Source organism: Sorex fumeus, unplaced genomic scaffold, assembly GCF_029834395.1.
Source record: "Sorex fumeus unplaced genomic scaffold, SorFum_2.1 ptg000054l, whole genome shotgun sequence".
Lineage (NCBI taxonomy): Eukaryota > Metazoa > Chordata > Mammalia > Eulipotyphla > Soricidae > Sorex > Sorex fumeus.
The window spans coordinates 3,639,338-3,927,695 of record NW_026606111.1 but is presented as its reverse complement, the minus strand read 5'-3'; the positions used below and the strand labels follow the sequence as shown (position 1 = coordinate 3,927,695).

The 288,358-nt window shown below is 45.1% G+C and overlaps 1 non-coding gene and 1 pseudogene across 1 annotated transcript; one reads left to right on the top strand and one right to left on the bottom strand.

Annotated features, from left to right (window-relative positions):
* Nucleotides 1-53,963: 53,963 nt before the first annotated feature.
* LOC130033884 (small Cajal body-specific RNA 13) lies at nt 53,964-54,224 on the bottom strand. Its single transcript, XR_008793993.1, has one exon. It is a non-coding gene; the product is annotated as a small Cajal body-specific RNA 13 (non-coding RNA).
* Nucleotides 54,225-76,752: 22,528 nt separating this feature from the next.
* LOC130033627 (tubulin alpha-1C chain-like) lies at nt 76,753-203,401 on the top strand (annotated as a pseudogene).
* Nucleotides 203,402-288,358: the final 84,957 nt, after the last annotated feature.

Sequence of the window (288,358 nt, the reverse complement as noted above, 5' to 3'; positions counted from 1 at the left end):
ACTGGATAAAGAACCTGTGGTGATTATACTCATTGAAATAATATCACTTAATCACTTAACTTCCCGTTAGTCGTCGATTTGCTCGAGCGGGCGCCAGTAACGTCTCCATTTGTCCCTGTCGCGTGCTAGTGTAGCCCAATGGCATCTCTTCGCTCCGGGAACATGGAGGGCCTCAAACCGATCGTTCATGATCTTGACAAAGAAGTCTGACCATCTGGTAGGTGGGCGGCTACGCGGTCTCTTGACATCCCGTGGAATCCAATCAGTAACAGCTCTAGTCCAACGGTCGTCTTTAAATCTCATTACGTGACCAGCCCATCTGATTTTCGACACCTTGGCAAATGAGACAGCGTCCCTGATCCTTGATCGTCGACGGATGTCAGAACTCCGGATTCGTTCTCTCATTTGAGTGAAATGTGATATTCCAAGCATAGCTCTTTCTATTCTTCTTTGGGAGACCTGAATGGCGTTCTCATCTTGTTTGCGTAGGGCCCAGGTCTCTGAGGCATATGTTAATGCAGGAAGAACAGTGGAATCAAAGAGATGTGCCCGGAGCCGGAGGTTCTTCGTCCTCTTAGCTATTTCTTCGACGTTCTTGAAGGCGTTCCAAGCCGCTCTCTTCCTCCTGCGCAGCTCGGGTGCCAGGTCATTTGTCATGTTGACCTCTCGACCTAGGTACACATAGCTGTTGCATTCGGAGATGGTCGTTCCATTGAGAGCGAATGGGGCGTCAGGAACAAGGCTGTTTCTCATAAACATTGTCTTCGTAAGATTCAGCTGTAGTCCTACCTTTCCACACTCACGGTCAAAGTCGGCCAGCATTTGAGCCGCTTGGCTGATGTTTGGTGTTATTAAAACAATGTCATCAGCAAAGCGGAGGTGGTGTAGTTGCCGACCATCTATCTTCACTCCCATTCCTTCCCATTCCAGTCGTCGCATGATGTTCTCGAGGGTGGCACTGAAGAGTTTTGGTGAAATGGTATCACCCTGCCGCACCCCTCTCTTGACATCAACGATCACTTCTTTGTAGAATGGTGAGATCCTGGTAGTGAATCCGCAATACAGCTCACGGAGGATCCTGATGTATTGGGCTTGAATGCCCTGATTGGCTAGGGCTTCAATGACCGCTTCCGTCTCAACAGAATCAAAGGCCTTCTTTAAATCAATGAACGTTAAGCAGAGCGGCATCTTGAACTCCCGAGAAACCTCAATGAGTTTGGTTATCGTGTGGATATGGTCGATGGTGCTGAATCCTTTGCGGAACCCTGCTTGCTCACATGGTTGTCCTTCATCTAGTGTTCTGCCAATCCTATTCAGGATGACTCGAGTGAACAACTTGTAGATGACAGACAATAGGCAGATCGGGCGATAGTTGCCAATGTCATGGATGTCTCCCTTCTTGAACAGTAGTACGGTCCTGCTGGTTTTCCATTGAGATGGAACCTTGCATTCAGACAGGTAGCGAGTGAAGAGCCGAGCCAGTGTATTGATGAGTACTGACGGCAGGTTCTTCAGGTGTTCAGGTCTGACCTTGTCTGGGCCGGGTGCTGTTTGCTTCTTTACTGACGAAATGGCGTGTCAGATTTCGGAAGGGAGAACGTTGGGAACGACATACCCATCCTGTGGAATTTGGTATGTCGGCAAGTGGACATGGCTATCGAAGAGATTTGAGTAGAAGTCATGGATAATCTTCTCCATTGCCGTTCTGGAGGATGTGATGGATCCATCAGGACGTCGGAGGGCAGTCATCTTGGTCTTATAGTTGGCGAAGGACAGGCGGGCGTTACGAATACTTTTCCCGGCTTCTGCCGCATCTACCAGTACTTCTGCTCTTCTCTCTTTGAGGTCTTCCTTGATCGCATCTCTGCACTGCTTTGCGAGCTCGGATGTTAGCTTGCGGTTGCCTGAGGCATGCGCCAAACCACGCTGGCGAATTAGCTCAAGAGTTTTCGAAGATAGGCGACTTTTTGTGGCTATCTCTCTCTTGGCGTTCCTCGCACATTCATGGAGGTGCTGAACCAGTCGATCGCATTCCTCGTCAATGTTGTCAACAATGGCATCTTCCCATGTTGCCGCAATAGTACCAAAGAGTTCCCAGTTGGTGGTCGTTCTGGGAGTTCTCTTTTTGAACTTTGCAGCCCTTTCTCCCCGCTCTGTGAAGTAGAATTTTGCACGAAGGAGACGGTGGTCCGATCCCGTTCGAAATTTTGGGACAACAGCGACATCAGTCAGGCAAAACCGTCGATTGAATATGATGTGGTCTATTTCGTTGTGGAATCATCCACCGGGAGACTCCCATGTCCATCGTTTAGATTCTGCCTTCTGGAACTGTGAGTTACCATGAATGGTCTTGGTCGACATGATGAACTCAGACAGTCTCTCACCCTGTTCGTTCCATTCTAGGCCATGGGTTCCGATGTGAAGTTCTTCAGCTGATCTTCTCGGTCCTATCTTGGCATTAAAATCACCCACAATGATCTTGTAGAAGGTGTGGTCTTCTTTATAGAACTTCTCTAGCTCCATGTAGAACTTCTCGATTTCTCTTTCATCATAATGAGATGTTGGTGCGTAGACAACGAAGATAGAAACTGCAGGCAGTGAGCCACATCTATTCAAATGTAAACGTCCGATTCGGGTTGTTAGGCATTCGAATGAATCAATGCTCTTGGCCAAGTTTGTGTTGACAAGGACACCAACGCCTCCAACACCTCTTTTATCGCATGTTCCGAGGAACAATTCTTCTCCAGTGTCGAAAACGGCATGGTGAGATTCGTGCCTTCTTGTCTCGGTCAGACCAATGATGTCGTACTTGATCATTCGCGCTTGTACCATCAGGTCCTCGATGGATGCATCTGATGCTAGCGTACGTGCATTGAAAGTACAGACGATCATTTTTGTCTTCCTTCGTTGTGGCAGCCTAGGTCGGCCTTGAGATTTTGTCAGCCTCTCCTTTCTCATCCTTCTCAGTGCTGCCATGTCGGTGAAGCCTTCAGGGTCAGGTGAATGAGACCAGTTGTAGTTACTGGTTTTGGCATATCGAATACACAGCGGATAGCTTGCCAGGCTCTTCCGTGCGGGCGGAATACTCTCGGTAGCTTGCCAGTCTTTCCGAGAGGTATAGAGGCTTTTGGGGTGACCTCTAATCCCCCTTGTAGGTGTTACCATATTTGAACCCTATCAAATATGGTACGACAATTCCAGAAGACAGGTAATTAGTGTCTTATGATGTGTCGCGCGGCCGCTTGCGGCCGCGCGGGTCCGGAAAGCGTCCTGGAGTGTGGCGACGGCTGGGTAGTGGAAGTAGTGTCGAGAGTGGAAGTCTGCCAGTGGGGTATTTATCTGGGTAGGGTGGGTCTCCTGTGCACAATTCGATCCCTGGGTGGTTGATGGAAGCAGACAGGGCAGGGTAGGGTGGGGCTCCTGATTAGAATCCCTTTGTCACCTGTGGTGGTGGGAGCAAGCAGAGAAGCTCTGTCCCTGGGTTCGGCAAGCCTGGAGTCCAAGGTCTCAGAGAGTTCCGCTTACCTTGTTCTGTGGGTCTTCAGTTGTGCGTGGGTCTAGGCCGGAGCTGCCGCGCGGGTCCGGAAAGCGTCCTGGAGTGTGGCGACGGCTGGGTAGTGGAAGTAGTGTCCTTTGGTCGCTCGCTCCTCTCCTACTTGGATAACTGTGGTAATTGAAATAATATGCTTTCATTAAAATGGCAAAATTATTCTTTTGGGAACAGAAATCGATGGGACTTGAGGTGTGATTTTAAGTGAAATATGTAAAAGAGAATTATCAGATTCTTCCATTCATTTGTAAAATACTAATTACAAAGCAAAAAAACCTGCCAAGAAGAAACAGCAAAACTAATGTCTAGTCTCAGAGAAAACTATCGTAGTTACCGAAGGGCAAGGGCAGGGTTCAGGAGGAATAAGTGAGTGCAGACAGGGAAATATTTGATGGCAGGATAGCCCTGGAATTATAGAGGTAGGTGTGATGATTATTATACATGTATGGAGGTGTGAATTTAAACCTCTTAAATTCCATAATATTGTAAATAGAGAAATAATCTTTAAAGGGCACAAAATTTAAATTTTAAACACCTGTTTGAATGTATATTATACTACTGTTGTATAATTTGAGCTTTCATACAGCATCCAGAGAATGAGACGGTGTCAGGGAAGATAGTGAGAATATACAGACATTTTTCTAAAGAAATGCATAAATCAGGAGCTTGTACAGGCTGAAATGACACATCAGAATGACATATTCTTCCAAGTATAAAAGAAATGTCTGCATATTGTATCATTAACCCTCAAAATCAGTGATTTCTTAAATTAATGTGCACATTTGACAATTATCACATAGAGACTCAGACGTGATAATTGATTTGCACGAGATCATAAAATGCTAATTAGAAGCTGGCTGATGTTTGGATTCCTGATAGGTATCAGAGATACTGGTTCTTATTTTCCTGTCAATTGGTTCTCTCACTCCATCACCTTTACATTCAGTCTGTCATCTATGTTTAGGAAAAACAAGGCTTCAGTGAAAAATTTAGCTGAACTTGAATAGACACTTTACACTGAGGATTCCAGGGAAAGAAAATGTGAAAAATCGATAGTTCTACAGGTGGAAGACATGTTTGTTTTGTTGCTTGTGAGGGTCACACCCAGCAGTGTTCAGGAGCTATTCCTAGATCTGTGCTCAGGAGCCATTCCAGCCATGCAACCTTGGAGATTATTGATGCCACCTGGACCTCCTGTGTGCAGAGCACACATTCAATCTGTTGAGTCACGTCTCCAGCCCAGTAAACACATTTATTTTATGAACCCTGGTTCTCCAGAGAGAGGATCCTCTCCAATTCTTCAGTTCTAGGAATCTAAAAATAAACCAAAAATATTTGAGGATTATTATGAAATACAAGCATAAATGAGTGGTCACTGATGTTTTCATAGCATTGGGTGAGTAATGTTTCAAGGCAAACCACAAAATGTTCTATGGACTTGAAATTCCTCTGTACTTTCTTGCCTTCACTGGAAGCTACATGGTACCTCATAAGCTTATGTTGATTTGCTTTCAATATAAATTACAAAAAATGTTATGCACTTTACATTCTCTTGCACATTTTTTCTGTAACTGAAAAAAAAATCAATACCATAGCAATGAGTGATGCTTACTCTTTATTTATAAAACACAACCAATATTCAAATTTTAACAGAATCCTCCATTTATGTGCTGTGTTAATTAAATGGTGACTAAGCATTCTTGCTATCCTTCCCAGTCGTAGACTAAAACAGACTTGTTTTCTCAGATACTTGTTAGGATTCCTATGCTGATTAGTGCCATCTGCAACTTCCATAGGGTTATAATCTGCCCTCAAAGTTTCTTCTGTCCTTCCAGAAGGGTCTATCAGGTCAAAGACACAGATGCTTCTGTATATGTTCTCTTATTTTCCAATGGCTAATACTCTTTAAAGAAAAGTACATCACTCCATGTGTCCAAATTTTTCTACTCATAATGATTACTGGGACACTTTCAAATCTCCTTCTTATAAAAAAAATACTATAAAGTGAAATAGAATCATGTGGGTGTTAATGCAAGGTGGCATTTTTGTGCATTTCCTCTTTACATTCCCCATTTTACAAATAAGGGATAAAGTTAATCAAATAGTTAGACCACTATATCTGATGGAAAATAAATATTGAGATGTCACTTCTTATACAGCACTATGATTAAAATGGTGCTCTAGAAAAACTAAAACTCAGTTGATAGAAGTCCAAAAGAGAGAAAAGGCAATTTCAATAATCTGAGGGTGAGATAGCATCGGAACTACAATGTAAGGTAGGTTCGTAAAAAATTAGTATGCCATGTGCTTCTAAGAACCCATGACATACAGCAAAAACTACCCGTCAGTGTTTGTTGTGTGGCTAACTGGAATGGGAGTTACCTATACCAGAAAGTTATTTGTTAACTATCTGGAAATTGCTATATCTATCTATCTATCTATATATATGCATATATTATGTATATCACCTTGTTCTTCTCGATACCAAGAATACCACTGAAATAAGAGATCCTCATGATGTATAGCAGAAAAAAAAACCCTAAGAATTGATTTGTGTTGGGCCAGAGTGATAGTACAGTGGTTAGGGTGTTTGCCTTGCTTGTGACCAACCTGATTCAATCATCCACATCCCATATGCTTCCCCAAGCATCACCAGGAGTAATTCCTGACTACAGAGCCAGGAGTAAGCCCTGAGCATCACTGGGTGTGGCCCCAAAATAAAGCAAAAAGAAAATTGGTTATGCGATAGGAAGACAATGTATAGAATCGAACTCGGGCTGGAGCGATAGCACAGCGGTAGGGCGTTTGCATTGCACGCAGCCAACATGGCCGACCTAAATTCGATTCCTCCGCCCCTCTCGGAGAGCCCGGCAAGCTACCGAGAGCCTGGCAAGCTCCCCGTGACATATTCGATATGCCAGACACAGTAACAACAAAGTCTCCAATGGAGACGTTACTGGGCCCGCTTGAGCAAAATTATTGTTAGAGTAACATTGTTTTATTTTATAAAATTGTATATTTTAAATGAGCAGAATGATGAGATTTTTGCTTCCTAATTTCTCCTGCTCAGGACTGAAGTTCTCTAAATCTATCTCCAGCAAAAATTAAAAATATTATTAAAAAATAAATGCTAACAATAATTTAATTATGAAATAAGTCAAACACAATAATTTAATTATGAAATAAGTCAAACATTTAATTTGGAGTAAGAATAGAAGTCCTATTTTATTAGTGATTTCACTCTTTGGCCTTTACCTTCAAAACATAAAAACATTAATTAAAAAAGATATATGAACACTTAGGCTTATTGTTGCACTGTATCCTATATCCAGGATATAGAAACAACCCAATGTACAAGGACAGGTAAATAGATAAAGAAATGGTAGTGACATTTGTATATACAAGGGAATATTATGCAGCTGTAAAAGAAGACATAATGGTATAGTCTGATCCATCTAATTGCATTGTGTTAAGTGAATTAACACAGGACAAAGACCAGGCCTTGTCGCTTATCTGTAATATATACAGAGGGAACAAAAGGGAACAGATAAGTGAATGATGACAGTCACTTGTCTTTGGATTATAAAACTCAGATTTCCATATAATGCAGGATTATTGGAAGGAATAAAGAAACAGACTAGAGGTGACATAGGGATGGTGGTAAACCGTGCTGGGCACTTTGTTGGTGGTTAAAATATAGTAACTTTGTGCATCAAAGCTATAAATTTTACACCATTGCAACCCTATTACCTAAACCTATAGTAATTTTTAAAAGTTAATTTTTAAATATGATACCCCAACCCAAAAGGAAATTTTATGATTTTGCATGAATAAACTATTAAAAAACATTTATTGCAAAGAACTGTTTTTCAGATTGATGGAAAAAATTAATATTAATAAAAATATTACTTTAGGCACTGTGCTAGAAATTTTTCACAAAAAAAAAGTTTGAATAGAATGAATTAGCCATATAACAGGCAAAAATACTAATGGATTTTCTAAAAGCTGAAAAGAAGAGTAATATTTCTGCTTTTTTTCAATGAATCATTTATTGCATTGCTGAAAAAAATGTTTTGAAGTAGTTGCATAAAATGAACTTGTTGAAGATTAGATTGCAGTTTATTTTCAATACTGTTAAAAATCTGTCTTCTTCAGAACTAGAGTCACCATTGCCTCTTATAAACATAAAATGCATTGACAGAGCTATGACTTGTTTTATCCAAACCATTATATTTCTAATAATTTTCAGTTTATGTCTGTATAGATAGTAATGGGAAATTTTTTTCATCTAAATAATAAGGACTTGAGAAATAGTGCATAGAGATGTAAGGTGCTTGTTTAAAACGAATTTAACCTAACATCAAGAAGCAATTGAACTCTGAATGTTGCTGTCCTTTAATAATGAAATGAATTGTTAGACCACCCATATGATTAGACCACCCATGTGATATCAGCTCTCAGTTACTAAGAACTAAGTTTTTACATTCAACATTTGCATCCTTTCCCTATTTGCTTCTACACTTAAAGCAATTTTTAGAGAAAATTGGGACTTTGACCTTTTGAAGTAATTGCACATTATCTGGCAGCAGTGGAATGAATCAGGGCCGTGGGGACCCAGTCACAGAATTCCATCAGAAAGCAATCTAGTCAGGTAATATAAATTAGGGTGAAGCAGATCTACTTGTAATTACCAGAAAAGAAAATCTAAAAACAGAGAAAAAGAGAATTAAGAAGAAAAAAATCTTAAATAAATTATTTTCAGGTTTTGTAGATATTTTGAGTACAATTGTGTTGTCTAGTCCTTCAAAACTATGGGAAAAGAAATGCATAATTTCAGTAAGAGTTTCACCTAGGTAATACTGGTAAAATAATGCATCATACCTACACAAACACAATGAGAAATTCTATTATACTTGAGTGGCATGGATTTCTGCAGCAGCAAGACAGTTGAAAGGGCACAGGGATGGAAATTAAAAAAAAAAAAAACTTGATTTCACCTCAACGGATTACCTGGGACCACCTAACATGATTTTGATTTTGAGACTGAAAGACTTTCCTCAACAGTGATATAAACCCAGTTTTCCTAACATTTTCTTCATTTATGACTAAGAAATGAGCAGCATTTGGATGGATCTATATTCTGTCAGTTTAGCTAGAATGAAACAATGTTTCTCAGAATTTTCTTCCTTGCATAATTCTGGGATTAGTCTGACCTTCAAAAGACAGGAGGTAAGATTTGGAAGATGAAAGTGAAGCAGCAAACTACCTCTCTTGGCAGTTTCATATAGAACTTGAGGTATCACTGTCTCTCAGGCTAGATTGTGTTTTTCTGCTAGTTTACACAGAAAAGGTGGAGCAGCAGCTAAGCCAATGTCCCCACAATTCTTTTATTATCTCATTCAGCATCCAATCTTTGTCCTGGGTTAGGATTTTGCTAAACTCTAACTGAACCTTCAGTTCCCCTATGAGTCACCCCACTATCAATTTTGGAGACTTATAAACAGACATGAATGGTAGTTCCAGTCTATTCATGTGGGTTACAGCTTATTTCTTTCTTGCTACACTTTCTCCGTTATAGCCATCTGCTCTTTCCAAATACCTGCTAATTCAAGAGTAGATATTAAGATAGAGACAAAATAGCCTCTGATAGACTAGCTTCGACAGTTACTTAAGATCAAATCTCCACACCATATCTCTTTTCACCAAGATAGATTTAAATATAGAAATAAATGTGTGTTCTATTGATTTAATTTTGATAATAGATTATGATTGAAGCTGCATTTTAAAATATGAATTATTTATCTAGGCTGGAGCAATAGCACAATGGTAGGGTGTTTGCCTTGCACACAGCCACCCTGGCTGAGCCAGGTTTGATTCCTCCGCCCCTCTTGGAGAGCCCGGCAAGCTACCTAGAGTGAGAATCTCGCCTGCACAGCAAAGCCTGGAAAGCTACCCGTGAGGTATTGGATATGCCAAACATAGTAACAACAAGTCTCACGATGGAGACGTTACTGGGTCCGCTCGAGAAAATAGATGAACAATGGGAGGACAGTGAAAGTGACAGTGAGTTATTTATCTCAATATACCAAGTTGAGTATATGACTTAACATAGCAAGAGTTAAAAAAAAACTTAAATTTAAGGTACTTATTTGGTAAAATAAGTACTTCACTGCATTTTAAATGAAACAACAAAATAAAATAGCACATAACTCATGAGTGGTGTAATTCGTCTAGAAATATTTTTTGCTGTAATTAGATAAATTTATATATAGAAATTTTCTCTCTGGTCCCTTGATATAAAATCAAGACTACACCTTGTAAAACTTTATTTGAAAATATTTTCACTTACTTTTATTTTCTAATGGTGCAGACAAGAAACTTTGCACTTAATTAGAGGTGATTATTTTCAAACTATAAATATGAGTAAACACATTAGAAATGGGTGACATTCTTATGTATAAGTGGAATGTTCTACCCTTTTATTTTCAAAGGCATAAAATATACATACTTACTGATCTCAGTGATTACAAGGTTAAAGTGATCAATATTGGGGCTGGAGAGATAGCACAGTGGGTAGGGTGTTTGCCTTGCAAGCAGCAGACAGGGGTTCAATACCCAGCATCCCATATGATCCCCCAAGCACCTCCAGGAGTAATTTCTCAGTGCAAAGCCAGGAGTAACTCCTGTGCATAACTCCAGGTATGACCTAAAAAGAAAAAAATCTATATTATAAATTATGAATATTTGTAAAATTCTGAATATTTATATTAGCCAATGATTTGCCCAAAATAAGCTATATGCTACACATTTTTAATTGTTAAGGATTTTATTAATTTCAGAAAATCTTTTATTTGTAGATGACCATGATGCTATAAATTATAATGTACTTATAATAAATAAGTACAGCTAGATACCAAACATTTAGAAAGACAGGGAATTAGAACTAGTAGAGTCATGGGAGTGGGTCAGCCTCTTGGACTTTGAGGTTCAAAAAGTCAAAGAATTTATATTCTGGCAGAAAGTATATTATATCTAGAATGCTTGTTAATTGGAAATGGAATCTTAATCCTTGAGAGATGGATAAAAGAAATAAGTATGAGCAATGACATTTCTGGACAAAGATTGTAAACCATGGATTTAGGGACTGGAATAATCTCTTGCATTATATTTTTTTCTTCCTCTTGTTTCTCACTCTATTCAGTCCTACTCTGCCTTGTTTATATCTATATTCATTCTTTAAACCAACATCTATATTGTGATAATTTCTACATCTACCTCCTACTTCAAAGTTCTCTCTGGAGTCAAAAGTCATAGACCACGGGACTGAGGAGATATTACTGTAGGTAAAGCCTTGCATGCAATTCACCACCAATGTCCCCAGTAACAGTTCCCCCCACATACACATGTATCCTACCCTTCCCCCTGCCTCCATGGCAGACAATTTCCCCCACACTCTCTCTTTACTTTTGGGCATTATGGTTTGCAATACAGATATTGAGAGGCTATCAAGTGTGGTCCTTCACCTGCTTTCAGCACACATCTCCCATCCCAAATGATACCTCCAACTATCACTGACTTAGTGATCCCTTGTCTATTCCAGCTGCCTTCTCCCCCAGCTCATGAGGCAGCTTTCTAATATTCTAATAGCAATATTCCTGGCCTTTGTCTCTACTGTCCTTGAGTGTTCAAACTCAAAGGCCTCAAAGGCCCTCCCGTTGATCGTCGATTTGCTCGAGCGGGCCCAGTAACGTCTCCATTGGAGACTTTGTTGTTACTGTGTCTGGCATATCGAATACTCTCGGCAGCTTGCCGGGCTCTCCGAGAGGGGCGGAGGAATCGAACTCAGGTCGGCCATGTTGGCCGCTTATAAGGCGAACGCCCTACCCGCTGTGCTATAGCTCCAGCCTTGAGTGTTAGTCTCATATTATATAAACTTTATATTCCACAAATGAGTACAGTCATTCTATTTCTGTCCCTCTCTTTCTGACTCATTTAACTTAGCATGATACTCTCCATGAACTAATAAGCAAATTTCATGACTTTATCTTTCTTAACAGCTGCATAGTATTCCATTGTGTAGATGTACCAAAATTTCTTTAACCAGTTGTCTGTTCTCAGGCACTCGGTTGTTTCCAGATTCTGTCTATGCTTCAATGAACATACAGGTGCAAATGTCATTTCTGTTGTGCTTTTTTGGCATCCCCAGGATATATTCCCAGAAGTGGTATTGCTGGGTCATACGGAAGCTCAGTTTCTAGTTTTTTAAGTAATGCCCATATTGTTTTCCAAAATGGCTGGACCAGTCCACATTCCTATCAACAATAAAAGAAGAGTCCCTTTTACCCCACATCCACACCAGCACTGGTTGTTCTCATTCTTTTTGATGTCCGCCAGTCTTTGTGATGCGAGATATCTCATTGTTGTCTTGATTTGCATCTCCCTGATGATTAGTGATGTAGAGCATTTTTTCATGTGCCTCACAAAGAATTCTTTACCAACTAGATGCTGGAATTACTGAATAAAATACCATATGACATGGAAAGCATTAAATATAGACTGAATTTCAGATGAGAAAGAATTTCAGTAATTGATGATAAAGTCACTTACTAATGGCTCAAATAGAGAAAAGAGGAAACACAACTTCATAAAAACAAGGATCTATGAGAAACATCAAACATCATTATAAGGATAAGTATCAAGATACTGTAAATTTCAAAAAGTGAAGACAAAGAAAAGAAAACAGAGCCAATATTCAAAGAAATAATAGCTGGGAACTTCCAAAACCTAAAAAGAACTAACTTTGGATTTCATGAAACTGAGGTAACATACAAAACTATTCATTCAAAGTGACATACACCAAAACTTACCATTGTTAAAGTATCAAAATACAACCATAGAAATTTTTAAATATTTAAAGCTTCAAGGGAAAGGGACAGGTACCAAGAAAAGATCTCTGTCAAGTTTCCACCAGACTTCTCAGTAGAAACCAAATATGCTCAAAAAGAGTGAGAGGACACATCACCACCAAACTATAAAAACGGCCAATCAATAATACGGTTTTTCACCATTTAAAATTTCATTTTATTTATTATATCTTTACACTAGTGCCAATATTATTGCTTTATACTTGTATCACTACACTATCCCTGACACCAGTGTGGCAATATCCCTCCACCTCTACCCCAAGACCCTGCCCCCTAACATCACCTTATTATTATTAGATCACAGATCTTTGACCATATGTCAGAGTTTATTTCCATTGCAGCAGGGCTAATCCCTTACTTTGTTTCTTTATATTCTCCATATGAAGAATACTTTCTGTTTTCTTACTGAGTACCTCATTTACCATGATATTCTTCAGTTCTATGCAAGTTGTTGCAAACTGCGGGATTTCATCTTTGCACATATATGAATAGTTCCATTGTATATCTACTGACCTGTTGTGGGCACTTACATTGGTTCCAGAATTTGGCTGCTGCGTATATAATGTTACAATGAATATAAGCATGCTTATGTCCTTTCAAATGATCATTTTTATGTCTTTGGGATAGATCATCAAGAGTTAGAGAGTCCTATGAAAATTCTATTCTCAATTTTTTGGGAAGTCTCCAAACCATTTTCTAAAGAAACTGAACCAGCAACAATTTCACCAGCAGAAAATGGAAGCTATTTTTAGATGACAACATTGGCAGTTTAATTGTTTCCAGATTTTTTTTATATAAACCATTCTCATTGGTGTGTGATCTCTCATTGTTTTAATTTGCATTTCCCTGATGATCAGAGATGATGATGAATACTTTTTCATATGCCAGTTGTTCATCTTTATATCCTCTTTATATAAGTATCTATTCATCACTTCTGCCCATTTTTAAAATTTTTTATATATTTATTTTATTATTTTTTACTTAGATTTTTATTAGTGAAACACCATGAGGTACAGTTATAGACTTACAAATTTTTGTGCTTGGGTTTCAGTTATACAGCGATCGAATACCCATCCCTCCACCAGTGCCCATTCTCCATCACCACTGATCCCAGTATCCCTCCCACCCCCTGTCCACCCCATCCCACCCTGCCTCTGTGGCAGGGCATTCCCTTTAGTTCTCTCTCTCCTTTTGGGTGCTGTGGTTTGCAAAAATGCCCATTTTTTTATGGAGATATTTTGTTGTTTTTGTTGTTGCTGTTGTTATTGAGGTTTGAGAGTTCATTATAGATCTTGGATATTAGACATTAAATCTGATGCATTATGTGTAAATATTTTCTTCCAGTGAGTAGTGTGTCTTCATTTTAGACCTCATTTATCTCACACACAGATTTTAGTTTGGTGTAGTACCACTTGTTTTATTTCTGTATTTTTTTTTATTTGTCAATGGTTGTATTACTGAAGACTCCTATGTGGACAATATCCGGGAGTAAGCTGTCTGTTTTACTCAATTCATTTTTACAAAAACGGGTTTGATAATGAATCAGTTAGTCCATTTTGAACTAATCTTATGTATGGCATAAGATGAGAGTATAAGTTTTTTCTTTTGCAGGTGGCTATTTCACTTTTCCAGCACCATCTGTTAAAGACAGTAAAGAGTTTGTTACCCAGGAAAACTATTCAAATATCACAGAGAAATAAAGATTTCAAAATCAAACAAAAAGACCATAGAGTTTGTTATATTAGCCACCAGATTTCCTGCAAAATAAATGTTGAAAGAAGTTCTTGTGCATGAAGAGAAGCAGCAAAAGAATACAAGCTGAATTTTTTGAGCAAGCTGAAAAATAGTAATAGAGTATTAGAAAGAAACATCTAAAGACAAAAAAAAGAACATAAAATTGGCGAAAGAAAATGATATAAATGAAAGGAATGAATCTGTATAATTAAATGATGATGAGTATCAGCACAGCACACACACAAAAGATTATTTAGATCTGGTAAGTTGGTTATAATCTTCAGCAAAGAAATTTAGAAGAAAATAGTGGGGAAAATGACTAGAAACATCTAGGTCTAATCCAGTTTCTACTTCTAGAAAAAAGACTTGAAAATTACTAGAAAATGCTAAGGAGAAGATGCAAAAACAATTACATATATATATATACATATATATATACAGTCTATATACATATATTCTACAGTGTGACCAAGGCTAAAATTAATGAAGCATATTAATGGACTGACAAACATAATCATAATCAAAGTTATTTTTCTGGGCAGAAGAGAAGGATTCATGCCTGGAGAGAATTGGACTTAATGTGTGCAGGCAAATACTACTTTGTCAAAACAAAATGCCCATTAAAGAAAGAGAGGCGATAAGGGAGTACAGACTAATGAAAATAGATGCCATTGCAACTGCATCTCTCAGTACAATTATTAATATCTTGTTTATGTTTAAATTACATTTTTTCAGAGTCTCTGCATTTTCAAAGACCTTTCGATTTACTTCACCCAGAAATTTTATTTCTAAATTAATCATTCCAGGTCTAAGCATAATTTCTATTTTGATTAAGAAAATGCAGCATATATGTGTATATATGTCTAGCTCAGAATGTAATTTATATCAGACAACTAAAATAAGTGAGCCAGTTTTAACTGGCTCACTTTAAAAAATAAAAATGAACCTTTTCTTCTTGGTGGGGGGATTAATGGCAAAGACTGTACCCAGGCACATTTAGGAGGCTACTCCCAGCTTGGTGCTTGGGTGATTGTGTGGTGCTAGAGATAGAATCTCGGCTTCCTGCATGCACACGTGCTCTATCCCATTGAATGGTATTGCTGGTCCTGAAATTAAATCATTCTTAAGTTGTTCTTCTACAGTGTCCAGGCAAATTTTAGCCAAACTAAGCAACACAACTATTTTCACTATGGCATTGTTACCTATTAAGCCACAAGTTTAATATGTTGGCTACTTGGGGTTGTCTCTGTCCCTACTCAACCTCTTCATTGAGACCAAGGTCAACATACTGCAACATTGCCCAGTTCTTGCGTCCTAATTAACCCAAATCCTAGAATGTTAGTATACCTGAGGATAGTTAGTTAACACGCCTCAGAAAAACTTTCAAATTGTCCTTCTTGTATCTCTAATCTCTTCTCTGAAAAAGTTTTCCCCTAAAAACTTCATTTCAGCCCTGTCTTCCCTTATACTCAAAAGCCATCTTCAAGTTAGTCCATTCAATGCAAATAGCCTTGAAAAATTCTGCAGCACACTGGCTGTGCCGTACCATTTTGATAGATAGTTGAGATAACACTCTGCTGTATATGCAGAGAACTCTCTTCATTCAATTCTCTTAGTGACCTATGTTATTTCTCTTAATAACTATAAACTGTTTTCTTGTATTGTCTTTTTTATTCTTTATACTTTTAATCAATTTGGTTATGGAAGCCAAGTAAATGTGTTATTATTTAATTTTTAATTCAGAATTAATTTATCATATTATTTCATCTATGATGTTTTTGTTTGCAAACTGTAGGTTAGATCTCTAAGATGATTAACTTTCCTGCTAAAAAAAGAATCAAGACATTTTTCATCTAGAAAACATGCTAATGAGTATAGGAAATAATTGAAAGTGTTCATCTTTAATGCTAAAATAAAAATCAACAATGATTGATGCTTTACCATAAAGTTATTATAAGATTAATTATAATTCCATCAGAAGTACAGGTTCTCTCAAAACAAATTGATTACTTTGGTTCAATCTACTTTGCTATTTCTCTTACATGGCAGCGTAAAGCATAATAATGGCTCTATAGATCAAGCAGAGTGAGCTGAGATGTTAGGTCTATTCATTCCTAGACTTGGTTTCAATCCCAGCTTACATATTAACTTATGACCCTGACCAAGGACTATAACCACGAAGCTTAATTTTGTCAACTCTAGAATAAGAATAAAATAAGTAAACTTCATGGACTGGAGCAATAGCACAGAGGGTAAGGCATTTGCCTTGCACACAGCTGACATGGCTGACCAGAGTTTGATTCCTCCACCCCTCTCGTAGAGCCCAGCAAGCTACCAAGAGTATCTCGCCCACACGGCAAAGCCTGACAAGCTACGCATGACATATTCAATATGCCAAAAACAGTAACAATAAGTCTCACAATTTGTTGTGAGATGTTACTGGTACCCGCTCGAACAAATCAATGAACAACGGGAGGACAGTGCTACAGTGCTAAACTTCATAGGCAAGTTATAACAATTAGATAATAAACAAGTTGTGCTCTTAAAAGTGTGTCCAGTATATAATAGGCATACAATAGCTTTGAGGCAGATAGTCATAATGTAGAAGCTGAATATAGTAGCTGGATTCCTGTATTTGCCACCAAATCAGTGGCAAGTATATACAAGTATAACTCTAAGTGGAAGCTACCCTAGAAAATACAGTTAATGAAATTGGCAAAACTTAGTGTGATAACATGAGTTCAAAATAAATGTTTAGCCAATTTTCTGTTATCTGCAGAAAGTTCCACTGTGTGGAATACCTTCAGTCGCTCAGTTATGGAGCGATGCTGGCCCTCTGGTGGTAGATGTGGTATAGTAGCAATGTAAGCCTAGAACATGAATATAAATATTACAAATCATGACACCCCAATAAAACTTTTGATTCGGAAAAAGCTCTCAATTAGAAAGTTAATTCTAATTCCTCCTCTAGATCACACTAAAGCCAGTGACATACATTTAATAAAATAAAATATCTTCTCAAAAAGAATCATAGATTCATTGAGTCTAATCATGTGGTTCATTGAATCCCTCAGTTATTAATATCCTATACACACTTCAGAGAAAAACTGCTCCTTCTGACAACTCTAAGAGTATAAGCTTATATTGTTTTAAACCCCCAGTAATGGTACTTTGTTTAGAATTAAGGAAACTTAAGTCAGGGATGAAACTGAATTAACCAAGAAGGTGAATAACTGGAATTGAGAAAATCACCTTAGAATAAAGCTTAAAGAATAAATGTAGCTTACAATTATTTCTACCATATACCAAGGTGAATTTTACAGTCAACTCTCTTTCCATTCTCACTTTAGTGAGTTATGTATCAGTCATATAGAGCTTCCCTTGTTTCTGAGTTTCTCTTAATTCACAAAGTTGGCATATGACTTTTGTTCACCATTCATTTTTGACACCTTTCTTATCTGTTAAACTCCTCTTTATCTGGATATATAAATATATGTATTATATGTACACATATTTTATATAAACTGTACATCAAAACCATAAATGTTAGCACTATTGTCACAATGTTACCTAAATTTTACTAAAAATAAACTCAAAATACTCAAAAATTAAGAAAATTAATTTAATGTTAATATCTTACTGCCATATAGAGGCAGTCCAAGGGGAACAAAAAGTAAACGAATAAGGATATTTTCTTTTCTTAGTTTTACATGAATTAACTATATGATATTAAATTTATACATATCTCTGTTTTTCAGATTTTAACTAAAGAAAATGGACTGGTAATTACCAAAATAATATCTTCAGATTAAAAATTGTGTTTTGTGGGGACTTACCTTAGAATTTTACTACCTTCGAATTCTAACAACTGCTTTGCCTGAATAGTATCACTGTGAACATGATAAACTGGCACTTAAGAGCCTTTCTACCCTTCCTTAAGTATGCTTTCTAGCCCTCAGACTGAGGAAAGTCAAAAGACACATGACATACAGACTCCTTTTCAGCTCTGTGCTGAAAGTAATTTCGGTTTAGCTTATTCAAGGAAATACAGAAAAAAAAATGTTAGGTTAAAGCTCCATATCTAGTGCTTCTAGGACTTCCACTGTCCACCCCAGATGCAAACATGCTTTATTTTTCTGATGGAGTACTAGCAGAGATTTCAGTGTCCATCCAGTATATGCCTAGATGTTACAAAAACAGGAAATGGCATCTGTTATGTGCCTATGGACTACAGTGGGTAAAGCAGTAAGAGTGGATCATTGATGACTATTCTTTTGTGACCATGGCAACTGGGACATTTGTTTGTTGGTTTGTTATTTTTTTACTGAATCACTGTTAAGATACACGGTTACAAAGATGTTGGGTTTCAGTCATACAATATTCCAACACCCATCCCTCCACCAGTGTCTATTTCCCAACATCAATGAAAGCACTTTTACCTCCTTTCAGCACTCAGTTCTCATCCAGAATTTCCAACTGTCATTTTCAACTATCAATGTCTTGGTGATCTCTTCTCTGCCCTAACTGCTCTCCCCCATAACCTGTGGCAAGCTTCCTAAAAATGGTCCCTTTTCTTTTGTTTCCGTTAGAATTCTTGGAAAAGAAATATGAATAAAGAACACTCTGTTGCCTGTGGCAGACCTTGAGGAATGCTATCACTACAAATGATAAAGCAAGCAAAAAGTCATTCTTAATCCTTTTCCTTTTCTAAGGAAATCAAGACTGTCTTTCTCACTCCAACACATGCTGATCTATGTAGTTAGTGACCCCAGAACATACTTATCAGCTTAGCTTGAAGATTCAATGCACAGATAAAAAGTTCAAATTCAGATTTCCGTCATTACATGCTCTACTGAGCACAACTGGGCATGACACCACACCCCCCAGTCCCCACCACAACCCAAGGCAGAGAGTTATGTTAGCCTCTGAGCACCACCAAGTGTGGCTCCAAAACAAAACAAACAAAAAAATTCATGTCTTTTCTTTGACTTAACCATGAATAATTTGTTAGGTAAGTTCAGAAAATAGATTAAGAAGTTCAATGGGCCATGAGCAAACTTCTTTGAGATGCATACAACTTAATCATCTCATTGACAGTACATCTTTGATCTAAAATTTGGTTTTATGAAAGTTCTACTGATTCAGTTAATGTCTCAAGACTGTTTTGGATTTCATTTGCTTATGTGTTTGTGTTTTGTTTTCTCAGGACAATTGTCTGCCTCTTGCAGGAAAATCTAAGTAAACAATCCTTTGTTTTTCCAATATGAGAATGAGTTAAGATCACTGAACTTTTTAAATATTATGTTGATTAGTTGAGGGTATCTCTTGATAATGACAGGTTCTAGGAATAAGGAACAACTTAGCTTAACATATCTGGCTACTCTCATAATGTTAGTCATATGTATTTTATGTATTTTTCCTCTGAGCACATTCCCCCAAATTAAAATTTAAGTGGAAATTTTTGTGATTTTTGTATTATGGTTGAAGACTAGTAAACAAATTAAAATACCATTTTTTGCTAATTGAAAAATAAGTGCTATATTCAGAATCTGGCCTGTGAATTGGGATTCAAAGTGAGAAAGGAAACTTTGAAAGCAAGCATTGCAAGAAATTTAGATATGAGAATTTTTTGGACCATGTAATCTTATTGATGAGGTGCACTTTGAGTTTTATTGTCAGTTTTTCCCTGAGTTCACAGTCCTGACTCCCATACATTCTCCATGTAGGACATTCTCTTATCTTTGATATCTGAAGAGAAAGCAGAGTAAACCCAGAGGACTGCCTTCCTGTTCTTAGTATTGTCCAGAGAACAGAATTTAAGCTGAAAGTTGTTTGTAAGATTAGGAGCTCAAGTGTCTCCTAGCCCTCTAATGTTTCTTTTGTAAAATGGATTGCATTCATACATTTTTAAGGAAGAAAAATTTTACATCGGCACTTAGAAACTATCAATGGCTAATCTGTATTCAATTTGAATGATAAATGGCCCATTAGATTCTGACAGTCTCTGGAGATGCCACATAACCACTAAGAAAGCACACAGAATTCATGATGCATTGGCACATCCAATGCATATATTTTCTTCATAATGCTATTGTCAGAGCATTTCTAGTTTTCTGTGCTTCAGAAGCAAACTTAATATCAGTGCAAACGCTCTTTTCATGTTCTAAAAATGGTTAAATTTGTTCTGCGATAAGATTCTTGCAGACATCACTCTCATTCTTTAGGTTACAGAAATTTTTAGTTAAGCTTCTATTGATATAGAAGATACCTTACTTAAAATCACTTGTTTTGACAGTTTTCAACTCTTGATGAAATCATGTTAGCAATTAGTTGGGAATTTTACATTTGCATATTAGAACCTACCAAACACTGAGTCTATAACTCTAGGATGTAATTTGGCTTTAGAATTTAGATTTCTCAATTTCTAAGTATAAAACTCACTGCTACTATTTGGTCGTCCACCCTGTACTGTATTATTCAACATATAAATTTTGAGAGAGGCAAATAATAGCATGTATTCAGGCTAAGAATATGATTTAAAACATTTCCTATAGGTTCAAGTACATGAATTGATATACATTTTCTCAGGTTTGGCTTCAATATCATTAGGAAAATGAAATTTTACTTTAGCTTATTATTTTAATACTCTAAACATATGTACATTAAACTCTTGAGAGACACAGATAATATAAATGGGAAAGAGAAGATAAACTTTATGTGATTGAACTTTAGCAGTGGACTCCAAATTCCTAACTAAATATTTATGAGAATTTCAATATGTAGTAATAATGAACAGATAATGGGAAAAGTATCCTTTTTAAGAAATAGGGTTACAAAAAGATTGTTCTTGTTATGAGAAATTATTTAAAATTATCTCAGAATGAATTACTTACAAAACTTAAATACTGCTCTGGTTAAACTAATTGTGAGAATTATAGGATCTGCCGGAGTCCAAGAGTTGCTATAAACTGGAGCTGTTTCAAATTCTAAACCAGATAAATCCCAATGATAGTTTCTACTGCAATCTCAACTTCAGTAAACCACTCTCTGCAATGGCAACCTATTCTCCATTTCAATTGTTACATGAAATTTTAACAATGAAAACAAATTCTTGTAAATTATAAGCAAATTTATTTTATAAGTAGTTTAACAACACTTGCCTTATGCCATTTTGATCATTTAAATTTATCAGTTAATTGTATCTCTATAGTAACCTATTATATAAAAAAGTGTGAGAAACACTTTTATAATTTAAACTCATTTTACAAATAAGAAATCAAAGGCACGTATAGGTTAAGTCATTTTTCTATAGTCAAAACCAAGTTAATGGTAATCCTGAGACTCTGACATTAGGATCTGGTTTTTGATAGCTATACCATACTATTTGGAAAACAGGAAATGAGGGTCAAGTGTCCTCACACATATAGGAGAGTATAATGTTATAAACCATGCCAAGTAGACAGAGAAAAATGGTCTCTTAGTACTCTTTTTTGAATCTTTAGGTCTATGGTCTGTTATCCACTCTCCGCACACATGAAGGTACTGGCAGAGGGACAAAGCCACGCGGGTTCCGGGGCCGAGACCTCCAAGCCTACTCGAATTGGAGTCGAGCATCTTCCACCCAGATCCTCCAAATTCCAGTAGGCGGGGGTCACACCCACCACCTGGCCCCCTGGCGCCGTGTAATCCCATCAGCGGCCAAGACTCAGAGACTATAAAATCCAGATCCCGGAACCGCGCGGCTGCGAATGCATCTTAACAGAACTTTTTTTTATGACATCTTATTGTCTTATTTCTACTTTGGACAAACTTGCAGGCTATCGAATGTAGCCTGCCCACAGGGCAGAGTCTGGCAAACTCCCCGTGGCGTACCAAATATGCCAAATACCAGTAACAATGATGGATCTCACTCTCCTAAATAGCCTTGAATATAATCTCAGGGCTAGGATGAGAGAGACCTTACTGGGGCCTGCTCGAGGCAATCGACGAATAACAGGATGATGAAATGAAATGAAATGAAATGGTCTGTTATAAATTGTTCTCTGCCAAGACACAAACACATTAGTTCAAAAAGATATATGCACACCTATGGTCATAGCAGTGTTTAGTACAAAAGAAAGGACATGGAAAGAATACAAATGACTGTAGGATAACACTGTTTTGTCCTTCCTCAGGTAGCTTCCTCAGGTAGATGGGATCGGGTCACACCCATCCCAGGGCACTGAACTTGCATTGTAAGTTAATATTGCCTTTCTCCTCTCCTTATGTCTTTTGAATAGTTTACCTTAAAGCAATCTCCTTTCTGTATAGACACAGGAAGACAGTTTATATTATGCTTTGTAATTTGGGAGTTGATTGACTTTGAATAATACTTACTCATGGGCATCTGCTTTCTTGACTCAGTTGCCACTAGTTCCTAGCACCCCCAAAGCAGGGTCCCAACGAGGAACTGAATGGACCCAGGGCAAGCTGTGAGCTACCCTGTCATCGAAATGGGCCAGGCCAAAGCACCACGATACTCAACTCTAAGTTGAGGGCATGATCATGGACAAATGCTGTCATGATCCAAAGTAAGTAACAATGAGACTAGGATCCTGCTGGGGCTAGGAAGACTAACCTGGCCTGAGGACTGCAGAACGTATAATGAGATGTTTATATCTCTTACTGTGCTCACATAGAATGACGTTGCTAGAAATATTAGAAGTAGATTTACTACAACTATTTAAGTAGATTACTAGCTGAGGAAAGAACACACCATTGTTAGGATCCCACCCTTGAGTGGATCTCCTAGTAATATGGAGTAATCTCTTTAGATGAGATTTTATCCTTGAGTTAATTTCCTGTAGGAGTAGTCTTACCTCTCTGTTGATTTGTGGATGTTCAACCCACCTTTGTGCCTTATGTGATTGCTATATAAACTAAGACTATAAGCTTGGAAGAGGAGAGTCAGAAGTGAGAGGGCTCAGGCTCCAGAGATTCAGAGTCAGAGCCAGAAGGAGAAGGGGTTCCAGATTGGGGCCCAAGAGAGAAGGAGGCAGAGGAGAGACAGGAGTGAAGAGGATTGGAATAAACTACAATTGATATCGACCAGCCTGGCCCTCATTTCTTCCTTTGCCTGCCCTTGGCCAACAGCCGTTCTGATCCAGGCCACATACAGAGGCTCAAGAGCACCGAACGTGGGCAGTGAGAGAGAGCGGCCCAGAGAGCCCATGAACACATAACCTTCGGCATGCTAAAAAGATTTTTACAAATGACCAATGACAAATGAGTAGATAAACAAGTTGTTCTATATACACTTCTTGGCATATACCCCCAAAAGTATTTAAGTTGAGAGGATTAATTTTTTATTTTTTTTTAATTTTATTGAATCACCATGAGATAGTTACAAGCTTTCAAGTTTGGGTTACAATCACACAATGATCAAACATCCATCCCTCCACCAGTGTACATTCCCCACCACCAATATCCCGGATATACCCACCCTTTCCCATCATCCCCCTGTCTCCATGGCGCACAATATTCCCCATAATCTCTACTTCTTGGGGCATTATGGTTTGCAATGCAGATACTGAGGGGTTATCATGTTTGGTCCATTATCTACTTTCAGCACAAATCTCCCATCCCGACCTGTTACTCAAGCCATCATTTTCTTAGTAATCCCTTCTCTATTCCAGCTGCCTTCTCCACTTTGCTCATGAGGCAGGCTTCCAGCTGTGGAGCAGTCTTCCTGTCCCATGTATTTACTATCCTTAGGTGTCAACCTCACGTTATGTTGTTGTATACTCCACAAATGAGTGCAGTCCTTCTAAATGAGTGCTGTCCCTCTCTTTCTGACTCATTTCACTTAGCATGATACTCTCCATTTCTATCCACTTATAAGCAAATTTCATGACTTCATCTTTCCTAATAGCTGCATAGTGTTTCATTGGGTAGATGTACCAAAGTTTCTTTAACAGGCATCTGTTCTAGGGTACTTGGGTTGTTTCCAGATTTTGGCTAATGTGAACAGTGCTTCAATGAATATATAGGTACAGATGTCATTTCTATTATGCTTTTTTGCATCCTTAGGATATATTCCCAGAAGTGGTATTGCGAGGTCATATGGAAGCTCAATTTCTAGTTTTTAAAGGACTGCTCACATTGTTTTCCAGAAAGGCTGGACTAGTGGGTATTCCCACCAACAGTGAATGAGCGTCCCTTTATCCCCACATCCACAGCAGCACAGGTTGCTTTTGTTCTTTTGAATGTGTGCTAGTCTCTGTGGTGTGAGATGATATCTCATTGTTATTTTGATGTACATCTCCCTGATGACTAGCAATGTAAAGCATTTTTTCATGTGCCTTTTGGCCATTTGTATTTCTTTTTTTTTTATCATTTTTTTTTTATTAGTGAAACACCATGAAGTACACTTATAGACTTATAAATTTTTGTGCTTGGGTTTCAGTTATACAATGATCAAGTACCCATCCCTCCACCAGTGCCCATCCTCCCCCACCATGGGTCCTAGCTTCCCTCCCACCCCCCATCCCCACCCCCCCCGTCCCACCCTGCCGCTGTGGCAGGGCATTCCCCCCTGTTCTCTCTCTCTTCTTTTGGGTACTGTGTTTTGACAGAGAGGCATTGAGTGGCAATCATGTTTGGTCTATAGACTACTTTTAGCATGTCTCTCCCACCCTGGGCCGAGCAAGTGAAAACAGAGATAGACAAATGGGACTATCTTAAACTAAGAAGCTTCTGCACCTCAAAAGAAACAGTGACCAAAATACAAAGACAGCCTACAGAATGGGAAAGAATATTCACCAAATACACATCCACATTTGTATTTCTTTTTGGAGGAAACTTCTGTTCATTTCTTCTCCCCATTTTTATGGGATTGGAGGTTTTTTTCTCATACAGTTCTACTAGTGTCTTGTATATCCTGGATATTAATCCCTTATCAGATGGGTACTGGGTAAATATTCTTTCCTATTCTGTGGACTCTTTCTGTATTTTGGTCACTGTTTCTTTTGAAGTGAAGAAGCTTCTTAGTTTGATGTAGTCTCATTTGTTTATGTTTGCTTCGCTTGCATGGTCAGTGCTATTTCATCCTTAAAGATGCTTTTGCTTTAATGCCATGGAGAGTTCTGCCTACATTTTCCTCTATGTACCTTATGGATTCATGTCTGATATTGAGGTCTTTAATCCACTTTGATCTGACTTTTGTGCCTGGCACTTGATAGAGGTCAGAGTTCATTTTTCTGCAGGTAGCTATCCAGTTTTCCCAGCACCACTTGTTGAAGAGGCTTTCTTTGTTCCTCTTCACATTTATTGCTCCTTTGTCAAAGATTAAGTGGTCATATATTTGAGGGTCTGTGACAGAACAGTCCACTCTGTTCCATTGGTCTGCAGGTCTGTTTCTAGACTAGTACCATTCTGTCTTAATTACTACTGCTTTGTAGTACAGTTTGAAGTTGGGGAGGGCGATGCCACCCATCTTCTTTTTCCCAAGGATTGTTTTAGCTATTCATGAGGGTTTATTGTTCCATATGAATTTCAGGAGTGTTTTGTCTATTTCTTTGAAAAATGTCATAGATGTCCTGATAGGGACCGCGTTAAAATTGTATAGTGCTTTTAGCAGTATTGCTATTTTGATAATGTTAATCCTCCCAATGCATGAGCAGGGTATGTGTCTCCATTTCCTAGTGTCCTCTTTTATTTCTTAAAGCACTGTTCTGTAAATTTTCCTTTTATAGGTCCTTCACCTCTTTGAATAAGATGTTTCCAAGGTTCTTGATTTTCTGAGGTACTATTGTGAATGAGATTTTTTAAATGTCTCTTTATTCCCTTTCGTTATTTGTATTTAAGAAAGCTATGGACTTTATATCATATCATTTATCATATCGTCTGCAAATAGTGATAGTTTGACCTCTTCCTTTCCTATGTATATGTCTTTGATACCTTTCTCTTGCCTAACTGCAATGGGAAAGGATTAATTTTAAAGGATATATGCACGCCTATATTCATCACAGCATTTAGCACAATAGCCAAGATATAGAAACAACACAAATGCCCAACTATATAAATGAATAAATCAAGAGGTTGTGGTATACCTGGAACCAGAGTGATAGTACAGTAGGTAGGGCATTTGCCTTTCACATGGCACACCTGGGTTTAATCCTCTGCTATAAGGTCTCCCAAGCATTGCCAGGAGTAATCCCTGAGTGCAGAGCAGGAGTAACCCCTGAGCATTTCCCAGTGTAGCCCAAAAACCAAGAAAAAAATGAAGTTGTGGTATACAAGGAAGGAAATGGGGGAATCAGGATTGAATGTGGAGGTGAAGGGCACTGGGTCAGTGGTAGAGTGAAGTGTACATGTTAAGCTAGGAAATGGTACTGAACTGTGTCATGCATGAAACCCTAACTTTAACAGTACTGTACACTACAATGACTAAAAATTTTTTTAAAAAAAGACTGAAAAGAAAAAAAACTGTTCCTTTTCCACCTACCTTATAATCCCTCCTATACTGACCAAATTTTCTGTTTTCTTTCATGAAAAACCCACTTTTATGTCTACACTGAATTCACAATATCTGCATTTCATTTCTTGTTTTTTTTTTTTTCGTTTTGGGGGGTTTTTTTGGCACGGGGCTAAGCGGAAAACCCAGCAGTTCTCAGGGCTTACTCATTGCTCTGAGCTCAGAAATCTCTCCTGGCAGGCCTTGGGGGACAATTTAGAGTTCCGGGGATTGAACCCCAGTCAGTCACACACATGGTAAGTGTTTTCTCTTCTGTTTTGTATAATCTGATTTTTTTTTATAATTTTATTTAGGCACTCTGATTTTCATAGTTATTAGTAGAGTTTCAGGCACATAATATTGCAATTCTAATCCCAATACCAGTGCAAGTATCCCTCAATCAATTTCAAGTTGTTTTCCACCCCAGATTGCCTTCTCAAAAAACACATTTTTAGGACAAACATGGAGAATATCAGGCTGAGTGAAATAAGTCATAAGTAGAAAAACAGACATAAAATTATTGCACTCATTTGCGAGATATAAAAACCAACCAAACAAACAAAGCATAGTTCAGAACTAAGACAGAAGGAGAAGGAGAATAAGGAGAAGGAGGAGGAGAAGGAGGAGGAGAAGGAGAAGGAGAAGGAGAAGGAGAAGGAGAAGGAGAGGTAGAGGAAGATAGAGGAGAAGGAGGAGAAGTAAGGAGAAGTATTTGCATGTTTTTAATCACAGACAAACAAGAAGAAGGAGGAGAAGGAGAGGGAGAGGGAGAAGGAGAGGGAGAGGGGGAGGGGAGGAGAGGAAGAGGGGGAGGGGAAGGAGAAGGAGAGGTAGAGGAGAAAGAGGAGAAGGAGAAGGAGAAGGAGAAGGAGGAGAATGAGGAGGGGGAGGAGGAGAAGGAGAAGGAGAAGGAGAAGGAGAAGGAGAAGGAGGAGAAGGAGAAGGAGAAGGAGAAGGAGAAGGAGAAGGAGAAGGAGAAGGAGGAGAAGGAGAAGGAGAAGGAGAAGGAGAAGGAGAAGGAGAAGGAGAAGGAGGAGAAGGAGAAGGAGAAGGAGAAGGAGAAGGAGAAGGAGAAGGAGAAGGAGAAGGAGAAGGAGAAGGAGGAGAAGGAGAAGGAGAAGGAGAAGGAGAAGGAGAAGGAGAAGGAGAAGGAGGAGAAGGAGAAGGAGAAGGAGAAGGAGAAGGAGAAGGAGAAGGAGAAGGAGAAGGAGAAGGAGAAGGAGAAGGAGAAGGAGAAGGAGGAGGAGGAGGAGGAGGAGGAGGAGGAGAAGGAGAAGGAGAAGGAGAAGGAGAAGGAGAAGGAGGAGGAGGAGGAGGAGAAGGAGAAGGAGAAGAAAGAGAGAAAGAAAGAAAGAAAGAAAGAAAGAAAGAAAGAAAGAAAGAAAGAAAGAAAGAAAGAAAGAAAGAAAGAAAGGAAAGACGACTGCCATAGAGGTAGACTGGGCGGGGGATAGGGGGTGGCAGGATGGATACGTGGGCAGGGGTCAATTGGTGGTGGGAAATTACACTTGTGGAGGGATTGGTGTTGGAACATTGTATGACCGAAACCTGATAATGAAAGCTTTATTACTGTATCTCACAGTGATTCAATAAATAAAAGAACAAATTTTTAAAAGACATTTTTAATTTTTGTAGTTGGTTTCCCATGATTATAGTAGTGTTGACTATGTAATTCATATGTATGCACAGGCCTTTATACCACTGATGTGGCCAGGGCCTCTGACCCTTGGCCCTATGTTACCTTCATACCATCTCTTCTTAATCCCACCATTTTATTTTTTCAATTCAATTGCCTTTTCATTTCTGTAATCTGTCGATAAGAGTTTTATCACCTTGATATCTTCATTTTCTTGGCTTGTTATTTTATATACTACAGATAAGTGGTAAACCTAGTATTTGTCCTCCTTCAGTTTAATTAGATTTCTATCCCTTCTGCCTGCTAAAAGAGAGATTTCAAATGTCACTAATATCTTGTCACATTCTGTACATATTTGCATGTTTTTAATCACAGACAAACATTAAGAAACATGTGACACAGTGAATATCTTTTTTTTCCTAAAATACTTCATTTTCATATTATCTGTTTTGTGGAACTTTTCTTTCTTTCTCCTTATCTCATAAACTGTTGCTTATAAACATCTATTTCTGGCTTCCTTTCATGATGTTAAAATATGCTATGAATGATCTTTCTGGATCTTTGTCTTCTTTTCTACATAAATTATTTTCTTATATGATTGCCAAGAATGAAATAATGTTCCTCTTCAGATTACTATGTTGGGGCTCTAATTCCCAGTGCAATTGTATCTGGAAATAGGACTTCAGAATAAAATAGAATTTCTTAAAGGTAGGGTACGAAGCTAATAGGACTATGTCCTTATAAGAAGCAGAAAAGACCTCTCTCTCTCTCTCTCTCTCTCTCTCTCTCTCTCTCTCTCTCTCTGTCTCCCTCTCTCTTTCTTCTATATTACACGCATGCACACACATTCTCACCCTCTTTCCTATATAATGTAGATTCTAGTGAGACAAAGATTCTATGGCTTTCAGAGATTATCAAAAACATTTTAAAGGGTCTTAAACATCTTTTCATGAAATGTATAATTTTTAATTAAATTTTTATGAACTTGATTTAACCTTAGGTTTGCTTACAGTGCAATAAAAGAACTCCAAGATATCTTCAATTCTCAGCAAAAAACTTCAGTCGAAGGTGAATGCTCTGAAATCACTGTGGGCATTGATATATTTATTCAGATGCCCTTCAGTACTGTGGTTTCATTCTGTCAGTTCCTAGACTGGCTACTGAAGGTCAGAGTTGAGTCTTTTCCCAGGAACTGACATGCCCCAAAGGAAGCTGCTTTGCTCAGGTATACCTAGTGTTGGCAGGGAAGACCCCATTCAAAGACTAATTTTTGTAGTACAAAGATCTTGTCCCATCATCTCAATTTGGGATGTCTCTGAAAGACCATCAGCTCCACTGATATTTATGTAAGATAACTACATAGCTCTTCTTCTCTGCTTATTTCTAATTTCCTTCACTCCAAACTTCACTGCATCATTATTTACAAAACATTTGGAAACAATCTACATGAAAATTTCCATTTCAGATTCTGTCCCAGGAAAATTTATTCTTTCATATAATTATTCATTTGTTACCATAGCACAGAAATTATTGGGCTGTGGAGACATTCAATTTTACATTATTTTATTTGGGTTACAAAGCAAAATTTTTCTCCATAATTAGACATATACATCAAAACAATAAAAAACCAAAATCTCTAAACAAATAATCTATATACCAGGAGGTATTTTGAGGCAGAGGTAAGTCTATTTTAGGCTTTGCTTAGGACTACTAGAAAATGGCCATGGTCTGCTGACCTTTTTAATTTTCCCAGAATTTATGAACAATTTATTATATTTGTTTTTATTAGAAATTTTAAGAAAACGTAGATGATTTTTTCTTAGAATCTGCTATAGAATGACTATGATATTGTGATTTATTATCACTGACTGAAATCTACAAGAAGAAGACATCTAACCCCATCAAAAAATGGGGTGATGAAATGAACAGAAACTTTTCCAAAGAAGAAAGCTGAATGGCTAAAAGACACATGAGAAAATGCTCTGCATCATTAATCATCAGGGAGATGCAGATCAAAACAACAATGAGATATCATTTCACACCACAGAGACTGGCCCACATCCAAAAGAACAAAAACAACCTGTGTTGGCGCAGATGTGGCGAGAGAGGGACTCCCCTTCACTGCTGGTGGGAATGCCGAATGGTTCAGCCCTTTTGGAAAACAGTATGGACGATTCTCAAAAAATTAGAATTTGGGCTCCCATTTGACCCAGCTATATCACTCCTGGGGATATATCCCGGAGAGGCAAAAAAGTACAGTCGAAATGACATTTGCACTTCTATGTTCATTGCTGCACTATTCACAATAGCCAAAATCTGGAAAAAAACCTGAGTGCCCGAGAACAGGTGACTGGTTAAAGAAACTTTGGTACATCTACACAATGGAGTACTATGTAGCTGTTAGAAAAGATGAAGTCATGAAATTTACATACAAGTGGTACTACATGGAAAGTATCATGCTAAGTGAAATGAGTCAGAAAGAGAGGGACAGACATAGAAAGATTGCATTCATCTGGGGAACATAAAGTAACAAAGTAGGAGACTAACACAAAAGAATAGCCGAGATTAGTACCAGGAGGTTCACTCCACGGCTTGGAGGCCAGCTGCACACTCTAGGGGAAAAGGCAGCTCAGATAGAGAAGGGAGCACCAAATAAAAGGTGTTGGGAGGATCCTCCCAGAATGAGAAATGCATGCTGAAAGTAGACTATAGACTGAACATGATTGCCACTCAGTGCCTCTTTTGCAAACCACAGCACCTAAAAGGAGAGATAAAACAAAAGGGAATGCCCTGCCACAGGGGTGGGGTGGGATGGGGGAGATGGGGGGGGAGTGGGAGGGATACTGGGAGCACTGGAGGTGGAGAATGAACACTGGTGGAGGGATGGGTACTCAATCATTGTATAACTGAAACCCAAGCACAAAAAATCGTAAGTCTACAACTGTACCCCATGGTGTTTCACTAATAAAAATAATTTTAAAAAATTGTGATTTATAAAAAGTCTATTTTTTCCTAATAGAGTTTTAGGGTCCTTAGGGTAGATACCAAGAAGTGGAAGTTATAGGTTATGTGGAAATTCAATTCTTTTCTTTTTTAGAAGAGTCCGTGTTGTTTTCCAAAATGGTTGACAGGGAACATTCCCACGAGCAGTGGATAAGGGTTTCTTCTCCCCTACATCCACAGCAACACTGGTTGTTTTTCCTCTTTTTGATGTGTAATAGCCTCACTCATGTGAAATGCTCTCATTGTTTTGATTTGCATTTCCCTGATGATCAGTGATGCCTAGAGTTTTTTCATACCCATATCTGTTCCTTGAGGAAGTTTTTGTTTGTCTCTTCTCCCCATTTTTGGATTTGATTAATTTTTGTTGTTAAATTTTACAAGTGCTGAACCATAGAGATATTACAGCAGGTAAGGTACTTGTCTTGCATGCTGCAGAACTAGATTCAATCTCTGGTACTCTATATGGTCCCCCAGCACTGAACATAGAGCTAGGACTAAATCCTGAGCATCATCAGATAAAATATTTTAAAAAATTGCACATGTTTTGCATATCTTACAGTTTAGCAGTTTGTGAAATTAGTGGTGGGCAAATATTTTCTACCGGTCTATATTATATTATGGTCATCATTTTGATATAGAAGTTTTTTAATTTGATGGAATCCCATTTGTTTATCTTCACTTCCATTTTCATGGTCAATGGCATCAAATTGTTGAAGATGCTCTGCAGTCAGTGTCATAAAATGTTCTGCCTATGCTCCTTTCTATTAAATTTATAGATTAAGGTCAGATATCAAGGTCTTTAGTCCATTTTGAACAGACATTTGTGCATGATGTGAGATTTGTGCATGGTCTGAGTTTACCTTTTTACAAGTGGCTGATCTTTTTTTGCAATATCATGTTTTTAAAAAACTTATCTTGCTCCACTTCATGTACTAGCTCTTTTATCAAAGATCAGCTGTCCTCAGAGCTGGGAATTTCTCTGAGCTTCAATTTTATTTGTTAGGTAGGAGAGTCTGTCTTCATTCCAGTTCTACACTGTCTTAACTATTGTAGCTTTATAGCATAATTTAAAGTTAGGATAAGAAAAACCTCTTTTTTTCTTCTAAAGTTGCTCTGGTTACTTGAGGTTTTATTAGTTTATATAAGTTTCAGCAGCATTTGGTCTTTAAAAATAGTCATGGATGCTGGCACACATGCAAAAGAACAAAAGCAACCGATGCTGGCGCAGATGTGGCAAGAAAGGAACACTCCTTCACTGTTGGTGGAAATGCCGACTGGTTCAGTCCTTTTGGAAAACAATATGGACCATTCTCAAGAAATTAGAAATTGAGCTCCCATTTGACCCAGCAATACCACTCCTGGGAATATATCCCAGAGAGGCAAAAATGTATAGTCGAAGTGACATCTGCAATTGCCTGTTTATTGCAGCACTCTTTACAATAGCCAGAATCTGGAAAAAACCTGAATGCCCAAGAACAGATGACTGGTTAAAGAAACTTTGGTACATCTACACAATGGAGTACTATGTAGCTGTTAGAAAAGATGAAGTCATGAAATTCACATACAAGTGGTACTACATGGAAAGTATCATGCTAAGCAAAATGAGTCAGAAAGAGAGGGATAGACATAGAAATATTGCATTCATCTGGGGGATATAAAGTAACAAAATGGGAGATTAATACCCAAGAATAACCGAGATCAGTACCAGGAAGATTACTCCATAGCTTAGAGGCCAGCCGGGCATTCTAGGGGAAAGGGCAGCCCGGATAGGAGAAGGGAGCACCAAATAAAGGGTGTTTGGAGGATCCTCCCAGGAGGCGAGATGCATGTTGAAAGTACACTATGGACTGAACATGTTTGCCACTCAATGCCTCTTTTGCAGACCACAACACCCAAAAGGAGAGAGAGAACAAAAGGGATTGCCCTGCCACAGAGGCAGGGTGGGATGGGGGGGGATGGGTATGGGAGGGATACTGGGATCCATGGTGGTGGAAAATGGGCACTGGTGGAGGGATAGGTATTTGATCATTGTATAATCGAAACCCAAGCACAAAAATTTGTAAATCTACAGCTGTACCTCATGGTGTTTCACTAATAAAAAAAAATAGTCATTGATGGACAACATTCCACCATTGCCCTCATGTAAGTTAATCTACCAGCCTTGTTCCAGAAACTAATAAATAAATCTCGAATGAGGTCAACTAGCTGCAAAAATTTCTCTGATACACATTCCTGGCTGAGACAGGCAAGGCAATCTCAAGAGGGGGTGGGCCACCCTATGAAAGTCCAGGCGATCACTCCCACAATACAAGTTTCAGCCATGCCTTTGACTGGACTGCCAGTTAAATATTCTATTTTTTTCTGGAGCACAGGGCTGCAATGCAACCAAGCAACATCTCCAAACTCTACCACACTGACATCCCAGTAGTAGTACACCAGATTGGATGGGCTGTAATGTAGAAACCAACCAATCTCAGCTAACAAACACAATACAGAAGGTTTAACTTACAACAACCACTTAGTAAACCCTCAGACAAGAACTTAATGTACCCATAATGAGATCTAATAATTTTCAGAATTTTTTCATAGAAATACTTTTGATCATTCCATTAGCCATTTATTGGTAACAAGCAATATAAAATAAATTATTGAGGGCCTACATATGGACTGACTCGAAGAGTGGTTGGGAAAATGGAGACAATGGTGGAAGGTAGGTATCAGTGGTGGTGGGATTGGTATTTGGATATTGAATGCCTGTGACAAATCATTATGAACAATTTTGTAAACTATGGTGTTTAAATAAAGGAAAGAAAAAAGTCACAAACATTTTTATAAGGATTGCATTGAATCTATATAGTGCTTTGAATACAACAGTGATTTTGACAATATTAATCAATTCAATCCATGAGCAGAAAAAACATTTGCATTCCTATATTTATTGCAGCACGATTCACAGTAGCCAAAATATTGAAATAGTAAAAATACCCGAGAACAGAAAAGTATAAAAGCAAATTATTGCATAAAGATTAAAAATAAATTTGTTCATATGTATAGTATAGAGAGAGATAGAGAATGAGACAGAGAGCAGAATATTATTTAAATTTAAAAAAATAAAATCATTAAATTTGAAGCTCTGTAGATGAAATTGAAGGGTATCATGCTGTATGAAGCCAGGTAGGAGAGGGACAGATACAGAATGACCTCTCTCAAGCATGAGACTTAAAGAATCATAGAAAGAAAATAATAAATGGCCCAAGGCAACAGGATCTTTGAACTGATCTACAGAACTGAGCTTATCCTAGTGAGGATTGTGAATGGGACTTTTTTTACTCTCTTTCTCTCTCTCTCTCTCTCTCTCTCTCTCTCTCTCTCTCTCTCTCTCGTGTTTTTACATACTGGAAAGTCATGAGCTTCTGTATGTTAATTTTGTAGGCTGTCACTTTCCTATACAAATTCATTGTTTCTAGCTTTTTTGACAAATCTTGCCTTCTTCCTTTCCTATCTAGATTTTTTTTATATCTTTTTATTACATACTTGCCATGGCAAGTACTTTCAATACTACATTGAATAAAAGTGGTGAGAGTTGGCAGCCTTGTCCTGTGCCTGACCCTAGACTTAGTTTTTCCCTAATTTCCACTTTACAAAGAGTTTTTAATCATGAATGGGTGTTGGATCATGTCAAATACTTTCTCTGCATCTAAGAAAATGAAAATATTATTTTTCTTGTGTTTATGTGGTGTCATCCCATAGTTCATCGATTTGTTCGAGCTGGCACCAGTAACGTCTCCACTGTGAGACTTGTTGTTACGGCATATCAAATATGCCACGGGGAGCTTGCCCCCTCTGCCGTGCAGGCAGGATACTCTCAGTAGCTTGCCAGGCTCTCCGAGAGGGACAGAAGAATCGAACCTAGGTTGGCATGCAAGACAAATGCCCTACCCACTGTGCTATCATTCCAGCCCTACAAACAATATTGATTGACTTGTATATTTCAAACCATCCATGCATCTCTATGATGAATCCCACTCCATAATATTTTTCATGAATTGTTGGATTTGATTTGTTAGTATTTTGTTGAGGTTCTTTGAATTTATTTTCATCATGGATATTGGTCTGTAATTCTCTTTTTTGTTCTTTTGTTTTGTTTTGTCTCTGCTTTTGGTATCAGAGTAAAGTTTGCTTCATAGAAGTTTTTGGGAGTATTTCTGTTTCTTTTATTTCCTGAAAGAGTCTGAAAAGTTTTGGCAGTAGCTGTTCCTTAAAAGTTTGGATAAACTCATTATTAAATTCATGCGGGCCTAAGTTTTTGTTTCTGGGGAGACTTTAGATTATCATTTTAATTTCTCAACAGAGATAGGCCTGTTCTGGTGTTCCACATCTTCTTTGTTAAACCATGGAGGATTATAGAAGCCCAAGAATTATCCATTTTTTTCTAAGTTTTCTCATTTTGAGGCATAAAGATTTTCAAAGTAATCCCTGATGATCCTTTTTATTTCTATGGTATCTGTTGCCATGTTTCCCTTATCATTTCTAATTCGTTTAATTAGAATTCTCTTTTTTCTTTGTGAGTTTTGCTAGTGGTTTATTGATCTTGTTTATTTTTTCAAATAACCAGTTCTTAGTTTCATTAATTTTTAAATGGATTTTTTGGATTCCAATTCATTAATTTATGCTCTAAGTTATATTTTCTTTCTTTCCTTCTCTCCTGTCTGCCTTGGGCTCATTTTTGTTGGTCGTTTCCAAGTCTCTTAAGCTGTGTATGTCAGTTTTTTATGTGGGTCCCTTCTTTCTTCCTGATAAATGCTTACACGGATATGAACTTTCCTTTTAACACCATTTTTTCTGTGTCCACAAATTCTGGTAACATATCTTTGTTGTCAATTGTTTCCAGGAATCTTTTGATTTCCTCTATGACCCAATGGTTGCTAAGTAGTGAGCTGTTTAATTCCTAGTTTTTTGAGTTATTATCCATTTCTATTTGTGATTAACTTCTATTTTTAATGAATCAAAGTCTATGAAATTAGATGGTATTATTTTAATCCCCTTGACTTCATTGATGTATGTTTTGTGACCCAGAATGTGGTCTATTCATGGAGACTTTCTCAAGTGCACAGGAGAAGAATGTGTATTTGGCTTTGGGGGCTTAGATCTCCAAGCCTGCTCAGATCAGGACTGGGCCTCCTCCACCCAGATCCCCCATCTCCCAGTATGTAGGCATTACACCCACCAACTGTCCCTGGTTCCGTATAATCCCATTAATGGCCAAGACCCAGAGACTATAAAACCCAGCTCCTAAAAGAGAACAGTGCAGTGTCCTGCCTCCACAACTGGCTGTCCTCACCAGAGCCTCTTGGAAGAGGGCGGGTTGCGTTTCCCTCCTCACCTTGAGCAGAGCCCCGGCAGCTGAAGACCTCTGGTTCCAGCCACAGCTGTGCTTAAGACCACTCTCCACACGTTCAGACAAGCCTCAAGCATGAAGGAACTGGCAGGGGAACCCAGGTGTGAGGGATCCGGGACTTAGATCTCCAAGCCTGCTCGGATCGGGACCAGGCCTCTTCCACCCAGATCCCCCATCTTCCAGTATGTAGGCATTACACCCACCAACTTCCCCTGGTGCTGTGTAATCCCATCAACATCTCTGGCCAAGACCCAGAGACTATAAAACCCAGCTCCCGGACATCTTATTATCTAGTTCTTACTCTGGAGAAACTGGCAGGCTACCGAGAGTATCCTGCCCACATGGCAGAGTCTGGCAAACTCCCTGTGGCGTATTCGACATGCCAAAAACCTGGACCAATGATGGGTCTCATTCTCCTGACCCTGAAAGAGCCTCAAATGTGGCACTTTCTAAAATCTCAGGGCTAGGACAAAGGAGATGTTATTGGTGCCTGATCGAGGAAACTGACGAACAGGATGACAGTGATATATAGATAGATAGATAGATAGATAGATAGATAGATAGATAGATAGATAGATATACTTGCCCGTCTCTTCTTTTTCTTCCCTCAAATCCAGTACTTCCTTGATGAGTTTTAGTTTAGTTGATCTATCAAGTCATGAAAGAATGATATTGAAGTATTCAACTCTTATTGTGTTGTTGTTAATGTCTTTATTTGAGTCTATTAGTAGTTGTTTTGAGTATTGTGCTGGTCCCTCGCTATGTCATTATATGTTTAGGAGTGTTTTTCTTGATGAATATGTACATTGATCATTAAGAAATTACACTCTCGGTGTCTTAACTTCTTTAAAGCCTGAATTGGATGTCATCTGATACAAGTATGATCATCCCAGCCATTATGTGAGAATTGTTCGCCTGAAAAATTGTTTGACTTTGAGTCTGTGTTTGCCCTTGCTGTGTTTCTTGTATTCCCCCAAGGTAGCTCCTTTGTGTGTAATTTCCTTATTTGATCTTGCTGTGTTCAGTATTCTCTCTATATCTATGACTATAGTTATTCTGATCAGGGTGTGTCTTGATATCTTTTTATTTGGGTCTCTTAGCTATTCATTTCAGGCCTCTTGAATCTGGGATCATGTACTCTTCAACTCTGAAAACTCAATGATGATTTCTTTGTCTAATGCTTCTTTAATGAAACTGCTTTCTGAGTACCTAGAACCTTCATAATTCTTATGTTGTTTTTCTTGAATTCATCCCAAAGTTCTCTTGTCAGGTGTTTATTTTGAGGATTTTTTTCCCCCACATTCAGCTGTTGTCTGTAGGCTTTTTGCATCTCATCCTGGAGCTCACTGATTCTGTCCTCAGGTGCCATTACTCTGCAACTGAGGCCCTCTGGTGAGATTTTCATTTAGCCTACCAAATTCTTCAACTCTGTCATTTCTGTTTGCATTTTTCTCACTTCTCTACTCATATCTCTTATATCTTATCAGCTGTTTATTCGATTGTTAAACACTCTCAACATTTACACTCTAAAGTTCTTATCTGAAAGATTATGTAACTGGTTAGTGCTGGCTGACTTCAAAATTACTATCTTTGTTCATTAAGTGTGGTATTGTTTTGTATTATTTTCTCATTGCACCTGTTCTAGATGGTAATGAGGCTCTCCAATTCGCCTTTTGTGCCTCTCCACTGCCAGGAAGTTTTCTGGGCCAGCTCATTGGCACTCTCTTCCTTCACTATGGAAGCCGGTAGGTGGAACCAGATGGTTCTATCAAGCGTGAGGAATACAAGATATAAAGATAAAAGGTTTTCACACTGCCACAGCTGGGGCCATGTGATTCCTAGCAGGAGAAAAATCTGCGGTCTGCAGTGCTGGGATGAACTCTGTTGGGGTGCATGTCTTAGCTTCTCCTGTCAGGAGCAGGAGATGAAGATCGTGACTCGGCACACACAGTGCAGGCTTTTCCTCGTTCATTAAAAAAAAATGGAATTTCTAGGAAATTTAATATGAGTGTGTGATTTGGATCTGTGACTCACACTGTACTCCCATTAGACTGTACTGGCTCAGCTTCTCTACCCTGCAGAGTGAGCCAAGCTGTCAGCAGATCCAAGAGATTAAAAGGTTTTCTTTACCCCACAGTCTTCAGCACTGATTCTCTGGCTATGAGGCAGCTTTTAACTGATTAGGTGGATTATACACATCAGTTCTACACTTGTGATTTTTGAGTCTGCCTCAATGCACAGAATGCTAACTAAATTTTAACAATTTTAAGTTCCTTTAATTAAATTTTATTTTTTCTTTTTTTATATCAAGTAGAATCTTATCTTGATAAATATAAATGTATTTTTATATTTAAAAATACTCTCTCTCAGAAGAGGAGAAACTTCAGCAGAAACAAAAGGCTGATAAGAACGTGAAAGAGGACATCCAAAAGTTTAAAACTCTTCCACTTGGCAACAGACTCTAACTTAAGTGGAAAATCAGACGCCCTTAGTGGAGGAAGCTTGGGGAGAAACCTATAAAACCAACCTAGCAAGAACAACTGTGAACATATCTGTTCCAGAGTATTCAGCATCTCAACTTAGGTGTGTAATTTCTTTCTTTTATTTTGTCTCTCTCCCCTCTGGAGAAACCCAATTCTCTTGGATGTGTTACTCTATCTCTTACCCTTTCCATAGATAAAACCATATTACTTCAAATATTTTTTAATAAATTAGTGACTTGTCCTTAATGGGAAGTAACTTTATTATGTCACTAGGGCTTTCTAGCAGCCTGTGTTCATTTTGAGAGCTAATCTATAATAGCTAAAATATCAGTAGAGTCCTGTGAATTAAAGTGGTGCAATGGATTAAGTAACATCTGAAGGGTACTTGAGATCTAGATGGAATACAATGCTCTTGCTGTGCTCATGTCCTCTAAGTTCAGCTGGAAGTTTTCTAAAATGTTGAAAATACTCTCATGAATTACATAATTTTTTTAAAAAATTAAGTTTACCTTGAAAGTTACAAGCAAACACAGAAATGAGAGGCTGGGAGCTGGTAGAAGTATGGATCACTTTGAAAGAACAACAGATGAAAATGAAAGAGGCTTCAGCCATTTTCTAGAACTTGTTTTTTAGTCACTGACTGTCTAACTATGAACAAATAATTTCTCCCTACAGATTCTTATTCTAGCAAATTTAAAAAGGTACTAGAAGAGATGATTCGGTTGATTGCCAAGATCTTTAATACCAACATTATGGATAAATACCTCTTCTATCTTTTTTGCATGCAAGTAGGAATATACACAAATATCTCACCCACACAGCAAAGCCTGGCCAGCTACCCGTGATGTATATGATATGCCAAACACAGTAACAATTGTCACAATGGAGACATTACGGGGCCCGCTCGAGCAAATTGATGAACAACGGGAAGACAGTGACATACACACATACACACATGCACGCACACACAAACACACACACACACACACACACACAGGTAGTAATAGGTTTTTCTCCTAAATAACTAGTCACATACTAAGACTATTTGCTTATATGGTAAAATGTGTCACAGGGAATATTGTGCTTTTATTGGGATGTGTCAAGTTTAAAATGCCTGAAATGAGATGCCATATAGGTGGTTTTAATAGAAGCCTAGAAAAGAAGGGGTATGCAATAACAATTTGCAGCTTCAGCTTGCTCTTCAAGCCCATGTTCTTCCTTAAACAAGTATTTCACTTGCTGGTCTCTATTTATTTGCTTGCTTTTTTTCATTCTGGAGAAGCCCATGAGCAGAAATTTCCTCTCTTTCTCTCCTCTCACATATTTCTAATAAGTTTTGTTCAATAAAAACCATCTTAATTCACACAAAAAAATAGTAAGTTCAGTATGAGGATGATCTTTAAGTCCATGTGCACTGATGTTTTCTCCGAGGAAGAAAGTTTGAAGAACAAAAAGTACTATTGCTAAAGGAGGAAGTCCTACCATGTTCTAAAGAATGGAGTAGTTGAGTGTGTGATCTCCTACACTGTTATTCTAAGTTGTCAGTCATTTGGGTGTTTGCTATTTTTGCTAACAGAACTCATCAGCTGCTTCTCTCTATTGTTAAGCCTGGTGTTAAAATAAATACATTCTTAATAATACTCTCATTCAACTTGGAATTAGATGTCTTTGTCTGAAATAAAAGCTGAAGTGTTCAGTGTTAGATGGCTAGGATAATCTAGTCCCCCTCTTCCATCATTACAAATCCCTAAGTTTTGTTCAAGTACTTTTTCCAGTGACTAAAAAATAGTACTTCAGCTTTCATCTAGCTATTGCTTTGATTAGTCTAAATGTAATCTCATGTTCTTTGTCTGTCTTTGGTTAAGGAACTATTATGTGAACCCATTTCAGACCAATGGAATTAGAGGAAAGATTTTTCTGAGGTTTATATAATGAAAGTTCTTTCAAGTAGCCCATTTACTTTTCTCAAAGATTGTTGTATATGATTATGAAGGTTAGGGGTGTGAGGCTAAACCCCACCAAAGGATAACAAATCTTAGAGAATAACTGGGAAAAATTATAAAAGGATCCTGAATAAAGTAATCCATGATGATCACATTGTATCTAGTCTTTTAAAACTGGTAGCCAGTACAAGGGGTTGATATCAAGGATATACAAAGTACTGGTTGAACTCCACAAGAAGAAAACATCAACCCCATCAAAAAATGGTACTACAAAATGAACAGAAACTTTCTCAAAGAAGAAAGCTGAATGGCTAAAAGACACATGAGAAAATGCTCTGCATCATTAATCATCAGGGAGATGCAGATCAAAACAACAATGAGATATCATTTCACACCACAGAGACTGGCCCACATCCAAAAGAACAAAAGCAACCTGTATTGGCGCAGATGTGGCGAGAGAGGGACTCCCCTTCACTGCTGGTGGGAATGCCGAATGGTTCAGCCCTTTTGGAAAACAGTATGGACGATTCTCAAAAAATTAGAAATTGGGCTCCCATTTGACCCACCTATACCAGTCCTGGGGATATATCCCGGAGAGGCAAAAAAGTACAGTCGAAATGACATTTGCACTTCTATGTTCATTGCTGCACTATTCACAATAGCCAAAATCTGGAAAAAAACCTGAGTGCCCGAGAACAGGTGACTGGTTAAAGAAACTTTGGTACATCTACACAATGGAGTACTATGTAGCTGTTAGAAAAGATGAAGTCATGAAATTTACATACAAGTGGTACTACATGGAAAGTATCATGCTAAGTGAAATGAGTCAGAAAGAGAGGGACAGACATAGAAAGATTGCATTCATCTGGGGAACATAAAGTAACAAAGTAGGAGACTAACACAAAAGAATAGCCGAGATTAGTACCAGGAGGTTTACTCCATGGCTTAGAAGCCACACACACTAGGGGAAAAGGCAGCTCAGATAAAGAAGGGAGCACCAAATAAAGGTTGTTTGGAGGATCCTCTCAGGATGGGAGATGTGTGCTGAGAGTAGACTATAGACCAAACATGATTGCCACTCAATGCCTCTTTTGCAAACCACAGCCCTCAAAAGAAGAGAGAGAACAAAAGGGAATGCCCTGCCATAGAGGCAGGGTGGGATGGAGGGGATGGGGGATGGGAGGGATACTGGGATCACTGGAGGTGGAGAATGGGCACTGGTGGAGGGACGGGTATTCGATCATTGTATAACTGAAACCCAAGCACAAAAATTTGTAAGTCTACAACTGTACCTCATGGTGTTTCACCAATAAAAATTTTTTAAAAATTAAAAAAAAATGGTGGTCAATAAATTTCCTTTTAGTTTAAGCAGCTTTGAATTGGGTCTTTAATACTTTAATATTGAAAAAGGGAAGAGAGAGAGGGTAAGGGGAATTGTCATAGAGGTAGGGGGAGGGTTGGGATGGAGGTGATATGGGACATTGGTGGTGGAAAATGTGCACTTGTGGAGGGATGGGTGTTCAATTATTGTATGACTGAAATTCAAACATGAAAATTTTGTAACTATATCTCACAGTGATTCAATAATAAAAAAATACTTGTGACAGAAAGTATCCTTGATGATATTAGTCTTCTTACATATAGTTCATACATAGCTAGAAACTTACAGTGCACAGAAATCTTGATTCAATATGCCTTGTGCAACTAGTTCATACTTTCTTTTTTTTTATAAAGATTGGTGTCACAGTAGAAGTGAAAAGAGGAGCCTGTTTTTCAAGGATCATTTATTAAAAGTTCTCAGTTCTGTATTTAGCTGTCACTGACAGACCTTTCTTGATGGCTAAGAGGGTCAGGTTCCAAAATAAAAATCCTCAGTCTCCTTTAATCTCACTGTGAATGCTAACTCTGCCTGTCAGATCACAAATCCTGACCCAGTGGTATATTATGAGAAAGGAACAAGACTGAGAATGAGGAATAAGCACTAAGGGCACCAGAACTTCTGAGGGTAAGCAGCATGTGAAATATACCCTGTATGGTATATTCAGGGTGAAGAAAATGACAGTAAACTCACAGTTTTAACCTTCTCTATTGATTTGGTTGCAAAAATGGGAATGGAAACCAACATTTACTATATAGCTTCTGTTTTAAATTTCTACTTGGATCTGTTAAGAGCTTTCCTAAGAATTTCAAGAAGTCTTGGATGCTGACCTAGGTTCAATCTCTGGCACCCCATATGATCCACTGAAGCACTACTGAGTGTGGCTTAAAAACACTTTTTTTTCACATTTCTTGGCACAAGACTTTTTCCCTTTCCCACTGTTTTCTTCACAGCAAGATCAGCTGCCGTGGGACAACAAGGGAGGAGGAAGCTTACCACCTGTTATTTTAGCTTTATTGATGGGTTTTGGTTGAGCTTCGAGCACTTTGTAAGAATTGGCCTTCAGTAACTTTTCTCTTGCAATTGCATTTTGGTTAGTAGCCATTGGGGGTATTCTTTTACCTTATGCAAGTCCAATAACTAAGTGAGTCCTAGAGATGTGAAAAGGTAGACTGAAACAAACTCCTGTGCTATAAATTTTTTAGGGAAATAAATTCTAGAATTTGTGTAACTAAAAGCAGACTGCCATGTTTAATATGGTGTGGGCTTCATCTGACACTTTGATTTTTTTTTTTTTTTGCTTTCTTTGGGTCACAACTGGCGATGCACAGGGGTTACTCCTGGCTCTGCACTCAGGAGTTACTCCTGGCGGTGCTCAGGGAAACTATTGGATGCTCGGAATCAAACCCGGGTCAGCTGCATGCAAGCCAAATGCCCTACCCGCTGTGCTATCTCTCCAGCCCCAACACTTTGATTCCTAACATTAATCAGTCAACATTCAACTTCCATATTGATAAAAGTTCACCAGTTATGCCCAAATAAAAAGAAACCAACTTTATAAAAAAGATATGGATCAGGAAATAATAGAACATGCTTGTAGGATGACAAAAAGATGATAAATTAGGAAGAGGAGGAGGATGAGATATTTGCCTTAATATAGGTGTTTCTAGCTTATTTACTGACAGGCATATGTAAGATATTTGATTCTCAAATAAATTATTTTGGTACTATTATTTCTATTTTTATAGAATAAACAAAGATGCAGACAAGTTGAGTGATTAAACTCATAAGATCAATTGAATCAATTAGGTCACTTCAATCATTTCTAAGTTAGTCTCTTCACATTCACTCACGTTTTCTTTTACCATTGTCATTCTGCCTCCTCCCTCCTACCTTTACAAATCTTCTGGATAGTCTTAAGGTTGTCTCAAATTGTGCATAAGGACAATATTCAAATTATACTTTTGGTGATAGATACTGAATCTGAAAAAAGTGTGGCTTATAAACAACTTCTCCATCCATCTTCCTTTGCTCAGATTCCCCGCTGGTCTTGCTGAACAGTTTCATTCTTCCATATATCTGTGATGTGTTCACCCTTCTGGTCTTACTCTTGGATTATTTTTCTCTCTTCATTTACTGAATTCCTTTCAAAAGAATCATTCCCATTCTAAAACAGATTATATCAGTTTAGGGACAGACATGTGATCAATCTCCTACCACTTATTTTTGGTCAATACCGACCCGAGTCCGATTCCTCCGCCCCTCTCGGAGAACCCAGCAACCTACCGAGAGTATCTCACCTGCACGGCAAAGCCTGGCAAGCTACCCATGACGTATTCGATATGCCAAACACAGTAACAATGTCACAATGGAGATGCTACTGGGCCTGCTGGAGCAAATCAATGAACAACGGGAAGACAGTGACAGTGACAGTGACTTAAAATGCCAATTTTGCGAAAGAGGGTCTCTTACAAGTCCATTGTCACATAATGCCTCATTGTTATGAATTTAAAAAAATCTTATAATCATTCCTGGGTAAGATAATAAAAACCAACATTTAAATACAAATGTTTAGGATGAAACGCAATTGAGTTATTGGATCCTTAGTAAAGAACTTATCTCTGAGTCAAGGGGTACAGTAACAAAAAGTAGGGATCAAGAAATAATAGATCAGAAATTATGGGAAAGGAAAGAGAGATGTGAGTCTGGGTAAATGGCCAAAAGACACGTGAAAAATGCTTTACATCACTAATCATTAAGGAGATGCAAATCAAAACAACAATGACATCTGTTCATTGCAGCACTATTCACAATAGACAGACTCTGGAAACAACCTGAGTGCCCAAGAATAGATGACTTTTTTCTTTTTTTTTTAATTTTATTGAATCACCATGAGATAGTTACAAGCTTTCAAGTTTGGGTTACAATCACACAATGATCAAACACCCATCCCTCCACCAGTGCACATTCCCCACCACCAATATCCCTGGTATACCTCCCTTTCCCGCCCTTCCCCTGCCTCCATTGCAGACAATACTCCCCATAATCTCTCTCCACTTTTTGGGGCATAATGGTTTGCAATACAAACACTGAGAGGTTATCATGTTTGGTCCATTATCTACTTTCAGGACATATCTCCCATCCCAATCGATTCCTCCAGATATCATTTTCTTAGTGATCCCTTCTCTATTCCAGCTTCCTTCTACCCTTTGCTCATGAGGCAGGCTTCCAGCTATGGAGCAGTCTTCTTGTCCCATGTATCTACTATCCTTAGATGTCAGCCTCATGTTATGGTGTTGTATACTCCACAAATGAATGCAGTCCTTCTATGTCTGTCCCTCTCTTTCTGACTCTTTCACTTAGCATGATACTCTCCATTTCTACCCATTTATAAGCAAATTTCATGACTTCATCTCTCCTAATAGCTGCATAGTATTCCATTGGGTAGATGTACCAAAATTTCTTTAACCAGGCATCTGTTCTAGGGCACTTGGATTGTTTCCAGATTTTGGCTATTGTGAACAGTGCTGCAATGAACATATAGGTACAGATGTCATTCCTACTGTGCTTTTTTGCATTCTCAGGATATATTACCAGAATTGGTATTGCGAGGTCATATGGAAGCTCAATTTCTAGCTTTTGAAGGACTGCTCATATTGTTTTCCAGGAAGGCAGGACTAGTGGGCATTCCCACCAACAGTGAAAGAGCATCCCTTTTCCCCCACATCCATGCCGGCACAGGTTGCTTTTGTTCTTTTGAACGTGTGCCAGTCTCTGTGGTGTGAGATGATATCTCATTGTTGTTTTGATTTGCATCTCCCTGATGTCTAGCAACATGGAGCATTTTTTCATGTGCCTTTTGGCCATTTGGATTTTTTGGTTAAGATGATTCCAAGGGTGACCATGAGCTTCTACAAGCATGGCTCTGGCATGCAGGTACCAAGACTATTTTCCATACCGCAATGGGGCTGCCCCAGCTCCCAGGCAACCTCTGATTCCAGAAGTCACACTCACAACCCGTCCCCAGCGCCATCTTTCAGCACACAGCAGGGAAGAAAACTGGCTGGAGGGTTCCACAACTCCCGGAGAATTCTCCGGGCCTCATACAGAGCCAATATCACCAGGAGGTCCCAACTGGGGTAGGTGCTGTCTCTCTGTCTTCTCCAGATGGAATCCCGGTGACCATGAGCTTCTACAATCATGCCTCTGACATGCAGGTACCAGGACTATTTTTCAAACTGCTCGTAAGCCATTTTTGCATATCAGACATTCCCTGCTATGCAAAGTAATCAATGGAAAGTAAATGATCTAGTGTTTGTCCCTGAAAAACAGGCTTGAATGGTGGTGGGAAAATCTGAGCAAATTATAATGCCCAACCAAAATGCATCTGGACTGTGTATTTAACTATGGTGCTATGCCACCCTTGGAGGGGAAGGGTGTCTATTCCTCTGCCTGTCCCCCTTTGCCGTGGAATGGTGGCCTGAATCCTTTAGAGCCTAATGATCAGCCAGGTATGAGACTGTTTCATGGGATGGGGGATGGAATCGGCCCTGCTCCCCGCCATGACAATGCTGCAGTTGCCACCCTCAAATGCTTCTGGCTCACCCTCCTCTGGTTTCTGACCGACCATGAACCCAGAGACACACATACCAATCTCAGAACCCAGGGCCTTCTGGCAGTAATCCCTCTAGGTTTATTACTAAAATATCAGAAATCCAAATTTGCGTGACCGCTATTGTTGACATCATATGCTCTTCATAATCAGCAATAGAAAACAAATTATCTAAGGATGTCTCTGTGACAGGTCTGAATGTTGGGGAAAATTCCAAATAACAGTTGGGTCTTTTGTTGTAACACTGAATGTGATCAATGTAGAGAGAGAGAGAGAGACAGAGTAAAGTGGAAATCTGCCACACAGGCAGAGGGTGGGTGGGAGGGGGGTATACTGGGGTTCTTGGTGGTGGAAAATGTGCACTGGTGAAGGGACGAGTGTTTGATCATTGTATGACTGACCGAGACTCGAACTTAAAGGCTTTGTGACTGGTCTCATGGTGATTCAATAAAAAAAATTTTAAAAAATGATTCCAAGGTACTTGATTTTCTGAGATACAATTGTAAACGGGATTTTTTAAAATGTCTCTTTCTTCTCTTTAGTTATTTTCATATAAGAAAGTCATGGACTTTTGGGTGTTGATTTTGTAGTCTGCCACTTTACTAAACAGATCTATTGTTTCTAGGAGCTTTTCTGTAGAAATCTTTAGGGTTTTCTAAGTAAAGTATCATATCATCTGCAAATAGTGATAGTTTGATCTCTGCCTTTCGTATCTGTATGCCGTTGATACCTTTATCTTGCCTAATTGCAATGGCCAGGACTTCCAGTACTATATTGAATAGGAGTGGTGAAACTGGGCAACCTTGTCTTGTGCCCAATCATAGAAGGAAGGCTTTTTGTTTTTCCCCATTGAGAATGATACTTGCCGTGGGCTTGTGGTAGATGGTTTTGATTAAATTGAGGAAAGTCCCATCTATACCCATTTTGCTGAGAATTTTCATCATAAGCGGGTGCTGGATCTTCTCAAATGTTTTCAATTGGTATGATCATATGGTTTTTATCTTTTCTTTTGTTGATATGATGGATTATGTTGATCAATTTCCGAATGTTAAACCATACTTGAATCCCTGGGATGAATCCTACTTGGTCATGGTGTATGATCTTTTTGATGAGTCATTGGATTCTATTTGCTAATATTTGTTAAGAATCTTTGAGTTTGTGTTCATCAGGAATACAGACCTGTAATTCTCTTTCTTTGTAGTATCTGTATCTGCTTTTGGTATCAGGGTGACATTTGCTTCATAGAAACTGTTTAGAAGTATTTTTGATACTTCAGTTTTGCGGAAAAGCTTAAAGAGGACTGGGTGTAAATTCTCTTTAAAGATTTGGAAGAATTCACTAGTGAATCTATCTGGGCAAGGACTTTTGAATTTCTGTAGTTTCTGTTGTAATGACCCCCTTTTCATTTCTGATTTGATTTATTAAGATTTTCTCTTTCCCTTTCTTTGTGAGTTTTGCTAGAGGCTTATTGATCTTCTTCATTTTCTCAAAGAAACCGGCTCTTGGTTTCATTGATCTTTCGGATTGTTTTGTGGGTTTCCATCTCGTTAATCTCTGCTCGGACTTTTATTATTTCCTTCCTCCTGTTCGGATTGGGCTTCTTTTGTTAATCATTCTCCAAGTTCTTAAGCTGTGAGGTTAGGTTACTTATGTGGGCTCGCTCCTCCTTCCTGAGGAATGCTTGTAGAACTATAAACTTTCCTCTTAACACAGCTTTTGTTGTGTCCCATAAGTTTTGGTAACTCTTGTCCTCATTTTCGTTTGTTTCCAAGAATCTTTTTATTTCCTCTTTGATTTCCTTTCGAAGCCACTCGTTGTCAATAATGTGCTGTTTAATTTCCAGGTGTTTGATTTAGTTTTCTGTTTGTGGTCTGAGAAGATTGTTGATACAATCTCTATCTTCTTAACTTTATGGAGGTATGTTTTGTGGCTCAGCATGTAGTCTGTCTTGGAGAATGTTCCATTCACACTTGAGAACAATGTGTATTCAGCTTTTTGAGGATGAAGTGTCCTGTAGATATATATACTAAGTCCCTTTCTTCCATTTTTTCCCTCAGATAAAATATGTCCTTGCTAAGCTTGAGTCTAGTTGATCTATCAAGAGGTGATAATATGGTGTTGAAGTCTCCCACTAGTATTATATTGCTATCGATGTCTTTCTTCAAGTCTGTGAGTAGTTGTTTTAAGTACTTTGTTGGTCCCTCAATAGGTGCATATACATTTAGTATTGTAAGTTCTTCCTGTTGTATAGACCGCTTGATCAATAAAAAATGATCTTCACTGTCTCTTGTGACCTTCTTCACTCTGAGATCAATGTGGTCTGATACTAGGATGGCTACCTCAACTTTTTTATGGGAGTTGTTTGCCTGTAGGATTGTTTTCCAGCCTTTGACTTTGAGCCTGTGTTTGCTCTAACTATTGAGATGTGTTTTTGCAGGCAGCAGAATGTTGGGTTCAATTTTCTAATCGGTCCTGCCACTTTGTGACTTTTAATTGGTGCATTTAGCCCATTGACGTTGAGAGAGATTATTGCTATGGGTTTTTTCCCATTTTTCTGTTCAAATTTGGTGTATTTGAGGGGCCTGTCTTGTCTTAAAGTAGCCAATTTAGTTGTTCTTGTAACCATGGTTTTGAGTCTATGAAGTTCCTGAGCTGTTGTTTGTCTGTGAAACTGTGTATTGTTTCTTCTGTTATAAATGAGAGTCTCGCTGGGTAAAGTATTTTTGGTGAGGCATTTATTTCATTGAGTTTTTTCACTATATTTCACCACTGTTTTCGGGCCATGAGGGTTTTATCAGATCAATTAGTTGTGAATCTTAAGGATGTTCCTTTATAGGAAATTTCTTTCTTTGATCTTGCCGCTTTCAGAATTTTGTCTCTATCTAAGGTTTTGGTCATTTTGATCAAGATGTGTCTTGGGGTATTTCTATTCGAATTTCTTCTAGCTGGTACCCTTCGGGCCTCCTGGATGTGGTCACATGTTTTCTTCAACTCTGGAAAAGTCGTAGCAATGATGTCTTTGACAGTTTCTTCTTCATCAGGGTTTTCTTCCTGTCCCTCTGGGACTCCAATAATTCTTATATTACTCCTCTTGGCTTCATCATGATCTACTCTTGCCATTTGTTCCTGGATTGTGAGTCTCTTTTCTATTTTCTGCTCTTCTCTGGAGAGTCTCTGGACTTCATCTTTGAGGTCACTGATTCTGTCCTCAGCAGCTGTTACTCAGCTGATGAGGCCTTCCACTTGTTTTTCAATTCTCCTACCACGTTTTTCAGGTCTTACATTTCTGTTTATAATTTTGTTTGCATTTTCCTCATTCCTACCTTCAAATCCTCTTGTCTTTTATTGGCATTGATTTCCATTGTTTCTTTTAGCTCCCTAAGCATCCTCAGTAGCTCCTTTCTAACTTTCTTGTCAGAGAGGTTGTCTAGCAATTCATTACTGTTGTGATCTTCTGGGCTAGCATCTTCAATAAGTAAGCTTGGTGGGCTTCCGCATTGATTTACCATTGTGACCTGTGTGGTTTAGACCTTCACGCTCACTGTTACTATTCTGCTTATAATGCAGAATGAAATGAGCTAAATGAATTATTGGCTAATGTGTTTCTGGTGGTTAAGCTAACCTAGTGAAAGTTCCATCTAAGAAGGTAACTTATGGGATATGTAAGGGGAGAATAACTACAGGGAAGGGGCCTTGTCGCCGGATGTGTACCTGGATGAGTGAGCAGAGGGTGCCCAGAACAGTTAAGCTTTGGGTGGGTACAGTGTGCCTCAATTCCTGTCCCCCACAGACCAACAATGAAAACCGGCCGTTCTCGGGGAGTCTAGTTAGATGTGCAGTCTCCGGAAGGGGCCCTGCTGCCGGGTGGGTACCTGGATGAATGAGAATAAATGACTAAAAAAAAAAGACACTTGCTTGACCAGTGGTGTGACATCTTTGAAGATACCATTAGCTTCAATGTCATGGAGGGTTTTGCCAACTTTGTCTTCAATGTACCTTATGGATTCCGGTCTGATGTTGAGGTCTTAAATCCATTTTGATCTTACTTTTGTACAATGGAGTACTATGTAGTTGTTAGAAAAGATGAAGTCATAAAATTTACATAAAAATGGTACTACATGGAGAGTATCATGCTAAGCGAAATGAGTCAGAAAGAGAGAGACAGACATAGAAAGATTGCATTCATTTGGGGAACATAAAGTAACAAAATAGGAGACTAACACCCAAGAATAACCTAAATAAGTACCAGGAGGTTTACTTCATGGCTTGGAGGCCAGCCGCACTCGCTAGGGGAAAAGGCAGCTCAGATAGAGAAGGGAGCACCAAATAAAGGGTGTTGGGAGGATCCTCCCAGGATGGGAGATGTGTGCTGAAAGTAGACTATAGACCAAACACAATTGCCACTCAATGCCTCTTTTGCAAACCACAGCACCCAATAGGAGAGAGAGAACAAAAGGGAATGACCTGCCACAGAGGCAGAGTGGGATGGGGGGGATGGGGGTTGGGAGGGATACTGGGATCAGTAGTGGTGGAGAATGGGCACTGGTGAAGGGATAGGTACTTGATCACTGTATAACTAAAACCCAAGCACAAAAATTTGTAAGTCTACAACTGTACCTCATGGTGTTTCACTAATAAAATTTTTGTAAAAAACTATGGTATATCTTCACAATGGAATACTACACAGCTCTTAGGAAAATATAAAATTATGAAACTTGCTTATTATTGGATGGACATGGAGAGTACCATGCTGAATGAAATAATTTAGAAGAAGAGGGACAGACATAGAATGATGGCACTCATTTGTGGGACATAAAAATATATAATATGAAATGAATGCTCAAGGAAAGAAGAAACAGGAGTCAGTAGGATTGGCCCACGATTGGAAGCCTGCCTCAAGCATTTTCATTACCTGTAATGGCAACTACATTTATCGTTTAATAGAAGAAAGGACATTGCATCAACCAAATTAATACTCTGTTTCTTCATAAGTTCAAGCACTTCCTCAATTATTATCTGACTATAAATTGAGACGAAAGCCCCACTCCCTCCAATTATCTGTTTTGGAATTTGCACGTTTTGTAGTTACTTAGGACCAGAGCTGACTGAGGATATAAATGTGCTCTGTCTTATTCTGCAATCTGCACAGTATCTTCAGACTTGCTGCTTCTGCCTATGCAAGAAAATTACTCTTCCTTTTTCAGATTATTCTGAATTATCTTTTCAAACATTTTCAGGACTATGAAACAAAAGTCCATTGATAATCTCAGATGACGTTTAGATGTGCCCTGTTTTCAGAGAGGTCTTCTAGGAATCTTAAATATCAAATAAAAGTATCTTTAAAATATCAAATTCATTCCCCATATGGCCACAATTATTCCTGAATCTGGTAAACTTATTATGAACATAAACCATCTGGCATCACACTCATTTCCTTGTATTGAGGGTTGATTGAGGGTCTGTCTGATTGCCAAGAGATACAATACCAAATGCAAAGGCCACTTTCTTCTATACAAATTCGTTGCTTTGAAGCAGACTTCATTAAGATGAAGGATGTAGCACTAGTGTGAAACTACAGTGAGAGTGGATAACATCATGCTCACAGAAAGCTGCTGGAGTCTTTTACTTTGAAATGTACTTTGCACTTCTGGGATAGAAAAACTCCAAAAAATAAATCCTAAAAAACTCTTTATAGGTAGATGGCACATTTTTTAACTCATTCCTACAAAATGGAAGAAATGAATTTTTACCCAGGATAATATTCCAGTGCAACCAAAATTCACTTAAAGCAAATCAAAAAAAAAAGACATTGCTATTGTAATAAATAACTCATACTAACATCATAAATTTAAAAATGAAAATATAAAGCCAATGGTCCCTTTTCAGTTATCTCTGTATTTTTAAATATAATGTGGTACTAACTTCTTAATCATTTGGTTGGATTGCTTTCTCGTTGCCTACCAAGACACAATTAATTATTATTCAATACTCTCAATTACTGTTACAACAGACCTAAAGGTGCTATTCAATTTACATGAAAAGGCCCACTGCTATTCTGTTTTTGGAGTTCAGAGAACTTCTGCGTGTTTTCTCCTCAATTTCTTTGTTTGCTTTCTTATTGTGCTACATTCTACCTTCAAGATATCCACCTCCAACAAGTGTCCCATTCCCAACGATTTTTGTCTGTTCCTATTAGAAATACATGTCAAATCAATGTGGTGATTTGTCAGTAGTCAGAAAGTGAGGACCAAAGACTTTGTCTTCCCATTTTGTTTTCAGATTCAAAGTTGCATACATGGACACTAAACCAAGGATAGATAGATAGATAGATAGATAGATAGATAGATAGATAGATAGATAGATAGATAGATAACAAGAACATAGTTAAAATAGTAGGTTCTAGAGTTTGACTGTCAAAGTTCACATCCCACTGTGACTGAACTGTTAGTTTCTGGGCACATTAACTCAATCTCCCGAGCCTGTATCTTTATCTGTGTAGAGGGTATATAATAGTACCACCTTATAATGTTACATTGTGAGTTTAGGGTGTGCTATGAAACACTTTAAAAAGTTCCTGGCTCGGGGCTGGAGCGATAGCACAGCAGGTAGGGCGTTTGCCTTGCACGCAGCCAATCCGGGTTTGATTCCCAGCATCCCGTATGGTCCTGTATGAGCACTGGCAGGGGTAATTCCTGAGTGCAGAGCCAGGGGTAACCCTTGTGCAGCAGGTGTGACCCAAAAAGAAAAAAAAGAGTGCCTGGCTGATAGTAAATATTAAATCAAAGTTGTATTTCCTTTTATAAAAAAAAAACTGTAGCAGTATTTAGTATCTACAAAAACCAAAACCACTCCATCTGTTTAACAATATCCTGACTGAATAGCTTCTCTTACTGTTACTAAAAAAAAATAATGACACTTCCTTGTCATTATCACCATGCCAACAGTGCCCCAAGAACTGTCAGAGGAAAATTGCACTTACATTACTGGAGCTTGGGAAGTTGTGCCTCAGTTTCCTCCTGAGAAATCTGGTGAATTCAGGTTACCACCAAGCTTGTGCAATTCCTAGTCTACAGAGCCAAAGTTATATTTCTAAATTAAGTATGTTAATATACTTTTACACAGATATGAGGAAAACTACTGGAAATTTTTTAAAACACAGTTCCCCCAGCCTTTTTTATTTATGATCACACATAAATTTTAAACACCTGCTTTTTGCAATGCTTCGCACTAAGTGATATAGAGAATGCATGACCAGAACGAAGGAATTTCTTGAATAATGGTGTGGTTTTCAACCTTAGGTGCAAAAGTCGTGAGAGAAACTATGAGTATGAATATACATTACAAACATTCTCATAATTAGAGGATTATTGTCAGTATGATGACTATAAAATGTTTTGATTGTGTTAGTTAAATTTTGTCCTTAAGTAAGATAATATAGTCAAACCTATAAAACTATATACCAGGTGATCTTAGTGGTCTTTGGTAAAAATAACTCAATGTAATCTGTGTCCTTACTTTTGTAAAATCAGCTTGAGGGTGTGTGGCAGTTGAGTTCTGTTGAGATTTTTAACTCACAGGCAAAAGGAAGGATGCATATAAAGAAGTGTGGGAGGAAGAGTTAGTAAAGGAAATGGATGAGAGTCTTCACTTGCTTACTCAATGACGCTGTAAAGTTTACATTGACCATCTGGCTGTTTTGTTTGTTTGTTTGTTTGTTTGTTTGTTTGTTTCTGGGGTCAATCTATCTGGGGCCAGTCTATCTTGGGCTAATCTATCTTGGGCCAATCTATCTTTGCCTCTGGCTGTTTTTAATAACAGATGGGGATCCTCATAACTCTCACTTTAATCATGAAATGATTCTCATTCAAGAAAAAATACTGGACTCATTAGTTAAGAATTGGATTGTAAAACGAAGAGGTTAAGAGGAATGTTTGTGTGATTTCCTGCTTTATTTCCATCGTGTACTGTGTCTAATAAAGCATATTGTCCATTTTTAATGTACACAGTTGAAAATGCTCAGTTTAATCAGAAAACAAATGGGTGAGAGTAGAATAACCTATTATCTTTATATTTATTTATCAAAGAAGAGAAGCAAGCAAAAAGTTACACCCTCTTTATTTGCTTTTATTCAGTTATACAGTGTTTGTGAAGTTTATCTTGCTTTAAAGGCCCTTAACAAGGGCCTTCCTACTTTAATGCTACTGCAGAACTGACTTCATGGCTATGAAGTTCCGAAACTAATGTTTGTCCATGAAATTTGTATTATTATTTAAAATCTAATGATAATCTATCTAGATAAAGTATTTTTTTTAGGTTTTCACTTTATTCAGCTTTTTACTACATCCCACCATTCTCTCCTGGACCATAAATTTCATTTGATAGATCTGCTGTTAATCTTATGAAATTCCTATTGTATTTGAGTTCTGCTGCTTGCAGTCTTTTGCCTCTGTCTTTAGCTTTTGCCATTCTGGTAAGATGTGTCTTGGACACATTTTTTCTATTTGGGTCCATGTTGGGTGGGACCCTTCAGGCCTTTTGAATCTGGATGCATGTACTCCTCAGCTCTAAAGAAATTTTATCTGTGTTTTTTTTTTTTTTTTGCCCTACTAGTTTTTAATCAAATTTGGCTTCATATTCTTTGGGGATTCTTGTGTTGCTTCTCCATCCCATAGTTCTCTGCTTTGCTGCCCATTTCTTTTTAGAATTTCTTCCATCTTCTGTTGTTTCTAGAGCTAACTGCTTCCTACCATTAATCATTTTCCTTTAACTATTGTTACTCTGCTGTTGATATCCTTTTTTTGAACTTTTTTAATTTCACCTGATGACATCATTTTGCTGATGACATTGTTCTAATAACACCATTAGAACATCGCCAAGCAGCACAAATGCTGGCCAACTTCAACCATGAGTGTGGAAAGGTCAGACTACAGCTGAATCTCACAAAGACAATGGTTATGAGAAACAGACTCATTCCTGACACTCCATTCGCTCTCAATGGAACGACCATCTCTGAATGCAACAGTTATGTGTACCTAGGTCGAGAAGTCAGCATGATGAATGACATGGCACCTGAGTTGCGCAGGAGGAAGAGAGAGGCTTGGAACGCCTTCAAGAGCATCCAAGAAATAGCTAAGAGGATGAAGAACCTCTGGCTCCTGGCACATCTCTTCGATTCCACTGTTCTTCCTGCATTAACATACGTCTCAGAGACCTGGGCCCTACGAAAATAGGATGAGAATGCTATTCGGGTCTCCCAAAGAGGAATCGAAAGAGCTATGCTTGGAATATCACATTTCACTCAAATGAGAGAAAGAATCCGGTGTTCCAACCTCCATCCATGATCAAGAATCAGGGACACTGTCTCGTTTGCCAAGACATCAAAAATCAGATGGGCTGGACACGTAATGAAATTTGGAGACGACCACTGGGCTAGAGCCGTTACCGACTGGATTCCACAAGACATCAAAAGACCACGTGGCTGCCCACCTACCAGATGGTCAGACTTCTTCATCAAGATCCTGAACGATCGATTTGAGGCTGTTCGTGTTCCTAGAACGAGCAGACGCCATTGGGCTACACTAGCACGCGACAGGGACAAATGGAGACGTTACTGGTGCCAGCTTGAGCAAATCGATGATTAATGGGAAGTCAAGTGATCAAGTGATCAAGTTAATTTCACCTACCATAAGCTTCAGTCTTGTCACTTTGGGTGGGAGGGGGTCACACCTGGTGGTGCTCAGGACTTATTCCTGGCTCCACACTCACACGCATCACTCTTCACAGGGTCAGGAAACTATCTGTGAATACCAGGGACTCGGTCTGCTTTGGTCACTTGCCATTGTACTGTTTCTTCAGCCCCTGTCACCTCTGATTTTAGTTTTTCTCACTCCTGCTCTCATACTTTCTTGTATCTGCGCCATTGTTTCAGTCTATTAAGCATGAATTGTGTCTATAAAGTCATTATCTGAGAGGTTATAGAGCCAGCTGGTACTGATATGGTCTTTGGGGCTATTATCTTTAGTCCTTGGGTTTAATAGCCTTTTTCATCAGCTTCCAGATTGTTCCTGCTGTTCTCTGGAATCTTTCAGTTTACTCCAATTTGAGCACTTTTTGTCACTGGATCCCTAGAATCAGTTAAGGGTATCCATGGAGACATTGATGTCATCAGTGAGAAGTTAAAGAAATAGAAGTAGGCAGCCACTGGGCTCAGTATTCTGGGAATGGAGGAAAACAGGGCTTCATCTGATCCCTTCCAGGTCTGCTAATTGGCTAGGCTGCAGAAGCTGCAGGAAGAAGCAGGCAGGCAACTGTTTCTCCTCTGGTCATACAGAGTTTACTCATGGCTTCTTATGCCTGCATGTGGATTATATTCATTTAATATATTCATCTTAGCACTCTGCATACTAGAATACCACAGACTGGGTCATTTGATACACAGAAATTAATTTTCTCACAGTTCTAGAAGCTGTAAATCCAAGATCATGGGGTCAAGTGGGTTAGTTTCTCCTGAGACCTCTTTCTTTGACCTACTCATTTGATTCTCATAAGCTTTTTTATGTGTGTTTTTTATGTACCTTTGTTTCTTTACCTCTTTGTAGAATGACACCAGTTCTATTATTTTAGGGCTTTCTCTGATGTTTCATTTAACCTGACTTATCTTTTTAAAGACCTATCACCGACATAGAATGACTACTCATTTGTAAGGTAAAAGGTAAAGGTAAAGGCCCTCCCGCTGATCGTCGATTTGCTCGAGCGGGCCCAGTAACGTCTCCATTGGAGACTTTGTTGTTACTGTGTTTGGCATATCGAATACTCTCGGTAACTTGCCGGGCTCTCCAAGGGGGCGGAGAAATCGAACTCGGGTCGGCCATGTTGGCCACTTGTAAGGCGAATGCCCTACCGCTGTGCTATCACTCCAGCCTCATTTGTAGAATATAAAATATCATAATATGAAACTAACACCCAAGCTCAGCAGAGATAAGGGCCAGGAAGACTGCTCCACAGTTGGAAGCCTGTCTTATAAGCTGGGGGAGAAGTCAGCTGGAATAGAGAAGGGATCACTAAGTCAATGACGGTTGGAGGGATCTCTTGGGATGGGAAATGTGTACTAAAAGCAGATAAAGGGCCAAATATGATGCACTCTCATTATCTGTATTGCAAACCATTATACCCATAAGTAGAGGAGCCTAAGAGGAAAATTGTCTGCCATAGAGGCAGGAGAATGGGTGGGATAAGGAGTGGAGGGGAGGGATATCAGGGACATTGGTAGCGGAAAATGTACACTTTTGGAGGGATGTATTGTATGACTGAAACTCAAACATGAAAATTTTGTAACTGTAGCTCACGGTGATTCAATATGTATATATTGAATATATTGAATATATTCTATATATTGATATAAAATACAGTCACATTATGGGTAGGGATTCAGCTTAAATTTGGGGAATGTGGGACCATGTTTATTCCATACACTCAGTAATATTATAAAGCACATAGCAAAGGAGTCTTTCCTTAGCAACCAAATCAGGAAAGCTGATAGAATCTATAAAAAGGAGTAGAACACTAACACAAAGAAACCACCTGCTAGTGTCATGGATAAAGGACTGTGAAATGGCATGGTTTTCTTGATCACTTGATCACTTGACACTTGATCGCTTGACATCCCGTTACTTATCGATTTGCTCAAGCGGGAGCCAGTAATGTCTCCATTCGTCCCTGTCATGTGCTAGTATAGCCCAATGGCGTCTGCTCGTTCTAGGAACACGAACAGCCTCAAACTGATCGTTCAGGTTCTTGACGAAGAAGTCTGACCATCTTGTAGGTGGGCAGCCACGCAGTCTTTTGACATCCCGTGGAATCCAGTTGGTAACGGCTCTAGTCCAGCGCTTGTCTCCAAATCTCATTATGTGTCCAGCCCATCTGATTTTTTATGCCTTGGCAAACAAGACAGCATCCCTGATTCTTGACTGTCAACAGAGGTAGAAACTCTGGATTCTTTCTCTCATTTGAGTGAAGTGTGATACTCCAAGCATAGCTCTTTCGATTCCTCTTTTGGAGACCCGAATAGAGTTCTGATCTTGTTTTCATAGGGCCCAGGTCTCTGAGGCATATGTTAATGCAGGAAGAATAGTGCAATTGAAGAGATGTGCCCAGAGCCGGAGGTTCTTCATCCTCTTAGCTATTTTTTCAAATCCAGTTATTTAGAGTTTTCGAAGACAGGCATTTTTTTTTTTTGTGGCTATCTCTCTCTTGGCGTTCCTCGCAAAATCATAGTTTTCTTAAGGGGAATAATTCATCTCAAGTATATCAAAGTTCTTTGAGAAATTATATCTAGATAAGGTTCCTATGCAAGAGAATTACAGGTGCATTGAAAACCACCTAGCCCAATGCTCTTGTTTTACAAGAACACACTAAATGTTGGGAGGTCATAGACTTTACATGAGTTCACATGGTAACAGAACTGGAAAGAGACTACAAAGTTTTCCCTTCCCATAACATGTTGCCCTCAGGGACTGAGGAGATAACAGAGTGGGTAAAGAGCACATATATGGCTGGGGTTTGATCCATGGCACCACATATGATCCCTTGAGCCCCATCACTTGTCTGTAATGAAAATAATTAAATTCAATTTAAAATATTAAGTTAGACTAAGCAAAGGGGCTGGATATGTGTTTTCCTTTACTTCCTGGAAATCCTGCATCATAGGAAGAAAAGCCACCTCAGTGGGGATCTTGTAATGCTTTTATCTCTGCTACCTCTTCAGAGAAATTCCTTAGAGATAAATCATTTTAGAGACCATTGCCCCATAAGACATATAGTCGCCGCTAATTATAAAATCCTAGCCTGCTTAGGCTAGCAGACATAAATAGATAGTTAATTTATGGAAACTGTCTGGAATTATTATAAGAGGTTTTTTAAAAAACAGGTAGGTTGATGTACTCTAAATGATGTGGCAAACAAAGAAGTCTTATGATTAGTTAACACTCTAATGAGATTCTTGGCTTTTTTCAAATCTATCAGTGGCATGGTATGTTTCTTTTCCTTTTCTGGCAATAGCAAAATATTTTTTCCTTTTGGCCATGACAGATTAAATAATCCACTGATAAACAGAGATTTAAATTAAACTTTAAACTAAAATGTACCATAGCAATTTGCTGAATCTTGAAATGAACCCAAATACTAAGCTTGATTATTCAAAAATGTAGCTGTTTTCTTCCCAAAATATGAAGATGTTTGAGTCAGATTTTGTGATTTTGTGATGCTTTCCCCAAAAGCCATAGGGTTGAAAAAAATACGAAATGTTAAAGTATCCTCTGAACAACATTCAAGTCAAATTACTTTATTTTATTTGAATCCCTGAACATAAAGGAATTCTTTATCTCAGTTTTTGTTTTTATCTCTGTTTCCTATATTTTAGGTGCAATATGCATGCACTTCTGTTATTTTCTATAATCATTGACAACCATAGCTAGTCACACTACAAAAGCTTCTCAGAGTTCCAAGCTACAGTATCAAAAGGACTTCCATGAACACCCATAGAAGCAGAGAAGTGGACAACTGAGACTTGCCTGTGGCAGGGTGACTGGTCAGAATGACTCATAACAATAACAAAAATTGACCCTTCGTCATTTCTCTTTTAAGACAAGAAAATGCCATTCATCCTGTTCTTCTTGTTCATTTTATTGTGGATTTTTTCAGATACCTAGAAAATTCATTCTGAGTTGTAGCTATCTTCTATTTCTTTGAAATTAACATAGGTAATAAGATGGAAGGCGGTGCACTTGGTATTTGCATAAGGGCATTAGAACTACCTGTGTCAAAGCTTTTGTGGAGCCTTAGATCTATGTCTAAATAGAAAGAAAGGTCCTGAAATCTTCCAGTTTGGAAGTCTAAAAATTCTGAAAATGCTATGAACTTTTTATTAGGGATAGGAATTGGAATATTCTTATGGTATTTATATAAAATACCCCCAAGATTTTATATAAAAACTAGAAAACTTATATTTGGTTTCTTCTGAATTAATATTTCTTCTGAGTCAGGGTGAACCCCATATTTCTATATTATAAACTACATATTACTGTAAAGTGTAGAATAAATATCTTTAAAATCATGTAAATGGTTTTAAACATTTTAAAGGTGAAGATCAGTAAAAAATATTGAAGGCCAGTTCTCCACAATGTTCTCCTTTGTATTTTGTACCATGTAATGACTCCGTGCCAGACTGTGGGGTGGGTGAGAGTCCTCCCCACTCCAAGGAACCCAGCCCCAGCAGCCGACTTCCACTGCCCAACCATCGCCGTGCTCCAGGCCACTTGCTGCACATTTCCTAACCATTTATGCCTGTCAGAGAGCCCAGCAAGCTACCAAGAGTATCCCGCCAACACGGGCAGAGCCTGGCAAGCTCCCCGTGGCGTATTTGATATGCCAAATACAGTAACGACAATAGGTCTCATTCCCCTGACCCTGAAAGAGCCTCCAATCATTGGGAAAAGACGAGTAAGAAGAGGCTGCTAAAATCTCAGGGCCAGAAGGAATAGAGATGTTACTGGTGCCCACTTGAGTAATTTGTCTATCAATGGGATGACAGTGATAGAGTGAATGAAAGCAAATCTATTCTGCCAGGTAGAGTAATTTTCTAAAGGAATTATCTTCTAAATTCAGACTTCCAAATAAATAAGCTGCCAAAGTTAACTTAGCTTTCTTCATTCTACTTATTATAATTTGACCCTATTACAAGTTTATTACCTCTCTCTGATGTGTGTATCTAATTATATTCAAACATGTCTTTTCTCAGTCCTGTTATTTGTCAAAAAAAGACATAATTTTTAAATGCTGTTTCTCAATATCATGCCCCTACTCTTTAGTTATCTTGATCATTTAATGTTTTTCCATAAATAATAGCTGGTTATGTTTGTAAATATGTTTCCAAAATTCTATTTGTATTTCTGATCTCTAATGATCATGCTACACATGTAATTGTAGAAGTAGAGAAAAATATTAGAAATTTAACCTGGAAAAAATTTATAGCAAGCAATAATGTAACAATTAATTCATAAAATTACCTGAGTATACATGTGTTTTCTGAGAGACGGATAAACTATAGTGTGATGGATAGACTCTAGTGTTTTTTTAAACTGATATGTAGTCTAAAGTAAAAGATTTTTTCATCAGTCAAATGATCACTGAAGATTATAATAATATTCTCTTTGATGTTGAGTTTGAAGTCTTTTTTATGTAGAGAATCTCATGTTTTTCTGACTACAACCCCAGAAAAAAAAGGCAGAGAAGCAATCATTATTTATAGATTTAAAGAGGATAATACTATTCCAAAGACAAGGGCTTAGAGTACAGCTGGTTCTTGTTTCCTTAAACAGTTAGTCTTTGTGTTACTCATCACTCCTTGCTTCTTCCAGGGGCTTTTACATTCTCTTTTATTCTGTTTAGTATTTCAAAATCAGTCATTTTTTCCAAATATTTGATCTGAATGTTATCTAAGTTCAATTTGAAAAAGCTGTAAAACAAAATTTTGTCTGAATCTTTTTGTGAAAGTTTTCCTTAGGTCCTCATAAACCAATATTATTCCCACTGAAACTCTGACTAGAGAATTTTTTGTCAACATATTAGATGTCATCTTATCTCCCCCTATATCTACTAAAACTTATATTTAAAAAGAATATTGCTTGTGATAGTATAGGAAGTTTGCAGATATAACTATTCATAGCATAAAATACTTCAAGCAGCCACCACCTCAATGAAAGACCACTTCCACATCCACCATTGAGTTCTTATGTACAAGTGCCCCTCAGTTTATTAATCTGCAACAGGAAATAGGTGGGATAACTCATATCTCTAGTTATCCAAGATTTCGTTAAGATTTTGGAACCTAAATTAAAAATTATTAATTTCTAACTATACCACCTTTAGGGCTGGAGCAATAGCACAGTGGGTAGGGCATTTGCCTTGTATGTAACCGACCCGGGTTCGATTTCTCTGTCCCTCTCAGAGAGCCTGGCAAGCTACCAAGAGTATCCCGCCCTCAAGGCAGAGCCTGGCAAGCTCCCTGTGGCTTATTCGATATGCCAAAACAGTAACAACAGTTCTCACAATGGAGACATTATTGGTGCCCACTCGAGCAAATCAATGAACAACGGGATGACAGTGACAGTGACAGTGAGAGTGACATACCACCTCTACCTGGCTCACGAATGCTGGTTGACTTGGACCGTGAGTGTGGAAAGGTCGGACTGTAGCTGAATCTCATGAAGACAATATTCATGAGAAACGGACATCACATTTGCTCTCAATGGAATGAACATCTCTGACTGCAACATTTATGTGTACCTACGATGAGAACTCAACATGACAAATCTCCTGGCACCTAAGTTGTGCAGGAGAAAGAGCGGCTTGGAATGTCTTCAAGAGTGTCGAAGAGATAGCTAAAAGGACAAAGAACCTCCAGATTCGGGCACATTTCTTTGACTCTACTGTTCTTTCTGCATTAACGTAGGCCTCAGAGACCTGGGCCCTACGCAATGAGAATGCTATTCAGGTCTCCCAAAGAGGAATTGAAAGAGCTATGCTTGGAGTATCACACTTCACTCAAGTGAGAGAAGAAGCAAAGGAGCAAATTGATGAGTAACAGATCACAAGTGATCAAGTGAAGTGACCACCTCTAGCATATCTTCTACCAAGTATGTATTCTTTTAATCATACAATCAATATTAGAACTGTGTATAGAAGACATTACTATGTTTACCAAATTCATTTTCCTCTAGTTCTTCGTGCATAGTAGGTAACTGAATACTAACCTTTGGAATATAAAATGTGAATGTTTCTGAGAATGATTCAAAACACTCCAACACAACTATCTCTATTTTTAACGTTATCTTTGTTTAGAGCTTTTTGGTCTTAGGAAATGGTATAGACACTAACTATAAGTAATCTGAGTCCTTGAAGCATTTCATGTATAAATACCACACAACAGATGATTAGAGAAATGAACTAGTGTGAATCCACATGATTAGAGAAATAAACTGGTATAAATCCAGAGGCTATCTTTTACTGTTGTTCATTGATTTGATCATGGGAAGTAAAGAAGTGATACAATTAACCTGATAAGTTGAATTGTTCTGCTATGCAGTGGGGAAAATGTTTGGTGAAAATATCACCTGGAGGACAGGGAGATAGTATAGGGGTTATAGCTCTTTCCTTGTATGTGGTCAACACCCATTCTATCCCTAATACCACAACTGGGCTCTCAAGCACTGTCACAGAACCAGGAGTAAACTCTGAGCACTGTTGTGCATTGTCTAAAAAGGCGTGCGCATGTGTGTGTGTGTATACTGTATAGTAAGTCATATATATGGTATATATGGTATGTTAGTTATCTCAATAAAACTAGAAAAAGGAGAAAATTGTAAAACTGGGAGAAATATTTTATTCGTTTCAACTCTTCTAATAAGTTCAGGATCTTTTTCATATTATAAAATCAGCAAAGATTTGCAGTAAAGAAAATGAACACAAGGCTGAAAATTAAGGAGTGGAGTTTCAGGCTATTTTTAATGAGCACTAAGACTTTCCACAGTCATATACTTTTCTAAGCCTTGGTGTTCCTTGTTGATACAGATTCTTCAAGGTTTCCTTCACCTTTATGTTAAGTGAGATCACTTAGACGGGTGGTTTTTAAAAAATCTGTCTTATGCTTCATTTGGGCTGGAGCGATAGCACAGCAGGTAGGGCGTTTGCCTTACACGCGGCCCACCCGGCCAACCCAGGTTCAATTTCTCCACCCCTCTCGGAGAGAGCCCGGCAAGCTACCAAGAGTATCTCTCCCGCACGACAAAGCCTGGCAAGCTACCCGTAATGTATTTGATATGCCAAACACAGTAACAAGTGTCACAATGAAGATGTTACTGGGCCTTTTCAAGCAAATCGATGAACAATGGGAGGACAGTGACAATGACAGGAACTGATACAGAGGTAGGCTTGTGGTGGTGGTTGGGAAAATGGGGACAATGGAAGAGTAAGGTCACGCTGGTGCTGGGATTGGTGTTACAATACAGAATGCCTGTAACAAATGCATCATGAACAAACCATGGTGTTTAAATAAAGGGAAAAAAGAATAAATTTTCAAAAAAATGTTTCCAAGGAAGTATAAAGGTAAGATTTTTTTTTAATTTTGGGTCATACCCAGCTGTGGTCAGGGCTTTGTGCTTCTGGTTCTGTGCTCAGGAATCATTCCTAGTGGGCTAAGGGAACCATATGGAGTCCCTGGAATTAAACCCTACCTGCTGTACTATCGCTCTGAACACTAAGGTGGGGGATATTTTTATAGGAGGGAAAATAAAAAATGAAATAAGTGCTTAATGAAATAAGGACCCCTGAAACTCGCCAGGAGGAATCCCTGGACAGAGAGGAGGGAGTAAGCTCTAAGAACAGTCAATGTGGCCCTAAACAAAAATCACTTGATCGCTTGACATCCCGTTACTCATCAATTTGCTCAAGCGGGCGCCAGTAATGTCTCCATTTGTCCCTGTCACATGCTAGTGTAGCCCAGTGACATCTGCTCCTTCTAGGAACATGAACAGCCTCAAACTGATCATTCAGGGTCTTGATGAAGAAGTCTGACCATCTTGTAGGTGGACAGCCATGCAGTCTTTTGACGTCCCATGGAATCCAGTTGGTAAAGGCTTTAGTCCAACGGTCATCTCCAAATCTCATTATGTGTCTAGCCCATCTGATTTTTTATGCCTTGGCAAACGAGATAGCGTCCCTGATTCTTGACCATTGACAGAGGTTGGAGCTCCCGATTCTATCTCTCATTTGAGTGAAACGTGATACTCTAAGCATAGCTCTTTCGATTCCTCTTTGGGAGACCCGAATCGCGTTCTCAACCTGTTTTCGTAGGTCCCAGGTCTCTGAGGTCTATGTTAATGCATGAAGAACAGTGTACTCGAAGAGATGTGCCTGGAGCCGGAGGTTCTTTGCCCTCTTAGCTATTTCTTTGATGCTCTTGAAGGCGTTCCAAGCCACTCTCTTTCTCCTGCGCAACTCAGGTGCCAAATCATTCGTCATGTTGACTTCTAGACCTAGGTACACATAACTGTTGCATTCGGAGATGTTTGTTTGGTTGAGAGTGAATGGAACATCAGCAACGAGACTATTTCTCATAAACATTGTCTTCGTGAGATTCAGCTGTAGTCCGACCTTTCCACACTCATGGTCAAACTCGGCCAGCATTTGTGCTGCTTGGCTAATGTTTGGGGTTATAAGAACGTCATCAGCAAAGAGGAGGAGGTGTAGTTGCCTACCATAAATCTTCACTCCCATTCCTTCCCATTCCAGTCATTGCATGATGTTCTCAAGGGTGGCACTGAAGAGTTGTGGTGAAATGGTATCACCCTGCTGAACCCCTCTGTTGATGTCAGTGATCCCCTCTCTATAGAATGGTGAGGTCCTGGTCGTGAATCCATAATACAGCCTATGGAGGATGCTAATGTATTGACTTTGAATGCCCTGTTTGGCTAGGGCCTCGATGACTGCTACAGTCTCAACAGAATCAAAGGCCTTCTTTAAATCAATGAACTTTAGACAGAGCGGCATCTTGAACTCTCGAGAAACCTCAATGAGCTTGGCTACCATTTGGATATGGTCGATTGTGCTGAATCTTTTTCGAAACCCAGCTGGCTCGCACGGTTGTCCTTTATCTAGTATTCTGCCAATCTTATTCAGTATGACTCCAGTGAAGAGCTTGTAGACAACAGGCAGATGGGGCAATAGTTGGCAATGTCGTGGATATCTCCTTTCTTATACAATAGTACAGTCCTGCTGTTTTTCCATTGGATCAGAACCTTGCTTTCAGACAGGTAGCTTGTGAAGATCCAAGCCAGTATATTGATGAGTACTGACAGCAGGTTCTTCAGGTGTTCAGGTCTGAACTTGCCTGGGCCAGGTGCTCTTCACTTCTTTATGGACGAAATGGCGTGTCAGATTTCAGAAGGGAGAATGTTGGGAACAACATCCTGCAGAATTTGGTTTGTGGGCAGATGGACGTAGCTATCAAAGAGATCCGAGTAGAAGTCATGGACAATCTTCTCCATTGCCCTTCTGGAAGATGTGATGGATCCACCTGTACGTCGGAGAGCAGTCATCTTGGTCTTGTAGTTGGCGAAGGACAGGAGAGCTTTGCAAATGTTTTTCCCAGCTTCTGCCGCATCTGCCAGCACTGCTGCTCTTCTCTCTTTGAGGTCTTCCTTTATCACTTCTCTGCACTGCTTTGCTAGCTTGGATGTTCACTTGCGGTTGCCTGAGACTTGCGCCAAGACATGTTGGTGAATGAGCTCGAGAGTTTTTGAACATAGGCATCTTTTTGTGGCTCTCTCTCTCTCGGCATTCTTCGCACAATCATGGAGGTGCTGAATCAGTCGATTGTATTCTTTGTCAGTGTTGTCAATGACGGCATCTTCCCATGTTGCCACAATAGTGCCAAAGAGCTGCCAGTTGGTGGTCATTCTGGGAGTTCTCTTCTTAAACTTTGCAGCCCTTTCTCCTCACTTCGTGAAGTAGAATTTTGCACAAAGGAGATGGCGACTCGATCCCATTTGGAATTTTGGGACAACAGCGACATAGGTCAGGCAAGACTATTGATTGAATATGATGTGGTCAGTTTTGTTGAGGAACTGTCCACCAGGAGACTCCCATGTCCAACGTTTAGATTCAGCCTTCTGGAATTGTGAGTTACCATGGATGGTCTTGGTCAACATGATTACCATGGATGGTCAACATGATGAACTCAGACTCTCACGCTGTTCATTCCATTCTAGGCCATGGTTCCCAATGTGAAGGTCTTCGCCTGATCTTCTCAGTCCTATCTTGGCATTAAAATCACCGACAATGACCTTGTAGAAGGTGTAGTCTTCTTTATAGAACTTCTCCAGCTTCATGTAGAACGTCTCAATTTCTCCTTCATCATAATTGGATGTTGGTGCATAGACAACGAGGATAGAAACTACTGGCAGTGAGCCACAGGTATTCAAGTGTAATCGTCCAATTAGGGTTGTTAGGCATTTGAATCAATCGATCTTTATGGCCAACTTCGTGTTGACAAGAACACTGACACCACTGACGCCTCTTTTGTCACATGTTCGGAGGAAGAGTTCTTCCCCAGTGTCAAAAACGGTGTGATGTGATTGATGCCTTCTCATCTCCATCAGATCAATGATGTTTTACTTGATCTTTTGCACTTGCAGCATCAGGTCCTCGATGGATGCATCTGATGCCAGCATACATGCCTTAAAAGTACAGTCATTTTTGTCCTTCTTTGTTTTGGCAGCCTAGGTTGTCCCTGAGATTTTATCAGTCTCTCCTTCCTCATCCTTCTTAACACTGCCATATGGTGGCTCTTTCAATGTCAGGGGAATGAAACCCATTGTATTTACTGGTTTTGGCATATCAGATAACTGAAACCCAAGCACAAAAATTTGTAAGTCTACAACTGTACCTCATGGTGTTTCACTAATAAAAATTTTTTTAAAAATTCTAATTGTGCTAATTCTGTTGTCCAGCAAAATTTCCACAGTTAACAGTCCTTCTGTTCCTCTTAAACAATATTTGCTTGATTTCTTCTCCTCCTCCTCCTCCTCCTCTCCCACCTCCTCCTCCTCCTTCTTTTATGGCCCAGCGGTGGTCAGCAATCATATATGATGTCAGAGATAGGACCCAGAACTCCCATCTGAAAGCCCCTTGAGTGATGTGAGTGGAACACTCTCGGTAGCTTGCCAGGCTCTCCGAAAGGGGTAGAGGCTTTTAAGGTGGCCTCCAATTGTCCGTGCAGGTGTTCCCATGGTTCAAACCATACCTGTTCCAGAAAACATCCTGGAGCATATCACAGCCGGGCATTGGAGGTAGTGGAGGTAATGGAGCTCTGCCAGGCTGCTGGGAGCAGGCAGAGGATCTCTGTTCCCAGGTACGTTGAGCCTGGAGTCCAAGGTCACAAAGTTCTGCTTCCCTCATTCTGTGGGGCTTCACTCATGAGTGAGTCTTGGCCTGAGTGTCCAGAAAGCGTCCTGAGCTTGTCTGCGGCTGGGTAGTGAAGTTAGTGGATGTAATGGAGGTCTGCCAGGCTTCTGGGATTTAAACAAAAATAAGTAAATACAATAAAGCATAGGCCTAGAGACACTTGCTTAGCATGCAAATGCAGCCATGATAATGGTCTGAATCCTAGCATGATCAGTTGTGGCCCCTGAGCTACATCAGTTGTAAAAAATAAAATAGATTTAATGAGTTTAAAAATCCTAATTGTGGAAAATAGGCACTGGTGGAGGGATGGGTGTTTGATCATTGTACAATTGAAACCCAAGCACAAAAATTTGTAAATTTACAACTGTACCTCATGATGTTTCACTAACAAAATTTTTTTTAAAAAATGTAAATGATGGAGAATGGGCACTGGTGGAGGGATAGGTACTGGATCATTGTATAACTGAAACCCAAGCACAAAAATTTGTAAATTTACAACTGTACCTCATGGTGTTTCACTAATAAAAATTTTTTTTAAATCCTAATTGTGCTAATTCTGTTGTCCAGCAAAATTCCCACAATTAACAGTCCTTCTGTTCCTCTTAAACAATATTTGCTTGATTTCTTCTCCTCCTCCTCCTCCTCTCCCACCTCCTCCTCCTCTTTCTTTTTTGGCCCAGCGGTGGTCAGCAATCATATATGATGTCAGAGATAGGACCCAGGACTCCCATCTGAAAGTCCCTTGAGTGATGTCTCTAGCTCTTCCTGATGTTGGCTTTTGGACTAGTTCAAAGTACCAGGCAATGACTTCCCCCCACCCATCTCCCCATTTTTCCAGCAGTGAGGACCTCCACTTAGGGATTCTGGGGACCACAACATTCAGGGAGTAACAGATGAAAAAAAAAACCAACAAACCAGCAATAAGGAAATAAGGTTCCTAGCTTGTTGGGCTACCTGCTTCGGGGGTTCATTTCCCCCTAGGAACAACTTTGACTTCTGGATCTATCACTTCAGGCAGAGTAAGGAGACTGCACGGGCTGAATTTGCAATTTCTTTGTTTAGAACAAAAAGAATTTCCTTCTCTTTTTCTTTTTCACATTGTGTGAGCTGGGCTCCATCTCTTGGGTTCAGTACAAACAAAAGAGGCCGCTGAGTGAACAGGGCAAGCAAGTTGATTTTGTAGTTACAGGCTGTTCCATATAAACTATCTACAAGCTCAGTACGGAATGCAACTTACTCAAACAAAAAGTATGTGATTTAAAATGAGGAAATCTTGATCTAACAGGAACAAGCAAAGACCTTTCAGCATTTCTAAATAGTTTATATCCCTGATTATTGGAAGAAAATATGCTGGAGAATAAGGGAAAAACACCGATTAGAGGATCAAAATAGCAAAGGGCAAAGCTGTGAGTCCAGGCCTGATGTACTAGAACCCACTGTGTCTTATAAGTGATCATTTCATATTTGGACAACTGGGGCCAACTCATATGAATTTAAATTATAAGCATAGGTTTGCTTTTCAAGCCTGTGTCCTCCCTTGAACACTTTTCTTGCTTACTCAAGTAAGGCTCATGCTTCTTTGCTTTTTCCCCTCTGAGAAGCCCATGTTCTCTCCTGGCCATATACTTTCTTTCTCTTCCCTCACTTCTAAGTAAGTTTCAATAAAAACTCTTGCTTCAAAAAAATTGTAGGGGCCGGAGAGATAGTACAGAGGGTAGTGCGCTTGCCTTGCATGTGGCTGACTCGGAGGTGGTCCCCTGAGCAACGCTAGGAGTGATACCTGAGCACAGAGCCAGGAGTAAACCCTGAGCACTGCTGTGTATGGCCTCCCCGCAAAAATTAAAAAGTGGGTGTGAAAGTTGTCCCAGTGTTTGGGTTTTAGTTTTTTTCCAGGGATGGAACTCAGAGCCTCACACATGCAAGGTCGGAGCTTTACCAGTTGGCTTCATCCCCTGTCTGGCCCAGTGACTCAGAGAGAAAGAACCTTAGAACCCAGCTCCTGCTCAGAGGTAGTAACCCCAGGGAGAAAGGCTGAACTGAGGGCAGCTGGGCAGTGTAGGACTTTAGAAAGGCCCTGGAGCCTCCATTTTCTCTCTCTCTCTGAAGTACAGGTAGCAAAAGCTGATTCCCCTCAAGTTATTCTGAAAGGATAAGCATGTTGGAACTTGCTAGCCTCAGTCAAGGGCTGAGAGCCCAGATGTGACATGGCCGGGTCTGCATCGGCACTATGGGGGCACCATTCCCAGCCTCAGTGAAAATACTGGAGTGAGAGTAGGGAAAGAATAGAGCCAGCTAGAAGAGGCCTTAACCCCCAGACATAAAGGCCTGGAAAACAATGAGCTGATTGGGATTAAGTAGCCAGAAGGTCACCCTGCAGGTCGCCCTGAAAGCTGCTCTGAAAGGGCAGGTGAGAAGGAGCAACCAGGCTGGCCTGAAACTCTGGTGGCGACCTGTGAGTGTGTAGTGACCCCCAACTCTATCTGCACTGCGGTGCGTTCCTCAGGCTGTGAGCTTAAGCTATTTGATGTCCTGATCCATTTAGAATTCCACACCAACCTCCCATTGAAGGCTGAGACAACTTGGGCAAAATCACATGAATTAAAATTATAGGTATGGGATTGCTTTTCAAGCCTGTGTAAAGGAAAAGTCAGCACAAATTCCACCCAGGTTCTTTTCATTTCAATTGTAGGTTACAATAGTGTAATTTACAATAGTGTAACTTACAATAGTGTTAATGTTTATGTACAAAGTTACTGCACAACACCACCAGTAAAATGCGTAAGGCCCTCCCCTTCTAGTCCTTCTCTTCCTTCCCTCAACTTTCTCCCTTTCCCACTTGGTAATTGGAACCAACTTGGTAATAGTGAGGATCTATCCTGGGTCGACACTACATCCTTGCTTTGTTGCTCTATATGCCACAGATGAGTGAGAGCATCTGACATTTTTCCTTTTTCCTCTGACTTATTCCACTTAACATAATGCCCTTCTGTTCCCTCCAAGTCACATATAACTGCAAGATATCATTTTTAATAACTGAATAATATTCCTTTGTGTATATGCCACAACTTCATTGTCCATTCATCTCTTCTTGGACATTTGGATTTTTTCCAATTCCTGGCTGTTGTACTTAGCACTGCAATGAACACAAGATGTGTTTGTCCTTTTGAGTTATTTTTTGTTGTGTTCTTGGGGTAGATGCCAAAAGGTGGAATTGCTGGATAATTTGGGGTTTTTTTGTTTTTTATTATAGTTATTATTATTTAAATTTTATTGAATCACTGTGAGATAGTTACAACTTTCATGTTTGGGTTATAATCACTCAATGATCAATCATCCATCTCTCCACCAGTGCACATTCCCCACCACCAATCTTCCTAGTGTACCCCCCTTCCCCTCCCCCTGCCTCCATGGCAGACAATATTCCCCATACTCTCTCTCTCCTTTTGGGCATTATGGTTTGCAATACAGACACTGAGAGGTCATCATGTTTGGTCTATTATCAACTTTCAGCACACATCTCCCAGTCACGGTCACGGTCATGGTCCTCCCGTTGTTCATCGATTTGCTCTAGTGGGCCCAGTAGCGTCTCCATCATGAGACTTCTTGTTACTGTGTTTGGCATATCAAATACATCACGGGAGCTTGCCAGGCTTTGCCATGCAGGCGAGATACTCTCGGTAGTTTGCCGGGCGATTCGAGAGGGGCGGAGAAATCAAACTCGGGACAGCCATGTTGGCTGCATGCAAGGCAAATGCCCTACCTGCTGTGCTATCGCTCCAGCCCACATATCTCCATCCCGACCAATTCCTTCAGCCATCATTTTCTTAGTGATCCTTCCTCTAGTCCAGCTACCTTCTCCCCTCTACTCATGAGGCAGGCTTCCATTGCTGGATAATTTGTAAGCTCTATGCTTAGTTTTGTTTTTTTAAGTATTGATATTTTTATTATTTTGAATCATAACAGTGACTGTCTGCGGATAGATCCCCCCTGTCTCTTTTCTTGAATTTGAGACCATACCAGGTGGTTCTCAGGGCTCACTCCTGGTTCTGCATTTAGAGATCACTCCTGGTGGGCTTAGGGAACAATATGTGGTGCCAGAGATTGAGCCTGGGTCATGTAAAGCAAATGCTGTATCTTCTGTTCTATCTCTCCAGCCCTACCTTTCTCATTTTGTCTGTTAAAAACCAACATTCAAACTGGAGAGATGGTTCCACTTTCCTTGCATGTAGATTTGATCCCCAGCATCCCATATGGTCCCCTGAGTAATGTCAGGAGTGATTTCTGAGTGCAGAGACAGGAGTATCCCCTGAAAATCACCAGCTGTGGCCCAAACTCCAAGGAAAACAAAACCAACCTTAGACTAAGAGATGTCTAAGTGTTCCCCCCACCTTCAAGTTGCATAAAAGTAGTAAGAGCAGAATTTTAATCTGAATTATTTGATCCTCCATACCTGAAGTCTGAATGTATCTTTAGTGCATTAAAGAAACAAAGTCTTCTCTGAGTCTACATAGAAAAGTTAACAATTCCTTCCAAAGGAAATGATGCATTCCCATTCTTCTTTCCAGTAATAAATAAAAGATTAAGCGTGTTTTGTCCCAGACTCCCTGATTTGTTATTTTATGCCCAATATGCCTCTTCCATGTTTTTGAAAAAATCTCCATATTTCTTTCTACAGAGGCAGATCCATGACATTGGCAACTATCGCCCGATCTGCCTATTGTCTGTCATCTACAAGTTGTTCACTCGAGTCATCCTAAATAGGATTGGCAGAACACTAGATGAAGGACAACCATGCGAGCAAGCCGGGTTCCGCAAAGGATTCAGCACCATCGACCATATCCACACGATAACCAAGCTCATTGAGGTTTCTCGGGAGTTCAAGATGCCGCTCTGTTTAACGTTCATTGATTTAAAGAAGGCCTTTGATTCTGTTGAGACGGAAGCGGTCATTGAAGCCCTAGCCAATCAGGGCATTCAAGCCCAATACATCAGGATCCTCCGTGAGCTGTATTGCGGATTCACTACCAGAATCTCACCATTCTACAAAGAAGTGATCGTTGATGTCAAGAGAGGGGTGCGGCAGGTTGATACCATTTCACCGAAACTCTTCAGTGCCACCCTCAAGAACATCACGCGACGACTGGAATGGGAAGGAATGGGAGTGAAGATAGATGGTCGGCAACTACACCACCTCCGCTTTGCTGATGACATTGTTTTAATAACACCAAACATCAGCCAAGCGGCACAAATGCTGGCCGACTTTGACCGTGAGTGTGGAAAGGTAGGACTACAGCTGAATCTTACGAAGACAATGTTTATGAGAAACAGCCTTGTTCCTGACGTCCCATTCGCTCTCAATGGAACGACCATCTCCGAATGCAACAGCTATGTGTACCTAGGTCGAGAGGTCAACATGACAAATGACCTGGCACCCGAGCTGCGCAGGAGGAAGAGAGCAGCTTGGAACGCCTTCAAGAATGTCGAAGAAATAACTAAGAGGACGAAGAACCTCCGGCTCCGGGCACATCTCTTTGATTCCACTGTTCTTCCTGCATTAACATATGCCTCAGAGACCTGGGCCCTACGCAAACAAGATGAGAATGCTATTCAGGTCTCCCAAAGAAGAATAGAAAGAGCTATGCTTGGAATATCACGTTTCACTCAAATGAGAGAAAGAATCCGGAGTTCTGACATCCGTCAACGATCAAGGATCAGGGATGCTGTCTCATTTGCCAAGGTGTCGAAAATCAGATGGGCTGGTCACGTAATGAGATTTAAAGACGATCGTTGGACTAGAGCTGTTACTGACTGGATTCCACGGGATGTCAAAAGACCGCGTGGCCGCCCACCTACCAGATGGTCAGACTTCTTCGTCAAGATCATGAACGATCGGTTTGAGGCCCTTCATGTTCCCGGAGCGAAGAGATGCCATTGGGCTACACTAGCACGCGACAGGGACAAATGGAGACGTTACTGGCGCCCGCTCGAGCAAATCGAGGACTAACGGGAAGTTAAGTGATTAAGTGATTAAGTAAGAGGCAGATGACATCGCCATCAACAGTGAGAGAGGGTTCCTTTGACCACATCCTGCCAGCATAGATTCTTTCCAGTCATTTTGATATCTGCCATTCTCACTGGTGTGGAATAATATCTCATTGTAGTATTCATCTGTATTTATTGGAGATAGAGAGATATTAAAATGAGTAAGATACCAACGTGGTTTCAATCCCCAGCACTGCAAAAGGTCCCCCAGACACTTTGGGTATGATCCCTGAGTACAGAGCCAAGAATGTTCGCTGAGCACTGCCATGTCTACAGTGGAACACTTTTCCATATTCCTGCTAGCTATCTGGATGTCTTCTTCAAGGAAGTTTCCACTGTTTCATCTTTCCATTTATGGAGGGAAGGCGGGTTGGGTCACCCCCCCCCCCCCGTGGTGCTCAAGGCCTCTGTGCTCTCTGTGTTCCTGACTCAGTACTCAGGAGTGACCCCTGTCGATATGATGTTCTAGAGACTGAATCAGGGTTGGCCCAAACCTGGCTTCCTCCCCCCATTTTTCATTGAGTTATTTATTTGGGGGGTGTTATTTTGTTCTGTTCTATTTTTCAGGCCACACCTAATGGTGACCAGGGGCTACTCCCAGCTCTGTGACAGTACTAAGGGGACTGTGTGGTGCTGAGGATGTAAGCCATGTTCCAGCTTACATCTCTCCAACCCTTGACTTTTTCATTTATTTTTATTTTAGTTCACATGATTGCAAAAGTGTTAACTTTCATGTCACTGATGAGCAAAGTTACCCCACCTTCACCACCACCAAAGTTTACCTCTGTGAATACATCACCTCTAGTTCACTTCTTCCTTCCTTCCTCCATTTCTTCCCCCACTGTTTATTAATCTCCACGATGCAATTAAGACATAGGGTTTGTTCTTAGCACATTCAACACTGTCAATTCCCTTGCTTTATTTCTTCATGTACCACTTGGCCCTTGATTTTTTAATTTATCATTTTTTTTTGCTTTTTGGGGGTCACACTCACCTATACTTAGGGGTTACTCCTGGCTCTGCACTCAGGAATTACTCCTGGAAGTGCTTGGAGGACCATATGGGATGCAGGGGATCAAACCTAGGTTGGCCGTGTGCAAGGCAAATGCCCTCCCCACTGTCCTACGACTCCATCCCCAACCCTTGAATTTTTGTTGTTGACCTTTGTGAGTACTTTATAGACCTTGGATATATACAACATGTTAAGTACAATAGCCAGGAATTGGACGTAAACCAAAAACTCTTTTTCTGATGTGTGTGCAAGTGTTTTCTCTCGTTCCATCTACCCAGGTTCTTTACCAGAGTCATTGTCTTTTCTTGAATAAAGAAATTTCAGGAGTAGACAAAGAGTGCAGGGAGTGGTTACCAGAGTCATTGTCTTTTCTTGAAGAAAGAAATTTCAGGAGTAGACAAAGAGTGCAGGGAGTGGTTTATTTAGGAAACATGGCAGAGGAGAGAGAATAGAGAGACCCTGGTAAGGTAGTTCCTATCTATTATACACGGTGCTAGGATGTATGGGTAACTTCATAACGCGCGAGGATGGAGTTGAAGCCGATTGTATAGGCCCTTCCCAAGCTGCCTTGGCTTGAGGCTCTCTCTGTGGCTAAGGGACACTGGAGCACATGCTCTGCATGCAGGAGCCCCCTAATTCAATCCCATGGTCCCCCATCACTGCTGAAAGTGACCCCTGAATAGAGTATCCCCCAAATCTCCAAGTGTAGCCTCCATCCCCAATCCTACCAAAACTGAGTTTGTTAGGGTGGCAAGGATAAAGGAATTTGAACTTGGTGGGCTTCATTCAGGGGCTTGTTGGATCCTGATATTGGAATTAATTAATTAAATTTGTTTTTCATGTGCTCAGGGATCACTCCTGGTGATACTCAGGAACCATATGTCATCTTGGGGATTGAACCTGGGTCAGTCTGTGTGCGAGGCACATGTCCTCAATATAGAATTTGGCACAAATAAATGGAACAACACCCAAACATTTCCTGAAACTCATTGAGATGGGGTCCCCTACTTGACTGCCTTTTTCACAATAAGCTAAACTCTTTGTTTTGTTTTGTTTTTTGGCAACACCAGGCAATGCTCAGTGCTTAATCCTGTCTCTGTACTCAGGGATCACTCCTGGTGGTGCTCAGAGGATCTTAGGAAGTGATAGGGATTGAACTTGGTTCAGGCATTTGAAAGTTTAATACCCACTATAATATCTCTCTGGTTCAACAAAAACTTCTTCCTTCATCCCTCCTTTCCTCCCTTCCTCCCTCCCTCCCTCCATTCTGCTCTTTCTTTCTCTCTCTTCCTCCCTTTCTTTCTTCTTTCACTTTTTTTTTTTATTTTGGGGTCATTCCTGCTGTTGCACAGGGGTTACTCCTGACTCATGCACTCAGGAATTACTCCTAGCAGTACTCGGGGAACCATATGGGATGCTGGGAATTGAAATCGGGCCAGTCGCATGCAAGGCAAACACCCTACCCACTGTGCTATCGCTCCAGCCCCCTCATATTTTATTTAGTCACTATAATTACAAACTTTTTCATGACTACAGAAACCTTTTTTCTACCAGAACCCAAAGAGCCATTAGTCATGGCCTGCCTTGAACAGTTGGACATAGAACAGGGATGCAATGTGGAGGGCTTAATGACCAATTGGTAGTGAGGAAAGAGCCTGAGCTGTATTGCCTGTGCCACTGGTGAAAACACACCATACCCACCGTTTCTGATTTTAAGCTACCAATGTTGTGTTCAGCTGGCTCATACATTATTAGAAAATCAAGCAATAGCCTCTGGCAGGCTCTGGGACACCAACAAGGAGTCCACTCACACATGGTTCCGATCAGAGAGAAGCCCACAGACTTGGAGTGCAGAGAGGCAGTCACTAGGAAAAGTGGATCACTTTCAGCCAATCCAATTCTCTAGCAGAGTAATAGGAAACTATTTGCCTCCAAGTTTTCTAACTGTGTATAAAGTTCCACACTGATATCCTCTAGCAGGGGGTACTAATTTTACAGGAAAAATAAATAAATACTTAGTGTATCTGGAAGTGTCTGGATCTGTGTCCTGGGAGGAGGAAGCAGGTAAAGCTCTCTTGCATCTCATCACTCAGAGAAGTGAGAGAGTATCCTGGGCACAGTCTCAAAGGATCCCCCTGTCTTGGTTGCTAGCCAGAAGTTTAAGTCACAAGGAAGGAAGGTATACTCCAAGGATAGTCTGTGAAGAAAGAAAGTTATTAAATAAAACTGATTAAATAAACATTGCTATAAATAGGATAAAACCCGACTCCAGGATACAGTCTGCTTACAGAAATAATACTGGAAATGATTGAAGACTGAAAGTAGTTCTTCAGTTTCCTGTCTGTCATACAGGAATGGAGGAGGAAGAGCAAGAGAAAGGTGTTTAATTACAGGAAAGATTAGGAAGAGCTTTGGGGAGATTGGGAACACAGGAGAAACACAACCTACTTAGTTGTTTCAGCTGATCACTGAGAGGAAACATTCCTAAAGGTTTCTTAGGAGGGACTAAGAAGCAGACATGTCTTAAGTGGTGGTAGAGCATCTGCCCAGCATATACAGTCCTGAGCCTGTTCCTTGGCACCTCATGTCCCCCACCACCTCCAGGTGTTCCTGTCTTGTGGCCTCTCTCTTCCCTGGTAATCACCTGGCTACTCTTCTCTCTGGGAGTATCTTGGCTAGCCCCTCATGACCTCATCATGTTTGTTCACTATCTCTTTCGGGAGTAGGGTGAGACTGGGTTTAGAGGTCACACCTGGTGGTGCTTGAGGTCTAGTCTGGGGACCAGAAGGTGAACCTGAGCATCCTTTAGCCTCATAAACTATCTCTCCGACCCTGTTTCAAGAGCCTTAGACTTACCAAGATCACCTTGCTTCTAGATGCTATCAGATTTTGCCCTGCCCTGCCCGCTCCCTCACACTTTGCTTTTTTCTAAAGAACTCTTGATCTCTACTAATGTATAATTGACTTATGTCCACTGTTTGTCTTTTCTCCCTATACTCTAGAGTATAACACCAGGAGGCAGAGGTGTCAGTTTTTTTCATACTACCCCTAGCATCTAGAAACATTTATAGAATCAACTAAAAACTTACATGGTTTTGATTAAGATGAAAGTAACTATTTAGGTATTTGGACCACAAGACCTCAATACCCTATGTTGAGGGCTCACTCTTGGCAGCGATCCAGGTACTATTCTGGCGGGCTGCATGCAGAGTCCTTGTACTCTCTTCAGCCCTGAAGTAGAAGTATTTAGCAACAGACTAAGATGTCATTTCAAACTTCATAATATACTGTCACACAGTAGGTGCTAATGTTGCAGTGTACCTTGAGTTCTGCCCATTCAGTACCCAAAATCCATTTTTTGCTTTTATTTGCTTTCCTAGGGGGGAAATCTGAAAACTTCTGTTCATTATAGCCATTATTTTTACTCTCTATTTTCACATACTCTTAATCTCGAGGTGGCTAAGAAACTCAAGTGCTAAAATATATAAAGTAGAGAAAGAACGGAAAGAAGGATTCTGCTGAAAAGGCGGGAGGTGTCTGGAGCAGAGACGGATTCCTTCCTGGTTTCCTCTGCTTAACAAGGGCTGTCGCGGAGACAAGATTTATTCACGTAGTGTTCTGAGCAATTTTTAGAAGATGTGATTGTTATAATAATCTGAGAAAAGGTCTTGGCCTCCCACGGAAGAGCTGGCTGTTAGACACCAGATTCCCAGACCGGAGGTAGGAAAACAGATCAGGAGGCAGAGGGAAGCCCGGGCTTCAGGTGGGTTTGGAAGCAGGAGTAGGGGCAGGAGGAGACCCAGTCTTCAATTCCCGCTTCCCTCCCCGCTGCTTCGTGGGCTGGGGGAGCAGCGTGGGTCTCCCTCGAGGGGTCGGCCCCAGGAGCCTGGCCCTTGGGGATGCGCCACCCATGAGGCGCTCTCAAGGCACTTTGGGGGTCCGGCCCCCACGCCGCCCCGCATGCGCACAGCCTTTCCTCCCGGTCCCGGCCTGCGGGCTCCATCTCTCTCTGCCTCCCACGCCCGGCCACGCGGTCCAGGTGCTGGGGGCCTTAGTTCAGGTGCGGGGCCTCGTGCATGGGGCCCTGGTAGCTGAGCGCGTGCAAGGGCGGGGCTGCACTGCGGGGCAGGACTGGGACTGCCCCTAGACACGTGGCCCGGGACGGGTATAGAGGGGCCCTCGTGGGCAGCCCGAGCTCACACTGCTTCTCCCCCAGACTCCTTGGTGGTCTGCTAGAGGGAGACCCTCGACCCCCATCCTTCGCTTTCTCCTGTCCGGAACCAGCAAGTCCTCAACATGGTGAGGAGGGGCGTCTCTAGGGTGTGGAGGGAGAGTATGCAGGCCCTGGGGGTGGAGAGACCTGCTTGCACTTGGGGCAACTTGCCTTCAGACCCCTGTAGCCGGGCCTGGAGAGCTACGTTATCCATACAGAGGCCCTTGTAGGGCCCTTCTAGAGCGCTGCCGTCGGCGGGGGGGAGGGGGAGGGAAGACCCGATCTGGGTGAGAGCGGGTTTGTCGGGCTCGGGGCAGGTCTGAACCTCCACCTATGCCCCAGGAGATTCCTCGGTTCCACTCCCTACCAAAGCCGCACCTTCTTCGATGCTCCCTGAAGGCCGCACCCCACCTGCATCCTGCACCCCGCGCAGTTGCTGTGCTCCCGCTCCAGCCCAGTGACTCCCTGCTGAGTCACCTGGAGCATGGGGGAGCCCTGGGTGGCATCTATCCACCTAGGGGATGGAGGCGCTCCTCCCTAAAAGGCTTTTTCCTACAGTGCCACTGGTGGTAAGAAGGGATTGTTGAATCCCGCATTTTTAGCTTTAATTCGGGAAGTCTGCAGCTGAAACTTTCTAAAACTTTGAAACTTATTGAAGCCAGGCCTTAAAGTCCCTTAAAGGGTATTTCATTTAAACCAGAGTAAACTAGTCCTGACAATATAGCCTTTGTTCAGAAACTTGACATTATGTATGTCGTGTCTAGAGGTATTGGAAACTCCTTTAGGGAAGTCAGTGTGAAAGGGGTCACATTGTAAAACAAGGAATTGTGTATCAAAGTTTGGAAATAGTTACCATTTAGAAAGACTGTTACAGTGAATTGTCAGCTTCTGACCCGCACACAAGCACAGCTTTTCTAACAACTTCTAGTGCTTTACTACCCCGAGTCCAAAAGATTCCTAGAGAAGTGGTTCAGAGAAGACCAGGCTGTTTGAAGACACAGCCGTTGTCTAGGGCAAGTGGCTCACTCAGGTGTACCTTCTTACAAAACAGGGCTGTTGCGTGTTTAGTTTAACTAGTTCTAGTGGCTCTGTGGCTAGAAACCCGAATGAAGAACAGAATAGGGCCAGAGGAGCAGTAGAGCAGGTCCAAGCTTGCTTTCCTTACCATAGGCTGGCCTGAATGCCATTCCCTTCACCCCAGATGGTCCCACAGCACCACTTACGTCCTGAACACAGCTGGGTGTGACCTAAAATCAGTGAGGGGCAAAGCCATAGCCACAGTCTAAATGAAAAAGCAGTTTAGATTGTTGTAAAATGAAAAGTTTCTGGGCTTCAAAAATCTTCAAGAGAAGCCAGCCAGCTCCTTATACCAAGGATCTTCTCACACATTCATGTTCTTATTCATATTTGCCCTAGTTCTGTGGGTCTGTGAAATTTCCAAAGTCCAGTGAAAGGCAAAGATGATGCCATGGTCAATAGTCCTGGGTTCAGTGGAGCTAACAACTCACCATTCTCCCACAGCCTGGGTTGGGTGAGAGACACAGGTGATAGCAGCTTGCAGATGAGGTCAGCAGCCCAAGGAGAGAATTATAAATCACAGGTTGTGGCTAAGGGTTTTATTATCTCAGATTATGGAACTAGGCCCTTTGAGATCTTAGCTGGTATTAATTCTTCACTGCTTTCCTATTCACTGTAGCACTGTAGCACTGTCCTCCCATTGTTCATCAATTTGCTCAAGTGGGCAACAGTAACATCTCCATTGTGAGACTTGTTAGTGTTTTTGGCATATTGAATATATCATGGGGAGCTTGCCAGACTTTTCTTGTGGGGGGATACTCTTGATAGCTTGCCAGTACTCTGAGAGGGATGGAGGAATCGAACCCGGGTCAGCCTCGTGCATGGCAAATGCCCTACCCAGTGTACTATCGCTCCAGCCCTTCCTATTCACAACTTCTAAAAATTTGAAACCCTCTTGGGGGGAGTGAAATAGGAGATATTTGATATTTTGGAAGGAATCACTACTCTCGTGGCTTCTCTGACTTAATCTAAAATTAAGTCAAAAATTTCTTTGCCCCTTATGTCTGGGAATGAATTACACACAGAAGACCCACCCTACCCCTACCGAGACCAGATAAATACCCCACTGGCAGACCTCCACTACCGACACTACCTCCACTACCCAGCCACCGCCACACTCCAGGACACTTTCCAGACACACACAACAGCTTTGCAGCCACGCGACACACCATAAGACACTAAATACCCATCTTCCGTAATTGCCCTTCCATATTTGATAGGGTACAAATATGGTAACACCTACGAGGACGATTAGACATCGCCCCAAAAGCTTCTATCCCTCTCGGAAAGACTCGCAAACTACCGAGAGTATTCCGCCCGCACTGCAGAGCCAGGCAAGCTATCTGTTGTGTATTTGATATGCCAAAATCAGTAATTACAATGGGTCTAATTCACCTGACCTGAAGGCTTCACCAACATGGCAGCACTGAGAAGGATGAGAAAGGAGAGGCCGACAAAATCTCAAGGCCGATCTAGGCTGCCACAACGAAGGAAGACAAAAATGATCGTCTGTACTTTCAATGCACGTACGCTAGCATCAGATGCATCCATCAAGGACCTGATGGTACAAGCGCGAAAGATCAAGTATGACATCATTGGTCTGACTGAGACAAGAAGGCACAAATCTCACCATGCCGTTTTCGACACTGGAGAAGAATTGTTCCTCGGAACATGTGATAAAAAGAGGTGTCAGAGGCGGCAGTGTCCTTGTCAACACAAACTTGGCCATGAGCATTGATTCATTCGAATGCCTAACAACCCAAATCAGACATTTACATTTGAATAGATGTGGCTCACTGCCTGCAGTTTCTATCTTTATTGTCTACGCACCAACATCTCATTATGATGAAAGAGAAATCGAGAAGTTCTACATAGAGCTGGAGAAGTTCTATAAAGAAGACCACACCTTCTACAAGATCATTGTGGATGATTTTAATGCCAAGATAGGACCGAGAAGATCAGCTGAAGAACTTCACATCGGGACCCATGGCCTAGAATGGAACAAACAGGGTGAGAGACTGTCTGAGTTCATCATGTCAACCAAGACCATCCATGGTAACTCACAGTTCCAGAAGGCCGAATCTAAACGTTGGACATGGGAGTCTCCCGGTGGACGATTCCACAACGAAATAGACCACATCATATTCAATCGACGGTTTTGCCTGACCGATGTTGCCATTGTCCCAAAATTCCAAACGGGATCAGACCACCGTCTCCTTCATGCAAAAGTCTACTTCACAGAGAGGGGAGAAAGGGCTGCAAAGTTTAAAAAGAGAACTCCCAGAATGACCACCAACTGGGAGCTCTTTGGCACTATTGCAGCAACATGGGAAGACGCCATTGTTGACAACATTGACGAGGAATACAATCGACTGGTTCAGCACCTCCATGATTGTGCGAGGAACGCCAAGAGAGAGATAGCCACAAAAAAACGCCTGTCTTCGAAAACTCTTGAGCTTATTCGCCAACGTGGTTTGGCGTATGCCTCAGGCAACCGCAAGCTAATGTCCGAGCTCACAAAGCAGTGCAGAGATGCGATCAAAGAAGACCTCAAAGAGAGAAGAGCAGAAGTGCTGGTAGATGTGGCAGAAACCAGGAAAAGTATTCATAACGCCTGCCTGTCCTTTGCCAACTACAAGACCAAAATGACTGCCCTCCGACATCCTGATGGATCTATCACATCCTCCAGAATGGCAATGGAGAAGATTATCCATGACTTGTACTCAAATCTCTTCGATAGCCATGTCCACTTGCCAACATACCAAATTCCACAGGATGGATATGTCGTTCCCAATGTTCTCCCTTCTGAAATCCAACACGCCATTTCGACAGTAAAGAAACAAACAGCGCCCGGCCCAGACAAGATCTGAACACCTGAAGAACCTGCCATCAGTACTCATCAATACACTGGCTCAGCTCTTCACACGCTACCTGTCTGAATGCAAGGTTTCGTCCCAATGGAAAACCAGCAGGACCGTACTACTATTCAAGAAGGGAGACATCCATGACATTGGCAACTATCGCCCGATCTGCCTATTGTCTGTCATCTACAAGTTGTTCACTCGAGTCATCCTAAATAGGATTGGCAGAACACTAGATGAAGGACAACCATGCGAGCAAGCCGGGTTCCGCAAAGGATTCAGCACCATCGACCTTATCCACACGATAACCAAGCTCATTGAGGTTTCTCGGGAGTTCAAGATGCCGCTCTGTCTAACGTTCATTGATTTAAAGAAGGCCTTTGATTCTGTTGAGACGGAAGTGGTCATTGAAGCCCTAGCCAATCAGGGCATTCAAGCTCAATACATCAAGATCCTCCGTGAGCTGTATTGCAGATTCACTACCAGGATCTCACCATTCTACAAAGAAGTAATCATCGATGTCAAGAGAGGGGTTCAGCAGGGTGATATCATTTCACAGAAACTCTTCAGTGACACACTCGAGAACATCATGCGACGACTGGAATGGGAAAACATGGGAGTGAAGATAGATGGTTGGCAACTACACCACCTCTGTTTTGCTGATGACATTGTTTTAATAACACCAAACATCAGCCAAGCGGTACAAATGCTGGCCGACTTCAACCATGAATGTGGAAAGGTCGGACTACAGCTGAATCTTACAAAGGCAATGTTCATGAGAAACAGCCTCGTTCCTGACACCCCATTCGCTCTCAACGGAACGACCATCTCCGAATACAACAGCTATGTGTACCTAGGTTGAGAAGTCAACATGACAAATGACCTGGCACCGAGCTGCGCAGGAGGAAGAGAGCGGCTTGGAACGCCTTCAAAAGCGTCGAAGAAATAGCTAAGAGGACGAAGAACCTCCAGCTCCGGGCACATCTCTTTGATTCCACTGTTCTTCCTGCATTAACATATGTCTCAGAGACCTGGGCCCTACGCAAGCAGGATGAGAACGCTATTCAGGTCTCCCAAAGAGGAATTGAAAGAGCTATGCTTGGAATATCACGTTTCACTCAAAGGAGAGAAAGAATCCGGAGTTCCGACATCCTTTGACGATCAAGAATCAGGGACACTGTCTCATTTGCCAAGGTGTCAAAAATCAGATGGGCTGGTCACATAATGAGATTTAAAGATGACTGCTGGACTAGAGCTGTCACCGACTGGATTCCACGGAATGTCAAAAGACCGCGTGGCCGCCCACCTACCAGATGGTCAGACTTCTTCATCAAGATCATGAACGATCAGTTTGAGGCTCTTCATGTTCCTAGAGTGAACAGACGCCATTGGGCCACACTAGCACGTGACAGGGACAAATGGAGACGTTACTGGTGCCTACTCGAGCAAATCGACGATTAATTGGAAGTGATTAAGTGATGTCTGGGAATAGATTCTAAGGTCTGCCTTGTTTTCCTAAGCAGGAATGAGTTTGGGAATTTCTTACCTTGACCAACCAGGGAAAGAATGCTCTCCCAGTATCATTAAATTCTTAAAACCATAAGAACTTGTGCCCTTCCCCCTCTCTGTTGGGTGTAGTAAATTTACTATTGGTAAGTTCTTGGCATTTAGATGCTTGAATTTTTTCTCTTCACCTGTACCTTTTTTCTCTCTGGGGTCTGGGGAGTGTAGTACAGAGGCTACAACAGTTGATTTGCTTGCCTTTTTTTTTTTACTTTTTGGGTCACACCCAGCGATACTCAGAAATTACTTCTGGTGGTGCTGGGGGACCATATGGGATGCCAGGGATTGAACCCGAGTCGGCCGGGCAGCATGTAAATCAAACGCCCTACCCGCTGTACTTTTGCTCAAGCCCCTTGCTTGCCGTGATCCCTGATATCTCGTTTGATCCCTGATATCTTGTATGGTCCTATGCACAAAGCCAGAAGCTTGGACACAGCTGGATGTGACCAAAACCCCCCAATATTTTTCTCAGCCACATCCAGAGGGGTTTGGTGGACTGAGTGGCCTTAGTGACCTAACCTGGGGCTCCCATGTTGAAACATGCACTCTCTCTAGCCCTTTTGAGCCATCTCCCTGGCCCCAGATGTGTTGGTAGTAAAGAAAATGTTTTAGGATTAAATTTTTCTTCGGTCAAAACACTGCCTCTGATCACAGACTTTCAAATACAGCTAACTGCTACTTATCTGGCTTTTTTTTCTTCATGAGTCAGAGCTGTAGTTTGCTGGTTTCAGCTGACTTTAAAGGGATGAGAGAGAAGCTCTATTCTTAAAAAAAAATAAATAGAATTAAAGATGATCCCAATAGTTACAGTCACAGTGTGAGTCAGAACTTGCGGGGAAATTCAGCCTGTGTTTTGGGAGTAATCAGGCCTATTTCCTCAAATCTTATGGGGGATTTTTTTTTATTATCCTAAAATGCTAGTAATCTGACCTTGAATATTTAACATGGCCACAAAGCTTGGGTCTGGTCTCTGGTATTGCCTAGCAGTTTATTAACATATCTTTGGTTTCCAAATGCATTTTTTTTTCTGAATTTTAGTCTTCAACCACTCCTTTCACTTATGAAATAGTCCCAGGCAGGAGTGACTTACAAAAAGTGGAGGTTAGTCATTTAGGTGTGAATCATTTCTAAGTGTCTCCCCTAATGCTACCATCACTATCACCCTGTTGTTCATCTATTTGCTCCAACAGGTGCCAGTAACATCTCCCTGTCACATGCTAGTGTAGCGTAATGACATATTGGAGGCTCGGTCAGGGCAATGAGAACCAACATTGTTACTGTTTTCGGCATATTCAGTACACCACGGGTAGCTTGCCAGGCTCTGCCGTGCGGATGGAGCTACTCTCATAGCTTGCCGGGCTCTTCAAGAAGGATAGAGGCTTTTGGAGCAGGCTCTAATCACCTTTAAAAGTGTTCCCAGTCAGGCATATATGCGGGCAGGATATTCTCAGTAGCCTGTCAGGTTCTTTGAGAGTGAGAACTAGAGAATAAGAGGTCTTTTCTCATTGTTGGTTGTAAGTTGGTGGGTGTAACTGTCTAGCTACCGAAAAATGGGGGATCTGGGTGGAGGAGGCCCAGTTCTGTCTGAACCAAGCAGGATTGGAGATCTCAGCCCCGGGTCCCTCACACCTGGGTTCCTCTGCCAGTTCCTTCATGCCTGAGGCTTGTTCGAGCGTGTGGAGAGTTGTCTCAGCATGGCTGTGGCTGGGTCTCAGAGGTCCTCAGTTGCCGGGGCTCTGCTCAGGGCAGAGAGGGAAACTCAACCCACCCTCCTCCAAGGGGCCCCGGTGAAGACAGCCAGGCACGGGAGCAGGAAATGCTACCATATTTTGACTTTTTTCCCCTTATTTCTTTCCCCAGCATGAGTGCATCTCCATCCACATTGGCCAGGCTGGTGTCCAGATTGGCAATACCTGCTGGGAGCTCTACTGCCTGGAACACAGCATCCAGCCCGATGGCCAGTGACAAGACCACTGGTGGAAGAGACGACTCCTTCAACACCTTCTTCAGTGAAATGGGCGCTGGCAAGCATATGCCCTGGGCAGTGTTTGTAGACTTGGAGCCCACAATCATTGGTGAGTGACCTTAGGCAGTGGAGTGTGATGTGGGAGCTGTTGGGCAGGAGTGTCATGGGGGCTCCATAGGCTTCGTGGGGTTGAGCAGACTGGTGCGGGTTGCAGCTGATGGGGGTGCTGGTTTTTCCTTTTCCAGATGAAATTCACACTGACACCTACCGCCAGCTCTTCCACCCTTAACAGCTCATCACAGGCAAGGAAGATCCTGCCAATAACTATGCCCATGGCCACTACACCATTGGCAAGGAGATCATTGACCTCATCTTGTACCGAATCCAGAAACTGGTAAATACCAGACTTCAGGATGTAAAATGGGGGCAGAGCAATAGTACAGCAGGTAGGGCATTTGCCTTGCATGCAGCTAACACAGATTTGATCCCCAGCATCCCATATGGTCCCCTGAGCACCACCAGGAGTAATTCCTGAGTTCAGAGTCAGGAGTAACCCCCGAGCTTCACAGGGTATGATCCAAAAAGCAAAAATAAAATAAATAAAATGGTGTAAGAGAGGGTCCAGAAGATGTCCAAAGGACAGCATGCCCATCTAACATGTGTAGGCCTCAGATACAGCACTATCAAGTCTATCCCTCCTGATCCCCAACAATACTGAAGGTTTCCAGAAAAGAAAATAGAGAAATGTATGCCAAGATGTGGATTATGCTGGAAACACTGGTTTGACTTCCAAGATAGATTCTAAATTAGGTACCGGTTTGCTGGCATGTCTGCTTAAAGGAGTAAAGTGCCCTGTGGTTTAAAGAGCTAGTAAATGAACATTTTTCCCTCTTTTTTTCTCCTTTACAGGCTGACCAGTGCACCTGGCTTCAGGGCTTCTTGGTGTTCCACAGCTTTGGTGGGGGAACTGGTTCTGGGTTCACTTCCCTGCTGAACATCTCTCTGACTATGGCAAGAAGTCCAAGCTGGAGTTCTCCATTTACCCAGCCCCCCAGGTGTCCACTGCTATGGTTGAGCCCTACAACTCCATCCTCACCACCCACACCACGCTGGAGCACTGATTGTGCCTTCATGGTGGACAATGAAGCCATCTATGACATCTGTTGTAGAAACCTTGACATTGAGTGCCCAACCTACACTAATCTGAACTGCCTTATTAGCCAGATGGTGTCCTCCATCACTGCTTCCCTCCAATTTGATGAGGCCCTGAATGTCAATCTGAACAAATTCCAGACCCTGGTGCCCTACCCCCGAATCCACTTCCCTCTGGCCACATATGCCCCTATCATCTCTGCTGAGAAAGTCTACCATGAACAGTTCACCACTGCAGAGATCACCAATGCATGCTTTGAGTCAGCCAACCATATTTCTGAGGATGCCATCTACCTTCCTGAGAGAGTTTTGGGATTCCTATACACACGAGAAGTCTTTTCTCCATGGAGGGGGTGGCAGAGGCCATATTCAACTCCAGCATCTCCAGATGTCTGGGGTGAAGCTAACAGCTGTCAGAGGAACTGGGGATGGGTTAAGAAGACTTTTAATTAACACGTATTAATGAGCTTCCATTACCTCCACTACCCAGCTGCTGCCACACTCCAGGCTGCTTTCTGTACCACGCGGCTGCATTGCGGTTGTGGAACACATCATAAGACACTTAAAACCCATCAAGAGTATCTCGCCAGCATGGCAAAGACTGGCAAGCTACACGTGATGTACTCAATATACCAAAGACAGTAAAAACAAGGCTCACAATGGAGATGTTACTGGGCCTGCTCAAGCAAATCAATGAACAATGGGAAGACAGTGCTACAGTGCTTCCAAGATTACCAAACCATATTTGATGGGATTCAAATATGATTTGAACCATAGAAACACCTGAAAGGGTGATTAGAGGCTTCCCTAAAAGATTCTATCCCTCTCAAAGAGCCTGACAAGATACCGAGAGTATCCCCCCCGCATGGTAGAGCCTGGCAAGCATCTGTGGTGTATTCGATATGCCAAAACCAGTAAATACAATGGATCTCATTCCCCTGACCCTGAAAGAACCACCAATATGGCAGCGTTAAGAAGGCTGAATAAGGAGAAGCTAATAAAATCTCAAGGCCGAACTAGGCTGCCAAAACAAAGGAGGAAAAAATGACTGTACTTTCAATGCACGTATGCTGGCATCCATTAAGGATCCGATGGTGCAAGTGCAAAAGATCAAGTATGACATCATTGGTCTGACCAAGATGAGAAGGCATCAACCACATCATGTCATTTTCGACACTGGAGAGGAACTGTTCCTCGGAACACGCAACAAAAGAGGCATTGGTGGTGTCGGTGACTTGTCAACATGAACTTGGCCATGAGCATAGATTCATTCAAATGCCTAACAACCGAATTGGATGACTACACTTGAATAGCTGTGGCTCACTGCCAGCAGTTTCTATCTTTGTTGTCTACACACCAATATCCAATTATGTTGAAGAAGAAATTGAGAAGTTCTACATGTAACTGGAGAAGTTCTATAAAGAAGACCACACCTTCTCCAAGATAATTATTGATGACTTTAATGCCAAGATAGGAGTGAGAAGATCAGCCAAAAAACTCCACAGCAGGACCCATGGCCTAGAATGGAATGAACAGGGTGAGAGACTGTCTGAGTTCATCATGTTAACCAAGACCATCCATGGTAACTCACAGTTCCAGAAGGCCGAATCTAAACGTTGGACATGGGAGTCTCCCGGTGGACAGTTCCACAACGAAACTGACTACATCATATTCAATTGAAGGTTTTGCATGACCGATGCCAATACTGTCCCAAAATTCCAAACGGGATTGGACCACCATCTCCTCTGTGCAAAATTCTACTTCATGGAGCAGGGAGAAAGGGCTGCAAAGTTTAAGAAGAGAACTCCCAGAATGACCACCAACTGGGAGCTCTTTGGCATTATTGCAGCAACATGGGAAGATGCTGTCATTGACAACATTGACAAAGAATACAGTCGACTGATTCTGCACCTCCATGATTGTGTGAGGAATGCCAAGAGAGAGATAGCCACAAAAATGCCTGTCTTCAAAAACTCTCAAGCTCATTTGCCAACGTAACTCAGCACAAGCCTCAGACAACCACAAGTGAACATCTGAGCTTGCAAAGCAGTGCAGAGAAGAGACAAAGGAAGACCTCAAAGAGAGAAGAGCAGCAGTGCTGGCCAATGAGGCAGAAGCCGGAAAAAAGCATTCGCAATGCCCGCCTGTCCTTCACCATCTACAAGACCAAGATGACTGCCCTTTGACATCCTTACCACATCTTCCAGAAGGGCAATGGAGAAGATTATCCATGACTTCTACGCAGCTCTCTTCGAGAGCCACATCCACCTGCCCACATACCAAATTCCGCAGGATGGTTATGTCATCCCCAACATTCTCCCTTCCAAAATCTGACATGCCATTTCTTCGGTAAAGAAGTGAATAGCACCCGGCCCAAACAAGGTCAGACCCAAACACCTGAAGAACCTGCCACCAGTACTCATCAGTACTCTGGCTCAGCTCTTCACATGCTACCTGTCTGAATGCAAGGTTCCATCCCCATGGAAAACCAGCAGGACTGTTCTACTGTACAAAAAGGGAGATACCCATGAAATTGGTAACTATCACCCGATCTGCCTGTTGTCTGCCGTCTACAAGCTGTTCACTGGAGTCATCCTGAATAGGATTGGTAGAACACTAGGTGAAGGAGAACCATTCAAGCAAGCTGTGTTCTGAAAAGGATTCAACACGATCGACCATATCCACACGATAACCAAGCTGATTGAGGTTTCTCGGGAGTTCAAGATGCTGCTCTGTCTAACATTCATTGATTTAAAGAAGGCCTTTGATTCTTTTAAGATAGAAGCAGTCATAGAAGCCCTAGCCAAACAGGGTGTTCAAACTTAATACATCCGTATCGTCTGTGAGTTGTATTATGAATTCACTACCAGTGTCTCACCATTCTACAAGGAAGGTATCATCCATGTCAAGAGAGGGGTTTGGAAGGGTGATACCATTTCACCGAAACTCTTCAGTGCCACCCTCATGGGACATCATGTACCGACTGGAATGGGAAGGAATGGGAATGAAGATAGATGGTCAGCAATTACATTACCTCCGCTTCACTAATGACATCCTTTTTTTTTTCCTTAAATTTTTATTAGTGAAACACCATGAGGTACAGTTGTAGACTTACAAATTTTTGCGCTTGGGTTTCAGTTATACAATGATCGAACACCCATCCCTCCACCAGTGCCCATTCCACCACCACCAGTCCCAGTATCCCTCCGATCCCCCTTCCCCCCATCCCACCCTACCACTGTGGCAGGGCATTCCCTTTTGTTATCACTCTCCCCTTGAGTGTTGTGGTTTGTGAAAGGAACATTGAGTGACAATCTTGTTCGGACTATAGTCTACTCTCATCACGTATCTCCCATCCCGAGTATTTGGTGCCCCCCTCTCTATCCGAGCTGCCCCCTCCCCCATCATGTGCGGTTGTCCTCAAAGCCATGGAGCAATCCTCCTGGTACTGATCTCGGCTATTCTTGGGTGTTAGCCTCCTATTTTCTTACTTTATGTTCCCCAGATGAATGCAATCTTTCTATGTCTATCCCTCTCTTTCTGGCTTCATTTCACTTAGCATGATACTTTCCATGCAGTACCACTTGTATGTAAATTTCATGACTTCATCCTTTCTGACAGCTACATAGTATTCCATTGTGTAGATGTACCAAAGCTTCTTTAACCAGTCATCTGTTCTTGGGCACTCAGGTTTTTTCCAGATTCTAGCTATTGTAAACAGAGCTGCAGTGAACAGACAACTGCAGATGTCGCTTTGACTATACTTTTTTGCTTCTCCACGGTATATTCCCAGGAGTGGAATTGCTGGGTCAAATGGGAGCTCAATTTCTAGTTTTTTGAGAATCGTCCATACTGTTTTCCAGAAGGGCTGAACCAGTCGGCATTCCCACCAGCATTGGAAGAGGGTCCCTTTCTCACCACATCCGCGCCAGCACTGGTTGCTTTTGTTCTTTTGGATGTGGGCCAGTCTCTGTGGTGTGAGATGATATCTCATTGTTGTTTTGATCTGCATCTCCCTGATGATTACTGATGTAGAGCATTTTCTCATGTGTCTTTTAGCCATTCGAATTTCATCTTTGATGAAATTTCTGTTCATTTCGTCGCCCCATTTTCTGATAGGGTTGAATGTTTTCTTCTTGTAGAGTTCAACCAGTACTTTGTATATCCTTGATATCAACCCCTTGTCGGATGTGTATTTGGCGAATATCTTTTCCCATTCTGTGGACTGTCTTTGTATTTTGGTCACTGTTTCTTTTGAGGTGCAGAAGCTTCTTAGTTTAAGATAGTCCCATTTGTCTCTTTCTGTTTTCACTTGCTCGGCCAGTGACGTGACATCTTTGATGACTCCATTAGCTTCAATGTCATGGAGGGTTTTGCCGACTTTGTCTAAATGTACCTTGTGGATTCCGGTCTGATGTTGAGGTCTTTAATCCATTTTGATCTTACTTTTGTACATGGTGTTAGGCAGAGATCTGAGCCCATTTTTCTGCATGTAGCCGTCCAGTTTTGCCAGCACCATTTGTTAAAAAGACTTTCCTTACTCCATATTTCTTGCTCCTTTATCAAAGATTAGGTGATCATATGTTTAGGGGGAGATGTCAGTATATTCAACTCTGTTCCATTGGTCTGCTGTTCTACTTTTGTTCCAGTACCATGCTGTTTTAATTATTACTGCTTTGTAGTAGAGTTTGAAGTTAGGGAGGTTGATACCTCCCATTTTCTTTTTCCCAAGAATTGCTTTAGCTATACGTGGGGGCTTATTGTTCCATATAAATTTCAGGAGTGTTTGCTCCAGTTCTTTGAAGAATGTCATGGGTATCCTAATAGGGATTGCACTGAATTTGTACAGTGCTTTGGGAAGTATTGCCATTTTGACAATGTTAATCCTCTCGATCCATGAACAGGGGATATTTTTCCATTTCCTTGTATCCTCTTTTATTTCCTGAAGCAGGGTTTTGTAGTTTTCTTTGTACAGGTCCTTTACGTCTTTAGTTAAGCTAATTCCTAGGTATTTGAATTTCTGGGGCACAGTTGTGAACGGGATTGTTTTCTTCATGTCGCTTTCTTCTCTCTCACTATTTGCATATAGGAAAGTCATGGACTTTTGGGTATCGATTTTATAGCCTGCAACTTTACTGTACAGATCTATTGTTTCTAGGAGTTTCTTGGTAGAGGTTTTAGGGTTCTCTAAGTATAGTATCATATCATCTGCGAATAGTGAGAGCTTGATTTCTTCCTTTCCTACTTGGATGCCCTTAATATCTTTTTCTTGTCTAGTCACTATTGCAATTACTTCCAGTACAATATTGAACAGTAGTGGAGAGAGTGGGCATCCTTGTTTGGTCCCTGATCTTAAGGGGAAGGCTCTTAGTTTTTTCCCATTGAGGATGATGCTTGCTGTAGGCTTGTGGTAGATGGCTTTAACTATATTGAGGAACGTCCCCTCTATCCCCAATTTGTGAGATTTTTCATCATAAACGGGTGCTGGATCTTCTCAGATGCTTTCTCTGCATCTATTGATATGATCATATGATTTTTATCTTTTCTTTTGTTGATATGATGGATTATGTTGATTGATTTCCGAATGTTAAACCATCCTTGCATCCCCAGGATGAATCCCACTTGGTCATGGTGTATGATCTTTTTGATGAGTAGTTGAATTCTATTTCCTAATATTTTGTTGAGAATCTTCGCATCCATATTCATCAGGGATATGGGCCTGTAGTTTTCTTTTTTGTGGTGTCTTTGTTTCCTTTTGGTATTAGGGATATATGGGCTTCATAGAAACTGTTTGGGAGAATCTCTGTTTTTTCAACTTCCTGGAAAAGCTTGAGAAGAACTGGTAATAGGCCTTCTTTAAATGTTTGGTAAAATTCGCTAGTGAATCCATCTGGACCTGGGCTTTTGTTTTTGGGAAGACTTTTGATTACAGTTTCAGAATTTATCCATTTCTTCTAGGTTCTCTTGTTTCATGGCATACAGACTTTCAAAGTAGCCTCTGATGATCTTTTGAATTTCTTTGGTTTCAGTTGTGATATCCCCATTCTCTTTTCTTATTTGGTTTATTAGGGTTCTCTCTCTCTGTTTCTTAGTGAGTGTTGCTAGTGGTTTATCTGACTTATTTATTTTCTCAAAGAACCAACTCTTAGTTTCATTGATCTTTCGGATTGTTTCTTTGGTTTCCATGTCATTGATTTCTGCTCTAAGTTTTATGATCTCTTTCCTTCTACCTACTTTGGGCTTCTTCTGTTGATCCTTTTCTAGGATCTTGAGCTGTGAAGTCAAGTTGTTTATGTGCATCCTTTCTTCCATCTTGAGGTATGCTTGCAGGTAAATTTTCCCCTTAATACAGCTTTCACTGCATTCCATAAGTTCTGGTAGTTCGTGTCTTCATTCTCATTTGTTTCCAGGTATCTTTTGATTTCATCCTTGACTTCCTTCCTGATCCATTCGTTGCTCAGCATTGAGTTGTTTAATTTCCAGGTGTTTGATTTGGTTCTCCGTGTCTGTGTGTGATTCATTTCTATTCTCAGTGCATCGTGGTCTGAAAATATTGTTGGTAGTATTTCTATCTTCCTAATTCTACGGAGGTATGTTTTGTGACCTAGCACATGGTCTATTTTGGAAAATGTTCCATGCACACTGGAGAAGATTGTGTATTCTTTCTTTTGGGGGTGTAAAGCCCTGTACAGGTCTTTAAGTCCTTTCTCTTCTATTTCTTCTTTCAAAGCCAATGTTTCCTTGCTGAGTTTTGTTCTTGTTGATCTATCCAGAGGTGATAGGGCAATGTTGAAGTCTCCAGCTACTATTGTGCTGCTAGCAATGTCTTCCTTAAAATCTGTTAGCAGTTGTTTCAAGTATTTAGCTGTTCCCTCGTTAGGTGTGTATATATTTAAGAGTGTTATTTCTCCCTGTTGTACGTATCCCTTGATGAAGAGAAAGTGCCCTTCGCTGTCCCTTCTAATCTTTTTCAACGTGAAATTAATGTTGTCGGATACTAGTATGGCCACCCCAGATTTTTTGAGGGAGTTGTTTGATTGCAGGATTGTTTTCCATCTTTTAACTTTGAGTCTGTGTTTGTTCTGATTGTTCAGATGAGTTTCTTGTAGACAGCAGAATGTTGGTTTCTGTTTCTGGATCTATTTTGCCACTCTGTGTCTCTTGATTGGTTCATTTAGGCCGTTGACATTAAGGAAAATTATTGAATGAAATCCTTCTAATAACACCAAACATTAGCCAAGCAGCACAAATGCTGGCCAAGTTCGACCATGAGTGTGGAAAAGTCCTAGTACAGCTGAATCTCAAAAAGACAATGTTCATGAGAAACAGTCTTGTTCCTGATACTCCATTCACTCTCAATGGAGCGAACATCTCCAAATGCAACAGTTATGTATACCTAGGTTGAGAAGTCAACATGACGAATGACCTGGCACCTAAGTTGCACAGGAGGAAGAGAGCGGCTTGGCTGCCACAGAGGCAGGGTGGGGTGGGGGATGGGAGGGGTGGGAGGGATTCTGGGATTGGTGGGGGTGGAGAATGGGCACTGATGGAAGGATGGGTACTCGATCATTGTATAACTGAAACCCAAGCACAACAACTTGTAAGTCTACAATGGTACCTCATGGTGTTTCACAAAAAAAAAAAAAAGAGAAAGAGAGAGAGCGGCTTGGAATGCCCTCAAGGGTGTCGAAGAAATAGCTAAGAAGATGAAGAACCTCTGGATCCGGCCACATCTCTTCGATTCCACTATTCTTCCTGCATTAACATACGCCTCAGAGACCTGGGACCTACTAAAACAGAATGAGAACGTTATTTGGGTCTCCCAAAGAGGAATCAATAGAGCTATATTTGGAGTATCATGCTTCACTCAAGTGAGAGAAAGAATCTGGAGTTCCGACCTCCATTGATGATCAAGAATCAGGGACGCTGTCTCGTTTGCCAAGGCGTGGAAAATCAGATGGACTGAACACATAATGAGATTTGGAGATGACCACTGAACTATAGCAATTACCAACAGGATTCCATGGGTTGTCAAAAGATTGTGTGGCTGCCCACCTACAAGACTGTCAGACTTTTTCGTCAAGACCCTGAACAATCAGTTTGAGGCTCATCGTGTTCCTGGAGTGAGAAGACGCCATTGGGCTACACTAGCACACGACAAGGATGAATGGAGACATTGCTGGCACCCGTTCAAGCAAATTGACGAGTAAAGGGATGACAAGTGATCAAATGAATGAGCCTAAAACCTGGCAATGTCCTTCCTTGGAAATTCTAAATATATAACTTCAGCCAAGGATTTTTTTTTTTGGTTTTTGGTCACACCCATCATTGCTCAGGGGTTACTTCAGGCTCTGCACTCAGGAATAACTCCTTGCACTGGTTGGGGGACCCTATGGGATGACAGGGATTGAAATCTGAGTTGGCTATGTGCAAGACAAACACCCCATCTGCTGTACCAAGGATTTTTTTTGGGAGGGGGTTATGGTGTAGTCCCACATGGTTCTGGGGAACATTGAGTACCTGGGATTGAACCTGGTCATCTAGGACCAGGGCAAGATTATTTTCTTGTAGTTCTCTTCGCTTTGAACATGAAGAGTTCTGAACCCACTTCGCTCCCTCTGACACAGCCCTTTGGAAATGTTTCCTGATACATTCAACCCCAAATGCCATCTCCCCACATATTGAGGGTTCCCCAATGCTCCTCAAAAGGGAAGAGGGGTCATGAATAGAGCAGGATACAGCTCACAACACCCCAAGTTGGGGTAAGGGAATCCATCTTCAAGGCTCTGGTGCTGTTTTGTTTTTATTTGATTTGTTTATGGTTTGGGGCCCATAAACTCTCCAACACTCAGCGGTTCTCCTAGCTCTGACTCAGGAATTACTCCATCATGATGGTGAGGCCTTATGGAAAGTCAAAGAAAGAACCAGGAGCCTGTGACTGCAGGCAAGAGCCCTAACCTCTATGCTCCTGCTGCAGCAGTCCAAGCAGCTTGCTTGATTTTTAATGACCCCATACTTAACATTGAAGACAAGAAAAGGCTGGAAATCTGAAGCATGGGAAAGTCGGGCCACGGCAGTTGCACTGAAACGCCATGGGATGGTGATGAGTGTTTCCATTGCTCCCCGGGAAGGTTTCTCTAAAAACGTTCTCCCCTGGGTTTGCTTCAATGTTATGTATGGGATAATTAAGGGTCAAGCACACAGCTTCAGCTGGTGCAGCGGTAGCTGAGGGGTTAGAACTCTTGCCTTTGCCTTCACAGGACCATCATACATCCATTGGCTCCCCATTGGTTGCCCCAGTCGCATCCGGCGGGATTCCTATGTGCAGAGCCAGGAGTGTCCTTGAGAATCTCTGGGTGTGACCCCAACCATAAAAAAAGCAAGAAAATAAAAACAAACCACCCTCAGTTTCTTGATGGTGAATTCCCTCATCTGACTCTGCGGGTTCTGAGTGGTACCTTCTTCCATGCCCCCCTCCTCCTTTTACAAGACGTTTGAGGCACCCTCAGAATGTGGGGTGATGGATGTGGGTTGCCATAACAGTAAATATTTGTAAATGGCTCGGTCACAGACATAACAAAGTCAGTTCAGAAATTTTCTTGCTCAGATCGAAGAGAACACAAAACAAAAGAAAATACCCTTGCCTTGCTCATTTCAGACTGGAATCAGACTGAAACCCTGCACCCTATGTTGTCCAGAGACCAAGTTGGAGCAACACAGCCGAACTCCTAGAGGAGATTCAGCTATGTACCCCACAAAAGTCTAAAGTCTGGTCACTCTCGTGAACAACAAGCACCCACACGACTCTCCTACCACTGCACCTGTGGAAGCTGTGTGTTTGATCCTTAATTACCCCATACTTACCATTGAAGCAAAGTGAAGGGTGGAAAATTCTTAGAGAAATGAGCCTGGGAAGGGACAAAAATGCAAATCTCATGGCGTTGCACCGGAACTACCTCGACTTGATTTTCCCACGCTTAAGATTTCCAGTCCTTTTTTTTGCTTCAGTGTGAATTATTGGGCCATTAAGGACCAAGCTGGCTGCTTGGGCCTATGCAGCAGGAGCAGAGCGGTTAGTGCTCTTGCCTGAAGTCACAGGCCCCTGATTCTTTCTTTGGCTCTCCATAAGTCCCATTGTCATGCTGGAGTGATTCCTGAATGCAGAGCCAGAAGAACCCCTGAGCTTTGCTGGGTTTGTGGCCCCCAAACCACGAACAAACCAAAGAAAACCAAAATAGCCTCAGTACCTTGTTGGCAGACCCCTGACCCCGACTTGGAGGGTCTGAGCTGTATCTGGCTGTATCCATGTCCCCTCTTCCTTGTAGAAAAGATTTGGGGCAGCCCCAGAATGCGGGTTGATGGCATGTGGGATTAACTGTAACAGGAAACCTCTCCAAAGGTCTGGGTCACAGACGTTGAAAAGTGGGGTCAGAACTTTTCTTGCTCATAGCGAAGAGAACAGCCACAACAGCAGCACTCAAAATATCCTTATTGTGTTCATGGCTGATGAGGTTCCATCCCAAGTACTCATAAGGTTCCCCAGAACCCCGCAACCCCACACCAAATCCCTAAATTTAAAAAATATATATCCTTGGCAGAGTGGTATATTTAGAATTTCCAGTGATGGAGATTGCCCCATCTTAGCTTCATTGTTACTGTTTTAATTAATTCTTTTTAACCCACTCCTGATTCCTCTAATGGTACGTACTTTCACCCCAAACTTTTGGAGATGCCGGAGTTGAGTTTGGCCTCTGCCACCGTCCTCCACAGAAAACAGAGGACTTGGGACTTCTCATGTATAGGACCCCAAAACTCTCTCAGGAAGGAAGATGGTATCCTCAGAAATGTGTAGTGTGGGATTGTGAGAAGGATGGGCCTGGAGACCTTAAGAATGGGCCAATTTGGAGAGCTAGCACTGAAGGAAGGCACAGTTTTCTTCTGTGCTCACACTGGGTCCCATCTGAAGTACCATATAATTCCCTTCAGTCCCCCAAGGAACTGCTGAGGCCACCCACAGCCCACACCCCAAATAAAGAAGCCAGAGCCACTAGCTTGGCACGTCAGCGCGGTGGACTAAGGAGAGGGATGAGGATGTGGCTCCACTGTGCAGAAATTCTTTCTTGTTCTCTTATGCAGAAATTCTCAGGGTCCTGGGAGCTAGAGCGGGTTGTGGATGGAGGTCAGGTCCAGGGGTGGACATTGCTTAGAGATATCCACTGGGAGGAGCGGAGACGCCCAACAGCGCCCTCTCAAGGTGTGTCGGCGGAAGAGCCATGGCCCAACTTTCTAGCCCTTGGGTTTGCTTCCACGTTAACCTGCGGGTCACTAGGATCCGGCAGGCACCTTGGGCCATGCAGCGGTACCTGCGGGTCACTAGAATCTGGCAGGCCGCCTCGGGCCATGCATTGGTCCCAGGCATCGAGGGTGTTTGCCTTGCACGGGGGGCACTGGGTGTAGGGATTGAGCCCAGCATCGTGGCAAGAGCTTTGCCTGCAGTAGAATCTCTCCCTCTAAGCCCCGATACCAAATGGTTCCTGTCCCCATCATCCCCACAACTTCGCGGTTTTCTGTGGAGGAAGGTGGTGGAAGCAAGATTTTGCACCACATACCCCAAGTTTGGCTTGAAGGAATCCTGCATCAAAGACTTTTGTTTGTGTTTCAGCACCACACCCAGCGATAATCTAGGGTTAATCCTGACTCTGTACTCATGGGCTGCAGGGATAGAATTTGGGCCACCCCATACAAGGCAAACGCCTTCCTGGCTTATTATTTGATCCATGGCCCTAGGCTGCCTGTTTGATGCTTAATGACCCCATACTTAATATTGAAGCCAGGAAGAAAAGGGCTGGAAGTCTTTATTTTTTTAATCCATATAGCTTTTATTTATTTATTTTTCAAGTTCATTTTATTTTATTTTTTTATTAGTGAATCACCATGGGGCACATTTACAGACTTACAAACTTTTGTGCTTGCATTTCAGTCATACAATGATCAAGTACCCATCCATCCCTCTACCAGTGCCAATTCTCCACCACCAATGATCCCAGTATCCCTCCCACCTCCTCCACCCCACCCACCCACCCACCCCATCTCCAAGGCAGGGCATTCACTTTTGTTCGATCTTTCCTTTGGGGTGTTGTAGTTTGCACTAGAATAACTGAGTACCCATTGTGTTTGATCTATAGTCTACATTCGGCTCGCATCTCCCAATCCAAGAAGGACTGGAAGTCGTAAGCGTGGGAAAGTCGGGCCACAGAAGTTCCACCGAAACACCAAAACACGGAGACAGTGCTCTGGAGCATTTCCATTGCTCTACAGGGACATTTCTCTACAAATGTCCTGCCTTGGGTTTGCTTCAATGTTAGCACTGTGTTAGGACCGAAGACCACCCCTCAATATTCAAAGGGACAAAGAGTCCAGTAGAAGTGCAAACTACATATCGAGATTTTATTATACCAGCTAGCTGGGGCCAAGATTCTCATCCTGATTCAGGTCGGAGCTCGACCCTGAATGCTTAGAGCCAAGGGTTTATATAGCCATCCTGGGCGTGCAGGCCTCAGGAGCAAGCGCAAAGAAAAACAATTCCAAAGGCAAAAGTAACTTCAAACATTCCAAAGTGAACAAAGGCATACAAGAGCAATATATCAAGAAAACAAAACATTCCCATTTAAGAAGACATTCCCAGTTCCCATACATCAAGAAAGCATCTTATCAGCTAGACACACGATATAAGATACAGGTGTATTGGTGCCTGACCCTCCAACTCTGTGTCTGTGCAAACACCAAATGGTACCTTCAATTAGCTCAGTTGAGTCATATATCCTTCATGGCCAGAGCTGTCTCTCACCAAATGGTGCCGTAAACTAACTAGCTCAGTTTAGTCATATATCCCTTTCAACTAGAGCTGCCTGCTACTACTTTTATGACCAGGGTGAGTAGAGGTGAGCTAGCTGCTTCTCACATTCCCCCCTTTTCTATGATCATACTGAGGAATCTGCTGCTTCTCACACAGCAATTTGTAATTTTCAGCCTGTGAAGATAGTAAAATACATTTGTATTAGACAATTTTGTATGCTCACAAAAATGAGCATACCCAGTGATGCTCGAGGTTTATTGTTGTTTCTGCACTCAGGAATTACTCCTAGTGATACTCGTGGGACTCTGTGGAATGCCTCGGATCGAACCTGGGTTAGCTGCATGCAGGAAAAGCACACTCCCGCTAGACTAAAGCTCTGACCCCAATGATGGGCCAATTTTTTTTATTTTAATGAATCACCGTGAGATACAATTACAGACTTACAAATGATTGTTTAATGATTTAATGATTGTTTTTCAGTCAAACAATGTTCAAGTACCCATCCCTCCACCAGTGCCCATTCCCCACCCCGATTGTTCCCAGTATCCCTCCCCACCTCTTCCCACCTCCTGACTCTGTGGCAAGCACAATCCCTCTTTCTCTCTCTGTCCTTTTGGGTGTTATGGTTTGCAATACAGGCAATAAGCAGCTATCATGTTTGGTCCATGTTAGAGTAGAGTAGAGTAGAGTCTCCTGCCTCCACGACTGGCTGTCCTCACCGGGGCCCCTTGAAGGGGAATGAGTTGAGTTTCCCTCCCCACCCCGACCAGGGCTCCGGCAGCCGAAGACCTCCAGAACCAGCCACCACCATGCTGAGACCACTCTCCGCACACATGAAGGTACCGGCAGAGAAGCAAAAGCATGCGGGTCCCGGGGCTGAGATCTCCAAGCCTACTCGGATCAGGGCTGAGCATCCTCCACCCAGATCCACCAAATTCCAGTAGGCGGGGGTCACACCCACCAACTGGCCCCCTGGCGCCATGTAATCCCATCAATGGCCAAGACTCAGAGACTATAAAACCCAGCTCCCAGAAGCGTGCAGCCACGCAACATCTTATTATCTCATTTCTACTTTGGACAAACTGGCAGGCTACCGAATGTAACCTGCCCACACAACAGAGTCTGGCAAACTCCCCGTGGCGTACCCAATATGCCAAATACCAGTAACAACGATGGGTCTCATTCTCCTAACTCTGAAAGAGTCTTGAATATGGCACATTTTAAAAAATCTCAGGGCTAGGACAAAGGAGACGTTACTGGGGCTTGCTCGAGGCAATTGACGAATCGATGAATAGCATGTTTGGTCCATAGTCTACTGTCAACATGCATCTACTATCCCAAGTGATCCCTCCAACCATCATTTATTTAGTGCTCCTTTATCCATCCCAGCTACCTTTTCCCCTAAAACATAAGATCAGCAATCAAGATGTGCTGTCCTCCTGACCCTTATTTTAACTGTTCTTGGGTGTTAGTCTCCTATTATGTTACTCAATATTCCACAAATGAGTGCGGACCTTTTAATGCCCTGGCCTCAATAATGGGCTAGTGTTGAATCAAATATCACCCACAATCATTCATCCTGCTCTCTGCCCACACCTCAAGCCAATGCCAGCCCCTTTTCCCAATATTTGTAGATTATCTAGAATAGCTGATTCTTCACTTGATGTTTACTCACATTACTTCCCAAAACCATTTACTTTTCAGGAATAATTGAGATTTCACTGGTGATGAGGGAAATAGAACTACTCAAAGTCTTTTTTATGTTGGTTTTTTATTCAGTCATTGATTGAGTTTATTGAATTGGGCGAATGAGACCAGTTGTAGTTACTGGTTTTGGCATATCGAATACACAGCGGATAGCTTGCCAGGCTCTTCCGTGCGGGCGGAATACTCTCGGTAGCTTGCCAGTCTTTCCGAGAGGTATAGAGGCTTTTGGGGTGACCTCTAATCACCCTTGTAGGTGTTACCATATTTGAACCCTATCAAATATGGTACGACAATTCCAGAAGACGGGTATTTAGTGTCTTATGATGTGTCGCGCGGCCGGGTCCGGAAAGCGTCCTGGAGTGTGGCGACGGCTGGGTAGTGGAAGTAGTGTCGAGAGTGGAAGTCTGCCAGTGGGGTATTTATCTGGGTAGGGTGGGTCTCCTGTGCACAATTCGATCCCTGGGTGGTTGATGGAAGCAGACAGGGCAGGGTAGGGTGGGGGCCCAGACAAGGTCAGACCTGAACACCTGAAGAACCTGCCGTCAGTACTCATCAATACACTGGCTCGGCTCTTCACTCGCTACCTGTCTGAATGCAAGGTTCCATCTCAATGGAAAACCAGCAGGACCGTACTACTGTTCAAGAAGGGAGACATCCATGACATTGGCAACTATCGCCCGATCTGCCTATTGTCTGTCATCTACAAGTTGTTCACTCGAGTCATCCTGAATAGGATTGGCAGAACACTAGATGAAGGACAACCATGTGAGCAAGCAGGGTTCCGCAAAGGATTCAGCACCATCGACCATATCCACACGATAACCAAACTCATTGAGGTTTCTCGGGAGTTCAAGATGCCGCTCTGCTTAACGTTCATTGATTTAAAGAAGGCCTTTGATTCTGTTGAGATGGAAGCGGTCATTGAAGCCCTAGCCAATCAGGGCATTCAAGCCCAATACATCAGGATCCTCCGTGAGCTGTATTGCGGATTCACTACCAGGATCTCACCATTCTACAAAGAAGTGATCGTTGATGTCAAGAGAGGGGTGCGGCAGGGTGATACCATTTCACCAAAACTCTTCAGTGCCACCCTCGAGAACATCATGCGACGACTGGAATGGGAAGGAATGGGAGTGAAGATAGATGGTCGGCAACTACACCACCTCCGCTTTGCTGATGACATTGTTTTAATAACACCAAACATCAGCCAAGCGGCACAAATGCTGGCCGACTTTGACCGTGAGTATGGAAAGGTAGGACTACAGCTGAATCTTACGAAGACAATGTTTATGAGAAACAGCCTTGTTCCTGACGCCCCATTCGCTCTCAATGGAACGACCATCTCCGAATGCAACAGCTATGTGTACCTAGGTCGAGAGGTCAACATGACAAATGACCTGGCACCCGAGCTGCGCAGGAGGAAGAGAGCGGCTTGGAACACCTTCAAGAACGTCGAAGAAATAGCTAAGAGGACGAAGAACCTCCGGCTCCGGGCACATCTCTTTGATTCCACTGTTCTTCCTGCATTAACATACGCCTCAGAGACCTGGGCCCTACGCAAACAAGATGAGAATGCCATTCAGGTCTCCCAAAGAAGAATAGAAAGAGCTATGCTTGGAATATCACGTTTCACTCAAATGAGAGAACAAATCCGGAGTTCTGACATCCGTCGACGATCAAGGATCAGGGACGCTGTCTCATTTGCCAAGGTGTCGAAAATCAGATGGGCTGGTCACGTAATGAGATTTAAAGACGACCGTTGGACTAGAGCTGTTACTGATTGGATTCCACGGGAAGTCAAGAGACCGCGTGGCCGCCCACCTACCAGATGGTCAGACTTCTTTGTCAAGGTCATGAACGATCGGTTTGAGGCCCTCCATGTTCCCGGAGTGAAGAGATGCCATTGGGCTACACTAGCACGCGACAGGGACAAATGGAGACGTTACTGGCGCCCGCTCGAGCAAATCGACGACTAACGGGAAGTTAAGTGATTAAGTGATTGAATTGGGCATGAACTCTAAATTACTTTTTAAAAAATTTTAAATTGGACATTCATGAGATAGGTCATTCCAAAACTGTAAATAATTGGGGTTTAGTCATGCAATGATCTAGCACCCATCCCTCCACCAGTGTACATTTCTCACCACCAAAGTCTTCTGTTTTCCTACCAGCATCACCCAACCGCCCAGGTCCAGCACCAGCATCCCTCTAGGGGAGGCAATTTCCTTCTCACTCTCACACTCTTTTTTCTGTTTGAATTAGCTACTCAATGTCTTGAGTGAGACATTCATTATACTGCTGACAGACTGCTTCTTACCCTTATTTGAGCTCATTTATAGAACTTTTGAATTCACTTTTTATGCATTCAGTGAAATTATTTGGAACTCAGTAAATAATGTCTTCAATGCTTTGTTCCCCACACCCGACTCTTAAAATAAACATTTTATTTATTCATTGTTTTTTGGGGTCACACTGCCAATGCTCAAGGGTTCCTCTTGGGTTTGCACTCAAGAATTGCTCCTGGCATTGCTCAGGAGATCATATGGGATGCCAGGGATTAAACCCTAGTCGGCCTTGTGAAAAGCAAACACCTTACATGCTTCACTTTGCTTTAGTCCTAATCCTACCTCCCCCACTATTATTTCATTATAGACTTTTCCAGGGTTGGAGAGATACACAGTGGGATAGAACACTTGCCTTGCACTTGGGCGACGGGGCTTTGGTCTCCAGCATCCCATTCACTGAGAAATGGGTCACATTAGATTAATGTCTCCACAGATCCACTTCAATATTCTCAAGGATGAATATTTGAAATCATTTTACAAATGAAATAAAGTTGGGGAATAGAGCAATAGTATAGAAGGTCATGTGCTTGCCCTGCAAACAGCCAAACCCTCTTGAGCACCAAGCACAGCCAGATGTGCACCCACTTTCCCAAGAAAGAATGAAAATAAAGACCATCTTATAGGTTCAGCCTTCTTTTGGGGCTATTTTTTGTGGTTTTTTTGGGGGGAAGGGGCAAGGAGGGCGCCCATGCCTCTAGACAATCAGGGCTTACTCCTGGCTCTGGCTCAGGTGTTATTCCTGGTGGTGCTCTGGACTCCATAAGGGATGCCGAGGATTGATCCATGGAAGCAAGGCAAGCACCCTACCCCTTTACTGCCTGTCCAATTCCAGTGCTGATGTTTTTGTACATCAGGAAATTCTGCTCTGTCACATCAAGTTGCAAAGCCCCCCGCACTTATCTCTCCTTGATTAGGTGTCCCGGGCTTTTAGGGTGATTACTGTGGATAACTTTTTTTTAAGTATTTAAGGCCTTGAATTAGTGGGTCCTGCCGAGAATGGGTGGCTTGGAGTTGCTGACTCTCCCAATACTGAATGTGCTGGTCCCTGTGCCTTTGGCCTGGACATCACAACGGTGGAAACAGCAAACTCTGAAGGGTAGGGCCCCACCACTAATGCATGAGACTTAGTTATCACCTATCCTTTCACTGGTTGCCATGATGAGTGCAGCCACCTGGCAGGTCGGTGGGGTTTCAAAATGAAACTCATTTTTCATCATCATCTTGTTTATTTCTGTACCACATTGAAAATGCTCAAGGCTTCTTCCTGGCTCCGTGCTCAGGAATTTCTGCAGGCCGACTTACTGGACCCTAAGGGATGCCAAGTTGTTACCCGGGTTGACAGTGTGCAATCAGCTTCCTACCCGCTTTACTGTCTCTTGCTCTAACTTTCTTTTCTTTTTTTCTTTTTCCCAGTCAAGAATATCTCCTTCAGGGACCATAGTGATGGTACAGAGATAAGGCGTTTTTCTTGAACATGGTCATTCCAGGTTTGATCGCTGACATCCCATATGGTCCTCTGAGCAACAGAAGGAGTAGCATCTGAGTGCAGAGCCAGGAGGAAACGCTGAGCATTACTACGTTTGACCCAAAAAAGGAAAAAAAAATGTAGGAATATCTGCTTCTTAAAGTCAATGAGATAATCTACAAATATTGGGACTAGAGAAGGGAAAGAACTTTGTGCTGGGGTTCACCATCAAATTCAAATGATCCCCAAAGTTTTGGGGGTCATAATCAAAGGAGACATGTAGACATTAAATAAAATTTGATAAAATAAAAAGGAGTGTATTCACAGCAGTTGGCAGGCTGTCCTGCTACACAAGAGCAGCAGCCTCCCAACAGTAGCACAGGCTTTTGGGTAAAAAAAAAATCCTGCCTTATCTGTCATTTTCATAAGCACCCCAAAATTAGTTTAACTCACTGGGCCCATGTGTTTGCACCCAGTAAATTTCTGTAGGTGTAGTGAAGCAAGCATTGATGAAGTACAGAGAAAAAGTGATTACACAAAGGACTCAACTATTGATCATTAACCACGTCACTCTTGTGGACCCTAAGCCATTTTTCCTATTTTACTCCATGACTGGCAGATGCTTTTGTGAAGGGGTTACATGAAATTAAGTATACCAATGCAGTTATCAAATAACTCTGCTAACTGAAAAGTAAACTCCTAAACTGACTAAATTTTATTTTTTACTAAATCAAACAAAAAAATCATAGCTGAACAATAGGTCAACATGTGTGAAAAAGAGAATTCCTTCTGCACCCACTGTACAATTCTTCTTGATCACTGGTTTAAATTTTGAAGAATTTAATGTTTGCTGCATAATTCATCCACTACTAAACTACTAAATGACTACTCAGCGACAGAGAAGGGAAAGGACTTTCCTTTCATGCTGCTGATCCATTTTAGATCCCAGTTGAATTCAGTGTATTGTCGACCTTGAGCACTGTTTGAAGAGTTGCTGAGCACAGAGCTAGAAGTATCTTGAGAATACCAATGAATGTGAACACACACAAACACATATACAGGAATATTGATCACACGTATAATACTTTCCAATTCATTCAATTCCTGAACCTCATTCTGGGTCACCCCAGAGCCCCATTCTGGGCATGTGATTCACAAAATTTCTAGCTCACTACTTTAACAGGATACATGAACAGTTGGAGCTACTCCAGTAATTGGAAGTTCAGTGCAATGTAAACAAAAATCAGGGCTAGGATAGTACAGCTGGGAAGTAGCTACCCAGGTTCCATGATTAGATCCCTAGAGGGTTCCCCTTGCCCAGTGTGGATGATCCCTGAGCAGTCAGGCAAAAGTGCTGAGCACTACAGAATGTGCCCCCACCAACAATGGATCAATCAACACAAAGCATTATGAAATCTGAATATTAACACCCAATGATTTCTGAGCATTGTTTTTTGTCTGTGTTGGTTGGGGATCAGGTGTGGGATGCTTACTGGTGGGTGTTTGCAAGGAAATCTTTGTGAATTTTATTCCCTTAGTGAAAACCTAAAAACTATGGCTCCATAGACCCATGTGTTCACTCCATCTATCCTAGGTGTCAGCGCCTAGATGTCAGTAGCCCTGCCAAAGCCTCTACCAGCTGAACCTCATCCTGCCCTCTTCATGCCTGTCTGTGTCCTCACAAGGTTCACAGGATTTATATAGAATTAGAATTCCTGGGGTCAGAGAGGCCAGGATAGCAGGCCCTGGCCTTGCAAGCAGCCTGCCACGGTACAATCTCCGGCACAACACAGTGTCCTCAAGTACCGCCAGGAATAGGCCCAAAGTTCTGCCACTTGTGGCTTCAAAACCCAAACCTGTCTCGTATAAAACTGGCTGGGAGAAGTTGACGCATAAATTATCCTTTTTTTCCCTGTTGGGTTTTGGGCTGTACCTTGTAGTTGCTGCTTCTGGTACCTAGTGGGATGCCAGAGACAGAATCCAGGTCAGCCGTTGCAAGGCAAATACCCTAGCAGACTATAGGTCCACCCTTTAAATTTAGAGACTTACTTTTGGCTGGAGGCAATACTCGGCAATGCTCAGGGGTTACTACAAGCTCTGTGCTCATTGATCCCTCTATGCACTGCTTGAGGACACTGTGGGGTGATGGCGATTGAAACTGTGTCGGCAATGTGCCAAGCAATCACCCCCTGCTCTCAATTGTGTTTGTGGATATCATTAAAAATTTTTACACTGGATAATGTCCAGAAAGTTTTGAAATTAGATGTTCTTGGTTCTCCTAAGTCACTGTCACTGTCACTGTCTTCCTGTTCGTTGTACATCAGTTTGCTCGAGTGGGCACCAAAAACGTTTCACAACACATAGCTTAACAGAACGTTTTAAATTGAATTGTTTTTGTTTATGAGTCTCAGTCAGCAGTGCCCCTAGCTTACTTCTGACTGTGCACTTAGGAATCACTCCTGGTGGACTTGAGGGACCTATGGGATGCAGGGATCAAACCAGAGTCAGCTGTGTGCAAAGCAAGTGCCATACCTGGTGTGATTGCACTCAGGCCCCAGAAACTAATTTTTGTCTGTTCTGCTAGATTTCTGTTCAGATATTATAATATTTTCTGTTAGAGTGAACCCAAGGCGCGTGAGAAACTGCACCGCAGGTTAATTCTTACCTTGCCTTCCTGAGAGCAATGGGCAGCCCAGCTTTGAACCTGATTCTGCATCCCCTAAAGTTGAAGGAGCATCTGGCAGTGTCTCCCCTGGGCGTTTCTGTGAGCTTGTGCCCAAGGGTGTGGCCAGTCAGACCATTTCTGGATCCGATGCAGGGATTTCCAGTCAGTGTCATTCAGGTTGTGCTCCTCTCTGGTACTCATGGCTCTGACTTCTCCAGGGCTTTGTCAAAGCCTCGGTGGGGATCCTCAAGAACAACAGCCTGAAGAAGTTGGTGATGTGCCGTCTGACGCGCTGTCCCTAGGTAGGAGGAGAGTTACGCTATGAAGCTCTACAGTGACAGGAGCGCAGAGGACTCCAGAGTCATTCCAGGAGTCATTCCAGGAAGGAGATGTGGGATGTGGCTCTGGTTGGAGTATCTGAGGCCACTTTTGTCCCTGTTGGTTTGTTTTTTGTGTGTGTGTTTGGCTTTGGGGTGACAACAAGTGGCTCTCTAGGAGGGGTCCCAGTTTAGTGGTCAATTGTCAATCCTGACAGCTCTTCAGGGCCTTACTGAGGACAGGCAAGTCTGACTTCTGGAGGGGTTTGTTGTTGTTGTTGTTGTTGTTGTTGTTGTTGGATGGGGTTGTGGTTGGTGGGCGGGGCCACACCTTGTGTTTCTTGGAGTTACCCACACTGGCATTGAATCAGCAGTGCTTGGGGGACCATATGGGACACAATTATTGCCACTACCCAGTGTATTGATACTCCAGCCTTCTACTTTGTTTCCTTTTTTTCTTGCCATAGTGTAGGTGTTCAGGGCTTCTAAGAGAAAGAGCTTGGGATTCACACCTTATGGGCATCACAGGCCCCAAGGTGTGCTGGCCCCTATAATAAATGCAGACCCCATAATTAGCGATTCCCCCACTTTTATCCTTACCCTATTTTATTCTTACCCTATTTATACTTCACTCCTGTGTGTGTCATTCCGGGCATGCGCCATTCCCAGGGACACCGATCAGAAGATGTCTGGGGCCAACTGAGTTTTTGGGGGTCAAGTAACTTTTACCTCCTCCTGGATGGTTTGACCCAGCCCTGAACCGTCGGTTCAGAGTTCTACCAGCACATATGTGCACCCATAGCTTTGACATTGAGTGGCCCCTTTTTATCCCTAGAACAGGGATAAGGTATGTATCATGGGGGGTGTGGGATGTATCATGGGGGAAGGGTTGTCTAGTGTTTTGGTCCACCCTAGTGTAGTTCTATTTTGGTCCTGCTGGGCATGTGTTCAGGTCTTACTCTCTACAGTGCTCACTGCACCAGTGTTGCTGGGCTTGGCCATGGGGTGTCTGTGTAAGGCAGGTGCGTCCAGGATCCTTGTAGTATAGCACCCTCACATTACTGCAGACCTGGCTGCCTTCGAGTGATTTCTTGGGCCTGTCATCCAGACCTGTGATGAGGAGGCTGTGGAAAGGATTTCATGTCCCCATCAGGCCTTTATAGACATAGGAAAATTTATACTGGATGATTTGATCTCCAAATAACAACCCCTAAGGTCAAAATAGGGTCCCTGAGTACAGCGATTTTTCTTTGGACAATGGGATCAGGGGTGCTACAGAAGTACAGCCGAGAAGGACATAATCCACCCTCTGTGGGACAACCTTCTCATGATGTCAGTTCCATTAAGGAAAACTGCATGCTGATTATGATCGGGAGGGGGGAGTGAGGGAGGGCGGAAAACTTACTCTGCCTTTGGCCAGATGCCCTGGTTTGTGCAAATTATGGCAGAGATCAACCACGATGCTGCAGGGAATCCTTTGAAAATGGATAAACAAACAAACCTTCAGTTTTCAGGGTTTCCTGTTTTAGGTTTAGGGGAGCCAGAGCCCACCTGCTCAGGCCTTATTCTTGGCCCTGGGCTCGAAGAGCCACACCTGGGGGGTCACAGGTATACTTATGGGTGCTTGGAATCCAAGTCAACTGTTTGCAAGGAAATACTTTGTCTTTGGAACCATTTCTACACTTTGTGTTTTCATATTCTTGTTAATTTACATGTACACTGAAGATTAATACTCACAATAAGTACATAATGAAAATGATCCTGGCAATGCCCTTGAATATGGTAGATTGGAGACAGTTGAAATGTACTTTACTGTGCACAGAAAGACATTTGCTACTGCTTTGAAACTATGGAAGGGGTCCCTTGAGTCAAATGTTTTCCAGAGAGTAGGAACATGGGAGAGATCCCAAGTTCCCCCATCTCAGCAGGCAATTCCATTCAGTGACTCCTAACAATAAAGAGCGGTCACATTCCTGGATCCCACCCCGCTTACTTCAGTAATGTTAGGAGAAAACAAAACTTGCACTTGGAACCAGTTAAATCCCAACCATCAAGTAGTGACCGGAAGGATAAAAATTATTTAGGTTTTCCAAAAGCCCACATAAGCCTACAAAGCGACTAGTATGTTTTGCAGTTCTTTTGCTAAATGTATGTCTGCATTCTTAGGATGGGTTGATACCCTGGGATTTATTTACTGAACTATGCTTTGGGAGTGGGGAATACCTGTCAGTATTAGGTATTCCTCCTGGCACTGCTCGGCCCACCATTTAGTATATCAGAGATGGACTCCAGGTGACCAAGATCAATGGAAGTGTCAAACTTCTGGACTACCCTTCCTCATCCCTGAGCACAGAGTCAGGGATAGCTCCTTATCACTAGTGGAGTGGGGTCCCCGAAAAGAATGAGTAAATACAAAACATCATGAGTATCTGAATATTATTGTCCAGTGATTTCTGAGCCATTTGGAGTAGGGGAGAGGGGGGAAGTTAGTGAGATAGGGCTGCATCACAGCCCTTGGTGGCTGTTTGCAAAAAAATCTGAACTTTATTCCCTTAGTGAATACAGAGATTTTCTCCTCCATATGCTATCTGTTCGCTCCCTCACCCTTCATCTATCCTGGACCCCCAGATGTACGGGTTCTGATCTACCCCAGAAAAGGGGAAACAAAGGAAACTTTCTTACCAGAAGAGCCTGGTCAGGAATATTGGAAGCCTGGCCCTGTAAGGCTCTGACCAGAAATACAGGTGACATCATGGGATCCGGGTTTGTTTTCCCCTTCCCCACCTCCCCTTTGGTCTTCCAGGCCAAGTGCCTTCAGAGGCCTCAGCTGTCCTGAGGGGAGCACGGAAGGGAGAACCGAAGGGGAACAGGGGTCCTTGCAGGCCAGTTTCCTCGCCAGCCTCCGAGTGGTCACTCTGAGCTCCCTGAGCCTCTGCCATCTCTGCCTTGTGAGCAGCAGGGTCGCTTTCTGACTCTCCAATACTCAGACTTCTGGTCATGGCAAGGGCTTTGCTCTTCTCTGGTGCTCATGGCTTTGACTCTCTTCCAGGTGTTTCCTTGGAAACTCCTGCTGACCCTTGGGAATTACAGAGGTTGGAGACGATGATGACGCACCATCTGACACACTGTGCCCAGGTGGGAGGAGAGTGATGTGATGTGCTGTCATGATGCGGTGACAGGCACACACAGGCTTCCGGGGCCTTCTGTCTCTTGAGTTTCAGTAAAAAGCTTTGGGATGTGGTTCCTGGCCTGAGTGCCTGACTCTGATACTTGAGGCCACTTTCTCCATGTTTGTTTGTTTTGTAGTATTTGGGTTTACCCACAAAAAGCCGTGCTGAATGAGATCCCCAACTCAGTGCTCAAGGATCACTCCTGACAGTTGTCAGGGACCCTATGAGGTTCTGTGAATGCACGGCTGACATATTCTGTTTCTTTTGTTTTAGTAGGTAATGGCAGGATCACAACCCGTGATTCCCAGGCATTTCTTTTGGCTCTGCACTCGACATTGCACCTGGCAGTGCTTGGGAGACCAGCTGGGACAGTGGGGATTGACAGTCCTACCCGCTGTTCCTGGACCTACTGTCCTATTACTTCATCCTACTATTTAGTTTTCTAATGTATTTTGTTGTATCCCACAGGGGAGGTGCTCAGGGCTTCTTCTTGGTTCTGTGCTCTGGATTCACCCCTGACAGGCATCAGGGCCCCGCAGCCTGCTGCCCTGGCAGCTACAGTGACTCTGGGCACCAGGATATGTGTTGCTCCTGTTTTGTCCTTCTCGCTCTGGAGAGCGTCACTTGCTCAGTCACACAGTATCATGCTGCTGTGTGTGCAGGTTCAGGCATGAACTCATTCCAGGGAGACTGAGTAAAGGATCTCTGGGACTGCCAGAGATGTTTGAGGTCAGGATAATTTTACATGGGGCCAGAGAGCTAATACAGCGGTAGGAAATTTGCTTCAGACCTGGCTGGTTCAGGCTCTATCACCCTTCATCCCTAATAGTCCCTGATGACCATGAATCATAAGTATGAAGTGCAGAGCCAGGAGGAACACCTGATCATCACCAGGTCATAATCAAAAATGCCAATCAAAAGGGACACTTTGACCTGGTTCTGCAGGGATTTGGGGCCGCCCTGAACTGTGAGCTCCGAGTTCAATAGGCACGTATGTGCACACACACAGCTTTGAATTGTTCGCTGGACATCGAGTGTCCCCTTCTCATCCCTAGAACAGGAGATGTGGGGGTACAGGGTGTGTGTGTGTATGTGTGTGTGTGTGTGTTTAACGTTTGGGGGCCAAACCCATTTTTCCATTATGACCCTGCTGGTTCAGTGCTCAGTTGTCACTCTCTGCAGTTTTCACTGGACCAGTGGTTTGGGATTGGCCTTGGAATGTCTTGTGCAAGACTGGCACCTCAACAAACCTCTAGTATAGTGTCCTCACAGTTTATAGATCTGACTGCCTTTGAGTGATGTCTGGAGTGATTTCTCCACATAAGCTAGGAAGGCACATGGAGAGAAAGAAATTGAGGCTAGTTCCTCCCAAAGGAAAGCCCCTGAGCCCCGTTACCGCTATGAGGGGTCCCATCCTCACAGCCTGGGAATGGGGTTGGAGATGGGCCCTGACTCCCAGTCCTCAGTGTCTTGTCTCAGGATGCAATTACCTTCCCCGATGTGGCTGTGAGATTCTCCCCAGAGGAGTGGACATGCCTGGATGCTGATCAGAGAAAGCTCTACAGATCCATAATGATGGAAACCAACCATCACCTGCGGGACGTCCGTGAGAGCAGTGTAGGGTAGACTGTGACTGGCCAGATCCACATGGGCACCTAGCGGCCATGCTGGGTTGTGTGTTCCACAGATGTCCTGATTCTGACAGGCCTGGTTTATTGACAGCTCAAGTTTGTTACTTTTTTTTTTGTTTTTGTTATTTGACCATGATTGGCAATTGTCAGGCCTTACTCCTGAGAGGATCTTCAGGTCAGCCATGAGCATGGTAAAGTGTCCCAGGTACTGTAATGGTCTCAGGTTCCTCTAAATAATTCCTTCCATTGTTAAATCAATTTCCTTCTTGTACTGCCCTTCACTTCAGTATATTTGTTTTGGTTTTTCTTTTTTTTTAACATTTATTTATTTAGCTTTTTCGGGTCACGCCCAATGATACTCAAAGGTTGCTCCTGGCTCTGCACTCAAGAATTACACCCAGCAGTGCATGGGGGACCATATGGGATGCTGGGAATCGAACCCGGGTCAGCCACGAGCAAGACAAAATCCCTACCTGCTGTACTATTGCTCCAGCCCTTCTTTGGGTTTTGATTCAGTGCCACAGTTCACATTCCTTTTGGCTCTGTGCTTAAGGATCACTCCTGACAGTGCTCAGGGGCCCATGGGGGTGCTGTGGACTAAACTAGGTCAACACCTACAAGGCAGGTGCCTTACCCACTGTACTCCTTCACCAGGCCTGCAACTTCATTTTTATTATTTCTTCTTCGGTTTTGATTTGATTAGGGGACTACACCCAGTAATGTTCAGGAATTTCCCTTGCCAGGGATCAAACCGTATGTGTGTGTCACTAGGTGCTCGTCCTGCTGGATTGTCATTCTGAACACAAGTTTCTTTCTTTTTTGGGGCCTCACCTCATTAGGTATTTTAGTGCTTGGAGTTACTTCCAGTGCTTTTTTGGGGGCTTCATGCATGAATCAATTTCAGAATGAAACTAAAACCTGGGACTTATATCACTGATAACTACCAATTTAGGGCATATCAGAAGTGGAGATTCTGTTCACGCCTTTTCAGGAATTGCCTGATTTTGTTAGGGTTACGGGGGTTGGCTTGTCATGTTTTCCTTGTCACTAATTCATACCCAGTCTCAGAGGTGACAGGGCTTTCCAGGGTGAATCCTGCGGTGATCTCCTAGCCGGAAGGAGGATCCCTGATGCTGGGGAGGAGGGGCATTTGTGCACATGAGTGTCTGAGGACCCCCCCATAGTTTGTGCCCTGGGAAGTGTGTGGGTGCCCTGAGCACGTGTGAAATGTGCTGCAGAACACGGGGGCCATAGGCTCCTGAATGCAGCGTCTATGCTGCGCTCCTGCTGCTCTTCACTTCGTGAATTGCCTGTCACGGAATGATCCTGAGCTTTTCTCTCTTGGCTTTGTCGTCATTATTCCTTATATGTCAGCCATGCAGAATAGTCATGGCATTTGACTTGGCCTTGGCAACCCATCTGTGCTTCACCAGACTGTCTATACAGCCTCCAGTGATGAAGTTCCCTTTCAGGAGCAGCTAGACCCACCTCTGCCCTCTCTTTCATGCTTAGTTTTGCCCTCAAATCATTAGCATGTTTTTTCATTATATTAACAATTTTTTGTTTGGTTTTGGGCCTGGGAATTTTCAGTATTTATTCATGGCAGTTCTCAGAGTTTACTATTGGTGGTACTCCAAGATCACCCCGTCAGCTTCATGCAAGGCAAATGCCCTACCTGCTGTTCTCTCTAACCCACAAAGAATATATTTTGCTTTTCTGTTTACATAGTGAATGAGTGAGCCCATAACCAAGGTAATTTGAGCTGGAGATAAAGTACAGCAGGGAGGGTACTTGCCTTTCATACATCTGAACCAGGTTGAATCCTTTGTATTGTGCATGTTTCCCCAGGTATCACCAGGTCTGATTAAAAAAGAAAACCCAAAAAGCTATTTTGTGAATTTCCAAGCTGCTACCAACATTCCCCACAGTGGACCTCACCAGTCAACTACATTCCATTGCTAATTCTTCCATTGTGTGTTGTGTTTGATTTCAGAACTTTAATCACAGCTTCAGGGTTTTTCAATGCAGCAATTTGATTTGGTAACTGGGTCACTGAATACGAGTGGGCTGATAATAATTGCACATTGAATATAAGTACTATGCCAGCAGGATAGTTCTTTGGAACAAGAATGTGACTTGAAAGGAGGAGGTCTGGCCACTGCAGGGAGGAATTTACGGCCAAATGCTGGGAGTACAGGGCCTGTAGTTTCACTGGGTGATAAAATCAGTCATGTTAAAATCTAAAGATATTCCTATTATTATTATTTTATTACTTCTTATTTATTTCTTATTTCTTGTTTCATTGGCTGATGCTGTGCAAAACAAAATCTCTGTTGAAGAATGTGAAAGACATGCTTGGAATGACTACGTAAATCACATTTTCCACCAGATATCTGATAATCATTTTGGGATACTAAAATCAGTATTGAGTTAAGACTAAATATTATCTAGGAAAATCTCAAAAATTTTTCTCATCTACTTATTTTTTGCAAGTATGTTTACCTCAAAAAAAAATTGTATCTCTCTGATAGTGATGTAGAGAACTTTTTCATCTGCCTTTTTGCCATCTGTAGTTTTCAAAAGGAAGTTGCTACTCATCTCATTTCCCATTTTTTGATAGGGTTGTATAGTTTTTATCTTGTAAAGTTCTGACAGTGCCTTACATATATTGGATATTAAAACCTGATCAGATGAGTGTTGGGTAAATATTTTTCCCATTCTGTAGATGTCTTTGTATTTGGGTCATCATTTCCTTTGAAATGCAGAAAACTTTCAGTTTTATGTAATCCCACTTGTTTATCTTTGCTTCCACTTGCATGATCAGTGGTGCTTCATCCTTAAAGATGTCTTTAGCTTCAACATATGGAACGTTCTGCCTACATTTTTCTCTATGTAGCTTATGAATTCATGTCTGACACCAAGGTCTTCTAGCTACTATATTTTTATTTTTGTGCATGGCATTAGAAAGACGTCATAAGAAAAGAGATTATTTTCTTACATGTAGCTGACCACTTTTCCCAAAACCACTTGATGAAGAGGCTTTCCTTGCTCCATTTCCTATTTTTCACTCCTTAATTGAAGATTAACATATCATATACCTAAAGGTCTGTCACAGGATATTCAAGTTATTGATCTCAGTGTTTGTGTATATGCCAACATCATGCCGCTTTAATTACTCCTTCTTTGTATTACATTTTTAAGTTGGGGAAAATGATGCCTTCCTTTCTCCTTCCCCCCAAGTATTGTTTTATGTACTTGTTGTGGAGAGATGAGAAATATTTCTCCATATGAACTTCAGAAGTGTTTATCACTTTCTTTTAAAAATGACATAGACATCTTTACAGGGACTGTTCTGTATCTGTAAAATGTTTTGGGGGTTATTGCCATCCTGTTGATATTAATCATCCCAATCCATGTGCAGTGAACATATTTCCATTCCTCATGTCCTCTTTTATTTCTTGAAGTAACATTTTATAATTATCTTTGTATAGGTCTTTTACCTATTTGTTTAGGCTGATTCACAGGTGCTCGTTTTTCTGCAGCATAATTGCCAATCTGTTTTTTAAAATATGTTTTTTCTCTATTTTATTACTTGTATACAAGAAATTCATAGACCTTTGCATATTAATTTGGTAAATGCCACTCTACTATACAAATCTATTGTTTCTAGGAATATTGTTTTAGAGTGTTTATGATTTTCTAGGTACAGTATGATGTTTTCTGCAAATAGTGAAAGTTTGAATTCTGTACCTATCTAGATGTGTTTGATATCTACTTCTTGCCTACTTGCTATGGAAAATGCTTCTAGTATTATATTAAATAAGAGTGGAGAGAGTGGCCAAAGTTGTTTTGTGATTGAACTAAGAGGGAACTTTCAGATTTTCCATTGAGAAGAAATCTTGCTGTGGACTTTTAATAGATGGCTTGAAAATACTGAAGAAAATATTTTTTCAATTCTCATTTGGTTGAGTGTTTTTTTTTAATAATGATTGAGTGCTGGATCTTATCAAATACTTTCTCTTCTTCTATTAATGTGATTAGGTTTTTCATTTTTTCTTTCATTGATATGGTGTATTATGTTGATTGATTTGTATATGTTAAACCAACATATGGACTGGAGTGATAGCACTTTGGGTAGGCCGTTTGCCTAGCATAGGGCCAACCTGGATTCAATTACACCATCCCTCATGGAGAGCCTGAAAAGCTACCAAGAGTACCCCACAAGCATGGCAGAGCCTGGCAAGCTATTCGTGGCATATTTGATATGACAAAAATAGTAACAACAAGTCTTACAATGGAGATGTTACTGATGTCATTTGAAGCAAATCAATGAAGAGTGGGAGGACAGTGCTATTATTTCTTGCTTTTTCATTCACACACAGTGACACTGATAGGCTTACTTCAGGCTCAGCACTGAGGGATTACTCCTGGAAGTCCCCAGGGTATCATGTGGGATGCCAGGGATCCAATTGCATCCACCACATGCAGTGGAAATGCTCTCCCCACTGTACTAGCTTTCCAACCCCAATTCCTACTATCTTTAATTTCGAAGAAATTCTGTAATTTTGTATTGGATGAAAAGTAAGCACGAGACTTAATTGTTTAAAAGAACTGGTTTGTTGCCACGAGTGATAGTACTTTAGGAGTAGACTTGCTTTTCACAAGGGTGGAAACCTGGACTCCATCCCCAGCACTCCAGCTGGTCCCCTGGTAACCACCATCAGTGATCCCTGGCAATGCTTGTTGTGGCCCACCTCAAAATAAATACAAACTACAAACCAAAAACGAACCAAAAAAGTCATTGATCCTGCAGAGGATGCATTTGTGTGAGATATTTTCAGTGGCCTCCGCATAGTCCATCTTGCTGGTTAGGATTGCAGCCTTGCCTTATCGCATGCATCACGGGCTCCACAATGTGCTGTAACCAAAACCAGACTCGGAAATATTTTATTTTGCTGGAAAGACTTCTTTAACTTTCTGCAGACGGTCATCTGTCCATTTTAGGTATATCCTTATAGAGTTGGAAAAAAATAAAACAAATTAATGATTTTGCAGCCTTCAATTTTGTGCACCCACCATGTAGAAACATTGGGTTTTCCTGTAGTACATCCATCCACATTTTTAGGAATTGCATTCCTTGTGGTGGAAATGTTGGAAACAATCTTCAGGCCTGTTTCTTTTGACAGAGAGACTCTTAAGGAATGGAATGGGGCAATAATTGGAATCCTTCTTTGCATTGTACTGGGAAGCAGCCAGCCCTAATGGAATATCTCTGATCCTGCACTCAGTGACAATGTTTTGAGTCAGCAATCCCACCCTCTGCCCCATAGGGATGCCGAGACAGTTGAGGTGTCTTTTGAGGGTGATCAGAATGTAGAGAGCGACCTCACTCTGAAGAAGCCCTCCCTTGGGAAAAGCTCCTCACAGTTTGTTCTCCACAGATTTTGACACAAACTCCTCCAAGGCAGCAGCCTGAGAACTGTGGGAAAGGAGCACCATTTATAGTGAGTCCCACACACCAAGAGTCCCATAATGATGGTCACCATGAACTGAACCCGTCCAAGATTAAGTAATGTGGGGGAGCCTTCCCCCATGTCCTCTGCACTGGGATGTTCCCTTAGAAACCCACAATGGACAGAATTCCCAGGGTTGTCACCATGGTGAACAAACTTTGAGTCAGGTGTCATTGCAGTGTGACAGCCCAAAGGCCCAAACCGGAGAAAACCCATATATGTGTATGAACTGTGGGAAGGCTTTCACTTCCCCCTCTAAACATATTATGCATAGGAGAGTTCAGACTGCAGAGAAACCTCATGTGTGTGAACAATGTGGAGAGGCCTTTACCCTGTCCTCACAACTTAAGTATCCACAAGGAAATTCATATAGGATTGAAAACTTACTCATGTCAGGACTATGGGAAGGTCTTTGCTCATTACTCAAGCCTTTCTAGGCACAAGGAAAATCACACTGGAGAGAAACGGTTTATCTGTATATGCCGATATGTGGAAAGGTCTTTGCTCATTTCTCAGTCCTTAAAAACTACATGAATACTCATACTGGAGAGAAGGCGTTTGTATGTCAGGAGTGTGGGAAGAACTTTAGCAGATCCTCAGTGCTTACTGTACATAGGAGAATTCACACTGGAGAGAAACCTCATAAATGTAAGGTTTGTGTAAAGGCCTTCACTACACAGTCATCCCTGACTGAGCATATGAGAACTTATAGTGGAGAGAAGCATTATGTGTGTCAGGAATGTGGGAAGGCCTTTAGCACATCCTCAGTGCTCACTGTATATAGGAGAACTCATTTGGGAGAGAAGCCTTCAAGAGTGTAGGAAGGCCTTTAACACATTGTCAGTGCTCATTGTACATAGGAGAATTCATTCGGGAGAGAAACCTTTTGGATGTCAGAAGTATGGGAAGACCTTTAGCAAGTCCTCAGTACTTACTATTCATAGGAGCATTTACACTTGAGAGAAACCATATAAACCATTTAGGATTGTGGGACAGCCTTCAGCAGCACCTCCAGCGATTTCATACTGAAGAGAAATTCAACGTGTGAAATGTGGAAGGCGTATTATCATTCCTCAAGTCTTTGTAGTCATAGTAACATTCATATTGGAGAGAAACCAAGAAATATATATGTATATTTAAGAAATGTAGGAAGGCCTTCACCAAGAACTCAGACCTTAGTAGGCATATGAAAATGCAAAGTGGCGAGAACTCTTGGGGGCTGGGCGATAGCACAGTGGGTAGGGTGTTTGCCTTGCACGCGGCCAGCCTGGGTTCAATTCCCAGCATCCAATGTGGTCCCCTGAGCACCTCCAGGAGTGATTTCTGATTGCAGAGCCAGGAGTAACCCCTGAGTATCGCCGGGTGTGACCCAAAACCAAAAAAAAAAAAGTGGCGAGAACTCTTAAGAGAGTACACAATGGGAAGACCTTCTGTTCCCCTGAAGCCTTAGGAAACATAGTAACATTCATACTGGGTGATTCCATCCCCTAATAATGATCCCAAGTTCATAAGTAACCCCCTTCAAAAAATAAAGTTTTGCTTGCCAAGGTTGATTGAGTGCTGCAAAAGTGCAATCGAGCATGTAACAAATTTTCGGTGACTTCAGTATTATGAGGAAAAGGTATTTGCTGATAATTACACTTGACTTGGCATGGTAATGATTACTATTCCCTATACCGATGTCCTAGCATTTGAACTTGACGTGTATGTTAAGTTGTAAATAATGGGTCTTGGTGATGAATTCCAGGTGGAAACTGATTAAATAGGAACTAAGTAAATGGGTACAAAAACCACCGGTCAATCACAGCTGCCATCAGGGTCTCTTTTTTTTTTCCTTTTTAGGTCACACTCAGCGATGCACAGGGGTTACGCTTGAACACAGGAATTACTCCTGGTGGTGCTTGTGGGGCACTATGGAATGCTGGGAATATAACTCAGGTTGTTTGCATGCACAGCAAACGTCCTAACCACTGTCCTATCACTCCAACCCAGTGTCTCATTTTTTTCTAGGACTCTGGCTTGACTCAGAGGTCTTAGTTTGAGGGGTTTATTGTAGCGATCAACCAAGATGTTGCAGTGAATCCTTTGGAATGGAAAAATTGGCAAACCTCCATTCTTCAGGCCTTCCTCTGTTATGTTTTGAGGAGCCAGACCTGCTCTGCTCAGGCCATCCATACTCTTGTCTTAGCTCATCCGTACCTTCCAGGGAGGACACAGGTATTCTTATGGGGATATGGACTTTGAATGCAGATCAGTCTTGCACAATCAAGCACCTTCCCGCTGAATTAGCGCTGCACTTCTTGTACACAGATTTTTATTAGATTTAGCTAAGCATTGAGGATAAATATTTCTGAAAAGCTTAGGATAATGGCACTCTCAAGGTTCTTGGTTTGGAGGTAGTTGAAATGGACTTGACTCTGCATAGAAAGATTTCTGTTGTTTCTATGAGAGAATGAAGTGGGCCCTTTGAGCAAAATGTTTTACAAATGGTGGGAACCTGGGAGAGTGCCCACCCCCATCTCAGCAGGCAATAACATCAGCTGTGATGACTGACAATAAAGGGTGGTCACATTCCTGGATTCCTGGATTCCACTCTCCTCACTTCAATTATATTAGGAAAAAAGAAGACAAAACATCACATTTGGAAGTGGAATAATCTCAACCTTACTAGCCACCAGAATTATTAAAACCGTTTTTGGTCTGTCCAAAACCCCAAATTATCTGGTGTGGTTTGGTGCTCATTAGGTCCTGTGCGCCTCCATTCTTAGAGTTGCTCCATATATGCGATTTATTTATTGAAGTATGTTTTATGTAATTTATGCCATACTTGGCAGCTCTTAGGAATTTGTCCTGGCATTGTTCTGGATGCCAAAAATGGAACTCAGGGAAAGCATGTTCAACACAAGCATTAAGCCACAGTACTAACCTCTGGCCCCATACTCTTGGTTGAAAACGTTTTATAAAAGCTGCATCCTGAGGTTTCCTTGTAGGTGAGAGTTCTCTGCTTGTGTTTTCAAGGGGTACAGTGTTCACTCTACAGTGCTCTCTCTCAGTTCTTACCAGCCTGTCCAGTGTCTCTTTAGCTCTCTAGGTTGCTGCTAGGCCAGTTTCTCTGCTTCTTCGGGACTGACTTCAGAGTCACTGCTTTCATCCACACCTTGATTGATGACTTCCCAGAGAAACTCATTTGCCTGTTTTACCTTGAATCAGACTACTTCTGTTTTTATGATGAAAGTGTGTGTGAGTATATTGGTTCCATGCTTGACGAGTACAGGATCAAGGGACTCAGCCTTTACTTGCTGCCCTGAATTCTATGACTGGCCCCTCCAGGACTTGCCTCTCCTCTCCTTTATCCCCCTTGCACCCATTCACCTGGGCTGACATAATGGTTTTTCTACACTAGGAACCTTGCACTTTAAAGCTCCTTGGTGACGGATGATGTCACAAACAGGAATCTTTTATGTGCACATTTCCTGGCAGTTCTCAGTGGCCCATTGGGGTGCTGTGGATTAACACTGTCAGTACCTTACGAGTCTGGTGTCTTACCCACTATACAAGCACTGCAACTTCATTCATTATTTTGTTCTTTTGTTTCTATTTGATTTGGGGACTACACCTGGCAATACTCAGATTACCCCTGAGTATTTAGGAATTTCTTCCTGCAGTGCTCCAAAACCATATGGATACCAGGGATGAAATCTATATTTGTGTATCAGGTGTGTGCCTGCCCAACTGTACTGTCACTATGGTCAAAGGTTCATTTTCTTTTCTATTTTTCTTTCTTGGAATTTTTGGTCATTCCTGGCTGTGATCAGTGATTGTTCCTGGATCTGTCCTTAGGAATTATGTCTGGTTGTTCTCAGGGAACACCTCGGATTGAACCCTGGTCAGCCAGGTGCAAGGCAACCCCCCTACCTGCTGTACTATTGCTCTGGGTCCAAGAAGTTACTTTCTTTGAGCCTCACCCTGTCAGATGCTACACTATTTCACCTTGTGAGTTTTCTTCCAATGATTTTTGGAAGTCTTCAGCATGACTCAATATATCTCTTAAACCTGGGTCTTGTGTCTCTGATAGGCACCAACCTGGGCATATGAAAAATGGAGATTTTGTTCATTCCTTTTCAGTATTTTCAAGAGTTGTATTAGGGACACAAAGGTGTTGACCTGTATGGATGTTGACCTGTATCTGTTCCTTATAAGTAATCTGGGCATTCATTTCGGTTGGGTCAGAGCATTATGGGATGAAGCCTTTGTTAGTTGCTCAAACCTTTTGAATCATAGGGAAACTCATTCTGGAGAAAAGCCTTATATATGTGAGAATCCTCTATCCTCAGCTTTACTGTGCATATGAAAACTCATTCTGGAGAGAAGCCTTATATATATCAGGAGTGTGGGAAGGCCTTCATTCACAACTCCAGCCTCCATCAGAATAGGATATTCCATACTGGAGAGGAACCGTTTGTATATCAGGGATGTGGGAGGGTATCTGGTCTTTCCCCAAGTCTTTGTAGTCATAGGAAAATACATATGGGAGAGAAACCTTATGTTTGTATGGAATGTGGGAATATCTTCTCTCAATCTGGGGACCTTACAAAACAGTGGAGAGAAACTTCAATATCAATATCTCCCATGTGGGAAGGCCTTCACTCTCCCCTTAGGCCTTACTACTCATAGGAGATTTTGTACTGGAGAGAAGCTTTATATGTGTAGGGAATGTGGGAAGGCCTTCATTCATTCCTCAGCCTTCACTAGGCATATGAAAATGTGTACTGGACAGAAACCTTTTGTTTTTAAGAAATGGGAAGGCCTTTTCTTAGCCTCTATAGGTACCTAAGCACAGGAAACATCATTGTGGAGAGAATTCACATCCATGCCATACATATGGGAAGACCTTCAGTCTGTACTCATATCTTACTCAACATATGAAAATTCAGAGTGTAGAGAAACCTCATCAATGCCAAAAATTTGGGAAGGCCTTCATTCTGTTCTCAGGCTTTGCTGTGCATCTGAGATTTCACACTGGAGAGAAGCCTTGTATATGTAAGGAAAGTGGAAAGGCCTTTCTTGAATCTTCATGCCTTACTAGTCATGAAGATGAATACCAGTGTGAAATCTTATGAATGTCAAGAATGTGGGAAGGCTTTTATGTTCCACTGAAGCCCTGGGAGACAATGTTAAATTCATACTGGATGACTGATGCCCTAATACCAAACCCCAAGTAAGTGATGCCCTAATACCAAACCCATTCAGTAATACATGGCTTGTTTGTATAAGGAGGTGGTGCCCCAATGTGGAGGTAAGAGGGAAATAATCCTGGTAGTGTGGGATACCCTTCCCTTGATGTCAGCACATGAGGGAAAGATACTTCCTTGTTATCACTCGGGTGCAGCTGTGCCACTGTTCCAGAAATTGGACTTGATGTGTCTGTTAATTTGTAAATAATGGGTCTTGGTGATAGAAGTCAGGAAGCAGGTGATTAAATGAGAACTAAATAAACAGGTACCGAAACCTCCCCTCACTTCAGGCTGTCAAGGCTCACCACTGTTTCATTCCTAGCTCCAACTCTGGCTTGGTTCACAGACCCTGGTTTGGTTTGCTGGGGTTAATGACAGATTAACCATAATGCTACAGCAAATTCTTTAAAATTAGAAACAATGGAAAACCTCCATTCTTCAGGCCCTCCTGTTATGTTCGTGGGAGACTCACTGAGCTGTGCTCAGGCCATCACCCTGCCTCTGAAGTCAACAGACCATGATTGGGGGGGACTCAGGGAAACTTATGGTGTCCTTGGTTTGGTGTCCACAGCAGCTGTGTGCAAGGAACCACCTTACCTGCTGCAGCATCTCTACACTCTCTATGTTCAGGTTTCCATTAGATTTATAAAAACTTTAAGGAAACAATTTTCAGGAAGTATCAATTTAGCAGAATGGCCTTGGCAAGTTTCTTTAATAGGTGGATAAAGACACGTTACATGAACTTTAGTGTTTATAGACATTTGCCGGTTCTTTAAGATGATCCAGAGGTCCCTGAATCAAATGTTCTACAAATGGTGGGAACATGAGAGATTCTCCAACATCCGCCCCCATCTCAATAGAAAATTCCACTTTACTGTGATTACTAGTGATAAAGGGCGCTCAAATTTCTCGGTTCCTTTGACCTCAATTCAGCAGTAGTAGGGGGCAGAAAAAGAAAGGTCAGACTTTTGCTTGGAATCAAAAGTTTGGTAAAATTCCAACAATCTAATATTCACCAGAAAGTTAATGAGATCTGTCCACAATGCCAAGCAAGGCCAAAAAATGATGATTCTGGTTTACTACCTGGTAGATTCATGTGTGACTCCATTCTGGGATGGGCCACATGCTGTGTTTTATTTATTTAATTATATATTTTTGATTGGGGGCACACCTGGCAGTTCTTAAGGGTCACTCCTAGTAGTGCTTGTACCCCATTTGGGAGGCTAGCAATGGAACTCAGGTCAACCAAGTTCACGGCAGCTGCCAATGCACTGTACCATCTGTGTTTTAAATTTTGTTCTGAAACTGCCTCCTGGGTTTTACTTGTAGGCGAGAGTCCACTACTCGTGTGCTATCAAGGAGTAGAGCATTGACTGAAAGTGCTCTCTGATGTTCTTACCAGCCTTTGCTCCTGTTCCTGCATCTTTCCAGCTCTCTGGGCTGCTGTTAGGCCAGTTCCTCTCTGCATCTCCAGGGCTGGCTTGGAAGTCACTGCTTTCACCCTATCTTGATTGATGACTTCCCGGAGAAAGTCATTGTCCCGTGCCCCACCCACTCCCTATCTGCAGATGAGAGATTCTTGAATGAACTTTGAATGAACTTTGAATGAACCCCTTTTGCGTTTTTCCTGGTGGACTGTGTGTGAGAGCATTGGTTCATTGTTTTCCCAGTACAAGACCAACCAGGGGACTTCTCCTTACTCCCCGCTAGCCCCCACTGTGTGACAGGCAACTCCAGCAGCTGCCTCTCCACCCCTATAGGAGAGCCCATCACCCTTGAACCACAGATTCATCTAGGTGGGCATAATGGTTCTCTGCACATCTGGAGTCTGGCCCTTTAAGGCTGCTTGCTGAACCGGAAGTGACATCACAGTGGGCCCTTACTGGTGATTCTATTCCTGGAAACAGGGTGTGGGTAAAGGACAGAGTACGGGCCCTGTGAAGAGGAGGGACTCTGAAGGCCGACTTTGTGGCAGGATGGGGGCAGACTCCCGTGAGCACCCGGCGCCTCCCCATCTCCACATTGAGCTGCCGGTCCCCGCCAGCTTGGGGGTCACTTTCACGCTTGTTTTCACTTATTCCCTCATATCCAGATGGTTCCTGAGGCCCCGTGGTGCTTTGAGGGGTGCAGCGGGGCCTTTTCTGGGGTGCAGAGGTCAAGGGTGTGTAATCCTGGGGGGGCTCCTGCATTCACCATCACCCCCAGATCTGCAATGGGGCAGTGGCAGGTGTGCGTGGGGCTGAGTATGGGGGTTGTGGGCCTTGGGGGTTGCGGGACCTGCGAGTGTGGGAGCTTGGCCGACCCCACCCTCCCCACTGACACTTGTTGAACCTTGGCCCCAGTCTCGCTGCTGTAGAGTCTCTAGATTCACCTTGAGAGGCAGAGCTGCAGTTCCCCCACTGGCAAAAGACCCTGTTCCTGTCCGACTTTCTCATTGGCTGCCCTGGTGGGACGGGGCCATCCAGAGCACTGGATCCGTAGGTGACTGGAGTTTGCCAATGATAGTTTCCCTTTGGGGCTACTTTTGGTGTGAGGAAGGGGGGGTGGCTGTTATGCCCTGAGATACCCCAAGTGCTTGCTCTGGCTCCTGGCTCAAGTATTGTTCCTGGAGTGTTCTGGATGCCATCAGGATGGAGAGGATTGTCTGGTGTCAGCAAGGCAAGCACCCTGCCGCTTTACTGTCTGTCTGATTCCAGTTTGGTTTTTTTCTACATCAGGAATTTCTGCTCTCTCACATCAACTTGCAAAGCCTCCTGCATCTCTCCTCTCTCCCTGATTAGGTGTCCCAGGCTGTTAGGGTGAGTACTGCAGGTAAAGGTTTTTTTTTTTTTAAGTATGTAAGGCCTTGGGTTTGTGGGTCCTGCTGAGGATGGGAGGCTTGGAGTTCCTGACCCTCGCAACACAGGACTTGCTGGTCCCTGACCTGGAGTCTTTGGCTTGGACATTACAAGAGTAGAACATCAAAATTCTGATGGGCAGGGCTCCACCCCTAGAGCAGGAGACTTAGTTATTACCTGTTCTTTCATTGGTTGCCATGATGAGTACCGCCAACCGTAAGGTGGGTGTGTTTCCAAAATGAAACTCATTTTTTATTATCATGTTTTTTAATTTCTATACCATACTGAAAATGCTCAGAGCATCCTCCTGGTACTGTGCTCAGGAATTTCTGTGGGCTAACTTAGTCGTGCCCAAGGGATTCCAGGGATTTACCTGGGTTGGCAGTGTGCAAGCAGCTTCCTACCCGCTTTACTGTCTCTTGTTCTTACTTTCTTTTTTTTTTATTTTCCCATTAAAGAATATCTCCTTCTGGGGCCATAGTGATAGTATAGCAAGTAAGGTGTTCTTATTGCACGGGGCCAACCCAGGTTTGATCCCTGGCATCCCATATGGTCCCCTGATCAACAGCAGGAGTAATTTTGAGTGCAGAGCCAGTAGGAAACCCTGAGCATTGCCAGGTATGATCCAAAAAGGAAAAAAAAGAATATGTAGGAATATGTGCTTCTTAAAGTCAAGGAACAAAGTATCCCCCCTCATTCCCTCTCTCCCGTAGCAGGGTAGCCCTGCTGTTGTTTTGAGTTGTGCTGGTAAAGTAAGATATTTGAAGAAAGATATTTGATTTTTGAGAGGGGTTGGGGGTGAGTAGGAGCTTCACCTAGGGCTAAATCCTGGTGTGCTGGAATAATTTATTTAGAAAGGGTCAGAGTACAGCAAATAGGGTGCTTGCCTTGCTAGCAGCCAACCCAGGTTCTATGTATGTCTGGTATCTCATATGGTCCCGGAACCCCACCAGGACTTATCCTTCATCCTAGAGCTAGGAATAATCCCTGAGCATTGTTGGTTATTGCCCAAAACTAAAAACATTCACACAAACAAACACACCGGATGTGAGAGTAGAGAAAAAAAGAATAAGTATTCAGGATAAAACATGGAGTATAAAACTTCTGCAGCATAAAATAAGTCCAAACATGTGATTTAAGGACCTACCGTTCAATCCTTTAAGTGTTTTGCTGTAGCATGTCTTTGTACATGAATTTATTTTTTGTTTTGTTTTCTTTGTTAGTTACTTTTTGTTGTTGCAGTATTTGGGGTCCACACCCTGCAGTGTTCATGGCTGACTCCTGGCTCTGAGCTCACTGATCATTTCTGCCAAGGGTCAGGAGCCCACCTGGGGTGCTCGGGATTGAACCTGGTTCAGCCAAGTGCAAGGCAAGCACCTTTTCTTCTATATCACCACCTTGGCCCCAAGGTATAACATTCATCTTTAAAAAGTAGAATTACTCCAGGTGCTACAACTGTGAGACACAGTTCACATCCTTGTGTATAATAAACACCCTGGATATTAGGATAATTTTCCTATACAGCAAACTTTTTGCACTGTTTTCAAATATATTATGGCACAACAGGAGTGAGTGCTGGATGCAGGCTCATCCAGATGTGTCTGTGGGGTTTAGGGCATTCTGGGGAAAAACCTGTGGTGATCTGGCTGGAAGAAGGAGCATGGAGGCCAGCAAAGAGAGGTATTATGTGCAGGTAAGTTGTGTAAGTTCACAAAATAAATAAGTGAGCTGGTGTGGACACATGAGGATGGAACAGGGCTGACAGGCTGGTTGGTGATCAGTTGCTGTTTATTCCATTCCCCACACAGGACTGTTCCAGTCTCACTAATCTCCCCATTGCAGTCTCACCCTGCCCCTCGTTCATGTCCTAGGGTGTCCTTCTCAGGGGCAGCAGAACCACCTCCCACTCGTCCCTCTCTGTCACTGTGCTTGTTTGCCCTCGGATCATTAGGATGGTTCTTTGAACATCTTGGAAAAATACTTTTATTTTATTGTGGGCCCTAGTGTTACTAGGGGCTATTGCTGGCAGTCCTCAGGAATTCCTTTGGGCAATGCTCAGTGATCAGTCCCTGTCACCCTTGTAGGCCTACCTACTGTTCTCTCTCTAGTCCACTAAGAGATTTTCTTCAGCCTTTATGTTTAAAAGTGAATAAGTGAGACCATAACAAAGCTGGTTTGGGTGGAGCGACAGTACAACAGGGAGGGTGTTGGTCTTACCCATGACCAACAATGGTTTGATCCCCAGCACCCCATAAACTCCCTCAAGTATCATTGGTTCTAGTCAAATACTGTGAGAAACAGCTAGCCCGCCATTTCTCTGAGAAGCAACTAGCCCCTCCTTCTCTCACCCTGGTTGTGAAAATTGTGAGAGGCACCTCTGGTTATGAAGGATATATGACTCTGATGGGGATAATTAGCTAAAAGTACCATCTGGTATTTATACAGACACGGAGCTGGGAGGGTCGAGAGTCAATATACCCATTTCCTGTACCCTGTGTCAGGCTGATAAGATTCTTTCTTTATGTATGGGAATGCTTTGCTTTCTTGATGTATGGGAGTTGGGACTGTCTTCTTAATTGGGAATGTATTCTTAATTGGGAATGCTTTCTTGATATATTGTTCTTGTATGCCTTTGTTTGTTTTTGAAATGTTCGAAGTTATTTCTGCCTTTGGTATTGTCTTTCTGCCTCTGGGGCTCGTGTGCCCAGGTTTACCCTTGGCTGTAAGCACTCATGTCCAGCTCAGACTTGCTCAGACCTGCTGAGTCAGGAGGTCTCAGCCCCAGCTACCTGGAATAAGACCTGGGTATTTGGTTTGCATTCCCGGTTGGACTCTTTTGTCTCTCCTAATATGAAGGGGGGATCTTATGGTTTGAAGAATACAAAAGCCCGAAAATTAGTTTGAGGAATATAACAGGGATCCTCCCAAAGGACCTTCCCTTTATTGTGGGCCTGTTGGGCCTGTGAGAAGCACAGAGATCCACATGCTCGGCCTGTTCACCAAGGGGCCATTCGATCAATTCTTACCTTGCTTGCTGTGATCGATGTCAGAACTCAAACCACAGATTAAGGATTTGGCATTGCTGCAATTTGACTTGAGAATGAGGTCACCAAATATGAGTTAGAGTTAGCTGGCAAGATTTATGTGCTGAATAGACATATTTTTATGTTGGCGGGATGGCTCAATGGAGCAACCAAGTGACTTGAAAGGTGGGGGTCCAGGCTCCATTCCCGACAAATGGTCTCTTGACAGCTCAGGAGGAAATGCAGAGCCCAATGCTGAGAGTAGAGGGTCTTAGTCTCCCTGGGCACCAAAATGAATCAAGTCGAAACCTAAACAAATCATCTTATTTTTCATATGAATGGAATACTGTGAGTTTGCCTTCTATAGAAAGTTAATACAAGTGTTAATTGTGTCAGAGAACTGGTTTGTGGGCCTAGTGATAGTGCAATGGCAAGGGCATTTGCTTTGTATGAAGTTAAAGCTGGGCTCCATCCCCAACATCCCATATGGTACCCGGTGCCCCACTAGGACTCATCCCCGAGCACTGCTTGGTGTGCCCCATCCCAAAATAAATACAAACAAGAAAACTAAAAGAACAAAATATCTCTGATCCTGAGAGTAATGAGCTTGTGCTGAGGTGTTTGAAATGGTCCCTATGGTCCATATCGACATGTCAGGTCTAGGCCTTTTTGGGGCAGTAGCGCTGCATCCAGCCTTCCACACAGTCCCGGACAGTGACTTGCAGACCCAGCAGAAGATGGTCAGTGACTCCCTATAGAGGAACAGAGGACTTCTGAGAGCCAAATCTAAGAGATGTTGGGGCATCAGTTCGGCTGATATCCTGAGCAACTGGGGAAAGGTTTGAACAAAGCAAAGGGAAGATGATCCTTTGAAGAATCTCTATATCCTGGCCCACCTGTCATTTTCATAAGCACCCCAAAAAATAGTTTAACTCACTGGGTCCATGTGCTTGCCATCATTGTTGGACTGTGAGGAGTTGGGGGGGCGGGGGAGGGAAGGGGTGCCCAGGGCAGACAGGAGTCCCGGCGGGCCAGTTTCCTCACTGGCTGCCGAGTGGTCACTCTGGGCGCCCTGAGTCTCCAAGATCTCTGCCTTGTAAGCGGCAGGGTCGCTCCGGGCCGGAGTTGGCGGCCCCTCCCTGGATGCCCCAAGCAGTGCTGTGGACTTTATTTATTCATTGGTTTCCGAGGACATGAGGTGGGTTTTGCTGAAGAGAACTCATTTAGAAAGATGTGTAAGCGGGGCTCAAGTCTAGCAGGGTGGGTGCTGGCTTTGCCCGCGACCTACCAGGATCTGTCCCTGGGATCCCACTTGGTCCTCAGATCACTGCCAGGGGTGAGTCCAGAGCATCGCCCTGCGCCAGCAATAAGAGACCAGGGCGGGGGCTGGAGCGATAGCACAGCCAGGAGGGCGTTTGCCTTGCACGCAGCTACTGGGTTTGATTCCCAGCATCCCATAGGGTCCCCCGAGCACCGCCAGGAGTAATTCTTGAGCGCAGAGCAAGGAGGAACCCCTGTGCAACGGCGGGTGTGGCCCAGAAAGAAAACAAACAAAAATACCCAGGGTAGGCAGAGGAAGCACATGGTCCAGCAAGAGAAGGAGTTTGAAAATAGAATCTCTTTTTTAGGGTTAGAAACAATGGAAAATTACCAGATACTTTTCCTTTTGAAATGTATATGTAATTGTTTTTTCGGGCCACACCAGTCTTTGCTTAGGGCCAAACCCAGGCTCTTCCTCTCAGGGATCCCTCCTGGGGGTTTGGGGCCAACATGGGGTGTGGGGATGTGAGACCGGTCACTCTCCACTGACCTTTCCTCCAACCCCAGGCAAAGAGAAAGTGTCAGACCCAGAGTGACCCTTAGTGTCCCCAGAACTGAGGAACCGCGTGTAGCCACCGCTGTGTTAGAGAGATCACTGGGACACTTGCAGAATCCATGGCGCTTACAGGGGTGGGGTGGGGGTCCTCCAGGAGTATCCCCAGATTGGCCCTTTGCTGGCTGGCTTTCATTCCTTAGGCTAATTACAGAGTCAGGGCTAAAGTATCAAGTTTTCTCGTTGAAGGGACCTGGGGGCACTTTCTTTCTTTTCTTAAAAATAACTGACATCTGCACTTGTTTGTTCATTGCAGTACTCTTTACAATAGCCAGAATCTGGAAAAAACCTGAGTGCCTGAGAACAAATGACTGGTTAAAGGAACTTTGGTACATTTACACAATGGAGTACTATGTAGTTGTTAGAAAAGATGAGGTCATGAAATTTACATACAAGTGGTACTACATGGAAAGTATCATGTTAAGCGAAATGAGTCAGAAAGAGAGAAATATATATATAGAAAGATTGCATTCACCTGGGGAACATAAAGTAACAAAATAGGAGACTAACACCCAAGAGTGGACGAGATTAGTACCAGGAATTTTGCTCCATGGCTTGGAGGCCAGCTACACACTCTAGGGTAAAAGGGAGCTCAGATAGAGAAGGGAGCACCAAATAAAGGGTGTTGGGAGGATCCTCCCAGGATGGGAGAAGCATGCTGAAAGTAGACTATAGACCAAACATGATTGCCGCTTAATGGCTCTTTTGCAAACCAGAACACCCAAAAGGAGAGAGAGAACAAAAGGGAATGCCCTGCCACAGAGGCAGGGTGGGATGGGGAGGGGGGATGACCGGTGGGAGAGATACTGGGACCCATGGTGGTGGAAAATGGGCACTAGTGGAGGGATGGGTACTTGATCATTGTATAACTGAAATCCAAGCACAAAAAAATTTAAGTCTACAACTGTACCTCATGGTGTTTCACTAATAAAAATTAAAAAACAAAAACAACAACAACAACAAAAAAATAACTAGCTTTGTTGAGCCAGGTCCCATACTGTTCTGGGGTCACACCTGACTCTGCACTTGGGGATCTCCCATGTTGGTAGTCAGAGTATCCTATGAAAATAAAGGGTCCAAGACATAGTACATCAGGTAGGGCATTTGCTTTCCATTTGGCAGAACTGGGTTTGATCGCAGCATCCCATAGGATCCAATGATCATCACCAGAAGTGGTACAAAATTTAGAAAAAAAAACTATCAAATATTAATAAAGAGCTAGAATGTTAGGAGTGCAGGTAGGGCACTTGCCTTGCATTTTGTTGCCCCACAATGTATAGGTTGCTCTGAGCACGTGTGGCTCAAACCACATAGCTCCAGCCCCCCAATGAAAAAGTCTCATTCAAGGATTACAGAATTTGTCTTGACACCTGAGCATTGTTTGAACTTCTTTTGTCAGGGTGGAGTTATTACAACTATTTTTTGTTTTAGTTGTTCTTGATTTTTTGGTGTTGGTTTTGCCTTTTTGCTACAAGCTTGAGATGGTCAGGGACTCTGCCCCTCTGTCCATGTGTCTGTGAATGCAGTGGAGCTGTGTCGTATCCCCAATAGTAAAGAAGTTGCTCAGCCCTCTGAGCTCCTCTCCCTGGGTCTATCTCACTACTTGGGGAACAGATGGGGTGGAATTTGGGGCCACAACTGACAATGCTTGAGGGGCCCTCACTGCTCTGTGCTCAGGCAACCAGTGAACAATGAATACCAGGGAAGGCCCCAGGGCTTCCAACTGGCTGGCATCCAGTTCAGCTAGGTATACGCTTTCATTCCTACCTTCCTTGGAAGTTTGTAGGTATAAACATTCTGGAATATACTCAACAAGAGTCTGTCAGGAGGAAAAGAAGGAGTTGGAGGCTCTGAGCAAAATTCTGTGTTATCACCATGAAGCTTTTAGACCAAGTGTAATTTTCCTCCCTTTTTCTTATGCAAAGTCACATACTTAAAGCTGAGTAAAATCATATCATCTGTGAAAACCTGGTCAGAGTTGTGAGCTCTGAACAAACCTTCAGTTTTCAGTGTCTCCTGTTTTAGGTTTTAGGGAGCCACAGCCCACCAGCTTAGGCCTTATTCTTGGCCCTGGGCTCGAGGAGCCATATCTGGGGGGTCACAGGTACACTTATGGATGCTTGGAATCCAAATCAGCTGTTTGCAATGGAGTACTTTGTCTTTTGAACTATTTCTACCCTTTGTGTATCCATGTTTTTTCTTAATTTATATGTACAATGCAGATTAATATAAGTACGTCATGAAAATGGTTCTGGCAAGGCCCTTAAATAGAGTAGATTGGAAACTGCTTTGAAACTATGGAAGGAGTCCCTGGAGTAAAATGTTTTCCAGATAGTGGGAACATGGAAGAGACCCCAAGTTCCCCCATCTCAGCAGGCAATTTCATTCAGTGATTCCTGACAATAAAGGGCAGTCACATTCATGGATCCCGCCCCTCTCACTCAGTAATGTTAGGAGAAAACAAAACTTACATTTGGAACCAGTTAAATCCCAACCATCGAGTAGTGACCACTTCCCTCCCCAGGTGGAAACTAAGGACGCATCTCTCCGGCCAGAGGAACAGGTGTCAGCCACTATGACAGTTTCACCTTATGCAACCCAGGATGGGACAGGGAACTTCCTGCACATGGATGTGAAGGCGCTGGGCATAGAGGTTGGCAGCATCCCCCAGATGAGCCTTCAATACGAGGCATCGGGACCCCCACACCAAGGAGCAGATCACGCTCCTCATCATTCTGGTGAGAAGGGGCAGGGCGGGAGGGACTGAAAGGAGATGCCATCCTCTGGGAATCTGATAGGAGGGACTGAAAGAAAATCCCACCCCAAGGGAGTCTGATAGGAGGGACCAAAAGAAGACCCCGCCACCAAGAGGATATGATGAGAGGGACAAAAAGGAGACCCCAGACCCCCCTCGCCCAGGAGGATTTGATAGGAGGGACTGCAAGGAGATCCCGCCCCCAGGAAGGTCTGATAGGAGGGACTGGAAGGAGACCTCACCCCCAGGAGGATCTGATAGGAGGGACAGTTAGGATACCACGCCCCCTGGAAAGTCTGATAGGAGGGATTGGAAGGAGGTCATGCCCTAGCGGGTCTGGCGAAGAGACTGAGAGCAGACCCTGTCCCCAGTGGCGGTATGATAGGAGGGGCTGAGAAGAGGCCTCATCCCCAAGAGGGTTTCTGTAGGAGGGCTGAGAGCAGACCCCTCCCATCCGGTCTCAGGCCCTTCTATCAGAGGGTCAGGACTTGAATGAATTCCCCATAAATGCCGAACACCATGGAATAACACTATCTGGGTTTTATAGGCTCTACCTGGGACGAACTCAGTCCAAAGAAGCTGACCCTGAGACACTAATCCCCTCTTGGACTGTGCCAGATCAGGAGAAGGGCTATTTTTACCCTTTCCTTTCGGGACCTCTTTGCTTCCAAGATCCTGAGTAAGGGTCAGATGGTGCGTGCCAGACACCAGCCAAAGAATCCTGGAAGTGTCTACACGACAACCATCATGGATGTGCCCCCAGCATGCTCCCCTCCTTCCCCATCGTGGCCTTCTACCTACTGCCCCCAGGGAAGATGGGAGGGGACCTTGAACTAGTGCCTGCTTCATTATGGGTCTACATGAATGACAGGTGTATGGGAGACAGTGAGTCACACTTCCTGAAGTTGTATGGCACCTTCCCTAAGTCAGGGGACCTACCCAGTTGACTGACTCCTAGTAAGGACATGAGCAGGAAAAGGTGATAATGTGGCCCTTAAGAGCTCTGCCCAGGGAACTGAAGCTATAGTCCAGTGGATAGGGCATTTGCCTTGAACGCGGCCCACCCAGGTTCAATCCACAGCATCCCATATGATCCTCCAAGCATTGCCAGGAGTAATACCTGAGTGCAGAGCCAGGAGTAACCTCTGTGCATCACTGGGCCAAAAAGTGAAAAAAAAAAGAGCTTGGTCCAGAGCAATAGTACAGCGGGTAGAGTACCTGCCTTGCACACAGCCAACCTGAGTTTGTTCTCCAGCACCGCAAAAGATTCCGGGAACCCCAGCAGGAGTTATCATCTCTAAACCCAGAGCCAGGAGTAAACCCTTAGCACATCAATGTGTGGCTTAAAAAAGAGAGAGAGAAGGTAGGGACTCTCTACCTTCAGCAGGGGGCTGGTGAAGGTTACACACAAGTGGGTGTTACTGGAACTGGGCTGGTGGAGTTCCCTGAGGCTCTGTGTAGAGGATGAATTTGAAAATGAGCTTGGGTTGGGCTGGGTGTCTTTTGTCTTGATCAGCTAGAGATTGGATTGAAGAATGAAGACTTTATGCTGAGTTTATCACCTCAGAGCAAAGTGGAACTGAAGGTCACTGGCAATGCAGAGGCCACAGTTGGGCTGCTAGCAATGGACAAGACTCTCTGTGTCCTGAACAGCGAACACAAGCTCACACAGAAAGTGAGAGGACATGGGCTCTGGGAACAAGAGGCAGCCTGGAGATTTTGTTCTATTTTATTTTGTGTCAGACTCACACCTGGTCATGCTCAGGGCTTACTCCTGGCTCTGTTCTCAGGGATCACCCCTGGTGGTGCTCAGAGGACCCTCTGGATTGCTAGGGATCAAGCCTGAGTCATCTGTGTGCATGACAAGCACCCTCCCCACTGTCCTGTCTCTGCAGCCCCAGTTGCCTGGAAATTTCTAACTAGAGCCTCAGTTTCTTCAGCTCTTCAGATGGACAACATCTGGGCATGGCTCAAAGGGCTGAAGCACATGCTTTGTATGTGAGATGCCTGGGCTTGATCCCCAGCACTGCAAGGTCCCCTGAGCACCTCCAGCAGCAGTACCTGACACTGAGTCGCCCAGAACACTGTTGGGCATAGTCGTTTTTAAAAAGGGACAATCTCATTGTGTGTCAGTACTCAAGGCACCGATACATAATTAAGATCGGCATGTCGTAAGGGCTTAATAGATGAGTGATAGTGATAGAATTAACTGAGACGATTTTTCATCCCACTGCCTGTTTCCCTGCTGGGCAGGGAATTTTACTGGCTCAGCATCTGGCTTGCTCTTTTGACCCCAGGTCTGGGATGTGGTGGAGGAGCATGACATTGGCTGCACAGCGGGCAGCGTGAAAGAAAGACTCGCTGTGTTCAAGGATTCTGGACTGAACTTAAAGTTGAGCACAGGGATGGACACTAAGGCAAGCTCAGGTACAGACAAAAGGGGAGTCCAGAGGAGATGGTGGAGCAAGGGAAGCACCGTGGAGTGGTGAGCTGAGAACCTGCCACTTAAAATAGGCTACTCACAATTCCTCTGAGTCTCCATGACTCTGTCCATGAAATGCATATGATGCTGTTCATCAGACAGCTGGCAGCCCGAGGAACAAAAGCTCAACGTGCGAAACAAACGTGCAGTAGGTGTGAGACCCCAGGATTGACCCCTGTCACCAGTTGGCCCCAGAGCACTTGTGGGTACAGCCCTGGTGTCCCCTGGGCATTGCCAAGTATGGTCCTCCAGGACTATGAGGCTCAAGCATTGGGCCCTTTGGCAGGCGCAGCCTGACCAAGGATCACTGGGAGGGTCTCACCCCCAAGTAACCAGTTACTTTGCAGGAGACTAAAAACACAAAATAGGGACCAGAGAGATAGTTCAGAGGTTAAGGCATCTGCTTTGCATGTGGCTGGTCCTGATTCAAGGTTCACTGAAGACCACAAAGTCCATGGAAGACCACTGGGAACAGTGTCCAACAGAGAGCCATGAGAAGGCCCAAGCACTGTGGAATGTGGTCCCGAGCTACACCCTATTTCTTTGTCTTTTGGGCCCTGTCCAGAAGTGGTCAGAGGTTACTTGTGGCTCAGTGCTCAGGAATCACTCCTAGTAGTGTGCGGATGGGATGCCAGGGATTGAAACAGATCAGCCTGTACAGAGCAAGTGCCTGCAGGATGAATAAGGATAGATTTTTATTCTCAGATTGCACGCTCCTTGTAGCTTATTGCTCAACAGTATTCCAAGCTGCTGTCTCCCCAGGCCCTCATGCCAGGCACTGAAATAAAGAATCGAGTGAAGGGAGATGATTCTGGTATATCTCATTGGCCTAGATGCTCAGTCACATGATTCCACAGAGGCACAAGAAAGGCCGTGAACTGTTGTCACTTCATAATCCAAAAAAGGTGGAGCTTTAGGGACTCGGAACTACAGCAGGGAGGGTATTTGCTTTGCACACATCCAACCCAGGTTCGATACTCCAGGACCCCATAGGGTCCTCTCAGCACCACCAGGAATAATTCCTGAGTGCAGATCCAGAAGAAATCCCTTAGTACTGCTGGGTGTAGCCCCAAAACAAAACAACAACAGAAAATTGGGCCTTAAGGGACAGGAGCGATGGAGCGATAGTATAGCAGGGAGAGTGTCTGCCTTCCATGTGGCTGACCCGGATTCAAATCCAGGTATCCTATAGATCCCCTGAGCCTGCCAGGTGTGAACCCTGAGCGCAAAGCCAGGAATCAGCCTTGAGCACCACTGCATGTGGCCCCCCAAACAAGCAAACAAAGAAAGATGGAACTTCAGGGACTAGGTAGAGGGCTCAAAAGATAGAGCATGGGTTTGGCATGCATGTGGCCAGCCAGTGTACTTCCCCAGAGCAGTGTACTTCCCTGAGTACTGCTAGGATTGACCCCTGAGCACCAAGCCTGGGGTAGAGCCTGAAAAGCTCTGGGTGTGGCCCAATCCCAATGCCTCCCTCCCAAAAGAAGATAGAGGTTTCATTGTCACAGACTAGAGGGAAGAAAGGATAATGAGACCAGGGCAATACTACAGCAGTACTACTAGGGCAATATCACATGCACTTGCCTTGCATGTGGCCACCGACCTGGGTTTGATCACCAGCATCTCATAGGGTACCTCAAGCCCCGCCAGGAGTGATCCCTAAGCACAGAACTAGGAGTAAGTATGAGCACTGCTGGATGTGCCCCCACTCCCCCCCCCCAAAAAAAGCAATGAACATACATTCATACAGTTGCAGCCCTGAAATGATCAGGATTGTTAGTAAAGATCTTGCTGACTTCTCTCTTCCCTCTGACTTCCAGACTGGAGATCCCCCAGGACCCCCCTGTCTCTGTTGGACCCTAAAGAGTTTAGAGGCCAAGAAAAAAATGCAGGTTAGAACTGAAACTGAACACATATCCCCTGGTCCCAACCTACTGAACATCAGTGCTTACTTCAGAGAACTGGGAACCACCTGCTACTTCAAGTTGGGAGGGGAAAACTTTTGGTTTGGGGGCACACTTGGTGGTGTCAGGGCTTACTCCTGGCTCTGCACCTGCACTCAGAATTTATTCCTGGCGGTGCTTGGGGGATCCAATGGGATATCAGACACGAAATCTGTATTGACCATGTGCAAAGAAAACGTTCACCCTAGCCACTGTGCTATCTCTTTGGCTCCCTGGAAGTGGGAACCTTTTACCTCCTGCACACTGGCTGGTATTAGAGGCAGGATTTGTATTAATATTAGTTTTTGTTGCATTAAGCTAAATCATGGGAAAATGTAAAATCTAGTAAAAACAGGTAAAAACCTTTCATTTTGATCTCAAAATCATGCAAACCTCAGGGCTGGAGAGAAAGTACAGTGGTTAAGGTGCTTGCCTTGCAAACGACTGATCCCCACCACCACATTGGGTCCCCAAACATTACAGGAGTGAACCCAGAGCACAATTTGGTATGCCCCCCTAAAAAACAAAATCCAAAAAACCATGCAGACCTGCTGGATTCTATAAACTGTTGTGGTAATTCCTCCTTTTGACAGAGGGGAAGGAGAATGGGGAGGGGGGAGGAGGGAGGAGGATGGGGGAGGGGGAGGGGAGATGGAGAAGCCTGTGTGTGCTGTGTGACCCTGGGCCATAGTATTGGTCTCTCTATAAATCAGCTTCCTTATCAGAACTAACCACCCTGGGAATTCATTATAAACTTTTAGGGGTCAGTGCCCAGCAGAGGGCCAGGGGCAGCATGTGGGGCCAGACATCCTGGACTGAGAAGTGTGTGACCCCCAAACTCGCCTTTTGTCCTATTCATGCTCCCCTGACTCCGCCCGGTAGTGGAAAAGTTCGAGACCCAGTTGGAGCGGAAATATTGTGAGGCTGGCCAGGGAGACACTCGGAGGGGCTGGGCTGACCAGTGAGGCGAGGAAGCAGCAAGTGCGAACCAGGCCAGCCTGAGTGGCTGCATTTCTGAGCTGCCCCCACCTCTCCGAGGCTCTGACAGAGCAGGCCCATGAGGAGCAGCTGCAGCAAGAGGCACAGTGTAGAGGTGCAGATAGGAGGTCACCGACCCCTGCAAACCCCCAACCCCGTATGAGGGGAGAAACTGGAAATAGGCCACGCCCCCAAGAAGATCTGATAGTAGGAACTGAGACGACCCCCCCTTCCCAGGGGGTGTCTGATTGGAGGAACTGAGAGTAGGCCCCGCCCCCAGGACAATATGATAGGAGGAACGGAGAGCCGACTCCACCCCTAGAAGTATCTGGCAGGGCGAAACGCCCCCAGGAGGAGGTCTGATGGGCGGGACTAAGAAAACCCACCTCTGGGGGCGAGAGGCTGAAAGCAGATCCTGCCCCAATTGCCCAAAAGGGTATAAAGGGAGGGACTGAGCGCTGACTCTGCTCCAGGGACTCTCTAATTGGAAGGACGGAAGGAGGCCCCGCCTGGAGCTACCCAGTGGGAGGGGCTAGATGAGACCCGCCCCCTTGGTGCCTTCTGCAGGTGGTGACGAAGACTAGAGGATGAAGATTCCCTTTAGGGGATCTGCCTGTTTGCCCCTCATTCCCTGAGGGCTAGCACTGGAGAAAATTTACCTTGCCCAAAAGTCAGTCGGGGAAGGACCACTCTGCATCGGCCCCCAGCCTCTTGGCCCGGGTCCGAGCATCAGTGAGCATCACCAGAGTCAAGGTTGCTAAGTGGACACCCCTGTTTGGAAGCTCCTGGTTCCCAGTTGGGTCCCATGGATATCTTGTCACGGCCATCCTGGACAGCTGTCAAAGTCTCAGGCATTCAGCGGCCCCTCCTCCTCCATAGCATCTCCCATTATATCACTGAGATCTTTGTGCCTGACTCCCTAACATCCTGGCAGCTGGTTGCCGTGATCTCAAGGATGGCCAGGGGACAGGCCAGTACTAAGGGGGCCGGGGAACCCGCAGCCCCTTGCCCAGCCCCTCCACCCCCATATGGCACTGTCATCTCTAGGCCTCTGTGTCTCTGAGCCTCTGGAGCTGACATTTCAAAAGTCATTCTTTGTGGATCTCAAGTTACCCACTCAGTGATCAAGAATGAGCAGGTCCAGGTGCATGCCGAACTGTAAAATTTCAGAGACCAGGCTGTGTGGGTAAAGCCTCCCTGAGATCCTCCTTGCTCTGAGATATTGCTCAGTGCAATTTCTAATGGCAGGAGGTGAGCAGGAGAGATAGAACATGGGTAAGGCACTTACCTGACATGGTAGCTGGGCAGGATTTGATCCCCAGCAGGGCATATGATCCCTGAAGCACTGCCAGGAATGACCCCTGAGCACTGCCAAGTGTGTCCCCAAAAAAAGAAACATTAAAATTAATATAGTAAAATTAGTGGACCAGAGCAATAATAGTACAGCATGTAGGTATCTGGCCTTGCAAGCAGCTGACACAGGTTCAATCTTCCTGGCATCCCAGAGGGTCCCCCAGGCACCACCAGGAGTAATTCCTGAGTGCCGAATGAGAAGACTCCCCTGAGCACCGCCTGGTGTGGCTCCAAAAGCAAAAATAAATTTTAATAATTGATAAAGTGGGACTGGAGTGGTAGTACAGCAGGTAGGGAAATTGCCTTGCATGCGGCCAAACGGGTTCGATCCCCAGCATCCCATATGTCCCCCCACCCAGAGCACCACCAGGAGTAATTCCTGAGTGCAGAGCCAGGAGTAACCCCTGTGAATTCCCGGGTGTAACCCAAAAAGCAAAATAAGTTACTTTAAAAAAAATAATAATGTGGGAGAGCACTATGAGGCTGGAAACAATCGATCTCTTCGGCATAGCTATTTTGTCTATGTTTTCTCCTTTGCCTCCCTCACAAACACCCAAGTGGAGGAGAGGTGGCAAAGATGATGCTTTCAAGGGGGTCCCCACTGGCAATTCCTGAACAATTAGGCAGCAGTTCAATGCAACTTCTCGAGTATGAGGTGCTGGAGGTCACCTGGGCCACCCCTGAAATGACCAAAGATCTCCAGGGCTGTCACCCGAAAGGGCTTTAGTGCACCCAGCCATTCCTGCAGGGCCGAGTCCCTGTGGTGCTGGGGATTGAATCTGTGCATGCCAAGCATGCACCCTCATTCCTATATGATCTCTCAGTTCCTGCAATGACACATGTAGAAAGGAGGAAAAGGAGGACCAGAGAGGTGCAGCTCCTTCCTCATGTAACACAGCACGAAGAAGGATCGTTGTTCTGGTGATCCTTGGGAAGCAGGGAGGATGGATACAGACCTTAATCACAACCCCGCCCCGTCCCCAGTTCCGAGTGGATATTCCCACAAGGAGGCTCTGTGCAGAGCATCTAAGACGGGATCACCCTGGCTTCAGATGGTGGTCATGCCCCCCAACCCATCCAAGACAGTGCCCTACATGCTTTTCCCCCTGGAGACCAGTCAGGTGGACGTGGAGGTGAAGGTCATGAGACAGGACCATGGAAGAAAGACCCTCCTTTGCCAGGTAATGGACCTGAGCAGAGACGAGGGGGAGCGAAGGGACCCTCCCCAGTTTACCAGCTATTGGGTGGGACAGTTGGGAGGTGGGCCTTGGGTCAAGAAACAGGCCCTGGATGGGGGGGGGGGGAGTGCTTACCCAGACACTTTCTCCCAGGATGCCTCCTGTGGCTGTCTGGTGCCAGGCTGGCTCCTTTGTGGGATGAAACACATCTCTGTGTCCATGAGAACAGCACCGTGAAAATCGCACACACTGCCCTGGGCCCACTCAGTGCTATTTTTAGTGATAATAACTGGAGCGGGGACACAGGTTTGAGGTCCTGAGCTCCAGTCCTTGGAACCACTGGGCTCACCTGGCCCAGCATGCCTGGGTTCCAGCACCCCACTGTCAGGCCCTCAGCGCCCAGTCAAGGTCTACCCACCTCCCTGGCTGGACAGTCCAGGGCTGGAAGGATTCGCCTCATCCCAACAATTCTGGGCTTGTTTTTTGTTTGGGGCCACACCTGGTTAGATCAGGGCTGACTTCTGACGACAAGATGACACGGTGCAGAGACAGGAGTGCACAGGCTTCCCGGGCCAACAGTCTCAGGGAGGAGACATGGGATGTGGCTCTTGGCCTGTGTGCCTGGGTCTATGCTATGGGAGGCCATGTTTTGTTGACTTGGGTTTGGGCCACAGTAGTGCTACCCAAGGTTATTCCCAGCTTTGGATTCAAGGATCACTCCTGTCAGGCCTGGGGAACGCAGTGGGCTGCCAGCGGTCCAAGGGTGATCTTGCCTTGTTTTGTTTTGGAAGGGGATGAAGAGGAGGGGCCACACCCAGTGATTCTCAGGGGTTAGTCCTGGCTCTTTGCTCATGCATTGCACATGGCAGTGCTTGGGAGACTATATGGGACATTGGGGATCGACAGCCCTACCCACTGTCCCTGTCCCTGTTACTCCAGGCTGCTGCTTTGTTTTCTTTCATATTTTTGTGCCATAGTGGAATGCCTAGGATGTCATCTTGGCTCTATGCTGCAGATTAACCCCTAACAGGCATCAAGAACTTGGGGTGTGGTAGCCCTGAATGCACCCTGGCAGCTACCATGACTCAGACCCAAGTCATGTGTTTCCCTTTTTTTGTCCTTGCTCTGGGGTTATTTGCCAGGTCAGTTACACAGCCTATGCTTGGCTATTCTGTTCATGCCTTTTCAGTAATTTGACCCATTACATCAGGGACGCATGGGGTTCTCATATCACCTTTTCCTTGTCACTAATCCTTGTCTCTGTCTCTGGGAGCAGGGCATTCCAGGGTGAAGCCTGCAGTGATCTCCTGGCTGTAAGGAGGAGCCCTGAGGCTGGTGAGGAGAGGCGTGTGTTCAGGTGAGTGTCGGGGGACCCTCACTGGCTCGGGCCCTGGGCAGTGTGTGGGTGCCCTGAGCTCATGTGAAATATGCTGCTGACCATGGCAGCTTCGGGTGCCTGGATCCAAGCATCTGTGCCTCGTTCTCTCTGCCTTTCACTCCCTTGGACTGTCTGTCACAGAATGACCTGTCCTTTCCTTTCTTGACTCTGTCATTATTCTTCCTCATCTGTCAGGCGTGTAAATAATACATGGGATTCACACCCCTTGTTCTCCCCCAATCTGGGTCAGTTTTTTTGAAAGGATGGAAGAGGCCCTATGAGTCAACTCTAACAAATGGTGGGGCTATGGGAGAGACCTCAAGCTCCTCCCATGAAATTGTCAGCAGGCAATTCCATTCAGCTGTGATTACTAACAATAAAGGGTGGTAACATTCCCAGATCCCACCCACTTTCACTTCACTAATATTAGAGGGGAGAAAGCCTGAAACTTTTTGCTTTTGGAAGTAGTAATAATCACAATAAGCTAGTGGTCACTAGGATGCTAAAAATCATTTAGGTTGTTGAAAAGACTAAGGCTATAAAAATTACTGGGAAAGTTTGCTAACCATGAGTTCAGTATATGCCTCCATTCTAGGATGGATCCTTATGCTGGGTTGTATTCCTTTCAATAATATTTTTGATTTTGGAGCCACACTTGACACTTCCTAGGGGCTACTCCTGAGATGCTCAGGCAAACATTTGGGATGCCAGAGGTGGAACTCAAGTTGGCCAAATTTAGTGCAAGTGCTAACCCACTGTACTGGTCCCTCCTGGTCCATACTCAGGTTTGAAATTATATTTCTGAAGCCTCCCCATTGATCTTTCCTTGCAGGTGAGTTTCAGTTGCTCGTGTGTTGTCAGGGGTAGAGCATTAACACTTAAAGTGCTCTCAGATGTCCTTAGCAGCCTTTCCTCCTGTTCCACTTTCTGCCTGGCTCTCAGGTGGCTGCTCTCTCTCTGTGGGTTATTCCAAGTCCTCTCCAGGACTGGCTTTGGAGCCACTGCTTTCACCCCCATCCTGATTTGTTTCTTCCCCAAGAAACTCACTGTCCTGGGCCCCACCCAATCCCTACCTGCCTGTTTTACCTGCATCAACCCTCTTGCAGTTTTCCTGATGGCCTCGTGTGTGAGAGCTTTGGTTTAGCGTTTGACTGACCAGTACAGCATCAGGGGAGCATCATTACCTGAGCTCCCATGCTGATCAGCTACTCCAGCAGTTGCCTCTCCACTCCTTTATGGAAATCCATCCCCCTTGAACCACAGATTCACCTGGGTGGGCATAATGGTTCTCCGCACATCTGGGGTCTGGACCTTTCAGACTGCTTGAAGGAACGGAAGTGACATCACAGGGGGCCTTCCTGGTGCTTCTCTTCCTGGAAACGGGTCAGAGTCATTGTTCACGTGGGTAAAGGACAAAGTAGGGCCCCTGTGGAGGCGGGACTGTGTAGGCAGATTTTGTCTTGTTGCAGAACAGGGTGGCCTCCTGAAAGCACGGGGTGCCTCCCAGTCTTGGTCTCGCACTGTGAGGCGCGGTCCCCGCCAGCTGGGGGAGGGGCGCTTTCATGCTTGTTTTACTTGTGTTCCCCATATCCAGGTAGGTTCCTGGGGTACGATTGAGTCTTTTGGGGTCGCGGAACTTTGGGGGGGTGTAGGGGGCTGTGGCGGGATACAGGGGTCAGAAGTGTGAGTGCGTGATCCTGGGGAGCGCTTTGGCCACAGTCCTCTTTAACTCCTCGTTGGGGCAGCCGTGAGTGGGCACAGGGCTGAGTGCAGGGGCTGCGGGCATTGGGGTGTGGGTCCTGCCGAGGGCGCGACCTTGGCCATCCAGACCCTCCCAGCTGACGCAGGTTGGGATCTGCCCCCAGTTTCACTGCTGTAGCATCTCCAGGTTCACTTTTAGGGGCAGATCCGCAGGCCCCCCAATGGCAAGAGACACTGTTGCTGTCCGACTTTTTCATTGGCCTCCCTCGTGGGTCAGGCCTGGGCGGTGGATCTTCAGGTGCCTGAGGTTTGCCAATGATAGTTTACTTTAGGGGCTATTTTTTGTGTGGGGGATGGGGGGGCTCTGCATGCCCAAAGATACCCTGAGGCCTTGCTCTGGCTCTTGTCTTGGGTATTATTCCTGGAATTGCTCTGGGGGCCGTTGGGATGCAGAGGATTGTCTGGTGTCAGCAAGGCAAGCATCCTAACAGGTTTACTGTATGTTGGAATAGGGATATCTGCATCAAGATGCAAAGCCCGCCCAGACCCCTGGCTATCGAGGTGAGTACTGGGGGTAAAAGAGGTGTGTGTGCAAGGGCTTGTGTGTGTACACTGTGGGTAAAAGTGTGTGTCTGTGTTTGTAGAAAGTTTTTTATTTTAATTTAATTTAATTTATTTATTTATTTGCTTTTTGGGTCACACCCGGCTATGCAAGGGGTTATTCCTGGTTCTACACACAAGAATTACTCCTGTGGTGCTCAGGGGACCATATGAGATGCTGGGAATCGAACCCGGGTTGGTCACTTGCAAAGCAGACTTCCTACCCTGTTCTACCGCTGTTCTACTGCTCCAGCCTGCTTTTTTTTTTTTTTTAAGAGGAGAGGAGCTGCCCCAGACAACCATAGCCCAAAATGTGGCTCTATCACGGGTGCGTCCCTGCGCTGGCCTGCAGGGGGCGCTGATGCGCGGGTTTTCCTGGCCTCAGAGTCGCCCCTGGCTGGGCCTGTGAGAATCTTCTGTGGTATCAAGGGAGGAGTCCCTAGCCAAGTGCCGGGCTGTCTTTTCTCCCTGGTAGCCAAGCCCAGAGCTTGTGTTGCGAGAAGCCAACCCATTTTGCTTCTCCTGGGGAGAAAGAAACATAAGGCAGTGTCTTGCAGGCGGGTGTGTGAGCCAATGCCCGAGGGTGTGACTGGTCAGAGCTGGGGGTTTTGCTCCTCTCCAGCGCTCACAACTCTGACTCCTCCTCCAGGTCTCTGATCCTCGGGAAAAACAGAGTCAGGAGAAATGGTGAGATGCCATCGGACACAGCCACCCCAGGTAGGAGTGTGACAAGATAAAGCGATTCAATGACAGGAGCATCAGGCTTCCAGGGCTGTCTGTCTCTGAGTTGCTTCAGGATGGATCCTGCAATGTGCCTCCTTATATAGTAGAGAGCACCAGGTTCTCTACTATATAAGCCCACGTTTGTCTCAGTTTCATTGTGTTTGGCTTTTGGACCAAACCCAGCTCAAAGATTACTGGTGCTCAAGAAAGACCCCTGACAGGTATCAGGAACCATATGGGGTGCTGGGTGTCAAAGACTGGTGTCTGGGTATTTTGTTTTGTTTTCAGAGCAAACTGCAGTGATTCTGGGTATTATACTTTTGGCTCTGCACTCTGGCGTTGCCCCTAGCAGTGCTTAGGGGATCCTGTGGGATGGCGGGGATCACCAGCCCTACCCACTGTCCCCAACCCACTGCCCTGTTACACAATCATGCTGCTTTATTTCTTTTAATATATTTTTGTGTCACAGGGGAGATGCTCAGGGCTTCCTCTTGGCTCTGTGCTCTGGATTCCCACCTGATGTGCATAATGGGTCCCTGGGTGTGGTGGTCCTGTTTATGCCCTTGCAGCTACAGTGACTCGGGCTCCAGGACATGTGTTTCCCCTATTTTGTCCTTCTCTAACTGGAGAGCCTCACCCTCTCTGTCACACAGTCCCACTTTCACTTGCTGCTCTGCAGTTCTGGGCATGCGCTGGTCCCAGGGAGACAGAGCAAAGGATCTCTGGGGCCAGCAGAGCTGTTGGGCTTAAGACATATTGAGAGGCATTTGGGCTTCCCTGAACAATGATCAGAGTCCTACGGCTTTCAGTTGGTGGCTGGACATTGAATGTTTCCTTCTCCCTAGAGCGTGGGCTGTGGGGTTCAGGGGGTGTATATTTAGTGTTTTGGGCTGAAAGCAGGGTCACTCATTTGGGTCCCGCTGGTTCCGTGCTCAGTTATTACTCTCTGCAGTGCTCGTAGGAGGAGTGACTGGAATTTCTTGAGGTAAAGAGCAAGATTGCCACCTTCAGGAACCTTCTAGTAGAGCATCCTCACATTTTAGTAGATGCAGCTGTCTTAGATGTTGGGACCAGGAGTTTAGATGTTTTAGATGTTTTAGATGTTTGCCAGGAGTTCACATGGAGGCTGGTTCCTCCTGAGGGGACAGATCCTGAGCCCTTCTAGGGCCCAGGGGTCCTGGCCTCACAGCCCAGGGAACAGGGTGGGGACAGACCCTGACTCATGACCCCCTTTGTATGCCGTTTCAGGACATGGTGACCTTCCCCGATGTGGCCGTGAATTTCACCCCAGAGGAGTGAACGTGTCTGGTTGCCTCTCAGAGAAAGCTCTACAGGGACGTGATGCTGGAGACTTACCAGCACCTGCAGGCTATTGGTGAGAGCAGTGCAGGGCTGACCTTGTCTTGACAAACCTGCATGGGCTCCCTGTGTTGGGCCATGACTGTGTGTCCAACAGTAGTTGTGACTGTGATGGGCCTGAATAGCCGTGCAGTAGCTGTCTCTAGTTCCTTCACTGTTTTTCTTGTTGGTGCTCACCTGGCGATTCTTAGGGCTTACTCTAAGCTCTGTGGGTTTGCATGAGTCTGGAGTATTGGGGATCAACCCAGGTTGGCCCCGTGCATGGCAAGCTTACCATGTGCTGTACAATCTCTCAGGTCTCTCTAAATAGTTCCTGGTTACTGCCATTGATGAGTTCTCTTCTCTGATTACTTCTTGTACTACACATAACTTCTATGTATTTGTTTTGGTTTTCCTTTTATTTGGGACACAACCTGAATCTTCTTGTCTCTGTGCTGAAGGATCACTCCTGAGGGTGCTCAGGGGCCATGAGGTGCTTAGGATTGAACACATCTGGCAGCTTAATAAAGGTTGCTGCCTTACTCCTGGTAATGTTGCACCAGGCCCACAACTTCAGTTATTTTGTTTTGTTTTGATTTGGTTTTGGGGTTACACTTACAAATACTTAGGGATTATTCCTGGCTGTGTATTCAGTTATTCATTCTGGTCGTGGTCCGGGACCATGTGTGCTGCGGGTATCAAACCCTTACATGTTTGCAGTGTCTGTGTCCTACCTGCTGTAATATCGCTCCCAACACGGTTCATTTATTTCTTAGGGTCTCACCCCATCAGATGCTGCTCTATTTCAGTGCTCGTGGTCACTTCCAATGGTTCTCGGTTCATCAGGCCTCAGGGTTTGCCTCTGGACTACCCTGATGGCTTGAGAGACCCTATTGAATGTCAGTATCGAACCTTTATTGGCCATGAGCAAGGCCAGTTCCCCACCTGCTGTGCTGTCTGTCTGGATCCTTTTTTGTTTACTTTTAAATACAATTGGGGGCTTTGGTCATCTTTGGCCATGCTTGGATTTGTTAAGCTTTGCAGTTTACTACACTCAGGCATCACTTCAAGCGGGCTGAGGACATTCCATGTGGTGCAGCACCTAGAGAGACAGAACAGTGGGCACAGTGCTTGTCTTGCAGGTTGTGGACATGCATTCTATCCTCACCATCCCATGTGGTCCTCAAGTACCACCAAAGGTGATTTCTGAGTACACAGTCAGTAAGAAGCCTTGAGTATCCCCAGGAGAGGATCCCAAACCAGGAAAAAAAAAAAGACCTACATACTGTGATGCGATCAAACCCCTGTTGGCCCTTTGCAAGGCAGGTCTTTACTATTTGGGGTGTTTTCTGGGGCTCATGTTTTACTGTTAAATTAAGACCTGGATCTTAGCTTATGGATAACCACAAATCTTTAGCATTTCAGAAGTGCAGATTCTGTTCATGCCTTTCCATTAATTTACTCCATTTTTATAGGGACACATGGGGTTTACTTGTTACTTTCTTTTTGTCACTAATCCGTGCTCCATCTCTGTGAGGTGCAGGGCATTCTGGGGTGAAGCCTTTGGTGATCTCCTGGCTGGAAGGAGGAGCCCTGAGGCCAAGGAGGAGAGGCATGCGTGCAGGTGAGTGTTTGAGAACCCTCCCTGGCTCAGGCCCTGGGCAGTGTGTTGGTGCCCTGAGCGCATGTGAATCATGTTGCTGACCCCAATACCCTTGTGTTCATGGCTCTAGGAATCTGCTACATTCATGCTGCCCTTTGCTCCCATGGATTGCCTATCATGGAATAATCCTGCACTTTACTTTCTTGGCTTTGACATTATTCTTCCTCATCTGCCAGCCCATAAGATTAACACTTCTTGGTCCCCCTGTCTGTGCCTTACAAGCCTGTATGCACAGCCTATAATGTTGCTGTACCTTCAAAATATTCTTTGCCTTTTTCATTTAATGAGTAAGTGAGCCCATAATAAAGCTATTGTGGCTCTGAGTGATAGTAATGTAGGGAATGCACACTGTCCACCTGGTTCAATAACCAGCACCCCATATAGTTCCCTGAGCATCACTGTGTTTGTTAGAAAAATCTCTTGTAGGATCGCCAAGCCTCTCACAGCGATCCTCCCAAGGGACCTTCCCTTTTCTATGGGATACATTGGACTCTGAAAACCATTGAGATGTCCTTAAGCTGCACTGTCTCATCAAGGACGTACCATTCAAAGAATTCTTACATTGTGTATTATGTTTGGTTTCAGAAGTCAAAGCATGGCTTCAGAATTTGGCCTTTCAGCAATTTCATTTGGGAACTCAGTTACTGAGTATGAGCGAACTGGTAAGATTTCCAAGTTATGAATCAATATTATTATGCCAATGAAGAAGGTCAGTGGACCAGCATGTTATTTCTAAGGTGCAGGGCTGGGCATGGCCGGGAGGAAATCCAGAGTCTAATGCTTGCGATAATCCTTACCTTCACTGAATGATGACATCACTGCTCAAAACCTGAAGAAATTTGTAATATGTTGCACACAAATGCCATGATTTTTCATTTGATCGAAAGTATCTACAAATGGTAATAATTGAAAAGAGCTGATCTTTATACTGCTACATCCCCAGAACTCCATATAGTTCCCAGAGACCCACCAGGAATAATCCCTGAGCACTGCATGGTGTGCCCCTACCCAGAAATGAAAACAAACAAAAAAACAGAAAAAGCCATTGATCCTGAAAGGAATCTGCCTGTGGTGAGATGTTTTCAATGGCCCCTGTGGTCAGTCTCAGCAGTGTGGGATGCAGCGTTGCCTTCACAAATGCATCCCAGGCTCCACACTGAGCTAGAACCAAACCCAAAGTTTGGTGTGTTTTATTTTCTCTTGAAACTGGTACATCAGTTTAACGCAGAGGGTGTTATTTGTTCATTGAGTTGAAAAAAAAAACTTACAAAAATTAATGACCCCTTATCCATCAATTTTGCATGTGTGTCTTACAGAAACATTAGTTTATTCCCTGGTAACGCCATCCACATATCGGGAATTGCATTGCTGTGGTGCAAATGTTAAAAACCAACCTGCAGTTCTCAATTTCTTTTGCCATGGAGACTCTTAAGTCATAGGGCGATAATTGGAATCCTCTGCTGTTCTATAGAGAAGCAGCCAGCCTGAATGGAATATCTCTGATCCTGCGCACTGTGAAAGAGTCTCAAGTGAGCATTTGTGCCCTCACCCATGGGGATGCGAAGACAGACAGGATGGCCCCTGAGTGTGAAAAGAATGGAGAGAGCAACCTCACTCTGAAGAAGCCCTCCCCTGGGAAAAGGTCCACACAGTCTGTTGTTCTCAGTCCACAGACACAAACTCCAACACTGGAGCAGACCCTAGAATGTGGGAGAGGAGCACTGTTTATAGTGAGTCCCTCATACCAAAAGGCCCACAAGCAAAGTCACCATGGACTGACCCTGTCTAAGAGTAAGGAATGTAGGGGAGCTTCCCCATGTTCCCAAGACCGTGATATTCCCTTAGAAACCCACAGTGGACAGAATCCCCAGGAGTATCAGCAGCAAGGGCATGGTTTGAGTCCAGCGTCACCCCAATTTGATGACATGAATATCCACAGAGGAGGAAAACCACATACATGTATGGACTGTGCAAAGGCATTCACTCGATCCTCAGACCTCTTAAAGCATTGGAGAGTTCATACGGGAGAGAAACCATATGTGTGTGAGCAATATGGGAAGGTCTTTGCTTACTCCTCACACCTTTCTAGACACAGGAAAATTCACAGTGGAGAGAAACCTCATAAATATAAGGCATGTGGAAAGGCCGTCACTCGATCCTCAACCCTCACTGGGTATATGCAAACTCAAACTAAAGAGAGGCCTTATATATGTAAGGAATGTTGGAATGCCTTTGCTTATTCCTCAAGCCTTACTCGTCATATGAGAATTCAAACTGGAGAGAAACCTTATGTTTGTAAGGAATGTGGGAAGGCCTTCCGTCTGCCCTCAGTTCTTACTATACATAGGGCAATTCACACTGGAGTGAAATATCGTGTATGTCAAGAATGTGGGAAGGCCTTTGTGATTCTTTGTAGTCTTAGGAAACATCATAAAATTCACATTAGATAATTAAGTCCCCTAAAAACATTTTTCAATAACAAAACAGGCCCCTTCGGTAAAACCTGTTTTGTTTGGACCATGAGATAACGTTTCCATTGGGACGGAACCTTGCATTCAGACAGGTAGCGTGTGAAGAGCCGAGCCAGTGTATTGATGAGTACTGACGGCAGGTTCTTCAGGTGTTCAGGTCTGACCTTGTCTGAGCAGGGTGCTGTTTGTTTCTTTACTGACGAAGTGGCGTGTTGGATTTCGGAAGGGAGAACATTGGGAACAACATATCCATCCTGTGGAATTTGGTATGTCGGCAAGTGGACATGGCTATCGAAGAGATTTGAGTAGAAGTCATGGATAATCTTCTCCATTGCCGTTCTGGAGGATGTGATGGATCCATCAGGACGTCGGAGGGCAGTCATTTTGGTCTTGTAGTTGGCGAAGGACAGGTGGGTGTTACGAATACTTTTCCCGGCTTCTGCCGCATCCACCAGCACTTCTGCTCTTCTCTCTTTGAGGTCTTCCTTGATCGCATCTCTGCACTGCTTTGCAAGCTCGGACATTAGCTTGCGGTTGCCTGAGGCATGCGCCAAACCACGCTGGCGAATAGGCTCAAGAGTTTTCGAAGACAGGCGTTTTTTTGTGGCTATCTCTCTCTTGGCGTTCCTCACACATTCATGGAGGTGCTGAACCAGTCAATTGTATTCCTCGTCAATGTTGTCAACAATGGCATCTTCCCATGTTGCAGCAATAGTGCCAAAGAGCTCCCAGTTGGTGGTCGTTCTGGGAGTTCTCTTCTTAAACTTTGCAACCCTTTCTCCCTGCTCTGTGAAGTAGAATTTTGCACGAAGGAGACGGTGGTCCGATCCTGTTCGGAATTTTGGGACAACAGCGACATCAGTCAGGCAAAACCATCGATTGAATATGATGTGGTCTATTTCGTTGTGGAATCGTCCACCGGGAGACTCCCATGTCCAACGTTTAGATTCTGCCTTCTGAACTGTGAGTTACCTTGGATGGTCTTGGTTGACATGATGAACTCAGACAGTCTCTCACCCTGTTCGTTCCATTCTAGGCCATGGGTCCCGATGTGAAGTTCTTCAGCTGATCTTCTCGGTCCTATCTTGGCATTAAATTCACCCACAATGATCTTGTAGAAGGTGTGGTCTTCTTTATAGAACTTCTCCAGCTCCATGTAGAACTTCTCGATTTCTCTTTCATCATAATGAGATGTTGGCGCGTAGACAACGAAGATAGAAACTGCCAGCAGTGAGCCACATCTATTCAAATCTAAACATCCAATTCGGGTTGTTAGGCATTCGAATGAATCAATGCTCATGGCCAAGTTTGTGTTGACAAGGACACCGACGCCTCCGACACTTCTTTTATCGCATGTTCCGAGGAACAATTCTTCTCCAGTGTTGAAAACGGCATGGTGAGATTCGTGCCTTCTTGTCTCGGTCAGACCAATGATGTCATACTTGATAATTCGCGCTTGTACCATCAGGTCCTCGATGGATGCATCTGATGCTAGCGTATGTGCATTGAAAGTACAGACGATCATTTTTGTCCGTCCCAATGGAAAACCAGCAGGACCGTACTACTGTTCAAGAAGGGAGACATCCATGACATTGGCAACTATCACCCGATCTGCCTATTGTCTGTCATCTACAAGTTGTTCACTCGAGTCATCCTAAATAGGATTGGCAGAACACTAGATGAAGGACAACCATGCGAGCAAGCCGGGTTCCGCAAAGGATTCAGCACCATTGACCATATCCACACGATAACCAAGCTCATTGAGGTTTCTCAGGAGTTCAAGATGCCGCTCTGTTTAACGTTCATTGATTTAAAGAAGGCCTTTGATTCTGTTGAGACGGAAGCGGTCATTGAAGCCCGAGCCAATCAGGGCATTCAAGCCCAATACATCAAGATCCTCTGTGAGCTGTATTGTGGATTCACTACCAGGATCTCACCATTCTACAAAGAAGTAATCATTGATGTCAAGAGAGGGGTTCAGCAGGGTGATACCATTTCACCAAAACTCTTCAGTGCCACCCTCAAGAACATCATGCAACGACTGGATTGGGAAGGAATGGGAGTGAAGATAGATGATTGGCAACTACACCACCTCCGCTTTACTGATGAAATTGTTTTAATAACACCAAACATCAGCCAAGCAGCACAAATGCTGGCCGACTTTGACCGTGAGTGTGGAAAGGTAGGACTACAGCTGAATCTTACGAAGACAATGTTTATGAGAAAAAGCCTCGTTCCTGACGCCCCATTCGCTCTCAATGGAACGACCATCTCCGAATGCAACAGCTATGTGTACCTAGGTCAAGAAGTCAGCATGACAAATGACCTGGCACCTGAGTTGCACAGGAGGAAGAGAGCAGCTTGGAACGCCTTCAAGAACGTCAAAGAAATAGCTAAGAGGACGAAGAACCTCCAGCTCTGGGCACATCTCTTTGATTCCACTGTTCTTCCTGCATTAACATATGCCTCAGAGACCTGGGCCCTACGCAAACAGGATGAGAACGCTATTCAGGTCTCCCAAAGAAGAATTGAAAGAGTTATGCTTGGAATATCACGTTTCACTCAAATGAGAGAAAGAATCTGGAGTTCTGACATCCGTCGATGATCAAGAATCAGGGACGCTGTCTCGTTTGCCAAGGTGTCAAAAATCAGATGGGCTGGTCACGTAATGAGATTTAAAGACGACCGCTGGACTAGAGCTGTTACCGACTGGATTCCACGGGATGTCAAAAGATCACGTGGCCGCCCACCTACCAGATGGTCAGACTTCTTCATCAAGATCCTGAATGATCGGTTTGAGGCTCTTCGTGTTCCCACAGCGAACAGATGCCATTGGGCTACACTAGCACGCGACAGGGACAAATGGAGACGTTACTGGCACCTGCTCTAGCAAATCGACGACTAACGGGAAGTTAAATGATTAAGTGATGAGATAAGGTGCTACAAAAGTGCATCCAGGAAGGAAATAATCCTGGTAGTGTGTAACAAACTTTCTGTGAAGTCATTCTATAAGTGAAAGTCTATGCCAGGGTCTCCCGGCATTTAGAACTTCATATGAATGTTAACGTGTAATTTTTGTATCTTGTGAAAACCAGGAGGAATGTCAATAAAAAGGCAAAAATATCCCCTAGGCTCAGGGATGTGAAGGCTCACCACTGTCTCAATCTTTGCTCTGACTCTGACTTGACTTATTTTTTTCTTTTTGGTTCACACACAGCAATGCTCAGGGGTTACTCCTGCTTATACAGTCAGAAATTACTCCTGGTGGTGCTTGGGGACCATATAGGATGTCAGGGATGGAACGAGGATTAGCACTGTGCAAGGAAAATGCCCTTCCCTCTGGACTATCACTCCAGCCCCTGTGGCTTGGCTTGGAGGTCCTGGGTTTAGGGGATTATGACAGAGAAACAGCCACCCCTTTGTTCTTCATGTCCTCCTGATTCATGTTCTTTGGAACTGCACCCAGCTGAGCCCTACTCCTACCTCTCAGCTCAGGCATCCATACCTGGGGGACTCAGGATCCTTATGTGGTACTGTGGTTGGAATCCAGGTCTGCCGTGTGTGACCAGTTCCTTCCCCCGTGTCATCTCTGCCTCCCTTGTGTTCAGGCACTGGTTAGCTTTGTGTAAGTATAAAGGATACATATTTTTGAAAGTGTCATCTTAGGAAAATGGCCCTGGCAATGTTCTTTAATGGAGTGCAATGAAGATGGTTTGTTTTTAATATTTAAAACTTTGTTTTTCCCATCTTTTTGGGTCTTAACCAGAAAACTTAGGGATTACTCCTGGTGGTGCTCTGGGACCCTGTTAAATACAGTGCAAGACAAAAGTCCTACCTGCTATCCAATCTCTTTGACCCCTATTGGAAACAGTTTAAATGAACCTTACTGTGTGTAGAAAGACGTTTGAAAGGATATAAGGGGTCCCTTGAATCAAATGTCTGTCAAATGCTGGGAATATGGGTCAGATCCCCACATTCCAGCAGGCCATTCTGTTTACCTGTGATTACTCACAAGGTTGGTCATGTTCCTGGATGTCCCAAAATCATTCAATAATCACTTGAAAAAAATTACTTGACTTCCCATTAATCGTTGATTTGCTTGAGCAGGTGCCAGTAACGTCTCCATTTGTCCCTGTCGCATGCTAGTGTAGCCCAATGGCGTCTGTTCCTTCTAGGAACACGAAGAGCCTCAAATCGATCATTCAGGATCTTGATGAAGAAGTCTGACCATCTGGTACATGGGCGGCCACGTGGTCTTTTGACATCCCATGGAATCCAGTTGGTAACGGCTCTAGTCCAGCAGTCGTCTCTAAATCTCATTACGTGACCAGCCCATCTGATTTTTGATGCCTTGGCAAACGAGACAGCGTCCCTGATTCTTGATCATCGATGGAGGTCAAAACTCCGGATTCTTTCTCTCATTTGAGTGAAACGTGATACTCCAAGAATAGCTCTTTCAGTTCCTCTTTGGGAGACCTGAATAGCATTCTCATCCTGTTTTTGTAGGGCCCAGGTCTCTGAGGTGTATGTTAATGCAGGAAGAACAGTAGAATCAAAGAGATATGCCCGGAGCCAGAGGTTCTTTGTCCTCTTAGCTATTTCTTCGACACTTTTGAAGACGTTCCAAGCTGCTCTCTTCCTCCTGCGCAACTCAGGTGCCAGGTCATTTGTCATGTTGACTTCTCGACCAAGGTACACATAACTTGCATTCAGAGATGCAACCTAGGTACACATAACTGTTGCATTCTCATCACGCCATTTTCGACACTGGAGAAGAATTGTTTCTCGGAACATGCAATAAAAGAGGTATTGGAGGCGTCGGTGTCCTTGTCAACACGAACTTGGCCATGAGCATTGATTCATTCCAATGCCTAACAACCCGAATCGGATGTTTACATTTGAATAGATGTGGCTCACTGCCAGCAGTTTCTATCTTCGTTGTCTACGCACCAACATCCAATTATGATGATGGAGAAATTGAGAAGTTCTACATGGAGCTGGAGAAGTTCTATAAAGAAGACCACACCTTCTACAAGATCATTGTGGGTGATTTTAATGCCAAGATAGGACCTAGAAGATCAGCCAAGGAACTCTACATCAGGACCTATGGCCTAGAATGGAACAAACAGGGTGAGAGACTATCTGAGTTCATCATGTCGACCAAGACCATCCATGGTAAATCACAGTTCCAGAAGGCCAAAAACATTGGACATGGGAGTCTCCTGGTGGACGGTTCCCCAACAAAATAGACCACATCATATTCAGTCGACAATTTTGCCTGACTGATGTCGCTGTTGTCCCAAAATTCCAAACAGGATCAGACCACTGTCTCCTTCGTGCAAAATTCTACTTCACAGAGCGGGGAAAAAGGGCTGCAAAGTTTAAGAAGAGAACTCCCAGAACGACCACCAACTGGGAGCTCTTTGGCACTATTGCTGCAACATGGGGAGATGCCATTGTTGACAACATTGATGAGGAATACAATTGACTGGTTCAACACCTCCATGAATGTGCGAAGAACATGTGCCAAGAGAGAGATGGCCACAAAAAAATGCCTGTCTTTGAAAACTCTTGAGCTTATTCACCAACGTAGTTTGGCACATGCCCCAGGCAGCCGCAAGTGAACGTCGGAGCTCGCAAAGCAGTGCAGAGATGCGATCAAGGAAGACCTCAAAGAGAGAAAAGCAGAAGTGCTGGTAGATGCGGCAGAAGCCGGGAAAAGTATTCATAACGCCCGCCTGTCCTTCGCCAACTACAAGACCAAGATGACTGCCCTCCGACATCCTGATGGATCTGTCACATCTTCCAGAAGGGCAATGGAGAAGATTATCCATGACTTCTACTTAAATCTCTTCGATAGCCATGTCCACCTGCCGACATACCAAATTCCACAGGATGGATATGTCGTTCCCAGCGTTCTCCCTTCCGAAATCCAACACGCCATTTTGTCAGTAAAGAAACGAACAGCACCTGGCCCACACAAGGTCAGACCTGAACACCTGAAGAACCTACCATCAGTACTCATCAATATACTGGCTCAGCAATTCACACGCTACCTGTCTGAATACAAGGTTTCGTCCCAATGGAAAACCAGCAGGACTGTACTACTGTACAAGAAGGAAGACATCCACGACATTGGCAATTGTTGCCCGATCTGCCTGTTGTCTGTCATCTACAAGTTGTTCACTCGAGTCATCCTGAATAGCATTGGCAGAACACTAGATGAAGGACAACCATGTGAGCAAGCCGGGTTCCGCAAAGGATTCAGCACCATCGACCATATCCACACGATAACCAAGCTCATTGAGGTTTCTCGGGAGTTCAAGATGCCACTCTATTTAATGTTCATTGATTTAAAGAAGGCCTTTGATTCTGTTGAGACGGAAGCAGTCTTTGAAGCCCTAGCCAATCAGGACATTCAAGCTCAATACATCAAGATCCTCCATGAGCTGTATTGAGGATTCACTACCAGGATCTCACCATTCTACAAAGAAGTAATCATTGATGTCAAGAGAGGGGTTCGGCAGGATGATACCATTTCACCGAAACTCTTCAGTGCCACCCTCGAGAACATCATGCGACGACTGGAATGGGAAGGAATGGGAGTGAAGATAGATGGTCAGCAACTATACCACCTCTGCTTTGCTGATGACATTGTTTTAATAACACCAAACATTAGCTAAGCAGCACAAATGCTGGCCGACTTCGACCATGAGCATGGAAAGGTCGGACTACAGCTGAATCTTATGAAGACAATGTTTATGAGAAACAGCCTCGTTCCTGACACTCCATTAGCTCTCAACAGAACAACCAGTTCAATAATATTTCAGAAAAATGTAAGTTTTGTATTTAGAATTAGCAGTCACATCAATCTAGTAGTCACCAGAATGATAAAAAGGATTCTGATCTGCTTAAAGGCCAAAAAATGCTCCAAGGAGACCAATAAGGTTTGTTGCCCATTAACCTCCATTCTCAGGGTAGTAATATATACCTTGTTGGTGGTGATGCACACCTGGAAGTGTTCATGGCATTACACTTTGGGCCTACTCGTTGCTTTACACTTTGATGGTGCTCAGGAGACCATTTGGAATTCTGAGTGTTGAACCCAGATTGATCACATTTAAGGCGAGCACCCAAGCCACTGTACTTTTGCCCCCTACTCTGGATTTGAAATTGTGCTTCTGAAACTGCCTCTTTCAATTTTCCTTGTAGGCAAGAGTCCACTGTTTGGTGCTTTCAAGGGGTAGTACATTGACCGGACAGTGCTCTCTGATGTTTTTACCAGCCTCTGCTCCTGTTCCAGTGTTGTCCAGCTCTCTGGGCTGCTGCTAGGCCAGTTCCTCTCTGTATCTCCAGGGCTGTCTTTGCAGTCACTGCTTTCACCCCATGTTGATTACTTCCCCAAGAAACTCAACATCCGGTGACTTCTACCAACCTTCCTGTTTTACCTTGAATCAACCCAGCTGTGTTTTTCCTCATGGACTGTGTGTGAGAAGCATTGGGTCATTGTCTGACTGACCAGTACAGGATCAGAGGCCTTCTTATCTCCAGCCCCCCACTGTGTGACTCACCACTCCAGCAGCTGCCACTCCACACCTTTATCTAGTACACAGATTCACCTGGGTGGGCAAAAAGGGCCTCTGCATGTGGTTCATGGCGCTTTAATGCTCCCGCTACCAGCAGAATTGGAAGTTAAGTTGCAGGCCGGAAACCTTCAGATGTCCTTTCTAGTCCAGTTGTTGCCTGGCTCAGGCCACCATTGGTCTCATGGGTAAAGGAGGAAATGGCGGCCCTGCATGGAAGGAGGACTGCGAAGGCCGATTTCTTCTCAGGACACGAGTGGTGGTCCACGAGCACTCGGTGCCTCCCGTTCTCTGCACTGTGAGCACTGGGGCCACTCCATCTTGGGGGGCCCTTTCATGCTTGTTTTCTCCGGTTTCTGATATCAGCCGGTTCCTGAGGCACGGCAAATGCTTTAGGGGAACCCAGAGGCTTTAGGGGGTGCAGGGGTCGCGGTGTGAGTGGGTGATCGTGGGACTCCCCTTTGGCCACCATCACCTCCAGCTCCACGAATGATCAGTGGCGGGTGGGCGTGGGGCTGAGGGAGTGTGCTAAGTGTAGGGCCTGCGGGGCCTGCAGAGGCCGGGGCTTGGCTGTCCCGACCTCCCTGCATGGGACTTCGCTCTGCCCTAATCCAGAGCCTTTGGCCCTGACAACACACGTGTAGAACCTTCAGATTCACTTCAAAGGGCAGGGCCCCAGCCTCCCTGCAGTAGCAGACCCAGTTGTCTGTCCTTGGATTGAGTATTGTGATATGGCTGGGCCACATGGTGGTTGGATCCTTGCAGGAGAGTGGGGTTTGCAAATGAATCTTTTTCAGTATTATTGTTTTGGTTTGGCTTGTGTACCACATCCGGAGATGCTCAGTGTTTACTTTTGGCTCTGCACTCAGAAATTCCTGCTGGTAGTGCTCGGTGACCATATGGGATTGACTGGATTGGCTGCATGCAAGGCAAGTTCCCTACCTGTCTCATTGTCTCTGGTCCTAACTTTTCTGGGTTTTTCCTACATCACGAATTTCTGCCTCATCTCAATCTGGGTACCTTACTAAACACAGGAAAATCATAGTGAAGAGAAACATCATCCATGTCAGACAGGTGGGGAGGCCTTCCCTCTGCTCTCACAGCTAACTAGGCATATGGAATTTCATATGGAGAGAAGCCTTACATTGGTAAGGAATGTGGGAAACTCTTTATTGTATCCTTACTAGGCATATGAGAATGCATAGCGGAGAGAAAATCTTATGTATGTAATGAATGTGAACATGGCTTCATGTACCCTTCAGGCCTTAGTAAACATTATAAATTTCATACTGGATGAGTTGATCCCCTATTAAACACCTGTACGGTCAGAACATGCCGTCTCAATAAAGCAAGTTTCCTTTGAACAGGGAGGTCAGAGGTGGTACAAAACTGCAGCCAAGAGGGAAATAATCCTGGTAGCATATGATGAGCTTCCTATGATGTCACTTCTATAAGGAAAGTTTCTTGCTGATTATCCCCAGACCGCAGTCATGCCAGTGCCCTGGCATTTGTCTGTCACATGTATGTTAACTTGTAAATAATGGATCTTCGTGATGGAGGCCAGGAGGAAGGTCACTAAATAAAAATAGGTAAAAACAGGCCTTCTGTGGAACTGTCACAGCTCATCACTTTGTCATTGTTTACTCTCACTCTGGCTGGGTGCGGAGACCCTGGTTTGAGAGAATTATGGCAGAGATCAACCACAATGCTGCAGTGAAACCTTGAAAGTGGAAGAACTTGCAATCCTTTATTCTTCCAGCCTTTTTGTGTTAAGTTTTGGTAAGCCAGGTCTCCTGGGCTCAGGCCTTGCTGTTTGCTCTTAGCTCAGGGATCCAGACTGGGGGGTCACATATATCTTTATGGGGTTCGGAATCCAGGTCAACCATGTGCAAACAAGAACTTTGTCTTCGTTATCATTTCTACATGCCTTGTATTCATATTTTTTATTTTACATTGCACTAAATATTAATATTCACAAAACGTTTCATCTTGTGAAAATGTCCTGGCAAGGATCTTTATTGGGAGGATTGGAGACCATTGAAATGAACTTTACTGTGCACAGAAAGACATTTGCTGCTGCTTTGAAATTATGGAAGGGGCCCCATTGAGTCACATGTTTTCCAGGTGGTAGGAACATGGGAGAGCCCTCTGATTCCCCATCTCAGCATTCAGCTGTGATGACTAACAAAGGGTGGTCACATTCCAGAACCCCACCCACCTCACTTCATTAGTATTAGGAGAAAACAAAACTTGCATTTGGAAGCAGTTAAATCCCAGCCATCAAGTTGTCACCTGGGTGATAATAATAATTTAGATTGTCTGAAAGGCCTAGTTTGGCTACAAAGTGACCAGTATTCTTTGCTGCCCTTTTGCTAAATATATGCCTCCATTCTTTAGGAATGTTGGATACCATGGGATTTGTTTATTGAACTATACTTCTGTGGGGAGGAACATATCTGTCAGTGATTAGGTGTTACTCCTATTGCTGCTTGGGCCACCATTTGGCATACAGGGAATGGACTCCAGATGACCAGGTTCAATGCAAGTGTCAAGCTTCTGCACTCTCCCTTCTGGTTCATACTCTGGATTGAAATTGCGTTTTCAAAACTGCCTCCTTGGTTTTCCTTGTAGATGAGTGTTCACTGCTCGCCTGTTCTCAAGCATAGAGCATTGATTTAAAGTGCTCTCTGATGTATAAGCCTTTGCTCCTCTTCCAGAATCTCTCCTGCTCTTTGGGCTGCTGCTAGGCCAGTTCCTCTCTGCATCTCCAGGGCTGGCTTTGAGTCACTGCCTTCACACCATCTTGATTGATGACTTCCCTGAGAAACTCATTGTCCCATGCCCCACCTGCTCCCTGTGTGCCTGTTTTACTTTGAATGAACCCCCCTTTGCGTTTTCCTGATGGACTGTGTGTGAGAGCATTGGCTCATTGTTTGCCCAGTACTAGACCAGGGAACTTCTCCTTACCCATCGCTAGCCCCCCATCATGTGACCGGCCACTCCAGCAGCTGCCTTGCCACCCCTTTATGTGAGCCCATCCCCCTTGTGCCACAGATTCACCTCGGTGGGCATAGTGGTTCTCTGCATATCTGGAGTCTGGCCCTTTAAGGCTGCTAGCAGAAATGGAAGTGACATCACAGGAGGCCCTTCCTGGTGCTTCTGTTCCTGGAAACTGAGTCAGAGTCATTGTTCATCTGGGTAAAGGAAAGAGTAGGGCCCCTGGGAGGAAGCGGGACTCGGTAGGCCGATTTTGTGGCAGGATGGAGGCGATCTCCTGTGAGCGTCTGGCGTTTGCTCATCTCCACACTGAGCTGTGGGGTCCCCGCCAACTTGGGGCGCGCTTTCTCGCTTGTTTTTCACATGTTCCTTGATATCCTGATGGTTCCTGAGGCACAGCGGATCTTTCAGGAGGTGCAGTGGTGCAGTGGAGCTGTTCCAGGGTGCAGGGAAGCAGGGTGTGAGTGAGTGATCCTGGAGGGCTCCTGCAGCCACGATTGCCTCCAAGTCTGTGATGGGGCAGCGGCCGGTGGGCGCAGAGCTGATTGTGGGGGGCTGCAGGCCTTTGGGGTATGGGACCTGTTGAGGAGGGGGTTGGCCGTTCTGACCCCCAGCTGACCTACGTTGGAACCTTGGTCCCAGTCTCGCTGCTGTAAAATCTCCTGATTCACTTTGAAGCAGAGCCCCAGCTCCCCCAATGCCAAGAGACCCTGTTCCCATCCGGCTTTTTCATTGACTGCCCTAAAGGGACGGGACCATCCCAAGCAATGGATCCGTAGGTGACTGGGGGTTTACTTTCCTTTGGGGGCTATTTTTGGTGTGGGGAATGGGGGCTCTGCATGCCCGAAGATACGCTGAGGGCTTACTTGGGCTCCTGGCTCAGTATTTTTCCTGGAGTACTCTGAGGGCCCTAGGGATGCAGAAGATTGACTGGTGTCAGCAAGCCAAGCATCCTACTAGCTTTACTGTCTATCGGAAGACGAACTTCTGCTTCTTTGCATCAAGTAGCAAAGCCCTGTCTAGAACCCTGTCTAGAGAGGTGAGTACTGGGGGTAAAGGGCGTGTGTGTTTATTGGTGTGTGTGTGTGTGTGTGTGTGTGTATGTTTGTTTTAGAGAAGAGGGGCTACTGCCATGATAGAGCCACATTTCAGGCTATGGTTGTGGGGGGCATCCCTGCTGCCAGCCTGCAGGGAGCGCTGATGCACGGGATCTGTCCTCTGAGTCAGCCTCTTGCTGGGCCTGTGAGAACCTTCTGTGGGACCCAGGGAAGAGTCCCCAGGCCAAGGCAGAACTGAGTTTTCTCTCTTGTAGCCAAGCCCAGAGCTTGTGTTGCAAAAGACAGCACAGATGCCAACCCATTTTGCTTCTCCTGGGAAGACAGAAGCATCAGGCAATGTCTTCCAGGTGGGTCTGTGAGCCAGTGCCCGAGGGTGTGGCTGGTCAGGGCTGTGGACTGTGCTCCTCTCCAGTGCTCACTACCCTGACTTCTCCTCCAGGTCTCTGATCCTTGGGAAAACCAGTGGCAGGAGAAGATGGTGACATGCCATCGGACACACCATCTCTAGGTAGGAGGAGAGTGACAAGATAAGGTGACAGGAACACTCAGTCTTCTTGGCCCAAATATCTCTGAGTTGTTTCGCGAAGGATCTTGCATTGTGCCTCCTTGTTGGAGGGCCCAACTCTTTCTGTATGATGGCATGTTTGTTTCAGTTTTGTTGTATTTGGCGTTTGAACCACATGGGACCTACTGACTCACTATGCTTCACATCTGGCAACCTGGGGAGGGCGGTTGAAAATTCACACTTGAGTGTTTCTTGTTGTTTTGTTTCATTAGAGTTACCTTTTGAAGTTGCAGTATTTTTGGTAAACACCCTGTTTTATCTGTGGCTTATTCCTGCTTCTGAGCTCCGGGATCACTTCTGGCAGGGGTCAGGGGCCCATATATGTGCTAGTGTATTGAACTTGGGTCAGTCAAGTGCAAGGTGAATGTTTTACCCACTGTATTGCCACAGCTGTATTGCCACAAATGCTGGCCGATTTCGACCGTGAGTGTGGAAAGATAGGACTACAGCTGAATCTTACGAAGACAATGTTTATGAGAAACAGCCTCGTTCCTGACACTCCATTCACTCTCAACAGAACGAACATCTCCGAATGCAACAGCTATGTGTACCTAGTCAAGAAGTCAACATGACAAATGACCTGGCACCCGAGCTGCGCAGGAGGAAGAGAACGGCCTGGAACACCTTCAAGATCCTAGAAGAAATAGCTAAGAGGACGAAGAACCTCCGGCTCCGGGCACACCTCTTTGATTCCACTGTTCTTCCTGCATTAACATACGCCTCAGAGACCTGGGCCCTATGCAAACAAGATGAGAACACTATTCGGGTCTCCCAATGAGGAATTGAAAGAGCTATGCTTGGAATATCATGTTTCACTCAAATGAGAGAAAGAATTCAGAGTTCCGACCTCTGTCGATGATCAAGAATCAGGGATGCTGTCTCATTTGCCAAGGTGTCAAAAACCAGATGGGCTGGTCACGTAATGAGATTTAAAGACAACCGCTGGACTAGAGCTGTTACCGACTGGATTCCACGGGGTGTCAAAAGACCGCGTGGCTGCCCACCTACCAGATGGTCAGACTTCTTCATCAAGATCATGAACGATCAGTTTGAGGCTCTTTGTGTCCCTAGAGCGAAGAGACACCATTGGGCTACACTAGCACGCGACAGGGACAAATGGAGACGTTACTGGCGCCCGCTCGAGCAAATCGACAATTAACGGGAAGTCAAGTGATCAAGTGATCAAGTGACTGCCACAGTAATCCACAAGATATAATATTCATGGTTTAAAAGTAGACTCATTCCAGAAATTCCAGTTGTCAGTCACATATAAAACCATAGTTCATAATAAACACCCTGGATATTTGGATAATTTTGTGATACAGGACACTGTTTGCATGGTTTTCAGAGCTATTCCTGCAAAACAGGAGCAAGTGCTGGATGAGGCTCAAATGCTGATTCGGGATTACAGTAAATTATGACCAGGACAGGCCTAAGTCCAGCAAGTCAGAGATGGGACTGCCTGGGGCTCACCCGAGCCCAGAAGTGGCCTTGGTCCCTGAAAGAGAGCACCCAGGCCTATGTCCCTGTCCACTCTGCAAGAGAGCAGCTGAAAGTTTGTCCACTCTGAGTCCCTCTGGCTGCCCCCACAGAAGAACCACTAATGGGCCTGTTGTCACTGTGACCTGCAGGGACTCCCTCTGCATGGGACCTCCTGGCCTCAGAGTTAGTTCCTGGCCTTAGGGACCTTCCTTTATGGTCCAGGGTGGAGTCCTGGGGCTTGGGCAGGGCTGCAGTTTCCTCCCCTGTAGGCCTCAAGCGCTCCTGTCCCAACAGGTAGCCGGGTCACAATCCACTTCTCTGTCTCCTGAGAGGCAGCAGCATCTGGCAGTGTCTCCCTGCGGATGGTTCTGTTAGCCAGTGTCCAATCATCTGGCAAGTCACTACATTTCTGGTTCCAATGCAGGAACTTCTTGTCAGGTGGGGGGGTGGGGCTGGCTGTGCTCCTCTCTGGTGCTCACAGCTCAGGTCTTTCCATGGAGCCTCCTGCTGATACACAGGAAAAACAAAGGGAGAAAATGGTGACTTGCCCTCTATCACACCATCCTCAGGCAGGAGAGAGAGACAAGATTACCCAGTGCAGTGACAGGAGCACTCAGGCTTCTTGGGCAACAGTCTTGGGTTGTTTCAGGAAGGAGATGTGGGATGTGGCTCCGAGCCTGAGTGCCCAGCTCTCTGCTGTTTGAGGCCATGATTTTGTTGTTGTTGTTGTTGTTGTTGATTTGGGTTTGGGCCAGAGTAGTGGTGTTCACAAATTACTCTCAGCTCCAGACTCAAGAATCGCTCCTGCCAGGACTGAGGAACCCAATGGGCTGCCAGGGGTCCTAGGCTGACCTTGAACTGTTTTGTTTTGGGTGGTACTGAAGGGGAGGGGCTACACCCAGTGATTCTCAGGGGTTATGCCCGGCTCTGCATGTGGCAGTGCTTGGGGGCCCATTTGGCACAGCAGGGATCCCCAGCCCTACCCACTGTTCCAGAACCTGCCATCCTTTTACTCCATCCTGCTGTGTTTTCTTCCATATTGCTGTGCCACAATAGAGGTTCTCAGGGCTTCTTCTTGGTTCTGTGCTGCAGATTCACCCATGACAGTCATCAGGGATCCCGAGGTGTACAGGCCCTATATGCACCTTGGTAGCTACAATGACTCAGGCACAAGGACCTGTATTTCCCCTATTTGTCTTCTCTCTGGGGAACCTCACCTGCTCAGTCACACAGTCAGTCTCATGTTCACACGCTGCTGTTTGCACAGTTCTCTGTATGTGCCAGTCTCAGGGAGACAGAGCAAAGTATTTCTGGGACCAAGTCACCTTTACCTACTGCGAGAGGGATGTGACGTGGCCCTGAACCATGAGTTCAGAATCCTACAGGCACATATGTGCACACACAGCTTTAAGTCGCTGGTTGGACATTGAGTGTTCCCTTGAACAATAGATGTGGGGGTGCAGCAGGTGTGTTTAGTGTTCTGGGCCCCATTCAGCATCTCTCTTTATCTTTCCTGCTGGGTCTGTGCTCAGTAGCTACTCTCTGCAGTGCGCATTGGACCAGTGGTGCTGGGATTGGCCCTGGGATATCTGTTCTAGTCTTCCACCTCCAGGAACTTTACATGAGATTTCTTGCTGGCAGATCTGGCTTCCTTAGAATGATTTCAGGATCCCATCTGCCAAGAGTGTGCCTGGAAGCTGGTTCCTCCTGATGGGAGAGGCCCTCTAGGGTCATTGGGGGTCCCATTCTCATTGACCAGGGTACGGCTGGGGGCTTGCCAGGACTCCTGACTCCTGTGTATTTTGGCTGAAGACATTATGACCTTCCCCGACGTGGACATTCTTGGAAATCTCTCAGACATTGCTCTACAGGGATGTGTTGTTGGAGTCCTACCAGCACCTGTGGGGTGTCTTGAAAGCCACATGGGCTGCCTGTGCCAGGATAGACCTGCGTGGACACTCAGGGGCTGGGTAGGGTCTGAGTGTTCAACAGGGGCCATGATTCTGACAGGCCAGATGTTTGACAGCCGTGTGGATCGCGGTTTCTCTAGCTCCTTCCCCCACACCACTTTTTTGGGGGGGAGGCACATCTGATGCTACTCAGGGCTTATTCTGGCTCTGAATTCAGGATCACTTTTGTTGACTGAGTGAGAGCAGGGGATTGACGCGGGTCGGTCATGTGTAGGGAAGTATTATCACTGTATTAGTACTAAGGCTCGTCTAAGTGGTTCCTTCTGCGTCTAAATCAATTTACTTCTTTAGTAAACTTCAGTGTGTTTGTTTTGGTTTTTGGTTTTGTTTTGCTATGTGCAAGCAAACACCCTCCCAGCTTTACGATCACTCCAGCCTGTCAGTTCATTTTTTCCATAAGGGTCTCAGCCTCTCAGACCCTGTTCTGTTTCAGAAGTTGGGGTCACTTCAGATGTTGCTCAGGGGAGACCAGGTGGCACCAGGCATCATTTCAGTGTTTGCCTCATGTAACACATGTTCATGCTGATGACTGGAATGGGAAGGAATGAGAGTGAAGATAGACGGTCGGCAACTACACCACCTCCTCTTTGCTGATGGCATCATTCTAATAACACCAAACATTATCCAGGCAGCACAAATGCTGGCCAACTTCGACTGTGAATGTGGAAAGGTCGGACTACAGCTGAATCTCATGAAGACAATGTTTATGAAAAATGGTCTCGTTCCTGACGTTCTATTCACTCTCAACAGAACAAAAATCTCCGAATGCACCAGTTATGTGTACCTAGGTCGAGAAGTCAACATGACAAATGACCTGGCACCTGAGTTGCACAGAAGGAAGAGAGCGACTTGGAATGCCTTCAAGAATGTCAAAGAAATAGCTAAGAGGACGAAGAACCTCTGGCTCCAGGCACATCTCTTCGATGATTCCACTGTTCTTCCTGAATTAACATATGCCTCAGAGACCTGGACTCTATGCAAGCAGAATGAGAATGCTAATCGGGTCTCCCAAAGAGGAATCAAAAGAGCTATGCTTGGAGTATCATATTTCACTCAAATGAGAGAAAAAATCCGGAGTTCTGACCTCCATCGATGGTCAAGAATCAGGGATGCTGTCTCGTTTGCTAAGGCGTTGAAAATCAGATGGGCTGGACACGTAATGAAATTTGGAGACGACCACTGTACTAGAGCCATTACCGACTGGATTCCACAGGACGTCAAAAAACCGCATGGCTGCCCACCTACCAGATGGTCAGACTTCTTCGTCAAGACCCTGAATGATCAGTTTGAGGCTCTTCCTGTTCCTGGAACAAACAGACACCACTGGGCTATACTAGCACGCGATAGGGACAAATGGAAACATTACTGGTGCCCGCTCTAGCAAATCAATGATTAACGGGAAGTCAAGTGATCAAGTGAACACATGTTCCCAACCATGTGTGTTGTTTCTCTGGTCTCAGTTGACTTTTTGGTTAGTTTTATTTGTTTGTGGCCAAACAAGCAAAACATAAGGTTCGCTCCTGGGCTCTGCACTCAGGGATGACTCCTGACTGGCTCTGGGGACTGTATGGGATGCTGTGGATCCACCTGGATTGATCATGAGCAAGGCAAGTGCCACACATGGCTGTATTATCTCTCCGGTTAACTTTAAAAAATTAACAAAAAGTGTTGGAGTTCTTGCCATCTTTGCTGTTGCTTGGATTTAGTAACTGCTTGAGTGTACTCAGTAATCATTTCAAAAGGATCTCAGGGAACTCCATAGGGGGCCAGGGCTGGAGACCTAATACAGATGGTATCTTGCTTTTTGCACGCAGTTGACATGGATTCAATCCCCGGCATCTCATATGGTCCCCGAGCACCACAAAAGGTGATTCCTTAGTAAGGAGTTGCTCTGGAGCATCACCTGGTATGTACCAAAAACTAAATGAGATACAGTGTTTGCATGAAATCCAAGTCGATCATGTCGAGGCAAGGAATATACTGTTTACGGAATTTTTCAGGCCCCCATATTTCACTCCTCATTGCAACCTGGGTGTTAACTCTCTGATAAACACCAATATGCAGCCTATTGAAACTGTTTATGTCTTTTCCATAATTGTGCCATTTGTATCAGGGACATACAGGGTTATCCTATCACCTTTTCCTTGTCATAAATCTATGCTTGGGGTCCAGAGCGATAGTCCATCGGGTAGGGCATTTACCTTGCACGCAATCGACCGGGGTTCAATCCCCGGCATCCCATATGGACCCCCAAGCACCGCCAGGAGAAATTCCTGAGTGTAGAGCCAGGAGTAACCATTGAGTATTGCTGGGTTTGTCCCCAAAATAAAAAAAAAAACTTATAAATCTATGCCTGCCTCTCTGGGAGCAGGGCATTCCAGGTGAAACCTGCGGTGATCTCCTGCCTGGAAAGAGGAGCCCTGAGACCGGAGAGGAGAGGTGTGTGTGCAGGTGAGTGTCTGAGGACCCTCCCTGGTTCAGGCCCTGGGCAGTGTGTGGGTGCCCTGAGCACCTGTGAAATGTGTTGCTGACCCCGGGGGGCCTCAGGCGCCTGGATCCAGGCATCTGTGCTGAGTTCCACTCAGAGCCTTAAAGGGCCAGGCTTCCAATATTCCTGACCAGGTTCTTTCTGGTCAGAAAGGTTCTTTTGTTTCCCCGATTCTGGGGTAGGGTAGATCAGAACCAGTAGATCTGGGGTACTGGGATAGATGGAGGGTGAAGGAGCAAACTGACGGCATATGGAGGGAAAAGTCTCTGTTTTCACTACGGGAATAAAGTTGAGATCCTTTTGCAAACAGACAACATGCAAACAGCCACCAGGGCCGTGATGCAGCCCTATCTCACCAACTCCTCCCCTCCCCCACCCCAAATGGCTCAGAAATCACTGGGCAGTAATATTCAGATATTCATGATGTTTTGTATTTACTCGTTCTTTTCGGGGACCCCACTCCACTAGTGATAAGGACTTATCCCTGACTCTTTGCTCAGGGAAGGAAAGATAGTCCAGAAGCTTGACACTTGCATTCATCTTGGTCACCTGGAGTCCATCCCCGGTATATACCAAATGGTGTCCCGAGCAGTACCAGGAGGAACACCTAATACTGACAGGTATGGTTGTGATTTAACTGGTTCCAAATGCACGTTTTCTCCTAACACTACTGACGTGAGAGGGGTGAGAACCAGGGATGTAACCACCCTTTATTCTTAGGAATCACAGCTGAATGGAATTGCCTGCTGAGATGGGGGAATTTAGGGTCTCTCCCATGTTCCCACTATCTGAAAAATATTTGACTCAAGGGACCCCTTCCATAGTTTCAAAGCAGCAACAAATATCTTTCTGTAAACAGTAAAGTACATTTCAACTATCTCCAATCTACCTATTCAAGAGTTTTGCCAGAACCATTTTCATTACGTACTTATTGTGAGTTTAATCTTCAGTGTACATGAAAATTAACAAAAATATGAATACATGAAGTGTACAAATGGTACAAAATACAAAGTACTTGCTTGAAAACAGATGGCTTGGATTCTAAGCATCGATAAAGATACCTGTGAACCCCCAGGTATGGCTCCTTGAGTCCAGGGCCAAGAGTAAGGCCTCCCCAAAACCTAAAAACAGATATCCTGAAAACTAAAGGTTTGTTCGCTTTACCACTTGCTAAGGATTCACTGCAGCATCGTGGTATATCTCTGCCATAATTTGCCCAAGCCAGAGAAAGCTGTCCGCCCTCCCCACCCCCACCCCTTGGTGATAATCAGCATGCAGTTTTCCCTTGTAGAACTGACATCATGAGAAGGTTGTCCCACAGAGGGAAGATTATGTCCTTCTCGGCTGTACTTTTGTAGCATCCCTGATCCCATTGTCTAAAGAAAAATCGCTGTACTCAGGGTGCCTATTTTGACCTTAGGGATTGTTATTAGGAGATCAAGCCATGCAGTATGAATTTTCCTATGTCTATGAAGACTTGATGGGAACAGGAAACCCTTCCCACAGCCTCCATCACATTTCTGGCTGACAGGCCCAAGAAATCACTCAAAAGCAGCCAGGTCTGCAGCAATGTGAGGGTGCTACACTACAAGGTTCATGGAGGCGCCCGCCTTACACAAACACTCCATGGCCAAGCCCAGCACCACTGGTGGAGTGAGCACTGTAGAGAATAAGACCTGAGCACATGCCCAGTAGGACCAAAAAGGAGCTACACTAGGGTGGACCAAAACACTAGACAACCCTCCCCCCATGATACAACCCACATCCCTGTTCTAGGAATAAGAGGGGGCCACTCAATATCCAGTCAGCAAGTCAAAGCTATGGGTGGAAATATGTGCTGGTAGAACTCTGAAACCACGGTTCAGGGCTGGGCCAAACCCTCTAGAAGGAGGTAAAAGTTACTTGACCCCCAATAACTCAGTCATCCCCAGGGATCTTCTGATCAGTCTCCCTGGGAATGGCACATGCCCGGAACAAAACACACAGCAGTGATGGATAAAATAGGGTAAGGATAAAATAGGGGAATAGCTGGTATGTGGTCTGCATTTATTACAGGGGCCAGCAACACCTTGAGGCCAAAGATGCCCGTCAGGTGTTAATCTCAAGCTTTCTCTTAGAAGCCCTGAGTACCTCCACTGTGGCTGTGGGGTGATATGGGGTGTTTGGGGTGCTGTGGGGTCCTGGCCTGCAGGACTCCATCTATGAGGGATATCCTGGGCAAGGGAGCTCCTGAATGAGAAGAAATGGATGCACGTCTTGAACAGGGAACATGAGACGAGCTATATTGTCTGCAAGGCATTTATATACCTTAAGGTGGCGCGCGCGGCCAAACAGAATGGGCTGACCTCTGTCGTAGCTAATGCTCAGTGGACAGTGGATGGACAGTCAGGACGGACAGTCAAGATAGCTGTGTAAGGAGTGGAGAGTTACAGAGGTGGCTAGCCAGATTGCATCATCCAAGGGCGGCGTGGTGGGATGCCATGGGCTTGTGAGAAATGTACAGACTCACAAAGCCAAGATGGAGACCTCTGGCTCCCCACATCTCCCCCATTACTAAGTATTTAAGAAAGAGTGAGGGGGAAAGTGGCTTTGCTCCTCCAGAAGGAAAGGGTGCCTGTTTCGGAGGAGGTGTAACAGGCCTCAACCCCCTCATAAAAAAGGGGACTGAGGATGTCTATATGGGTGCCAGATCCCTATGCTAGCAAAGCTTTCCTCCCAGGAGTCTGAGCTGCAACAGACAAGCTGTCCCTCCCCTGCAGTGCTTTGCCAGGCACTCACTCTGCGCATTACGTCGGGCGTAGAGTGGCGCTCAGATCCCACCCAGGATCTGGGGTATTATGGGGAACCAGGGACGGGTCGAAAATAAGCCTCATCGGCATCCGCCACCATGCCACCAGCCATTGGTAGTGCACATGGATGGGACGCCTCTGGATGGCATTAATCTGGTCAGATCATCTTCCCAACAGTTGCTAAGCAAGAGGCAGTGGCATATTTGCCAGGGGACCCCGAAACACGCGTATCACTGGTCCAGTCTCCTCCAAAGGAGCCTGTCTGATAATAGGCGCTAACTATGGTAAAATACAAGGAGGCCTCATGGGAGCACTTAGAAAAGGTTGAATAGCAAGAGGTGTGCATCTGGTCGAGAAAATAACAGTCAGAGGGACATTGTCCACCCAACAGGGTGAGAGAGAGTTTTTTTGTTTGTTTTTTTTTTGTTCTTTTTTTTTTCTTTTTTTATTAGTGAAACACCATGAGGTACAGTTATAGGCTTACAAATTTTGTACTTGGGTTTCAGTTATACAATGATCAAGTGCCCATCCCTCCACCAGTGCCCGTCATCCATCACCACGGGTCCCAGCATCCCCCCCATCCCCCCCATCCCATCCTGCCTCTGTGGCAGGGTATTCCCCCTTGTGAGAGAGAGTTTTTTTCATACAAGTCCTTGATTGAGTCACTTGGCCCCAGGGGGAGGCGTTATGTGCAGGTAAGATGTTTCATCCCAGCAGTCAATCTTCTGGGAGGAAAGGTTCATGCGTGTCTCTGTGTATGCTCCGGAATAATCACAGGGCCTTCCATAAAGACGAAGCAGCAGATCATTCAGATGCGTCTGCTGGAATCTGATGCACAGGCTCCCCGGGACGCAGAACAGCAAGATCAGGGAGAGCATCCTGTAATTTAAAAGAAAGGGAGTATCCTCAAGGAGGGTCAGTTCCCCCTTGGGTGAGAGGGGTTATATCACCAGGGGCAAAGGGCTCAGAGTCGGGCAGATCCCCTTTTTGAGTCTAAGGGATTGGGCTCATCAACCTGTTTAACCAGGCATTCTAGAAGCCATCAGGTGGCACCATATTCTCTGGTATTGAATTGCATATTCTGGGGTATTGAATATGCACACAGCACCCCGTCCCCAGATAAGCAGAGGGTCAGGGCCTTGCCAATTAAAGGTCAGGGGATCTTTCCACAGGATGGATGCAAAAGTTGTCTTTGTTTCAGGATGTCAATGCCGATCCACAGCAGATTTGCCTTCTGTACCTCTGTTGTTTGTAATACAGCTAAATTCCTCATTATAATTGGCTGAGACTTATAAGATAAACCCTTGCATTCTCTGAACTTTATTTCACTTTACTTTCAGGCTCTAGTTCTACAGCTCCTCTAGATAGTACAGATTCTGAAGTTCAAAAGGATTTCAACTGTTAATAATCAGATAATTAATGTTTTTCTAATAAGAAATTTAGATTAAGAATTTGCTTTCTCTGTAGGCTCAACCTTCTGATAAGAAATCTTCATTTAACCCTTGTCTAACAGGTTCCAAAAACAACTGCATTTCTTAAATCACTGGGTTGCATATCACTGACTTCTTTAGAATTTCTACTTCTGACTTCAGCCTGGTTCCAACACTCGAGTGTCCACATAGACAGACAGACGGACAGACAGACAATGAACTGACTAAAAACACCACACGTACATGTGCACACATCTGCAGTTGATCGATTGATCTGACCCTTCAAAAACAGCAGGGAGAAAACTGATAGACTGAGAAAGGAAGGGACAGTCCCCAGGGCAAAGAAGCCCTATCAGCCAATTGGGAACACTGCTCCCTGTTTCCCAGCCTGACCAGCCAGTCTTCTTCTTGTTAAAAATGGGTCAAGAAAGCGCTTTTGTTGATATAAGCCAGAAAAATAAACTATGTCAAAGTTGTTGAAACCTAAGGTGGTCAGATGTTCTGCCTGGAAATTGATTTGCCTTAGTTTCCCAGAGTCTTCTCACTAGTGGGTTTTCCTTCCATCCCTCCCATAGTGGATGGTGATGCAAAACAGACAAAGGAGAGGTGCCTCTTTGCAGAGACCATTCACACAGAGGTTATCACATTCCTCCCCCATGCCCCCTAGAGATTTGCAAGGGAGCATACCTTCACAGCAGATTTTCCACAGATTACCTCTTTAACCCGAGCCACAAGGTTTGGAGAGAATGAACCTTGTGGGGGCCAATCCACACCAAAGGAAGGTCATTCTGATGAACAATAAGGGCCAAACTTACCTTTCTTGATCATCAAGCCCAGATCCTGAGCTTTCCTGTGGATCTCAGAGAAGTGATCAAGAATTAAAGCTTTGGGGGTCCATCGATTCTGACCCATGTTAAAGAATCTTAATAAACAGAACTAGGAGAAATATAATAAGACAATACACACTAAGGACATACACGCAGATCGCACTCCTACACTCACTCGGACCTGTCCTTCTTTCACACAGGTGCGCACCTCACTCACCACAGTCACACTGGGATTCCTGAATTTGCCCAAAGGGCATCCACGTGATTTTCACCTCCGGAGGTTTCAGTTCTTCCAGGTCTTCTCTTGGCGCCAGGTTTTCCAGAACAGATGAGGACCCAGAGAATATGTCCTCCCAATCATGGGCATTGTGACTAGCGGGTATCTCATAACTCAGACATCTGGTTTATCTTCTATGTCTACCCAGCTCCCTGTGATTTACAGCTCAAGACAACTAAATTCCAGTGGAGGCGATAAGGGAAGAGTTACTAGTGGAGGGGCAGATAAAGAAGAGTCAAGTTACTGGACAGGGGGAAGAGAGGGGAGTGATTGCCTGTCTGTCTCAGGATGGGATTTAGCTTGGGTTACAAGGAAGGCCTGAACTAGGGCATTATGCTTTTTTAGGGCGTTTTCTTTGGAGAGGGGTCGCATAAGCTCCTCATCCAAAAGTCTTATCTGCTGTAGCAACTGGACACAGTCTCGTTTAGCCTGAGTAAAGCCCACAAAGCCTTTGTTTCCTCAAAAAGCTGAGATATGGCCTTGTGAGTGACTACAGCCAAGGAGCCGTATAAGGAGAGTGAGAGAGAAAGGCGGCGTTTTCAAGTGTGGGGACATGGATGTGCTTAATTGATGAGTACCTAACGAGGCACAGCATTTTCTTCTGCAGGGGACGCGATTTTCTGAGAATCGTGGCTGTGAGCCCCTCATCCTGTCACGGGAGACTTCTAGCAGCGAGCACCCTAGTGGCTTTTAAGTGCTTGACCTGTGCCCGCAGGGAGGAAATGCCAGAAAAGGGAAACAGGAGTAAAGAGTAGAGAAAGTGACTGAGAAAGTGAGAGGGAGAGAGATCTGCCCAATAACCAGGCCACCCAAAACAAGATTGGGCTAAGAGGGGAGAATGGAGGGGGAAGGAGATGGGCCCAATCACCAGGCCGCCCAAAACAAATTTGGGCTGATAGGGAAGAAAGGAGGGGGAAAAGAGACGGGCCCAATCACCGGGACGCCCAAAACAGTTTTTGGGCTGAGGGGAAATGCGTCGTCCTCTTACCTATCCTGTCTTGACCTCAGCCGATGTGACTGGACGACGTTCAAGAGACCTCTTGAACCCAGGCCCCACGTTTGGACGCCATCTGTGGGGTGATATGGGGTGCTTCGGGTGCTGTGGGGTCCCGACCTGCAGGAATCAATTTATGAGGGATATCCTGGGTGAGGGAGCTCCTGAATGAGAAGAAATGGACACACATCTTGGACGGGGAACATGCCATGCAACAAGCTTTGTTGTGTGCAAGACACCTATATACCTTAAGGTGGCATGCGTGCAAAAAAGAATGGGCTGATCTCTGTCTTAGCTAATGGTCAGTGGACAGACAGTCAAGATAGCCGTATAAGGAGTGGAGAGTTAGAGGGGCTAGCCAGGTTGCATTATCCAAGGGCCACGTGGTGGGATGCTATGTGCTTGTGAGGAATGTACAGACTCACAAAGCTAAGATGGGGACCTCTGGCTCCCCACATGTGGCAAGAAAAAAAAAAGCAGAAGGCTGGAGTATCAGTGCACTGGGTCCTTGGCAATAACCGTGTCCCGTATGGTCCCCCAAGCACTACTGATTCAGTGCCAGATTAGGTAACTCCAAGAATCACAACATGTGGCCCTGCCCACCAACCACTCCCCCTCCAACAAAAAAGCAAAACTCCCAAGAAGTCAGACTCGCCTGTCTTCCAAAAGACGCTGCAGAGCTGTCAGGATTGACAATTGACTACTAAGCTGGAAGCCCTCCTTGAGAGCCACTAGGTGTCGCCCCAAAGCCAAACAACAACAACAACAACAAAATCAACAGGGACAAAAGCGGCCTCAGACAGCAGAATCAGGCACTCCAATTGGAGCCACATCCCACATTTCCTTCCTGAAACAACTCCCAGACTGTCCACCTTGGAGGCCTCTGTGCTCCTGTCACTGTAGTGCCTCATCGCATCACTCTCCTCCTACTTGCGAAAAGCGTGTCAGACAACGCGTCAGCATCTTCTCCAGACTGTTATTCTAGAGGATCCCCACTGAGGCTTTGAGAAAGCCCTGGAGAAATCAGAGCCGTGCGTGAGCACCAGAGAGGAGCACAACCTGTATGACCCTGACTGGAAGTCCCCACATTGGATTCGGAAACGGTCTGACTGTCTGCACCCTTGGGAGCCAGCTCACAGAAACACCCAGAGGAGACACTGCCTGATGCTCCTTCCTCTTTAGAGGATGCAGAAGCGGGTTCAAATCTGGGCTGCCCATTGCTCTCAGGAAGGCAAGGCAAGCATTGACTTGCGGTGCTGTCTCTCACAACCCTAGGATTCAGTTTAACAGAAAATATTATAACATCTAAACAGAAATCTAACGGAACAGATAAAAATTAGTTTCTGGGGCCTGAGTGAAATCACATCAGGTATGCTTTACACACAGCTAACTCTGTTTGATCGCTGCATCCCATAGAATCCCCCAAGTCCAGCAGTAGTGATTCCTGAGCACAGAGTCAAGAGTAAGCTAGGAGCACTGCTGGCTGAGACTCATAAAGAAAAACAACCAATTTAAAAAGTTCTGTTACTATGTACTAACAATGCAAAATAAATTGAAAAAAAGGTTGTGTACTTAGGATAAGCAAGAACATCCAATTTCACAACTTTCTGGAAATTAATCAGTGAAAAAATTTTAATGATATCCACAGACACAGGCGAGAGCAGGATGTGCTTGCTTGGCACATGCCCAATGCAGTTTCAATAGCCATCACTCCACAGTGTCCTCAAGCAGTGCACAGAGGGATCAATGAGCACAGAGCTTGGAGTAACCCCTGAGCATCGCCAGGCATGGCCTCCGCCAAAAATAAGTCACTAAATTTAAAGGCTGGACCTATAGTCTGCTAGGATATTTGCGTCGCAATAGCTGACCTGGGTTCTCTCCCTGGCACCCCACTAGGTATCAAAAGCAGCAACAGTAAGGTATGACCCAAATTCCAACAGAAAAAAAAAGTATAATTTATGCATCAACTCCTTCCAGTCAGTTTTATAGGACACAGGTTTGGGTTTTGAAGCCACAAGTGGCAGAACTTTGGGCCTATTACTTGATAGTACTTGAGGACACTGCATTGTGCCGGAGATTGTGCCGTGGTAGGCTGCTTGCAAGGCCAGAGTCTGCTCTCCTGGCTTCTCTCTGACCCCAGGAATTCTAATTCTACATCAATCCTGTAAACCTTGTGAAGACAAGACGGGCATGAAGCAGGCAGGGACGAGGTTCAGCTGGTAGAGGACATGGCAGAGCTGCTGACACCTAGGAGCTCCCGATGTGATCCTAAGCTGGAAGCACAGGCTGCAAATCAGAAGGTTTGAACTACCAGCAGGGGCCAGAAAGAGAGACCAGTGGGAAGGGCACTGGCCGTGCATGCAACAGATTCAACTATAGATCCTGAATTCCCAAAGAGTGATCCCTGAGCACTGTTGGTTTGCCAGAACCCCATCTCCACTCCCAACCAGACCCAGCTAAAGCAAAGAGGAAGTTATCTGCCAACAGCAGAGGTGTGAAATCCAGTGACATATTCTCAAGGTTCAGTTCAGAGGGTTTTCTTTAAATAATGAAGGAGTGCTGCTATTTGTTCTATTTCAGAGGTTTGATTTGGTTTTGCAGCAACACCCAGCAAAGCTCAGAGCTTAAAAACCAGGTTTTCACAGACTATTCAGTTTTTGATGTGACTTTGCATTAAGAAAAAGGAAAGGAAAATTACACTTGATCTAAAAGCTTCATGGTGATAGCACAGAATTTTCTCTGAACCTCCAACTCCTTCTTTTCCTCCTGCCAAACTCTTGTTGAGTATATTCCAGAATGTTTACACATACAAACTTCCAAGGAAGGTAGGAATTAAAGAGTACACCTGGCTGGATTGGATGCCGGCCAGATGGAAGCCTTGAGGCCTTCCCTGGTACCTACTGTCCATTAGTAGCCTGAGCATAGAGCAGCGAAAGGCCCTCAAGCACTGTCAGGTGTGGGTCCAAATCCCACCCATCTCCTCCCCGGGTAGTGAAATAGACCAAGGGAGAGGAGCTCAGAGGGCTGAGCACCTGCTTTACTGTTGGGGACATGCCTCCCCTGCATCCAGAGACACATGGACAGAGGTGCAGAGTCCCTGACCATCTCAAGCTTGTAGCAAAAAGGGCAGAACCAACAGCAAAAAAAAAAAAAAAAAACTAAAACAAAAAAATAGTTGTGATAACTCCAACCCCCCCCCCCAAAAGAAGTTCAAAGAATGCTCAGGTGTCAAGACAAATTCTGTAATCCTGGAGTGAGATTTTTTTTCATTGGGGAGTGGGCCACACGTGGTTTGAGCCACACGTGCTCAGAGCAACCTATAAAATGTGGCACAACAAAATGCAAGGCAAGTGCCCTACCTGCACTTCTAACATTCTAGCTCTTTATTAATATTTGATAGTTTTTTTATTATTTCTGTACCACTTCTGGCAATGTTCCGAGGATCCTATGGGGTGCAAAGGTCAAACCCAGTTCTGCAAATAGAAAGCAAATGCCCTAAGTGCTGTAGTATGACTCAGCCCTTTATTTATTTTGAGGTTTTTTGATTTGAGGGACACAGGTGGAGATGATGGCTCAGGGGACCCTGTGGGCTGGTAGGGAAAGAATCCAGATCAGCCAAGGGCAAGACAAACACCCTCCTGCCTGCACAGACCCCTAGAGTGAGACCTTTAAAAAAAAAAAAAAAAAGGTAGCTGGTCCCTGGAAACCACATTTCTGCAAGTACTCACCAGAACAGCAGGGGGCGTCCCTGGTCTGAGAAGATGGACAGTAGGGATAGGATGATCAAAAACTTTGCAGGTAAAGCAGAAATTTTTTCTGAGCAAAATAAAATCATAGAGGGTTAGCAGAGATAGTACAGATGATAGGGTGCTTCTCATCAAGCAGCTAAGTTGGGTTCAAAAGCCCATAAGTTTCCCCCAGCACTTCCAGGAACCATGCCTGAGCTCAGATCCAAGAGAAAGCCCTGAGCACTGTGTGCTGTGGCCCAAAAATGGCAATTAAAAATAATAATAAATTCAAAATTTCTTGTACAAAGGCACTGGAGATATAGTAATGCGGATGGGGTCTTAGAAGCATTTGAATCAGGTTTCATTACCAGCATCTTAAAAGGTTCCTAAGCACTGCAAGTGGAAGTGGACACTACTTCCACTATCGACACTACTTCCACTACCCAGCCGTCGCCACACTCCAGGACACTTTCCGGACCCGCGTGGCAGCTCCGGCCGAGACCCACGCCCGACTGAAGACCCACAGAACAAGATAAGCGGAACTCTCTGAGACCTTGGACTCCAGGCTCGGCGGACCCAGGGACAGAGCTTCTCTGCTTGCTCCCACCAACCACAGGTGACAAAGGGATTCTAATCAGGAACCCCACCCTACCCTGCCCTGTCTGCTTCCATCAACCACCCAGGGATCGAATTGCGCACAGGAGACCCACCCTACCCAGATAAATACCCCACTGGCAGACTTCCACTATCGACACTACTTCCACTACCCAGCCGTCGCCACACTCCAGGACACTTTCCGGACCCCCGCGGCCGCGCATAAGACACTAAATACCCATCTTCCGGAATTGTAGTACCATATTTGATAGGGTTCAAATATGGTAACACCTACAAGGGTGATTAGAGGTCGCCCCAAAAGCCTCTATCCCTCTCGGAAAGACTGGCAAGCTACCGAGAGTATTCCACCTGCACGGAAGAGCCTGGCAAGCTATCCATTGTGTATTCGATATGCCAAAACCAGTAACTACAACTGGTCTCATTCACCTGACCCTGAAGGCTTCACCGACATTGCAGCACTGAGAAGGATGAGAAAGGAGAGGCCGACAAAATCTCAAGGCCAACCTAGGCTGCCACAATGAAGGAAGACAAAAATGATCGTCTGTACTTTCAATGCACGTACGCTAGCATCAGATGCATCCATCAAGGACCTGATAGTACAAGCGCGAATGATCAAGTACGACATCATTGGTCTGACAGAGACAAGAAGGCACGAATCTCACCATGCTGTTTTCGACACTGGAGAAGAATTGTTCCTCGGAACATGCGATAAAAGAGGTGTTGGAGGCGTGGGTGTCCTTGTCAACACAAACTTGGCCAAGAGCATTGATTCATTCGAATGCCTAACAACCCGAATCAGACGTTTACATTTGAATAGATGTGGCTCACTGCCTGCAGTTTCTATCTTCGTTGTCTACTCACCAACATCTCATTATGATGAAAGAGAAATCGAGAAGTTCTACATGGAGCTAGAGAAGTTCTATAAAGAAGACCACACCTTCTACAAGATCATTGTGGGTGATTTCAATGCCAAGATAGGACCGAGAAAATCAGCTGAAGAACTTCACATCGGGACCCATGGCCTAGAATGGAACGAATAGGGTGAGAGACTGTCTGAGTTCATCATGTCGACCAAGACCATTCATGGTAACTCACAGTTCCAGAAGGCAGAATCTAAACGATGGACATGGGAGTCTCCTGGTGGACGATTCCACAACGAAATAGACCACATCATATTCAATCGACGGTTTTGCCTGACTGATGTCGCTGTTGTCCCAAAATTTCGAACGGGATCGGACCACCGTCTCCTTCGTGCAAAATTCTACTTCTCAGAGAGGGGAGAAAGGGCTGCAAAGTTCAAAAAGAGAACTCCCAGAATGACCACCAACTGGGAACTCTTTGGTACGATTGCGGCAACATGGGAAGATGCCATTGTTGACAACATTGACGAGGAATACGATCAACTGGTTCAGCACCTCCATGAATGTGCGAGGAACGCCAAGAGAGAGATAGTCACAAAAAATCGCCTATCTTCGAAAACTCTTGAGCTTATTCGCCAGCGTGGTTTGGCACATGCCTCAGGCAACCGCAAGCTAACGTCGGAGCTCGCAAAGCAGTGCAGAGATGCGATCAAGGAAGACCTCAAAGAGAGAAGAGCAGAAGTACTGGTAGATGTGGCAGAAGCCGGGAAAAGTATTCGTAACGCCCGCCTGTCCTTCGCCAACTCCAAGACCAAGATGACTGCCCTCCGACGTCCTGATGGATCCATCACATCCTCCAGAACGGCAATGGAGAAGATTATCCATGACTTCTACTCAAATCTCTTCGATAGCCATGTCCACTTGCCGACATACCAAATTCCACAGGATGGATATGTCGTTCCCAACGTTCTCCCTTCCGAAATCCGACACGCCATTTCATCGGTAAAGAAACAAACAGCACCCGGCCCAGACAAGGTCAGACCTGAACACCTGAAGAACCTGCCGTCAGTACTCATCAATACACTGGCTTGGCTCTTCACTCGCTACCTGTCTGAATGCAAGGTTCCGTCCCAATGGAAAACCAGCAGGACCGTACTACTGTTCAAGAAGGGAGACATCCATGACATTGGCAACTATCGCCCGATCTGCCTGTTGTCTGTCATCTACAAGTTGTTCACTCAAGTCATCCTAAATAGGATTGGCAGAACACTAGATGAAGGACAACCATGCGAGCAAGCCGGGTTCCGCAAAGGATTCAGCACCATCGACCATATCCACACGATAACCAAGCTCATTGAGGTTTCTCAGGAGTTCAAGATGCCGCTCTGTTTAACGTTCATTGATTTAAAGAAGGTCTTTTATTCTGTTGAGACGGAAGCAGTCATTGAAGCCCTAGCCAATCAGGGCATTCAAGCCCAATACATCAGGATCCTCCGTGAGCTGTATTGCGAATTCACTACCAGGATCTCACCATTCTACAAAGAAGTGATCATTGACGTCAAGAGAGGGGTGCGGCTGGTTGATACCATTTCACCGAAACTCTTCAGTGCCACCCTCGAGAACATCATGCAACGACTGGAATGGGAAGGAATGGGAGTGAAGATAGATGGTCGGCAACTACACCACCTCCGCTTTGCTGATGACATTGTTTTAATAACACCAAACATCCGCCAAGCGGCACAAATGCTGGCCGACTTTGACCGTGAGTGTGGAAAGGTAGGACTACAGCTGAATCTTACGAAGACAATGTTTATGAGAAACAGCCTCGTTCCTGACGCCCCATTCGCTCTCAACGGAACGACCATCTCCGAATGCAACAGCTATGTGTACCTAGGTCGAGAGGTCAACATGACAAATGACCTGGCACCCGAGCTGCGCAGGAGGAAGAGAGCAGCTTGGAACGCCTTCAAGAACGTCGAAGAAATAGCTAAGAGGACGAAGAACCTCCAGCTCCGGGCACATCTCTTTGATTCCACTGTTCTTCCTGCATTAACATATGCCTCAGAGACCTGGGCCCTAAGCAAACAAGATGAGAACGCTATTCAGGTCTCCCAAAGAAGAATAGAAAGAGCTATGCTTGGAATATCACGTTTCACTCAAATGAGAGAAAGAATCCGGAGTTCTGACATCCGTCGACGATCAAGAATCAGGGATGCTGTCTCATTTGCCAAGGTGTCGAAAATCAGATGGGCTGGTCACGTAATGAGATTTAAAGACGACCGCAGGACTAGAGCTGTTACCGACTGGATTCCACGGGATGTCAAAAGACCGCGTGGCCGCCCACCTTCCAGATGGTCAGACTTCTTCATCAAGATCATGAACGATCGGTTTGAGGCTCTTCATGTTCCCGGAGCGAACAGATGCCATTGGGCTACACTAGCACGCGACAGGGACAAATGGAGACGTTACTGGCGCCCGCTCGAGCAAATCGCCGACTAATGGGAAGTTAAGTGATTAAGTGATTAAGTGAAGCACTGCAAGGAGTGATGCCTGAGTGCTGAGACAGGAGGCCCAAATCCACCCTGATGCATCCCCCCACCTCAATTCTGTGTTCTCCAAAAGCTCTGCATCTCCCCGGATCCCCAAGAATCCACTGAATGTGTTAAAACATGAGAAAATCAAAATGTGCTGCCAAATGCTTTTGAGCCCCAAGCACGTGAAAAATGGGCCTCCATCCCTCACCATATGAGAGCAGGAATGACAGCATAATGGGCAGGGCATTTGTCTTGCATGCAAATCACTGAGGTCCTAATACCAGCATTCAATATGGTCCCTGAGCACTGCCAGGAGTGATTCCTAAGGGCAGAGCCAGGAGTAGCCCCTGAAAACCACTGCATATGACCCAAAAACCAAAAGATTGAATGAATTGGATTTAAAAGCACTGTAGCACTATCCCCCATTGTTCATCGATTTTCTCGAGCAGGCACCAGTAACATCTCCATTCTGAGACTTTTTGTTACTGTTTTTGGCATATCAAATACATCACGGGTAGCTTGCCAGGATTTGCCGTGTGGGTGGAACACTCTTGGTGGCTTTGCTTGCGGGGCTCTCCGAGAGGGCAGAGGAATCGAACCCAGGTCGGTCACATGCAAGGCAAACACCCTAACCACTGTGTCTGAAATTTAAAAATTACAAATAAAAGATAATGAAAATGCCAAGTAAAGGTAAAAGGTAAAGGCCCTCCCGTTGATCGTCGATTTGCTCGAGCGGGCCCAGTAACATCTCCATTGGAGACTTTGTTGTTACTGTGTCTGGCATATCGAATACTCTCGGTAGCTTGCCGGGCTCTCCGAGAGGGGCGGAGGAATCGAACTCGGGGCGGCCATGTTGGCCGCTTGTAAGGCGAACGCCCTACCCGCTGTGCTATCGCTCCAGCCCTGAAAATGCCAAGTGTGTCCCTAAAACAATACCAAGAAGCAAAACACTCAACTGTGGAAAGAGAAGTAAATTTATTTGGTCTGTTTTGGGTCACACATAGCAATGTATAGGGCTTTTTCCTAGTTCTGGGCCGAAGAAATACTCCTGGGTGTTCCTGAGGACCATATTGGATGCAGGGGATCAATCCAGGAGTGATTCCTGAGTACAGATCCTGGAGTCACCTATGCCCATCGCCAGCTGGGCCACAAAATGAAAAAAGCAAAGCAAAAAAAAATTAAGTTGAGTTCATAAGAAATAAAGCCAGGGACTGGGGAGATACTCCAGCAGGTTGGGGCTTGCCTGTACCCTGCACACACTTAGCATTCTGACCCCCATCCATTCCTCCAGGGTGAAGCTCACAACCACATCAGGGAAGGTCACTGAACCGACAAACACAAGGGACAGGAGCGAGGCCATCCCACCCCATACTATGGGGCATGAGGATGAGATACCCCAACTCCCTAGAGGAGCCCAGGGCCTCTATCCCCCCCCCGACTCCCTTTGGGAGGAAAAAGCTGTCACCCACATTTTGGGCTAATGAGCCCAGTAACAGGACAGCGGGTCCATGGACAGAGGTAGGGCTGGCAGTGAAAAAGACAGAACCGCCTGGATATTGGGGACAAGTGAAAAACAACCAAGAAAGCACCCACCCAAGCTAACGCGGCTCCACCACTCACAGTGTGGGGAGATGCGGGGCTGCTCTCACCCTGTGGCAGAATTGGCGTGGCCACATTGTCCTTTAAGGACGTGACAAACTGTGGCCAGACAGAAGTGACTGTGACACCAATACCAGGAAGACAACCAGAAGGCCCCATCTGTGACGTCAGTTCCACGCCCCAAGTTCCAGGCTCAAGGTGCAGAAAGATCCTTGGAAAACCCAGGTGAATCTTTGCTGCGGGGGGGGGGGGGGGGGGGCTCTGAGAATGGAAAGGTAGAGGCAGGTGCTGGTTGTCTGGTCAGGCAGTGTGGGGCTGGAGGTAAGAAGTCCTCTGATGCTGTATCGGTCAGTCAAACTTCAACCAATGCTCTCACACACAAGCCATCAGGAAAAATGCAAGCAAGTTGATTCAAGGTAAAACACGCAAGTAGGGAACAGGTGGGGCATGGACAATGAGATTCTCAGGAAAGTGATAAATCACGATAAGGTGGAAGCAGTGACTCCAAAGCCAGCCCTCCAGAGGAACTGGGACAACTCAGAGAACAGCCACCAGAGAGGCAGAGAAAAACTCGAAAAGGAGTAAAAGGCAGCTAGGAATACCTGAGAGTAAATAGGATCAACCCTTTACCCCTGATAACATGCAAGCACTGGAAACTCACCTACTTCAGAAACAAGTTTTCAAACCCAGAATATAGACCAGGAGGAACCAGTACAGTGGCTTAGCGCTTGCACTGAACTAGGTCGGCTTGAGTTCCATCTCTTACATTCCAAATGGTGACCCAAACACCGCTAGGAGTAACTCCTAAGAAGTGCCAGGTGTACCCCAAAGTCAAAAATATTATATAAAGGGGCTGGAGAGATAGCACACTGGGTAGGGAATCTGCCTTGCACACAGTCAACCAGGGTTTGATTCTCAGCATCCCATATGATCCCCCAAAGCACGACCAGGAGTAATTCCTGAGGGCATGAGCCAGGAGTAACCCCTGTGCAACACCAGGTGTGACCCAAAAAACAAATATATCTATATCTATATATAATTTAAAGAAGTAAGACCCAGCATAAGGATCAATCCTAAAATGGAGGGATACACTGATCTCAGAGTTAGCAAACCATACTGTTCATTCGATAGCCTTGCTTAGCTTTTTCGACTTATCTAAATGATTTTTAGCATTCTGGTGACCACTGAGCATTTGTAGCATTCTAATTGGGATTTTACTGTTTTCAAAAGCAAATGTTTCAGGGTTTATTACCTCTAATATTGCTGAAATGAAAAAGAGGTGGGATCTGGGTATGTGTCCACCCTTACTGTTCAACAATCACAGCTGAATGGAATTGCCTGCTGACATGGGGGGAATTTTGGCTCTCCCCACTATTTGTAAAAGATTTGACTCAAGGAGACCCTTCTATCCTTTCAAAACATTGGTCCATGTTTCTCTATTCACAGTGAGACTTCTTGTTACTGTTTTTTGGCATATCAAATACATCACGGGTAGCTTGCCAGGCTTTGATGTGTGGGTGGAACCCTCTTGGTGGCTTAAAGGCTCTCCGAGAGGGGCAGAGGAATCAAACCCAGGTCGGCCACGTGCAAGGTAAAGGCAATTAACTGTCTCCCATCCACCCTATTGAAGAACATTTCCAGGGCCATTTTCCAAAGATGAAAATTTTGGAAATATATGTCCTTGATCCTTATGAAAGTCTAATAAAAGATCCTGAACACTACATATGCAGAGAGATGACAGAGAGGGTAAAGTGCTTGTATATATTAGCTACCTGTATTTCAACCCCAGCATTCATAACGTGCAAGAATTCTCCCAGGTATGGAGCCCTGAGTTGAAAGTCAGTTGTACAGCCTGACCACAGCTCCCTCAGGCATACACAGGAAGGCCTGAAGAATGAAGGTTTGACTGATTTTAGATTTAAAATGATTCTTGGCTACATTATGGTTGTTCTATGCCATAAACCCCTTCAAAACAGGGCCTCTGGGCCAAGCCAGAATCAGAGAAAAGACTGAAACAATGGTGAACCTTGGCAGTCCAGAGTAAGGGGTGATTATGTATCTATGTATTTAATTTACCAAAGAGAAAAATCTCCAACTGCCAATAAAATTCTAGGATTAAAATTGATGATTCAACAAACTTGCAATACCGATAGATGTAGAAAATAAATTTAAGTGAACATTGTTATATTTGATTGCAGGATTTTTAAGACTCTACGAAATTTTGAAGTTTTTTGTTGCTTCAAGAAGTTTTTACCTATTTATGTTTTTTTTTGTCACCTTCCTCCTGACTTCCATCACCAAGACCCATTACTTACAAGCTAATGTACACATGAAGTCCAAATGCTAAGACACTGCTAAAGCCTAAGCCCAGCTTATAATCAGCAAGTCCCTTTCCCTTATAGTACTGATGTCACTGGAAGCTTGTCACACGCTACCTGGATTGCTTCCTTCTTGGCTGCATACCTGCAGCCCCCAACACTCCTGGTGCAAAAAAATACTTGTCTTCCCTAGGGGCACTCCTCTGAACATGGAGATAGTTTTTAGGGATCAGATCATCTAGTGCACATTTTATGATGTCTAAAAGGCTTGAGAGGTAAGCAAAGATTCTCTCCAGTATGTGTTTTTATATGGCTAATAAAGGTTATGGGTTCAGTGAAGATTTGCACATTACTTACATATAAAAGTCTTCTCTCCACTTTGACTTTTCAAATGCATAATTAGGCTACAGGGTAGAGTGAAGACCTTCCCACATGTCAGACATGTATGTGGTCTCTTTACAGTATGAATTTTTTCTGTCCTTAGTAAAAAAACAAGTTTGAGGGAAGGCCTTCCCACAGTCCTTACATATGTAGAGTCTGCCTCCAAGATCAATTTTCCTGGGATTCTAAGGCTTGAGGGCATAATGTAGGCCTTCCCACATTGCTGACATATGTAAGTTTTCTTTCCATTATGAATACTATGTGTAATAAGGAGGAGTAAGTGAACGCATTCCCACAGTCCTTACATTTATAAGGGATACCCCAAATTCATCTCAAAGATGGTCAAAGTGATTCAATCCTAAGGTTCTCTGCTCCAACTCCCTGGAACAGGTACATGCCCAGAACTGCACACACAACATCATGTGAACATGGGATATGTGACTGAGAAGGTGAGGCTCTCAGAGTGGGAAGGACAAAATAGAAGAAACACACGTCCTGGAGCCTGAGACATTTGTAGCTATCAGGGTATATACATAACCAGCACACCTGGGTTCCCCTGAAGCCTATCTGGGTGAATCTGGAGCACAGAGCCAAGAGGATGCCATAGGCACCTCCGCTGTGGCACAAAAATAAACATGAAAGAAAACAAAGCAGCGGGATGGAGTAACAGGACAGCGGGTCCGTGGACAGCAGGTAGGGCTGGCGACCCAACCGTCCATTATGATTCCTCAAGCACTGCCAGATGTGTACAGAGCCAGAAATAACCTGAGAATCACTGGGTATGGCCCATCCCCTTCAACACCTTCCCCAAAAAAATAGTCTAATCAGCGTTGGACCTCTGGCACCCCATACGGTCCCCAAGTCCTGATAGCAGTGATCCTTGAGCACCACTAATGTGGCCCATTCAAATCAACAAAATAAATGAAACAGTGGCCTCAAACAGAGAGCCAGTCACTCAGGCCAGGAGCCACATCCCCCGTTTCCTTCCTGAAACAATTAGAGACTATCAGCCTGGGAAGCTTGTGCTTCCTGTCACTGCACTGCATCATCTTGTCATTCTCCTGCCTGAGCGTGGTGTGGCAGAGGGCATGTCACTCTCTCCTGCCATTTTTTCCCTGTGGAGCTGTGAGCACTAGAGAGGAGCACAACCAGCCCTGCCCCAAAGCTGACCAGAAGTCCCTGAATTGGAGCCAGAAATGTAGTGACCAGCCGGATGTTTGGACACTGGCTCACAAAACCATCCACAGGGAGACACTGCCAGATTTTCTTGCCTCTCGTGGTACAGAGAAGTGGGTTGTGACCTGGCTGCCTGTCAGGAGAGAAGCGCTTAAGGCCTAAAGGGGAGGAAACTGCAGCCTGGCCTGAGCCCTGGGACTCCACCCTGGGCCCTACAGGAAGGTCCCTAAGGCCAGGGACTAATTCTGAGGACAGGAGCTCCCATGCAGAGCCGGCCCATGTAGGCCTCAGTGACCACAGCCCCATTAGTGGCTCTGCCGTGGGGGCAGCCACAGGAACTCAGGGTAGACAAACCTTCAGCTGCCCTCTTGCACAGTGGCCTGGGCACTCTCTTCCAGGGACTATGGTCACTTCTGGGCTCAGGTGAGCCCCAGGCAATCCCAGCTCTGACCCGCTGGACCTGGACCCATCCTGGTTGTGATTTACTATAATCCCAAAGCAGTACATGAGCCTCATTCAGCACTCATTCCTGTTGTGCAGGAATAGCTCTGAAAACCGTGGAGGGATTTTCAGAGCTAAACTGGAGCGATAGCACAGAAGGTGAGGCGTGTGCCTTGCATGCGGCTGACCAGGTTGGATCCCCGGCATCCCATATGGTCCCCTGAGCACTGCCAAGAGTAGTTCCTGCGGAAAAAGCCAGGAGTAAGCCCTGTGCATTGCTGGGTGTGACCCAAAAACCAAAAAAAAAAAAAACACATGGAAGAGTGTTGTATCACAAAATTATCCAAATATCCAGGGTGTTTACTATGAACCATGATATTATTTGTGTCTGACAACTGGAACTTCTAGAGTAAGTCTACTTTTAAACCATGAATATTATATCTTGGGGACTGGGGTGGTAATAGAGTTGGCAAAACATTCACCTTGCACTTGGCTGACCCAGGTTCAATACATGAACAAATATATGGGCCCCTGACCCCTGCCAGAAGTGATCCTTGAGTTCAAAGGCAGGAATAAGCCACAAACAATGCAGGGTATTTATGCAACTTCAAAAGGTAACTCTAATGAAACAAAACAACAATAAAAATTACTCAAGTGCAAGTACCTTACCTAGGAATCACCTTAACTAAGGAAGTAAAGGACCTGTACAAAGAAAACTACAAAACTCTACTTCAGGAAATAAAAGAGGATACGAGGAAATGGAAAAATATCCCCTGTTCATGGATCGGGAGAATTAACATTGTCAAAATGGCAATACTTCCCAAAGCACTGTATAAATTCAACGCAATCCCTATTAGGATACCCATGACATTCTTCAAAGAATTGGAGCAAACACTCCTGAAATTCATATGGAACAATAAGCCCCCACGAATAGCTAAAGCAATTCTTGGGAAAAAGAAAATGGGAGGAATCAACCTCCCTAACTTCAAACTCTACTACAAGGCAGTAATAATTAAAACAGCATGGTACTGGAACAAAGGCAGAGCTGTAGACCAATGGAACAGGGTTGAATATACTGACGTTCCCCCCCCCCCCAAGCATCTAATCTTCGATAAGGGGGCAAGAAAAGTGAAGTGGAGCAGGGAAAGCCTGCTGGCAAATTATGCTGGCAAAACTGGACGGCTATATGCAAAATAATGGGCTCAGATCTCTGCCTAACTCCATGTACAAAAGTAAGATCTAAGTGGATTAAAGACCTCAACATCAGACCGGAATCTATAAGATACATTGAGGAAAATGTTGGCAAAACCCTTCATGACATAGAAGCTAATAGTGTCTTCAAAGATGTCACACCGCTGGCCAAGCAAGTGAAAACAGAGATAGATAAATGGGACTATCTTAAACTAAGAAGCTTCTGCACCTCAAAAGAAACAGTGACCAAAATACAAAGACAGTCAACTGAATGGGAAAGGATATTCGCCAACTACACATCTGATAAGGGGTTAATTTCAAGGATATACAAAATACTGGTTCAACTCCACAAAAAGAAAACATTCAACCCCATCAAAAAATGGGGAGATGAAATGAATAGAAACTTTGACAAAGAAGAAATCCGAATGGCTAAAAGACACATGAGAAAATGTTCCACATCATTAATCATCAGGGAGATGCAGATCAAAACCACAATGAGGTATCACCTCACACCACAGAGACTGGCCCATATCCACAAGAACAAAAGCAACCGGTGCTGGCGTGGATGTGGTGAGAAAGGGACACTCCTTCACTGTTGGTGGGAATGCAGACTAGTTCAGCCCTTCTGGAAAACAGTATGGATGATTCTCAAAAAACTAGAAATTGAGCTCCCATTTGACCCAGCAATACCACTCCTGGGAATATATCCCAGAGAGGCAAAAAAGTATAGCCAAAGTGACATCTGCAATTGTCTGTTTATTGCAGCACTCTTTACAATAGCCAGAATCTGGAAAAAACCTGAGTGCCCGAGAACAGATGACTGGTTGAAGAAACTCTGGCACATTTACACAATGGAGTACTATGTAGCTGTTAGAAAAGACGAAGTCATGAAGTTTACATACAAGTGGTACTACATGGAAAGTATCATGTTAAGCGAAATGACTCAGAAAGAAAGGGATAGACATAGAAAGATTGCATTCATCTGGGGAACATAAAGTAACAAAATAGGAAACTAACACCCAAGTATGGCAGAGATTAGTACCAGGAATTTTACTCAATGACCCGGAGGACATCCACACATGTTAGGGGAAGGGAGAGCTCAGAAAGAGAAGGGAACACCAAATAAAGGGTGTTGGGAGGATCCGCCCATGATGGGAGAGCATGCTGAGGGTAGACTGTTGACCAAGCATGATTGCCACTCAATGCCTCTTTTGCCGACCATGGCACTCAAAAGGAGAGAGAGGGAAATGCCCTGCCACAGAGGCAGGGTGGGATAGGGGCTGGGGGGAGGGGATGCTGGGATCTGAGGTGGTGGGAAATGCGCACTGGTGGAGGGATGGGTGTTTGATCATTGTATAATCGAAACCCAAGCACAAAAATGTGTAAGTCTACAACTGTACCTCATGGTGCCTCACTATTAAAAAATAAATAATAAATAAAAAAAATTACTCAAGTGTGAATTCTGAGGTACCCACCCCAGGTTTACAGTAATGAATAATATTGAGTCAGTAGTTCCCATGGTACGATGCGTTTGGTGTTCCGTCTCTCCAGAGAAATAGACACAGGGAATACAACAATTGATGGCCAATGGACAGTGAATAGTGGACCTTTAATTCAGAAACGATTAGCATACTTATGGAACATCTGAGGGAGTTCGAGGTACAGGACTGCATGTATTGTGATTTATCATTTACAGAGGTCAAGCGTTTCAACAGAGGCATTTCTTTTGGGGGAATTAACTCAAGGAGACCTTCTGTCTGACACTATACTGAGAAATTCATTCAGGGGCTAGCCTGGAGCGATAGCACAAGGGGTAGGGCGTTCGCCTTACACGCAGCCAACATGGCCGACCCGAGCTCGATTCCTCCGCCCCTCTCGGAAAGCCCGGCAAGCTACCGAGAGTATTCGATATGCCAAACACAGTAACAACAAAGTCTCCAATGGAGACGTTACTGGGCCCGCTCGAGCAAATCGACGATCAACGGGAGGGCCTTTACCTTACCTTTACCATTCAGGGGCTACCAGCATCCATGTGCTTTGCTCTTTCCCTGCTCAGACATATTAAACAATGAAGTTTACTTCTTTTAATATTTGCAGTTATCTGGATACACCCAGTAAGATATAAACATTCCAAAACTTATTTATTTGGATAAGTCCAGGAACTAAGGTTAAAAGCTGGCTGGGCTTTGACCATAAATTCCACACAGAGTCCTCAGGCCAGTTTCGCTTCCACTACCCCACAGGGTTGGGTGATTTAGGTCATGACGGTTTGGAAACAAAAATCTGAAGGGTCTACACTAGTGATGCCAGGGCCAAAGGCAAAGGACAGGGCCTAGTGCAGTCTGTGCTGGCAGGTTGAGAACGGCTAAGCCCCGCCCTCAGGAGGTCCTGCAGCGCCTCACCGAGGCCTCTGACCCTTTCCACCTCTGACCCTTTCCGGAGCTGGAGGCGATTGTGGCCAAGGGGACCTGCACAATCACTCTCACACCCGTGGCCCCTATACCCCGGAACAGCCCCAACAGCACCGCCCAACACCTCTGGGTCCCCTGAAAGCCTTTGTTGCACCTCAGGAACTGCCTGGATATCAAGAACGAGTGAAAAACAAAAGCAAAATCGCCCCGAAAGCTGGCGTGGCCCCGCTGCTCAGTGTGATATGGGGAAGCCAGGTGTGCTCACTGGAGGCTGCTCACGTCCTGCCACAAAACCAGCATTCACAGTCCCCCTGTCATGCTGTTATGGTGGGCCCCAATTCCTCCTTTACCCACAAGACCAATGGTGGCCTGAGCCAGGCAACCACAGCTAGAACAGAAAAGATTTCTGAAGGGTCCGTCTATGACATCACTTGTGCTTCTGCCAGGAGTCTTAAAGGGCCATGGTCTAGATGCAGAGAGACCCTTTTTGCCCACCCAGGTGAATCCGTGCTGCAAGGGGGATGGACTGATAAAGGACTGGAGAGGCAGCTGCTGGAGAGGTTGCTCACACAGAGCATTTCTAGACCGTCCCATCTTGAATCCAGGGTAGCTTTGATGCTTGTCCTAGGTCCATCCAGAGATTCTCGGTGGGATCCAGGTTTCTGGGGTGAGAAACCACGGTAACTGAAGTCTGAGTCAAGTAATTAGGATGAATGACCAGCAGTAAATATATTTCAGAGTCAATTAACTCACAAATATTAAGAGCTTAGCATTAACGGGGTTTTTTTTGTCGTTGTTTTGAAGCAAAGAACATTGCTCTATAATGATAGATTATAGACTATATAGGTTATAGGGGAAAGAGAAATGCAAATAAATGACTACAGATATAAAGTCCAGAATCACAAGAAGATTTTACTTTATGAGTTAAATATAAACTCAGGGGATTGGGAGTACTCATAAGAGCACTTCTCTAGGGGAGAAGAAAAGTGGCAATTCATTGATCAAGCCTAAAACACTTTGGGTGAATATCCAACACTCGTATGTAAACACATATTCTAGAGTGAAACATTTAATGAGGATCCTTAAGCCCTCTTTTCTGTTTCTTTTTTTTTTTTTTGCATACTGCAGAAATCTGTGTTTTCTCCTGAATACTACGGCTCTCTTTCATTGCTCTCACATACTCTGTGTGTGTGTATGTGTCTTGATTTTGGACCACAACTAGCAGTGCTCAGTGGTTATTGCAGCTCTGATGTCAGGGCTCAGTCCTAGTGGGGCTCAGGGACAATATGGAATACCAGACGTAGATCGAACCTGGGTTGGCTGCTTGCAAGGCAAGCACCCTACTTGCTGTACTATTGATCTGGCCCTTTCTAAGTGAATTATTTCCAAAAGATCAGGAGTGACCACCAGCAAAGCTTCTCCAACAACAACACCCACACCGGAAATCAACTATTTCTTTTAAAAAAAAAAAACTAATGGCACCCAAAAGGAGAGAGAGAACAGGGGGGAGTGCCTGCCACAGAGGCAGGGTGGGATGGGGGATGGGGGGTGGGAGGGATACTGGGATTAGTGGTGGTGGAGAATGGCACTGGTGGAGGAATGGGTACTCGGTTATTATATAACTGAAACCCAAGCACAAAAATTTGTAAGTCTACAACTGTACCTCATGGTGTTTCACTAAGAAAAATTAAGAAAAACTAAACAAAAAAACTCAAAACTTTAGCCCCAGTACTCACCCCAACAGCTGACGGTCATCTGGTCAGGGAGGGATTCCATGTGTGGGGTGCTTTGCGACTGGACCTTAGGAAGCATAAATATTTGACCTAGGGGGGAAAAAACACAAAATTTGGGACGAAAGACAGCAAAGCAGGTAGGGACCTTGCCTTGCATGCAGGCAACCCAGATCATCCCCGGCATCCCAATGGTTCCCGAGTACCACCAGCAGGAATTCCTGAGTGCAGAGCTGAAAGTAAACCCTGAGCATCTCCAGATATGGTACACAGTCCAACCAAAATAATAATAATGAAAAAGTAAACCCCACCCACCCCAGGTCCCAAGCCACCAGATGACCACGCCCCATCACTGCAGTCAATCAAAGGACAGAAGACAACTGGGTCTCCTGCTGTAGGGAGGCTGGGACCTGCCCTTCCAAGTGAATCTGAAGGTTCTACACTAGTGATGCCAGGGCCAAAGGCTCCCGGACAGGGCCTAGTGCAGTCCGTGTTGGCAGGTTGGGGAGGGCTAAGCCCTCGGCAGGTCCTGCAGCGCCTCACTCACCCGCCTCTGACCCTTTCCGGAGCTGGCGGCAATTATGACCAAAGGGACCCCAACGATCGATCATTCGCGCACACCCGAGACCCCTGCACTCCCACACAGCCCCCATTGCACCGCCCAAAGCCTCTGGGTCCCCCCAAATCCTTTGTTGCATGTCAGAAACCGCCTGGATATGGGGAATGAGTGAAAAACAAGCGTGAACCCACCCCGAAAGTTGGCGTGGCCCCACTGCTCACAGTGTGGATATGCAGAGGCGCAAGGCGCTCATGGGAGGCCGCTTGCGTCCTGCCACAAAATCGGCCTTAACAGTCCCCCTGTCATGCAGGGCCTCCAATTCCTCCTCTATCCACGAGACCAATGGCGGCCTGAGCCAGTCAACCACAGCTAGAATAGAAAGGATTCTATGATTCTATGCCGTCTATGACAGCACTTGTGCTTCTGCCAGGAGCCTTAAAGGGCCATGGTCTACAGAGACGTTCCTTGCCCACACAGGTGAATCCATGCTGCAAGGGGGATGGACTGATAAAGGACTAGAGAGGCAGCTGCTGGAGTGGTTTCTCACATAGTGGGGGACTGGGAATAAAAAGAAGACCCCTGATCCTGTACTGGTCAGTCAAACATTGAACCAATGCTCTGACACAGTCCATCAGGAAAAACACATGTGGGTAAATTCAAGGTAAATCAGGCAGGTTGGTACAAGGCACCTGACATTGAGTTTCCCGGGGAACTAATCAAGATGGGGCGAAAGCAGTGACTCCGAAGACAGCCGTGGAGATGCAGAGAGGAACTGGCTTAGCAGCAGCCCAGAGAGCTGGACAGACACTGGAAAGGGGAAATGGCTGGTAAGAACATCAGAGAGCACTGTCCGGCCAACACGCTACCTCTTGAAAATGCACGACCAGTGGACTCTTGCCTACTAAGAAAACCACAGGAGGCAGTTTCAGAAATACAATTTCAATTCCAAAGTATGTAATAGGGGTTGGGTGCTTACCGTGCATGTGGTCAATCTGGGGTCAATCCTCAGAATTTCAAATGGCCCCCTGAGCAACAAACAAGTACAAATCCATGAGTAATCCCTGAGCACTGCCAGGTGTGCACCAACAACAAATATATAGAGAGTATTTGTGTGTTATACATAATATATAAATATATAATATGAATTACATAGACACAGTAACAACAAAGTCTCCAATGGAGACGTTACTTATATTTATGTACATTTATGTACATATAAAAACCTAGAGTATATTCCAACCCGAAGAATGGAGGCTAATGGGCAACAAACCATACAGTTCACCATGGAGACTTTTTGGCCTTTAAAAAGATCTGAATCATTTTTATCATTCTAGTGACTAGATGGGACTTTGCTAATTCCAATTATAATACTTATTTTTTTATCTGATATTATTGAACTGATGGGTGGGATCCAGGAATGTGATCAACCTTTTAAGTAATCACAGGTAAACGCAGCAGCCTGCTGGGATGTGGGAAGCTTGGGGAGTGCTGGGATGTCGGGAGGTTGGGGAAACAACCCATATTCCCCACACTGTCAGACATTTGATACAAGGGGCCCCTTCCATCCTTTCAAATGTCTTTCTATGCACTGTGAAGTTCATTTAAACAAGTTTCCAATAGGTACCAAAGGGATAGGACAGCAGGTAGGATATTTGTCTTCCACCAGGTTTAACAGGATCCCAGAGCACCACCAGGAACAATCTCTTAGAATGTCTCAGTGTGACCCAAAAAGACAGAAAAATTTTTTAAATTAAAAAACAAACTCATCATTTCATTCCATTAATGAAACTTGCCAGTGCCATTTTGCTAAAATAAGACTTTCAAAAATATTTATCCTTTATATTTCCACAATGCTAATCAGTACCTGAACACAAGGAAGGCAGATATGACACAGGAGGGAAGGAGCTGGTCACACACGGCAGACCTGGATTCCAACCACAGCACCCCATAAGGATCCTGAGGTACAGATGCCTGAGCTCAGAGCAGGAGTGGGCTCAGCTGCTTGTGACTCCCCAGAACATGAGTCAGGAGAATTTGAAGAATGAAGGTGTGGCTGTTTCTCTGCCATAATCCACCAAAACCCAGGGTCTCAAAGCGAACCCACAGGGGCTGGAGTGATAGTCCAGCAGGGAAGGCTTCTGCCTTGCACGCAGCCAGCCCGGGGTTCAATCCCACCATCTCTGATGGTCCCCAAGGCAGGAGTAATTCCTGACTGAGGAAGCGGGAGTAACCCCTATGTATCTCTGGGTGTGTTTTGGTCACTATTTCTTTTGAGGTGCAGAAATTTCTTAGTTTAAGATAGTCTCATTTGTCTATCCCTATTTTCACTTGCTTGGCCAGTGACATGGCATCTTTGAAGATACCATTAGCTTCAATGTCATGGAGGGTTTTGCCAACTTTGTCTTCAATGTGCCTTATGGATTCCGGTCTGATGTTGAGATATTTAATCCATTTTGATCTTACTTTTGTACATGGTGTTAGGCAGAGATCTGAGCCCAGTTTTTTGCATGTAGCCGTCCAGTTTTGCCAGCACCATTTGTTAAAAAGGCTTTCCTTAATCCACTTCACATTTCTTGCTCCTTTATCAAAGATTAGATGATCATATGTTTGAGGGAGATGTCAGTATATTCAACCTTGTTCTATAGGTCTGCAGCTCTGCCTTTGTTCCAGTACCATGCTGTTTTAATTATTACTGCTTTTTAATAGAGTTTGAAGTTAGGGAAGTTGATTCCTCCCATTTTCTTTTTCCCAAGGATTGCTCTAGCTATTCGTGGGGGTTTATTGTTGTTTGCTTGTTCGTGGGGGCATATAAATTTCAGGAGTGTTTGCTCCATTTCTTTGAAGAATATCATGGGTATCATAATAGGGATCACATTGAATTTGTACAGTGCTTTGGGAAGTATTGCCATTTTGACAATGTTAATTCTCCCAAAACATGAACAGGGAATATTTTTCCATTTCCTCGCATCCTCTTTTATTTCCTGAAGCAGCGTTTTGTAGTTTTCTTTGAACAGGTTCTTTACTTCCTTAGTTAAGCTAATTCCTAGGTAGTTGATTTTCTGGCATACAATTGTGAATGGGATTGTTTTCTTCATGTCATTTTCTTCTCTCTCACTATTTGTGTATAGGAAAGCCATGGATTTTTGGGTATTAATTTTATAGCCTGCAACTTTACTATACAAGTCTATCGTTTCTAGGAGTTTCTTGGTAGAGGTTTTAGGGTTCTCTAAGTATAGTATCATATCATCTGCAAATAGTGAGAGTTTGATTTGTTCCTTTTCTACTTAGACAGTCTACAGAATGGGAAAGAATATTTGCCAAATACACATCCGACAAGGGGTTGATATCAAGGATTTACAAAGTACTGGTTGAACTCCACAAGAAGAAAACATCCAACCCCATCAAAAAATGGGGCGACAAAATGAACAGAAACTTTCTCAAAGAAGAAATCAGAATGGCTAAAAGGCACATGAGAAAATGCTCTACATCATTAATCATCAGGGAGATGCAAATCAAAACAACAATGAGATATTATTTCACACCACAGAGACTGGCCCACATCCAAAAGAACAAAAGCAACCGGTGCTGGCACAGATGTGGTGAGAAAGGGACCCTCCTTCACTGCTGGTGGGAATGCAGACTGGTTCAACCCTTTTGGAATACAGTATGGATGATTCTCAAAAAACTAGAAATTGAGCTCTCACTTGACCCAGCAATACCACTCCTTGGAATATACCCCGGAGAGGCAAAAATGTATAGTCGAAGCGACATCTGCACTTGTTTGTTCATTGCAGCACTGTTTACAATAGCTAGAATCTGGAAAAAACCTGAGTGCCTGAGAACAGATGACTGGTTAAAGAAACTTTGGTACATCTACACAATGGAGTACTATGTAGCTGTTAGAAAAGATGAAGTCATGAAATTTACATACAAGTGATACTACATGGAAAATATCATGCTAAGCGAAATGAGCCAGAAAGAGAGGGACAGACATAGAAATATTGCATTCATCTGGGAAACATGAAGTAACAAAATAGGAGACTAACACCCAAGAATAGCTGTGATAAATACCAAGAGGTTTACTCCATGGCTTGGAGGCCAGTCACACACTCTAGGGGTAAAGGCAGCTCAGATAAAGAAGGGAGCACCAAATAAAGGGTGCTGGCAAGATCCTCCTAGGATGGGAGATGCATGCTGAAAGTAGACTATAGACCAAACATGATTGCCACGCAATGCCTCTTTTGTAAACCACAGCACCCAAAAGAGAGAGAGAACACAAGGGAGTGCCCTGCCACAGAGGCAGGTGAGATGGGGGGTGGGGGGTCGGAGGAATACTGGGATTGGTGGGGGTGGAGAATGGGCACTGGTGGAGGGATGGGTTCTTGATCATTGTATAACTGAACCCTAAGCACAAAAATTTGTAAGTCTACAACTGTACCTCATGGTGTTTCACTAATAAAAGAAAAAAAGTATTTCTGGGTTTGACCAAAATGAAAAAAAAAAAAAAAGTCCAGCCGAGTTAGAGAAGAGAACGAGACAGTGGTGAGCCTTGACAGCCCTGAGCAAGGGGCATCTGTTTTGCCTTTTTATTTATTTACATTCCTCCTGGCTATCACCAGAAGATCCAGAAAGTACAAGTTAACATACACGTGAAATCCAAATGCCAGGACACAGGCATAGACTTTCCCATACAGACTGACATCACAGGAACTTGTCACACACTATCAGGATTATTTCCTTCCTGGCTGTACTTTCGTAGCACACCCAACACTCTGGTACAAACAAAATAGGCTTTACCAAGGGGGCCTGTTTTGACATTGTAAACTCTTATTAGGGGATCGAGTTATCAAGTATGAATTTTATGATGTTTCCAAGGCTTTGACTTACGATATAAATAAGGCTGTAAGAGTGGGCAGGGAGCAGATTGGAGGAGGGATCAGGGAGGAACCCGAGAGAAGAACAGGGGAATCCAAGAGGAAGAATCAGGAGGAAGAGGCTGAAAGAGTGGGCAAGGGGACAAGAATCCAGGAGAATTTTAGAAGGAGAATCCAAGGGGAGAATAAGGGAGAATGGAGAAGAGAATTGAGGAGAGTAGTGAAGAATGATTCCAGGAGGAATCCAGGAGAATTGGGAGGAGGATAAAGGAGAATAGAGAGAGAATAGGAGAGAATCGAGGGAAGGAAAAATCAAAAGAGAATGGAGATGAGATAAACTGTAACTGATACCAACCAGCCCAGTCCTTGTTTCCTCCTTTGTGGACCCATGACCAGTGGCCATTCAGGGTGGGGGAAGCAGTGTGAGACCACTGAACACAGGTGGCGAGAGGTGCCGCAGTATTCGTATCTGTTTTTTGAATACACACTACCCCCAAGAATTGGATTCTGGATTTCTTCCCAGCCATGGCCAGCCCTGCACCTTAAAAAATAACATGCTGGTCCACTGGCCTTCTTCATTGGCATAATAATATTGATTCCAAATATGCAAATCTTACCAGCTCACTCATACTCAGTAACTGTGTCCCTAAATCAAATTATTGAGAGGCCAAATCTTGAAGCCATGCTTTGAGTTCTGAAACCAAACTCAATATGCAATGTAAGAATTCATCCAATGGAACATCCTTGAATGAGGCAGTGCAGGTGGAGGACAACTCTATGGTTCTCATAGTCCAAAGATCTGAGAGCAATGGGAAGATCCCTTAGGAGGATCACTGTGAGAAGCTTGGCAATCCTACAAGAGCTTTTTGGGTTTTGTTTTTTGAAGAGTTTCAGTGATGCTCGGGGACCTATAGGAAATGCTGGTTACTGAACCGGATCGGCAGTGTGCAGGCCAAGCACATTCCCTGCTTTATTATTACTCAGAGTCAAAATAGCTTTATTATGGGCTCACTCATTCACTAAACAAAAAAGGCAAAAAATATTTTGCAGGTACAGCAACATTATAGGCTTTGCAATGCCGGTGTAAGGCACAGAAGGTGGAGGGAACAAGGAGCGTGAATCTCATGGACTGGCAGATGAGGAAAAATAATGTCAAACCAAGAAAATAAAGCACAGGATCAATCCGTGATGGAGAGTCCAGAGGAGCGAAGGGCAGTGTGAGCACTGTACAGAAACCTTGATCCAGGTGCCCGAGGCCCCCACAGTCAGCAGCTCATTTCACATGCGCCTAGGACACCCACACACTGCCTAGGCCCTGGGACAGGTAGGGTCCTCAGAAATCCACCTGCATGCACACCTTTCCTCCATGGCCTCAGGGCTCCTCCTTCCAGCCAGGAGATCACTGCAGGCTTCAACTCCAAATGCCCTGAACCCTACAGAGATGGAGCATGGATTGGTCAGAAGAAAAAGGTGACAAGTAAACCCCATGTGTCTCTATAAAAACAGAGTAAATTAGTGGGAAGGCATCAACAGAATCTGCACTTCTGAAATGCCACAGATCTGTGGTTATCCAAGCGCTAAGATCTAGCTTTTAGTTTGAGAGTGAAATATGGGGCCCCAGAAAATACCAGAGATAGTATAGCCCCAATCTTGCACACAGCCTAGAGGAGTTTGATCACATCACAATTTGTAGTTTAGTTTTTGTCTGGTTTGGGATCCACACCTGGGGATGCTCAAGGCTTCCTCCTGACTGTGTACTCAGGAATCACTTCTGCTGAAGCTCAGGGACCACATAGGATGCTGGGAATAGAACCCATGTCCACTGCTTGCAAGACAATCACCATACCCACTGTACTGGCACTCTAGTCCCAGCACCACAAGATATGTCATCAGCACACTTGAAGTGATGCCTAAGTGCAGTAAACTCAAAAGCTTAACAAACCCCAAAATTGACAAAGATAGCCAAAGCCTGCAATTGTTTTTAAAAGTAAACAGAAAAGGATTCAGAGAGACAGCACAGCATGTGGGGCACTTGCCTTGCTCACAGCCAATAAAGGTTTGATTCTGACATTCCATAGGGTCCCTAAAGCCGTCAGCTATGATTCCTCACTGCATAGTCCAGAGGCAAACCCTGAGTCTTGATGAACCAAGAACCACTGGAAGTGATCCCGAGCACTAAAATAGAGCAGTGTCTGATGGAGTGAGATCCTAAGAAATAAATGAACTGTGGTGGAAGAGACATTACAGTGGTAGGACATGGACGCTGCACACACATACAGGTTTGATACCCAGCAGCACACATGGTCCCAGACTACAGCATGAATAACTTAATACACAGCCGGGAATAATTTGAGTACTTACATGTGTAACCCCAAAGCAAAACAAAGAATTTGAACTTGAGGAACAAATGCAAAAGTAGGAGGAGTAAAGCAGCAACCTTTTTTTTTTCCCCTTTATTTTATTTTATTTTTTTTAAAAAGTTGTAGATTTACAATTTTTTGTGCTTTGGTTTCAATTATACAATGATCAGATACCCATCCCTCCACCAGTGCCCATTTTCCACCACCATGGATAATATCCCTCCCACCCCCATCCCCCCATCCCCCCTGTCTCTGTGGCAGGGCAATCCCCTGTGTTCTCTCTCTCCTTTTAGGTGTTGTGGTCTGCAAAAGAGGCATTGAGTGGCAAACATGTTCAGTCCATAGTCTACTTTCGACATGCATCTCCCCTCCTGGGAGGATCCTCCAAACACCCTTTATTTGGTGTTCCCTTCTCTATCTGAGCTGCCCTTTCCCCTAGAATGCCCGGCTGGCCTCTAAGCTATGGAGTAATCCTCCTGGTGCTGATCTCAGCTATTCTTGGGTATTAATCTCATACTTTGTTACTTTATATCCCCCAGATGAATGCAATCTTTCTATGTCTATCCCTCTCTTTCTGACTCATTTCGCTTAGCATGATACTTTCCATATTGTACCACTTGTATGTAAATTTCATGACTTCATCTTTTCTAACAGCAGCAACCTTTTAAGCTGGCAAATGTGTTCAATCCTCAGCACCCCATGGCCGCTGAGCACTCCCAGGAGTGATCCTTCAGCACAGTTAGGAGGATTGCAGTTGTGCCCCCAGATAAAACCAAAACCAAAACCTTGGGGCTGGAGAGATAGCACAGAGGGTAGGGTGTTTGCCTTGCAGAATCAGGTGTGACCCAAAAAGCAATAAAAAATATATAGAAGTAATATGTAGCGTAAGAAATAAACTGAGAAGCGAACTTTGCAATGGCATGAACTATTTAGAGGGATCTGAGTGATGGCACAGCACGTAGGGAGCTTGCCGTGCATGGGGCCGACCTGGGTCGATTCCCAAAACTCCACAGACTCCCACAAACCCACAGAGAGTGATTCCTATAGACAGAGCTAGAGTAAGCCCCGAGCATCAAAAGGTGAGCACCAAAAAGAAAAGCAGGGAAGGAACTAGATGAACAGCTACTGCACGACCGTCCAACATCCTGGCCTGTCACAGTCCCAGCTACTGTTGGATACACAGCCATGGCCTGGCACAGGGAGCCCATGCGGTCTGTCCAGACATGGTTGGCCCCACACTGCTCACACCGATGGCCCGCAGGTGCTGTTAGGTCTACAGCATCATGTGTACAGCATCCTGTGGGATGAAGCTCACAGCCACATCAGGGAAGGTCACCAAGTCCTGAGCCAACACACACAGGGGAGCGATAGTCAAGGTCTATTCCTACCCTGTTTCCTGGGCTGAGAAGCCAGGACCAAAGAGCCCTAGAGGGACTAAGATTCTGTTCCCTTAGGAGCAACCAGTCTCCATGTACACTCCTGGCTGACAGGTCCCAACATCTCTCTAGACAGATGCATCTGCTAAAATCTGAGTATGCTCCACTAGAAGGTTCCTGAAGGTGGCGGTCTTGCTCCTGACCCCAGGGCATCCCAAATACTGCTCCTGTGAGCACTGTAGAGTAACAACTGTGCACAGAACCAATGGGACCCAAATGAGTGACCCTGCTTTCAGCCCAAAACACTAAACATATACTCCCTGCACCCCACAGCCCATGTTCTAGGGAGAAAGGGACACTCAATGTCCAGCCATCGACTATGCATGCACATATGTGCCTGGAGGACTCTCATCATGGTTCAGGGCCACCCCAAATGCCTCTCAAAGCAGCAAAAGTGTCTTCAGCCCAACAGCTCTGCCAGCCCAAGAGATCCATTGTTCCGGCTCTCTTGGACCACCACATGCCCAGAACTGCAAACAGACCAGCGAGTGAAAGCGGAATGTGTGACAGAGCAGGCAAGTCTCTCCAGAGCATGAAGGACAAAATAAGAGAAATGCATGTCCTGGGACCTGAGTCACTGTAGCTGCCAGGGTGCAAATTAGCCAGCAGACCCCAGGGGGCCCGTGATACACATCGGTAGGAATCTGGAGCACAGAACCAAGATGAAACCCTGTGTATTTCCCCTTTGGCACAAAAATAAACATAAAAGGAAACAAAACAGCAGGATTATGTAACAGGACAGCAGGTTGGAAACAGAGAGTAGGGCTGGTGATCCCCACCAACCCATAGGGTTCCCTAAGCACTGTCAGGTACAATGCCAGAGTGCAGAGCCGAGAGTATAATCCCCAGAATCACTGGGTTTAGCACTCCAAACAAAACAAAATACCCAGACACAAGCCTACGACTCCCAGCAACCCATATGGTCCCTGAGATCTTTCAGGAGTGATCCCTGAGCACTGAGGTACAAGTACTCTTTGAGCTGGGTGTGGTCCAAAAGCCAAATGCAACAAAACTGACACAAACATCGCCTCAAACCGCAGAGAACCTGGCACTCCGACCAGGAGGCACATCACAGGATCCTTCCTGAAACAACTCAGAGACATTTGGCCCAGGAAGCCTGAGCACTTCTGTCACTGCATCACCTCATCTTGTTACTCTTGTCCAACTGGGTATGGTGTGTCAGATGGCATGTCACCATCTTCTCCTGCCTCTGTTTTTCCTGAGTACCAGAGACCTGGAGAAGTCAGAGCTGTGAGCACCCCCAGCTCTGACCAGCCATACCCTTAGGCACTGGCTCACAGACCCGCCTTGGGAACAATGTCAGATGCTTCTGTTTCCCCAGGAGAAGCAAAATGGGTTGGCATCTGTGCTGCCTTTCCCAACAGAAGGTCTGGGCCTGGCTACAAGGGAGAAAACTCAACCCTGCCTTGGCCTGGGGACTCCTCCCTGGGTCCCATAGAAAGTTCTCACAGGCCCAGCCATGGGCTGACTCCAAGGCCAGGAGCTCACACACATCAGCGCCACCTGCAGGCCGGTACGAGGGCTGCCCCCAGCAAAGATAGCACAGAATGTGGCTCTATCACTGGGGTATCCCATCTCCTCTTAAAAAAAACCCCAAAGATTCTACAGACAGACACACACACACAACCTTTATTCCAAGTACTTACCTTGATAGACAAGGGTCTAGACAGGGCTTTGCAACTTGATATGGAAGCAGAAATTGCTGTTCGGACAGACAGTAAAGCTGGTATGATGCTTGTCTTGCTGAAAGCAAGCACTGCTCTACATCCTGATGGCCCCCAGAGCACTCCAGGAATAATACCTAAATCCAGAGCCAGATTAAAAACCACAAGGTATCTCCAGGCATGTAGAGCCCCCATTCTCCACGCCAAAAATATCAGCAAAAGGAAGCTACCATTGACAAACTCCAGGTACCTGCAGATCCACAGCCTCGAATGGCCTCGTCTCACCAGGCAGCCAGTGAAAAAGCCGATGGGAACAGGGTCTCTTGCCATTGGTTGGGTGAGGGGGGGCTGCAGCTCTGCCCCTCAAAGTGAATATAGAGATTCTACAACAGTGAAACTGCTGAGTCACCTGGGAGGGTCGGGATGGCCAAGCCCCGGCCCTCATCAGGTCCCTCAACCTAAAGACCTGCAATCCCCACACTGACCTGCACCCACCCATCGCAGACCCATTTTAGAGCTGGAGGCATTGTGGCTGCAGGAGCTCCCCAGGATCACGCACTCACACCCTCAAGCCTGCGCCCCAGAACAACCCCCACAGCACCCCCCAAGCTCTGACATACATCAGGAACCACCTGGATATTGAGGAACAAGTGAAACACAAGTGCGAAAGCGCCCACCCAAGCTAGCGGGAACCCTCAGCACAGTGTGAAGATGCGGAGGTACCAGGCATACACAGGAGGCCACCCCTATCGTGCCACAGAATTGGCCTTCAGATTCCCACTTCTTCACAGGGGTTCTACTCTGTCCTTTACCCACACCTCGTTTCCAGGAATAGAAGCACCAGGAAGGCCCCACTGTGATGTCACTTCCATCCCTGCAAGAAGCCTTAAAGGGCCAGAAGACTCGAGATGTGGAGAGAATCATTATGCCCACCCAGGTGAAACTGTGTCTCAAGGAGGATGGGCTCACATAAAGGGGCGGAGAGGCAGATGCTGGAGTTGTGGGTCACACAGTAGAGGGCAAGAAGGCAGTAAGGAGAAGTCCCCTGGTCTTGTACTGGGCAAACAATGAACCAATGCTCTCACACAAAGTCCATCAGAAAAAATGAAAAGGGGTTCATTCAAAGTAAAATAGGCAGACAGGGAGTGGGTGGGGCATGGGACAATGAATTTCTCTGGGAAGTCATCAGTCAAGATGGGGTGAAAGCAGTGAATCCCAAGCCAGCCCTGAAGATGCAGAGAGATACTGGCCAAGCAGCAGCCCAGAGAGTTGAAGAGACGCTGGAACAGGAGCAAAGGCTGGTAAGAACATCAGAGAGCACTTTCAGTAAAGGCTCTACCCCTTGACAACACACGAGTATGGACTCTCGCTTACAAGGAAAACCCAGGAGGCAGTTTCAGAACAAAACTTTAAACACAGAGAGATAGTACAGTACATTGGCACCTCTCGTGAACTTGGTCGACCTGAGTTCCATCCCTGGCATCCCAAATGGGGTCCGCACACCACTTGGAGTGACCCTTAAGAACTGCCAGGTGTTCCCCAAACAAAAATATATAATTAAGTAAATAAAATGCAGCATGTGGACCATCCCAGAACGGCAGCATAAATGAAGCTAACAGGCAGTAAACTAGACTGGTCATACTGTGGCCTTGCTTGGCATTTTGGACAGATGTCAATAGTGTTTAACATTCTGTTGAATATGAGATTGTTGAAATTTTACTGATTCCAAGCAAAAGTTTGACCTTTTTTTCTCCCCCAACTACTGATGAATTGAGGGCAGTGGAACCAGGTATGTAACTGCCCTTTATTACTAGTAATCATAGTTTTGTGGAATTGCCTACTGAGATGGGGGTGGATATTGGAGAAGCTCTCATGTTGCCCACCATTTGTGAAATATTTGATCCATGGGGCCCATAGATCATCTCAAAGAGCTAGCAAAAGTATTTCTATGCACAGCAAAGTCCATACAAAGTGTCTCTATCCACGCTATTAAAGAAACTTGCCAAGATCATTTTGCTAACTTGATACTTTCTGGATATTTTTTTCCTTAATGCTTCTATAAATCTAATGGAAACCTGAATATAGAGAGTGCAGAAATGCTGCAGCAGGTAAGATGATTCCCTGCACACAGATGATGTGGACACCAACCCAAGGACACCATAAGTTTCCCTGAGTCCCCCCCAGTCATGGACTGCTGATCTCAGAGGCAGGAGGACACCCTGAGCACAGCTCAGTGTGTCTCCCAAGACATAGTACAGGAGGGCTTGAAGAATGGAGGTTTGCCTGTTTTTCTAATTTCAAAGGATTGCTGCAGCATCATGGTAAATCTCTGTCATTAACTCCTGCAAACCAAAGCAGAGCCTGTGAACCAAACCAGAGTGGGAGCAAAGAATAAAACAGTGGTGAGCCTTGACAGTCTCAAGTGAGGGAATGATTTGGTACCTTTTTATTTAGTTCTAATTTAATCACCTTTTTCCTGGCTTCTATCACCAAGTTCCACTATTTATAAGTTAACAGACACATCAAGTCCAAATGCTGGGACATTGGCATAGATGCACCTGAGCGATAACAATGAAGTACCTTTCCCTTATGTGCTATCATGGGAAGTGTGTCCCACACTACCAGAATTATTTCCTTCTTACCTCCACATTGGGGCACCCCACCTCCTTATACAAACAAATCATGTTTTACTGAAGGGGACTGTTCTTACTGGGGGTTTGCTATTAGGATATCAGTCATCTAGTATGAATTTAACATTGTCTCCTAGTGCCTGAGTGGAACACAAAGGCCTCCCCACATTCTTGACATTGACAGGATTTCACATTGGTATACATTTTCATGACTAGTAAGGCATGAAGATTCAATAACGGCCTTTCAATGTTTCTTACATATATAAGGCCTCTCTCCAGTGTGAATTCTCAGAGGCACCAGTAAAGCCTGAGAACAGAGTGAAAACTTTCCCACATGTCTGACATTGAATTAGCTTCTCTGCACTATAAAATTTTTATATGTTGATTAAGTCATGAGGACCGACTAAAGGTCTTCCCACATGTCTGACATGCATGAGGATTCTCTCCACAATGAATTTTCCGGTGTGTAGGAACCTATAGAGACTGAGAAAAGGCCTTCACACATTCCTTAGAAACAAAAGTTTTCTCTCCAGTATGCATTTTCATATGCCTAGTGAAGATTGAAAATGAATTAAGGCCACCTTCCCACACTCTTCACATAGATAAGGCTTCTCTCATAAGCATAGAAAGGCCTAAGAGGAGAGTAAAGGCTTTCCCACATGGCAGACACTGATGAACTTTCTTTCCACTATTTAGTAAGGTCCCCAGATTGAGAGAAGACAGTACCACATTCCGTACAAACATAAGTTTTCTCTCTGGTATGTTTTTTCCTATGATTACAAAGACTTGGGGAAAGAACAAATACCTTCCCACATTCCCAATATAAAAAACATTTCTCTCCAGTATGAAGTGTGCTATCCTGACGAAGGCTGGAGGTGAGAATGAAGGCCTTCCCACATTACTTACATATATATGCTTTCTCTCCTGCATGAATTCTCCTCTGTACAGTAAGTCCAGAGGATCTAGTAAAGTCATTCCTATGCTCCTGATATATATAAGGATTCTGTCCAGAATGAGTTTTCATATGCACAGTAAGGCATAAGGATAGAGGATTCTCACATACATAAGGCTTTTTTCCTGGAAGAGTTTCCCTATGATTCAAAAGGTTTGAGTTACTAAAAAAGGCTTCACCACAGAATGCCCAGAACCCACGGAAATGAATGCCCAGATTAGTGAGTGACAAGGAAGATGATACAGGTCAACACCCACGTGTCCCTAACAAAATTCTGGAAAATACAGAAAAAGAATGAACAAAATCTTCATTTTCCATATGCCCAGATTGGTGCCAGCAGAGATACAATACTCAGGTTTAAGAGATATATTGAGTCATGCTGAAGACTCCCAAGAATCATTAGAAGAAAACCCACACAGTGAAATAGTGCAGCGTCTGACAGGGGGAAGCCCAAAGCAACTAATGTCTTTGGCCCAGGGTAGTAATACAGTAGGGAGAGTGTTAACCTTGCACGAGAATGACCTGGGTTCAATCTCAGGTATTGTATATGGTCCCCTAACCATTGCCAAAAGTAATTTTGAAGTACAGAGCCAGAACAACCACTGAGTATAGACAGGTATGACCCAAAATGACAAAAGAAAAATAGAAAGGAAATGAACCTGTTACCAGAGTGACAGTACAGTGGGGCAGGCACACGCCTGATACACAAATATGGATTTCATCCTTGGCATCCATATGGTTCTGGAGCCATACATGTGTGCCATACGACTCTGAACTAAGGGTTCAGGACCACCCTCAATCCCTCTCAAAGCAGGTGTCTCAAATGGGAAACCTCTGCTGGCCCCAGAGATCCTTTGCTTCAGCTCCCTGGGACTGTGTGACTGAGCAGGTGAGGCTCTCCAGAGCAGAAGGACAAAATAGGGGAAATGCATGTCCTGGGGCCCAAGTCACTGTAGCTGCCAGGGCACGTATGGAACCAGCACACCCCGGAGGCCCTCAAAGCCGGTGAGTGAATCTGGAGCACAGAGCCAAGAGGAAGTTATGCGCACCTCCCCTGTAGGACAAAAAATATGAAAAGAAACATAGCAGCAGGATGGAGTAAAGGACAGTGGGTCTGGGGACAGTGAGTAGGGCAGGCGATCCCCACCATACCATCTGGTCAATCAAGCACTGCCAGGTGCAATATTGAATATAGAACTAGAAGTGAACTGAGAATCATTGAGTGTGACCCTCCCATCACCTCACCTCACCTCATCTCACCAAACAAAACAAACCTGAACAAATAGGCCTCTTATTCCAGCACATCAAAGGGTTCCTAAGACTTGGTATGTGGGATCCTTGAGCACTGATCTGCGAGTACTCCTTAAGCATCACTTGGGTATGGCCCCAAAACCCAAATTCAACAAAACAAACAGGGAGAAAAATGTACTCAAATAGCAGAGTATGGGGCACTCCGACCAGCAGCCACATCCCAGGACTCCTTCTAGAACCAACTCAGAGACAGACGACCCTGGACACCTGTGTGCTCCTGTCACTGCATTCTGTCATCCTGTCACTCTTCTACCTGGGGACAGTCTTCCAGATGGCGCGTTACCATCGTCTCCAACTTCTATTTCCCTAGGATCAGCTGGAAGCTCTGTCCAAAGACCTGGAGGACAAATCAGAGCTGTGGGCATCAGAGAGTACCAGCACAGGGCTGCTGGTGTCTGGTAACTCCCAGAATACAGAACTGGCAACAATTTCAAAGGTTGCAGTGGCTGGAAAGAGAAACCAGTGGGCAGGGCACTTGCCATGTATGCAGCAGACTCAACTTCACATCCTGAATCCCCAAGGAGTGATTCCTGAGCACTGCTGGGTCCGGCATAAGTCCCCAAGCACGCCACCCCCCAAACACACAACCAAATAAAAGCAAAGAAGTTATCTGCCAAAGGCAGAGGTGTGAAATTCAGCAGTATATTCTCAAGAATCATTTCTTTAGTTTGTCTTTGTTTTGGGGCTACAGATCCAGGACCGAGAGATAACAAACTGGGATTTCACAGACTGTACGATTTTACTCCTTTAGGTATGTGATTTTGTGTAAGAAAGAGGAGGAAAAACTACACTTAGCACCAAAGAAATCTTAATGGTGAAAGTCTGTCATTTTTCTCAGAGCCTACAACTCCTCCTTTTCCTCCTGACAGTGTTTCGTTTGAAAGTATTTCAGAATGTTCACATCTAAGAACTTACAATGAATATTTCAACAAAGGAGCAGGAGACAGTACACCAGGCTTAAGCAGATGCCAGTCAGCTGCAAGCCTGAGGGTTCTCCTCTGGTACCCACTGTCCACTGGTACAATGAGCAGAGAGCAGGATGCAGCCCTCAAGCACTGGCAGGTGTGGCCCCAAATCCCATCTTGTCTTCTCCCCTAGTACTGAATAGACCCCCGGAGAGGAGCTCAAAGGGCTGAGCACGTAGTTTAAGGTGGGGGACATGGAATCTCAGAGACACATAGACAGAGGGTCAGAGTCCCTGACCATCTCTAAGTTTGTAGAAAAAAGAGGAAACCAGAAAATAAAAGGTAAGAGAGATATTCACAACCTCCTGAAAAGAAGTTCAAAGTTGCTCATTGTCAAGACAAATTCTGGAGTGAGACTTTTTACTGGGGGATTTTTGTACCACACCTCTCAGTGTTCAGAAGACCCTATGAAATGCTGGACCGTGAACCCAGGCAAGCTGCGTGCATGGCAAGCATCCTAGCAACTGTTTTATCACTCTATCCCTTTATATAATTGTTTATTTTTAATTTTGAGGGGGTTTTGGCCCACACTGTAGATGCTCCAGATACCCCTGGGGTACAGAGCATCAAATCCTGGTTTGCAGCAAGACAGACTTCCTCCTGGATATAGGACTGCACCAACCTCTAGAGTGAGACATGTATAACCTAGTGTAGCTGATCCCTAGAAACCCCCCTTCTGAATGAAGTTCATTCCAACAGCAGGGCGCGCACCTGGTCTGGGAGAGATGGTCAGTGGGTAGGGCTATGCTGAAAACTTGACAGGTGAACCAAAAAATCTTTTTCTGTGGAAAACAATTACATAGGATTAACAGAGATAGTACAGTTGGTAGGGTGCTTTCCTTTCCAGGAGCTAAACCAGATTCAATTCTCGACAGAAGATAGGGTCCCCCTGAGCACTGCCAGGAACGGTGTTCAGTTCAGATTCTAGACTAAGTCCTGAGCTCTGAATGCTGTGAACCAAAATCTACAATTTAAAAATAATAAATCAAAAATTTTCCTTGCAAAGGGCTGGAGACATAGTACAGCTGTAGAGGTGCTCATCTTGCAGGAGAAAAATGGTATTTCACTACTAGCATCCCATATGGTTCCTTGAGCACCATCTGGAGTAACCCGAGTATAGTCAGGTCTGCCCCCCCCAAAAAAAAACTACTAAAAGTTAATTAAAACAAATCGTTAAAAGCAAGGGAGCCACGGCGATCATATATCCTTTGTGAGAGGGCTCAGGGCATGCACTGAAAGTGCACAGGTGACTTCCTGCTAAACATTGCACACTTGATTGCAGGACCCCTATGGCCCCAAACATCCCTTATGCACCACCCCCTCTCTCACCAGGCTCTGCATTCTCTTGCAGCTTCCTGTGGGACCCCCAGAACCTACTGGAGTTGGGGGGATGTGAAAGTCAAAAGCTCCAACAAATACTATTGAACCCCAAGCAAGTGAGGAATCCTCCCGTACCCCCATAGGGCAGGAGGCCAGTACATCGAGGGGACATTTGCCTTGTATGCTGCTGACCAGGATCGAGGCCAGCATCCCCTAGGATCCCCCAAGCACCGCCAGGAGAGATCCCTGAGGGCAGAACCAGGAGTTAGCCCTGAACCAAAGTTGTTTTGAAAAGAAAGAAAAAAACGCCTCCCACAGTCGTACCTGTGGGAGGACACGGGGATCAGGGATCATACCAAGCGGCTGCATGGGAGGTCAATGACCCCCTGCGAGACTAGCGCCCCCCAAGCATCTTCCTAAATAAGTTTCCTTCAGAAAACCTCCCTTATTTCCTAAAAACCAACTGATACATCAGACAAACCTCTGGGCAGGAGTTCTCAGGGTCCCAGGGAGGGGTCAACGCCCCCGGCACCAAGAGACCTCACCGCTCACAAGGAGGAGAACACGACGGTTCAGGGTGCCCAGAGTGACCACTCGGTGGCCGGAGAGGAAATCGGCCCTTCCGGACCCCCTGTTTCCCCTGGGTACCCAAACACCCACTCCTTCCCCACCCCTCACCTTTGCCAACAATGGCGGCTGAGGGGAACTTCCAGCCGGAAAGAGGAGCTACTGCGGGTGGGTGGCAGGAGGGAGAGACCTGGGTTCCGTGACATCACCTGCATTGCAAGTCACAGCCTTAAAGGGCCAGGCTCCGAGATTTCCTGACCAGGTGCTTTCTGGTAAGGAACTTATTTTGTTGTTGTTTCTTTCCTTCAATCAGGTGACCAGGACATCTGGGGGTTGCCAGACCCAGGATAGATGGAGAGCGAGGGACTGAACAGATAGCATATGCAGCAGAAAGTCTTTATTAAAGTTTTTATTAAAGGAATAAAATTCACAAAGATTTTTTTTTGCCAACAATCTCCAGGAGCAAGCCTCCAGACCATCTTGTCCTGCCCATTATTTCATGGATCAGCATTAAACTCCAAACAAAGACCTGGAGAAGTCAGAGCTATGAGCCAAGAAAGGACAAACCTCTAGCCCTGACCTGGAAAGTTCCTGCCTTCGTCCTGGAAATGTTCTGATGGCAGGTTCCCTCAGGAACCAAGTCACGGGCCCACATGGGGAGACACTACCAGATGCTCCTTCCTCTCCTGGGAATGCATGGCAGGCTGGTATTTGGTCTGTCTGTCAGGACAGGAGTGCTGGCTCTGTCTACAGGGCAGGAAACTGCAGCCCTGAGACCCGGGATTCCACCTGGGCCCCACAGGAATGCCCTTATGGGCCCAGCCAGGGGCTGACTCCTAGACCAGGAGCTCCTTTGATTAAGCACCCCCTGTGCTTCAAGGCTGCCCACAGTAACCACAGCCCCCAAAGTGGTTTTGCCATGTGGGCAGTCACAGGGCCTCAGATGGACAAACTTTTAGCCTCTTTTTACTCACACAATTAGTGTGTGTGTGTGTGTGTGTGTGTGTGTGTGTGTGTGTGTAGTGTTTGGGGGCCACAACAGGCAGTGCTCAGGGCTTATTCCAAGTTTCGCACTGAGGGATCACTCATAGTGTGGCTTGGAGGACCGCTGGAATTCTGGGAGTTGAACCTGGGAGGGAAGTGCCCTCCCCGCAATACAACCACCCCAGTCCTTTCTAAATAAATTTCGTTCCAACACATCAGGATTTATCCCTGAACAAATATCTCCTCATATGCCCCCAAAAAACACAAATATCTTGCTTTAAAAAGAACCCCATTACAAGCAATATCAACCCTACATCCGGAGCTCGCCTAGTCAGGGTCAGGGAGTTGATGAAGAATGGAGGGATGCTTTTCAACTTGACTTGAGGGACCAGAAATACTTTATCAGCAAAAAAGATACCAAAGTGGGGCCAGTTAGTGGTGCCCGGGGCTGGAGCAACAGCAGGTATGGTGTTTGCCTTGCATGCGGCCAATCCGGGTTCGATTCCCAGCATGCCATATTGTCCCCTGATCACTTCAAGGAGTAATTCCTGAGTGCAGAACCAGGAGTAAACCCTTAGAATCACTGCGTGTGACCCAAAAAGAAAAAAAATGAGTATACAGTACTTCCCTTACTGATAAAGATCAATCATCGGTATCCCATATGAAACCACGGTCACATGGCTTCATATGATGAATGAAAATTATTTTGATGGAATGACTGAAATTATTTCTGAGGGTATATCCTAGAGCCTGGAGTAACCTCTGAGGAACTACAGGTGTGCTCACCCCCCAAAACAACCAACCAAAATAGTCAGAAAAGTAAATATTCATTTACAATCCCCAGCCACATGTTAGGACCATGCCCCCAGGATTCCTCCTGGCAGCTGCCAATGAAAACAAAGAGCTTCAACAGGATCTCTCACCATTGGCGGCTGAGGAACTGCCCCTCAAAGTGATCTGGCAGTTTAACATATGCATGTCTACAACAAAAGGTTCAGAACAGTGTCCATCACAACCCCTGGTTGAGAGGGTTGGGATGATCAAAAACTCTGCCCTCAGCAGGTCCTACATCCCCAACCAAGACCCACAGCTCCCATTCTCAGCTCCGACCCAGGCGACTCTGCTCCATCACAGAGCTAGGAAGGGAAGATGACCCCAAGGATCACACACTCACACCCGAGACCCCTGTGCTGAGCAAAATTCCCCCCACTGCAACCACCAAAACTAAAGCCTCCAAAGCAAGTCAGACCCCAGGAACCAACAAGATCTGGGGGAGTGAAAAACAATAACAAAAGTGCCCCAAAAGCTCATGCAGCCCCATTGGTCACAGTAAGGGACCGGAGGTGAGAGGTCCTCACATCCTGCCACTAATTGGCCTTCAGTGTCCCCCTTCAACAGTGAAGTATCACTTTGTCCTTTAGACGTGTGTAAGAGGCCTGATCCAGTTGACATTGTTAGGAAGTAAAGGTGCACTTGAAAGACTCCCATCTGTGACATCACCAATCACCAACGAGCTTTAAAGTGCAAGGTTCCAAGTATAGACAGACCATTATGTCAGCCCTGGTGAATCAGTGCAAGGGGGATAAAGGAGAGGAGAGGCAAGTGCTGGAGGGGTCAGTCACAGAATTCAGGGCAGCGAGTTAAGGCGAAGCCCCTTGATCCTGTACTCATCAAACATGGAACCAGTGTTCTCACACACACTTTCATCATAAAATCAGAAGCAGGTTGATTCAAGGTAAAACAAAAATGAGTTTTTCTGGGAAGTCATCAAGGTGTTAATGAAAGTAGTGACTCTGAAGCCAGCCCTGAAGATTCAGAGGAACTGGCCTAGCAGCAACCTAGAGAGCTGGAGAGACACTGGACAGGACCAAAGGCTGCTAAGAACACCAGAGAGCACTGTACAGTGAACACTGTACCCGTTGAAAACGAGTAGAGAACTCTCACCCACAAGGAAACACCCGGATGCATCTTTAGAAACACATTTTCAACCAAGCGGATGGTGCCAGAAGTTAGTACTGTGGCTTAATGCTTGTGTTGAACATGCTTTCTCTGAGTTCCATTTCTGGCATCCATAACAACACAAGGACAAATTCCTAAGAGCTGCCAAGTATGGAATAAATTACAGAAAACATACTTCAATAAATAAATCCCATGTATGTACCAACTCTAAGAATGGAGGTGCACAGGAGCTAATGTGCACAAAACCACACCAGATCATTTCTCTCAAGTGTAAATTATCCTTTGAGTAGTAAGTACTGAGGATTTGCTAAAGTCCGTCCCACACTTCTGACATACAAAAGGTTTCTCTCCGGAATGAATTCTCCTATGTACAATGAGTACTGACAATGTGTTAAAGGCCTTCCCACACTCTTGATACACAAAAGGATTCTCTCCCAAATGAGTTCTCCTATATATATAGTGAGTACTGAGGATGAGCTAAAGGCCTTCCCACATTCCTGACATACAAAATGCTTCTCTCCAGTATGAGTTCTCATATGCTCAGTCAGGGCTGACTGTGTAGTGAAGGCCATTCCACAAACCTTACATTTATGAGGTTTCTCTCCAGGGTGAATTCTCCTATGTAGAGTAAGCACTGAGGATCTGCTAAAGTTCTTTCCACATTCCTGACAAGTCTTCTCTCCAGTATGAGTATTCATATGGTTTCCCAGGACTAAGAAATGAGCAAAGGCCTTTCCACGTGTCTTACAGATATACCGTTTCTCTCCAGTGTGATTTTCCTTGTGCCTAGAAAGGCTTGAGTAATGAGCAAAGACCTTCCCACAGTTCTGACATGAGTAAGTTTTCAATCATGTATGAATTTCACCGTGGACACTAACTTGTGAGGACAGGGTAAAGACCTCTCCACATTGCTCACACACATGAGCTTGCTCTGCAGTCTGAACTCTCCTATGTATAATATGTTTAGAGGGGGTAGTGAAAGCCCACAGTCCATAACATATAAAGTTTTTCTCTGGTTTGGATCTTTGGGCTATCACACTGCTATGACACCTTACTTAAAGTTTGTTCTCCATGGTGACAGTCCTGGGGATTCTGTCCATTGTGGGTTTCTAAGGGAACATCCCAGTGCGGAGGACACGAGGGAAGGCTCCCCCACAGTCCTTACTCTTGGACGGGTCCAGTCGATGGTGACCTTCATTATGGGACTCTTGGTGTGTGGGACTCACTATAAACGGTGCTCCTCTCCCACAGTCCTCAGGCTGCCTCCTTGGAGGAGTTTGGTCCAAAATCTGTGGATAACAGACTGTGAGGAGCTTTTCCAGGGGAGGGCTTCTTCAGAGTGAGGTCGCTCTCTCCATTTATATCACCCTCAAAAGACACCCTGACTGTCTCAGCATCCCCATGGGGCAGAGGATGGGATTACTGACTCGAAACATTGTCACATAGCACAGGATCAGATACATTCCACTAGGACTGGCTGCTTCCCGGGTACAATGCAAAGGAGGATTCCAATTATTGTTCCATTCCTTAAGAATCTCTCTGTCAAAAGAAACTGAGGCATGAATGTTGTTTCCAACAATTCCACCACAAGGAATGCAATTTCTAAAAACGTGGATGAATGTTCCATGGAATAACCCAATGTTTCTACATGGTGGATGCACAAAATTGAAGGCTGCGAAATCATTAATTTGTTTTACGTTTTTTTATCAACTGAATAAGCATATACCTAAAACGGACAGACGACTTCTGCAGAAAGTTAAATAAGTCATTTCCAGCAAAATAAAATACACCCAGCTCTGGGTTTGGTTTTAGCACAGTGTGGAGCCCGTGATGCATGGGTTAAGGCAAGGCTGCAACCTTAACTGGCAAGATGGACCACAGGAGGGGGGGGGGGGGGGCTACTGAAATCATCGCACCACAAACGCATCCTCTCCAGGATCAATGAGGTTTTTTTCTTCGTTTTTGGTTTGTAGTTTGTATTTATTTTTAGGTGGGCCACAACAACGTTGCCAGGGATCACTGAAGGTGGTTCCCAGCAGACCAGCTGGAGTGCTGAGGATGGAGCCCAGGTTTCGATCCTTGTAGAAAGCAAGTCTACTTCCAAAGTACTATCACTTGTGGCAACAAACCAGTTCTTTTAAACAATTAATTCTCGTGCTTACTTTTCATCCAATAAAAAAATTACAATATTTCTTCGAAATTAAAAATAGTAGGAATTGGGGTTTAAAAGCTTGTACAGTGGGGAGAGCATTTCCATTGCATGTGGTGGTAGTAGTTGGATCCCTGGCATCCCAGATGATACCCTGGGCACTTCCAGGAGTAATCCCTCAGTGCTGAGCCTGAAGTAATCTATCAGTGTCACTGTGTGTGAATGAAAAAGCAAGAAATAATAGCACTGTCCTCCCAGTGCTCATCGATTTGCTCGAATGGGCACCAGTAACGTTTCCATTTTGAGATTTGTTATTCCTTTTTTGGCATATCGAGGAGCTTGCCAGGCTCTACCGTGCGTGAGGGATACTCTCGGTAGCTTGTTGGGCTCTCCGAGAGGGGTGGAGAAATCAAACCCAGGTTGGCTGAGTGCAAGGCAAATGCCCTACAAAACTGTGCTATCACTCCAGTCCATAAGTTGTTTAACATATACAAATCAAGCAACATAATATGCCATATCAATAAAAGAAAAAAGTGAAAAACATAATCAGATTAATAAAAGACAAAGTATTTGACAAGATCCAGCACTCAATCATTATAAAAAAAAAAACACTCAACCAAATGATAATTAAAAAAAATATTTCCTTCAATATTTTCAAGCCATATATATAAAGCCCACAGCAAGATTTCTTCTCAATGGAAAATCTAAAAGAGTTTCCTCTAAGTTCAGTCACAAATCAACATTAGCCACTCTCTCCACTCTTATTTAAATAAAATACTAGAAGCACTTTCCATAGCAAGTAGGCAAGAAGCAGATATCAAGCACATCTAGATAGGAACAGAATTCAAATTCTATTTGCAGAAAACATGATACTGTACCTAGAAAATCCTAAATACTCTAAAACAATGTTTCTAGAAACAATAGATTTATATACTAGAGTGGCAGATTACAAAATCAATATGCAAAGGTCTATGAATTTCTTATACACAACTAAAGAGAGAAAAAAGATATTTTAAAAAACAAATTGGCAATTATGCCTCCGAAAAATGAGTACCTCTGAATCAGCCTAACCAAATAGTTAAAAGACCTATAAAGATAATTATGTTACTTCGAGAAATAAAAGAGGAAATGAGAAAATGGAAACACATTCATTGCACATGGATTGGGATGATTAATATCATCAAGATTGCAATAATTCCCAAAGCATTACAGATACAGAACATTCCCTGTAAAGATGTCTATGTCATTTTTAAAAGAAAGAAATAAAAACTCCTGAAGTTCATATGGAAAAATATTTCTCACCTCTCCACAACAAGTACATGAAGCAATACTTGGGGGGGGAAGGGGGTGGAGAAAGGGATGCATCGTTTTCCCCAACTTAAAAATGTAATGCAAAGCAGGAGTAATTAAAGCAGCATGATGTTGGCATATACACAAACACCGAGATCAATAACTTAAATATCCTGAGACAGACCTTCAGGTATATGATCTGTTAATCTTCAATTAAGGAGTGAAAAATAAGAAATGGAACAAGGAAAGCCTCTTCATCAAGTGGTTTTGGGAAAACTGGTCAGCTGCACGTAAAAAAAAATCTCTTTTCTTATGACGTCTTTCTAATGCCACGCACAAAAATAAAAATATAGTAGCTTAAAGACCTTGGTGGTAGACATGAATTCATAAGTTACATAGAGAAAAATGTAGGCAGAATGTTTCATAGGTTGAAGCTAAAGACATCTTGAAGAATGAAACACCACTGATCATGCAAGTGGAAGCAAAGATAAACAAGTGGGACTACCTAAAACTAAAAAGTTTCTGCACTGCAAAGGAAATGATGACCCAAATACAAAGACACCTACAGAATGGGAAAATATATTTACCCAACATTCATCTGATCGGGTCTTAATATCCAAGATATGTAAGGCACTGGCAGAACTTTACAAGATGAAAAACTATACAACCCTATCAAAAAACTGGGAGACGAGATGAATAGCAACTTCCTTTTGAAAACTACAGATGGGAAAGAGGCAGATGAAAAAGTTTTCTACATCACTATCAGAGAGATACAAATTTTTTTATTTTGAGGTAAACATATTTGCCAAAAATGAGTAGATGAAACAAATTTTTGAGATTTTCCTAGAGAATATTTAGCCTTAAATCAATACTGATTTTAGTATCCGAAAATAATTATCCGATATCTGGTGAAAAATGTGATTTACATAGGCATTCCAAGCATGTCATTCACATCCTTCAAGTGAGTTTTTGTTCTACACAGCATTAGCCAGATGAAACAATAATTAAGAAAAAAATAACAAATAATTAAAAAATAATAGGGATAACTTTAGATTTTAAAATGACTGATTTTAGCACCCAGTGAAACTACAGGCCTTCTACTCCCAGCATTAGGTGGCAAATTCCTCCCTGCAGTAGCCAGACCTCCTCCTTTCAAGTCACATTCTTGTTCCAATGAACTATCCCGCTTTCATGGTATTTATATTCAATGTGCAATTCTTACCAGCTCACTCGTATTCAGTGACCCAGTACCCAAATCAAATTGCTGCAATGAAAAACCCTGAAGCTGTGATGAAAGTTCTGAAATCAAACACAACACACAATGGAAGAATTAGCAATGGAATGTGATTGACTGAGGTCCACTGCGGGGAATGCTGGGAGCAGCTTGGGAATCCACAAAATAGCATTTTGGGTTTTCGTTTTTAACCAGACCTGGTGATACCTGGGGAACCATACACAATACAAAGGATTCAACCTGGTTCAGATGTATGAAAGGCAAATACCCTCTCTACTCTACTGTCACTCTACTGTCAGCTAAAATTACCTTGGTTATGGGCTCACTCATTCACTATTTAAAAAGAATAGCTGCTAATAGCTGCTAAGTATGGTTTGTTAAGCAAACCATAACACCCAAAGGGAGAGAGAGACTTAGAAGGAATGTGTCTGCCACAGAGGCAGGGGGTGGGAGGGGGTGGGGGTAGCAGAGGGACACTGGGAACATGAGTGGTGGAGAATGGGCACTGTGGAGGGATGGGTACTAGAACACTGTTTGATTGAAACATAATCACGAATGCTTGTAAGTTTGTAACTTTATCTCATGGTGATTCCTTAAAATTAAAAAAATGGGGAAGAAAGAAAGAAGAAGAGGAAGAGGAGGAGGAGGAGGAGGAGGAAGAGGAGGAGGAGGAGGAGGAGGAGGAGGCTATTATGTTTGGTCCATAGCCTACTTTCAGCACGCATCTATCATCTCAAAAGTGACAGGGTTTTCCAGGGTGAAGCCTGTGGTGATCTCCTTGCTGGAAGGAGGAGCCCTGAGGCTGAGGAGGAGAGGCATTTGTGCACGTGAGTATCTGAGAACCCCATGGCTTGTGCCCTGGGAAGTGGAGGAGGAGGAGGAGGAGGAGGAGGATGAGGAGGAGGAGGAGGAGGAGGAGGAGGAGGAGGACCGAAGAGATAGTACAGTGAGTGAGCATTTTTCTTGTTTGCAGCCAAGCCGAGTTCAATCCCCAGCAACCCGTAGGGTCTCCTGAGCCCACCAGGGGCAACCTCTGAATGAAATTCAGTAAGCCCTGGGTGCCTGAGGCTGTGCCCCACCCCAAATGAATGAAAATAAATCTGCCCAATCCATTCAAGCCTGAGGAGCAAGACTTCCTCACAGCACTTTTGGGATCTGGATTTTTCTGAGAGAGAAGACAACACCATCAAAGCTACATGACCACAGAAGAGGGAGATCGCTCTGCAAGCTGGACACTGCAAGTTCTCATAGCAATGGCTGGGGTGACCATTTTCCCACACCCTCACCTCCTCAACCCCCACACCCCACACCACCACACCCACACAGAGTCAGTGGTGAGTAGTCCCTGAGCACTGCTATATTAGGTCCCCAAACCAAAATAAATAGAACAAAGCAAAACCAAACTGAAAGGCTGCAACAACTGACATTAGGAACTCCATGTTAGTAATGGCTCCACACTGAACAGGCATATTGAACAGGTTGTCCGGGTTTATCTTTAACCAAGCTGAGATAATCACTGGCATAAGTCCTGGGAAGGCATGGAAAAGCAGAAGAATAAGCAACAGTTCAAGATCATAAAAGGCAAAGCACCCAACAGCTGGGAAAGCAAGTCACATAGAATAACCTGAGTTGACAGGTCAGGGTTGCAAGGAAGGAATAAACCAAACAGAAAAAAACTCGACCCTGGGGTCCTTGTAGGGAGCCAGTTCAAGGCAGGCAGGTGCGAACCTGAGAGAGGGCATAAAAGGGGAACATTTACAGTGAGACAGTGTTGCCCTCTGTGCAGGGGACCCCGATCGACCAATCACATATGCTTGGCGCCAATAAAGGAAAATTTTCTCACAATTTTAACTCTCTTTTGTTCCTTGGATCATGGACCCTAACAAAAACCAACAACAAAGAAAGCTCCAAGAGACGGGGCAGGGCAGTGGATGGTTCACAATGTTTTGCAAGCAGGGAGGGTTGCTCGGCGTTCTGGAACATCTGATGTAGCAGTTTCCTGGCTGACAGGGCAGACTTGGAGTAGCAAGTCACAGAGTAAAGATATGAGTATAGAAACAATTCTTTTTATGTTCTGCTAAATTCTGAACCTGGAAGACAGAGGTTTTAGTTAAAGGATGGAGGTACCTATTTTGTGATGTCGTGGCAGGATGTGGATGAGGCTGTGGAGAATCAAATTCAAAGAAAGAAGAGGTCAAATCCAGAAGGAGGCGGAGAGGAGGGGAAGGAGGAGCAAAGGAAGAGAAGGGGAGAAACAGGAGGCAGGTGGGATGGAGGGGGATGAAGAGAGATGGAAGGAATGGAGGGAATGGATGGAGGAGAGGGAGAGGGAGGGGATGGAGTAGACTGTGACAGGAGGTGACATGTAGTAAGTTGTGTTAACACAAAAGGACAGCAGTGGTCTATATTTCCCGCCGCTGGCGTTCAGTAGTCTCAGGCCGTTTCCCCACTCCAGGGAGGAATGATGGGCAGGCAAAGGAAGGAAAAGAGGGCCAGGCTAGTTGGTCTTAGTTGCAGTTTATTCCAATCCTCTCTCCATTCACTCCCATCTCTCCTCTGCCTCCCCCAGACCACTCTTACAGTCTCATTATATTCCATAAAAGAAATCTATGTCATGGAGGGGCCAGGTTCTCGCAGACCTGTGACCCTTGGGTTCTCTCAGCCGGTGTTCTCCTGGTTCTCTCACGCCTGTGTTCCCCAGGTTCTCTCAGGCTGTGTTCTGACTAGAGAACCCCAAAATCTCCTTTTATTGATCATGGTACCTCTAAGGGGCGCAATGCAGTGACTTCATCAAAAGGAGTTACAGAAGGAACAGTGAGGCAGCAAAATATATTGTTTCTTTACATCTGCAGGCCAATAATTTTGGCCCCCAGAAAGAAGATACAAATCCAAAACTGAAGCCTTTCTTGGGCTACAAGCACATGGATTTGCATCCCAAGATCAGGCCTGGCTAGCACCTGAGATCTGCATGTCTAAGACCAGCCAGGTTTCTATGAGAAAAGGAAAACTGCCTCTTACAATATGCTGAAATTATTTACTGAAGGCAGTTTGAAAGGCAAAGATGTTCAGCCTCATCCAAACTAGTCAGGACACACGGGAAAGCCGCTTCTAGGACAGATTCTCATTTAGCAGATCAACCCACCCTAGAACGGAATCCCTTGGGTGTGTATCTCCTCTCCTTGTCCAACAAACATATAGCATACATAATATAAATCATCTTGTATGGTCACAGTAAGAAATACTTTAAGCTTATAGAATTGCTCTCCTAGGGCCATCTTGAGATCTCAGACTACAGTGCCCAGGCCAGATAGTCTTTCCTATCCCTAGCAGGGTCCTAGTCTCGTCATTACTTTTGGATCATGACAGCATTTGCCTATGATCAAACTCTTACCCTATAGTTAAGAATCGTGACACTTTGGCCTTGGCCCATCTATATGCCAGGTTAGCATATAACTTGCCACTTGCCCTGGTTCCATCCAGGCCCTCGTCGAGACCCTGCCTTTGGGGGCACTAGGAAGTGAAGGCAACTGAGGCTTAAGTTGAGAAAGCAGATGCTCTGCAGTGAATAATATTCAAAGCCAATTAAATCCTAACTTACAAAGCATAATATTAACTGTCTTCCTGTATCTACACAAAAAGGTCATTGCATTAAAGGAAACTATTCAAAAGACATAAGGAGAGGAGAAAGGCAATATTAACTTACAATACAAGTTCAGTGTCCTAGAAGGATCTGACCTTACAAATGAACAGATACTGATTAGGGGGAAAGCTGATTAACTGGTTGGGGAAGAGAGCACAAATAAGTGGTTACAGACAAACAAAGGACTCAAGAGCACCATGATGGGTGCAACCTGATAAGCCTAAGCTCCTTGTGGCAAGGGAGAAAAGGACAAATCAATTGTTGTCCTACAGTAGGTTGCCCTAAGGACTGGTCTTATAGTGACTATGGCTGCGTCTGGGTGTTCCCATGAGCGGGAAGGGGAGGCTGTGATTGCCGGCCTGGGTGTGATGTTAATGGTTTCTATAAACAGTGTCCAGGGCACTTTGTTATCCCAGTTCTGTTGGGAAGAAGGAGGGCAAAGGGTCTGTGTAGAACCTGGCAGGCGTCGGGAGCCGGGTCAGGGAGTAGACAGTACTCAGTGCCCTGCAGAAGGCCTGACCAACCCTCCCACTCCTGTACCCTGCAGGTGTAATCCGGGACAGGAAGAGGGGGATTCCCCCACCAGGTGCAGGCGTCCCGGCTGAGGTCACCTGAGCAGAGGGCCAGGGGTTGGGTGAGCTCCCCTAGCAGGGTCCCAGCCAACTGACGGCTGCACAGGACTGGGGGCTGCAGACACTGCGTTGGGGATGAGATGCCCAGCTGCCTGGGGCCAGTTCCGCTCCTGCACCTGCACCCCACCTTTGCCCAAGGTGGGCCCGGGAGGGGCTGCATCACCACTGTCCACCTAGGGCCAGTGGAGCTGTCAGCAAGCCGAGCACCCGCCCAGCTGCCACACGGTGAGGAACTGTAGGCAGCTGGACCCCTCCAGTCTCAGCTCCCAAACCACAAACCAGCTCATTCTGCAGGCCAGGCAGGCAGGCTGGGTGTACAGGCATATGGAATCACATGCCTTGGCAGCATTCCAGTGAGAGCACACATGAGAACATGGACCTGCTGTCAGGCCGAGTGCTCAGGCACGTTTCATCATGGCTCCCTTACCCAGGCTCAGAAACCTGAGTGGGGGCCCCACCCCCATCCTAGGTGGCCTCCTCCAGGCCTATTCCATCTATCACTGGCTAAGGATAGCAATTGTATCATGAAACACAGTTCAGGGTGATAGATGAGGGAGCTAGGCTGGGGTCACCACACTGCCTGGAGGAGATTCCAGCCTTGTTCTGGACTTGAACTGAGCTTCTTCCTCTGATGCCCACACAGCAGTGAAGCACCATGATCTCCCCTGTTTGCCCAGGTGTGCCCCACTATGCCTGGCACCAGTGCTGACTCACTGCTGTAGGAGGAATCAGGGAGGGAAACCCCTGTGTCCCCACAGGCATGCCACTAGCCATTCCAAGGAGCAGGGTCTCTCCTTTCTTGAGGCCTGGAGATGGGACTAGCCAGGGGCAGGCCACCTTACTTCAGGAATGGGGACTTCCAGGCCTTGACCCTGGCACCTCCTCTGAGGTTTCTGAGGTTCAGAGCATCCTAAATGTCCCCAAGCATATAGGCCAGGGAGACAGGTCAAAGGTTGAAACACCACATACCTCACACACTTAAGGCCTAGAGTTTGATCTCCAACACCAAATGCCTACACACACACACACACACACACACACACACACACACACACACACACATACCAGCACCTCTAGGAAGGACAAGAGTGAACCAACATCACCTTATAAAAAAAAAAAAAAAAAAAACAATTCCCTCACTGGGCACAGAAGAAAGAAGAGAAAGGAAGCTCTCCTCACCAGGAAAGTCAGTGAGTTGATACTGACCAGGAAGTGAAAGTGATGAGCGAAGGGCTGTCTTAGGTTAGAGTGTGTGGACCTGTGAGCTGCTTAGGTGTGGAGTGGATGGTATTTGTGGGAATCCAAGAGCCCTCTCATAGACCCTGGCCGTGGTTCCCATGTTAGGAACTGCTTGGGACAGACATTGGTGACAGTCTCCCAGGGCTTCCTAACCTCAGAGGATGCCTGATCTATAGCCACATACATCAGGCTGACAGTTATCTTATCTGGTCTTATCTATAGTGACCTCCAGGATGCATCTACTGCCATAAGACCCTTTGATGTACAAATGTTTACCTTGAATGCTATGTAAAGCTCAGGACCCTTTGATATACAAATGTTTACCTTGAATGCTAGGTAAAGCTCTTGTTGCTGACCTTACCATGTATGGTTATATTGCTTCTGCTCGTGACTGGGCTGCCCTGGACCCTATGTAAACAGCATGTCGCCCTCAATAAAGTTCTATCCCTTTTTCTCTCTGTTTCTAAACTGCACTGTCTCTTGTTTCTTGTGTTCATTCGGTTGGTCCCTTCTTGCACCTACGGATCAATCCCTAGGGCCACCTCCGCAGGCCGGAGAATGGTTCCCCCTGCAGGTATTCAGGGACTGGTAGACATTGCTCAGGAGTCCTTTGTGAGGCGAGTACAGAAACCATGGCCTAGGGCCAGAGATATAGGTCACTGCTGACACAATTCTGTCCTCAGACCCCAATTCCCCTGTGACATATAGTCCCCTGAGCCACCGAGAGTGATCGTGAATGCAAGGCAATTGGAAACCCTGAGCTAGGCCCATACCCGGGCCCCTCAAAACAGGCAGGGCTGAGAGGTTGCTTTTAATCTTCCAAGGATTCAGCTTCAATGTGCAGAAGAGGGAACTGAGGCTTAGGACACAGGCGAAGATCTAATGGCTCCTCCATCAGCCTCTGCACCAGCCCAGTCCAGACTCAGGTCCAGCTGCTGGGGGCTGAGGTGGGAACAGCAGCTATGGCCCCAGCATCTCCACCTACAGCCACTGCTGGAAGCCCAGCCAGGCATGCAGCAGGACCAGTGCTCCCTGGAGAGAAAGAGTGATGTGGGCTGAGTGATAAGAAATGAATCATTCATGTTTGCAGCTCCCACAGCCCCTCTCTGAGTCTCTGAGTCCCTTCTTTAGTTCCTCAGCTCTGTTCAGCTAAGGGTCTCAGCACCCATGTTCGTGGCAGCTCTGCCGACCCCTGTGAGGCCAAGACACACTCTGAGTACAGGGCACAGACAGACTTTCAGGGGAGGAAGAGATCAGGAAGTCTGCTTGGAAGAGGATAATGCTGTGAGTACTGAAGACAAGTAGGTGATCACAAGATCCGGGTGCCCCAGGAAGACTGGGTATCTGGGACTACAAAGTTTTTTTAAATTAGGAGATGTGGTCAGAGCGGTAACTCGAAGGTCAAGGCGATTGCCTTGCTCACAGACAACCCATTCAATCCCCGTTACCCCAGATGATCCCCTGAACCAGGAGTGATCTTGTAGTGCAAATCCTGGAGTAAGCCCTGATCACAGCCAGGTGTGTCCTACAAAACAAAATGAAAGAGATCAGAAGACCAAAAGGATGGTAACTATTATTGAATCATAAATCAGATTGGCTTACATTCTTCATTATACCAGTATGGTGTCAAACCTAATGTGAGGAGCTGGAGAGATAGCATAGCAAGTAGGATTCTTGCCTTGCACAGGATTGAACCCTGGCTCCACCTAGGATCCCTTATGTCCTGCCATGAGTGGTCCCTGAGCACAGAGCACTGAATAGCCAGATGCTCGGTGTGTGCCATTAGTAGCAGGGCCTCTCTCTGGGGCGGCCCCTCATCCACATGATGGACAAGATGGTGCAGGTGTGCCTACAGCACAAGGCAGCAAGGCAGACAGAGTCCGCACACTCGACAGGCACCTGGGTCCAAACTGCACACCGTGCAGCCATAGTCTCATGCACACAGGCCTGCAGAGGGACAGCGGTGAGTGGTCCCTGCCTCCAGAGGAGCCCACCCAGTCCCAGATTGGCCCCTCCCCCATGTGGGATCCGGACTCACACCCAAATAAAGACTCCGGTAATAGCAGTCCCTGCACGCACATCCCACCTGGCTAGCTCACAGTAGCCCCTTCCTGCATTCATCTCCTCACCCCTTCAAACAAGGCAGTAGGCGCTGCCCTCAGCCTTCAGCCCTGCTGCCCCCCTGTTGGAGCCAGAACTAGGCCTTTCAAAGGGGCAAGTGGAGGCGGTGGTGGCTGGCAGGCGGGTCCCGGGCTCAATTGGGGGGCCTATTGGGGGGCCACGACCGCCCGCTGGTCTGGGGACCCTGTGTAGTGGTTCTAGGCTAATGGGTCAGGGGTTGGTATCCGCCCGGGCACCGGCCCCACCCTCCAGACACAAGCGCGGGACAGGAGCTTTCCAGGAGGCGCACGGGCGTCAAGCGCTGGCCCTGACTCTGGCCACCTTGCACGGGAGCCAGGCCGCGCTGCCCTGCCCCGCCAGCCCCTGAGTGCGCCCTAGGCCGCGTGCACCTCCCCCTGCCCGGGACCCGCCAGCCTTCGGGTGCTGCTGGACATCGGCGAGCCTGGGGGGAAGGAGAGGAGAAGGGAGGGGGTAGGCGGCAGTCGGGGTGACCACGGGCCCATGCCAGGGGCCCATCCCCGTTGCTTTCCGGCCCGGCAGTGGCCCCTGCTCCTGGGAGAGCCCGAGGGACACCACCTCACCACGGGTCTGAAGGGACGCCAGGGCCTGCGGCTGGGGGAGGTTTCTGGGACTTGGAAGGGCAGGCTGGAGGCAGGTGCCCCTCTGGGGCTCCTGGGAGAGGCGTGGGGAGGGAGGGAACTTAGAACCCATTCGGGCTCAGATTGGGGGGCTGTCCCAGAGCTGGAGGTGCAGGGGCACGGCGGGAGGGCGCTCACAGGATCTGGACTTTCAGAGCTCTGCAGACCCCTGAGACTGCGTGGCAGCATGAGATAGCGGATTGGAAATTGGAGTTGGGTGGAGCTCTTGCAGCTTGCAGCTATCAGGACTGGGACCAGACTTTCAGCAGTGGCAACCCAAGCGCCCAGCCTGCACCGGTAGTGCGCGTGAGCCTGGACCCCGTCACTGGTTCTGCTTGGTCTGCTCACAGGGACAAGCCTGAAGACGCTTGTGTCCAGGGGATTCTGCAGTGTACCCTCCCATCTGCTGCTGTCCATTATCGTCCGCAGTGGTGAGATGTGGGACAAAAGTGGGCACTTTGGGCTTCTTTCTCCTCTGCAGAGCCTCTGCCTGTGTTTGCTCAACCCTGTTTGTGTGCAATGGGTTCCCCAAAGGGAATCAAGAGGGATGCTTTGAGTGGGAATGTCTGGTGCCTGGAGGGCCCTGTGCTGTGGAAGCAGGGAGAGTCTTGCCCATGCGGGCCTGGCAGCTGCCATGACTGAACCCGGACACAGCAGGAGGTGGGGACCTTTTGATAGCAAAAAACTAAGTTGGCAGGTGGTACAGGGTGGCCATCCACCTTGCTTCACTAACCAAGGGAGGCAAAAAAAGTTGGTGTTGGCTGTGCCTTCCTTAGAAGCGTTGCCTCACTACTGATATCCTCAGGCAGCAAGGCTGAGGGATTGATTTTTTTTTTTTAAAAAACGACTTGTAACAATTAAATCTGGAGGGCTTTCTGCCAAAACCTGCTGGGTTCCGAGATTTGTTCCTGAGTCTCTTGGATCATGGCAAGAGATGAATTATGCAGCTTGATCAGGAACCAGAGAGACCATTTGTGGACAGTGACTCGGGGTCTCGTTGTGACGGGGAGGAAAGGGCCGGCTCCACCCTCATCCCGTGAGGCCCCGAATGTCTCAACACTGAGGGCCCAAACCTGACTGTCCAATGGCCTCTGGAGGATGGAGGCCACCAAGCCACAGAGGGGGAGCAGGCAGAGGGACAGCACCCTTTCCCCCCTGGGGTGGCTCGGTGACAGTAACCCACTGCATGGTCAAGACGCATTTCTGCCAAAAGCCGCTGGCTTTCAAGGTTTGTTTATGAGTCACTGGGATCATGGCCATTAAGCAGCGGCACTTGGAAGCCCCCTCAAGTGGGTATGAAGCCCAACAGAGGCCTGTGGGCTTCTTCAGGGCCCATCGGCATGAACTGAATTTGCTAACAAACTCATTTAAGTAGATGATATTTTTGTTGTTGTTAAAAGGGAGCTGACTTGCTGGCCAAAAAAAAAAAAAAAAATGAAGTGTGGAGTGAGAGGAAATAGGGCAGCCACTGTCCAAGGTGAGGGCAGTACCCTGTGCTCCTGGCTGGGACACAACTGTGAGGACAAATGTGAGGTAAGAGAAGGGTGATATAACCTCATCTCACCTTTGTGCATTCCACACACAGCTGACAGGTACACACACACACACACACACACACACACACACACACCACCTGCCACTCAACCTGCCTTCAACAAATTGCCCAGCTCCTGCCCCAGCAACTGGAGGCAGAAAGGGAGCTTCTGGGACTCAGCTAGGTCAGGGGCTTCTGTTCAGGAAGTTGGAGCCTTGCCTCTCCCACGCAGGTGTTGAGAGGGCACTTCCCTCGAGAGACAGGGCAGGCTGCCCAAGGCCAGCACCAAGCCCCATAGAGGGAGAGGAGCGAGGCCAAGCTCAGAGCTGCCTTGTGTGTGGCTCCCAGGTCCATGCTGTGCATGAGGGGATGTTCAGACCTGTGCTTACTTCCCCCGAGACCAGCTCCTGAACTGTCCTGAAACCCCCCCCTTGGTGGCACTGCAATGAACCCCCATAGCTTGCCGGCCTCATATCCTCACAAAGACTGTCTCCACCCCTCTTAAAAGTGGTGCACAGGTATGTGCACACCTCACAGGCACACACACAAACACAGACCAGCTATGTGCTTATCTCAACCACCAAACACACACACTCACCAGGTATGTGTACACTGAGCAGCCACAGACACACACACACACACACACACACACACAGATATATGTACACTTCACAACCAACACACACATACCAGGTATGTGCATACCTATCAGCAACACATATCACATATATGCACACCTTAAAACCACACAAGACACAGACACACCCATAGACACCCACAGATACACACACACACACACACACACACACACACACGCACACGCACAAATAATCCTGCAAACTTTTCGCCAGGAATTGACTCACAAGTCAAGTCTCACTTTGCCTCTCAAATCCCAAGATATTCTTTTGGGCCACACCTTGGGAGACCAACGCTGGTGGCAGGACCTGAGGCTGGGCTTGCAAGGCAGCTGGTCTACCTGCTGTGCTATTGCTCCAGGCCCCTCCCCATACACTCTTCCTTGCCTACTGGGTCAAAATGCATCTGGGTTCTTGAAATAGTTCTCCTGGCCTGTTAAGATAATGTCAGTTGTGGTCACTAGAGGGCAGTGGAGAAGTCGTGCAGAAGAAGGAGTCTCCTTCCAGGTGCTCCTCGCTGTGAGGGGCTGGTGCAGGACTGAGATCTCTCTGCCTGGTAGCCCGGGACTGCTCCACTCACACATCTTGTGTCTGTGGCTTTTCCAGGAGCCCTGAAGGGGAGTCGGGTAGTGCTCAGAAGACTTGGCGGTGGCTCCTGGCAATACTTGGTGGATGCAGAGCCGCTGCGTCCTGCTGGGTTCTGCAGAACTAGGAAGCAGCAGGCCCAGCCTGGGGGTGCTCAGGGGTCCCCAGGGCTACACACTGCGGTGCTTTGGTGCTTCGGAGCCGAGTGTTTCTGTGAATGGAGACTGGGCCAGGTGTGTGCCACCTCCCCACCTCCAAGCCTCGCTCCGTGACCTGTGGGACACCAACAGTCAGAGTTCACCATGGGCTACCAAAGTGCGTTCATATCAGACTACAAAGATGCGATGATGCCCACGTTCCTGGCGGACTCCCATGGTCTGCGACCGTCTCGCCTGGAAAGGGCAGTGCCCAGAGAAGGGCTAAGTGCTTGGGCACATCCCAGCAAGCCCACCCACGCCCAGCACCGCGGCTCTGAGCCCCCAGGCCACAGCTGCATGTCCCCAGCACGGCAGCTGCAGCTCAGCCTGGACAGTCTTCCTCGATCCCCTTCCAGCTCGGCCTTCTCTGCAGTGCTTTATACCTGCTAGATCTGTCCTTTTCCGGATCGTTTATGTGTGTGAGTTGATTATTCGTTTTTTCTGTTTCACAGTTACAATTTTCATAGGGGTCATTCTTGAGACAGGAAGGGTACCTTTATTAAGATACCTGGGTCCCCTTGAGCCCCCTGTGAGTCTGGGAGCTCAGTGGTCAGGCCTGGCATTGGGAGTCACCTGTGCTACATCCTGTAATGCTGAGGACCAAACACAGAAAACAGGTGCTGTGGATGCTATTCATTTGCTCTAGAACTTGAGTGCTCTTCCTAGTCCTGTTTTTATTTTATTGAAGAATTTCATTTATATGTATCATTTATAAATATATATATACACACATTGACCATAAGAGAGTGAAAGTGTCCATTGATAACTACACACAAAAATAGAATTCTAAATTCTTAAAATCAAGCAAAATGTTTTTATTCCATGGGTCAGAGAGAAATTTTATTTTAAAAGTTATATATTCTTTAGAAATATTTCAAAATAAAATTGGAGAGAGAAACTCAAAGTATTAAATGTTCATATTATTTTAAAACGTAGCATTCTAAGATCAGTTATCTAAGTTTCCCCTTCAAGGTCTAGAAAAGGAATAAACAGTAAGTCCTATTTAAGCAGAAAAAAATAGATAAGGAAATTTAAGAGCATTATTTTTCTGAAAACAAAATAAATGGAGAGTATCATTAAAATGGGATGAAGCCATAGCACTGCGGGTAGGGTGTTTGCCTTGCATGCAGCCAATATGGCCAACCCAGGTTCTATTCCTCCGCCCCTCTCGACGAGCATGGCAAGATACCAAGAGTATCTCACCCACACAGCAAAGCCTGACAAGCTACCAGTGACATATTCGATATGTCAAACACAGGAACAACAAAGTCTCACAATGGAGAAGTTACTGGGCCCACTTGAGAAAATTGATGAACAACGGGAGGACAGTGACAGTGACAGTGATCATTAAAATGCTAAAGATTTTTTGAAAGGCCAGTAGAATAAATCTCCAACAAGACTGAAAAGAAAAAATAAGAGAGATGAACGTCATTATCAGTATGTTGAGAAAAAGTAATCTATCTAAATGGATCAAAAATAAAATAGGTCACACATGAAGGGTCCAAAAATGTTTTATACTGAAATAATATCTATTTTAATTTATTTAGTTTTGTTTTGGGTCTACCTGTGAGACTCAGGGATCTCTTGGGGGTAGTCAGGGGTTGTCAGGGGACTCTAGAGGGGCTGTGGATTCAAGCCTGATTGGCCACTTTCAAGACAAGCATCCTTCCCACTGCACTAGCACTCTGGTACCCAGAAGCAAGATTAAGCTTAAAAGAATAAGTATAACTTTTAGAACTGAGAAATATGTTATTTAAAATTAAGGGTCATGTGCGATAGTATACTGGGTAGGGCATTTGCCTTTCATGCGGCCAACCCAGGTTCGATCCCTGGCATCCCATATCATCCCCCCAGCACTGCAAGGAGTGAATCTTGAGTGCAAAGTAATCGCTGAGCATCGCTGGATGTGACCCCCATAAAAAATAGATAAAATACAGTAGGATTTTTATTCTGGTGTATTTTGTTTTATCCAGCCTTTGAAAAGGCGATTGTTTGCCTGAATGATTGCTCTTCAGCCTTTACTCTGAATCTATTTATCAAAGTCTTTATTTATCAATGTCTGAATCTATCTATCAATGTCTTTACTCTGAATCGATTTATCAATATCTTTTTCAAATATGGGAACTAAAGGTTGGTTTCACTTTCTGATTCAGCCAGCTACTCTGTTGTTTCAATTGGTGACTTTAGACCACTGTTATTAAATAAAATTATGAAATCAAAAAAATAGATAAAATTGAAATTTGGCTAAGTAGCATAAAGAATCAGCATAAAAATCATCAAACTTAAAAATGATGAGTCCGGGGCTGGAGCCATAGCACAGCAGGTAGGGCATTTGCTTTGCACGCAATCGACCCAGGTTCAATTCTCAGCATCCCATATGGTTCCCCAAGCACCACCAGGAATAATTCCTCAGTGCAGAGCAAGGAATGACGCCTGTGCATCACCAGGTGTGACCAAAAAAAGCAAAAGCAAAACAAAACAATAAGGTCCCAATATCAGTCTAACTCTGTCCTACTTTTTCTGTCTTTTAAGGTTTCTGACTACCTCCAAAAGAGGCTTCTTGTTCTTTTTATTAAATTTTCTTTAATATTATAAGGATGGTCAGTTTACTGGTGATAAATGTAAAAATTTGTTTTATACTATTTTACCTTCGAGTTCACTGGTTTTTTATTTCTCATATTGCTGTTGATGCCCTCTATTCTAATTTTAAATTTCAGCTATTACATTCTCTAGCCCTATTATCATTGTTTGGACTTACTTTTCTCAAGCTTTTCTCATAGACTTCTGCTGTTTTTACTGATATTATGTTCCATAGAAGTCCTCATTTCAGTGAGTATCAGTAACAGAATTGCTTTGAAATCTTCTTCAGGTAGCTTTCTGTTGGATAACAATGGGGTTGTCCTTGCTCCTTCCTTAGGGAGCTTAGGTTTATTGAGTTACTCCCACAGAGTGCCCCTGAGACACACACAATTCCATCAAGCACTAATAATCCTATATTGCTTTCTTTTTCCTTAATGTCATTTACATGCATTCTTTAGCAATGTCCTTTTTGTATAGACACAGGAAGGAAGACAATTCATGCTATGCTTTGTCACATGGGAGTTCACTGACTCCAAAATAATATTTACTCCTGGGAATCATATTTACCTCACTTAAACCTCATTTGCCCTTACTTCCTAGTACCCCAAAAGCAGGGTCCTGACGAAGGGACTGGATGGACCCAGGACAAACAGTAAGCTACCCTGGTATTGAGAGGGAACAAGCTAAGCACCATAAGTACAATAAGTTAAGAGCACAGTCATGGGTCATGACCCAAAAAGAAGTAACTGCATAAAGACCCTGCTAGGGTTAGGAAAGACAAACCTGGTCTGAGGACTGTGGTCTGGAATACATCTGTAGATGTCCCAGGGAAGAGCCAACCTGTAAGCTTAATATATCTCTTGTCATGTTCATACAAAATGACAAAAAGTGTGAAAAGAAGTAAATTTACTATAATTGGTTAAACGCATTACTAGTTGAGGAAAAGAGAAAGCAATACACCCTGGGGGATCCCACCTTTGAGTGGATCTCCTAGTCATCTAGACGGCTGAACCCTCAGGTGAGATTTTGTCCTGGAGTTAATATCCTAGAATTTCCCCTGAAGGGAGTGGATTTACCTCTTATTTGTTGTTATGACAATATTCAACCCCACCTATATGTACCCCACCCTTCATGATTTCTATATAACTATGCTGTAAGGGATAAGAGAGTAAGAGGGGACTAAAGAGTCCTGGACTAGGAGGAGGAACAGATGATGATGATGACTAGAAGGAGAGGACTATGAGACTAAGACAAGACTAGGAAGGAGATAATGAAGGAGAGGACTTTGAGGAGACTAGGATAACGGAACTTTGATGACTGAAACTATGACCAAAACTACAACTATGATTGTGCCGTAGAGGGAGAGATTGGACTACCCAGGGAAGGAGAGAGAAATAAACTGTCTTCCCATCAGCCTGGAGCCTGGACCCAGTTTCTCCGATCCCCTGGTCCTTCATCTGTCAGTCACCATCTTCTGTCCTGGGAAGGCAGCTCTCATCACTTTTTGGGCATTTGTCTCTATTTTTGAAGCTCACATCTTTCATAGCTCTATCATAGCAGGAATACTTTTCAGGTGGCTGTCTTTACCATCAGTGTGTATAAGTCTATCCATATCCCCATCATTTCCAGCATTCCACAAAGGCCTAAGCAGGGGCTGGTGGTCTATGCTCCAGAGGCCTTAGGCAAGTGAATCACCTATCCCACCATGGAAGCTCATCTATCAGTCTTCTTCCAGGAACTCATAAATAAAATCTTGAAAGAGGTCAAATAGCCACAAGAATTTCTAGGACTGGGATGTCTGGGGCACTCTAAGAGGGGGGCAGCCCAGCACCTGAGCCCCAGCAGTTGCTTGTCCCAGTACCCTTAAGCTACAGCAAATTAAAATTTTAAATCCAGCTAGACCACCCAGTTAAAAATTCTGAAATCACTGCAATGATGTCTCCACCTCTACAATGCTAACAATCCTATAATAGCACACCAGATTGTATGGAATGAAAGCTAAAAGCCAATCAATTTCAACTCACAGAAATGGTAACAGAGAAGGTTTAACTTGAAACAACATCTTAGACAAGGACTAATGTCCCTATGGTGAGATACAACAATTTTCACTAATTTTCTTCTAAGTAAATAATTTTTCATCATTCATTTGGCAATTTATTGGTTACAATCTGTAAAGTCTAAATTATTGTGGGCCTGCTACAGAGGCAGACTTGAGGGGTGGTTGAGAAAATTGGAGACAATGGTGGAGAGGAGGTGACCATTGCTATAGAGGAGGATTGGAGTTGGAATACTGAATTCCTGTAATGAATCATCATGAACAACTTTGTAAATGAGTGCTTAAATAAAATAGAGCAGGGGAAGACATGACTGTGAATTTGAGGAGCCCCCAGTTTTTTTCACGAGCCTGGCACTGGCTATGGCACCAAAATGGAACGTAGCTGGCAACAGTCCTCATTGTTTGGCCTCTGCGCTGGCACTAAGTGGGAGAATAGCTGGACACTGTTTGAGATCTTGGATGCCTGGAAAAATCTGAGCCAGTTTTGAGCAGGCTTAGGTAGTACCCATTGGGCTTAGGGTTGCTGGGACCCAGCATCCACTGGTCGCTTTAATCACACAGAGCTGATGGTGGCTGAGGAACCTCAGGCTGAGGAACCTCAGGCGGGGCCTGCACTGCATCTGGCAATAGAGTGTGTGCCCTGGTCTTTGTTAGGGAGCAAAGCCCTGATGCCTGTGGACAGACAGGGGAACACAGCAGGCGATGGACCTTAATCCTATCTTGAAGACTAGAAAGGTTGGCTTCCAGTAGAGCAGTCAGATACAAATTGGCAGGGCCAGGTCTGTTTGTCAGCTGGGATAAGCTCTCCTGATAATATTCTGTCTGTCCTCAGCTCAGGGATTTCCTCCTAGGCTCTGTAAGGATGGAGAATACGATCAATATGGCTGGAGCGATAGCACAGCGGTAGGGCATTTGCCTTGCACGCAGCCAACATGGCCGACCCGAGTTCGATTCCTCCGCCCCTCTCAGAGACCCCGGCAAGCTACCGAGAGCCTGGCAAGCTCCCCGTGACATATTCGATATGCCAAACACAGTAACAACAAAGTCTCCAATGGAGACGTTACTGGGCCCGCTCAAGCAAATCGGTGATCAACGGGAGGGGCCTTTACTTTACTATGGTGCCCAACAGCACCGCATTCAGCAAGGGGCTCGAGGGCACTAAGATTGCCTCTGCCAGTAACTAGACCTCTTTTTGCCTTATGATTTCTCACCTCTTACGTTATTTTTCTAAGTATAGGACTGCAGGGTTAGGGGAATAGGTGTTTGGTGCTTTATCTCCCGAAGCCCCAAAGTACAGTTTGACACCTTAGGTATCTCCTGATTGCAGCTGGCTGCTGTGGTGGAAATCCTTTTGGGCCCACTCTCTCTTAGTGCTCTCTTCTGTTTCTTGGAACTTTTGTTCATTGTGGTCTCCAGCAGCTTCTTCGCAGGAGTATCCAAGTTTCAGTGTAGAGTTGCCGGGCCTGTAGAAGGGGTTCTCCATACTCAGTCATCTTGGCTCAGAATCCTATCTTGCATATCATTTTCTCTTCATCATACTTTGCTGATTTGTGTAGAGAGAACGTACTCAACACGTATTTATTAATTTTGAACTTATCCATATTTCAAGAGGGTGTGGATCTTGGCATATTAGTAATGAGAATATGTATTATGATTCAAGATACACCAGACAAAATTCCTCTGCTTTTCTCAACTCTTTCACCTGTTTGCTTAAATTAACCCACTCTGTGTTGGAATGAAAGGTCTGGATCTTGGAGATGTCTTTTTTGCAATCACATAGGAGCTCTGTCATGCTCACACTGAACAGTGGCAAAATTCAAGATAAAATTCAGAGAAGTGAGAGGGAGTCAGTCATGTAAATGTTGCCTTTTTCTTTTGTGCACTACTTGGGTGGGAAGTCCCAAGTGAGAGAGGAAACTCATTCTCATCAAAGTCCTATGCCTTCTGGGCCAGTGGAGAAGCAGTGGCCAGCCGGGCAGCAGGCTGCCAGCAGGAGCTTTCTCCTCTTGCGTTTCTCTTTTCACTGCCTCTTCTTCCCACTTGTTTCAGCCTGAGCTTGTATCTTTCAAGTAAAATGTCAGCACTAAGGAAGATGGAGTCCTAAAGGAACAATTCTAGAAGTCCTTACATTTCGATGCTACCATGTATCAAGCAATGAAGACATGAACCATAAAATCACAAAGGAATAAAAACTGATGGCATACGGAGAGAGTGATGAGTTCTAATTCAGTGTGAGAAATTTTAATAAACCTTTCTCAGAAGATGAGAGAATGTTTGAATAATCCTTCCTATAAATTAAAGCGGTTAACCAAAAAGCAACCTAAGTAAATCTTTACTACATTGAAACAGAAGAGGATGTTAACTATCTATGAAAATTCAGAGATGTCTGGGATCCTACTAAATAATTAGATAAGGGCTAAAAAGATAGTTTAGAGGGTCAGGCACGTGCCTTACATGTGGTCAATCCTTGTTTGATCCTCGAAATCATAGATGGTCCCCAAGCACTGCCTGAAATAACTCCTGGTTGCAGAGCCAGTAACAATCCCTGGGCTCAGTCAAGGGGTCACCCCAATACCAAATAAAATCATTTTATTTGAGTTTGGGACTATACTTTTATGGGGATCATTTGTGTTCACATATTTTAAAATGCATTCATAAAGCTGGCTAAAAATAAGGAGCAATGATTATAGTATCCAAGCCAAGGCAGATCTTCTGTTATTGTGGAGAAATAGAAAGGACAATTTTTAGAGCAATCCTGGTGTGAATCATTTGAAAGGCATCTGGATGGATCCTCAGGGTAACAAAATGAACTTAATAAAAGTTAAGGTGAATTTTAATAAATCTTTATACACCATCAAATATCAAAAGAAAACAATTTCTATGGAAAATGATTCTGTTGTTTAAACATTCAACCCCACCGCACACACATTTTAGGACATGCCATCTCTCTGAAGAGGAAAAGCTCAATTCCAGTTAGGGTGCAGGACTATATCTAAATATGCATATGGCTTACAGGTTCCTGCTACTGATTTTCAACAAATAGATTCTCGTAAAGAAACTCAGACTTGCAGATCAAAACCCAGCATCAAGGGGCTGGAGCAATAGCACAGCAGGTAGGGCGTTTGCCTTCCACGTGGCTGACCTGGGTTCGATTCCCAGCATCCCATATGGTCCTCCGAGCACCGCCAGGAGCAATTCCTGAGCAAAGAGCCAGTAGCAACCCTTGTGCATCGTTGGGTGTGATCCAAAAAGAAAAAAAAAAGAGTTGGGAGACAGGTGGGCCTTTGTAAATCTGTGGTATTAACTCTCCCATCACACTTTATGGGAAGATTCTTTACATTTGAAGCAAAGTTAACTCCAGTTTAGAAAGCTAGAAGAAAGTTGTTTTGATCTTGGTGCTTTTACCCAGTCATGCATTTGAGATTCCTAATGCTCTCTCTCACTTTTTTTTTTGAAATTTTATTCAATCACCGTGAGATTGTTACAAGCTTTCTGTTTGGGATACAATCACACAATGATCAAACACCCGTCCCCCCACCAGTGCACATTCCTCACCACCAATATCCCTGGTATACCCACCATTTCCCATCCATTTCCTGCCTGCAGGGCAGCCAATATACCCCATACTCTCTCTGTCCTTTTGGGCATTGTGGGAAGCCAAGAGCCCTCTCATAGACCCTGGCCGTGGTTCCCATGTTAGGAACTGCTCGGGAGAGACATTGGTGACAGATTCCCAGGACTTCCTGATCTCAGCGGATGCCTGATCTATAGCCACACATCAGGCTGACAGTTATCTTATCTGGCCTTAGCTATAGTAACCTCCAGGATGCGGATATGCAAATGTAAAGATCAGGATGCATCTACTGCCCTGAGACCCTTTGATATACAAATGTAAAGTTCAGGATGCACCTACTGCCACAAGACCCTTTTGATGTACAAATGTTTACCTTGAATGTTAGCTCTTGTTGCTAACCTTACCATATATGGTTATACTGCTTCTGCTCCTGACTGAGCTGCCCAGACTCTATATAATAAACAGCCTGTATCCCTCAATAAAGTGCTGTCCCTTTTTCTCTCTGTTTCTGAACTGCATTCTGTATCTTGTGTCTTGTGTTCATTCGGATCGTAGGGATCTGATCACCTACGGATCCTAGGGCCACCTCCGCGGACCAGAGAGTGGTTTGCGGGCCCTCCGCAGGGCATTATGGTTTGCAGTATAGACACTGAGAGGTTATCATGTTTGGTCCTTTATCTACTTTCAGCACACATCTCCCATCCTGACCAGTTTCTCAAGCCATCATTTTCTTAGTGATCCCTTCTCTATTCCAGCTGCCTTCTCCCCTTTGTTCATGAGGCAGACTTCCACCTATGGAGCAATCTACCTGTCCCGTGTCTCTACTATCCTTAGGAGTCAGGCTCACGTTATGTTGTTTTATTCGCCACAAGTGAGTGCAGTCCTTCTATGTCTGTACCTCTCTTTTAGCTTATTTCACTTAGCATACTACTCTTCATGTCTATCCATTTATAAGAAAATTTCATGACTTCATCTCTCCTGACAACTGCATAGTATTCCATTGTATAGATGTACCAAAGTTTCTTTGACCAGTCATCTGTTTTAGGGCTCTCAGGTTGTTTCCAGATTTTGGCTATGGTGAACAGTGTTGCAATGAACATATAGGTACAGATGTTATTTCTAATGTGCTTTTTATATCCTCGGAATATATTCTGAGAAGTGGCATTGTGGAGTTATGTGAGCTTTATGAGGGCCAGGCACCTGCTAACTGAAATGAAAGAGTGCAACTGAACACAACACCTCTCCAGTAAAGTAATAAGGCCCTCCCGTTGATCGTCGATTTGCTCGAGCGGGCCCAGTAACATCTCCATTGGAGACTTTGTTGTTACTGTGTCTGGCATAACGAATACTCTCGGTAGCTTGCCAGGCTCTCCGAGAGGGGCGGAGGAATCGAACTCGGGTCGGCCATGTTGGCCGCTTGTAAGGCGAACGCCCTACCCGCTGTGCTATCACTCCAACTGACTAATATGGATTTTATGATTTTGTGAGCCTACTTTTTTGTTTTTTGCTTTTTGGTTTACACCCGAAGATGCACAAGGGTTACTCCTGGCTCTGCACTCAGAAATTACTCCTGACGGTGCTCAGGGGACCATATGGGATGCTGGGAATCGAACCCAGGTCGGCCATGTGCAGGGCAAAAGCCCTACCCATTGTGCTATTGCTCCAGTGCTGTTGTGAGCCTACTTTTAAAACTGTGTTGTTTGCAGGCTTGTATGTGTATTGTTGGCACTGAATGGGAAGCATCTAATGGATGACCCCCTGGATGTCCTCTATTTTAGTGACAGTGAATTCAACTAAAATAATTATGAGAAGGATTGAAGGATCCTTGATGTTGTCACAACAAATCCCTGTAGCACACACCTCGAAACTGTGACGTCACAAACTCTTCCATGGAAAGTCTATTTCTGCCCCTGAGTGCGGGTTACACTGGAGTTCTCACAGCCACAGGGCATTAAAGCATGGTGGGAGCAGGGAGGGGCCCGGGACAAGAGGGGCATGTGCTGTGTAGATTCTTTCATGCAGGAGACCAACTTTGGTGTCTGCACAACACAAACTCCTAAGCTCCACCAGGAGTGATGCCGGAAATCAGAGCTGGAGGAGCACCTGAGGAGTGCTTAACCCCACACACCTGAGGCCTCCTCTGGGCACTGGCAGCACCTGCCTTGTCTCTGTCTCAAGGACACCCCAGCTGTGCCCTCAGAAGAGGCCTGTGGAAGTGAGGCGTGGAGGGAAGAGAGCCACTGCAGGGTTGGGGACAGATGAGGCGGTTGCTGTGCCTAGGGGACTGCTCTGCTGCACATGGTCACCTGATCATCTTCCAGGTGCAATTAAGACATTGTCAGTGAAACCTTCCCACAAGGAACAGCCCAGGCCCATTGCCTTCATTGACTTCTCTGGGGAACTGATTCAATATAGAAGGACGAAATAACACCAAGTGTACATTGATACTACGAACAATAACACTATTGAAAACAGGAGTCCTAATGTAAAGTGATTTCATTTCAGAAAAGGAAATGAAATTGACAAACCAGACTTAAGGTATGTGTAAGTCTACTTTTAATTTTTATGTCATTGAGGACCATGAAAACCAAAGTCCGTGTGTGCTACAATGAAGCATTCACTTAGAAGGTGCTTTATTGGATTATATGGTGCATTTATAAGCACAACTAGAGTAAAGCCCAGGATGCCGCAGGAACAACCCAGGCAAGGGAAGAGGACAAAGAGAAGAGGAGGCTGTTGGCCTGGAAGAGGATGTCAGGCGACTGCAAACCAAATCGATTTTCTCTAAAGAGAGCCAAGAGTGGGTCACTTGGGTGGAGGCTGGCATCCCCCAGGGGAGAAGAGCAGCACAAGTAAAGCCGTGGCTGCGGGAAATCTCCAGGGTAGCAGAAACTGGGGCATCACCAGCTAGGGCCTGTGAGTGCTGCTGTCACTAAGAACACACCTTGTCGCGTTCTCTGGAACAACCAGCGAAGCTCTTCACATCGTGGCTGCCAGGAAGACGGAAGCAGGGAACAGCAGCTCAGCTTCCCCAGAAGAGGCTGGGGGCAAAGGAATCCAGTTACTTCCTGCTGCAAACGTTCACGAGAGGACGATGCTGAAGAGATTGCATCTGCCCTGCTTGAAGATATACCAGACGATATCCCACAGATATCCCGAAAAAGTGCAAGAGCTTCCCCAACCATGAGAAAAGTCCCTGTGTGCAGGGGATACACACAGGAAGGAGCACAGTCTTTCCTGACAATGGGGTCCACCTAAGAGTCCTGCTGTGAAAGGACGTTTCAGAAACCAAGGAGATGAAGGAAGTTTCTGGATAAGTATCTCCACAACCCCACCGCAGGCCCATGGATGGCTACTGCTGGTGTGGGTGCAGGGTGTGTGGAGAAGGTCAGGGAGGGATATTGTTTCGCTAGAAAATTGCAATACCACACATTCTTTTGGTCAACTGTTTTAGTACTAAACTCGGTTAATGTTAATATCAAATATAAGATAGTTGAGATTGTTTAAAAACAAAAAAAAGTGAAGGAGATGTCAAAGGCAGCGTGGACAGTGGCTTCTTCTGAAGCTCATTCCTGGCGGTGCCATGGGTTGAATGGCTGAGTCAAGGACTCCCGCTGGAAGTACAGGACACAGACGGGGACAGAGAGGCAGGGCTTGGTGACCAAAGACACAATAGCATTGTCTCTAACAGGCTCAGGAGACCAGAAGGGTCCAGGTTGCAAATCAGTCTGGGCTGTGTGTCCACGATGCAGACTGCCCCAGGACTGGAGCCCAGGCGCTGCCCCAATCAGGCCTGTCTCTCCCACCTCTCCTCCTCCATGACCAGCTCCAAGTCCTTGAACCAGGTGAGAAAGTGCTTGTGGGGCTGCAGGCTGTAGTTCTCCACGGCCTCCTGGAGTAGAACAATCTCCTGGAGCATCTTACTTTCCTGGGACATTGCAAAGAAAGGAAGGGTAAGGCCTGAGTGGGATGCGGAGCCATCCAGGGCTGCCCAAAGGCCGACTAGAAGGAAATTTTCACAGGGATCCCCCTTCACTCTGCCCATTAGCATCCCCACTTATCTGAGGTCAAATAACACCCCTCCACCAGGTAGTTCTCCTGTATCTGTATCTGTAGAATACTCTCCAAATACAGTCACATAGTAAACTACATGGCTTTGCCTTCTCTGATAGCTGCATAGTTTTCCATTGTATGTTTGTACCTGTTTCTTTATCCGGTCCTCTGTTCTTGGATAGTTGGGTTCTTTCCTGATTTGGGCTATTATGAATAGTGCTGCAATGATCATATGAGTGCAATATGTCTTTTCTGAGTAGATTTTGGGCCTCTGTGGTACATGCCAAGAAGTGAAATTACTGGGTCATATCCCCAGCAAGAAAATCTCAATTCCTATGTTTTTTTTTGAGAAGTGTCTATATTGTTTTCCCAAAAGGTTGCACAGGGTGACATTCCCTCCAGCAATGAATGATGGTCTTTTTTTATTATTTAAACACCATGAGGTACAGTAATAAACTTAAAATTTTTGTGCTTGGGTTTCAGTTATACAATGATCAAGTACCCATCCCTACACCAGCGCCCATCCTCCACCACCACGAGTCCCAGTATCCCTCCCACCCCTCATTCCCCCCCCATTCCACTCTGCCTCTGTGGCAGGGCATTCCCCCTTGTTCTCTCTCTCTCTTCTTTTCGGTCCTGTGTTTTGCAAGAGAGGCATTGAATGGCAATCATGTTTGGTCTATAGTCTACTTTCAGCATGCTTCTCCCACCCTGGGAGGATCCTCCCAACACCCTTTATTTGGTGTTCTCTTCTCTATCTGAGCTTCCTTTTCCCCTAGCACTTGTCGCTGGCCTCCAAGTCATGGAGCAAAATTCCTGGTACTAATCTCAGCCACTCCTGGGTGTTAGTCTCCGATTTTGTTGCTTTATGTTCCCCAGATGAATGCAATATTTCTGTGTCTATCCCACTCTTTCTGGCTCACTTCACTCAAGATGATACTTTCCATGTAGTGCCACTTGTATATAAATTTCATGATTTCATCTTTTCTAACAGTTACAGAGTACTCCATTGTGTAAATGTACCAAAGTTTCTTTAACCAGTCATCTGTTCTCGGGTACTCAGGTTTTTTCCAGATTCTGGCTATTGTAAAGAGTACTGCAATGAACAAATAATTGCAGATGTCACTTCAACTATACTTTTTTTTGCCTCTCTGGGATATATTCTCAGGAGTGGTATTGCTGGGTCAAATGGGAGATCAAATTCTAATTTTTGAGAATCATTCATACTGTTTTCCAAAAGGGTTGGAGCAGTCAGCATTCCCACCAGCAGTGAAGGAGGGTCCCTTTCTCACCACATCCGTGCCAGCACCGGTTGCTTTTGTTCTTGTGGATATGGGCCAGTCTCTGTGGTGTGAAATGATATCTCATTGTTGTTTTGATCAGCATCTCCCTGATTATTAGTGATGTAGAGCATTTTCTCATGTGCCTTTTTGCCATTCGGATTTCTTCTTTGCGAAAGTTTTGTTCATTTCCTCACCCCATTTTTTGATGTGGTTGGGTGCTTTCTTCTTGTGGAATTCATCCAGGACTTTGTATATCCTTGATAACAACCCCTTGTTGGATGTGTATTAGGTGAATATCCTTTCCCATTCTGTAGACTGTCTTTGTATTTTGGTCACTGTTTCTTTTGAGGTGCAGAAGCTTCTTAGTTTAAGATAGTCCCATTTATCTATCTCTGTTTTCACTTGCTTCTTCAGTGACATGACATCTTTGAAGATACCATTAGCTTCAATATCATGGAGGGTTTTGCCAACTTTGTCTTCAATGAACTTTATGGATTCCGTATGATGTTGAGGTATTAAATTCATTTTGATCTTACTTTTGTGCATGGCGTTAGGCAGAGATCTGAGCACACTTTTTTGCATGTAGCCTTCCAGTTTTGCCAGCACAATTCATTAAAGAGGCTTTCCCTGTTCCATTTCACTTTTCTTGCCCCCTTATCAAAGATTAGATGATCATATGCTTGGGAGGAGATGTCAGTATATTCAACTCTGTTCCATTGGTCTGCAGCTCTGCCTTTGTTCCAGTACCATGCAGTTTTAATTATTACTGCTTTGTAGTAGAGCTTGAAGTTAGGCAGGTTGATTCCTCTCATTTTCTTTTTCCCAAGAATTGCTTTAGCTATTCATGGGGGCTTATTGTTCCATATAAATTTCAGGAGTGTTTGCTTCATTTCTTTGAAGAATGTCATGAGTATCCTTGTAGGAATCGCATTGAATTTGTACAGTGCTTTGGGAAGTATTGCCATTTTGACAATGTTGATTCTCCCCCATCCATGAGCAGGGTATATTTTTCCATTTCCTCGTGTCCTCTTTTATTTCCTGAAGTAGCATTTTGTAGTTTTCTTTGTACAGGTCCTTTACTTCCTTAATTAAGCTGATTCCCAAGTACTTGATTTTCTGGGGCACAATTGTGAATGGGATTGTTTTCTTCATGTCACTTTCTTCTCTTTCACTATTTGCATATAGGAAAGCCACGGATTTTTGGGTATTGATTTTATAGCCTGCCACTTTACTATACAAGTCTATTGTTTCTAGGAGTTTCTTGGTAGAGGTTTTAGGGTTCTCTAAGTATAGTATCATATCATCTGTGAATAGTGAGAGCTTGATTTCTTCCTTCCCTACCTGGATGAACGATGGTCTTTTTATTTTCTCAACAGCAACTTCCATATCAACACTGGTCTTTTTTGTTCTTTGTGATTATGATGTGTGAATTATAATCATGTAATTTTCTATCATGTGTTTTTTTAAATTTTATGACATGTGTTCCTTAACTTATGATTTTGCTGGTATGGGTGAACAACTCTACCTTAGAGAAAGGTCTTCACTTGCAATTATTTACAAACCACAAAACCCCTGGTTTCAGGAGACTCCCTTCCTTTGCTGTGAGCTATGCTGCCTGTTGCATGATAAAAGCCATGTTGTAAACTGTCCTGCCTTGCTGATGCATGACAGACTGTGAAAGAATGGTGAGCTCGCATGATTACCCTAGAAATGCTCTTGAGAGCAATTATTGGCACCAATAGCTTCAGGTGCTTTGCCTAGGTCTGGTCAGCCACAAGACTCTGACTTGGTGAGTGTGATTAAGCAAACTGCAGTTGCAGTATGGTATGTACTGGTCTTCTAGTATGAGATGTTGTATTGCTGATTTGATTTGCATTTCTCTAATGATAAGTGATACAGTATATTTTTCATATACCCTCATACCTCTTAGACATCTGTATGCCTTCTTTGAGGAAGTAACTGTAAATTACTTCACCCCACTTTTTGAAGTGGTTATTTTTCTTCTCGTAAAGTTCTACAGTGTAGAGGATATATATGTGTAGATGTATACATATATATGTATATATGTGTATATGTGTGTAATGAGATGTATTTTCATGTAAACATACTTATGTACACATCTTAACCATTGTAACATGAGTGGTAGGCAAATCTTTTCTCCCAGTCTGTGTACTATCTTTCTATTCTGATTACTTCTTCACTGTGTAGAAACTTCTTAGTCTGATGCAGTAACATTTATTTATTTTTGGTTCCATTTAGTTGGTCCAAGCTATTGAATCATTGAAGATATCACGATCAATCATGATCATCCTGTTGTTCGTCAATTGCCTCAAGCAGGCCCCAGTAACGTCTCCTTCATCCTAGCGTTGAGATTTTAAAAAATGCCATATTCAAGGCTCTATCAGGGTTAGGAGAATGAGATCCCCATTGAAGATATCTCTAGACCAAATGTTAAGAAGCATTCAGACTATGTTTTCATCAACAAAATTTATGGAGTCTTGTATGATATCAAGATCTTCAATATTCATTTAACTTTTATGCATATTTTTTAAAAGGGGCCTGAGTTCGTTCTTTAGCATGAAACCAAGCAGCTTACCCAATAACAGCTGTTGAAGAGGCTTTCTGTGACAACTTCATACTTTTTGACCTTTTATCAAAAATAAATTGTTCATATACCTAGGATCTGTCTCTGGACTCTGGATTCAATTCCAAAGTATGAGTCTGTCCTTAATCCAATACTACAGGGTTTTGATTACTGTAACTTTATATTGAAGTTGAACATTTAGGGAGAGAGAAGTCTCTTAATTTATTTTGTCCCTAAGATTGTTCTGGCTATTGTGTGGAAAGGGTGTTACTACACAATATAAATTTCTACACTGTTTGATCTATATCTTTTTTTACTTTTTGGGTCACACTAGGCAATGCTCAGGGGTTACTCCTGGCTCTGCACTCAGGAATTACTCCTGGCGTTGCTCAGGGGACCATATGGGATGCTGGGAATCGAACCCGGGTCGGCCTTGTGCAATGCAAATACTCTACCCGCTGTGCTGTTGCTCCAGCCCCAATCTATATCTTTAATGAATATCAAAGTTTGTTTTTTAAATTAAGGACAAAATTGAATATCCATAATGCTTTGGGATTGCCCCTCAATGCCTCTTTTGCAGACCACAACACCCAAAAGGAGAGAGAGAACAAAAGGGAATGCCCTGCCACAGATGCAGGGTGGGATGGGGGATATTGGCTGTGGGAGGGATACTGGAATCCATGGTGGTGGAAAATGGGCACTGGTGGAGGGATGGGTACTTGATCATTGTATAATCAAAACCCAAGCACAAAAATTTGTAAATCTACAACTGTACCTCAATTTTTAAAAAATTAAATATTTTTTAAAAAATTAAGGACAAAATTGAATATCCATAATGCTTTGGGCTAGGTTGTCGTTTGACATTATTAACCCTTATCAACAAGGGATATATTTCCATTATCTTCTACCTTTTAAAAATTATTTTTTAGTGATTTGTACATTTCTTTATATGAGAGTTTCATTCTTTTGTTAGGTTAATTCTGAGATACTTGTTCTTTTGGGGCACAGTTGTTGAATGGAGTTGTTTAAAATTTTTTCTCTCTCTTCTGTTTTATTATTTGAAAATAGGACCGTGGTTTCTGCACATTGACTTTTTAGCTTGCCACTTTACTGTACAAGTTTATTGTTTCGGGTTCCTAGGTATAATATTGTGTCCTCTGAAAGTAGTGAGAGTTTCATTACTTTTCTAGTCTGAAAGCCCTTACTATCTTTCTTACCTCATAGTATTAAAAAGACTCATTTTAACTTCTTAGGCTACTGAGAACCTTCACTGGGATCCAAATGTCACAAAAGGAATGGCAACCACAGCAGCCAGAAACCTGACAGAGAGGATTGACGATATTAGGGAACTCTCTCAAAGGAACTCATGGTCACAGAAATGGAAGTTGTAGCAGAGCACCTGCCTATAATGCATGAGACTAAAAGTTCAATTCGGCACCAGTTCACATGAACTAGCACAGTACCTCACTCTGCACACTGATCACCAGAATCCAAACTGTGTGAACCCAAGTCCAACCGGAAAACACACCAACAGTTATGGAAATCTTACTCATGGCCAACACAGTGGTGGCAACACAGCAAAGGGAAGGGAAGTGGGAGGTCACTGCACAAAGACAAGAGGGAAGTGTGGGACATCCTAGTTCATGGGGACCTCTGAGTTGATGATGCATTTGCTTAGTATCAATTTCAATGGCATATCTCACATAATTCCCTTGGGTAGGAAAATGGATAAAACTCAATTTAGAGCTCAAGGATATGGATCCAAGGAGGATTCCAATCCTGATATGGAAGAAAAATATATAGTTTCAGGAGCAGAAACGGACCTTGATAGTTCTCCTGCACTGAGTCCATTTCCAATGGCTTCTGACTGCTTCCTTCAATCCTGATTAATATCCTGAAATGTTTATCCTCATTTAGTGCTGATGTGAAAGCTAAGATTGTATGCTAGAAAAAGAAAGACTTCCAAAGTTTAGTTCAAAGAAATAGCTTCTAGAGAACAATTCCACAACGAAAAAATAGTTCAAGTCAGCCATTGTCCTGGGGCCGGAAGTGGTTTCAGAGCAGATCCTATTCCACCCAATGAACACTCATCGCTGACAAGTTGCAGTTCAGAGGAACAATACTGCCTACTCTTGCTCACAGTTACTGGATGAGCAGAATAGCTGGAGTGGGGTCAAGAGGAGCCCTTCTCCTCTATCACAGACAATGAGCTGATGGCTGAAGAGTTACAACCCAGGAGCCATGGAAGCAGCTGTACCTTTCTTCAGTGAGCACAAAATGTAAGAGACCCACCATATCACCACAGTCCAGGGAGTTACAGCTTTACTCTGACAACATCCAGCACAGCAGGTGTTTCACAGAGATGAAAGCTGTCTGCCCAACAGTGGGGAGACTTGTCAGGAGAACATGGCAAGGTTGGACCTTCTCCAACATTCATTTGCCCTAAGGTAAAGGTAAAGGCCCTCCCGTTGATCGTCGATTTTCTCGAGCGGGCCCAGTAACGTCTCCATTGGAGACTTTGTTGTTACTGTGTCTGGCATATTGAATACTCTCGGTAGCTTGCCGGGCTCTCGAGAGGGGCGGAGGAATCGAACTCGGGTCGGCCATGTTGGCCACTTGTAAGGCGAACGCCCTACCCGCTGTGCTATCGCTCCAGCCCTCATTTGCCCTAGAAGCCCATTTTTAACATCCAAGCAGGAGGGGTACCCTTCACACCCCCTTGGCCTACTGTGTCACCTTGTGCAATCAGCGGCATGTCAAGCCTGGACAACTCCATCCCCTGAGAGTTCTACTCGCTTGTGACAGTTTAACTGGCAGCCTCAGGCCTGGGCTTCAGCTAGCAGGACAGGATGCAGCTGGGGGCTGAGAGGCAGCGACTAGACCAGTAGGAGACACACAGGCAGTGAAACTCCAGGTCAAGAGGAGCAACAGCTGCTGCTTCTCTTGCTCATGATGACAGCGCTGACCTGACCATGACATCTGGGAAGGGGACCTGCTCCCCGCAGAAGGTGGACCCGGGGGAGCACTTCTTTTCATTCCCACTTGCAGTCAGCTCATGGCTACAGAGAGGAGCAGAAGAGGAACGTCCTCACCTCCATCCAGGGAGCAGAGGAGGAAGAGGCAGAACCAACCACATCACCACAGACCCCAGTAGATGGGAACAGAACTGACTAGAACAGCATCAAATCCAGGCCGTGTCCACAGGGAACATGTGGGCACCCAAGCTATGGAGAACCCTGGCTGAACACAGGGCGGGTTCAGCCACCATCCAGAACTCAGGGCAGGAGGGGGCTTCCTAGTGAACCCTGAATGACCCACACTCCTACTGTTGAGAAAAAGATCCTTTGTACGGCCACAGCCATCTTCTGAAGGTTCTTGATGGTGTGGACAATTGAGCTGGCAGCCTGGAGCCTGGCTCCACCTGTAAGGACAGGATGCAGTCAAGGGACGGGGCAGTGATTGGGCTCCCGCCAGCCACATCAGCAGTGTCCCTCCCGTAGTCTGTGTGGCAGCTGCCCAAGTATTCAGCAGTAGTCAGGCTAGAAGTTAGGGGTGTTGGAACTGTGAACACTGGAATCTGTCCAGGGACAGGCATCCCAGTCCTTGCCTGCTGCAAGCATGTTCTACCCTACCTGTCCTCCTCTTTAATATGCTTCAGGTCCTGGAAACAGATAATAAACTGCATTTAAAAAACACTGAAAAAAAACTTACAGATTGAACATTTTTTGGAACAGAGAAGTACATGTATATTTCTGTGTATCTGTATGTACATAAAGGACATGAATCACTCTAACAGGTCAGCTACTAGATTATTTCTGACAACAGTAATGTGCAATGCTGTATCTAGACACTTATCAAAGAATATGGGGAGGCTCTAGAGAAAACAGGTTCGGTGGGCCTGGCCCAGGCACCCCTCTGGGAGAAGCCCCGGAGCAGAGTGAAGGAGTGTGTGATTCTGGAAGGACAAGGCAATCCTTGATCCCTGTTCCCTTAAGTTCTCTGTCCACAGGGGCCAGAACTTTGGGGCCACATTCAGTGTCATGACTTCAAGGTCACATGAAAAGCTCAGGCTCAGACATGGGGTCAGGCTCAGCGTCAGTTTCGGGTGCATCCCTCCTCCTTGATTCTGGCAGCACCTCCCTGCAGGATTCTCTCAACAGAGCTGCCCTGCGCTGTCCTAGGGACACACAGCTGGGCCCTGAGAACAATCCTAAGGAAGCAAGGGGTGGAAAGGGAGGCCACTGCAGGGTTGGTGACAAATGAAGCAACGCTGTCCCCAGAGGGCAGCTGGGCTGCACAAGGTCACCTGTCATGGCACTCATCATCTTCCAGGTATAGTCAAGACATTACAGTGCGTGTTAGTGAAACCCCCATGAGGAGGAGCCCAGGCCATTTTCTGTCACTGACTTCTCTGGCGACCTGAATCAAATATCAAAAGATGAAGTGTCACTGAGTTCTCCTTAACTGTGAACAATAGCACTACCAGAAATAGAATAGAAAAGGAATCAATGCCATATAAATTTTTAAAACAGGAAACAAACTGAAAAATGACAAGTAAAAACTAAAATATGAAGCTTTACAGTTTTCAATTTTAAGTCAATGAGGACCATTACAGACAATTGTGCATTCCCACGTAAATATTACATTTTAAAGGTACTTCATGGGTTACATTTTACATGTGTATCTGTATATATAGCTAGGGTTTAGCCCCGACATCACAGAAGAACCAGGGTGAGGGGTAGAGGACAAACAGCAGAGGCATTGAGACGGCCAGTGTGGACTCTGGTTTCTCAGGAGGGGTCTTTCAGTTGGTGACAGTTGAACTGACTGTTGGGCTCAGGGTTCTATGGCAGAGCAGGACATAGCTGTGGGGCAGAGGAGCAGTGGTTGGGGACCAGCAGCGACAGTAGTGATGTCCCTCTCGGGGGCAGCTTGGCAGGTGGCCCAGGTGTCCAGCAGTTGGCAGGTTGGGAAGTTTGAACTGTCCAGGCACCATGACATGACACTGGACTCTTTCAAAGACAGGACCCATGGCCTGGCCTAGTTCAGTCCTTTCTTTTTACCTTGGCCCCAGAGAGACCCTCCAGGTCTGAGAAGCAGGCTACACACTGCTGTTCCTCTGGAGTGTGACTCTCTGTGGCCTCTGGAGGCAATGTGATCCCAGTCAGAAGCACATTTCCTGAATCCACTCTGATGTAATTTTTGGGCCTGGCATTAGATAGAGGTCAGAGTTCAGTTTTTTGCAGGTAGCTATCCAGTTTTCCCAGCACCACTTGTTGAAGAGGCTTTCCTTATTCCAATTCACATTTCTTGCTCCTTTATCAAAGATTAACTGGTCATCTATTTGGGGGTCTGTGACAGAATATTCAACTCTATTCTATTGGTCTGCAGGTCTGTTGCTAGCCCAGTCCCATGCTGTCTTAATTACTACTGCTTTGTAGTACAGTTTGAAGTTGGGGAGGGTGATGCCACCCATCTACTTTTTCCCAAGGCTTGCTTTAGCTATTCCTGAGGGTTTATTGATCCATATGAATTTCAGGAGTGTTTTGTCTATTGCTTTGACAAATGAAATGGGTATCCTGATAGGAACTGCATTGAATTTGTATAGTGCTTTGGGCAGTATTGCCATTTTGATAATGTTAATCCTCCCTATCCATGAGGAGAGGATGTGTCGCCATTTCCTAGTGTCCTCTTTATTTCTTGAAATTGCGTTTTGTAATTTTCCTTGTATAGTTCCTTCACCTCTTTGGTTAAGCTTATTCTGAGGTACTTGCTTTTCAGACTACCAGTGTGAACAGGATTGTGTTTTTAATGTCTTTTTCTTCTCTTTCGTTATTTGTATATAAGAAAGACATGGACTTTTGGATGTTGATTGTGTAGCCTGCCACTTTACTAAACTGACCTATTGTTTCTAGGAGCTTTTCTATAGAATCTTTAGGGTTTTCTAAGTATAGTATCATATCGACTGCAAATAGTGATAGTTTGACCTCTTCCTTTCCTATCTGTATTCCCTTGAAATCTTTCTCTTGACTAACTGCAATGGCCAGGACTTCCAGTACTATATTGAATAGGAGTGGCAAAGTTGGCAACCTTGTCTTCTGCCTGATCTTAGAGGGAAGGCTTTTAGTTTTTCCCCATTAAGAATGATACTTGCCATAGGCTCGTGGTAGATATATCAAACATGAATCCATAAGGAACATAGAGGAAAATGTAGGCAGAAGTCTCCAAGACATTGAAGCAAAAAACATTTTAATTACATCTGTACCTCATGGGGTTTCACTAATAAATTTTTTAAAAATAATTAAAAAGCTAACAGCAATAACACCATTAAAATTAATCATTAAGGATGAAACAGCACTGACCATACAAGTGGATGCAAGCAGAAACAAATGGGACTATATTAAACTAAGAAGCTTCTGTTCTTCAAAAGAAACAGTGACCAAAATACATAAATAGCCCACAGAATGGGAAGAATATTTACCCAATACCCATCTGATAAGGGATTAGTATCTAGAATATACGGGACACTAGTAGAATTGTACAAGAAAAAAACCTCCAACGCCATCAAAAAATGGGGAGAAGAAATGAACAGAAGTTTCCTCAAAAAAGAAAAACAAATGTCCAAAAGGCACATGAAAAAATGCTCCACATCACTAGCCATCAGGAAGATGCAAATCAAAACAACAATGAGATATAATCACCACAGAGACTGGCACACATTCAAAAGAACAAAAGCAACCACTGCTGGTGTGGATGTGGGGAAAAAGAGACATTCTTTCACTGTTGGTGGGAATGCACACTACTCCAAACTTTCTGGAAAAAAAGATGGACAGTCCTTCCAAAACTAGAAATTGCACTTCCATATGACCTCGCATTGCCACTTCTGGGAATATATTCCGAGGATGCAAAAAAGCACAGTAGAAATGGCATCTGTACCTATTCGTTCATTGCATCACTGTTCACCATAGCCAAAATCTGGAAACAAACCAAGTGTCCTAGAACAGATGACTGGTTAAAGAAACTTTGGTACATCTACACAATGGAATACTCTGCAGTTATTAGGAGAGACAAAGTGATAAACTTTGCTTATAAATGGATAGATATATCATGTGTAGGGCAATAAGTGAAAAGAGAGGGACAGACATAGAAGCACTGCACTCACTTGTGGAGTATAAAACAACATAACATGAGGCTGACACCTAAGGATAGTAGATACATGTGACAGGTAGATTTCTGCATAATTTGAATCCTGCCTCATGAGCAAAGAGGACAAGGCAACTGGAATAGAGAAAGAATCACTAAGAAAAAGATGGCTGGAGGAATCGTTCGTGATGGGAGATATATGCAGAAAGTAGATAAAGGAACAAACATGATAACCTCTCAGGGTCTGTATTGCAAACCATAATGCCCAAAAGTAGAGAGAGATTTTGGGGAATCATGTCTGCCATGGAAGCAGGGGGGGAGTGGGAAGGGGGGGCGTAAACTGGGTATATTGGAGGTGGGGAATGTGCACTGGTGAAGGGATGGGTGTTTGATCATTGTGTGATTGTAACCCAAACATGAAAGCTTCTAACTATCTCATGGTGATTCAATAAAATTAAATGAATGAATGAATGAATAAATAAATAAATAAAAGAAGTACATTTCCCGGGTGGCATTGGGAAGTGCTGCAGAAAGGCTCTACGGGGACAGGTGTCAGCACTCTAAGGGTGCAAGATGAGGAACGGGGCTAGAACTTTGCAAACAGAGGACCCTTCTTCCATCAGGCTCATGCAGCCTCCCCCGTTCTGACACGATCCAGCAGCCGCTCCACCAGAACATTTTTCAAGTGCCTCCTGCTCCATGTCCCATGGAGCTCTCCCAAACCTCTGTCCATTCTCACTGGTCAGGGTCAGCCTCTTGGAATGGGAGCATGAAGATTCTGCCCATGACAGGGAGGGCACCTCCCACTCCTTCCCTGGCAGAGAGCCACAGCTGCTCACTTTGCCTCCTTCTCCTGCTTTATCTCCTTTCCCTGGAAGCAAACTACCAAGTGCTGGAGAAAGGGTCCCTGGACCACACAGCTTCTCTGCCCAACCCTGCCTGCCTGCATTACTGCCCGCTGCCACAGGGTCGCCACATAAAGAGCAGGTAGACCCTGGGCCAGGCTCTGAGCTCCAGGAATAGGGCCCTGGGGTGTCAGGGACTCAAGCCCACCCACCCTGTGACTGGGGTGTCACTGCATATGTTTCTGAAGTGGATCCTGGAGTCCCTCTGCCTCCGGGGCTCTGAGTGAAGGAGAGCCTGAGGGGTGTTTCAGAGCATTTTTGCATGGGGGCTCTGCTGTTTCCTGGGACATGGGGACTCTATGCTGCTCCTCCCTAAGGTGTTGTGAACCACAGGACGCAGGGACATCCCAGGAGTCCTTTCAGATTGGCGATGACCCCGTGCTGAGATGCAGGGGTGAGGTGGGGCTCCTGCTGTCCAGCCTCCCACTGCTCAGCTACCCAGTCCCCAGCTCAGAGGCCAAGAATCCTCCGTTTCCAAGTGTAGTCGCTCGCTCTGTGAGGAACAAGGTTCGGATGGGACCAGCCCTATCGCCTGTGGGGCAGATAAGGATGTTGACCGACTCTCAGGGTTCCCAGGGCACTCCAGGAACCCAAACCCCCAGGTCCCTGACTCCCCAGGATTCCAGGAGGAACAGAAAGGACTCTCCACACCCAGATGACTTTGTGAATCACCAAAGGTCACAGAGCTTTATGGCATGAGGCAGAGAGAGCCTTGTGGGGAGAAATCAACATTACAGTGAATCCAAAGTTGGGGAAGCCAGGCATCAGCAAAGCATCTACCATGACAGATCCCGTGGTCTCTTCAAGAACCTTCTCTTCTATAGTTGATCCTTTCCCCACCTTCAATTCAGAGAAATCATCTAATCCAGGAGAGGGACCTTCCAAGGACACACAGCTTGGAGCAGGCGGAGGCCGGGAACTGCCGGGAGCACTCTCATCTCTGCACTACGTGCTCCAGGTTCTGAGGGGATTGGCAAGGCCAGGTGTGGAGAAAGTTTATGGTAGAAAACAATGGCCAGGAAAATGGGTCCGTACTTGGAATTCTACTTTAAGGGCAGGGGAAGAGGCAGTTGGGTTAGAGAAGGGCCATTATGACAATGATGGTTGGAAGGGATCACTCTGAATGGGAGATTTGTGCAAAGAGTGGGCAAAGGACCAAACATGATGGCCTCTCAGTATCTGCATTGCAAATCCTAATGTCCAAAATAGAGAGAGGGCAAGAAGAAAGGTGCCGGCCACAGAGGCAGGCTGGGGGTGAGGGGTGGGGAATGGCAAGAAGGATATGGGGGAATATCGGTGGTAGAAAATGTACACGGTTAGAAAGATGGGTGTTGGAACACTGTATGATTGAAATTAAGTCATGAAAGTTTTATAACTGTCTCATAGTGATTCAATTTTTTTTAAAAAGTGAGAAAAAAATTTAACAAGTTAATGGTAGAAATTTTGTGGGTAGAAACAACACAAATGATTTCTCCATGGGAAGTCAGGCACCAGAAATTCCCCCAGGGTTCCTGCTCTGAGGCTCAGCATCACACAGTCCTCAACCTGAGACAGGAGGGACTCGAGTTTGCATGCTAGGTGGGCAGGGAAGGACAGGGCAGTGACCTCATGTGATCTCATGAGGATTGGACCAGATTTCTTAGACCAGCAATGCCATCATCTCAGGAACTTGCACAGAGGAGGGACATGAGCCCTAGCACTCAGCAATGCTCGCGACTGACCCAGAGGATGGTAACTTTGAGCCCTTCAGAGCACCGGGTTTTCCTGAGGAACTCAATTTCCACCAGCGTTCCAATGATGTAAAAAAGGTGATGTGACCGAGTCTCAAACATCACCACTGCAGAGACACATCAGAGGAAGACTGAAGATGTCACCCAGATGACACTGGGATACCAGAGACCTGAGCACCTGTAGGCCCCGGGTCCTTCCATGAATCTCCCTGAGGCTTCTGCCCCCAGAGAGAAGGGGAATCTCTAGGAACAGGAGTATATGGAGGGTCTGAAGCTGTCTACCTCTCCATCACCAGTTTGATGACTTTGGGCTGTCTAGGCATCATGGGAGTGTTGAGCCCCCTTGACCCCTGTCCTTAAGTCATTGGATCTGTGACTATGCACACACCCACTGTGTAGAGAGGTGGAGTTGGAGTCCCTACCTCTTTTTTCTTTCTTTGTTAATGTTCTACAAGTGCTTTATCTTTTGTAATATTTTTTTATTTTATAAGTTAGTTCACAATATTTGATTACCTTTAATATTCAAACACCAATGTCACCACCATTACACCTTCCCACCACCAAATTTGTGATGTTTCCATCTCAAACCTCAATCCCTGTCCTAAAGCAAACCATCAAAATATATTTTGTATTGTCTGTTATGAAGAACTGCTGAACATGTTTACAAAAAACTGTTTGTATAAAAAAACAGTGTGAACATCCAAAAGAACAAAAGCAACTGGTGTTAGAATGGATATGGGGAGAAAGGGACCCCCCTACACTGCTGGTGGGAATGCAGACTGGTTCAGCCCTTCTGGAAAACAGAATGGATGCTTCTCAAAAAATTAGAAATTGAGCTCCCATTTGACCCAGCAATACCACTACTGGGAATACATCCCAGAGATGCAAAAAAAGTATAGTCAAAGTGACATCTGCACTTGTTTGTTCATTGCAGCACTGTTTACAATAGCTAGAATCTGGGAAAAACCTGAGTGCCCGAGAACAGATGACTGGTTAAAGAAACTTTGGTACATATATACAATGGAATACTATGCAGCTGTTAGAAAAGATGAAGTCATAAAATTTACATACAAGTGGTTCTACATGGAAAGGATCACTGTCACTGTCCCCCAATTGTTTATCGATTTGCTTGAGAGAGCACAGTAACATTGTGAGACTTGTTGTTACTGTGCTTGGAATAGCAAATACGTCACGGGTAGCTGCCAGACATTGCCGTGCAGGCGAGATACTCTCGGTAGCTTGCTGGGCTATCCGAGAGGGGTGGAGGAATCGAAGTCAGGTCAGCCATGTTGGCTGTGTACAAGGCAAAAACCCGACCCTCTGTGCAATCATTCCAGACCCTAGAAAGTATCATGATAAGTGAAATGAGTCAGAAAGAATGGGACAGACATAGAAAGATTATATTCATCTGTGGAATAGAAAGTAACAATAGGAGACTAACACCCAAGAACAGTTGAGATAAAAATTAGGAGGTTCGTTCCATGGCTTGGAGGCCAGCCACACATGCTGGGGGAAAAGACAGTTCAGATAGAGAAGGGAACACCAAGTAAAGGGTGTTGGGAGGATATGCCCAGAATGGGAGATACATGCTGAAAGTATACTATAGACCGAACATGATTGCCATTCAATACCTCTACTGCAAACCACAACACCCAATAGGAGAAAAAGAACAAAAGGGAATGCCCTGCTACAGTGGCAGGGTAGGATGCGGGGGGAGATTTGTGGGGGTTGGGAGGGATACTGGGATCATTGGTGGTGGAGAATGGGCACTGGTGGAGGGATGGGTACTTGATCATTGTATAACTGAAAGCCAAGCAGCTCAGCTTCCCCCTAAGGGGCTGAAGGCCAAGAAAGAAGTTATTTCCTGCTAAAAACCTCCACGAGAGGACGAGGCTGCAGTGATTGCATCTGCCCCACTTGAGGATCTACCAGAACGTATCCCACAGAGATCCCAAAAAAGTGCAAGAGCTTCCCCAACAATGAGACAAGATCTGGTGTGTGGGGGATACACATAGGAAGAAGCAGAGCCTTTCCCGACAGTGGGGTCCACCTAAGATTCCTGTGTTGAAAGGAAGTTTCAGAAAACCAAGGAGTTTATTATGGATAGCACGGTAGCACTGTCCTCCCACTGTTCATTGATGTGCTTGAACAGGCACCAGTAACGTCTCCATTGGGACACTTGTTCTTTTTTTTTTTTCCTTTTTGGGTTACACCTGGTGATGCGCAGGGGTTACTACTGGCTCTGCACTCAGGAATTATCCCTGGCGATGCTCAGGCGACTATATGGGATGCTGGGAATCGAACCCAGGTCGGCCGTGTGCAGGGCAAACGCCCTACCCGCTGTGCTATCGCTCCAGCCCCCTGAGACACTGTCCTTACTGGTGTTGACATTGAATATGCCAGGGGGATCTTTCCAGGCTCTGCCATGCGGGCAGGATACTCTCGGTTGCTTGCCGGGCTTTCCAAGAGGGCTGGAAATATCAAACCCAAGTCGGCTGTTTGCAAGGAAAACATCCCATCCACTGTGCTATTACTCCACCCCATACTTATCCAGAAGGACTGGATAAGAATCCCCACACCCCAGGCCGCAGGACCATAAACAGCTGCTGCTGGTGTGGATGCCAAGTGCGTGGGGAAGGACAGGGAGGGAAATTGTGACACTAGGAAATTGCAATAGGACAAATTCTTTCCGTCAATTGTTTTAGTACTAAGCAAAGTTAAAGTTAATAACAAATATAAGAGAGTTCAGATTGTTTAAAAAGAAAAAGAAGTGAAGAGGATGTCAAATCCACTGTAGATATTGGCTTTGAAGCTCATTTCTGGTGGTGCCGTGGGTTGGATGGCTGAGTCGGGGGCTCCCGCTGGAAGGACAGGGCGCAGCTGGGGACAGAGAGGCAGTGCTTGGCAACCAAAGCCACACTAACATGGTCCCTGACAAGCTCAGGTGACCAGAGGGGTCCAAACTGCAAATCAGTCTGGGCTGTGGGTTCATGGACACAACGCAGACTATCCCAGGACTGGAGCCTGGACCCTCCCCCGATCAGGCCTGTCCCTCCCACCTTTCCTCCTCCGTGATTAGCTCCAGGTCCTCGAACCAGGTGAGAAAGTGCTCGTGGGGGCGCAGGCTGTAGTTCTCCACGACCTCCTGGAGCAGAACAATCTCCAGGAGGATCTTATTTTCCTGGGACATAGCGAAGAAAGGAAGGCAAAGGCCTGAGTGGGGTGCGGCTCCGTACAGGGCTGCCCAAGGCTGACTAGAAGGAAATTTCCATAGGGATCCCCCCTCACTCTGCCGATCAGAGTGTCCACTTGTTTGAGGTCAGATAACACCCCTCCACCAGGAGGTTCTCCTTGATGGATCTCTGACCCCACACGCACATATGGATTTTCCATTGTTTCATTCTCCTACTAGGAGTGTCAGGCCAGAGGGACAGAGACAAGCAGGTCTCGACAGGGCACCAGGGTTCAGGGAAGTGGGGTCCACTCCTTCATTCCCCTGCCTTCCCAGCTGCTCACCTGTGGGGTGATATGGGGTACTGTGGGGTGCTGTGGGGTCCCGACTGCAGGACTCCACCTATGAGAGATATCCTGGGTGAGGGTGTTCCCAAATGAGAAAGAATGGATGCATGTCTTGGATGGAGAGCATGCGATGAGCTTTATTGTCTGCAAGGCAATTATATATCTTAAGGTGGATCGCACGTGAGAGAGAATGGGCTGACCTCTGTCATAGCTAGTGCTCAGTGGACAGTGGGCGGACAGTCAGAACGAACAGTCAAGATAGCCGTATGAGGAGTGGAGAGTTACAGAGGTGGCCAGATTGCATCGTCCAAGAGTCGCATGGTGGGATGCACATCACGAATTTCTCCTTACTGACCTTCTCCCCCTGGAAGCAAACAGCCAATGCATAAGAAAGGGCCCAGGGAACCCTGGGCCAGGCTCTGAGCTCAAAAAATGGGCCTGGGTGTCAGGGACTTAGGCCCACCGCCCTGTGACACACTGTGGGTGTCACTGTGGGGACAAGAACCTTGGATCCTGAGGTTCTTCTGCCCCATGCCTCCTGCCGAGGGAGGGGCTTGGGGATGCCCCTGACCTCAGGTGGTTCTACACCAGGGGCTCTGCTGACTCCCATGAGACCTGGGCGCCCTGTGCTGCTCCTGCCTCGGGTATGCAAGCCCTGGGAGTCTCCCTCAGGAGGGCTGCCCAAGGTGGAGATGCAGAAGGTAGTTGAATTCAGCACCCCCCGCCCCAGACCCAGCCCACTCACCACAAAATCCGCCATCTCTCTATCAAGTTTCTCCAGCTCCTGGAGGTAAGGCCCTGTGCCGAAGGGGCTGTTGGAAATGGGCCCTGCACCTGGGATCCCCAGGACACCCCCAGGCCTCAGCCTCCAATGCCTGGCTCCAGGTGAGCGCAAGCCCCTCCATGACCCCCAAGGTCCTCTTCCCCACGTGGCTGAGAGCCTTTCTGGGTTCCGGGGTCCCAGCACTCTCCCTGGGGCGCCCCTACCGCCCTCCACGCACCAGGTCTGCAGCCACCCGTTCTGCCCTGGAGGTCGAGACAGGGTCAGCCGAAGGCAGGGCAGGGATGGGCCTCCTTTCTGAAGGAAGAGCCCAGTGGGGGTCACCCCTGTCCCCGGGTCCCACACATGCCCCTCACCTGCCCCAGGGGTCTCTGCTGGCCTCCCCCAAGTTTCTTTAGCCAGCACGTGAATCTGCAGCCCTGCTCTTCCTGGGGATGAGCACCCATTCTTGATCCTCTGTGCCTGACACCCGGCCCCCAGTCCCCTCCCTCAGGCCCAGACTGAGGAAAACAGTGATAGCGGATCCTGCAGCCCCCACCCAGAGCAGCAGCCCCACGCAGATGCCCCCAGGGCCTGCTGCACCCACAGCCACCAACAGACCCTGAACACACCCACAGGCCTACCCTGCCCATGCAGAGAAGACTGGAAAGTCACAGAAACCACATGAGAGCCCAGCATCTGCCCTTCCCTCCCTGCCTCCTCCATGCAGGCCTCCAGCCTGCACACTACCTGCGGGGGCTTGCAGAGTTTATGTCGCTGGGTCTGTCTGCTCAGGGCCCTCAGCTTCCACTGGCTCCACCTAGAGAGGGAACATTTTTGTCCCTAGGGAGTGTTCCTGCATCCCCTGAGCCCCAGGTGGGACACTAGTGGGTAGCAGCTGCCTGTGCAGTGTCCTGGGCTCCCGCAGCAGGAGCTCAGGGCCAGTAGGGGGCGACTGAGGGCCCTCCCCTCCATCCCACTGTGCACAGCTCGGTTTGGGCAGTGCTGAGGCCTGGACACGTGGGACCTTGACCAGGAACACTGAACGTCTGTGATTCAGATGGAGCTAGTGGGAGAGACACGCCCTGCATGCCAGAGTCTACTCTGAGACTACTCAGCATGACCCACCCCATCGCCCAGTGACTCACTGTCCCTGGGACCAGCATCACTGGGGCGGAGCACCCGGACCTTGGCACCCACGCAGGCCCAGTAGCCTGGGCGGGGGAGGAGGGGGGGTTCACAGACAGTTTGGCACTGGGACCCCCAACTTCACATATCCTGTTTCTGGCTCTCCCTGGCCCCAACACTTAAGGAAACTGAAAATGGAACCAGAGCTCAGGTGAAAACTCTGCCTCCCACTCCCTGTCGAGCGCCTGGCCCCCCAAGCTGCTGTCCTCAGGGGTCTCAGCTCACTGAGGGGCACTGCAGACAGAGCTCAGAGGTTGCAGCCCTTGGGGCACCCACTGGGATACGTGGCGCCAGGTCTGGCAGAGTCTGCGGATGGCGGGGCTCTGCAGGGCACAGAGGATGGCGTTGGTGGACGCCCAGTTCTGGAGACACTGGCACTCCTGGGAGGCGAGAGCTGGGGACAGGGCAGCTGGAGTCTGAGCACCCGCAGGCCACAGTGCAGAGCCCAAACACTGGGGACACTGAGAGTCTGTGGTCTATGGGGGACAAAGTGATCCCCAAGGAAACCCCGGGAGACAGTGTGCACGACTTGAGGAAGGAGCAGGCAGGACGATGGGCCCCCACTGGGATGGACACCAGGACCCAATGCCCCCAACTCCACAGGGGCTCCCGCCCCCAAAGTACCTGGGCCACCAGGATCCAGTACTCCAACATCCGTGCCCGCGAGGACAAGCTCAGGTCCCTAAGGCAGGTGGTAAGGACACAGGTGGCCACAGTGCTGTACTGTCTCTCAGTGGCTCTCACAGCGGGGCATGCACACTCATAGCCCCACATCTTGTCTTAGACCAGACGACCCCCCAGTAGTGGTAGGGCACCAGCTCCAGGAACAGCTCCTAGGGAGAGGAACAGGCTCACCCATGGCCACCCCTAGGGAGAGAGGACACAGGACACGGCCAGTCCCACCTGGGCCAGTGCCCTGTACTAGGCACTGAGGGCTCAGGAACCCGGACCCAGACTTACTGCGGGGTGTGGGTACAGGGCCCCTCTGACTGCTCTGGGGCCCTACAGACTCCTCATTCCCCCTGGACCACTCACTGCTTTAGTACATCTTCATAGTTGAGTACTTCCTCCAAGTACAGGAGGAGGCATCCAGACCTAGAAGAAGCAGGACAGTGCCCCATGGATTTTCTAGACACGTGGCAGGCTTCTGAATTCAGACCAGGACTGAGTCCCAGGGAGTCGCTCTGCTCTCCTGTGACAATGTTGTGTGGAGAAATGCTGCACAACTACGTGATGCTTTGAAGTATGGAAAGACAAATCACCTTCTGTCCCGGGATGCTGTGTCACTTGTGTGTCCTCCCGAGATGTCTAAGCACCCACAGCAATGTCGAGAGGAAGACCAGGGCTTTGAGGAACAGATATGCTTTGGAGTGAGGAGGGGGATTCCTATCCATGTACTTTGGGGGTCCGAAGCCACAGATTTTGAGTGCTGAGCTGCTAATCTGCAGAGGGGCGGGAACAAGAATGAACAAGAAGCTCAAGGTCAGGAGACCAGGCAGCAGCCAAGCACCTGTCCCAGCCTATACTATGTCCCCCTCCAGGACCTCGCGTGATTCTCCCTCCACCACTGTGTTCAGAACCAGCAGACCCTCATAGCAGCTTGGCTCCTTCTGAGTGTCCCAGGCTGGAGGCAGGCGCGGCCCAGGGCTGGCGGCATCTCTCACCAGCGCACCATCTACTGCAAGATCCACAGGGGAATGAGGAACTCCAGGCTGGTAGGAAGGACATTGGTTACAGAAGAGAACTTCCGCCCGGGGGAGGCAGACACCAGGGAAGCCATCATGTCCAGAGTTGTCGCACAGAGGGTCAGCATCGTGCAGGCCTCATCCAGAGACCTCGGCTATGAAGGCTTCTCCTGCTGAGTGATGGGGCGGGGGGGGGGGGCACGACGGTCAGAGAGTTCCCAAGGGGCCTGGTGCTGAGGGGCTGGAGCCCAGAACTGCGGGAAACCAGCTCCTCGAGGCAGAAACGGGGGCACCCACCTCTGCGAGGAATCGGGCTGAGGACTGCTCTTGGGGTTGGTGAGCTTCTGACCAGTGAAGTTTGCTGTTGTCAGTGAGGAGCATTCAAAGACCAGAGGACACGCATGGCCCCGGGGGTCTCTTGGAACCCGCCCCCTGCACAGAAGGACAGCAGGGGCAGCTGTGCACGGTTCCTCCTCATCAGGCAGAGAAGCTCCCGCAGCTGCTCTCAGGACCTGCCTCCTCTCAGTTTGTTCTGCCCCCGGGGATGGGGCTGGGGAGGACAGCTGGTGGGCTTCAGCGGAGTTGGCAGATCCTTCCTCAGTTCTCTCCCTCTTCTCTGTGGGCCCCTCCTGTGAGGCCCCCCTTTGCCCAGTGGCCAGTGTGTTCCAGTGCTGCCCCTAGTGGAGAGAGCTGGCAAGTGCCGCCGAATCTCCCCTCCAGGCAGCCCTGGAGCAGCGCACAGACTCTGTCCCTGGCAGGAAGGAGGCCGGGCCCTTACCTGCCTTGGGTCCGAGCTAAGGAAGCCTCAGAACCAGACAGCAGCCAGTGGCCACAGGAGGGCCCTAGGCACTAATGAGATGCTCAGGGCTGATGCCAGCTGAAGTCTCCCAACGCTGTGGGCTGAGTCCTGTCCCCACGTGTCCTGACAGACATATAAGAAAGTTATGGACTTTTGGGCGTTGATTTTTTAGCCTGCCACTTTGCAAAACAGATCTCATGTTCCTAGGAGCTTTTCTGTAGAATCTTCAGGGTTTTTTAAGTATACTATCATATCCTCTGCAAATAGTGATAGCTTGACCTCTTCCTTTCCTATCTGTATGCCTTGGCTAACTTTCTCTTGCCTAACTGCAGTAGCCAGGACTTCCAGTAATATATTGAATAAGAGTGGCAAAAGCGGGCAACTTTTTCTTGTGCCCGATCTTAGAGGGAAGGCTTTTAGTTTTTCCCCATTGAGAATGATACTTGCCATGGGCTTGTGGTAGGTGGCTTTGACTATATTGATGAAAGTTCCTTTGATGCCTATTTTGCTGAGAGTTTTCATCATAAATGGGTGCTGGATCTTGTCAAATGCTTTTTCCAAGTCTATTGATATGATCATATGGATTTATCTCTTCTTTTGTTGATATGATGGATTATGTTGATCAATTTCTGAATGTTAACCCATCATTGCATCCATGGGCTGAATCCTACTCGGTCATGGTGTAGGACCTTTTTGGTGAGTTGTTGGATTCTATTTGCTAAAAGTTTGCTGAGGATCTTTGCGTTTGTGTTCTTCAGGGATATCGGCCCGTAATTTTCTCTCTTTGTGGTATCTCTGTCTGCTTTTGATATCAGGGTGATATTTGCTACATAGAAACTGTTCAGAAGTGTTCTTGATACTTCAATATCGTGGAAAAGCTTAAAGAAGATTGGGAGTAAGTCCCCTTTCAAGATTTGGAAGAATTCACTAGTGAATTCATCTGGGCCAGGACTTTTGTGCTTGGGGAGACTTTTTCTTACCGTTTCAATTTCCTTGATAGTGATAGGTCTATTCAGGTACTCCAGGTCTTCTTGGTTCAGCCTTGGAAGGCTCTAGGAATCCAGGAATTTATCCATTTCCTCAAGGTTTTTGTGTTTCGTGGCATAAAGCTTCTCAAAGTACTCTCTGAGGATCCTTCGAAATTCTTTGTGTCATTTCTTTGTGATGTCCCCCTTTTCACTTCTGATTCGGTTTCTTAGGGTTTTCTCTCTCCCTTTCTTTGTGAGTACCAACTCTCACCTTAACCCTGATCTTGACCCTGACACTCACCCCTACTCCATTCTCTGACCCTACCACCTTACCCTGACCCTGACCTTCACGCTGACTCTAATCCCTAACCCTAACCCCACCCAACCCTAATCCTAACCCTACCCTAATCCTAACTCTACCTCTACTAAACCATCATACAATTTCCAAGTAAGTCAATTAGTGAAAAATATTGGTAACAGGAACTGTTTTGTTTCATTTATTTGTGACACACCAAGCAGCACTCAGGGATTACTCCTGGATCAGGGCTCAGAAACCAATATTGCTTGGCTTAGGGGACCATATGAAGTGCCAGGGATCAAACTTATTATGGGCTTGTGAAAGGAAAGTGTCTTAGCTGCTTAGCTGCTATAACCTTGCTCCAGTCCTTGATCAAAGGACACTGAAGTAATAGTAAATGAGATTCATATTGCGCTGAACTCTAGAGAAACCTGGCAGGCAAAAGGAACAAAAGGATACATAAAGCAACAAGTGTGCAAAGTAATGAAAATGGCCAAGGGCAAGGTCAGGTCATGATAATTCAAGTGAGGTGTGTGACACTAAGTGGGAATACAAAACAGATTCTAAAAACATGGGCATGGTTTCAGTGGCTTATCATTTCGAGCAAGTGAAGTGAGTGTAGCACCTGACCAGTTAGGAGAACCAAAGAAATCTGCACGGAATGATTAAAGATGTGCATACCTTTCTAGAGCAGGAACCGAAAAGACCCAGTGCTGAACACCAATGCACATGCACACTTCCTACTAAGTACAAACATCATATACTCCCCTCCCAGGCCCCTGTGTGTGATCAGCCATGACTCACCTCTGCACATCACCTCCATCTCAGGCCCCAACATCTCAGCTGGAAGTGAACAGTGTTGTGGCAGGAGTAGGAGCAGCCTCGGTGTTCTCTTTGGGAACACAGTGACCAACAAGCCAGGCGTGCTTGTCAGGCTTCTGGAGGTTGACAGTAAAACCTAGAAAACAGGCATGTCATGCCTGTAATGGTTGCCAAAACCCCACAGACATGGTCAGGGACATGACATGTGTTAAATAGCTCGAGGGTTGGCTGTAAATGGGTCACTGGCATGATGCCCAGCACAGTCCAGTTCAATGGATTTCTCCTTTCGATCTTTCTGTGTGTGGTCTTCACCAGTGCTCTCAGGTCTCTATGCTCCTACTACTTCATCAAGCGCTGTACAGAGACAGAGAGATGTGTGCGGATTCCACACTCTCCATCTGACATATGAGCAATAGTCTTTATTTCATACAGTGAGAAGCAAACTTGTATAACTACAACCCCCTAAGCTGTCACACAGGGCCTCACGCATGTTCAGCTTGTTGCCTTCCCACTGTGCATAAACAACTGTAAATTCTTAGCTCACTCACACGACAAAAAGAAAGCAGTATTAGAAGTAGTGTTCCACTGAACACTCTATGATCTTTCGGAACTGCTCCCTTTAGACAGTCCCTAAAAGAGGGCAGTAATGATCTCCTTATAATAACATTCGTTACTACTTTAAGTGGACTCATTGGAAGGCAGGGGTCCTACCTCTAATTAGAACTCAAGTGCTCTGACCACATTTTCTGGTGCCTATCTGCCACTCAAAAAAGAACTTAGTGACAGAAAGAGCAAGGAAGGAACATTTCTGGTGAACACAAGGGCAACCGGCACTGAAAGCATCTGAACACTGCTTAGGAAAGCATCACTGGCCTGCACTCCAATGGGAACAGATGTTTCACACATTTCGAAATCTATAATCAGTCCCTGCAGCTCAGTGCCCTCTCCAGCACAAAAGAATGCAATCCCGCTGTCTCCATGTATCACAGGACCTGAGCAGCATTCAGGCGACTGTCCCAACCAAGCACCACACTGTCCAACCATTCAGACAAACATCACATGCAGCAGCCCCAATGTCCCCAAAGGTCACCCATAACAAAACCAGAAAAACCAAAGACATAAAAAAAAAATTTCACAGGGATCCTAATTGGGAGTATAAGACAAGTTCCTCCTATATGCTTTGCATATCAATACCAAATGGGAAGAAAGGAAAGGCTCTTTGTGAATACTAAGACCTGGTCAGGAACAAACCAACCACACATGACATCTGCCTAGTGCAATCGTCAGAATATAATTTACCCATAAGTACGAATCAAACCTCACCTTGGTAGAGCAGGTGGGTATGCCCCTATACCAGCTGGCCTAAGGAGCATGACATGAAGCACCAAGCCCTGATCTCCTCAGGCACGTGTATAGCTAGGCATGACCAGCAAGTCCTGCGATTACCAGGTGAGAGACCACCCATCAAAATTAATGTTAAAGGTGTCATTCGGGTGCCACACCCAGCAATGCTCAGGAACCCACAAACACCATGTGGTTCCAGGGATGAGAAGCATGAGGCCCCGCCCCACCGAGATCACAAGTTGCCTTCTACGAGCAGCACTCCAGCTCTGACCCATGGAATAAAAACATTTTGCTTGATCTTAAGAATTTAGAATTCTATTTTTGTGTGTAGGGCTGGAGCGATAGCACAGTGGTAGGGCGTTTTCCTTGCACACAGCCAACATGGCTGACCCGAGTTCGATTTCTCCACCCCTCTCAGAGAGCCCGGCAAGCTACCGAGAGTATCTCGCCCACACGGCAGAGCCTGGCAAGCTCCCCGTGCCATATTCGATATGCCAGACACAGTAACAACAAAGTCTCCAATGGAGACGTTACTGGGCCCGCTCGAGCAAATCGACGAACAACGGGAGGGCCTTTACCTTTACCTTACCTTTTATTTTTGTGTGTAGGTATCAATGGACACTCTCACTCTCTTATGGTCAATGTGTGTGTATATATATATATATATATATATATATATATATATATTTATTTATTTATAAATGATACATATAAATGAAATTCTTCAATAAAATAAAAACAGGACCAGGAAGAGCACTCAAGTTCTAGAGCAAATGCATAGCCTCCACAGCACCTCTTTTCTGCGTTTGGTCCTCAGCATCACAGGATGTAGCAAAGGTGACTCCCAATGCCAGGCCTGGCCACTGAGCTCCCAGACTCACAGAGGGCTTAAGGGGACCCAGGTATCTTAATAAAGGTACCACTCCTGTCTCAAGAATGACCCCTGAAATGAAAAAAATAATTTTAAAAATGTAACTGTGAAACAGAAAAAACGAATAATCAACTCACACACATAAACGATCCGGAAAAGGACAGACCTAGCAGGTATAAAGCGCTGCAGAGAAGGCCGAGTTGGAAGGGCATCAAGGAAGACTGTCCAGGCTGAGCTGCGGCTGCCATGCTGGGAGCATGCAGTTGTGGCCTGGGGGCTCAGAGCCGCCGTGCTGGGGGCGGGTGGACTTGCTGGGATGTGCCCGAACACTTAGGCGTTCTTTGGGCGCTGCCCTTTCCAGGAGAGATGGTCATAGCCCATGGGAGTCCGCCAGGAACGTGGGCATCATCGCATCTTTGCGATGATGCCCAAAAGAATATCTTGGGCATCATCGCATCTTTGTAGTCTGATATGAACGCGCTGTGGTAGCCCATGGTGAACTCTGACTGTTGGTCACGGAACGAGGCTTGGTCGGGGAGGTGGCACACACCTGACCCGGTCTCCATTCACAGAAACACTCGGCTCCGAAGCACCAAAGCACCGCAGTGTGTAGCCCTGGGGACCCCTGAGCCCCGCCAAACTGGGCCTGCTGCTTCCTAGTTCTGTAGAACCCAGCAGGGCGCAGCCTCTCTGCATCCACCAAGTATCGCCAGGAGACACCGCCAAGTCTTCTGAGTACAACCCGACTCCCCTCCAGGGCTCCTGGAAAAGCCACAGGCACAGAACGTGTCAGCAGAGCAGTCCCCCGCTACCAGGCAGAGAGATCTCAGTCCTGCACAGCGAGGAGCACCTGGAAGGAGCCTCGTTCTTCCGCACAGCTTCTCCACTGCCCTCTAGTGACCACAACTGACATTACCCTAACAGGCCAGGAGAACTATTTCAAGAACCCAGATGCATTTTGACCCAGTAGGCAAGGAAGAGTGTGTGGGGAGGGGGCTGGGGCAATAGCACAGCAGGTAGACCAGGTGCCTTGCAAGCCCAGCCTCAGGTCCTGCCACCAGCGTTGGTCTCCCAAGGTGTGGCCCAAAAGAATATCTTGGGAATTGAGAGGCAAAGCAAGACTTGACTTTTGAGGCAATTCCTGGTGAAAAGTTTGCAGGGTTATTTGTGTGTGTGTGTGTGTGTGTGTGTGTGTCTTTGTGGTCTTAAGGTGTGCATATATGTGGTATGTGTTGCTGATAGGTATGCACATACCTGGTATGTGTGTGTTGGTTGTGAATTGTACATATCTCAGTGTGTGTGTGTGTGTGTGTGTGTGTGTGTGTGTCTGATCAGTGTACACATACCTGGCGAGTGTGTATGTTTGGTGGTTGAGATAAGCACATAGCTAGTCTGTGTTTGCGTGTGTGCCTGTGAGGTGTGCACATACCTGTGCACCACTTTGAGAGGGTTGGAGACAGTCTTTGTGAGGATGTGAGGCTGGCAAGCTATGGGGGTTCATTGCAGTGCCCCCAGAGGGGGTCTGTTAGGGATCGTTCAGGAGCTGGTCTCGGGGGAAGTAAGCACAGGTCTGAGCATCCCCTCATGCACAGCATGGACCTGGGAGCCACACACAAGGCAGCTCTGAGCTTGGCTCCGCTCCTCTCCCTCTGACCCTAAGGGTCTCGGTGCTGGCCTTGGGCAACCTGCCCTGTCTCTCGAGGGAAGTGCCCTCTCAACACCCGCGTTGGAGAGGCAAGGCTCCTCCTTCCTGAACAGAAGCCCCGGACCTAGCTGGGTCCCAGAAGCCCCCTTTCTGCCTCCATCTGCTGGGGGCAGGAGCTGAGCAATTTGTTGAAGGCAGGTTGAGTGGCAGGTGGCATGTGTGTGTGTGTGTGTGTGTGTGTGTGTGTACCTGTCAGCTGTGTGTGGAATGCACAAAGGTGAGATAAGGCTTCATCACCGTTCTCTGACCTCACATTTGTCCTCACAGTTTTTTCCCAGCCAGGAGCACAGGGTACTGCCCCCACCTCGGACCGTGGCTGCCGTATTTCCTCTCACGCCACACTTCTGACTCTAGAAGCCAGGTCTTCCTGGGCTCTGTCCTTCTCAAACAAATCCATTTTTTAAAAAATCAATCCTTCAGCCTTGCTGCCTGAGGATATCAGTAGTGAGGCAGCGCTTCTAAGGAAGGCACAGCCAACCCCAACTTTTTCTCCCTCCTCTGGCTAGTGAAGCAAGGTGGGTGGCAACCGTGTACCAGCTTCCAACTTAGTCTTTTGCTCTCAAAAGGTCCCAACCCCCTGAAGTGCCTGGATTCAGGCCTGGCACCTGCCAGGCCCACATGGGCAAGACTGGCCCTGCTTCCACAGCACAGGGCCCTCCAGGCACCAGACATTCCCACCCAAAGCATCTCCCTTGATTCCCTTTGGGGAACCCGTTGCACACAAACAGGGTTGAGCAAACACAGACAGAGGCTCTGCAGAGGAGAAAGAAGCCCAAAGTGTCCACTTTTGTTCCACATCTCACCACCGGGGACGATATTGGACAGCCCGCACAGCCGCAGATGGGAGGGTACACTGCAGAATCCCCTGGACATAAGTGTCTTCAGGCTTGTCCTTGCGAGGAGACCTAGCAGGATGTGACAAGTCCAGGCCCACATGCATTACCAGTGCAGGCGAGGCGCTTCAGGGCGCTGCCACTGCAAGGCTGGTGATCGCCATCGTGGCAGCTACATGAGCTCCCGCAGCCTCCAACTTCCCAAACCCTGTCCAGTGCTGCCAGGCAGCTGCCTTTCCAACGCAGCAGGGGTCTGCAGAGCTCTGAAAGTTCAGATCCTGAGAACGGCCCTCCTGCCGCGTCCCCTGCACCCCCCCCCGCTCTTGGACAGCCCCTACGGAGCTGAGCCCCCAAAGCTGAGCCCGAATGGGCTCTAAGTCCCCCCGCCCCCGACTTTCCCCAGGGCCCCAGCCAGGCACCTGCCTCCCGCCTTCCCTTCCAAGTCTCAGAAACTTCCCCCAGTCGCAGGCCCAGGTGTCCCTCCAGACCCGCGGCGAAGGGGTGTCCGGGATCTTCCCGGAGCAGGGGCCACCGCCGGGTTGAAACGCCGGGTGGATGCCCAGGCTGCCCGCCACTGCCTCCTTTCCCCTCCCTCTCCCCCCATGCTCGCCAATGTCCAGCAGCACCCAATGGCCGGCGGGTCCCGAGCAGGGGGCGGTGAGCGGGGCCTTGGGCGCGCTCAGAGGCCGGCGGGGCTAGGGCAGAGCAGTCAGGCTTGGGCGCAAGGCCAGCGGTTGGCGGTTGGGGCGGCTCCTGGAGAGCTCCTGTCCTGTGCTTGGGTCTGGAGGGTGGGGCCGGTGCCCGTGCGGATAACCTGCCAGCCTATAACTGCCCCACCTCCTTCCCTGCCCAGAGGGCCGCCAGAATGCCTCGAGCCCCAGGCCCCACCCTCCAGCCTCCACTGCCTCCACTTGGCCCCTTTAAAAGGCCCCTGCTCTGGCTCCAGCAGGGGGGCAGCAGGGCTGATGGTGGAGGGCAGAACCCACTGCCCAGTCCCACGGGTCGAGTCGAGGGGACGAGTGGAGGGGAACGGGCTGCTGTGAGCCAGCAGGGTGGGATATGTGTGCAGGGACTGCTATTAGGGGAGTCCGGATTTATTTGGGTGTGATTTCGGATCCCATATTAGGGAGGAGCCAATCTGAGACTGGGTGGGCTCCTCGGGGAGAGGCAGGGACGCCCGCTGTCCCTCTGCAGGCCTGTGTGCATGAGGGTGAGAGACTATGGCTGCGCGGTGTGCAGTTTGGGCCCAGGTGCCCAGCGAGTGTGCAGACTCTGTCTGCCCTGCTGCTTTGCGCTGTTGGCACACCTGCATCATCTTGTCCATCGAGGGGCCGCCCCACAGAGAGGCCCTGCTGCTGATGGCACACACCGAGCATCTGTCTATTCTGTGCTCTTGCTCAGGGACCATTCATGGCATAAGGGATCCTAGGTGGAGCCAGGGTTCAGTCCTTGCAAGGCAAGCATCCTACTTGCTATCCCATCTCTCCAGCCCCTCCCATGGGGTTTTACACCAACAACAACAACAACAAATAGGCCCTCCCATTGATCATCGAGTTGCTCAAGCGGGCCCAGTAACGTCTCCATTGGAGACTTTGTTGTTACTGTGTTTGGCATATCGAATACATCACGGGGAGCTTGCCAGGCTCTGCCGTGCGGGCGAGACACTCTCGGTAGCTTGCCGGGCTCTCCGAGAGGGGTGGAGGAATCGAACTTGGGTCGGCCATGTTGGCTGCGTGCAAGGCAAACGCCCTACCGCTGTGCTATCGCTCCAGCCCAAAGGATGGTAACTATTACTGAATCATAAAATGAGATTGGCCTACCTTTGTCATTATACCAGTATGCGGTTTTACAGTATGGGGTGTAAAACCCCATACTGGTATAATGACGAAGGTAGGCCAATCTCATTTTATGATTCAATAATAGTTACCATCCTTTTGGCCTTCCAATCTCATTTTGTTTTTTAGGACACACCTGGCTGTGATTAGGGCTTACTCCAGGCTTTGCACTACAGGATCACTCCTGGTTCAGGGGATAATCTGGGGTACCAAGGATTGAATGGGTTGGCTGTGAGCAAGGCAATCGCCTTTACCTTCGAGTTAGGACTCTGACCACTACTTCTAATTTAAAAAAAAATTGTGGTCCAAGATGCCCAGTCTTCCTGGAGGACACAGATCTTGTGACCACCTACTTGGCTTCAGGACTCACAGCATTCTCCTCTTCCAAGCAGGCTTCTTGATCTCTTCCTCCCCTGAAAGTCTGTCTGTGCCCTGTACTCAGAGTGTGTCTTGGCCTCACAGCGGCCAGCAGAGCTGCCATGAACATGGGTGCCGAGACACTTAGCTGAACAGAGCTGAGGAACTAAGGAAAGGACTCAGAGGTTCAGAGAGGGGCTGTAGGAGCTGCAAATATAAATGATTCATTTCTTATCACTCAGTCCACATCACTTGTGTCCACATCACTTGGTCCTGCTGCATGCCTGGCCGGGCTTTGCTGGAAGCCACTGCTGGTGGCTGTAGGTGGATACACTCTGAGCATAGCCATTGTTTCCCGCTCAGCCCCCAGCGGCTGGACCCTGAGCCTGGACTGGGCTGGTCCGGAGGTTGATGGAGGAGCCATGGGATCTTCGCCTGTTTTCTGAGCCTCAGGTCCCTCTTCTGCACGTGAAGCTGAATCCTTGGAGGAAGAAAAGCAACCTCTCAGCCCTGCCTGTTTTGAGGGGCCCATGTTTGGGCCACCCCTGGCCTAGCTCAGGGTTTACAGTTGGCTCTGAGTTCAAGATCATTCTAGTTGGCTCAGGGGACTATATGGCGCGTGGGGTGTGGGGGCTGAGCACAGAACTGTGTCAGCAGGGACCTAAATCTCTTGCCCTAGGCTATGGTTTCTGTTCTCTCCCCACAAAGGACTCCTGAGCAATGTCTACCAGTCCCTAAATACCGTCCACTCCCCACCTAAGCAGCTCACAGGTGCACACACTCTCAACGTAAGACAGCCCCTGGCTCACCACTCTCACTTCCTGGTCAATATCAACTGACTGACTTTTCTGGTCAGGACAGTTTCCTTTCTCTTCTTCTGTGCCCAGTGAGGGAATTGGTATGTTTTTTTATAAGGTGATGTTGGTTCACTAATGTCCCTCCTAGACGTGCTGGTGTGTGTGTATGTGTAGATATTTGGTGCTGAGGATCAAACTCAAGGCCTTGAGTGTGTGAGGTATGTGTTTCACCCTTTGACCTGTCTCCCTGGCCTATCTGCGTGGGGACATTTATGATGCCCTGAACCTCAGACGCCTCAGAGTGATGTTGGTGGACCCCACGGGTGACTTATGTGAAGCAGGGAGGAGAAAGATGGTCATTTTCTCCCAACCGCCTCTGCCACCCGGGACCCGGGGTTACTGGGTTCTTGACTCACAGAAAGGAATTTCAGGAGTAGACAAGCAGTGAAATAAATAGATTTTATTGGGAGGATTTTTAAGGTGTGGAGGGGGAGACCCTAAAAGAGAGTACTGTACTCGAGAGAGAACACAGGCTTCTCCAAGGGTGGAGAGAACCTTTATACACATACCAGCATTAGACACGAGAGCATGAAATTACACATCTCAAGAGGGGAGATGTAGGTGACACATGTGCTAGGACACGTGGGCGCAAGCAGCATATGGGCTCAGTCAGCATATGTGAGCCCCTCCTTTGTTCACGGTGGCCTTTATAGGGTTTCTCCAACCTGCCCCCACGTGGGGCTTTCTCCTCGGTCAAAGTCCATTGCTAAGGAAGGTTGGGAATGGTGATGGTCTTCTTTGAAATTCCTTTCCTGGCCTTTTGTTCCTGCAGGAGCTTCATTGGGTCTGTTGCTGGAGCCAGGTGAGGGTCTTGTTAGGCCTTAGTTCCTGTTTTCTGCAGGGCTGGCTTTTGCCATTGCCTTGAGAGGGGGCCTTCCCTGTCTAGCTGCCTACATTAAGAGGAGGTACCAGGGTCAGGGCCTGGAAGTCCCCATTCCTGAAGCAAGGTGGCCTGCCCCTGCCTAGTCCCATCTCCAGGCCTCAAGAAGGTAGAGACCCTGCTCCCTGGAATGGCTAGTGGCATGCCTGTGGGGACACAGGGGTTTCCTCCCTGATTCCTCCTACAGCAGTGAATCAGCACTGGTGCCAGGCACAGTGGAGCACACCTGGGCGAACAGGGGAGCTCATAGTGCTTCACTGCTGTGTGGACGTCAGAGGAAGAAGCTCAGTTCAAGTCCAGAATGAGGCTGGAATCTCCTTCAGGCAGTGTGGTGACCCCTGCCCAGCTCCTTCATCTATCACCCCAAATTGCGTTTCATGATATAATTGCTATCCTCAGCCAGTGATAGATGGAATAGGCCTGGAGGAGGCCACCTAGGATGGGGGTGGGGGACCCCACTCAGGTTTCTGGGCCTGGGTGAGGAAGCATAGGTGAATCGTGACTGAGCGCTCGGCCTGACAGCAGGTTTGTGTTCTCGTGTGTGCTCTCATTGGAATGTTGCCAAGGCATGTGATTCCATATGCCTGTACACCCAGCCTGCCTGTCTGGTCTGCAGAGTGAGCTGGTTTGTGGGTTTGGGGCTGAGACTGGAGGGGTCCAGCTGCCTGCAGTACTTTACAGTGTGGCAGCCGGGCGGGTGTTCAGGACACTGACAGCCCTGCTGGCCCTGGGTGGACAGTGGCGAGACAGCCCCTCCTGGGCCCACCTTGGGCAGAAGGTGGGGTGCGGGTGCAGGAGCGGAGCTGGCCCCAGGCAGCTGGGCAGCACATCAACCAGGCAGTGCCTGCAGTCCCCAGTCCTGTGAAGCATCAGTTGGCTGGCTGGGACCCTGCTAGAGGAGTTTATTTAACCCCTGGACCTCTGCTCAGGTGACCTCATCTGGGACGCCTGCACCTGGTGGGGGAATCCCCCTCTTCCTGCCCCATTCCTGTCCTGGATTACACCTGCAGGGTTCAGGAGTGGGAGGGTTGGTCAGGCCTTCTACAGGGCACTGAGTACTGTCCACTCCTTGACCCAGCTCCCGACACCTGCCAGGTTCTACACAGACCCTTTGCCTTCCTTCCTCCCAACAGAACTGGGATAACAAAGTGCTCTGGACACTGTTTATAGAAACCATTAACATCACACCCAGGCCGACAATCACAGCCTCCCCTTCCCGCTCATGGGAACACCCAGACGCAGCCATAGTCACTATAAGACCAGTCCTTAGGGCAACCTACTGTAGGATAACAATTGATTTGTCCTTTTCTCCCTTGCCACAAGGAGCTTAGGTTTATCAGGTTGCACCCATCATGGTGCTCCCGAGTCCTTTGTTTGTCTGTAACCACTTCTTTGTGCTCTCTTCCCCAACCAGTTAATCAGCTTTCCCCCTAATCAGAAGCTGTTCATTTGTAAGGTCAGATCCTTCTAGGACACTGAACTTGTAAGTTAATATTGCCTTTCTCCTCTCCTTATGTCTTTTGAATAGTTTCTGTTAATGCAATGTCTTTTTTGTGTAGATACAGGAAGACAGTTAATATTATGTTTTGTAAGTTAGGATTTAATTGGCTTTGAATATTATTCACTCCAGAGCATCTGCTTTCTCAACTTAAGCCTCAGTTGCCTTCACTTCCTAGCGCCCCCAAAGCAGGGTCTCAACAAGGGACTGGATGGAACCAGGGCAAGCGGCAAGTTATATGCTACCCTGGCATCGAGATGGGCCAGGCCAATGTGTCACGATTCTTAACTACAGGGTAAGAGTTTGATCATAGGCAAATGCTGTCATGATCCAAAAGTAACGACCCTGCTAGGGATAGTATAGGACCCTGCTAGGGATAGGAAAGACTATCTGCCCTGGGCACTGTAGTCTGAGATCTCAAGATGGCCCTAGGAGAGCAATTCTATAAGCTTAAAGTATTTCTTACTGTGCCCATACAAAATGATTTATATTATGTATGATATATGTTTGTTGGACAAGGAGAGGAGATACACACCCAGGGGATTCTGTTCTAGGGTGGGTTGATCTGCTAAATGAGAATCTGTCCTAGAAGCGGCTTTCCCGTGTGTCCTGACTAGTTTGGATGAGGCTGAACATCTTTCCCTTTCAAACTGGCTTCAGTAAATAATTTCAGCATATTGTAAGAGGCAGTTTTCCTTTTCTCACAGAAACCTGGCTGGTCTTAGACATGCAGATCTCAGGTGCTAGCCAGGCCTGATCTTGGGATGCAAATCCATGTGCTTGTAGCCCAAGAAAGGCTTTAGTTTTGGTTTTGTATCTTCTTTCCGGAGGCCAAAATTACTGGCCTGCAGATGTAAAGAAACAATGTATGGTTTGCTGCCTCAGTGTTCTCTCTGTAACTCCTTTTGATGAAGTCACTGCATTGCGCCCTTTAGAAGTACCATGATCAATAAAAGGAGATTTTGGGGCTCCCTAGGAGGAACACAGCCTGAGAGAACCTGGAGAACACAGGTGTGAGAGAACCAGGGGAACTTAGACTGAGTGATCCCAGGGGTCTTGGGTTTTGCGAGAACCTGGCCCCTCCATGGCATAGATTTCATTTATGGAATATAATGAGACTGTAAGAGTGGTCTGGGGGAGGCAGAGGAGAGATGGGAGAGAATGAATGGAGGATTGGAATAAAGTGCAACTAAGACCAACCAGCCTGGCCCTCGTTTCCTTCCTTCGCCTGCTCATCACCATCGGCCTCCCTGGAGTTGGGAAACAGCCTGAGACTACCGAACGCCGGCGGCGGGAAAGAGACCACTACTGTCCTTTTGTGTTAACACAACTTACTACGTGCCACCTCCTGTCACAGTCTACTCTCCATCCCCTCCCTCTCCCTCTCCTCTATCCATTCCCTCCATTTCTTCCATCCCCTTCATCCCCCTCCATCCCACCTGCCTCCTGTCTCTCCCCTTCTCTTCCTTTCCTCCTCCTTCCCCCTCCTCTCCTCCTTCCTCTGGATTTGGACTCTTCTTCCTTTGAATATGATTCTCCACAGCCTCATACACATCCTGCCACTACATCACAACATAGGTACCTCCATCCTTTAACTAAAACCTCTGTCTTCCGGGTTCAGAATTTAGGAGAACATTGAAAGAATTGTTTCTATACTCATATCTTTACTCTGTGATGTGGTACTCCAAGTCTTCCCTGTCAGTCAAGAAACTGCTTTGTCAGATGTTCCAGAACCCTGGGCAACCCTCCCTCCTTGCAAAACATTGTGAACCATCCACTGCCCTGTCCCTGTCTCTTGGTGCTTATTTTGTTGTTGGATTTTGTTAGGGTCCATGATCCAAGGAACAAAAGAGAGTTAAAATTGTGAGAAAATTTTCCTTTATTCGCGCCAAGCATATGTGATTGGTCGATCGGTGTCCCCTGCACAGAGGGCAACACTGTCTCACTGTAAATGTTCCCCTTTTATGCCCTCTCTCAGGTTCACACCTGCCTGCCTTGAACTGGCTCCCTCCAAGGACCCCAGGGTCGAGTTTTTTTCTGATTGGCTTATTCCTTCCTTGCAACCCTGACCTGTCAACTCAGGTTATTCTATGTGACTTGCTTTCCCAGCTGTTGGGTGCTTTGCCTTTTATGGTCTTGGACTGTTGCTTATTCTTCTGCTTTTCCATGCCTTCCCAGGACTTATGCCAGTGATTGTCTCAGCTTGGTTAAAGATAAACCCGGACAACCTGTTCAATATGCCTGTTCAGTGTGGAGCCATTACTAACATGGGGTCCCTAATGTCAGTTGTTGCAGCCTTTCAGTTTTGTTTTGTTCTAATTTATTTATTTTGGTTTGGGGATCTCATACAGCAGTGCTCAGGGATACTACTCACCACTGGCTCTGTGTGGGTGTAGTGGTGTGGGGTGTGGGAGTTGGGAAGGTGAGGGTGTGGGTAAGTGGTCACCCTGGTCATTGCTCTGGGAACTTGAAGTGTCCAGCTTGCAGAGAGATCTCCCTGTTCTGTGGTCATGTAGCTTTGATGGTGTTGTCTTCTGTCCCAGAAAAATCCAGATCCCAGAAGTGCTGTGAGGAAGTCTTGCTATTCATGCTTGAATGGATTGGGCATATTTATTTTCATTCATTTGGGGTGGGGCACAGCCTCAGGCACCCAGGGCTTTCTGCATTTCATTCAGGGGTTGCCCCTGGTGGGCTCAGGAGACCCTATGGATCGCTGGGGATTGAACTCTGCTTGGCGGCATGCAAGGAAAGTGCCCACCCACTGTACTATCTCTTCAGTCTGTTTTCTTCATCTTCGTCTTCTTCTATTTTATTTTATTTTTAAAAATTTATTTATTTATTGCTTTTTGGGTCACAACTTGTGATGCACAGGGGTTACTCCTGGCTCTGCACTCAGGAATCACTTCTGGCGGTGCTCAGGGGACCATATGGGACACTGGGAATTGAGCCCAGATTGGCTGCGTGCAAGGCAAATGCCCTACCCGCTTTGCTATCTCTCCAGCCCTTCTTTTATTTTTTTACCCATTTTTTTTTAATTTTAAGGAATCACCATGATATAAACTTACTAACTTACAGTGTCCATGATTACATTTCAATCAAACAATGTTCGTTGAGTACCCATCCCTCCACAGTGCCCATTCTCCACCACTCTTGTTCCTAGTGTCCCTCTGCTACCTCCACTGCTTCCCACCCCCTGCCTCTGTGGCAGACACATTCCTTCTTACTCTCTCTCCCCCTTTAGGTGTTATGGTTTGCAAAATAGGTACTTAGTAGCTATTATGTTTGGTCCATAGTCTACTTTCAGCACACATCTCACATCCTGAGCTATCCCTCCAACCATCATTTAGTTAGTGGTCTTTTCTCCATCCCACCTGCCTTTTCCCAGCACATGGGATCAGCTTCCAAGCCATGGAACAATCCACCTGGCCCTTATCTCTACTCTCCTTGGGTGTTAGTCTCCCATTATGTTAGTTTATATTCCACAAATGAGTGCAATCCTTCTATGTCTGTCTCTCTCTTTCTGACTCATTTCACTTAGCATGATATTCTACATGTTGATTCACTTACATGCAATTTTCATGCTTTCGTCTTTTCTAACAGCTTCATAGTATTCCATGGTGTAGATATTCCAAAGCTTCTTTAACTAATCCTCTGTTCTTGGCCACTCGGGTTGTTTCCAGATTCTGGCTCTTGTGAACAGTGCTGCAATGACCATAAAGGCAGCACCATTTGTTAGAAAGGCTTTCCTTGCTCCACTTCATACTTCTTGCTCTCTTATCAAAGATTAAATGATCATCTATTTGAGAGTGTGTGTAAGGATATTCAACCCTATTGGTCTGTGGATCTGCTTTTGTTCCAATACAATGCTGGGTGTGGAATAGTAGCTGGTTTGTTTATCTCATATATTGTTTTCTCAACAACAGATCAGTGCTTTTCAAAGGTGCCAATGTGTCCATAATGGGGAAGTGACAGGGGGCAGTTGTCTCAAGAACTACACATAACCACTGACTACTAGTCCTGGAAGCACCATTTTCTCCAACAAAAGACATTTAGAGAGGGATCTGGGACTTGCAGCTTCTTCTTGGGGAATGAATATGCTGATTCTAAGACGAGTTCTCTGTTCTTTTTTTCCTGAAATTGGAAAAATGCTGGGTCCTGGGAACTGGTTGGTTTCATCTGAGATGAAAATGCTACACTTTCTCTGTGGCAACAAAGTCCCAACCCAATTCAGTGAACACCAATAAGTGGGGATGTGAGGTAGGGATAGGCACCTGCAGCATAGGCCTCTCTGTGGGAATCCTGGGGTCTAGGACTGGCCAGAATTTTAGGAATGAACCATCTGCTCAGAAGTTAGTCTCTTGTGGAGAATCTTCCAGAGGGCTCACCCCCCCTCAAACTCACCCCCACCCTATGGTGGGGCTTTTCTATGGAATGACTTCCTGTAGCATTTGCCTATTTAGGCCCTGCTGTGTATTAAGGGGAGATCAGCGTCCCCTGGAGACAGCGCTGCGAGTCGGCCCATCAGGTAGAACCTGTGGCACAACTGGTGCCTGGGCACTGAGGGTGGAGGCCCCACTCAGGATCATCCTCACAGGTGACTAGGGCCCATGCCAAGTGTCTGGCACACTGTTTCCTCTCCCTGAGTCTCACATTATGTTTGATTCTGACCTGACTGCATTTCCCATTTTTTTTCTCTCTGGGTCACACTCAGCAATGCACAGGGGTTACTCCTGGCTTTGCCTCAGTAATTACTCCTGGCAGTGCTCAGGGGTCATATGGGATACTGGGAATCGAACCCGAGTTGGCCACGTGCAAGGCAAACACCCTGCCCGCTGTACTATTGCTCCAGCCCCCTCACATTGTTTTCGAGACAGCAGTTGCTTCAGAGCAGACTAAACGCTGCACCCTTTGATTCTTCACCATGTCTAGCAGTTTTCTGTGGAATTGATTAGATCGAAGTATTCTTTTCAATTAATGGTACTTAAAAGTACTGTTCTCAAGGGGAATGCCCTGCCACAGAGGCAGGGTGGGACGGGGGTATGGAGGGTGGGAGGGATACTGGGATCCGTGGTGGTGGGAAATGGGCACTGGTGGAGGATGGGTATTTGATCATTGTATAATTGAAACCCAAGCACAAAATTTGTAAGTCTACAACTGTACCTCAAGGTGCCTCACTAATAAGAAAATAAATTAAATTTTAAAAAAGTACTGTTCTCAGTAATGGTCATTCAATGAGTTCTGGTGAAATTAATGTGATGATAGAATTGCTGTTCTAAAATTAGGTTTATGAATTGCAATTCTTTCATAGCAGTCATTACAATTTCTGGTTAATTTTATGTGATTATTAAAATATGACTCTGCCTGCTGTCATATACTATTATTATCCATTTCCTAACTATGGAAAAGTAGGCTTATTCTGAAGTCTGTTTATCTATTTCTTAGTAGCTGAGATTTCACTAGCGAGCTCTGCAGCTAGTCACCCCCATCAGCTAGGTTATTGCTATGTCAAACACTCAAGCAGAGTTTTCTTCCATCTCTCTGTTCACACATGAACCAGCAGCCCCTTATTCTTTTTTTTTATTAGTGAAACACCATGAGGTACAGTTGTAGATCTACAATTTTTTGTGCTTGGGTTTCGATTATACAATGATCAAATACCCATCCCTCCACCAGTGCCCATTTTTCACCACCATGGATAATATCCCCCCCATCCCCATGCCCCCCTGCCTCTGTGGCAGGGCAATCCCTTGTGTTCTCTCTCTCCTTTTGGGTGTTGTGGTCTGCAAAAGAGGCATTGAGTGGCAAACATGTTCAGTCCATAGTCTACTTTCGACATGCATCTCCCCTCCTGGGAGGATCCTCCAAACACCCTTTATTTGGTGCTCCCTTCTCTATCTGAGCTGCCCTTTCCCCTAGAATGCCCAGCTGTCCTCTAAGCTATGGAGTAATCCTCCTGGTGCTGATCTCAGCTATTCTTGGGTATTAATCTCATATTTTGTTACTTTATATCCCCCAGATGAATGCAATCTTTCTATGTCTATCCCTCTCTTTCTGACTCATTTCGCTTAGCATGATACTTTCCATGTTGTACCACTTGTATGTAAATTTCATGACTTCATCTTTTCTAACAGCTACATAGTACTCCATTGTGTAGATGTACCAAAGTTTCTTTAACCAGTCATTTGTTCTTGGGCATTCAGGTTTCTTCCAGTTTCTGGTTATTGTAAAGAGTGCTGCAATGAACAAACAACTGCAGATGTCACTTTGACTATACATTTTTGCCTCTCTGGGATATATTCCCAGGAGTGGTATTGCTGGGTCAAATGGGAGCTCAATTTCTAATTTTTTGAGAATCGTCCATACTGTTTTCCAGAAGGGCTGAACCAGTCGACATTCCCACCAACAGTGAAGGAGTGTCCCTTTCTCGCCACATCCGCGCCAGCATCGGTTGCTTTTGTTCTTTTGAATGTGGGCCAGTCTCTGAGGTGTGAGATGGTATCTCATTGTGGTTTTGATCTGCATCTCCCTGATGATTAATGATGTAGAGCATTTTCTCATGTGCTTTTTTGCCATTCGGATTTCTTCTTTGAGAAAGTTTCTGTTCATTTCATTGTCCCATTTTTGGATGGGGTTGGATGTTTTCTTCTTGTGGAGTTTAACCAGTATTTTGTATATCCTGGATATCAACCCCTTGTCAGATGTGTATTCGGCGAATATCCTTTCCCATTCTGTAGACTGTCTTTGTATTTTGGTCACTGTGTCTTTGAGGGTGCAGAAGCCTCTTAGTTTAAGATAATCCCATTTATCTATCTCTGTTTTCACTTGCTCGGCCAGTGGCGTGGCATCTTTGAAGATACCATTAGCTTCAATGTCATGGAGGGTTTTGCCAACTTTGTCTTCAATGTACCTTATGGTTTCTGGTCTGATGTTGAGGTCTTTAATCCATTTTGATCTTACTTTTGTAAATGGTGTTAGGCAGAGTTCTGAGCCCATTTTTTTGCATGTAGCCGTCCAGTAATGCCAGCACAATTTGTT